This window comes from Aedes aegypti, chromosome 3, assembly GCF_002204515.2.
Source record: "Aedes aegypti strain LVP_AGWG chromosome 3, AaegL5.0 Primary Assembly, whole genome shotgun sequence".
Lineage (NCBI taxonomy): Eukaryota > Metazoa > Arthropoda > Insecta > Diptera > Culicidae > Aedes > Aedes aegypti.
The window spans coordinates 296539764-296800924 of record NC_035109.1 but is presented as its reverse complement, the minus strand read 5'-3'; the positions used below and the strand labels follow the sequence as shown (position 1 = coordinate 296800924).

General features: G+C 37.7%; 2 protein-coding genes across 2 annotated transcripts; both read right to left on the bottom strand.

Moving 5' to 3' along the window:
• Positions 1–51335: 51335 nt before the first annotated feature.
• LOC5578235 (hyaluronidase A) lies at positions 51336–246911 on the bottom strand. Its single transcript, XM_021854299.1, has 8 exons — positions 246791–246911; positions 202389–202771; positions 133816–134108; positions 133618–133757; positions 120106–120293; positions 106107–106314; positions 51757–51845; positions 51336–51683 (listed from the first exon to the last, which is right to left on the bottom strand). Exons 2-8 carry the CDS (start codon positions 202568–202570, stop codon positions 51569–51571), a joined length of 1215 nt encoding a protein of 404 aa, XP_021709991.1. The 5' UTR covers positions 202571–202771; positions 246791–246911; the 3' UTR covers positions 51336–51568.
• Positions 151922–154143, bottom strand: LOC110679503 (jerky protein homolog-like). The gene has a single exon (XM_021854298.1). It carries the CDS (start codon positions 153612–153614, stop codon positions 152040–152042), a length of 1575 nt encoding a protein of 524 aa, XP_021709990.1. The 5' UTR covers positions 153615–154143; the 3' UTR covers positions 151922–152039.
• Positions 246912–261161: the final 14250 nt, after the last annotated feature.

Genomic DNA, 261161 nt, shown 5'->3' with positions numbered 1-261161 from the left:
TTTCTTCTAAACTTAGTAGTAAAACAGTAGGGATGCAATAATCGCCAATCTAGAACAGCGCCACCATCGCCTTTTAGCTTTTTACGTTAGGTCACGAATAGACTGGCTATAAAATAACCATAAGTTCTAGTTTTTGCAAAGTAGAAACTAAGACAGGACGTGACAGCTCAACTAAGACTGTCCCATTGTTTTTTAGACAATAACCTTGACGATTCTAAAACAAGTGCTACTAGTATTCTTTTATAGCTAATCTTGGAACACAGTTATATATGAAGGCTCATAACTTGGTTGTTTCTTGCACGCTTCGATCATTCAGTGCAATAAAGCAAGATAAAGGAAGCTATTTTTTTTAATCCGGTTAAAATTCAGAATCGCCCATTTTTAGAGAAAATTGACACGATTTCCATTATATTGCTCTCAATTAGGTATTTTTTATTTATTTTTTTACATTATAGGAACACATGCGGTAAACCTAACATCGATAATAAATAAATTTGAAATTAAAAAAAAACTTCATGGAAAATTTCCAAGCTTTTGAAAAAAACTCTCACTTATTAACTAGCAACACGGCCAGGCTCGCAACAAAGTGCCCTGTTGCAATCGAACTCAACGATCTGAAAATAGGCTTTTGCCAAAACGACCAATGAGAAGTAGTGTTTTTTGACAAACAATTGGTTTCGTTTTTGTACTTTAACCTGACACGTCTTCGTTTTGCCTCAAGTAGGCTGCTGAAAAATGACAGGCAACCTCCCATACAAAACGACAGATTAGTTTTCAGTTGTTTTCCCAATTATTACAGAGAATTTTCCAAATCGTTTCCTTTATTCAAACACGTCGAAAAACTCGGGCCAATGCAACAGTGAAAAAAACATGAAAATCTATTAGCCCGTTCTTAAGCCATTACGGGACATACAAACACTACTTCATTTTTATTTATATAGAAGTTCATCATAAACATAAAAGTATTGGTATAAGTCTCCATGTGGGGAAGGGATGCATGTCAGCTCAAAGATCAAGAACCCAGCAAATTTGGGAAGACAACGTGGGAACGTCTAGTATCAACAGTTTCTCAAATTGTCAGCCATTTCAGCCTTGTACCATCTTCCTTGCCCTCTTCCTCGATGCAAATTTATTATATAAAGATTCCAATGGCTGTTCTAATCAATGGCTGTTTGAAATAATTTGTGTAATGCTATCGAGTTTGAGAGATATAAGATAATGTGCAAAATATGACGGGGTCGATAGTCCTATCAACAATGAAATAAACTCGATCATATCTCATGCCGTTACCCAAACATTCTTGAGTTCATTCCCAAGTGCATCCCTATTAAAAAAGAACTGACCATACATGGAATCGTCCATTAATCGCGCAAGGGGTTTTATATATTTTACGTGCCATACAAATTATTTTTAATTTTTGTAAAAAAAATCGTACCATAGGGTAAGGAGGGTCGAAAAACTGCCAAAATTGTCATACGTAATTAATGGACAGCCCATATGTCTATCAAATTCATACGTAAAATGCTTTGATGCCATGTTATATGAGGAAAAGGAACTCTCGATTGTTGAAGGATGGGTCAGTCTTGTCCAACAGAAACTCCAAATGATAAGCAGATACGAAGGAGTCAAACCTTATTGAATCGTATATGCCTTGACGATTCTATACCATTACCCGGAATACCATTACCCAGAATGCAATTTACCGGAAGACCATTACCCGGAAAACCCATTTACCGGAATGCACCATTACCAGGAAAACCAAATCCTTCATTTTCGACGACCTTTATCAGTACATTTCTATACATCTTTTATTGTCTTTCATTGATGCTTAGCACAAATTATGTCACGCTGGACAATTTCCATTTCCTCGGTTTCCATAGACGCTTCCTCGAAGTATGTCTTCAAACTGCTATAGACCAAATATGTTGTTCTTCTTGCCGGTGTTACTACTCAACTAGGACAAAGCCTGCTCCTCAGATGTTCTAGTAGCATTTCTACAGTTAATAGCTGAGAGCCTATGTTAACTGACAATTTTTGGTTTCGTTTATAATTTGAATTGTTTGTGAGTACTATAGCTTCGAAAAGTCGTCAAATTAACGAACCAGAAATAATTTTGAACCGGTGGTATTCAATTCTACCAACGTCAGCTTGATCTTTCTGAATAGCTTCACTTTGCCGCAACGTACACACTAAACACACTGCGGTAAATTTCACCTTAATCTCAACAGCTGAACAGTTCAGTGAAATAAAACACCGTTTTTCGTCGGAATTTTACGGATTACGGTGATTTTTTACCGAATACTGTAAAACTTTAACGTACTCCGTTAATTTATTTCACCGAACTGTTCAACTGTTGAGATTTCACAGGAATTCGTAAAATAATTTAAGTGTGTAGGCCCTAAGCTATGAACGAGTACTACGATATCAAAATTTGATTGAACATGTAATTTATTTGTGATTTAATAAATTGTGAAGAATTACCTGATATAGATAGGAAAATAATGTTTTCAAATTAAGGCTACAAAATGAAACATGGCAGGCAATATTTTTTTCTTAATGATTTGAGGAAAGCAAAACAATTAAATATTATTTACCGCCTTGGGATGGTACACAAATTATGTCATGCTAAATTTCAACTTTTTTTACCCCCTCCCCCCCTTTGTCACGTGTTTTGTATGAGTCCTCCTAAAATTTTGTAAGGCTTTTCACACTTGTCTTGACACCCCCCCCATTGAGCGTGACGTAATTTGTACATGACCCTCTTGGTGATCGAGAGTCGGGACACAATTCGCCATTGTGACGTCCGTGTGTGTAGATTCCGATATATTGAACCTCAATAGATCTACTTTTATCTCTGAATGTCTGTATCACAAATTCAGTGTTAGGGTGATAAACTAGAAAGAACAATAAGCAATCATAAGAAGAAGATATTTGGTCATGTTTAGTCAAAACATATTGCCAAAAATGCTGAGATCGGTGGAACACGAAAGAACCGCCAACCAAATAAAGAAGGGTGAAAACCAGAAGACCCGAACTGATGCTCGGCGAAAAGTAGCACAACCAATCTATTGACAATTGTAATCATTGCTTATTTATTAAAATTTGGACAGAGAGGTCGAATGCTAAAAGTAAAGCTGCATAATTGTAGAAATATTCAGTTCAGTCAAGACAAGCTGCAGAGATAAGTTGAAAGAACAGCTTGTTTTTAAAAGGAGGGTGAATCATTTATGAAAAGCAAATATTTTAAGTTGGTACATATTCACATGATCAAGTGAACTCCTCTTCGATGCATATATCAAGCGTGTGCTCGAATAAGGACGTAAGTCGCATGATCGATTTCTTTTCATCGATCCTCTCTTCTGTGAACGAATGTGACAAGATACGGGTTTGTCAGCATTTTTTCACCTCAGGACGCAAGATTGCATCGCTGCCTAGCGTCCTGAAGTAAAAAATGCTGACAAACCCGTATCTTGTCACTTTTATTCACAGAAGAGAGGATCGATGAAGAGAAATCGATCATGCGACTTACGCCCTTATTTTAGCACAAGCTTGATATATTTTGAAGGAAGAACCTCCCCTGTCTTTGGTGATCATTTCAAATATTTTGAAGTCAACATATTGACCTGAATGACCGAAAAATGGTGTCAAGGACGTTAATAAAAAAAATCGACAATGTCGAGACATAATTTTCTGGTAAATGGTCCTTCCGGATAATGGTTTTCCGGTAAATGGTTCATAAACGGTTTTCCGGGTAATGGTCTTCCGGTAAATTTCATTCCGGGTAATGGTTTTCCGGGTCAGATGTCATGAAGGAGGCCCCTTTATACAAAATTCAGCACGTTTTGGGATTCCACAAACTAACGCATTGAATTTGAGTTTTGAACGAGATGGTCGGTCCAAACATATTAGGTGCCCAAATTCAAAGTAGTGTGACATTTTCGTTTGTTAGCTGTATACATTGAAAAATTCGACTGTTTTCAAGCTTCCCAATAATGTCTTGATGTGAGTTTTGCGTCCAAAGGAAAAAATATAATAATTCGTAAAAATCTCTTAAAATCTCTTAAAATCTTTTAAAATCTTCAAAGCCGTTTTTTCAAAGCTTCTTTTGATTCTTTTCAAAACAGTTTCCAGTTTTCTCTGGTTGCCGCATTGTCTGAAAAAATAATAAATAGTGTATTTACACTAGGGGAAAAGCACCAATTTTCGTACGATTTTAGCCTACTTTGAATGAAAGTTCGAAATTTGGCACAGATTTCCTGTAGATCGAAAATTAGTTCTTTTCCCATACTAGCAAAATAAAGGACATAAGGCCGATTTACCTGAAATTTAAACTTACTTTACATTACTTTTGCTGGTGCTACGTCCTTTAAGACATGACCTGCGCCACAATGTTACGCCAACTAACTCGGTCCATGGCTGCTAACCTCCAATTCCTCGATCGCCCCACACTTCCAAGATCCTGCTCCACTTGGTCAAACCACCTAGCTCGTTGCACTCCCCTTCGTCTTGTACCGGCCGGATTTGAGTTGAACACCATTTTTGTGGGATTGTTGTCCGGCATTCTCACAACGTGTCCCGCCCATCGTACCCTTCCAGCTTTGGCGACTTTCGTGATACTGGGTTCACCGTAGAGTTGCGCAAGATCATGGTTCATTCTTCTCCTCCATACGCCGTTCTCACATACTCCGCCGAAGATCGTCCTAAGCACACGTCGTTCAGAAACTCCTAGCGCTTGCAGGTCCTCTTCGAGCTTTGTCCACGTTTCATGCCCGTAGAGGACTACCGGTCTTATTAGCGTCTTGTACATGGTACACTTAGTACGGAAGTGAAGTTTACCAGACCGCAAGGTCTTGTGGAGTCCATAGTAAGCACGACATCCGGCGATGATACGTCTTCGAATGCAGTTGTTATCCGACGTTATCAATGATCCGAGGTAGACGAATTCGTCCACCACCTCGAACTCATCCCCGTCGATCGTCACGCGTCTGCCTATGCGAGCTCTATCGCGCTCGGTTCCTCCAGCCATCAGATATTTCGTCTTCGACGTATTTACCTTCAATCCAACCCGATCTGCTCCACGTTTCAGCCTGGTATACTGTTCAGCAACCACCTGGAACGTTCTTCCGACAATGTCCACGTCGTCAGCGAAACAAATGAACTGGCTGGATTTATTGAAGATCGTGCCCCGCATGTTGAATCCCGCCCGTTTCATAACACCTTCTAGCGCAATATTGAACAGGAGGCAGGAAAGACCATCGCCTTGTCGAAGTCCTTTGCGTGTTTCAAACGGGTCCGATAAAGCACCCGATATCTTCACACAGCACTGTACACTATCCATCGTAGCTTTGATCAGTCTAGTCAGTTTCCCGGGAAAACCGTTCTCGTCCATAAAATTTAAACTGCATGTTGGAAATACAGTCAACTCTCTCTAACTAGATATTGAAGGGACCATCGAGTTACAGAGCATGAAACCAGTGCAACTGCGATCCAAGGGACCATCGAGTTAGCCATGAAAACCAACTTTTACTATGGTTCTCTAATTCGATATCGAGATACGGAATATCGAGTAAGGGAGAGTTAACTGTAGCTTCAAATCAAATGTAAATAAATCATCAAATTCTATTTAAATATGTACTTAAACTACACTCATTTTGACAAACATGTCAAAATTTTGATACTTAGAATTGTGCAAACAGAAAACATGCCTTTTGCTAAATGTTCACATTTCAAAAATATTTTGAAAAAAAATTGAAAGTTTTGTCATTTTTCTCAAAATAATATTATTTTATTAGCTTCCAAACTCTTGAATATAATTTTCTATATATTAAATTTCAAGTTATTTATGAGACGTAGTTCACGTTAGAAGCTATCATACAGTTCCCTAAACTGGACCACTTTTGTATGAAAATCGATGTTCATGTACTTTATTCATGGTAGTACTGCGTATTCTATTAATAATATTCAAGTTTTACTCTAAGCCTTTACTGAATTCAAAGAAAACTTCATCAACTATGGAATACCAAAAAGTATTTAAAAAGAAGAATTACTCTTACGCTTAAGGTTTCTGATAGAATTGCAAATTTGTTTGAATTTTTAGATTCTGATTGGAACCAGATAAACTCTTTGAATTGAGCAGTGCTTTACAGGTTTAGCCGTTTTTTTCAGATCCTTCAAAAACGTCAAGCGCATTTTTAATTCAAATATTTTTTGAAAACTAATTTGAATAGAATTTAGAAGATTTTGGCCTAATATACATATTCTTTTGTAATATATTGAAGCATGATAATTGACCAAACCATACTGCGAGATTAGGCAATGAAATAAAAAGTTACTCAAATATTGGAAAGTTAACTTTACGTTAGAATTATAAGTCCAAATGTCTAAAGAGAAAATATTGTAAGCAGTGGTGGAGAAGTTCGCATCAGGAAGCAGCTCATGAGTGTATACCAACGCATAACAAACATCCCAGACTTGGGAACTGACTAAGGGTGGCTTAATTTTTCATATGAGGTGAAACAAAGTTATAGTGACGACTTCCTTCGGAAGGGAAGCAAATCCGTTGGTTTCGAGATTAACCAGCCTATAAAGCAAAAAAATAAAAATATCGGCCAACGTAATTTTTTGCTACATATCATGAATCGGAGGTTATTGAATTCGATTACATTCATACTACAATAATATTCCACTCAAAACGTAATGAGATTCAATCGACGGAAATACCAAGAAACCCATTTTGAGTAGCAACACAAAACATGTATCAAGTTTAACACACTTCCTTCAGCGTGGTATCGAATGCAGCTCTCACTCGCTAGACCACGGTTCAAATCCCTATCAAACTTTTATATAGATTTTTACATAACTAAAAAAATAAATATTACAATCAATTTTGCCCTGTGTAAGGCGAATGGATGAATTTAAACCCGATTTCTTGTGGCGAATTTTCATAAGGGGTTTCTGTGTATCCCGATAGTCCATTTGCCTCAGTGTGCGGCATGTAAATAGGTATTTTTATAAATATAGTGAGCAAAAATCTCAAATCTCAATTTTTTTATGTGAAATTATGGCCATGAATTGGTTCCAGTTACCCCTCTGTGCGTTGCTTGGCCGGACCGAGCGTTATCTTCCACCGCATTGGGATCTGTGTGTATGCATAACCAATGAGTAGGAAGAGAACGAGATGCTGTCTATTGGTCGGTGGCAATGATTAGGTAGTGCAGCGCGTGTTGATGAGATGGATGGATGGTGGATCACCGGGAATAGCTTGGGCGTAACACTACACGGTAGCCACAACCTGATGCTTGTAGGGTTTGCCCATTAACCGAACGATCGCGTTGTGGTTGGGACTAGTGTTGAATCATTATTTAGATCCGAAGCTTTCTTTTCATTCTCTCATACGTGCAAGATCGCTGTTGAGTCACGCGTTCGTTCAGTTATTTACTGATCGATTGACTTAGTGGTAGCTTCCTACGTGCTTTTCGATGACGGTGGTTCGAGAGAGGTTATTTGATAAGGAAAGTGGTGATCGGTATAGCTCCTTTATTGAAGCTATCAGTTCACGGTGTCGAATATTTGGTGGCAGCAGATAATTTTTTTTGTCTATGCAGTTTGAAAGCGCACAAAATTCAATTTAGGACTCTTAAGTTCAAGTGGAAATCAAGTTACTCAGGATTTTGAAAGCACTCTCAATAGCGCGTTTTAGAAAATTCCTAGGGGACTGATTTGGAAGTAATGGGAACTATTTTTAAAAAGTTAAAAAATATTAAATCGATGATGGAATTCTGTCCGTCCTCATCAAGAAACTTCCATAGAGTAGCTTACAATTCTTGGTTGCTATATCTAATAAATGTTTTCAATTGGCGCATTCTTCTGACAAATGGAAATCTGCTAAGGAAGTATCAATTTTAAAACCGGACAAAAATCCTGCAGAAGCTTCGAGCTATCGTCCGATCGGCTTGCTTTCCGTCATTAGTAAGCTTTTTGAAAAGGTCATTTACAACAGAATGATGGTCCACATCAACGAAAATTCAATTTTTGCCAATGAACAGTTCGGATTCCGACATGGACATTCGGCCACTCATCAACATTTACGTGTAGCAAATTTGATTCGTTTCAACAAATCTGAAGGCTATTCTATTGGCCTTGATCTTCTAGACATAGTAAGAGCATTCGTCTGTGTTTAACATGAAGGCTAGTAAGTAGAACTGAAAAACTTTTTTTCAACATATATTGTTAGAATAATTCAAAGTTATCTAGCAAATCGTACACTTCATGTTAATTATCAGAATTATCATGTTTTAAACCAAATTATAATAACAGTGTTGCCTAACATAAACCTAGATGTAAGTAAAGAATGCAATGTTTGAGATGATAGGGGGGCTGGGGCAAGAAGGACACCTTAAGATCTATAGGTTCAAATCATGGTTGATTAGCACAATTTTTGAAGATTATTCCAGTGTAGGGGCAAGCTCAGCTCTCGTTCTAAATGATGTTATTGATAGATTTCAAAAATATAAGAAACACATGATGATTTGAGATTTTTGAAAATGTCCCTTCTTATTAGGTTTTTAAACGAGGCACGGGGCAAGAGTGCCACTCGTATGGGGCAAGAATACCACCAGAGCAAAATGCCACAACTTTTGTATATTATTATTTTCCCGCCTAAAGGAGAAATTGTAGAGTAATTAAAGATAAAAACTGAGGGATAGAAGTTGACTTATAGTTAAAAAGTAATTTTACGAAATTAATTTAGTTTTCATCTTATTTGACTGTAAGAATAATAGTAAAAATTTTCAGAAACCATTTTGAATGTCCAAGATGGTTTATTTTGATTTTATTTAGTAGGAAACATTGATTGAATGCAATATTAAACAAGAAAAATAAAAGTTCATTTGATTTTATATAAGAAAATTGCGGTGTCCCTCTTGCCCCATAAGACATACTGTTATTATATATGTAAAATTTAATGTCAAAAGGACTTTTTCGAAAAAAAAATCCTCACAGCTATATAAAACAATTGAAAATCATCAATACTGTACGGAAAAATCAATATGTTTTGTATTTATTGGGAGTCAAACCTTATTTTCCAGTCTTACATTCTTATAATATTTCGCATATTTTGCGTTGGTGAGTTAAAGACATTTTTCTAATTTTTTGTACTAAACATTTTTAACTGTAATATTTACACAACCCTCAATTAGTACTCAATTTATACATATCCTGAGTTAAACATAAAAAAATTGATTTGAACTACGTGAAATTAGAGGTGGCACTCTTGCCCCTGGTGTCCTTCTTGCCCCATGTCCCCCTACTTATAATGGATTATAAAAAAAGAAGAGAAACAAAGAATCATATTCCACAAAATCGAATCACCGTCCCCATCCGGCCAGATAAAGATGTAAATTGAACTTGACAGCTAATCACGTCCAGCACGTCATCATCATCATCATCTTCACAGACCGACTTGACACGAATCCGATTGCCCGATCCAATTTCGAGTGACAGAGATTTCTGCTGGACGACTCTGCGGCTAATCCACCACTCTAACGACAAACACCACTCATCTTCCTATTCAGCAGCAGCGGCATATTTTTTTACTCGTTGATGCCCTTATCATAATCTCTCGCTGTTGGCTGTGTGAAGCCAATTCCAAGAACACTGACTCACTTACAGGCGAGTTGTTCAGAAGTGGTCATTCGCCAGTCGCCTTAGGGCACCGTCTCACCGTCTTCTTTGATTATGTACCGCCGACGATGGTTTCGGTTTTACTGACGGACAACGACTACTGACCGGTCACGGTGTTGATTTTTGTTGCCTGATTCTTTAGGTTTGCTAGGTTTTTAATCATTTGTGGTTGATTCCATGTTTTTGTAGGGTGTAGGGTGTAGTTTTTCTATGATTAAGTGGTATTTTGGAATCATATAATTTATCAGTTTACGTCATTAAAGCATATATTGAGATATTCTGTAAATTGTCGAGGAGATATCAAGATATCAACTGTAAACCTAGACCCAAAACTGGATAAGATCATCATTAATTTTATGATAACCTTATATCGCAATACTGTGTTGATGAGGTCTATCGCCCTATTAAAACAAAAAAGAAAAAAAACTGTAGATACTTCGATGAGTCAACAAGCTCTACAGCTAGACTAGACACATATCTGTTGCATTCCTCTATGTGTTTTGTTTGGGTTTTCCAAGCTAACGATTTGCATTTTGTCCACTAGGGCGGCACCACTACCCGACTTATGTAACGTAACAAGATTATAACACAATTATTTCAAAAGAAGTTTTAAACAACACTACTGAATATAAATAGTAAAGGAACAGTAGTGTTTGTAGAGTAACAGTACTGTACAAATATGGATATTTGCATATTCGACGTAAGCGCCAATATGACCAAAATGCATTTTTTTCATTGATATGCATTCTTTACCTAATATCCTCTTTGGACATGGGATCAGAGCTTATTTTTTCTGAAATATTTGAGCTATAAGAGGAAAACGGATTGATATGAGCTCATACATCAGCCTTGTTATTGTTTATTAAATTTAAAATTTTGAAAGAGGAAAAAGCCCCTTTGAGTGATTTTCTTTCGAAATCTTTCTCAAAAAGGCATAAAACCTCTTTATCTTTTCAAAAATACGTTACAAAATTGAAAAAAAAATCATAAATATAGGGTAAATGATGGCTTCGGCACCCTGAGGGCATTTTCGGCAGCACTAACTTATCGTCCTTGTTTAAATTTATCTACGGAACAAGAGTTAACTTCTATGTACTCAACATATTTCTTGAACTATAATCTTCCATGTAAATCACATCTTTCACAAAAACATTATATAACATGGGTTTAATCATTAAATGAAATAAATGCTTACAAAATTATTGTTATTCGTGAGCTGCCGAATAAAAGAGCACAAAAACTCAACACATTAAAAGGTCCAATCCTCCGCTCCAATGCCATTTTTTTCCCAAAAGCTTCACGCCGATCACTTATGCACTATTGAACTTTTGAGTTGTATATAAAGCACTCAAAATTCTTAATTTTTATGCTTTAAATCACAAATTAAAACTAATGCACTTTGATTTCCTCGGCAATCACTTTTTATTACGGGACCAGGTTGCCAGAAAACCATATTCAATTGCGGTGTATTTATTATCCACGATTCAAATTCACAGAAAAAAATTAACATGACTTATTAATTTATTGGAATTAGGCAACAAAGCATGCATTGGTAACAATTGAGCCTTTTAATTCTTTCTTATTTGAAGATTGTAGTATAATTTTCAATATACTGAGAAACATATAAAATATTCGTCTTTTAATAGTTAAAATATTTTGTCAACACTTCTGTTGTTCTACAGGCAATCATAGAGGATGATGTTTTTGTGTCAAGTCATAAGTGAATTTATTTGGAAAGGGCCTATTCTGATTTTCTCACACACTGAGAATAATAGGAACGCAAATAAATTTTAATAGCAAAGTTTGGATTTTGATCCGAATTAGCCAATCGAACAATATTCATGAACCAAAAACAATCGTGGAACATCGCAATCGGAATTTTTCATTGTTTCAATTAATTCTCTCGGTAATAGCTTGATGATAGAGCGTTCAAGAGCAGCAACCTTTATAGACCACAACCATATCGAGCCATTCAACGTGTCAGCGAAAAGTTTAATTCACGGTGAAATTATTTACCTTTCAAATTTAAAGAAATTTGAAAACAAATGTGCAAGTACCGTCGTTGGGGGGTGAGATTTGACCAAAAATGCGTAAGTTCTCATTTATTTTTGAACATATTTCGCAATTTGACTTGATGTGTTCGACTAAATATGAGAATACATTACAAATTCTGAACAAATAATTGAAATTTGATTATTTTCCTTTAAGTTGGAGATGTAAAATTGGCCCAAATTCACCCATTCGAGAGGGTGACATTGGGCCAAACAAACTACACTCAGGAAAATGAACTATTGATAAACATAGGAAACCCTTATGAAAATTCGCCACAAGAATAAGGATTGAAATTCATAAATTAACGTTATAAAACCAAATTTGAAAATAAAAATATATTTCACGGCAACCTGGACAGGCTTCAAATTTATCCCTCTCATTTACCATTATCACGTCTATCTTTTGATACTTTCACTATGGGGATTCTATCACTTCTTGAAAAATGATAGACTATATTATCTCTACCAATTGATAGACGGATGGAGATACTATCAGCATTTTTTCATCACTGATGGATCAAGCATATCTTTATCATCTATATTTGGGGAAAAATATACTATCTGCAAAATTCTATAGCTCTCCCTATCTATCCTATCATTGATACAAAACCCGAAACCAAAATCTTGCGCATAATGGGAAAAAAGCTAATAGAAATAATTCAAGGTATGTTCTCATGGATATTTTCGGAACGGGCACGACGAGGGAATGACGGAAATCGATGTCCGATGCCATTTTGAAATCCAAGATGGCGGCCTTCGGTTTGGTAAAATCGTTATATCGAGGTATGACTGTAATTACAATCCCTAGCTGTTGCTAGGATATGGCCAGAACAAGTTTTGACTGAAGAAAGATGTATCGATCTTGTCTAGCAGCCCTTGTCAAGCTTGAACATTCTGGGACTGTTTGGATAGCAGTCGAGAAGAAGGCATCCCTCATTGAATGGTACAGGTCTCTAATCGAGTCCGACCTGTATAGGAATTAATACCTACGTTACAAGTGATAAATTCTACAATAATGTCGAAAATTCAACCCTGAGGCATTTGAAAAACATATGGTTTGCTTCAAAATAAGTCTTTAGTTTACTCTCTGAACATTCCAAAAAATATTTTTGTGTTGATAAAAATGGAATAAATTGTGAAATAAATCGGAACGTGACAAAAACGGAACATACCTGTATTGCATGGGTTTTCAACAATTTTCCTTGACCGGAGGCCGCCATCTCGGATTTCAAAATGGCGTTGGACATCGATTTTCGTCATCTCCTCAATCTGCCCGTTCGAAAAATACCCATATTGCATGGGTTTCCAACAATTCTTACACTCCTGAAGCCGCCACATTGGATTGCTAAATATGGAAATTAGTTAATTTTCTATACCCATCGTCAAACAATTTTTATTCTATAATAATATCAATTGATAAAGATAGAAACTCTATCATTGTTATTTGAGAGATGTTGTACTGATAGTATCATCATGAGAATTTTTTGGCATAGGGATACTATCACTCTATCCTCTATCTCTGATAGAAACCATTCTCTCAGTGATACTATCAGGATAGGCTAGAAGTGATAGTATCATCTGGCTGAACTGATAGTATCAGTTGTTTATCAGATAGATGGTAGTATCATCGTCTATCTGATAATTTTGATGCTTGAACTTGGAATCGAACCAAGAACCTTGGGATCGATAGGCTCATGCGCACTCCCCTCGTTTATCGACACCTTGATGTGGGGTGATGCTTAAACGATACATAAAGCTTTCGTATTGCAATAATCGTTCCATCTTTCTTAAGGCAAAATGTATGAATTTCTTTAGTCCAGATCGCCGCGTGTGGAATTGATACGCAATAAGAACAAATCAATAGAATCGTGTTCGACCATTCCCCCTCCGCAACGGTCTTTGTATGAAAAAAAATGTGTTTGAGCCGCAACGTTTGATCCTACTCCACCTCCCCCTAGAGCATTACCGTTTTGATTCATATTACGGACAGCTTCAAATTCCGGACACTCTCGTTTGTATGGGAAACATTTCACACGAAATGTTTCAATTTTCGCCGTCCAAAAGTTCTCATTTTCGAGGTTCGTTTTATTAGGTTTTTTCCATAAATATCATTGCAAATTTATAATGTCCAACTACCTTAGACGTTTCTTAAGTGGTTGAACGATTTCAATTGATGATTTGATTGTTCCATTAATGATTATCATGAGCTGTCCGTAATTCGAATCAAAGCGTCCGGAATATGAGGCAAAAGTGAGGGAGCGTCCGGAATAAGAATCATGAAAAAGCCACACGTTTTGATTTATTTAAAATTATTCAATTTGCGGACGCGTATTCTTTACCCACCATCCGAAAGTTAAGGGCTTCCGACGCTCGATAACGCTAAAAAATCATACCGAATGATTTATTTTGTATGGTCCAAGCTGGGTTATTCTTCACTGAGGCCTTAAGTGTCCGTAATATGAATCAAAACGGTACGTAATTTGTGGACGGCGCCTTAGTCTGCACAAATTTAGTGGCGTTGTGTATTCAACATGACTCTCAGCTATTCTATTTATAACTGCAATGCTGTTCTCAGTGTAGTCTGTATTTTTCTGCATTGGCCCTTTCAACGAGTAGAACATAATGAGTGATGTTTAAATTCAGGCATTGTCAACAAATACGAAAAGTTTCCAATATATAACCTAGTTTTTGTACAGTTTTGGATTGCCGAAGAGAGCAATTTAGTTGCCGACAATAGTAATTGCATTGCCGATAAAAGAACAAGTGTCTCGTGACTTTGGTGAGGAAAAATATATGATTTAGAGAACAAAATAGAGTTTTTTGTGCATAATAATTAATAAATGAAGAGTGCTCAAGTGTAGTTCAGTCTTCTGCTAATTGTTGTGCTTCATTGTTCTGTATAATTGCCTTCATCAAAGTTCAGCTGCTGAGGCTGCCGACAAAACGTAAGTTCCCCTAATTAAAGGCTCTTGCGGAGCAGATCCATTGCGGAGCCATTATCTTTCAAGTGAGGTCATCATAGTTAAGGGCCATCACACGATTCAAAGAACCAATCATTGACATGTCTCATGCGCCATGTTATAGTTGAAAGTAAAAAGCAATCAGAAAACAAAACTGCAAATATCAAACATGATAAGAAATTTCATATAAATATTTGTATAGAATGTTTAATACATATATAAGAATTCTCGAGGTCTATTAAAGTGAGAACTTTTAACACAATATGATCAATATATTCATAAGATTCATTGCATTGCAGTTGGATCAATTTCAAATAGGGATTTTTACAGATCAATTGTAGCATGATTATTTGAAAAACAATTTATTAAAAACTTACAATTGAACTCATGTACGATTTCTTAGAGGAATAATGCCAGCAAGAACTTCAACAGATTTTGTATGAGTAGAATTATGTACTACATTATTACAGATTTTGTATGTGTAGAATATAATCAGAGCAATTCGATGAATGACATCCCGTGAAACCAGTATTACAATTTCTTTAGGCGGCATCCACAAATTACGTAACGCTCTAGGGGGAGGGAGAGTAGGCTCAAGCGTTACGACCCAAACAAAAAAATATTTATTTTTCATACAAATAGCGTTACGGAGGGGAAAGGGGTCAAGCATTTCCAATTTTGGCGTTACGTAATTAATGGACGCTGCCTTATAGATCTTTGTCCCAGGATTCAAAACTATCGAAAATCACTCACTGGTTGACCGGGGTATGGAGGCATCAAATATCAATTTGACAAATTCCAAAACAGTACTGAAAAGTGCTACTTTTTGATACCGTTATTAAAGCTGAAAGAAGTACTTTTATCTTCAGATCCAGAAATTACACCCATAATTATATTTAAAAAGAATATTTTAAAAGAACTACTGCCACACATAGCTCGTGTCTATACACTGTTTTGACGTTGGATAACGTCTTACGGCAACATACTGGGGTACAATTTCGAAAAACGAAAAATCGCTCGCGTCACGAAAAGTGGTTAGATTTTGACTGTTAATAACTTACTAACGCCCGGATAGATTTTCAAGATTCTTGCACCAATCGATTGGAAATCTTTCTACGAATCTACTCCAACAATGAAAACTATTGATTCTCATGATTAAAATATTGAAAAATTGAGAAATATCGAAGCATGTCTTATTTTTCATAGAAAAGCACATTTTTCTTGTGTATTCCTGACACAGACATCATTGCGCGATATCTTAGCCACTTTCGTCATTCAAAGGGAAACGCCCCTTTCGGTCTTCTTCTTACTTCTCTCCATTATCTCGTGTTCAGTCTAAGCCAATCAAATTCCACTTCACGCGCACGCGCACGACCGCATTTTAATTAAATCGTCTTCGGTAATCTTTTGGTGTGTTTCTGTCTAAGAATGGAATGAAAACCCAGTTCGATCGGTTGTGACTACCACCAACCGTCCTTTTCAGGACGACATTTTCATTTTGAAAGAGAGTTATGAGAATTTTACACCGTGAAGAGCGACATTACTGGTGAATGGATGTGATGGATTCATATTTCGGTCATTCATTTGCATGCAATCTTTCATTAGCGTCAACATTAGTGCTTTTCGAGAATCACAGGGCCAAGAAATCAATTTCCCATCGCGCTCTTGCAGGGCAATCTTCGACATTGTGTGCATGAGAGATAAATTGGGAGCGGCACTAGAATGAGGATCCCGGTTTGCCTCGCATTTAGCGATGATTGAATAATGCCGTTGTCGTCGTCGTCGCTAACCACAGGCATGACAAAGCGATTAGTATAAACTTGTCGATTTGAAAGCTAAAACTTATCAGCAACAGCTTCGTTGATGATTTGATTTGGCAAGAAATTGTCGATCGAAACCAAATAATCGCACAGAGAAGACTGCAAAAATGCTACCGCCGCCCGACGGGAACCTATGTAAAACTTTGTTTGCCATTTCACTCCGTTGGAAAACTAATCATCCGAAATTTCAATTGGCAATTAAATAAATAAATAAATTAATAATAATAGGTGAAATATCTCTAGCCGTAACTCTTTTACGTGGAATGCATTGTTGTGGCTCTGAAAAGGGCCGTTTTGCTTGTGTCCCAATTCAATTTAAACTTGTTCGTCACGGATACGACGAGCCAGCTAGAAGGCTTTCGGCATGATGGTCACACGCTTGGCGTGGATCGCGCACATGTTGGTAGCCTCAAAGATAGGCCTAGCTCGCTTCCTGCAGGGCCATGACGGCCAAGCTCTATAATCGCAGATCGGTCTTGAAGTCCTGAGCGATTTCACGGACCAGGCGCTGGAAAAACAATTTGTGGATCAGCAGCTCCGTCGAATTCTGGTAGCGACGGATCTCACGCAGAGAGACCGTTCCTGGCTGATAGCGATACGGCTTCTTGACTCCTCCGGTGGCTGAGGCGCTCTAGCGAGCGACTTTCGTGGGGCCGCTTCCACCAGTGCACTTACGGGCAGTCTGCTTGGTAGAGCCATCGTCGTAGTGTTCTCTGGACGGATTGGAACAAATGAATGATTGAATGTGCGAGGCTGCCGGTCCCTTTTATGACCTTCTCTTCCGAGCGAGCGAGACGAACAGTGAACAGCGAGCGAGCAAGAAGAATTCATCCATTGCGTACCGCATAAAAGGAGCCGAGCCGGCGGCCAAGCATCAGTTTTGTTACAATCGTTGCCGAAGATAGACCGGACTCGGAAAAGGAAGCGCCATGCGTCATCGCAAGGTTTTGCGTGACAACATCAATTGCATCATCACCAAACCACCGCCGTTTAGCTCGCCGTGGTGACGTCAAGCGTACCTTCGGTCTCATCTACGAGAAAACCCGCGGTGTGCTGAAGTCATCCAGAATTCTGTCGGCTATGCTCTGAAGTGGCAGGGCCGTACGCTGTACAGATTTTGAGGTTAAATCACCTCCATCACCGAGACCAGAATTCAAAACTAGCACTGAATCCATCAAACCTGAGCATGGAATGGCGATCGACGATATCCAAACCCAACCGTCCTTTTCAGGACGACAATTCAATTTTGAAAGAGTTTTGAAAATATGTCTACCATGAAGCGCAACAGTAATGGCAATTCTCACAGCAACAGAACTGTCGGTGAACTAAATAATAGTTACTCGATTCTCACAGTTCAATCGGCCCTTTTCAGGGCTAACAAATGGGTACTAAAGAGTTATTTGTGTTATATTTGCTAATGTGTTTACCACATTCTTGCTATAATTCATCTCTGATTAGTTATGAATAATTGACAAAACGACAATTTGAGAATGTTTCCGAAGACGCTGCTGCAGGGCTGTCGGAATGCAATATATTTTCTATTGTTAAGGAATGATTCAAATATTTTGAATTAATTGTTCCAAATTAACAATGATTAATTATACACTTAAAAATCAATTCTTCAATATAACGGACTAAGCTTCTGAATACATGTAAAGTGATTATTTTGTATAAACACAAAATAATAACACAAATGTCTATAATAAATCAGAATAGACATGCAACAAATAGTGTGAAAATTAATTGAATTTTTAGCAGTAGAAATCTTTCATAAGTTCGTGACGGTCCCAAGCCAGGAAATAGAAGAGGCTAACGTTATCCAACGTCAACTTGGCGGTCGTATCTTGGAAACAACCTCTTACTTTTTTTTTGTTTTTGAGCACGTTTAAAAAATGATTTAAGCGTTTTTTTGATTAAGCTGATATGGGGTAACATTGATCACCTATGTAAACAACACTCGGTAATATTGAAAATGTCGTTACTTTCTTAAATCATGGCCCCTGAAGCCGAATATGAAGGTAAAATGTAAATGTAAATTACAAGTAATTTACTTTTTGAGTTATTTTAAAATTAAAAACTCCTCGAGCCACGGAATACGCCTAAAGGTAGGCAATTGCCTAAGGGAATTCTGCATTCTTAACAGTAATTCGTTAATGTTGCCTAATTGAGCATACTTATCAAAGTTTTGACAACGGAATCGTTTTTGGCGATGCCATTTTAAGTGGGAACCGCATTTCTCTTTTTCATATCGTTTGCAGAACTTATGTGAGATATGAATCTTCGGTAGTGCCATCCTTAACCATTGAAATCATTGTTTCGAAAATTTGACAAGTTTACGCATAAGGCAAACGCAATTTTTGCAAAAAAAATTACTTTCATTAGCTTATGAATATGAGAAAGAGAAATACCTTTCATAATTTGGAAATGTTTCATCAATAAATGATGATACGATTTTGCTATGAGATGAATCATTGCGATCAATGTTACCCCGCTGATCAATGATACCCCGGATTACGGTATCAAGATTTCTCATTCACGACGCGGTACAGCGGGTGCTCGCTTTTGGGGTTCATGCACGTATTATCTTCTACCACATTAAAGGTTCTACAAACGTTTTCGGAGAAACTTTTCATACTCGCGAGTAATCAAGGCTCGAACCCAGTTTCTTCACTTTGGTACAGGACTTCGCTCGAACCGCACTCTTTGTGTGCTGAAATTCTATCGCTCTACACACTTAAAATAAATCGCAGTATCCTGTGAAATAAATCACCGAATTTGAACTGTAAACAGTAAAAATACAGATTTTCCTGTGAAATCTACTTACTACTACCGACAAAATCCGTGAAATCAGCTATTTTACCGGAGAAAATCGGTGAAATCTACTATTTTACCGGAGCACACACCACTTTGCACACCACTTACAAGCAGTGAAAGCTGGCTTAGTGGTAGCAAGCCCGCTTCCTGATCGGTAGGTCGGGAATTCGATTCCCGGTCGAACCATTTTCTTGTTTTTCTTTATGATTTTGTTCATCGATTGTACAGATTGTTTCACCGAACCTTCAGCTGTAGAGATCACGGTGAAATTTCACCGTAATCCTTAATTTTTTAAGTGTGTAAGACAGCGTCTTACGACAGTTTGTGACGTAACGCTCGAAAGGGGGAGAGTAGGCTGAAGCGTTACGATTCATACAAAATTTTGAAAAATTCCATACAAAAAGCGTTACGGAGGGGGTAAAAAATTTCCAATTTATGCGTTACATAATAAAAGGATGCTGCCAAACAAGCCCCAACTATCTGCCCCATCTCTCTCGTTCTCTTCCACCGTACCAAACGGTTTCCTGGTGCCACGATTACCAACCGTATAATGGTAACTGGTAGACCAGCAGTATTGGTAGCGAACGGCATGTTGATGGGCGTGTGAAAATTGAATATTTAACAACAAAATTTAATTGAATATATAAAACCAAAATCCTCACTCCTAGCCATGCATTGCAAATACGTTATTTATTTTAAATATTTAATTTATTTAATGGGACATGGACTAATAATACAAAAAAATTGTTCGAAATTTGCAGTCACGCTCCTATTTTTTTTTTCTTTAGAACGCCTATATCTCATGAACTTTTGGGAGTTTCTCAATGCAACCTTCGGACGCAACGTTCTTCACACAAAAAGACACCATTTTTGTTAATAGAAGTAGGAGCGCTCAAAAGTTTATGAGATATAGCCGTACTTAGGAATAATCATGTTGGACACAGGGTGGAGTTACGGCTGAGCTAAATTTTGAGTTAAACTTTCAAAACCCAAATAGGTTTTACTGCAGCCAACTCTCCCTTACTCGATGTTTCGTAGCTCGATATCGAGGTTGAGAACCACAGTAAAAGTTGGTTTTCATGGCTACCTCGATGGCCGCTGTTGCACTGGTTTAGTGTTCTGTAACTCTATGCCTCCCTAACTCGAAGATCCCTTCATTATCAAGTTATGAAAAGTCGACTGTAAAGATTTGTTATTTCAGGATCTGAAGTCAGAATTTTGTGATTTTTGAGAAGTACCTCCTGGATTTCCTCGTTGAGTTACATGTGCAATTCCGGCAATACTTTCCTCTGAAATTTTTTTTGCAAGCTCATCCAAAAATTACTTATACGATATCCCTTCAGTCATTGTTGCTCGAATCCCTTCAGGAAAATATTTTCTGTTTTCCAAGTTACTATAGAGGTCCCCAAGCAAACTGCCACGAACACCAACGCACAATCAATCTTACACAAGTCGATTTCCTCAGAATGAAAACGTATCGATGTTTGTTTGATGCCATTGAGCTTTCGGTCAACGGGAGGCCAACAAGGAAGTGGTTGCTTTGCAGCAATTCTGTTTATATTTGGATTCTCACAGCAAACAAAAGCAATGTTGTGACAGTTCTCACAGCAAACAAAGAAAATTTTGTCAACATTGCACTACTACGCAGGCAATTGGATTGGACTATAGGGCTTTGTGTTATTGCATTACTTTAAGACAGGGTTCCCCAACTAGTGGTCCGCGGACCCCTAACAATTATCCAAGACATCTGCGAAGTTTTTTGTATATAAGGATTGTTCATTTTATAAAGTGGTCACCTTGATTATGCTATAACTTTTTTATTTATCCAGCTTTTTACGCTCGCCATAAAAAAATATTTGACAGAAGCTTGCAACCACCACTGAACTGAAACATGGAAGTACGTCCTCAGCATGCCTTGACAAACAGTTAATTTTCATGGTTTTCATTTTTCTGTCAATCAAATGAAAACTGTTCCGATTTGCGGGAATAGTCATAACTCGTTATTGTAATGTTTAATAATGAAGAACTCTCTTTTTATTTTCTTTTTCTTTAAGGATTAGAGTGAACAGGTATAATACGCTCCCCCCCCCCTAATGAAAAACTGCTCTGTCGCATTGGCAAATGCAATACTTCTATAAATTTTGGTGTCAAAGTGTAATTTACTTATTTGGTCATGCTCTGCATCCAACTTTCTCTTGCCAGGTAGCTTCTAAAAAAAGTACAAGACGTTTTCTGTGAACGGTCCAAATCTTGACGTTTCAAAACAAACCGGGAAATATGCCCCTCCCGCACAAAAAGTTCCGCAGCGTTGTAGAAATGTTTCCAAGGAGAATTACACCACTTGAAAAGCATAAAAGGGTCCATTATCAGTCGTCTTCCGGTAAAAGTTTTTGCAATAAGTACAATAGTAAAGGATGGGTTTCATTTACAACGAGGCTTGCCTATCAGTCCCAAACAAGTTTTGTCAGTTTTACACAATCCTTGAAGGAATTTACGCAGCATATCGTCGGACCGTAATTCTAACTAAGTTCAGGGAATGGTCTCACATTTCTGGGTGGGATTATGATAAAATCCTGATCAACATCCTTACAGATTCCACGACACGATTATAGTTTGGAATTTTGGACAAGGTTCTGTTGAAATTTTTAGCACGTTTATTACAGATTCAAGCACATGATTCTCACTTAGGTTCAGTAAGAATTATACTTGTTTCCGAAAGCGCAGAAGAGGAGATTTCCTCGATTGTAAACTGATTAACATATTATTTTATTCTTTATTTGCAGGATATAAAAGTGAGATTCTCACGCAATGTTCCGTAGTTTCGAACAAAATTCTGAGTAGGATTATTGCAAAACCCTGAACATCATTCTCACAGATTTCATGGCAAGAGCTAGAGTCGAGCATAATATTGTGCACGATTTTAACTCTGGGTAATGTTATTACAAAATCCTGGGGGGTATTTTCACAAAATCTTGTGCAAATTGCGCAGTAGCAGAGATCTTTATTTTCAAGACAAATTCCATTCGATTTTCCAGACAACAATTCCTCAACTAATATTCATAGGATTTACGGAAGTATTTAACCGTACTATATTGTTTCAATGATTTACCCTGCAGCTCAAAAAAGAATTGCGGACTTGATCTCAATAAACCTAAAAAAAGAAACGGAATGATTATGAGGCGATTAAGGAATTATATATGCAAATTGGAATAAGATTTTAGTCTGAGTTGTCACTCAGCAATGAAAATTATCATTATTATTGATGGGTTACTAAGGATTTATTTTCGAGTTTCAGTTCAGTGGTGGTAGTCTGGTTGTACCAAATATTTTATAGCATGACGAGCGTAAAAAGCTGGATATACAATATGAATGATTGGGACGTAGCTGAGAGAGACTCGCGAAGAGGAAAAATATCAACGTCATATGCAGCCCAGATTCCGCTGTCACGAAACGTCAAATGCAGCCCACCGTTTTTATGGCTGCAAAAGTGAAAAGTATTGTATTCTCAATAAACTGTTATTTAAAACCTCAGTCGATGGAGCAGTTTTTTCCAAAGTTACTGATGAATATAAACGCAAGGTTAGTTATTTCTAATGTCTGGTACGTTTGCTGACATTAAATTTCACTCAAAAGGCTATTTATGATTCGGTGTGATGCAAACGCAATCATTTTTTGCTGAGAGGTTCATGTGAAAGTTTGAACGGCTTGCGCATGATTGGTATAAACATAAAGTGGAATAAGAAAAAACTCAGCAATCACAGAAAAAGAAGACCGTCTTCGCGAGTCTCGTCTCAGGGACGTAGGTAAGAGGGCGGGTTCGAAAAAGGGGTTTTTTGTGTATGCTGTTCAAACTTTTTTTTTCTTCTCAAGTCACCTAATATTTCTAGAAATACTACCTAAAATTTAGCCACTGCATCATATAAATTAAACGAATGAAAAGATAATAATTAAGTTGATTTATTGCAGTTTTTCTACTTTTCTTTTAATGATCCGATTATCCGGAGTGAAAAAAAAATCAATACTCCGGTCCGGAGTCTCCGGATAATCGAGTCCGACATGTATAATAAATATGAACTCTTGGAAAATTTTGGCCAATTTTGAAAACAATACCTTGATGAAGGTTAAACAGAAGTGCTAGAGCAAATCCAGAATTCACTCCTGGAAGAATCTCAGAAGAGATTTTTGAAGTTGTTTCATAAGAAACCTTTGAAAACAAATAATAAGGGACTTGCACTCACGCATGGTACACTTTGAGAAATATTTAGGTTTTTTTTTATCCTTTTATATGCGCCACAATTTTATCGTAGTTCAATCAGCCACTCAAAAATTTTTGGTTGTTTAAGTCCCAAATAATAATAATTTGAGATAGATTTCCAACTGAGAATGGTATAATACCCAAGTTTCTTGTACTACTCTGTGGCTCTGCCCCAGTAGGAATGTAACACCAGAAAAAAGAAGTATAGTTTTGTCATCTCCGTCTGATCAGGTAGCAGTCAGTAGCGTTTTATATTGCTCGAATGATCGATAATGAACTCCAACCGGTTGGCCATCAAAGGTTGGTTTCTACACCTCGCTTAAAAGCAAAGGCCGCGTGCCATAGGTTGCGGCGACTCAAATTTGCAAAACAAAAACCAGAAAAGCAACTTTACGCTTTATTGTTGGTATTTTATGCTTTACGTCAAAGCTTAAGCATTGAATGTTGACGCTTCAGGGTAAATCCAATGTAAAAATAATGTGCTGGAGGACGAATAAAATTCGCATCAAATTATGTGCGTCCATCAACGCTCTTTCTCACCGCAGAAGCAACTTCTGATTTGGGCTGGAGGACGCTTGTTTCTCTTTGGTTGGTCGCCGTATAAGTATTCCCGTTGCTGTCCTCAACTGGTTTGAATCGTTGTTCCCCGCTAATAATCCATTTAGCGCATTATGCAGCACATTATGGGCTTACATTTTTGCGATGACGAGTTCACATTATACGGGCGGTGCACAATGGTCAATATCTGATCATAAGTCGAGAAATGATGTTTGTAATTTCTTTCATTGATATTTTTTGTTTTCTTTAGTATTGAATAGAAAATTCAAGCATAGAGATTAAACCCTCTGATGAATACTTCGATTTACATCATATAATATGTAAAAATGTCAGCTGAAATAGACGTTTTTGAATTTTTTAAATTTCTTCGATGAAATTCTATTAAAACCTTTGTTTCTGTGCTAAATTTTAACCAAATCTAGTTAAAAAACATTATTATACAAAAGACCATGTATAATAATGTTTTTTTTTGTTTGTTTGGACCCTATTAGGAATATTTACTTTTACTTCTAATAAAATCTTAGCTTGTTTAACTTGTCTAACAAAATCATTCAAATCAATCAATTAAACCTCACTACACTACTACAAATGTTCAATCTTGTTTTGAATATCATATGTTTTGTCATTATCAGCTACTGAAAAAAATAATTATTAGCAAAAAAATGTCTACTTCTGGAGTAAACATATTTACAACTCAATAAATTATAATATTGATTTGATTTTTTATAATTAAAATCAATAATTTTCATATTTAAAATCTAATTGATTGTATGCACTGGAAATATCGGTGTTATTTTAGTTTCAACAGCCATTTCCATTGAATTGCTTGAAAATTCATTTTTATCAATTATTAGAGACTTTTTAACTATTTGAGTAAGATTTATTATTTTGGCCAACATTTATACGTAGTGCAGTCACTGTGCGGTGTCTGTTCGGGTTGGGGTGGTTTGTTGTTTTATGTGCCGCGTAATGTGGCTTGATTGGATGAATGGGCCTATCTACACAAGCACTGATGATGCCTCGAAGAACGAAGCGCGCCACAACAAGATCTTAAGAAGCTCGTACACAAGCAACACAACCGCGGCTTACGATGACGAGTCAGCTCGCCGTTGTTTGGTTAGAAAGTGCTGTTGTTTTACTTTTTGGAATGTAAATACTCATTACTCAGTCAGAACAGAACGTTGAAGCATACCGTTTCGTTCGGTACCTTCATCGGAGAAATTACGTTTGTTTATACACTTCTATCCAGTTCTGTTTGTTTGACATTGTTCTAGAAATTGATGACTCATTCTTCACAGTTGCACTAAATCAGCTTCTGTGTCATCAAGTGTTTGTTCATGGATTGCGGAAGCCAATAAATGGTTGTGATTGAAAAAATATTGTGATATTTTTTATTCTCGTAATTCTTTTGTATTGAAACGTTAGCTTCATTTTTATTGTTCCTGGGTTCAAATTTTAAAGTGATCCTAACTTTTTAGTTTACCAAAATCAAGTAGATGAAGGATATGGTGGAGTTGCTACTATTTTTTTTCTCGGCTTTCGTATGTTTTGCACGGCAGCGCCACCTGCTTTAATTTGTTGTGATTCTCAGTCAAAAGTGGACTATCAACTGGTGAGCTTGTTTCATGTTTATGATAACACACATATTATTCATGTCTACTGCTTACTGTACGACATAAGAGTTTGATACAAAAATATAAAAAAAAACATTAAAATTTCTAACAGAATTATATCAATAAGACCAATTCAATATGCTTTGGCCGCATGATAAGATTTACTTTAGGACAAATATTTACATCTCATTATGTATCATTCTCAGTCCTTGTTTTACCCTGATGCAAAACATTTCGTTCTCCTCCATGAATATTGAACAACAAGCAATCCATCATTTGACGTTTCACTACTACTTCTGACAGAACTGTTATGAATTTTTGAACGACAAATTACGATTCCACGTGCCTACCCATGGATGCTCTCGTGAGTCAATATACACAGCAAATCTTATAACGAGAGGTTGTTAAGCATTTAACTCTCAAACCCCCAACGTCTGACTTTTCATTAAAAATGAACTTCAAAAAATCATAACTTAGCCAATTATTCATCAATTTTGGATCTTTCGGTCTCAAACAAACCGCATACTCCTCAAGATTTATTGTGTTCCGGAAGAAATGGAATTGGCCACTTTGTTCCGGAGTTATTTCGGATTCAAATGGGGTATATTCGTTCCGGAAGTGATAGTTCCCTTAGATTTTTCAAGATTAGCGGTAAGAAAATTATTCATTGTGTACTTTCTATAAGTAAAAAGCTGCCAGAAGGTCGAATGACATTGGTTCTCATTGATTATGGCCATTTCGGATACCCGGTCACCTGGCACCGGTTCCTGAATGTACCCAGAGAGGACATTTTCTGAAACTCAAAGAATACTACCATGCGACAGCTCAAAATTTCTGATTTTTTATCCTGAACATCATAGATATAATGCCGAAGACCAATATGAGGTTCTGGCCACATCCGGATACGCCGGAATCGGTTCCGGTGGGGCCTCAGTGGGACACTTTTGTAATCTTACTCGCTCATATCGTGCGACGGCTTAAAATTCATGATTTTTTATCCGGAACATCATAGATATAATGCCAAAGACCAATACGAGGTTCTGGCCACATCCGGATACCCCAGAATCGGTTCCGGGAGGGCCTCAGTAGGACACTTTCGTAATCCAACTCATTCGTATCGTGCGACGGCTCAAAATTCATGATTTTTATGCTGCACATCATAGCTATTATGCCATGGATCAATATTATATTCTGATAACATGCGATTACTCCAGAATTGTTCTGATAAGACTCATATGCACTCTGTGTAATCTTCGTTGAATCCATTGAGATAGCTTTGGATCCATATCGATAAGTCCAAGATACATTTCTGGCTTACCGTTTTTATCAACATAAAAAAACACGATAAAAAACCGTATTTTTATTTTATTTCTTTTATCGCGGATTTAAATGTTGTTTTAGCGATTCGATTATCGAGTCCGACCTGTATTTGAATCTACAGACATATATAGATTAGTTTGTTTTTCATTACACAATGCAACTAAATTATCTATTGGTACTACAGATCGGACTCGAGTATCGATTGTTTTTCACTCCGGATAATCGAATCACTAAAAAAAAGTTGAAATCTGCGAATAAAGAACTCAAATATTTTTCATTTGTTATTATATTTATATGATGCAGTGGCGTGGCAAGATATTATTTCTAGGAACATTTGGGGGTCTTGAGAAGAAAAAACAATTTTTGACCAACGTACACAAAAAAAAAACCTTTTTCAAACTCCCTTTTCTTACCTACGTCCAAAACTGCTAAACCATTCATATTGTATAGTGCAATACTAAATTATCTCAAATTTATGCACAAATACTGAAAACAAGAATATCAAATATACTCCGGATAATCGAGTCTAAAATTCCGGATAATCGAGTCTAAAATTCCGGATAATCAAATCCCGGATAATCGAAACCGACTTGTACTGAAATTTATATACAAAAAAAAAAATACATCATGGGTTAGTCCCCGATCTTGGTTATCTTAATGTTTCTTTGTGTCTTTTTTTTTCAAAATAGTTAATCCGTGTTTATAAATACAAAAGTATGATTAAAAACAACTGTTTGATTTTGACACGGTTCGATATTGGCAACATGATTTTTTCTGGAATTCTGCCAAAATCGAACGGCACTATACCTTATCAAAATTTATAGAGTCCCTTCCATAAATGTTGTTGAAAAAATTAAATATTTAGAAAAAATTCTAAGAAATGTTCACTTCAAATTCTTTTGACTATTTCATCCTATATATCCTTTATGACAACATGTCGTTTTTTGGAATTCGTTCGCAATGCTAAATACATTCATATACAATTTATTGTTAACCTTGATGCAATTGACTAGAGAAAAGTATAATTTTATTTTTAGAATATCAGTTGATCATGTGGCAGAAGTGCTTTAAATTTAAATAATAAAGAAATTTGAATATGTCTTTGAAAGTCATATTATGAAATTCTATATCATTTGTTAAGCCTTGATGCTGGTTCATAAACTACATCATTTTATTAATTTGTATTTGTCCTTAAAATGAAGCCATTTTTTTACAACTTGTATCCCTTATTAAAGTTGCTAACGACAGTATTGAAATTAGTAGCCAAGCTCTTTCGTGAGCTCCTCCCAACTAAATTCACCTAGCATCAATTTCTCCAGACTACCAAGTTCCTTCCAACACTGTTGACCAGTAGATGACTCAGCATTCGCATCACGCTGAATTTGTTCAACGCGTATTGACCTTCAAATCTATATGGACGACCATGCTAACTCTTCCTCCAGACTACAGCTCAGCCTCCAGGCTATATCTCCACGAAGAGGTTCTGCTTCCGCGTCCAGGCTCTGTGTCCTAGTCCAGGTTCTGTTTCCTTCGAACCAGCCTCATCATTTCCCCCCCCTCAGTAACCAGAACCTCATATTGGTCCACGGCAATATAGCTATGATGTTCATGATGACAATTCATAAATTTTGAGCCTTCGCACGATATGAGTGAGTAGGATTACGAAAGTGTCCTACTGAGGCCCTCCCGGAACCGATTTCGGCGTATCCAGATGTGGCCAGAACCTCATATTGGTCTTTGGCATTATATCTATGATGTTCCGGATAAAAAATCAGGAATTTTGAGCCGTCGCACGATATGAGTGAATAAGATTACAAAAGTGTCCCACTGAGGCCCCACCGGAATCGTTTTTGGGGTATCCGGATGTGGCCAGAACCTCATATTGGTCTTTGGCATTATATCTATGATGTTCCGGATAAAAAATCATGAATTTTGAGCCGTCGCACGGTATGAGTGAGTAGGATTACGAAAGTGTCCTACTGAGGCCCTCCCGGAACCGATTACGGCGTATCCAGATGTGGCCAGAACCTCATATTGGTCTTTGGCATTATATCTATGCTGTTCCGGATAAAAAATCATGAATTTTAAGCCGTCGCACGGTATGAGTGAGTAGGATTACGAAAGTGTCCCACTGAGGCCCTCCCGGAACCGATTCCGGGGTATCCGGATGTGGCCAGAACCTCATATTGGTCTTTGGCATTATATCTATGATGTTTCGGATAAAAAATCATGAATTTTGAGCCGTCGCACGATATGAGTGAGTAGGATTACGAAAGTGTCCTACTGAGGCCCTCCCGGAACCGATTCCGGGGTATCCGGATGTAGCCAGAACCTCATATTGGTCTTTGGCATTATATCTATGATGTTCCGGATAAAAAATCAGGAATTTTGAGCCTTCGCACGATATGAGTGAGTAAGATTACAAAAGTGTCCCACTGAGGCCTTGCCGGAACCGATTCCGGGGTATCCGGATGTGGTCAGAACCTCATATTGGTCTTTGGCATTATATCTATGATGTTCAGGATAAAAAATCAGAAATTTTGAGCTGTCGCATGGTAGTATTCTTTGAGTTTCAGAAAATGTCCTCTCTGGGTACATTCAGGAACCGGTGCCAGGTGACCGGGTATCCGAAATGGCCAGAATCAATGAGAACCAATGTCATTCGACCTTCTGGCAGCTTTTTACTTATAGAAAGTACACAATGAATAATTTTCTTACCGCTAATCTTGAAAAATCTAAGGGAACTATCACTTCCGGAACGAATATACCCCATTTGAATCCGGAATAACTCCGGAACCAAGTGGCCAATCCCATTTCTTCCGGAACACAATAAATCTTGAGGAGTATGCGGTTTGTTTGAGACCGAAAGATCCAAAATTGATTAATAATTGGCCAAGTTATGATTTTTTAAAGTTCATTTTTAATGAAAAGTCAGACGTTGGGGATTTGAGAGTTAAGGAACAGCCGCTAACAGTGAGACAGATGGTTTTCAACAAACGAGTCGCTCCATTCAATAACAATTTGTTTTATTGCCACTAGTTTTTAGAAAGCGATCGATTTTTGTACCTAAAACATTTTCTAATGGAATCGTGAATACCGCGAAACAAGTTCGAGCGTTTGTGATTTACTTTTTCTAATAAAAATTCTGACTTCTTTGAATACAGTAACGAACTTGCCGTGGGTAAAAATCCACTATAATACAGGCAATAATGAAAATTGTTATAATAACCTTAATAATTCCCCTACGGCAACTCACGGCTTTAAACAAAACTTATCGGAATGCTGTATAAATTGCAAACAATTAATGTTTTCCACCTCTTCTCGAGTTTGCAAAACGTGTAACGCGCTGGCCGCCTCAAACCAAGATCAATTACCTACTAGCATTTGGCGGGGTGGCGTAGTTCCGTGACTGATTTCCATTTGCCATCGGTGTTCCATTCCATCCATCGGAATGTGTGTCGAAGTGGTTGCTCGGCTGGAGGAATTTGTATTATTGGAACTGTAACGCCCGTCGCGTCGTGTAGAAAATGATGCCTTGTGGAGACAAATGCGAGTGCTTCGTTGGTTATTGCGTGAATAACATGCCCGCCAATCAGCGATGCCAGATCTATGGAAAATTCCTTTAATGTACTGTTTCCGTAGATAAAATCGAAAAACATAATCAAACAAACTGCTGAAAGACCTCCTATAGGAATTTCTGAATACATTGGAATTTTCAGAATAAAAAACTTGTGAGAAATCACTGCGATAACGAAGTTGGCGGTTCATCAGCTATCGCTTCTGCTTCTAAGCCGAAAGTCATGGGTTGAATCCAGAGGCGCGTCCACGTTCGAAACCATGGGTAGGACAAACGTTTGCAAATATTTTGTGCATAGTGAAGCTAAACATGAACTTGAAATTGAAAGTTACTATATGTAGCAAAGTAGTGTGAGTGCCATTGTGGTCGGAGTTAAGGAAATTAAATTCTACTGTTTCCAAGCGTTCTAACGATATTTTCATGAGATTTTTCCGCTTAACAGGAAAAAATGACATAATTCTCAGAAGATTAGTTTGTTTTTTCGACTCCCATACAATTTGTATAGAATTAAAATCTGTTGAAAATATCAAAGTAGATTTTCTCAGAAATAGGTTTTTGTCACTGACACTTCTTTACTGCTTATCCCCTCATTTCCATGCCAGTTGTTAGTACAAGATTAAGAAAACTTTTCGTCTTTTATAAGCTGGTAGCGACTAAATGCCCCCAAAAATAGGAAATTGAAGATTTCTTGCTAGAAAATAAGAGTCTAAAAAGAGGAAACATAATAAGAGCAAGTTTAATTCTTCATAGCATCAGAGCAAACAAAAAACAAAAAGAGAAAACCAAGAATTTAATCAGAAATTTTTTCGGGTATTTGCCCAAATGTCTAGATATTGTTCTGGAAATTTCTAAAGGATTTCATTTAGTGATTATTTCCCAAGCAATTTCTCCAAGAATTTTGTGTAAGATACCCAAAGAATTCTACTTATATTTTTTCAAAGAAAACCACAGAAATGTAATTTCTTCAAATATTATTTCAGAAATCATCTGAATTATCCAAAAAATCTTCGAGAAATTCGTAAAAAGGTCCTAACTCCTTCAAGACTTTATCCAGCGATTCCTCCATCGATTTCCCTGGGACATCCTCCAAGATTCCCAGCCAAAACGTCACACAGTGCGTTGCTTCATAGACAAAAATCATATTTCAAGTAATTTTATTCGGCGATAATAAGTATCCACAAGTGTTTAAAGATAACATCGGCTATTGAAACGTGTATTTATAAGATTTATAAAGCACTAAAACGATTACAACAAGCGTCGAAAGTGACAGTTGTCGGAGTAGCAGAAAAACTTTATTTTGTCGCATGTTTTCAACATTACTTTCAACTAGTATGGAGGGTGTTGAAACCAATCCATTCAATCAAAATTTGAAAGAGAACATGTTTGAAGGTTGGTTAAGTATATCTAATGGAATAAGCACACCAATTTTAACTTTGAATATGAGAAATTGGGCACGATGAGTTGGCTATGAAATCAAACTCATGAAATACTAACATGTAACTTTGGTTATCGATTCAAAAAAAGTTCCACCCAGTTCCACCCTAAGTCACTCACAGACATGTTTCTCAGAGTGCCTTTTAAGAGATCTGAAAGATACAGCTGCAACTCCCTGCAACTCTTCGAGATTTTCAACTATTTTCGGTATACTCCTTAAGCAGAACAAGTATGAAAATAAGTTGTTTGTGATAAAAAATCCGAAAATCTCGTAACGCTATGTGGTCAAAGCTGAACCAGACATTACACCAGAGCAATGTTATATTTAAAATAATATGTCTTTTATGAAGTTTCCAAGATTTTATTCAAATTTTATGTTAAAAACTAGAAAATTTTAAAAATATGCGCATTTTTTTACATAAAGGCGAATAAGTCACTTTTGCAGCTACGAGTGTGAAGAGACATATTTGCAAATAACTTCTTACATCATTATAGGCAATAATAGTACAAATTACAAGGTTTTTCTTGGAAAATAATGGAATTGGCGCTTAGGACAGTTTTGCGATTATGCGTATACTATATGTCATTTATGCAAATTTAAGCTCTTTTCACCAGAAAAAACTTTTCCTATCATACCAAGGTGCTTAAATTGGCCAGTTTTGATTTTTGTCCCGCATCTCCATGCATTCAACGCACTGTGCGTCATGTAGAATTCATTCAATAACTTTTCCAGAAAACAGTGATGCATTTCAAACTGAACGCGAGCCAAAAGTGAAGTGAACGCGTTTCAATTTTGCTCGAGAACGCAGCAAACATTGAACACTCGTGCAAGATTCTGACCCTGCTCATGAACGGCCCGTTCAATTTAGAATGCACAATGAAGCTTAAAACTCGAATAAGCTGCATCATTCTGTATTAAATTCAACTCACTCAAAATGTATATAACATAAATCGTTCCATAATATCTTTCGTAAATCTTTTGCATTGAAATATGTTGTGCATCTGTCATAATATCAGGTGCGTTCAATTTTCAGCTCCTACGGGTTCAGATTTTTGAACTGATCAATGTTCAAGCCTACTTGATCCCTCGTTCAAAAATTTGAACTGGAACGCAAACTGAACGCGTTCAAATGCAATACTGCCAGAAAATTCTAGGAATTTCTAGTCTTTCAGGAATCACATAAGATTTCATGTAGGGATTCATCTAAAGATATTTCCAGCATTTGATCCAGAGATTCCATCCAAGACTTCTATATATATTGCTCCAGTAATTGTTTGAAATTTGCTCAAGTAAGTTTTTTCTTCAGAAAAATAAATCCGTAGGGGCCCAGGCGCGGCTATTCAGCATGACCATGCTGAGGGTCGTGGGTTCGAATCCCACTGGTCGAGGATCATTTTGTAAAGGAAATTTTCTCGATTCCCAGGGCACAGAAGTATCTTCGTACCTGCCACACGATATACACATGCAAAAATGGTCAATCGGTCAATCAAAATGGTCAAAGAAAGCTCTCAGTTAATAACTGTGGAAGTGCTCATAAGAACACTTATCTGAGAAGCAGGCTTTGTCCCAGTTGGACGTAACGCCAGAAAGAAGAAAGAAGAAGACGGGTATTTTTAAAGAAAATCCTAGAACTTTGATAAAACTTGTTATGTTTTGAAGTCACCATTAAAAAATAAGGATATCTGCAACAACTCCTGGAATCTTGAGAGAGTTTTAGAAAATTGCCTAGTTAGTTTGCTAATATAATCGGAAAATCTATTTATAAATAGTATGCCGAAGGATTTTTTAAACGAATTTCACGGAAAATATTGGACGGAGTCTCTATAGAAATTTGTGTAGGAAAAAAATGCTGCAGTATAAACTGGCGTGATAACTTAAATAAACTTATGGAGATTGCATGGGATTTTTCTGATATACTATTTAAGAAATGTTGAGTAAAACTGCAGAAGTAATACTTAAGTAATACTTGGATGAAATGCTGATGAAATTCCTCGAAAAAAGAACAGATTTGTTCGGAAAACCCCTTTAGCGAGTTTTGGATTTCTGGGAGGAAACGTGATTGAATTCTTGAAGGAATCCACAGGCGCATGGTTTATCGCAAAAAAAATTTAAGCTATTTTTTTCAAACACACTGGAATAAATCTTTGTGAATTTCCTCGGAAGAAATTATGTAGAAATCTTTCGAAGATCTCTTAGAGTAACTACTGGAGAACTTTGTTGAAGGATTAGTGAAAAATATCTGGTGGAAATTCTATTTTGGAGAAAAAATGTCAAATTTAAACCTTCTGAAATCACTGGAGGTAGTAGCTATGGTGTTTTCAAAGATTGTTGGTGCAATTTTTGGAGAAATTCTTCTAAGCATCCATTGAATGTTATCATTCATATTAAAAAATATATGAATATGTTTGATATTTACATCCTTTCTATGTCAATTTTATTAACCAAATTTGTCAAAAATAGACCAAACTGCATTCCCTCAGCACTGCTGAGGTTGTACTAATTTCCTCATCAATTCCTAGGTAAGAAATGGATAAACAGCAAACATTCTGTGCATTTTGTGTAGTTTTTTTTATCTTTGCACCGAAGTGACCCGAGTAATTGCAAAAGTTTTCAGCAGAAACAGAAGATACTTGAAAAATGTTTCATCGTGCAGAAGCTCCATCAAATATTTCGCTGGAATAGACCATTTCCGTCAGATCTAACCCCCAGTTTTTGTATTTTTCTTCGAAAGACAATCATTTTTAATGAATATTAACACTTTCAAATTTTGTTTATATACACTCCTGATTTTATTATAATTTTTCGAAAACATGGATATTCACCACATTTTTAGATAAAAACCGTCGTGCGGCACAGTTGTTTCAACCCTTTGAGCATACAAAGTGGAGATTTTTTCACAACGTTCCCTGCATTGAATGTTTGTAGACATGATGAAATGTCAAAACCCACGATTCCCGCACAAGCAACAAAACTTACTCGCTCGTCCATTTAAACAATGAGTAGCAATTATTTTCGTTTATTGTTGATGAAATTGTTATTTATTACTTCAAACCGTCACCGGAATGACAAGGACTAAGGGCTACCCGAAAAATGACCATCATCGTACCTGAATTCCAGTACGAAATCCTACACGGAGAAATATTTTTACCTAATTTTTGAGTTTACTTTACCCAAAATTAAGTATATCGATTATAGTTTCAACCCAAAATCTCTCGGTTTTCTCTTTCTCTCACACAAATGTTGTCAAAAATAGAGAGAGCTGCATCTACCCAATGGGGGTACTTTGGCCCAATAAGCCAAATTTGGGTAGATGCAACTTTTCTTAAGTTTGGGTCTAAAGAACTCAATTTTGCGTTGAATCAACCCAAAATTGAGTATATTTTTCTAATGGTATTAAAGCCAAACTACCTAGTGGGGACCTTGGAAATTTAGTCAAAATTGAGTTATTGGGCTCAACTACGGAATTGCGTTGAAACAACCCAAAATTGAGTTGAGTTCCGTCTCCGTGTACAATAAACATCGCCTTCATCTCGTTGCCGGAAGCTGCTGTTGTGCTCCGCAAAAGTCCTCGAAATGGATTCCGAGAAGTGTCGAAAAATCCTGCTCTCTTCCGGTTTTGTGACCAGCAGAAAATATCGGTCGCAAAAGTAAAATAAATTTACTGTGCGGTATTATAGTGTTGCTATTAATCGGTCATCGATACACAGGATGAATCCGAATCATATCATACGCCAATCGAGGAGCTCTTGCAAGCAACCTCGAAACGGGAACAGCTTAAAAAAAAAAACGATGTACCGTAATCCGGGTTATCATTGATCAGCGGGGTAACATTGATCGGAATGACCCATCTCGTAAAAAGTTCCATCATCATTTATTGATGAAATATTTCCAAAGCATGAATTGCACTTCTCCTTTTTATATTCATGAGCTAATGAAAATTAAGATGTTTTCGGAAATTGCATTTACTTTATGCGTAAATTTAACAACTTTTTGAAACAACAATTTCAATGTTTAAGGATGACACTACCGAAAACTCATGTCTCACATAAGTTGTGCAAGCGATATGAGCAAAAAATTATGATTCTTACTAAAATAGACATCGAAAAAAACCATTCCGTTGTCAAAACATTCATAAGAATGTGCAGTTAGGCAACATTGACGAATTACTGTTAAGAATGTAGAATTTCCTTAGGAAATTGCCTACCTTTAGGCGTACTCCGTGGTTCGAGGTGTTTTTTTTTCAATAACTTTAAAAGTAAATGACATGTAAGAGTTTGGTTTTCATATTCGGCTTCAGGGGCGATGATTTAAATAAGTAACGACATTTTCAATCTTACCGAACATTATTTACATGGGGTGATCAATGTTACCCCATATCAGCTAAATCAAAAATTTACCTAAATCATTTATTTAAACATACTTAAATCTTTTGAAAACAAAAACACAGTATATAGACACGAGCGGTGGGTGCCAGCACTTGTTTTAAAAATATAAAACTAGCGTGATTTGAATTTTCAAATGAAAAATTTAAGAAATATTTCAAAAACTGATCAATGTTACCCCGGATTACGGTACCGTAATTTCGGGTGAAATTGATCATTTTTCACGGTTTTTCAAGTCTGTTTTCTATAATGTTAACAATGCCAAACAACTAAATGCAGGAAAACAAGTACGAAGGTGAGCCTCATCGACTTATGTATTGAAATTTTCTAATAAATGTCATTTTAGTGTTAATAAATATCTCTAAAATAAAAAATCAGAGGATCTCATTTCGGGGTGAAATTGATCACTTGTCAATGCCATTATTGTTAGTTTCCAAAACAACTCTATATGATAAATTTGAGCTCCCTGAACTCGAATATGCTTGAAAAATTCTTAACAATGCAATATTTATATAAATAACGAATAGTTAAATTTCAAGAATTACGCGGAAAACGCCTAAACGTATGCAATTTACTAAGGAATTCAATAATATCTAACAGAAATTCAATTATTTCAACCATATGAGCTAATTGGTAAGAGTTTTGGTGATGAAATCTGGTTTGGGGATATATCTCAAGCATCCTCACAAACTTTCAGGTTTATACCATGTTCAAATCCTTGCTTATAAATAGAAGTTCATAGGTGTTTGTCAATACTGCACCGTGCATGATTTTGAAATTTTCACGTTATTTTCATAGTAATAAACATTCTTTAACGCAAAAAACTTCACAACATACAATTCGACAATAGTTATGACAAGCAACGTTCATTTACTGCAGCTTACATTGATAGTTGTGCTCCATTGTGAATAAATAAAATCGTGTGATACGATGATCAATTACACCCGATTTTACGGTACTGACACGAAGCGATTTTTTTGTCGCCATTTTTTCACTGGCCACAAACCAGGAGAGCATAACCCTTCTTAAGAGCCATTATACCGGAATACCAAAGCAGCTTCATGCAAAGAAAATGAAGGATCTTGGTCGTCAAGGATTTCGTCGTGATAGTTCTCTTCCATCATAAAATTATTTAGTAGAACTTTGATGATGGCAAATGTTTTGTAAAGTCGATATAAACAAAAACGGGAAAATATGTATGCCGCAATGAAATGTTTGGCTCCGTTGAACAACCTGTTCATATAGGAATTCCGACGGCCAGCACCGGCGAGATGGTTTCCGGGATGGATGTGGGGATTCCAGCCACCGTGGAAGTGGCATAATAGGAGGAGATAGATGTTGCACGACATAACCTGCAGTGAATGTCAACTCCGTATAAAAAATGTAAACAATTTCAGCGGAGAACGTCAAAGAGCAAGATAGTTAGTTGACCATGATGAAAGAGCAACAGAGATAGCATTTTTTTTTTTGGTACGTAACCATCCACGAATCCGACGAAACCGGAGAACAACAAAGTGGAGACCGCGAAGGAACAGCTGATCGAAATTCACCACAACGTGGAGATAATTCATAGCAGAAAAGGGAGAGATATAAATTGTAGGGGACTGTGGGGTGAACAACTGTGCCGCCAGTTTTTCATTGTTTTTCAATAGTTGGAGGCTTCAAAACATTCTTCTTCTTTTCTTCTTTTCTGGCGTTACGTCCCCACTGGGACAGAGCCTGCTTCTCAGCTTAGTGTTCTTATGAGCACTTCCACAGTTATTAACTGAGAGCTTACTATGCCGATGACCATTTTTGCATGCGTATATCGTGTGGCAGGTACGAAGATACTCTATGCCCTGGGAAGTCGAGAAAATTTCCAACCCGAAAAGATCCTCGACCGGTGGGATTCGAACCCACGACCCTCAGCTTGGTCTTGCTTCAAAACATATGGGTTCCTTGGGAAAGTTTGTTTAGTAAATTAATAGAAAGCTTATGAGCAAATAATATTTTTTCACGGAAATGGTCTATTAGTTTCCCAGGAATTGCACTATAGATAATCTCAATCGTTCTTCTTACGAGCTAGAATTTTTTGGGTGTCATGCTCAAACCATGTCACGCTTTACAAGGCAGGGAAATACCATGAAAAACCTTATCGTGTCCTCCATAAGACTAAGTACGACATTGATCGAGTTTGTATGTAGATTGAACAGATGATAAATAGTTTCATTTATTTTCAAGCTTCTGCTGACATTGTTTTTTTTTTGTTGAATCGTGGGTAGGACAATCCTTTGACTGTCCTACCCAGGTGTTTTTGTGCGTAGTACATGTCCTACCCACTTCCCGCGCCACTGGTTGAATCCCAGTGCCGTCCCTTCGTACTGTGTAGTTGTATTTTACATTTCCATCCTTCTACATATGCAATCTAATAACCAAAGCAAGCCTCTCTGCCAACAAATCAACTTACCCTTAATTTCAGATACTCTCCAGCATGAACTGGCGTAGATGAAGGGGTATTTCCGGTCTTCTGTGGTCTAATTTCAAATTCCGACGCATTCTGACGTGACAGGCGCCATTGTTGCCTAAAAACAGAAGATCACCAACACTTATACTGTGGGTGTCTGTTAGTCCCAAGCAGTCATCTTTTTTTTTTTTTTTTTTCCTTCTAAGCAATGGGGGGATAATCTGCTCAACAGACTCCGGACCGAGGTCCGGGAGTGTGGGGTTGGGGACCATTTACTACGTACAAGCAGTAAACAGGACTACACCCCCGACCCACTAAACCATTTCCATTGCCGCCAAACCCTTCGTCTCTCCGGGACCACCAAGAAGGCATTGCTTCGGAGAGGGGCTATTGCACATCGCATCCTCCAGGTTAGCTGCGTAGCCATGCAGCAACGAACATCGATGACACGCTTATGGGGGTCCACCAAGGTAGCATGCTGGCGCATTGCCAGCTTCCCGGGTGGTCCTCACCTCCCGTTGTCCGCTGAAGGCGGGCAGGGTCGACCACTAAGCCCGCGCCCAGCTGCACCGCAGGTATCAAGAACTGATACTGCGGGCTTCGCAATTTGACCTACTGAAGGCTCAGGCCCTATCAGCTAGCACCAGCTGGGATTGCTGACGAAGGGGCCTCCACCTGCCCCGAACAACCAGAGGCTCGTATCCACCCAGTAGGCCGGCGCCACGACAGCAGCGCTACCAGGATGTTCTCCCCGCGGCCACTTAATCGCTGTAAGGGTCGATTTCGACCGTAGCCTATAAGTACTCTCTAGCTTGCTACGGTAGCTATCGGTACTCAAAGCCGTGCCCCAAGCCGGGCCACCATACCTCAGTATGGACGAGGCGACACTGGCCAGAAGCTTACGCTTGCTGGCGTACACCGCAGAGCTATTGGACATCATCCGGGACAGTGCCACAATAGCTGTGGAGGCTCTCTTGCAGGCATAATCGACATGGCTACCGAAGGTAAGCTTGTCGTCGATCATCACCCCCAAGTGTTTGACGGAGCGCTTCGAAGTGATTGTGCAGTCGCCTACACTGATCACCGCTTGCTGCACCGACTTTCGGTTGTTGACAACAACAGCCTCCGTTTTGTGGTGAGCCAATTCCAGTTTCCTGGAGCTCATCCACTCTTCCACAATTGCGATCGAGTGGGCTGCAGTCAATTCCACTTCTTCGATCGATTCACCGTAGACCTCCAGCGTAATATCGTCGGCAAAGCCAACGATGACCACACCCGCCGGGAATTTTAATCTCAACACCTCGTCGTACATGACATTCCATAACACCGGACCCAGGATGGAACCTTGCGGGACTCCTGAGGTTATGTGAAAGCACTTCCGACCCACCTCTGTGTCATAGACTAATACCCGATTCTGGAAGTAACTTCCGAGAATCTTGTACAGGTACTCGGGTATCCCCAGACGCAGGAGCGCATCAGCAATAGCCGCCCAGCTGGCACTATTAAATGCATTCCTTACATCCAGAGTCACTACTGCGCAGTAGCGAATACCCCTCCTCTTACGCTGGAGTGCTATCTCAGCGGTTTTCTTAACCGTCAGAATAGCGTCTACAGTGGACCTCCCTTTCCGGAAGCCGAACTGGTTGCCTGAGAGACCATTTACACCCTCGGTGTACCTCGACAGTCTGTTGAGGATGATCTTCTCGAGCACTTTCCCCACCGTGTCAATCAAGCATATTGGTCTATACGCCGACGGGTCACCGGGTGGTTTCCCCGCCTTTGGCAATAGTACCAGGCTCTGCCTCTTCCACGCATCTGGGAATACTCCCTCGTCCAGGCATATCTGCATAGCAGATCTGAACATACCGGGAGCCTCCAGGATTGCGACTTTGAGGGCCAGGTTTGGAACTCCGTCCGGACCTGGTGCCTTCCCCATGCTTAGGGATTTTGCAATCCCTACAAGTTCCTCATCAGTTACTCTATCCTCATCACCAGCCCCAATCCCCGGCTGTCCTACAAAAGGAGGCCATGGGCTAGGGTTGTGGCGCGGGAAGAGCCCCTCGATGATCCCCTCCAGCATCTGTGGAGACTGCTCCGTAGGAGCAATTGCACCTCTTGTCTTCGCCATTACGATCCTGTAGGCATCACCCCACGGGTTCGCGTTGGCACTCTGACAGAGTCCCTCGAAGCAGGCCTTTTTGCTTGCCCTTATCTCAGACTTCAGCGCGACTTTGGCAGCGGTGAACACCGCCCGTCGTTCTTCACGCTCCTGCTCGGTACGTGCTCGCTGCATCCGTCTCCTGGCCCGTAGGCAGGCACGGCGCAGGTTCGCAATAGCTTGAGTCCACCAGTATGTCGGTGGTCTCCCATTCCTAGGGTGGACTTTTCTAGGCATGGTCGCATCGCATGCACGCGTAAGCACCGCTACCAGTTCGTCCCCGCTTAGGCCGAGTAGGTTACGCTCACGGCGGAGCGCCTCCCTAAGTACTTCATCATTGAAGTACGATGTCTTCCACCTACGAGGGCTTGGCCTTGACCTAGCCGCTTCCTCAACCCGCTGCCTGCTGTTGTTGTAGTCGATACTGTAGCGAACCGCCAGGTGGTCGCTGTGAGTGTAGGCATCGTCTACCCTCCAGTTCGAACTACTCGTTAGGCCAGGACTACAAAAAGTAACGTCGATAATCGACTCCGCTCCGTTACGGCTGAAGGTACTTTTGGCACCAACATTAGCCAGATCGACATCTAGCACGGCCAGTGCCTCTAGCAGGATTTGACCTCGCTGGTTCGTGTTACGGCTTCCCCATTCCACGGCCCAGGCATTGAAGTCACCCGCTATTACAACTGGCCTTCGCCCTGTCAGCGCGGTCGTCATACAGTCCAGCATCTGCGTGAACCGCTCGGTCGACCAACTCGGAGGCGCATAGCAGCTACAGAAGAGGACCCCGTTTACTTTGGCGATCACGAAGCCCTCGTAGGTAGTAGACACCAACTGCTGGACAGGGTATTTACCCGTTGTCCATATCGCCGCCATTTTTCCGGATCCATCCACGACCCAGTTGCCGTTGCCGGCGGGTACTCGGTATGGGTCCGATATGATGGCGATGTCCGTCCCCCACTCAGCAACTGACTGGTACAGCAGTTGCTGAGCTGCGTCACAGTGGTTCAGGTTCAGCTGCGTTACCTGCACTGTGATTTTTCGTTGATGGCTCGTTTGAAGGTCGGGCACCTTGAGCCTCCCGTTGGGTGATTGTTGTTCACGGACTTGCCGGAACAAATCAAGCACTTGGGAGGGTTCTTGCAGCCTAGTGCCTTATGACCTTCCTCACCACAACGCCTGCACAACTTAGTCCTATCAGGGCCTTTACAGCCCCAGGACTTGTGTCCAGGTTCCCTGCACCTAAAGCAGATCACTGGTTGCTCATGTATGTTCAGTGAACATACTGACCAACCAACCTTGATCTTACCTACCTTAGCGGACTTATTTGCGTCTGCCACAGGTAGGTGTACTAAGGCCACCTGAGTACCTGCCGGACCTTTCCGTAGCTGAACGGCGGTGGTGGGCACCTGCACTTCGCACTGTTGCCGCAGTACCGTGACGAGCTCTTCTGCGTTAGTGATCTCGTCAAGGTTCATCACCTTCAGAGTCACTGACTGCGTCAGAGCCCTCACTTCAACACCAGCGCCAAGGACCTCTTCCGCCAAACTTTTGTAGGCGGCGCCCTTGCGCTCCTTGTCGCGCTTAAGCTCGAGGATCATTTCACCTGTACGAGTGCGTCTGACACTGCGTACGTCGGCTCCTAGATCCGCAAGCTTCGCGTCACTGCGCATCGCCTTCAGGACTTCCGAGTACTTGGACTCTTCCGTCTTGATGATGATCGCATCGCCCTTTTCGCGCTTGGCACCTACCCTCCTACCTTTCTTAGGTCTGGTATCCCTGCGCTCCTGATTCTCCTGTTTCTTCTTCTTCTTCTTCCTCACTACGGTTGTCCAGGGGGCGTCCCCCCCCTGCTCCGCCCTGACCTGTGGTGATGGAGGACCTCTCAAAGGTCGCAACCCCCTGTTCCCATCACTCCGTGAGGGGCCAGCCTTTTCGGGCCCACCCTTCTCGGCTTTCCGGGACGCCTGGCTGGGTCAGCAGTCATCTGGTTGGTTCTATGTGCAGGTGCAGCTGACAAGGCGATACTACAGTAGTGAACAAAGACAGTCAAGCTCAACAAACTTGTAAGAAATTACTGAGAAGTTTGCAAACATTTCTGAAGGAGTTCAATGAGTATTTCCTATAGAACATTATTGAGATATACTTGGTAGAAATCCATGCTAGTGCACTGAAGAAAGATCGTTTTTTTTAGAGGAATCGGTGAAGAAATGCATAAGGGAATACGTGTAGTTAATTGAAGCAACTTCAGGAAGAAAGCTAGAAAAAAAATCTATAAGGCATGTCTAAGAACGTGTCTAGATGAGTTTCTTAAAAAAAAATCGTGAAAAAATCCCTGGTACAATTTCAGAATAAAGTGAATAGAAAGAAGAAGTAAAAGAAGAACATAAAAACCTGGTTAAACATATAGAGGATATTTGAGACAATTTATGTAGATTTTCCTGATTTAATTGGATGCCCTTCTAGGGGAATCTCTGGATTTATGTAGAATCTCCTGAATGCTTAATTATGTACTTTCTTCAATATCATCTGCAAAAATATTGGAGTAATTCAAAAGGTAACCCCTTAAGGATCATCTTCAAAAAATTACAGACAAATATTTTAAAATTTAGAAAAAAAAAATATGTTGAAAATTCCAGGGAAAACTCTGGAAAACATCAAAATTCAGGACGAAATAATGAGGTAGAAATTCTTTTTACAGGGTGTCCGCATATTATCCGTACTAATATTGAAGGCATGCCTCTTTTTTAGTCAAGCTGGACAAATTGAGCTTTCCTACCCAGTTCAATATTATGACCTATTATATTGATAAGCAGTAAGTTTGAAAAAAAAACTGATTTCAACTATTTTAAAAATCAAGGCGAATATTTTAAAAATCAAGCACAAGATTTGAACCGTATAATTTTCTATTTTCAGATTATCTTAGAGCCAAGAACCTGTAGATTGTCGTAGGAAATTTAGATTCATCTCATGACGAATTAAGGGAGCAAATATCTCTTGATTGGCTAGCTGCCCACCAGGAAAATGACCCCGAAATATTTTAATGGGCGTGAATTCTTCTTCTTTATCTTGGCATTACGTTCGCACTGGGACAGAGCCATCAACATTGATCGGCTTTGCACGAAATTTCCTAGTTTCCTTAATCTATGCTTTCTTCTGTGAACCTCAGCTATTATATGATATTCATAGCTGATTTTTGACTTCTCCCTTCTTTCAGATGATTTGAAGTTAACTTTTTTTCAATTTTTCTTTAACTTTTGACGAATTTCATGTCAAATCAGTCAGCCCCAGAACTCGGCCATCTTCGACTTGGATTAAATTTTACACATGTTTTCGATATGGTAGAATAAGTACTTTCCATAGAAAAATTGAATCAAAATTCAAGAATACCTTCTGAATATGAAAACAAAAATGAAAAGTTGAATCAATGAAGAAGTTGTAGTGAGTATTTTGGACTATAAGAAAAATATATACACGGAAAAAAAATTATCATAAAATTATTAAGAATTAAACATAGATTTAAAATTTTCCAACAACCCCAGTTTCCTTATATTTTTAATTTTTGCAATAGAATTTTGATAGCAAACAAACTAAAAAGTAGATTGGAGTACCTTGTACCTTTTTCTTTCCTCCTAAATGATTATCTTTGAAAGATATGCGTATTTCGACTACCACTTGCAGTCTTCTTCAGTGTCAGTTACTCGTTTCCACTCCATCCATCCATCCATCCAATACGTGGCGAAAAGACGTATGGTTGCTAAGGGAAAAGTGACCTACGCGGCCGTCCTCCAGAGCGGAAAAGCTGGCACGAGCCAAGCCCCGTGATCAAGAGGACATGGCAAGAAAGGAGAGGCCACCACCAAGCCTAAGGCCAAGAAAGCCAAGAAAAAGGTGCCACGGGATAACCCGAACCATGCAGTGCGTCCACAGGAACCATGGGCGCAAGGCAACAGCTACCTGTGGATACGAGTTGGAGAGAAGAAAAAACAGAGGAAACCGAAAATGGAGCCCAAGGAGAGCGCTAAACCGAAAACAGTGAAACGTAGGAATTTAGGCGAAGCCCTCGTGATCAAAACGGAGGAAGCGAAATACGCCGAGGCTCTGAAGGCGATGCGAAGCACGTAGAAGCTATCGCCATTGGGCGCAGACGTGCGGAGCATAAGGCGAACTAGGATTGGTGAAATGATCCTAGTCTTAAAGAAAGACGCCAAGGAAAAGGGTGCAGTTTATAAGCAACTGGCATAACAAGAACTTGGCGACGAGGTTGATGTAAGATCCCTTACTGCTGAAGCGACTCTCCAGTGTAAAAATCTGGATGAGGTCATCGACGCAGTGGAGGTCTCGGCTGCCCTCAAAGAGCAGTGTGACATCGACGTAGCCAGTAAGGCCATCCACCTTAGAAAGGGCCCGCCGAGCACCCAGATGACGGCGATCAGGCCAACAAAGCGAAGAACTTGGGCATACTCAAGGTAGGCTCTTCATCAACCAAGAAAGGTAAAAGTAGAGCAAACGGATTGATTTTACGGCAACAGACCCGGCAGCGAATAAAGGACAACGATTGGAAAGTTTGATCTTGGAACGTGAAAACTTTGAATGAACCCACGCGTTTCGGGCTTCTGGATCGTGAACTGCGGAATGTCGGCGTGAACGTGGCAGCTATCCAGGAAATACGCTGGCCGAGAACCGGAGAACGAGAATTCCGAGCGGTGGGCCCCATCGCTAACACTTCATTCAAGTGCCACATCTACTACAGCGGTGGCGACAGACCAAACCTGGACTTGGCTTCATAGTCATTGGGAAGCAGATGAAGCGAATTATTCGGTGGAAACCGGTAAGTGACCGAATCTGTGTGTTTAGAATGAAGGGCAAGTTCAGCATATATTACCATTTATAATGGCCTGCGGCTAGTAACCTTCACTGCTGCTAGAGGGATGGTAATCAGCAGTACCTACCTCGCACGAAAGAATATCCGAAAACATACCTGGCGACACCCGAGTGGCAATGCATGCTCCCAAATAGACCACGTGCTGGTTGATGGGCAACATTTCTCATAAGTCATGGATGTCAGGACCTTCCGAGGCCCTAATATCGACTGGGATCATTATCTCGTTTTAGCAAAAATTCGGGAGCGTTTAGCGTCACGACTTCCAGAACAAACAGAACGCTGTGCATCAATATACAACGCTTGTCGACTGAAGGTGTACTGCAAAGTACCTCCAGCAGCTAGACGAGCAGTTGGGAACAATCTACGTTGCTGGAGATGTCGACAGCCTGTGGGACCCTATCCACGAAGCTGTGACAACAACGACGCGGAAAGTGATTGGCACTGGACAACGATGAAGACGAAACGACTGGTTCGATGAAGAGTGCCAGAGAGTGACAGACATGAAGAATGTCACCAGAAACCGTATACTTGTGGCCGGTACCTGACATAACAGAGAGCGGTACAGGGCAGCGAGAGCCGAAGAGAAGCGAATCCACCGCAGAAAGAAAAGGCAGCACGAAGAAAGTGTGGTGGCTGAAGCTCAAGAAAGCATGAACCGGAATGATATGCAACGGTTAATGGTGCGCGGCACAATACCGTACCAGTGTCCGTCATGTGCAATGATCGAGAAGGGAATTTGCTGACCGATAAAACGGCGGTTGCTGCCAATGAAAATGGAAACGTAGCGAGGAACAAGATGAATATTGATGATGACGATCAAGCTGCGGACCCACCACAGGAGAGACTGACTACACATATCAATGGTTACATCAAGCTGCGGACCCACCACAGGAGAGGTTAAAAAGGCTATCAGCGAGCTGAAGAACTGTAAGGCTGCTGGGAAAGACAAGATCCCGGTCGAGCTTCTCAAACACGGAAGTGAGCAGCTCTATCAGTCGATTTACCGAGTACCGGTCGTATTTACCGAGAATTGTCCACCGGATGGTTGGATGGCCTCATACACCCAACCTACAAAAAAGGACTTAGATTGGAGTGTGCCAATCACAGAGGAATTACCCTGCTGAATTCAGCGTACAAAATTCTGTCGCGCATCCTGTTTAACAGACTGAGACTGCTCGAGGAGTCCTTCGTCGGCGAATACCAAGCTGGTTTTTGTGAGGGCCGTTCGACAACGGGTCAGATGTTTAGCTTGTGAATGATCCTAGATAAATTCCGGGAGTATAACTTGCAGACTTATCATCTGTTTATTGATTTAACCTTTAAGTCGTCGCGCGGGTTGACGCCGTCCGAACCACCACGCTGATGCCGTGTACGGTAAGCGAGGTTTTTTCACCACTGTTGCACAAAATACAACAGCGCGACGACTGAAGTGTTAAAGGCGGCGTTCGACTCAGTTAAGAGAAATGAGCTTTGGCATATAATGTCTGAACATGGTTTTCCGGCGAAACTAATTAGGCTGATACGTGCTACGCTGGATGGTTCGAAATCAAGTGTTTGGATCTCAAACGATGTGTCAACCTCGTTCGTGACGTTAGAGGGGTTGAAGCAGGAAGACGCATTTTCGAATTTACTGTTCAACATTGCACTCGAGGGTGCTATTAGGAGATCTGGCGTGCAGAGAAATGGCGCTAATATCACAAGGTCGCATGCTCCTTGGCTTTGCGGATGGTATAGACCTAATTGGAATCGATCGCAGGTCAGTGGAAGAGGCCTTTGTGCTTCTGAAGAGGGAGACAGCGAGGATAGCCCTGACCATTAAATCTACCAAAACGAAGTACATGGTTGCAGGTAGATATAGATTCAGGCACGGTGCTGTAGGTGCTGAGGTAGTGTTTGATGGGGATGTGTTTGAAGTTGTTTAAGAATTTGTTTATCTTGGAACACTTGTGACATGTGACAACGGGCTCCATCCCATTACCCCGAACGCCATTACCCCGAACGCCACTACCCTGAACGCCACTACCCCGAATGGGTCACTACCCCGAAAGCCACTACCCCGAAAGCCACTACCCCGAACGCCACTACCTCGAATAGTATGAGATGTAGGCCAGTATCTTGCTTTGCGGGCAAAAATGTTAACCATACTGTTAAAAAAATCATTTGACTTTGGATGTATCCCGACTAGAGGCTTGTAACAAAAATATAATAAAATTTTATCAGAATATGATATGCATATCATATTATGATATCATTATGTTAGGCTCCGTTATTCACAGAACATATTAAAACAAAAATATAACATATTGTGTTTTATTTCCTTTTAAGATACTTTTTTTGTTTAATTTTAACAACTTTATAACATAATTAAATAGATATTTGTGCATTTCAATAATATACAATATTATCGTATATCGAACAGGATTACAATTTTGATACTTTGTATCAAACATTATAACTTGGTTTGATATGTTTTTGTTAGAATTAAAACACATTTTGTTATGTTTATGTTACTATTCATACACTTTTTTGTTATAATTTTAGTTATTTTAACAACATCCTGCATCAAGTTTGTAACAACCTATGTTCGGAAAAAACTTATAACATAATAACATATGCTGATATAATTTTGTTATGTACCCTTAGTCGGGATGCGTCTCTAATGGTAATTTGTGGTTAGTAAAATTTGTCGGCAAATGATCATCATATATTTTCCCTTCTTTCATATGTCTGCTATTTTTTTGAATATCTTCTTCTTTTTTCTGAGGAAGTACATGTTTCTCAGCTCAGTGGGCACTTTCGCAGTCCAAGAGGTCATTCACCAATTTCATTAAACCAAAAATTGCCATTTTTGACACCCACCCACCCCCGTCATAACACTATTTCTATGGAAATTTCACAAACTTTGTATGAGGAGTAACATTTCGAGAACAAATAGGGTATTCCAGCTCTTTAATAGCAGTATATTAACACACAGAACGAATAAAAGTGCTATTTGGTTACTTGGGGAGCTAGTCACGCTAGTATGTTCATATGAAACATATATATATTTTTAAAGGAGGTATCCCCAAGGCATTCATTGAAGATAATCCTGCTATAATTATAATAAAAAAATATTTCTTCTTTTATCTTTTTGTATTAAAACAGCCAGGTCGATTATGGAATCACTTACACTTTTCTACCATCATCTTAAATCAACCACAGCTATTTTTTGTGGGTACCTTAAATAAATTCATCTCAATGATCCTACAAACCAACGAAAGTATTTACTTTAGAGGCGATCAAATGATATTGTTCTTCTATTAGGTTGGTCTTTAAGCGGGTTGCATAGAATATCACTTGCAGCGATAATATCAGAGTGATCTTCTACAGTACTGACCCGATTTTGTCAGCCCCATTTGAAGGAAAACTTGTTGTTCCTATCATTTCATGAAAGAATTTTCTCCAACATCTTTTTTAATCATGTTGAAGTTATCATGAATATGCTTCAAGTAAAGAAGAAAGAATATTGAAACATTACTTACATTTTTAAAGAGAGCTGAAAAACGTTTTCAAAAAGGGGCTGACAAAATCGAGTCATCTATGTATTCCCATCGTTTACGAAATACGAAATGAAATCCAGCAATTAAGGATAGAGTAGAAATGGTATCATACCACTGCAAATTGGGACTACTTGTGGTTACTCTTGGAGAAATTAATTTAGACAAACATTTGAACGCCGGAATTTCGTCCAATCCAGACATGGTTAAACGGAAATTCATTCTATGACTCTTGATAGCACCTGATTCACATTTTGTTTAAGAGCTCACAGAGCTGTCTATATACGTCAGGTCAGAATGTTACCAAAAAATGTTCGCTAGTTTCCAGAAATAGATCACTGGAAACAGCTCTGCATGAAAAAATCTTTCAGACACATTCCAAGAGTGTCCTGTCAGACAACAATGTTCATCCGATATGGAATAAAATATCAATGCTTACTCGATTCACTTACCCGATTATCAATCGATCAAAGATTGAATCCTGGGATTTAATCATCTCATACACGTGGCATGATTCATTGCATGCCTGGATTTGAAAAAAAGAAGCGCGCGAAATCAGTCTTGCTCTGTTGATTTTCGATCTCAGCAGCTCTTGGAGTGGGATTTTTTGAAGACTGGACTGCCTTTCTACGCCTATTTGTCCCATGTTCTATGTAAACCTTATGGACCGCGGGACAGATATGCGTAGAACGGCAGTGGAGATCTCATGAATTTTAGTGAACAAAGCCAAATGAAACTTAGTATGTAAAAATTATTTGCTGAGAGCTTGTTTAATACTCATAAATAATCGTAAAATTATTTCCCCACCTTCTGATTATAATTAGTCTCAATATGTTATGCATTCGGGGTAATGGCGTTCGGGGTAGTGACCCATTCGGGGTAATGGCTTTCGGGGTAATGGCGTTCGGGGTAGTGTCATAGAGTCGTGACAACGACGTTTCCCGCGAAATGAAAAGACGTGTTGCGGCTGAAAATAGGGCTTTTTACGGACTACGTAACCAGCTTAGGTCCCGCAGCTTGGCTCTCCGGTGGCTCTCTAGTGAAAGAATTGCGAAAATAATATTCAGCAGTAAACCAAGTAGAGGTAGACAATAAATACGCTGGCTGTACGCAGTGGAAGAAGACCTGCAGACCCAAACGATCGAGACAACTAGAGAAGTATCGCCCAAGACCGACAAAGATGGGGATCTATAGTACATACGTCCGGCAATGGCGTGACGCTACGCTTTAACGATCAACGTATAAGGTACAATTTCCTGGAATCACTCGTGGACGATATATTCTTGAGAGAATTTTTGAAGGTATATCCGGTACAAATTTTAGCCGGAAGAGCTGATTACTCACTTTATGAATGAAATTCCCCTTTTGTGGATAGATTATTCAAAAACAACATCAATATCAGCAATGTTATGTTTTCGTAAAATGACTAACATAAAGCCATATCTACTACAAAAGTCATGTCAAGCTCAGCAAATCTGGCATCGCTGCTGCCAATTGTTTCAGTCCTTCACCGGAGACAAACAGAACAGAAAGTGGAAATCGGATCATTTTTCACGTATTTATGGGAAATGAACATACACCCTTGGTGTCAACTCCCCGTCATTTGAGGGACGCGACGCTCGGGGTTTGTTTTTCACGTTGCCGCAAATTTCACTTTGAGCAACTGGAAACTCCGATTGGGAGTACCATCGATATTTGTTTGCACCCTCCCCATGGCAGTCATAAATCACTGAAGGGATCGGAAAATTGTTTGCGCGTCTCGCAACTAATTGGAATCCGATTTACATATCTTTGGCTGAGGATCCGAGAGGTACACTGTTCTTTTATCGTTCATTGACAGATAAACATCGTTAAACTTGTGAATGTTTTATTCCTAGTGTATCTGCTGCTCAATAAAATACCTATAATATAGCTGTCTATCGTACGAGGGCCCTAATACTTAAACAATACACGAATCCTACATCTAAAGATGGTTGCATTTGGGTTTCTCGATCACATGGATGTTTGTGTGTTTAGTGTAAATTTGGTGCACATGAATACTGCCGTTGGTTTCGTCGTTCGATTCGATATGTTAATTTAAGCGCTACAAAGGAAAGTCTCGCGGTTTGAGACTTTCGACGATATATCGTTGTTGGAGAGATTGCAGAATCGGACCCAACGTTGTGTCCATGTAGGATTTGAAGCCGGTGCACTTTTCCCTGGAAAATAAACGCATGAAAATTAGCTGAAATTACACATCTCTTTTTGATTCATGGTTTGATGGAGACGTACTTATTATTGAGATCATAAGAGCTGCCCCACAGGATGACTCCATCGGAACCAAATTGTTTCATGGCATTCAGTGCGTTGATCCAATCCGACTGTGGAGGAGAAAATAATAATAAAAAATATTAATTACGTTCAATTATATGGTAATTAAGAATCAACTGCAAGGCAAATGTAAATCATAGTAAATGAGATCTCACAGTTGAAAGTTTGAAAATACTGGACAAATATTTCAAAATTTAAATCAACTTCGTTTAAGGCAATAACATGGTAAAGCAAATCTCGAAACACAATTTTGGAAACTATCAAGCTTAAATTTGGACACAAATACCAGCGTTTTGATTTGTATTATGTTCTCTTATGGTCTCAAGGAATGAATCATTGTTTATAATTTCCTAGCATTAACGAGCATTTAAACCAAATCACTTTTAATTGTGGGTGAAGGTGAAAAACTTTAAAATAAATAAATAGGCGTGGACTTTTCATTATTCTTATTCCGTACGCTTCCTTACTTTTGGCTTACATTCCGGACACTTTGATTCGAATCCCAGACAGCCTGGAGAAATCATCAATTACAAACACCCAACCAAGAGGTCTTAAATTCTTAAATTTTCATAAATATTTTTGAAAAATGCTTATTAAAATGAGTCTTTAAAATGGGAACTTTGGAACGGAAAGTATTGAAATATTCCATGTTTGCGAAATAAAATAGACCAATTGGAATTTGAAGCTGTTTGGAATTTGAACCAGAACGGTGTATGTTAAAGGTATCCACTTTTTTATCACTCAATTTATGTGTTTGTGGACCAAAGTTCCGTATATCTATTTTGATTTTCTGCAATATTTCATTTTGTCTTGGCAGAAACTGTTTAGTCAGAATTCAGCCTATCTTCAACAATTGAATTAATATTTCCTAGCTTGTTTTTCAAAGGATTAACATTATACAGTCAAATAAAGATACCCTGCCGTCTAAACTTAATCTACAGTATTTCCGAACATTAAGCAAACCCGGAGAAAATGTGTTTAAAAGTGGAAAATCTGAATTCTCTATGTAACATCACAAGCAATTTGCAATTCGGCGAAGAATTAATAACTCCATGCAAAATTAAGGCATTCTGGGCTGATTAGGGACAAACGATAATCATTTAATAATCACAACAGTGTTGCCAGATCATCAATTTTGTACAATTGTTTTTTAATATGTTTTCAATTCAAACATTGTATTGAGACATATTTTGCATATTTGGAAACACTGCCATTTTTGCATATTTGGCAATACTGGTGGGCTTTGTGGCCGTTCGGTTAGTGTTACCAAGCTTTTGGCTACATCGTTTCAAGGAGTGTGGGTTCGAATTCCGCTTCAGTCCTGAAAACTTTTCGTCCAGAAAGTATTTCGACTGTGCCACTGGACGTTGCATCCCGGATAAAAAATACAATACAAAAACAATATAACGTATTGGAACAGTACCATTCAATATATTGGAAATACAATACAGTATATTGTGAAATGACAATACAATTACAGTACAATATATTGTTTTGAACAGTTCACTGTATGGTATATGAAATTTTTGCAATATAATGTATGGGTGGTTAGGTATCATAACAATACAAATCTAGATATTTTCTCATACATACATTTTGAAAATACAATATGATATATTGTTCATGTATTGTCTTAATTAGCAATTCGTGTATTTTTGTACAATACAAAAACAATTCAACAAACTGTGTTTCAATTAGTGGTGAAAAGTATAGAATTTGTATTTTGTATGGATTGTTCCCCAACTTACCGGATATTCGTGCCAAAAGTAGCAAAATAATTTTAACTTTATAGAAGTAAAGATATTTATCATGGTTGAATTCGTCGTTACAGCTAATGTCATGTGACTTCTGAAAAACTACTAATTTTAACGTTTTGAATATTTTTCACCCAACATTACTTGCTTTCTGAACTTGTTTTGTTTACTTCTTTCAGCAAAGCTACATAGAAAAAAGCAAGAATTGTTTTACGCGGAAATGGGAATTTGACCAAAATTGTAGACCAATTGTAAAACCAATTTAAAACAATACAGTGTTCTGTTACAATATATTATATTGTTTTTGAATTGTACATCTAAACAAGAATAATGTTGCTTCGACATTCAATTACAATACACTGTATTGTATCCAATATGTTATATTGTACATTAATGGTTTATTCAATTCACTGAATGATAAGTTTTTATCCGGGATGCTAGTCTGTTGTCTAGCGTGGTGCTTCTTTCAAAGGACGTAACTGTCCACTGGAAGCATTTAAGGTGTCTTAAAAAAACAACCTGATACTCAACTTGAAACATTCAAATACAATTGCAATCAGAAGCGCTTTTAGTTTATTTCATGCTTTCCTAGCTTGATACAGTGCCTTCCCGATTTTGGCAACACCCGCTTTTGTCTACCCCTGATTTTAGCAACACCCGTTTTTGGCAACATTTTCTTCCCGATTTTGGCAACACAATTAAAAACATTTCAAATTGATTTTTAAGTACGGAAACCTAACATTTTGAATTAAAACAAAGTTAAAATAAGTCCAAATGAAAGTGGTGGTGGCCATTACGAGCTGAAAAAGTTAATGTGGAACGTACCATAAGGACGCCATTCACCGCTCATTTAACAGCAATTTAGCATGTTAAATTCTGTCAAAAATCAGTCGTTTGATATTTTTCATAACTATTGCATTAGACGCAAGATAAACCAGTAGGAAAAAAGTTGAATTGTGAAAAATGTATAATGGTACCGAATGACATGTATGCCAATGATACAGGTTTAGGGCGCCATTCACCGCTCATCCAAGTATGAGGCCCTATACACTGCACTAGTTGGAATCAATTTACTTTAGTTAGCTGATTGTTATCTTTGTACTATAGTACGACAACATATTTAACATTAGCAGCTAAGAAGCATTTTTTGATCTGCCATAGTAAAATTATTGTTGAACTCATATTTGCCTTAAACAGACTAAAATTATTTTCTAGAAAAAATGTTTAAGATAAAACCATATAAATTTCATTCTGATACAACCCTTTTTGGTATACCAATTCAGATTGTATGGGGAAAGGCAACTAACTTCAAAATTCTCGTAAACACAAACTTTTGCATGGGAGTGTAATTCACTAATTGCTGTAAAAAATGCAGAATTTCCTTGGGAAATTGTCTACCTTTAGGAGTAATGCAAAGTGTTCTCAATTTCGAAATAACTCAAAAAGTAAATAACTTGTAAGAGTTTGGATTTCATATTCGGTTTCAGGGACCATGATTTTAGTTAAAAATGATATTCTAAATATAACCGAACGTTGTTTCAATGGGTGATCAAGACGGGGTTGGTGGTCTGATGGCTACCGCTTCTGCTTCATAAGCAGAAGGTCATGGGTTCACTCCCAGGCCCGTCCCTTTCCTCGTACTTTGTAGTTGTATATCTCTTGCTTCTATCTTCCATTCTAAATCAATCACGCTCAAACTATTTGTTCATAGCAAACGCTAGAACCAGAGACGGACAAGAAACCGTTTCCCTAACGCTTCCATTCTTCCACACGCATGCCTTTCCTTACGCCATAGGCGTCTGTTAACCACAAAAGTAAACCTCTCTGCCATGTTTTTCCCCCAATCCATACACTCCCGCATGTACTGGCTTAGATGCAGTGGTATATACGATCTACGTGGGAGCTAGTATACTGCATCATCAATTCCTTCCCCTTCCCCACATTGGTCTGCATTCTGACGTGGCAGGCACCATTGTCGCTAAAAATAAATAAAAGTTAACCAGCACTTATACACTGAGGATGCCTGTTAATCCCAAGCAGTCATTCGGTTGGTTCCTTGTGTAAGTGCAGCTGATCTGGCGATACTGGAGTAGCATCCACGGGCGGCCAATCAAGCTCAAGCTCAAGCTCAAGCTCGAACGTTGTTTCAATGGGTGATCAATGTTACCCCATATTAGATTTATAAAAACCACTTGAAACATTTTTTAGACATGCTTTAAATTTTCAGAAACAAAATACAGTTTATAGACACGAGCAATGGGTGTCAGTACTTGTTTAAAAAATATAAAACTTGCAACATATGCTATTTCAAATTGAATTTTTAAGAAATATCATTATATTACCCCAGACCACGATACCAAACTAATTTGCCATGCGTGCTAATATAGTGCTATTATAGAGGCGACATGCACTATACTGTCCATAAAGGCATAACTATGAAAAAGTAGGCATTGAGAAAATAGCGCTCAAAGTTTGAAGATTGTTCTCTTATACAAATATTCATAATTTTGTAGTACATTTTTGCATGCCATATTTATTCAGGTTGTACAGATAATCCATTTTGCTCCTATTCATCAGTAAAAAAAAAAAACTTGAACATAATTCACGTTTTGTAATTGCTATTTGGGTTGAAAGTTCATATAGAGACTGTTATGCCTTTATTTTTCAATATGGGACTGCATCAACTTCATATTTTTCCACAACATTTTCAAACATAATGTGTCTATTTTTATATGCATAGTATACATTGAAACTAGATATTTCAATGAAAAAAGGTGTTGGCTCGGAAATCCATATGGGACAGTTATGCTTTTATGGGCAGTAAATTAGCCGTACAATAGCCCTATAAGCCCAAAAAAGGCGAATTAGCGGGCTAGTGGTTACTTGGGAAATGCATTTGTACAAAAATTTGTAAAAAAATCTAACGGTTTTCTTGGGAGAAAAGTAACTCAATGAAATGAATGAAATTTGGAATTTCAGTAGTAAAACTTTCAATAATTTTCACTGATATTATTTCAAAATTACTAATAATGTTGCTTTAACAACTCCAACATAGTTACTTCTTTAACATGTTTTTTTTAAAGAAATATCGCCCAATCCTTTGGTTATTCATTTTGCTACTCTCAGCAAAATATTTCCCGAGTCTTGAATGAGCTAGCTTGATGAGATCTTGTCATTAACTCTATTGCTGGATGCGTGGCGGTGCCAGTCTCAATAAAAAGCCTCAAAAAAGTGCCATGATCCAAAGAAAGACATGTAGTTTTTTAACCATTAAATATTTGATAGATATTTTTCATTTTCTCTGTTTCTATTCATTTCTGATATTACATTTCAACTGTGATAACATTAATTTTAACAAAGTAATATATAAGCACTTTTTACTTTTTCAACTAAGAACCTTGTTCACTATTTTTACATAAGACGCGTGGTAATCATGTTTTTATCATAGGAAATCCTAATAATAAATCCATGAAATAAATTGTTCTGTATTTTAAATATGTTACTTTTAACACTTGTCCGCCTAAGATATTCGTCACTTACACGGACGACGAAGCCTCAATATCAGTTGGAACGCTAAATTCAACCCACTATATCTCGGCTGTCCTAAGCCCGATTTACAAAATGTTGGCACCTACAGAAATGTATGGGCTTCTAGATTCATGTCAGATTTTTGAAATATTTTTGGGAACTACTGTTTGATTTGTAGTACTTAAAACACCGGAGCAAGTCCTAAAAAAAATTCTAACCGGCGGTAATTTGTAGATAACTTAGAATTTATCGCGATAACCTATAGATTTTTTTTATTGTATGATGATCGTTTTAGTGTAATCTAACAATTGGCATTGAATTTTTGATTGTTAGCCGTTCAAAGAACTAAAATATATTCACAAAACTGCGTAGAATACAGAAAAAATACATTTTTAATTATAACATGAAATTTACCGCGATGACCCAAACATTTTATGATCTTAAAATATTCTCATATTTAAGGCCATCAGATTTGCAGAACACTGATAATAAATTTCTGTTGAAAAAACTACAATATTTTCACAAAATAGTGAAAAATACAGGAAAATACAGGTTTTCTACAGTAATTTTATATATATCGCAATGACTCATCAGTTTTATAATTTTAAACTCTTTGTGTGTTTATGAGAAACACATTTTCTGAACATCGTTGATCGCTGTTTGTTCAAAGAACTACAATATATTCACAAAACTGCGTAGAATACAGAAAAAATACATTTTAAACTATAACTTGAAATTTATTGTGATGTGCCAAACATTTTATGATCTTGAAATATACTCATATTTAAGGCCATCACAATTGCAGAACACTGATAATAAATTTCTGTTGGGTGAGCTACAATATTTTCACAAAATAGTGAAAAATACAGGAAAATACAGGTTTTCTACAGTAATTTCATATTTATCGCAATGACTCATCAGTTTTATAATTTCAAACTCTTTGTGTGTTCATGAGAAACAAGTTTCCTGAACATCGTTGATCGCTGTTTGTTCAAAGAACTACAATATATTCACAAAACTGCGTAGAATACAGGAAAAATACATATTCAACTATAACTTGAAATTTATCGCTATGACCCAAACGTTTTATGATCTTAAAATATACTCATATTTAAGGCCATCAAATTTGCAAACACTGATACTGAATTTCTGTTGGAAAAACTACAATATTTTCACAAAATAGTGGAAAAAGGCAGAAAATACAGGTTTTCTACAAAAATTTCATGTTTATCGCAATGACTCATCAGTTTTATAATTTTAATCTCTTTGTATGTTCATGAGAAACAAATTTTCTGAACATCGTTGATAGCTGTTAGTTCAAAGAACTATAATACTTTCACAAAATCTTGTATTGTAATTTTCTGTATTAAATTCTGAAATTTCTTCTACAATTTATTGGTTGTCTCTAGACCTTATCAATTTAAAGACAATACATCAACATATTTGAAAACATTTTTTATGTTTTTCAAAGAACGACAACTTTTTCGCAAAACTGTGAATAATATCGGAAAAATACGATCCTAACAACAGTTTGAATTGTTTTGCAATGATCCATGGTTTTTTTTTATTTTAAAATATTCTCATATTTAGGGTTGTCAAGTTTGCACAACATAATCGATGAAATATTATTGAAAGAACTACAATATTTTCACAAATCATCGTATAATACAAAAATATTCTGTTGCTACCGAAGTTTGAACATATTTGTGTGCTCGAAAATCATGTATAATACAGAAACATATGAAATTTCTCCTGTAATTTTGAAATTGCTGCATTTTCTTATAATCTCCACGGTTTAAAATTTTTCAGATTCATATATAAATTGATAGAACGTATCAAACAACAAACCTTAAATGTCAAAACGTCGAAAGGAATAACACATCGAAAAGAAAAAAATATCGAACTATTTATTCTTTCGGAAGAGAATAATTCTTCCAAGATCATTTCGTTCTCTTCCAATTCCCACCTTTCGACGTTTTGTCAGCCAAATGCAAATAACTGATTGCCTCCAGACCATATAATTTTAAGGGTTGGGAGCATAATTATATATAAAAGTAAATATATCTACAGAACATTTTTGGTGATTTCTGAAGAACTAAAACATATACACAAAACTGTGGAAAATACCAGAAAAGTTAGATCGTAATAACAACCTGAAATTGACCACAATGTTCAATGGATTTTATGATTTGAAAATGTTAAATAAAATTTTATCATTTAGAGTTGGTAAGCTTGTATAAATTAACCGATGAAATTTCGTTAGAAAACTTCGATATTTTCACAAAATACTATGTAATACAAGAATATACTATTTCTGCTCTTGTTTCATATTATTCAAGATGACTAATTGATTTTATTATTCGAAACCGTATTAAGTTTTGAAAAAAAAAACAAACTTTCTCAACAATTATAATGGCTATTTGCTCTAAGAACTAACAATATTTTCAAAAAATCACGAAAAAAACACGAACAGTCTCTGACTATGGTTGCGTTTTCATAGTAGTTGTGTTTACGATTTGAAATTTTCTCAACGTAATAAATATAAAAAATAGAGCAGTTATTATTTCTGTTTTCAAAGCACGTCAAATAGTTTACAAAATTGGTAATATAACAATTTCTATTTATTGATAATATTTGCATAAATCATATCTATGTATTATTATGTATTATAACAGAAATGGGGCTCAGATAGCCGTAGCGGTAAACGCGCAGCTATTCAGCATGACCAAGCTGAGGGTCGTGGGTTCGAATCCCACCGGTCGAGGATCTTTTCGGGTTGGAAATTTTCTCGACATCCCAGGGCATAGAGTATCTTCGTACCTGCCACACAATTTACACATGCAAAAATGGTCAATTGGCAAAGAAAGCTCTCAGTTTATAACTGTGGAAGTGCTCATAAGAACACTAAGCTGAGAAGCAGGCTTTGTCCCAGTTGGGACGTAACGCCAGAAAGAAGAAGAAGAAGAACAGAAATATATCAGATTTCCGTTGCAATATAATAATTTGTTGCAAAGATTTTTCATTTTAATGATTTTATTATATTTTTTCATATTATAAACCATAAATTAACTGAGCAAATTTTATAGTTTCTCCAATTCATTAAACCATTCTCAAAAAAAATGTAAATAATACAGAAAAAATACCTTCAACAATCTTACTTCATATTCACCGCAACGACCCATAGATTTTGTGGTTTTAAACTATTCTCATATTTGAGACTTACAACTACAAATTGTAGCTAATCCATTATTGTCGCAATGACATCATTTTTTAATTTACTTATAATAACGCAATTAATGATATTTTACTTACATGGATGACGGTGTTAAAAAAAAGTTGATCGCTTCAACCCTAGTTTGTCCTTATTTGTAGATTCATGTGCGGTTATAGAAATGTGCTTGGAATCTATTGTTTGATTTGTAGTACTACAAACACTGGAGCTAGTCTAAAAAATTAGCGTTTGTTTGTACACAACTTGGAACTTATCTAACAATGAAGTTCGAATTTATATTACCAAACATTTTTCATTGTAATTTATACATTTAACGAATTACAACATATATATTGAACTGCGTAGCATATGGCAGAAAAAAAAGTTTCAGCAATAGTTTAAAATAATCGCTATTACCCATGAATTTTACAATTTATAAATTTTCTCATATCTAGTGTAGTTTGATATTCATTGCGATGACGCATTGATTTTATTAATTAAAACCATTTTCATGTTCACGAGAAAAGAATATAAATGAAAGAATTCATTGAATAATTTATTCAAAACTAAGAACTCTTTTGTAATTTAATAATTTTACCCAATGACCTATTTTTTATGGTTCAAAACTTTCTCATAAAAAAACAAGAACATGTTTGATGCCATCTATCTAATAACCTATAATAAGAATTAAGAATCAAAATATAAAGGTAAATATTTCAAATATGCAGTTACCCTATTCACTGTCTCAGCTAGGGCTTAATTGAAAACCCATTTTCATGTCACTTCTTCAGATCCATTTTGATGTTGTACTAATAGCATATACTTTTAACTACCATGTAGTAAGTTAAACAGTAAGAATCGATTCAACCAGCTTTACTTTAATAATATTTGAACATGACACATCTTAAAAAATCTGCTTCCAAATACTATCATTTTATTCTTAAAAGAACTACAATCACAATAGAATGTTGAATGCAATAAAAAACTTTCGTTTACCTATTGCTATGGAAAACTTACAGATATTTTAATGTTTAACCACATCGTACTGTTTACTATCACCGTAGTTTTCCTATTTCGCAGGGAAAAGAAATAGAGTACCATCTGTGTTCGAAGGTTCATTTTAAAATAACTATTGAGTCGATCAATACTTTTTTATGTTACAATGTAGCTCCAAGTATAGATGATCAGCGTTAATACAGAAATTATTTTAAAAACATTCATAAAACATATTTAATTGAAACTGTTACTGCATCTAAGTGTTCCTTTTCCGCTCACGGTAAACAGATTTCGTGACGAACATACTGGATAAAAAGCATTACATAATTAGAATTTCTTTATTTATCCTGCTATTTTTTATGGTCAAATTATACCTACTTCAGCAAAAAGAATTAGTATACATAATAATTTTTGAATGAGCGATTATTGAAACATAAAAAATACCTACTGATCCAATAGCCGCTCAAGGCGTCTTGTGTTTTTAATATAAAGAATATTTTTACCACATAAAAATAAAGTCAGACGACTTCATTTGAAATTGTTAATATTGCTAGAATATATTACGCTATGTCTTAATCAGCAGATTATGCAAATCAAATGTACCTCGGATTTATTTGCGCTACAGTTCAGTAATTGGGTTATGTTTTCATAATTAGAAAGCTTTACAATATTCCAAAGGAACAAACAAACAAACAGCTTTTAATAATTTTGAGCACATTTATTTTTATTGAAAATACAGAACGATTTAGAAAATTATACAGATGATAAAATTTTCAAACTTCGATATCAACAGAACCCCAGCAACACACATGTTATAATTGTGTATTATCGACTGATATATGACCAAAACTAGTCATATTAGAGTTGATAATACACAATTATAACATGTGTGTTGCTCGGGAATATGTTTGTATTATATGGTAATTTGTGAAAATATTGTAGTTCTTTTAATAAAATTTCATCGATTATATTGTGAAAACTTGATAACCCGAAATATGACAATATTTTAAAATCACAAAATACATGTATCATTGCAAAGAATTTCAAACTGTTGTTAGGATCGTAATTTCCCTATGAATAATAGTTTTGTGAAACTGTTGTTGTTTTTTAAAAAACATCAATAATGTTCTGTAAATATATTTATTTTCATAAATCTTTTAATTGATCTAGAGGCAATCAATACATTGCAGCAGAAATTTAAGATTTTTCTGTATTATACAAGATTTTGTGAATATATTGTAGTTCTTTGAACAATCAGCGATCAACGATGTTCAGAAAATTTATTTCTCATGAACAAACAAAGAGTTTAAAATTATAAAACTGATGACTTAATGCGATAAATATGTAATTACCGTAGATAACCTGTATTTTCCTGTATATTTTTAATATTTTGTGAAAATATTGTAGTTTTTCCAACAGAAATTTATTATCAGTGTTCTGCAAATCTGATGGCCTTAAATATGAGTATATTTTAAGATCATAAAACGTTTGGGTCATCGCGATAAATTTCAAGTTATAGTTTAAAATGTATTTTTTCTGTATTCTAAGCAGTTTTGTGAATATATTGTAGTTCTTTGAACAAACAGCGATCAACGATGTTTAGAAAATGTGTTTCTTATGAACACACAAAGAGTTTAAAATTATAAAACTGATGAGTCATTGCGATATATATAAAATTACTGTAGAAAACCTGTATTTTCCTGTATTTTTCACTATTTTGTGAAAATATTGTAGTTTTTTCAACAGAAATTTATTATCAGTGTTCTGCAAATCTGATGGCCTTAAATATGAGAATATTTTAAGATCATAAAATGTTTTGGTCATCGCGGTAAATTTCAAGTTATAATTGAAAATGTATTTTTTCTGTATTCTACGCAGTTTTGTGAATATATTTTAGTTCTTTGAACGGCTAACAATCAAAAATTCAATGCCAATTGTTAGATTACACTAAAACGATCATCATACAATAAAAAATCTATAGGTTATCGCGATAAATTCTAAGTTATCTACAAATTACCGCCGGTTAGAATTTTTTTTAGGACTTGCTCCGGTGTTTTAAGTACTACAAATCAAACAGTAGTTTCCAAAAATATTTCAAAAATCTGACATGAATCTAGAAGCCCATACATTTCTATAGGTGCCAAAATTTTGTAAATCGGGCTTAGGACAGCCGAGATATAGTGGGTTGAATTTAGCGTTCCAACTGATTTTGAGGCTTCGTCCTCGGTGTGTTAATATGGTTGTACTTTAAACTTGCACATTTGCACTCCAGAACAGCCGCAAATGGCCACTGAAGGTAATACAACGCTTGTGCTGTGTACAAATAATCAGTATATGATGTCTATGATTATTATTCAAAATCTGATCTGAAAAAGGCTCCCAGAAATTGTTCACATTATTCGTGATAGTTGCCATACATTTTCTGATTCTTTGAGAGAATAAAATGATAAAAAATAAAAGCATTTCAAAATTCCCGATTTTGGAAACATCCCCAATTTGGCAACATAAAAATCACGCCTTGTTACCAAAATCGGTAAGGCACTGTATTATATTAACAATGCTACTAAACAAGCAAATCTGGCAAAACTGTTGTAATTTGTTTAAATTGTCTCTAATTTGTTTAATTCTAAATCGGCTAAGAATATCCAAAATTTGCACTAAGCAATAAATTGTTCGTTAAAATGCAAGATTGTTTAGGGTTTTTGTTATGAAGAAATCGGTATTTTAAACTTTAATGCACAATTTCACAAAACAGGTTCAAAACACCTCGGAGAGTTAAATGTTTACAACAATAAAACATCTGATAAATACCATGGAGTCAAAACTTTTTAATTTAAAACGTTCTCATTCGACGAAAAATTGATTCCAGGTTTTTATATTGTAAATTAATATATTTGACAACACTGTATCAATAAATGATTTTATTTTCTAGACTTCTTTAATGTTTTCCCATGTAAGTGCTTAATGTCATTTTTCTCTATGTCTAATAGTTTCTTAGATATACATTGAAAGAAATAAGCAACATTATGAGTATTTGTCAAATTTGCCATAACAGGGATGGTATACTTGTAGGCGATGTAATAACTATCGCACATTTCGGAATCCAAAAATTGCTGTCATTTCAAAAGCACTAAATTGAAAAAAAAATAATGAAGATACAAACTAGATATTCTTATTTTAAGCTTTCTAATAGTACACAGAGCTGAAAAAGAAAATGCACTGCAGTTCGATACCTCTAACGAGAGATATGAGGCTTTAAAATGTTGGTACAATATCGTATTTGGATTCAAGCTTTGTCACCTTAATAGAAAACATTGCGAAACACGGATTTGTTTCAAGCACCAAAATACCGCTATTTACCTAATTAAGAGTTGCTGAATTCATTGAAGTTTTCAGAAACATCATAGCACGTCTAGGTTTTGAGATATTGGATATTGAAAATACTGAAATTGACTATTTCAGTCAAGTTGCATGCAAGTTTGCCTGCTTGTAAGGTAATTTAATTGCTTAGTTTGCCTCAGAACTCATACTTCATGTGTTTAACAAAACTTATCAACAAAGTTTATTATAGTTTTGATGCTCAAAAATTATTTTTTGATGGTTTAGAAAAGTATTGTATTTTGCCATACAAGAGAAGCGAAGAGTTTTGTATGAAGACAATTAATATTTTGAAAAAAATCGATCTAATAGAAATTTAATCATGCGATTTCAACCAAATTGTATCTGAAATGGAAGAGAAAGGCCTATTTTGCATGCTTGATGGATTAGATCACGAAAAATGTTGATGAATCATACGCTAAATTTCATCTAAACATCAATTAAACCAGTGTTTTAAACAACTTTGACGACCTGTAGCTAAAAATCCTAACGTGCTGGGACATTTCTGAAAACGGCATTAGATTCAGCAACCTCAAATCTACTAGAGACACATAATTTGATCCTTTAGACACGCAAAAATGTCATTTTTGTTGCGCTGTGAAATAAAGGAAAAGAAGTAAAGTAATAATAAAGATCAAACTACACCAGGCTTTGGAAAACACACGAGCCTTCATCTCAATTATCCACCTGCATTCACACAACACGCATGACATTTATCGTTCGTGGAAGATGAGCCACGAAAACAAAAAAGACAAACACCACCCAGTGTTTGGCGCCGATCACTGTGTGTCACCACTTGTAACATTCGCTAATACACCCTCATTCTGATCAAGAAACAAAGTACCGTAAATTTCATTTTCAAATGCAAATGTTGCAAGTATTATATTTTTAAAACAAGTATTGAAACCAATTGCTCGTGTCTATATACTGCATTTTGTTTTCTGAAAGTTTAAAGCATGTTTAAAAAAAAAAAAATGAAGTGATTTTTTTGTTTACCCGATATGGGGTAACATTGATCACCCATGAAAACAACTTTCGCTAATACTAACAATATCATTACTTTTTTTTTTTTTTTTTTACTTACTAAAATCATGGTCTCTGAAGACGAATATGAAGCCCAAACACTTACAAGTTATTCACTTTTTGAGTGAATTGTGGCATACGCCTACAGGTGGGCAATCTCTTAAGGAAATGTTATATTCTTTATAGTAATTTGTGAATTATACTAAGCCGAACATATTTATGGAAGTTTTGAGAACAGAATCGTCTTCGGCGATGTCATTTTTAGTATCAACTGCATTTCTCTTGCAAATATCGATTTTTTTTTTCATTTTCAGAACTCATGTGAGACATGATTCTTTGATCGTTTCATCCATAATCATGAAAATGATTGTTTCTAAAAGTTGAAAAATTTACGCGAACTCAAACTTAATTTGCAAAAAAAAACTCTCAGTGTTTATTAGCTCGTGAACAGAAGAAAGACACACACGCAGTCCGGACCAAAAATCTTTTTTTTAATTTTTTTTAAGGCACTTTGTGCTTGTGGCCACTACTGTGCCGGAATCAGTTCATCTGCATCTTCTTTATCGATACAGATCTATTTTTAACTAATCTATATTAACATCTACTTTCACTCTCTTCTACTCTTTTGCTCTCACACCGAGCAGGTATAAGAGTGCTCTACTGTTAGTCCAATCGATTTCCATAAGCCATAGAGTAAAGTGGGGCAAAAGTTCGAGTGGGGTAAGAGTTTCTTTTTAAGATTTCTAGCTCAATTCAAAACAAATCTTACAAATGTCATGGTGGTTCAATTGCTATTCAAGTAAGAGACTTTCACTCCAAATATCATAAAAATCGATTGAGATTTGGAAAAGTTATGGCTATTTGTTGTTTTTCAACGTGAATATTGTAATTTTTGGTCAAACTTTCGTTGCATGGAACCAATTGAAGATAAAATATTTTTCAATATTTTATGTAAGGGCGTTTCTAGGCCTATCATAAGGTTGCTTTGAGGTGTATTAGTTTTTGCATAAATGCTTGAAAACAGTTTTTGGCCCATAGTGGGGCAAAAGTTCGAATCAGCGGGGCAAAAGTTCGAACCATGTATAAAATCACGGAAAAATTTGCAAATTACCTAAAATCCACATATTATCTTCAAATTTAGTTAAATTTGTCTGATCGTGTGAAAATTGTCACCAAAATTTTACATTTCCACTTAGTTTTGCGAAAAACTGCTATTTTTGAGTATATTATAATAAACTCGGTTTTAGGCAATTTTTTGATGAAAATTTAGTGTGTATTTTTCGTCAAGCTTAAGTTTACGGCTGGTGTAAGGTATGCCTGTCATAAAAGGATCGATATTTTGTGTTTTAGCCAGCGAACTTTTGCCCCACACTTGATTCGAACTCTTGCCCCACCGGTGGGGCAAAAGTTCGAATAAGACAATCAATTTTGAAACTGTTATAACTAAAAATGAGTAAATATTTTGACACAAGTTTGTTCAGCAAAATTACAGCCAATATGTTGAAGGTTCACTGTATGGTATTTGTTTTGTTTCAACTGCTATTGTTTTCCTGGACACTTTGATTATACCACTAAGGTCGAACTTTTGCCCCACCTTACTCTATGGGTTTATTCTACGACTGCACAGTGGGAAAAATTGGTAACAAACCGACGAAGAATTCTGTATCTTCTGAACGCAACGAGTAATCCTTGAGAAAATACCTGTATCTTATGTAAAAATGTCTAAAGAATCGAATGAATTTGGTTCTGATGGCCGCACGGATCGTTATCATGCCCATTTTACCCGAGATCCCTATTTTTATTAGGTATTTGATAGGATTTCTCACATTATATGCAGGAAAACTGTGTATGAGCTATTGAAACGACGATTTTCAAACGATAGGAATATGAAGATGTGGATGCAGAAGATTGACCTGACCGCACGGATAGTTATCATGCCCATTTCACCCAATTTCCCCATTTTATCAACTTTTTCATATAATTTATCATATTATACGCAGGTAAACCGTTTATTAGCTAGTGACATAACGTTTTCTAAGCGGTAATAGCCTAGAAAAGCGAGTGCATGAATTAAAACTGACCGCACGTATCGGTACCAAGCTCATTTTACCCAAATTCCCCCATTTATCAGGTTTTTTATAGGATTTCTCATACTATATGGGGGAAAACTGTTAATGAGCTATTGAAATAACATTTTTAAGCGATAACAGTCTGATTAGGCGAGTGCATGAGTCTATGCTGACCGCACGGATCGTTATCATGCTCATTTCACCCAAATTCCCCATTTTATCATCACTTTTTCCATGCGATATATCACATTATACGCAGGAAAACCGTTTATTAGCTATTGACATAACGTTTTCTAAGCGGTAATAGCCTAGAGACGAAAATGCATGAATTAAAACTGACCGCACGGATCAGTATCAAACTCGTTTTACCCGAATTCCCCAATTAATCAGGTTTTTGATAGGATTTTTCATATTATAAGCAGAAAACTGTTTGTGAGCTATTGGAACAATATTTTCTAAGCGATAACAGTCTGAGCATGTAAGAGCAGGTGTTGAAACTGACCGCACCAGTGGCGCGGGAAGTGGGTAGGACAAGTAGGACATGTACTACGCACAAAAAAAGCTGGGTAGGACAGTCGAAGGATTGTCCTACCCATGATTCAACAAAAAAAAATGTTCAGGAGAAACTATTTAGCACCTTTTCAATATACATACATACTCGATACTTGTTCTTATGGAGTATGGATGACACAATAAAGTTTTTCATTGTATTCTAATGCCTTGGGACATGATTTATGCATGACCCCCAACAGTTCTGGCTCTTTTCAAGATCGATTGAGAGTATCAATAGTGAAAATCCTGGTAAGCTAACTGTAAGAATCGTTACAAGGAACTTCTTTAACGGCTAGAAAAACAAATGGAATACTTCTCTAGGGCATTTCTGAAAGCTATGGTTTATGAAAAATCTACGACTAACCCTTTATATGTTCTGGGACAAATTGCCTTGAATATTCCTGGAAGTAATTCTTGAGAAGCTTCTGGAACATCCATAGAGAACTATCACTATTTTAACCTAACATTTCGACACGAGGATTGTGTCTTCTTCAGGGGAAATTAATTTATCGTTTTTGTTTAGTGTTTTGTCTAACTTTAACTATCATTTGTTTGAAATTTCGTTGGTTTATGACTATTCGGAACCAATTTCTCTTAACGTATTTATAGGCAAACCAGAGCACTCCAACGCTATTACCTCTAGTAATTTTCTCATAAAACACATTTTTTTCACTAACACGGTGGAAGAACCGTTTTCTCCTTGAAAATAAAAAATGATTCGACAATGTTTAAAGAAACCCTACAATGATTCTTGCACCGATTTTGTCATTTATTCCTAGCATTTTCATAAAGATTATTTCAGATATTTATCCACGATTACTCTTAGAAATTGCTCAAAAGTTCGCCACATTGTTCGATGAAATTTTACAAGAATTTCTCAGGGATTCGATATTTAGTTCCTTCAGAAATTTCTCTCGGCTTTTCTCCAGCATTTTATTTAAAATATTATTACCACAGCAAAATTTCCTTAGAAAATAAAAATTAATAAAATTTTCAAACCCATTGGATTTTTCAAACTTTCATTAGATAAATTTCTAAAAAATAAATCTGTTTGATTTTCTTCTAGAAGTTTCTCCAATATCGAAATTTGAATGTCGTTTTTTCAGTAGAGTAAGGTGGGGCAAAAGTTCGACCTTAGTGGTGTAATCAAAGTTTCCAGAAAAACAATAGCAGTTTAAACAAAATAAATACCACACAGTGAACCTTCAACATATTGGCTATAATTTTGCTGAACATACTTGTGTCAAAATATTTACCCATTTTTTGTTATAACAGTTCCAAAATTGATTGTCTTAAACGAACTTTTGCCCCACCGGTGGGGCAAGAGTTCGAACCTAGTGTGGGGCAAAAGTTCGCTGGCTAAAACACTAAATATTGATACTTTTATGACAGGCATACTTTATACCAGCCGTAAGCTTATGTTTGCCAGAAAATACACATTAAATTTTCATCAAAAAATTGCCCAAAACATGGTTAATTTCAATATACCCAAAACTAGCAGTTTTTAGCAAAACTAAGGGAAAATGTAAAATTTTGGTGACATTTTTCACACGATCAGGCAAATTGCTTCCAAGCATTTATGCAGAAACTAATACACCTCAAAGCATCCTTATGGTAGGCCAAGAAACGCCCTGACATAAAATATTGAAAAAGATCTTATCTTTATTTGGTTCCGTGAAACGAAAGTTTGACCAAAAATTACAATATTCACGTTAAAAAACAACAATTAGCCATAACTTTTCCAAATCTCAACCGATTTCTATGATATTTGGAGTGAAAGTCTCCTACTTGAATAGCATTCGAACCAACATGGCATTTATCAGTTTTGTTGTGAATTGAGTTTGGAATCTTAAAAAGAAACTCTTACCCCATTCGAACTTTTGCCCCACTTTACTCTAAGGCCGATACACATATTTTATTGAGAGGGAGGGATAATGTAAAAATAACAGTAAAATTTATAAAATATTGAAACTCATCGGATTTGTTATGAAATTTTGTGGAAACCTACAGATTTTGATAAATATTTTTTTCAACTGCCCCCTCAAAATACCAAATTGGGCCCAAAAATTTTGAAAGGAGGAGACAAAAAGTCAAAATCTAATTTATATCGACCTAATTTTAGCAATTTATTAAGAAAATCCTAGAAAGGATTACTGCTATAATCCAGGAGTAAATCTCTTAAAATGTTATCAAAGGATCTCAGGATTTTTTTCAAAATTTTCTCCAAAAAACTCTGAAAAATTTCCCAGGATGAATAACTGTAACAATTTTTTGAAGACGCCTTGAGAAATGTATCTAAAAATTTGGAAGAATTATTTTTATTATTCTTGAAGTACGGGAATGTTAGAGGAAAATCAGTAGTAATTTCTGTGACCAGTTCTGGAAAAATTCCAAGTTTAATTCTCAAGGGTATACAAAACGAAATTCTAGAAAGAATTACTTAAAAAGTTCGTGAAAAAACTCTATCAAACCCCTAAAGACATATCCGGATAATATGTGAAATATGTGAATAGTAATATGTGAAAGGAAACTACAGTAAAAAGAGTAGTAATACTTGTCGTAATGTCACAAAGAATTTAAAAAAATGCCATAATGTCACAACGAACTCAAAAACAATATGTCGTGGTTCCTGTTAGGTTTATATTTCATTCAACCTGGAAGAATCTGAAATTATCGGGGAATTTCAATTCTGTTCATGAAAAGACACCCTGAAAAAGCTTTCTTTATCTTGTGATAATGACTGACATGATAATAAGGGGGTTAGAAGCAAAGGGGCGTCAGGGACAAAAACCTAATTTCGAGAAAATCTACTTTGTGCGTTTTCAGCAATTTTCTTATTCTAACAATTATGTTTTTTCCTGTTGTTCGGAAAAATCACCTGAAGATATTGTTGAAAAGCTAGGAAACAGTAGATTTTTGTTAGTATTCTCAACGAAAAACTACCCAAAATGTCACTTACACTTCTTTGCGTTTCGGCCCCTGAAATATAGTGACTTTCTCTTTCCAACCAAAGATTCCATAGGGTTAAAACTTTTCTTAGCTTCATCGTGCACAAAATATTTTCCGAACATGGACGCGCCTCTGAACCGCACGGATCGTCAACATGCCCATTTTACCCAAATTCACCATTTTTATGAGTTTTTTTTTTTCATAAAATTTACTTTACTATAGGCAGGGAAACAGCTCTTGGCATAACGTTTACTTAGCGATAATAGTCTAGACAAGGGAGTGCAAGAATTTAAACTGACCTCTCGGATAGGTACTATGCTCGTTTTACCCGAATTCCCCTATTTATCAGGTTTTGATAGGATTTCTTATATTATATGTATGGAATCTGTTTATAAGCTGTTCAAATTACGTTTGTTAGATGAAAGGAATGTAAAGATGTGACTGCATGAGTTAGACCTGACCACACGGATAGTTATCATGCTCATTTTACCCAAATTCCTCATTACATCAGGTTTTTCATGTGTGTTATCATATTATATGCAGGGAAACCATTTTGTATTTATTTACATAATGTTTTCTAAGTGATAATAGTCTAGAGGAGGAAGTGCATGAATTAAATTTGACCACACGGATCGGTAGCATTTTCATTTTACCCAAATTCCCCAAATTATCAGACTCTCGTTATGATTTCTGAAATAATAGTTACTCATATTGATATATGCATGGCGATTGTTCGTGAACTATAGACGTAATGTTTCTAAGCTATAAAAGTCAGCGAAAAGGAATGGAATAATTACAATTAATCAAATGGATGATGGATCGTTATCATTCCCATTTTACCCAAAATCCCCATTGTCTCTTGATGTCTTCAGTGAACTTGAAGCCTGACCCTGATATTGATCTTGATATATCCTCTAATAATTCTGATATTCTGGTTATTCTGATTCTGAATTCAGAAAATCTGATAATTTTGATAATAAATCTGATACCCTGATATATCTTGACTCATATATTCAGGGAAGCTGATAATGAACTATGAAACGATAACAGTATAAAGATGTGAATTTAGGAATTAAAACTGATAACACTGATCAGGCTTTGATAAGATTTCTCATATCATAAGCACACAAATTTATTATGAGCGTCTTAAAGGCAATTATAGTCGAAGGAAATTAATGCTGGAATTGGCTAAAATATTAACGTCCCATAAAAAAATATAAAATTTCCATAAAAAATACAAAATTTGCCAGTAAAGAAACAAGGGTAAAATCAACAGTAAAGTTAAAAATTTACATAAAAAAATGAAGAAGTGCATAGAAAAAACAAAATTTTCCATAAATAAAAAAATTTTGAGCAATAAATAGATTCAAAAGTGCAGTAGAATCGACTAATCTCTCTAAACAATATCGAATTTTACATTTAAAAACCTCAAAATGTCCCTATTTTCTTCACAAAAAGCAAGAAATAATTATAAATTTTCCACAAAAAAAGCCAAAATTTGCAATAAATAAATAATAATTCGCCCACAATAAATCAAGAATTTCCATTCAAAAAATCAAAAAGAGCAATAGCAGTAAATGCAAAGTTGCGATAAACAAATCCAACTGAGCAATTCAAAATGACAATCAATACATGAAAATGTTGTAGAAAATTCCAATATTTAAGTAAAACTTTCCATAAAAATAACGTAATTTTCCAATAATGAGTAATAATGTGTGTAATGGATTTCATACATTTTCAGTCAAACTGAAGCATTGTTTTCACGTATGTAGATGTAGTTATTGCATTTTCTTCTTTTTCTTCGATAGGTTTCTCAACTGAGCTAGTGGCGAGTGATTTTAAACATAATACGGAAATTCACTTTCATCTTTGGTGTAACTGCCCACAGTAGTTGCAGAAATGTGTATACTTCGATTGATGAGTTTTTTCCTAAATATTTTTTTTTATTTGCATACGAACATAACGCTTTTTAAAGTATCTTCTAAAAGGTTCATTTTAAGATCTAATGGGTTGTCTCAGTACTACAAATATGGTTAAGCATGCTGTAGCGCTACTTTTGCACCACGCTTAGCGCGCTCGGCAAAGTTCCATCATGCCGCATAAAGTGTTGCCACAAATGATGCTTAGTTTGTAAACACTAGTTCCCTAGCTGGTGGGGCATGAGAGCATAAGCTTCTACCATCAATGTAGTTAAACATAACCCAAGCAGTGACATAAGTGTTCCTAATATTGGAAGATTAGATATCCCATGTTCCATGTATCATTTCAACTTTGCCGAAATAATTAAAATTGTAGCGCCTAGCGATGGGGTGTATTAAAAAACATTTTTTTTGTGATTTTCCGAAACCTCGCCTCCCCTCCATGTATGATTTTTTGTATGAAACATAATTTTTTTCTGTATGGCAAGAAATATTTTTTTAAACCCGGCCAATCTCCCCGCTCTCCTCTCCCCTAAATTCTAACGTAATTAATTATCGAACTCTAAAATGCAATTACTACATCTACATACGACGATTAATTAGCTCCAATTGTGAAAACAATGCTTCAGTTTGACTGAAAATTTATGAAATCCATTACACACATTATTACTCATTATTGGAAAATTACGTTATTTTTATGGAAAGTTTTACTTAAATATTGGAATTTTCTACAACATTTTCATGTATTGATTGTCATTTTGAATTGCTCAGTTGGGTTTGTTTATCGCAACTTTGCATTTACTGCTATTGCTCTTTTTGATTTTTTGAATGGAAATTCTTGATTTATTGTGGGCGGATTATTATTTATTTATTGCAAATTTTGGCTTTTTTTGTGGAAAATTTATAATTATTTCTTGCTTTTTGTGAAGAAAATAGGAACATTTTGAGGTTTTTAAATGTAAAATTCGATATTTTTTAGTGAGATTATTGTCGATTCTACTGCACTTTTGAATCTATTTATTGCTCAAAATTTTTTTATTTATGGAAAATTTTGTTTTTTCTATGCACTTCTTCATTTTTTTATGTAAATTTTTAACTTTTCTGTTGATTTTACCCTTGTTTCTTTACTGGCAAATTTTGCATTTTTTATTTAAATTTTATATTTTTTTATGGAACGATTAATTGTCTGCCTGCTGGAATTGTTGTAAGTTCAGCCAATCTTTAGAAAATGCAGTTCGCTGAAAATGGATTTTTATCGGTATCCATGCAAGATAGCTTACTTCGGCAGCAGGGCGCATTAGAGCGCAAGCGGATGCTGTTCCACTTCTGAAGTTAGGTATCTCGCATAGATTCTGAGAAAAATCCAATTTTGGCGAGAAATCGGTTCTAACTTTTTATCGCGCCGACAATAACAGTTATCAGAAGGGTTGTGATCATGCTCAATTCACCCAAATTTTCCATATTTTTCTGATTTTTGATTGGACTTCTTTTATTATATGGAAAGAAACCTCTAATGAGTTATTTAGGGTAACATTATCCGAGAAACAACAGTCAAAAAAGAATTGCAGTAATTTAAACTGAGCGAAAGGATTGTTGAATTTTACCCACATTTTCTATTTTTATCACAATTGTAAGGGGCCGTCCATAAATGACGTAGCATTTTTCACTGATTTTTTAAACCCCTCTCCCCCTCGTAGCATTTCGTCACAAATGCTGATACCTTCCTTGGAAAATACGTAGCATATCACTACACAGTTTGATATTATTTACTGACTGAAACGTAAGGATAGTCTAACGAATAATGATTTGCGAACGTTTGATATAAAGTAGCGTTAAAAAGTTACTTGGAAAACAGTTTTAAATAAACTTTTTCCTGTTTACGTTGTTGGCTAAATTGTATTACTTTTGCTGTGGTTACCATGAAAAACAAGTTTACAGCTGAAAATGTAGAAAAAAAGGAAAAACATTCAATTGGATTGCTCAAGCTAACAGTAACGAGTACAATAGATTTTATGATTTGTTGAAAAAAAATTCGTTATATCAGAGGATTTTTTTTTAAATTATTGTTAGGAAATAGATTTCAATGAAAATGGTCAACGATATATCTTAATTTAAAATGGATACAAATTATTATACAAATTATTCATCTATTTTAATATTTCAGCTAAACTTCATTATAGTTCCCCATACTGAAATAATCTTACACAACCTATAATGAAACTGTTAAATAATAAAAACAATATTTCTTCAAATTACCGAGTTCTTAAGAAAATTGAATGATAGAACAATTTCGATAACATCAAGAACATTGATATATCAAAACAAATCGATGAGTTGATTGGGTGAATATCTCCTGCAACATTGAAAGCATAATTCACGGAATAAATATCTTGTTTTAATATAATATTCACCATAACGATTTTTTTTCTAAATAATGCTCTAACAGAAAATATGAATAAAACTAAAACAAAGTTTTCCAAGCCGTTAAAGCATCGATTTTTTATTAATTTATTTAACTTTCAATTTGTTTATTTATAAATTTATTTATTTAGACATGAATACAACATTATGTTTACATAATTATTTTAGGCTTAAAAAATCTGTTGGATTGCATTTATCAATAAAATCTAAAATTTCTTTGAAATTTTTCAATCTTGTCATATGAATGTTTTGAAGCTGAATCATCATTTTATAACCCAACTTTATAAATCAAGCAACGAAAAACAATTTTGATAAAAAATAATTGCGAGTAATTTTTTTTCTGCGCCTCTTAATTTACCGAAGTGATTCAAAATGCTACTTCCACTAGCTAGGACCCCTCCCTCCTCCTTGTCACACATCGTCACAAATTCGTGAAGCCCCCCTCCCCCCTTAAAAGCTACGTCATTTATGGACGACCCCTAGAGTATTATTCGTGCTATGTCCAAGAAAACTTATTATGTGCTATTGAAATAATGATTCCTAAGTGTCAAGAGCCTAAGCAAATGAGTGCTGATTTTAGAACTGATCGCACGGATCATTGTCATACTCATTTTACGCAAATTCCCTTTTTAAGGACTTCTGTTATTACATGTTGGGAAGCTTATAATGAGCTGCTGAAATAACGTTTTATACGTGACAACAGTCTAAGCAAGTGAGTGCAGGAATTTAAACTGTGTGGTCAGGATGGGCATCATGCTCATTTTACCCAAATTCCACATATGATCAGGCTTCTGCGAAGACTACTAATATTCGCTCTTATATAAACAGTTAAACTTTATAAAAAGTTTAAATTCCTTTTTCTAAGTGACAAAATATTTTTCAGTGTATATTTTTTTCTTGTAGGCCAAACGGTTCACTACAACTTCTTCATAGAACATTTTTTCATTAAATCAACAGTTTCGTAGTTAGATTTTTTCAAATAAGTTGCATGCTAAAAATTATAGGCCATTTTCAAAAGTTATTCCTGAGTCAAAATGATCAATTTTTCTGTGGAAAATGGAGATGTATGGATAATGTTGCGATAGATTTTTGGTGAAACTGGCAACACTTACCTTGTTGTATGTAGATATATAAAACTGTATTGAAGTGGTTTAGTTGTGAATTTGATTAGAGTAAGAAAGGGTGGCGAGTTTGTTCCTCAGGGAAATTTGAAGTAAAACTAGAATGTAAGTTATTTTAATTGTATTCTAAAATGAAAGAATTATGTAATATTTCCAATAAATTTTAGCTTTGAAGCTATGTACTATGAACACTGCTGTCGATAGGTTTTTATTCGAATCTGAAGAAACGGCTCCCAATAGATAAATTGAGTATAATAACGAACCTTGCGATCAGTTTATATTCCTACACTCATTTGCTTAGGCTCTTGACACTTACAAATCGTTATTTCAATAGCTTTACAATTGCGATCAAAATAAAAAATGTGGGTAGAATAAGCATTTCAGCAATCCGTTCGCTCAGTTTGAATTACTGCACTCACTTTTTTGACTGTTGTTGCTTGGATTACGTTACCGGTTTAGAGTTTTTTTTTTGCATATCTTAAAAGAAGTCCAATCAAGGATCAGATATATATGGAAAATTTGTGACACTTGTGATACCTTTTAATTCCAGCACTCATTTCCTTCGACTATAATTGCCTATAAGACGTTTAAAATAAATTTTCTTGCTCATAATATGAGAAATATTACCAAAACCTGATAAAAATGGGGGATTTGGATAAAAATATAGGCATGTTACCAATCCGTGTGATCTGCTATAATTCCCAAATTCACTTCTTTAGACTGTCTGATAATTTGGGGAATTTGGGTAAAATGAAAATGCTACCGATCCGTGTGGTCAGTTTTAATTCATGCACTTCCTCCTCTAGACTATTATCACTTGGAAAACATTATGTAAATAGACAATAAACGGTTTCCCTGCATATAATATGATAACACACATGAAAACCTTATGTAATGAGGAATTTGGGTAAAACTCATGTACTTACATCTTTACATTCCTTTCATCTAACAAACGTAATTTGAACAGCTCATAAACAGTTTCCATACATATAATATAAGAAATCCTATCAAAACCTGATAAATGGGGGATTTTGGGTAAAACGAGCATAATACCTATCCGAGAGGTCAGTTTAAATTCTTGCACTCCCTTGTCTAGACTATTATCGCTAAGTAAACGTTATGCCGAGAGCTGTTTCCCTGCCTATAGTAAAGTAAATTTTATGAAAAAAAAAACTCATAAAAATGGTGAATTTGGGTAAAATGGGCATGTTGACGATCCGTGCGGTCAGTTTCAACACCTGCTCTTACATGCTCAGACTGTTATCGATTAGAAAACATTGTTCCAATAGCTCACAAACAGTTTTCTGCTTATAATATGAAAAATCCTATCAAAAACCTGATTAATTGGGGAATTCGGGTAAAACGAGCTTGATACTGATCCGTGCGGTCAGTTTTAATTCATGCACTTTCGTCTCTAGGCTATTACCGCTTAGAAAACGTTATGTCAATAGCTAATAAACGGTTTTCCTGCGTATAATGTGATATATCGCATGGAAAAAGTGATGATAAAATGGGGAATTTGGGTGAAATGAGCATGATAACGATCCGTGCGGTCAGCATAGACTCATGCACTCACCTAATCAGACTGTTATCGCTTAAAAATGTTATTTCAATAGCTCATTAACAGTTTCCCCCCATATAGTATGAGAATTCCTATAAAAAACCTGATAAATGGGGGAATTCGGGTAAAATGAGCTTGGTACCGATACGTGCGGTCAGTTTTAATTCATGCACTCGCTTTTCTAGGCAATTACCGCTTAGAAAACATTATGTCACTAGCTAATAAACGGTTTACCTGCGTATAATATGATAAATTATATGAAAAAGTTGATAAAATGGGGAAATTGGGTGAAATGGGCATGATAACTATCCGTGCGGTCTGGTCAATCTTCTGCATCCACATCTTCATATTCCTATCGTTTGAAAATCGTCATATCAATAGCTCATACACAGTTTCCCTGCATATAATGTGAGAAATCCTATCAAATACCTAATAAAAATAGGGAATTCGGGTAAAATGGGCATGATAACGATCCGTGCGGCCATCAGAACCAGTTTCATTCGATTCTTTAGACATTTTTACATAAGATACAGGTATTTTCTCAAGGATTACTTGTTGCGTTCAGAAGAAACAGAATTCTTCGTCGGTTTGTTACCATTTTTTCCCACTGTGGACTGGGGCGAATCGAGACTATTTGACTCGCTTTATGCAGCCCACAGACGCTCAGACGGTTTGACCAACATTGACTCCACCACCCAGGTTGGTGCTCATGTTGGTGCTATGTTTGACCGTGTGTGATGCTGCTTAACGAACCAATCTGACAGTTTGTGAAACCGATTTGACGGTTGACGAATCGGTCGGCCAAAATCAAACGAGTTTGATTTAGCTCAAACCACCGGTGGGTGGAGCCGAATGTTTGACCAACTGTATGTAGGGATGTTGCACGAACATCGACGTCAGCATGTCAAATTGAAGCTTCGACGCACTATGAACTGCCGATGCAGATGGGTGGAAAGCCAAAATGCGTGAATTTACGCAGCGTCGGTGCCACGGTGATCTATCAAATGTGCGCTCTTGAATTGTTTCTATATATTTCACTAGCATTTCCAACAATCTCTATCCGTTTTCTCAAGAGATTCGTTAATTATTCTTCAAGCAATTTTTACAGAACTATCTTCAAAGAATTCATTAGCAGTTTTACCTGTGATACCATCAAAAGTTCAACTAGCAAATTCTTCAGGGATTGTACCAAGAATTCCTACAGGGATTTTATCAGGAATTTTTCCAGAAATTATCCCAAGTAATCCTCTTGGAATATCTTTAGGAATTGTACCAAAATCCTTCATGGATTGCACCTGGAACTCCTCAAGAGATTCTTAGGAGTACCTCTTGCAATTCCATCAGAAGATTCCCCAGGGATTTCATCAGCAGTACTTTCAGAGATTCCACCAGGAATTTTTCCACGGATTCTATCAGGAGTCTAGGGATTTCATCAACAGTTCTTCTTGGAATTTCATTAGAAGTTCCTCTAATTATTCCATCAGGAGTTCCTTCAAGAATATCTTTAGGTATTCCTCCAAGGATTTCATCAGGAGTACCTCCAGGGATTCCACCAGGAGTTGTTATAGGGATTCTATCAGGAGTACCTTTACCTGGAATTTCTCAAATGATTTTACCAGGAGTTCCTCTAGAGATTATATCAGGAGTTCCTCGAGGAATTCAATCAATATTTTTTCTGAAGATATCATCGGGGATTCAAGGATTCTACCAGAAATTCTTCAAGGGATTTTATCAAGGGTTCCCCAAATGATTTCATTTGGAACTTCAAGAATATCTTTAGGAATTGCTACAAGGATTGCATCAAGAGTTTATCCGGATTCCATCAGGAGTTTCTCTAGGGATTCTACCAGGAGTAGCTGTGGGAATTACATCAGGAGTTGTTTTAGGGATTTCAAGAAGAGCTCCTTAAGGAATTTCATAAGTATTTTCTTTAGATATTCCACCTGGAATTCCTCCTGGGGTTCTATCAAAAATGTCTGTTGGTTCCATCAGGAGTTCCTCCAGGGTGTCCATTGCGTGTTTTTGCAGAGATTCTACCTGGAAGTTCTACAGGAATTTTATCAAGAGTTTATCTTATGATTCCATCAGGAATTACTCCAAGGATTACACAACAAGTTCTTCCAAGATTTCCATCAAAAGTTTCTTTAGGGATTTCATCAAGAGTTTTTCAACAGATTTCATTGAGAGTTCCTGCAGGGATTTCATCATGAACACCTTCTAGGATTCCATCAGAAGTTCTGTCAGGGATTCTATCAGGAATGCTCCTAAAGGTTCCTTCAGGAATCCCTTTGCTCTAGGGTTATTCGGGATTCCATCAGGCAGTTTATTGCAAATTCTCCCAGAAATTTATTCAAAGATACTACTCGAATTTTCTTCCAGGGAATTGTCTAGAGAATTCTTCAAGAGACATCTAGGAACTCTTCAAGGTAGTCCTCATGGAATTCCTTAAGGGATTTCTTGCAGAATTAATCAAGAGATGCCTCCCGAAATTTTTGAAGGGATTAATCTCAAGGAATTCCACCCAGAATATCTCCAAGGATTCTCGAGGGTTATCGGGAATTCCTCCAGGGATTTTATCAGAAATTTATTTTACGGATTTCATCACCAGAATTACTCAAGAGATTTTTCTAGAATTTCTCGAAGGATTCCTCGCGGATTTCCTCAAAGAATCAATCCCTCAATAACTCCAAGGATTCTTGGGGGTTTTAGGTGAATCCTCAAGTGATTTTACCAAAAATTTCTGTTGAAAAATTTCACCTGTAATTTGGGAATCCACCAATGTATCATCCAGTGATTCTATCAGGAGTTCCTTCTGAGATTCAAAACAAGAAATCCTTCAGGAATTCCTCTGAGAATTCTACCATAGGTTCCTCCGGGGATTCTGCCAAGATGAACTCCAATGATCCCATAACGATTTCCTATGGTATTTGACCACAATTTCCTATAAAGATTCCACCAGTAATTTCTACAGAGACTTTACCAGTGTTTTCTCTAATTATTTCACCTGTAATTTTTTGCGAGAGAAGTTTTTAAGGGATTTCACAAGGTTTTCTTCTAGGGTTAACACTGAGAATATTACCAGAGTTTCGCTAGAATTTCCACTAGAAAAATCTAACAGAGATTCGCCAGAAGTTCAACCATAAAATACTTTAAAGGTTTTACTAGGATTTTCCTTTAGGGTTATCTGAAATTCTTCCAAGAAATTAACTGATATTTACTCAGAGGATTATACAAAACATTTCTCTGAATGGCTTCAGGTTGAATCCCTAAAATGGACCTGAAAGATTTTTGTTGTTGTAAATTTCTGAAAATAAAAATCCATGGAGTAATTTCTTGAGAAATCCTTGGAGGAATCACCAAAGAAATCACTGGAGAAATTTACTGAGGATTTCCTGGAGAAATTCCTCAATATATTTCTGGAAGAACTATTAAAGCAATCCCTGAAGGAGTTCATAAAGGATTCTCTAAGAAACTTCCTAGCAAAAAAAATCTTCAAGAAAAACTGGAAGACATTGATGAATAAATTATTAGAGTAATCATCGGAGAAATTTATGGTAGATTATTGAAGTAACTTCTGCAGAAATCCCAGGACGAATGCCTCGTAGGGTCCCTTCAGAGATACAAAGAAGAATCTTTAGAGGAAACACTGGTGGAATTCATAAATAAATTTATTGAAGATTCCCTAGAAGAAAACCGGAGTATAACCTGGGGGAACCCCTCAGAAAACTTAAATTTTGGGTATATTTTGTTTTCCGTGTCCCTTCCGAAATGTCAGATAGGAACAACCCCAGTGTTAAAACTAAAACCCTGTGGTATTTTTATCGACAAAGTGAATGTCAAACATGACCAAAACTGTCAAGGTTCATATTTGGAACCATTTTTGAAATCAAAGTTTAAGTATGTTATACCCTTTATTTGAGCAGGAAAAATTGCTAAAATAGTTGCAATAATATGCTATTTTGCATTATCAAATAAAAGCAAGAATTCATTAAAAATTTAAGTTAATTTCTTGGTAGGAATTTTTTGAGTATTTTTTTAAAGAATTCTTAGTGGAATTCCTGTTGGAATAGCAGGAAAAAATCCTGATATAATCTGTCTTGAAATGCCTGAAGCTTCGTTGGAGAAATTCTTAAATTAAGATTTGGATGATTATTTAGGTGGAATATTTGAAGGAAGCATTTAATGTATCACTGAACAAATCCCTCGGGAAGTTTTTGTATAAATCCCTGGAGAAATCTTTAGAAAAAATACTAGAAAGAATCGCTGAAGAAATTCCTGGTGGTATTTATGAAGCAACTTCTTGTGGATTTTAAGGAGGGATACTAAGAGGAAGCCCTAAAAAAGTCCTGGTTGAATCCTTGGGGGAATTTCTGATGATGAATTTCTTGAGGAATCCCTTGAGAAGTATTTGAAAGAATTCGTGATATGATTCCTGGGTAACGAGTGATGGAATCCTTGGAATAAACTTCTAAAGGAATTCCTGAAGGAATTTTTGAAGAAATTGTTATAACAATCTCTGGAAAAATTCTTGGAGGCTGCCTTGGAGTCAACCCTGAAGAATTACTGAAGAAATTACTTGAAGAATTTTCTGGATAGATTTTTGAAGGAATCAGTGGAGAAAATCCACAAAAATTTGCAAAGGAACCTTTAAAGGAATCCTTGGAAAAATGAAGGTATGCCAGAAGAATTTTCCCCGGAGGAATTTTTGGTTGAATCTCTGGAATCCCAGGAACATTTTGTTATGGTGGACTCCTTAGTATAATCCATGGATTCCTGGATAAATTCCAAAGTAGAATAGCAAGAGGAAACCACTAAAAGATTCTGGATAGAAAACGATGACTGGTCAGAATATTCCCCTGAAGAGACCCATCATAATTTCAGAGTTTTGCCGGAATACTTCGTGCGAATTATAGCTGGAATTCCTCATCGATATCCATTTCTTCCGGTACTTAAATGTAGAAAGTTCTGCTCTTCCTTATTACGATTATTGCAAAAAAAATTGTAGAAATATTCTCCCCCACAGCCACACAATTCTAAAAAGTAACAAATATATATTCACTAGACTGGCCGAGATCATTCGAAACATGCGAAGAAATATCGTGTTGCTGCAACCAACCTTGACAGTCGGGCAAACGGGTTCATCAACATAAATCGGTTTGACTAACTTGGGGGCGGAGTCAATGTTGGTCAAACCGTCTGAGCGTCTGTGGGCTGCATTAGTAGAGCGATTCTTATACTCGTATGCAGTGAGAAGTGTCGTAGTGAATGAACCCCAATGATCTCTCACCGTATTTTGACAGTCGGTCTATGTCGACTCTAGTCGGTAGTTCGTGACTGGCCGAAGCCGACAAGAGTCGTGACGTTTAGAGCTGACGACTGCTGACTAAAACATTGGTAATGGAGGTTAAAAGGTAAGATTTATTTTTGTTGATGGAAAAACATGTTTATTTATCACAAAATATACATTCTCAGAGTGCGGATTACAAATCGGAAGCAGTTTGAGTTGCTGGTAGTCTCAATGGAGCGAAATCATATGGGCAAGGACAGCTTCCTGGATACATGGAAAAACTTAAGTATGCGGCTAAACAGCTTAGGTCTTCCCACTCGCTCGGTACCGGAATGGCAGAAGGTAATTTAGTACAATTTTGTAAACTTTTCACATTCAGTAGATTTAAGTATTTGTGTAACTACATTTATTCCAAATGTCTTGATTTCTTCTAGGTCTGGTCGGATTATAAAACAACTATAAAGAAGAAGCTGGCCCACAATAAGAAGGAGAGTGAAGCTACGGGAGGTGGACCCAACCGGATGATAACGCTCTCAGCCGGTGAAAAGGCTGTGGTGAACCTGCTAAAGCTGAATAAAGCAGTAGACCATTCGGGTACTATTTGATTTTTTTTATTTTTCATTCAATTCTTCTTTCTGGCGTTACGTCCAAGCTGGGACGGAGCCTGCTTCTTAGTTTACTGTTCTTACAAGCACTTCTACATTTATCAACTGGGAGCTTTCTTTACCAATTGACCTACAGGTCCTGCTTTTGGTCTTCAGCTGCAGGCATCGCCCCGTTCGGCATCAGTCTCGCAACCATCGTCGTCCCAGTCTGCATCTGCCCCGCAACCATCGTCATCTTGTTTGGCACCAGCTTCACAACCATCAGCAACCCGTTCGCCACCGGTTTCTTCATCTTTCAACGAATTTCTATGCAGTACTCCGAACACCGATGTGGAGATGGATCTCGACGTGGAAAATGTTGAAAACATTGATACCACCAACCGCAACAACCAACGAATTAGGAATAAGCGAAAGAAAGAACAAGACGATTCAAAAATGGATATGCTTCAAAAGCAGACTGGTTTTTGAAGCAAATGGCTGAGGATTCAAAGGAAACAGCGCGTTACACCCGTAAGATATTCAAGCTGAAGGAGGAACCTTATAGAAAGAAGCAGGAGTACATGCTACAGCAGCAGAAGCACAGGTGCGAGGAGTTGCAATTTAAGATGCAACTGCTTGAATATAAGAAAAGAAAGTTGGAGTTATTGAAACGTAACTCGTGACTATTTGGATAAGACGCACAACATACATTGATTATTATTGTAGCCTTTTCAGGTTTATAGTGAAGTTGCCGTGCAGCCAGAATGCAACGAAATACATTTTTGAGAAGACCGAAAGATCGCTCAACAACCCATCTCGTTTTAGAATGCACTTCGTTGAACTTAGTCTTAGAGGCATTGTTTTGCGAACTCCCCGACGTTCGATATGGAGTTATCAAATATGGTTTCAAAGGCATCTCATATAAAATTCAAACAGTAATGATTACGTATTATTTAGAGGTGAATGGCCCGTAGCAATTTGACCTCTATTTATCTCAAACTCACTTAAAATCCACCATTCATAAAATTTGATTCCAGTATGGACTTGTGTTCCAAATGAAAGAGTCAGGCGAAGAACCAGGATGATTTGCGTCAACGTACCGTATCACCATTTTATGATCACAAACCTATTAAAATATTCTAAGATTAAGATATGAGATTCTATAACATTCCTAGAAATTCGTTCCTCAGAATTGCACTCTCCAGAATCCTAGACTTGATGTCATACGGACTCCCTCCGGAACATTCTAGCAGATTGAAAGAAGTGTGCATTAGCCTGGGACACGCTTATATGAAAAATTTAGATTCTCGCTCCAGTCCACTTTTTGGATTGCATTGAGGTCCCATAACAACTGTGCAAAATTTCTGCTCGATCGGAGAAACTATATTTTAGCGCCAGCCGTTCAAAGTTTGTATGGGATTTACTATGGGAAAACTTACTTTTGCAAAGAAAAATCGACAGAGTTTGCCCATTGTCCTCTATAAAAATTCTGAACACAGATCTCGATAGGTATTTCTACGATGAACAACATTACCGAAGACCGCAAAGCAATCCGAAGCTTGTGAAAAAAGTTATTAAGCATAGACTATTTGGAAATTTGGCCTGAATTTGTTATTATTGTTATTCCTATACGTGTTGATCAACGTCACCTTACCATCAGGTTTTCATTGAAAAACTTTTTTCACAAGTGTCGGATTGCTTTGCGGTCTTCGACAATGTTGTTCATCGTAGAAATACGTATCGAGATCCTGTGTTCAGAATTTTTATAGAGGTCAATGAGCGACCTCTGGCGATTTTTCTTTGCAAAAGTAAATTTTCCCATAGTAAATCCCATACAAACTTGGAACGGCTGGCGCTAAACTATAGTTTCTCCGATTGAGCTGAAATTAAGCACAGTTGTTATGAAACCGAAATGCAATCCAAAAAGTGGACTGGAGCGAGAATCTAAATTTTGTCCCACACTAGTGTGCATCACTTTATTGTGGAAATTTAAATTAATAGTTTTCTCAATAACACTTTTTATATGAATCTTCTGAAAATTGTATAAGGCTTGCCACACCTTCTATAACCCTCTCTCCCCCTGGAACTTGGCATAATGCACGAACTCAAACTGTTAGCTACTTGATGAAGGTTCAAAATCGTGACCATTTTAACACTCATTCGCCTATGACATTCTCCTCTTACACGGACGACGAAGCCTCAAAATCAGTTGGAACGCTAAATTCAACCTACTATATGTTTTCGAGGAACAAATTTGCTGATCATTGTATGTGGGTATCTGATCAAAGAACTACAATATTTACACAAAATTATGTATAATACGGTTAACGCGTCAACAGATAGGAAGAATGAAAATTATTTCGTTATAGGATGACATACGGCTTCGGCACCATTCGACTATTGTCGGCAACCAAATTTCAAATGCACTTTCACAGTATTTTTCCATCAAAACACACCAATAAAAACATTCAGATGATTCTTTGTTATGTCAGCTTCCAGCAGACGAGATTTCCGAGACTGAACAAACAATATTACCAGAGATGTCATCAATTGAAATGAACACGCCTTAGAATGCGACTGCCGAAAGCTGCCGACTATAGTCACACTGACAAGAGATGTTCGAAGCGTTGTAAAAACCTTTCCGAAAATCTTTTCTTGTGTCTGTCGGTGTGAATCGATAGATGATTGAGCAGTGCATAAATGTAAACAGACATATACGTAACTTGTCTGGTGATGTCCGAGAAAGTTACAAAGAAGCGCGGCATCGGCTTAGACTGCCGCGAATACGTAAATTCTTCTATATGATGCGAAATAATAACGTGGTCAATATAAAAAAAAAAAATGCCTATCAAATAAGGAAGGGTGTGTTTGAATAAATCGGACATCTTAGCATTTAAAAATGTTTGGAGTCATGATCGTTTTTTTCTTAATCGTTATTAACGAGACTGGGGTTAGTTCATCTCGGGACCAACGGCTTCGCCATCATGATTTTTAAAGTCATGGGGTTGGGACTTGATCCCAGTTCCTCGGCGTGAGAGGCGTGTGCTCTAACGAGTACACCAGGTCCATCTCTCGTTTTTTTATTCTCTCAAGTTTTAACAGTTCAGAATCCAATTTAAATATTGTATCAATATAACAAAACACTAATCTGATTGTCCATGTGCAGTGTCGGGGCCATGCTAATCTATACTACAATTCAACTGAACAATGAAAAAGAGTAACCTTTGAATCTATTTTCACGAAGCAATTAAAATTGTATTGGCCTTAATTTGTTCCAACACGAGACCAAGTGGTTTTGTTTCTGATGCAAAATGAAACAAAGTACCGTAAAACGGGGTATCTTTCATAATGCGGGTATCTTTGATAGTGTGGGACCAGCCACATACATACTAATCGAAATATCATAATTTCTGTTAATCCGTTAAGCAAAACGAATGCAAAACTAAAGAATATTAGTATGAAACTTCATGTAAGAGCTGTTTTCATTTGAATCGAGAACATTTGGGGCTTTATATACGAATATTAAAAATTGATACGATTTTAGCATTTTCGAAACGCCTACAAACAATCTGTTCTACGATCACTATTTGATGTAGTTTTGAATAGTTGGTCACTTATCTTCGATAGCCTAGTTATCATAGAACTTGAATATGGTCTCAAATCTCTTAGGGAAAAGCATTTTCACAAACTGGGACCATTTTTGTAATCTAAGTCAGGAATTTCCTTATAACATTAAACGCCTAGAGGTATGCAATGCCCTACAAATGTTACGTAATTCATTCTATTATGTTCGATTTATACTTCACTATCAAAGTTACCGTAATCCGGGGTATCATTGATCAGCGGGGTAACATTGATCGGAATGACTCATCATGTAAAAAGTTCGTATCATCATTTATTGATGAAAAATTTCTAACTCTTGAATGGTGCTTCTTTTACTTATATTCATGGGCTATTGAAAGTGAACATTTTTGCGAAAATTACGTTTACCTTACGCGTAAATTTGTCAACTTTTCGAAACTATGATTTCAATGGGTAAGGATGACACTACCGAAGATTCATGTCTCACATTCGTTCCGCAAACGATATGAGCAAGGAAAATGCGGTTCTTACTAAAAATGGCATCGCTGAAAACGAACCCGTTGTCAAAACTTTCATAAATATTCTCAATTAGGCAACATTAACGAATTACTGTTAAGAACATAGAAATCCCTTAGGAAATTGCCTAACTTTAGGCGTATTCCGTGGTTCGAGGTGTTTTTAATTTTAAAATAATTCAAAAAGTAAATGATTTGTAAGCGTTCGGCCTTCATATTCGGCTTCGGGGGCCATGGTTTAAGTAAGTAACGTAATTTTCAATAAAACCGAACGTTGTTTACATAGGTGATCAATGTTACCCCATATCAGCTAAATCAAAAAATCGCTTAAAAGATTTTTTTAAACATCCTTAATTATTTCAAAAAGCAAAATACAATATGAAGTCACGAGCTATGGGTGGCAGTACTTGTTTTAAAAATATAAAATTTGCAACATTTGCATTTGGAAGAGGAATACTTAAGAAATATTCAAAAAAATGATCAATGTTACCCCGGATTACGGTACCCCAAAACAGAAACCCGACTTTCGATTATATGAAAAAATATATATCCATTCAAAATAAATCTTTTGACAATCTATCAATTGCAATCGATAGCTAGGATGCCAGTACTTGTTTTTAAAATATAAACTATAACTCTTTGAAACAGCATGCATAAATATTCAAGTTTTCCTCGAAAAAACTATCAAAGCTACCCCGTTTTACGATACTTCCAAATAAGAATCAAGCATTCCTGCCATCGAAAAGTACTCCAATCAACAACTTGTTTCATCTGACAAAAGTGTACAGTTGCAGTCATAAACTTGTCAATAAACTTGGAAACTTACTTCTCCCCCCACAATAGGTGAACGTGCAACCAGGCAGATGCTACATCTCAATTTAGAACGAAAACTCTGGTCTCTGATTCAGAACTGAGTGAGCTCAGATGCAATTGATTAAACGTTAAATGAAGGAAAATTTGACCTGGAACAATTATTCCCCTATGGACTTTCGATAATTGATTTCGGATCGAAATTGCTATTGGACGTTTGATTGGAATTTTCTACCAAAGGCAAAAAGCCAAACTACAAGGTTATTAGTTCCCCCCCCCTCAAAGAGGCAATTGTTTTGCATTAAAGGAAGCTCTAACCTTCGAAGCCAGAAGAGGATTAAGTTTCTCAAAGAGTAACTTCAGAGAGTACAAGCAAACTAACTTTGAAAGCGGATAATTTCAACGTCCAAAGGACACACAGATTGAAGTGTGCACCATTAACGAACCGGAAAAAAGTTCGAAGTAATTACCCCGTTTGTTCGGTTTGAAATTTCTCTCCTTTCGAGAGCTCAGCTTAAGCTTCAACTGTCACACGGAGGGTCAAGTCTTTAATTATTTTGTCATCGCATCCAGTTGAAACGCTGTAACGCGAAGAGCCGAACCGGAAAAAAAGCGGAGAACTTTCCTTTTCGTCCCTTGGGCGAAAATGTCTCAGTTTCTTTTTGCCAGTCGAGTGAACCTGTCATTTCGAAAATTATACACCGCCGGAGACGACTGGAACGCTGGCTGGCGGGAAAATGATCTGTTAAAATTTCGGCTCTCCGTTTTCAGGGCGCACGTGCCCTGGAGATCTGGTACACTGGAACCTACTTTTACGAAATAATTGGATCAGTACATTAAAACCGATATTATTTGATTCAAAAATGGCGTTCATTCTTTGGATTTCAAAAGAAATATATCCCAGTTTCCAAGAGTTTCAATGATTTCCAAAGGTTCGTCAAGGGCTCCCAAAGTATCTCCAAAATTATCTCAAGGAGTTTTCAGTTGTTTCTAAAGGGTTTCCAAAGGCAATCCAATGGGGCTTCAGAGGTTCCAAGCGAATTCATAAGCGGTTCGCAAAGGTTTCCTGAAGATCCCAAGGTTCTTAATAAGTCCCTTGATTTAAAAATGGGTTACCAATACAATGGGTTACCTGTGGGTCCATAAAGGACTTTTTAAGGTTCCTCTAAGCTCCCACAGAGGATCCCAGCACATTTCAAGGGGTTCCTAGAGTTCCCCAAGGCCAAATATGATTCCAAGGGGGTATTAGTGGTTCAGATAGGGATTTATGGAGTACTCAAGGGCCATTCTTACAGTTCTATGGTAACTTCATCGGATTTCAAACGTAGTCATGGTGAAGATGTTCGTTTCCCGGTACGGCTCAAGATCTTTTTGGTCTGTAAATTTCAAGGCATAGGAATGTAATCGTGTCCCCGGATTAGGTTACCAATAGGTTTCAGTGGACTTTGAAAGGTTTCTAATGTTTCCCGTGAGGGATCTTAGGAGTTTCCAAATGGTTCTAATAGTTTCCCAGATTTCTTCGTTATCATATGGTTTTCAATGGTCAAGAAAGGGGAGTTTAGGAGTACCCAAGGGTCTTCTTTGTAGCTTTTAATCGAGGTCATGATGAAGGTGCCTAAAGTTTCATGATTTGAGTAGAGCCTAGGTATGTCTCAGGATCTTTTCGTTCGGGCAAAGGCATCGTGTCTCCGGTTTTAGCAATAGGTTACCAATGAGTTTTTAATAGACTTTTTGAGGTTTCCAAAGAGGATCCCAGGAGTTTCCAAGGGATTCCTAAAGTTTCCCAGGATCATACGTTACCATCGGGTTTTGAGTGGTTCGGAATGGAGTTTAAGGCCCTTGGGTCTTCCTCATAGTCTTGTGATAACTGCCTCGGCTTTTAAAAAAGGTCATGATGAAGGTGCCTGGTTCAGATTTGAATTTTAAGAGTACCCAAGGGTCTTCCTTACAGTTCCATGGTAATTTCCTCGGCTTCCAAGCGCAGTTATAATGAAGGTGCCTAGATTGGTTTTCCGGCACGGCTCAGAATTTGTTTGTTCTGGAATTTTTCTAGCATAGGAGTATCATTGCGTCCCCTGATTTAGCAATAGGCTAGCAATAGGTTTTCAATAAACTTTTTAAGGTTGATAGATAGTACGGAATGAAATTCCAGAAGTTTCCAAGGGGTTCCTAAAGTTTCCCAGGTCCCTACTTTATCGTGGAGTTTCCAGTGGCTCAGAATGGGAGTACCCAAGGGAATAATTCTAGTATTGTGATAACTTCCTCGGCTTTTAGCGAGGTGATAATGGAGGTGCCTAGGTTAATTCCCCAGTGCGACTCATGATCTTTTTGTTCTGGAAATTTCCGGGCTTTGGAATATCATCCTGTCCCCGGATTTAGCTATAGGCTATCAATAGGTTTTCAATAGACTTCTTAAGGTTCCTAGAGGTTCCCACAGAGGATCCCAGTTTCCAAGAGTTGCCAAGGAGTTCTAAGAGTTTCCCAGGTCCCTACGTTACCATGGGGTTTTCAGTGGTTCAGAAGGGGATTTAAGGAGTACCGAAGGGTCATTCTTATAATCTTCTGGTAACTTCCTCGGCTTTTAGTCATCGAAGTCATGAAGAAGCTGTCTATGTTCGTTTCCCGGTGCAGGTCAGGATCTTTTTGTTCTGGAAATTTCCAGGCATAATTAGAATAAAATTTTGAGAATCCAGGGAGACTTCTTTGTAGACATCTGTTAAGCAATGTGGACATTTCCGCAAAGTTGTATGCGATGACATCTATGGAGGCGTCCGTGGAAACTTTTGTGGAAATCTGTATTGTGTTTTGTTTTTTGACTTTTAGAGACTTTTGCGAAGACTTGTGTGGAGATGCCTGTAGAGATTTTTGTAAAGATTTCTATGTCGTCTTTTTTTTTTTTTGATATTCTTGTAGACACTTTAGTGGACATTTTTGTAAGAACTTTTCAAGAAGCCTTGAACATTGAAAATGTATGTGTAGATTTCTGTCTTCTTCACAATCAAAACTTATTTCGCAGACTTCAATAGTGACTTTTGCACAGGCTCATATGGTGACTTCTGTGGAGACCTCTGTTTAAACTTCAGTGGAAATCTACGTTATTATGTGAAGATTACATTGGAGTCTTCATTGGAGGCTTTTGTAGAGGCTTCTGAGGAGGTTTCTGTTAGAACTTTTTAAAGGTTTTGGTGCAAACTGCGGTAAAAATAGCAGTGAAAACTCTTATGGAAACTAGTGAAATCTCCTAAGAAGACTTCTTTGTATACTTTTGTGGAGATTTTGATAGTTTTCAGTTAACACTTTTGCGATGGTTTCGGAGAATATAATTATGGAGAATTCTTCAACTAGCTTTTAAAGTATCCATCCATGTGCTTTTAAGAGATTCCTCCGAGAATTCCCACGGAGATTTCTTCATGAATTATTTCTGTACTTTTCCAGTGAATTCGCCAAGAACTGCTTTACCAGAGTTTTCACTTAGTTACTCCTGGGATTCCCATGGAAAATCATTCCCGGAATTAGTATTTATTATTCCACATATTTTTTTCTGAAATTGCTCTAGGCTTTTTGATCTCACCAGAAAATTTATCGAAAAATTTCTATAAAGTTGCTTTGGAAATTCTTACTACCATTTCTTCAGGTAGGTTTCCTACGTACTTTGTGCATATAAATACAATTGTAAGTTTGAAATTTCATTTATCAACAATTTGTTTATAATTTTCTGGAATTATTGATTATTTTTTCTAGAAATAGTACAAACAATTCTAGGAATATCAGCAAAATTGTTTTCGTGGTCGCCAGTAGAGTTTCTAATCCCGGGAACATTTCCCGGGAAATGAGATTGGATTCCTGTTTCCCGGGAAATCATTTTCTGTTTCCCGAGATTCCCGTATTTCCCGGGAAGCTCTTTTGAAATACAGAATTGACCATCTATTATCAAATAAAACCATCGCACAATAAACTTTTTATATCATACCAAACAATGTCCTCACTAGAAGAGATGCGACGTGTTTGTGAGTTAAAATAATGGTGAAAATCTGAGACGAGACTAGCGAAGACGGTCTTCTTTTTCTGTGATTGCTGAGTTTTTTCTTATTCCACTTTGTGCATACCAATTATGCGCATGCTGTTCAAATCCTCACATGAACCTCTCAGCAAAAAATGATTAAGTTTGCATCACATCGAATCATAAATAGCCATTTGAGTGAAATTTCATGCCAGCAAACGTAGCAGACATTAGAAATAATTAATCTTCTGCTTAGATTTATCAGCAACTTTGGAAAAAACTGCTCCGCCGACCGAGGTTTTTAATAACAGTTTACTTTGAACACAATACTTTTCACTTTTGCAGCCATAAAAACGGTGGGCTGCATTTGACGTTTCGTGAGAGGGGAATCTGGGCTGCATATGACGTTGATATTTTTCCTCTTCGCGAGTCTCTCTCAGGTGAAAATCAACCGAAAAAAGGAAACAAATCGGGATGCATTTCACTGACATTTTGTAGGTGATTTCACAGCCTACTGCTTGGCAGTACAACGTTTGCCGGCACAACTAATTTGAAATACAGTGAAACCTCCATGAGTCGATATTGAAGGGACCATCGACTCATGGAAATATCGAGTCATGGAACAGCAATCCTTTGGAAAGCTGTTTGAAGGGACCAACATAGTAACCATGAAATTTTGTTTCCAGTATGGTTCCATGAGTCGATATCGAGTCATGGAACATCGACTCATGGAGGGATCACTGTACAATATAAAGACATTTTCGAGGGATCTATATCATGATTTGAGTAGGGTTATAAAGTTTTCAAGGTTTCTATTTTTTTTTGTTTTTTTTTTGTTCTAGTGTTGAAAAGTTTTATTAAATGTAATTTTAATGTATACGATTTGGTTAAAATAACCTCCACATATATTTTTTCCTAATTTTATAAACTTTTAATAAATAAACTAAACAAAGCCAACATTTTTTTAGGGGAACATAAATAAATAACTCATAAAAAAGAGAGAAACAATCGTATAAATGCAATGGGCTAAAATGTAATACACTTAAAATATGAATTATTTGAAAAAAAAACAAATCCATCAAATTAGCATAATTTTTAATAATTTTTACGTTTTAAGAATCCCGGGTATTCCCAGGAAATGACAATTTTATATCCCGTTTCCCGGGAAGCAATCGCCAGGCAAAGAATCCTTTCTCGGAAATTTTCAAAGAGTTCATCAACAGTTTTTTCATCTTTCCCTCAGAGGTTCTTCTTTAAAATTTTGTTCAGATTTCTTCAATAAATCTTTCACAAAATCACTCGGAAACTCTTTAGTGATTTCATGATTTGAAAAAATTACAGCAAAAATTATAATCAAATGGTGAAATGTTCTTAATGATATCTCGGATAAGTTCTCTACAGACCAATCTGCTATTTTAACAGACAATTCTGTAAGAATTTTAGATTTCTCTACAAATTTGATGTTGCTCCCTCAAATTTGATGTTGCAAAACTCTCTCGAAAATAATATATGGAAAGTTCTTCGAAAATACCTAACAAAGTATATTCAAATAATCCTTTACAATTTTTAGCGGAATAGCTTCAACTGTTCTTCCAAAAACTTTCCCGCGAAAACATCCATAAACTTCCCGAGTGATTTGATAAGGGATTTCTTCAGAGAATTATATTATTGTTTCTTCTGAGGATTTTTCCGAAAATATCATAAGAGATTCGTCCATTGTCCATACATTTTTTCTATCAATAGCACTAGCGGTTCTCCAGGGGATTCGAAAAAAAATTAACGATTTTTGGGCAATATACCCCACATAAAAGCTTGAGTGGTTTTTGTAGAATTTACTAAAAAAAATCTTGTCCTTTTTTCTTGTATCTTATAATGGACAAAGATTGGCGTTGAAACAGATTGAATTTAACTGAAGGTTTTTTTTATCTCACGTCTTAGAAAATGAACTCCGAAGATTCGTGATTTCGTGACAAATTTATGTACAAACAAATTTTTTCGTGCTTGCAGAAATTTCGTACAAACTTTTTTGAAGGGAATATTTTTTAAATATTTTGGTAGAACTGCAGTAGTTCAACGCTAAAATATTGTCTTTAATTGTAAAGAACGCTGTCAAAGATGTCTTATGGTAAATAGTAAATTCATTCTGTAAGATTTTACTTAACTTAAATTTTGGAAGAAATTTTTGTATTGCTTTGAAAATTTGTTGCGAATTTCTGTTCGACTTTCAGATATCAGGACTCACACATACACACTAAGCTCCTACGGTGAATTTCACCGTAATCTCAACAGCTGAACAGTTCGGTGAAATAAAATTCCGTAATTTCATCGGAATTTTAAGGACTCCGGTGAATTTTTACCGAGTACTGTGAAAATTTACCGTACTCCGTTGATTTATTTTACCAAACCGTTCAGCTGTTGAGATTTCACAGGAATCCGTAAAATAATTTAAGTGTGTATACAAATTTTACCATTTTTCCGAACTGATATAATTTACCTTCTTCCTTTAGATTTCTTGAAGTTTTTCCATTTGAAGAATTGAAGATTTTTGTACGAAGTTTTTGGAAGAAACAACAGATGGACAACCAACGATAATTGATTATTGATAAGGATAAAAGATCATCAATAATTTTTCTCTAGATGTGTATGATTACAGGATATTTGAAATCTCTCTAATGAATTGAAAAACAAATGTCTCAAGAAGTTCCATCAGAACCTTGTTTTGAAATCAGCCTTGAAATTTCTCAGAATTCCTTCCTAGACTTCTGTATTTCTTAGAATTTTTTCAGAAGGCTTATAAGAATGCCGCCTTTGAATTGCACATGGATTTTGCAAGAAAATTTTTTGAGGAATATCCTCTCATAAAAAATGAAGAATTGTTATGTACACTTGACGCAATTGTTATGTAGACTTCATACAAATAGTAGGCGTTTTGTACGAAGTCGACGAATTTAGATTGATTTCTCAGGTGCACGGATTTCGATCCCACACAGTACCTATTTAAGAAAAATTTCTGAAGGAGTTTTAAAAAACCTCGCAAAACAATTTGTTATAAATACTTGTAGGACTTCACAGAGGAAAATTAAGTAACACTATCAGCGAAATATCTCAGTATAGGATTTTACAGAATCAATGATTTTTCTGGAGGAATTGCAAGGGAAGACTTTGCACTTTTGAAAGGTTAAGGTTTTTTTTAGTTGAATCCGGGGACATTTTCCGGAACAAATTTTTGGATAAAAAATATACATACAAGGAATGGTTGTTTTCCAAAAGGATAATTTAACAATTATTTGGCTTTACATCAATTATCTTGATAAAGCCTCGCCAACAATATTTCGCCAATTCCCTCGGTTCATGGCCGCTTCTCTCCATCCTCGACTGTAACCCATGCTCTCCAGGTCCTGGTGTACCTGGTCAATCCACCTAGCTCGCTGCGCCCCACGCCTTCTTGTTCCGATCGGATTCGTGGCGAACACCATCTTTACAGGGTTGTTGTCCGGCATTCTTGCAACATGCCCTGCCCAGCGTATCCTTCCAGCTTTAGCTACCTTCACGATACTGGGTTCGCCGTAGAGTTGAGCGAGCTCGTGGTTCATCCTTCGCCGCCACAAGCCGTTCTCCTGTACGCCGCCGAAGATCGTCCTTAGCACTCGGCGTTCGAAAACCCCAAGAGCTTGCAAGTCCTCCTCGAGCATAGTCCACGCCTCATGCCCATAGAGGACTACCGGTCTTATGAGCGTTTTGTACATCGTGCATTTGGTGCGGGTGTGAATCTTTCTTGACCGCAGTTTCTTCTGGAGCCCATAGTAGGCACGACTTCCGCTGATGATGCGCCTTCGTATTTCCCGACTAACATTGTTGTCAGCCGTCAACAAGGATCCGAGGTAGACGAACTCGTCCACCACCTCGAAGGTATCCCCGTCTATCGTAACACTGCTTCCTAGGCGGGCCCTGTCGCGCTCAGTTCCGCCAACCAGCATGTACTTTGTTTTCGACGCATTCACCATTAGCCCGACTCTTGTTGCTTCGCGTTTCAGGCGGGTGAACAAATCTGCCACCGTTTCAAATTTTCTCCCAATAATATCCATGTCGTTCGCGAAGCAAACAAATTGTCCGGATCTCGTGAAAATCTTGCCTCGGCTGTTAAGTCCGGCTCTCCGCATAACACCTTCAAGCGCAATATTGAACAATAGGCACGAAAGTCCGTCGCCCTGTCGTAGTCCCCGTCGATACTCGAACGAACTGGAGTGTTCGCCCGAGATCTTCACGCAGTTTTGCACACCGTCCATCGTTGCTCTGATCAATCTTGTGAGCTTCCCGGGAAAGCTGTTCTCGTCCATGATTTTCCATAGCTCTACGCGGTCGATACTATCGTATGCCGCCTTGAAATCGATGAACAAATGGTGCGTAGGGACCTGGTACTCACGGCATTTCTGGAGGATTTGCCGCACGGAAAAGATCTGGTCCGTTGACGAGCGGCCGTCGATGAAACGTGCTTGATAACTTCCCACGAACTCGTTTGCTATAGGTGATAGACGACGGAAGAGAATCTGGGATAGCACTTTATAGGCGGCGTTTAGGATGGTGATTGCACGATAATTTTCACACTCCAGTGTGTCGCCCTTTTTGTAGATAGGGCATATAACGCCTTGCTTCCACTCCTCCGGTAGCTGTTCCGTTTCCCAGATTCTGACTATCAGCCGATGCAGACAAGCGGCCAACCTGTCCGGGCCCATCTTGATGAGTTCGGCTCCGATACCATCCTTGCCAGCGGCTTTGTTGTTCTTGAGCTGTTGAATGGCATCCTTAACTTCCCCCATCGTGGGAGCTGGTTGATTTCCGCTGTCCGCTGTGCTGACGTAGCCATCGCCTTCGCTGTCCTGACCTTCTGTGCCTGTGTTCTCTGTGCCATTCAGGTGTTCATCGTAGTGCTGCTTCCACCTTTCGATCACCTCGCGTCCGTCCGTCAAGATGCTCCCATCCTTATCCCGGCACATCTCAGCTCGCGGCACGAAGCCTTTGCGGGATGTGTTGAGCTTCTGATAGAACTTCCGCGTTTCTTGAGGACGGTACAGCAACTCCATCTCTTGGCATTCCACCTCCTCCAGGCGGCGCTTTTTGCCCCGGAATAGGCGGGTTTGCTGTTTCCGCTTCAGTCTGTATCGTTCCACGTTTTGCCGCGTACCATGCTTCAGCATTGCAGCCCGCGCTGCATTCTTCTCCTCTAAAACCTCCTGGCACTCCTCGTCGAACCAATCGTTTCTTGAGCTCCGTTGCACATATCCGACAATGCTTTCGGCAGCGTCGTTAATGGCTGCTTCGACTGTCCTCCAGCAGTCCTCAAGAGGGGCCCTATCGAGCTCGCCCTCATCCGGCAACGCTGCCTCAAGATGCTGCGCGTACGCATTGGCGACATCCGATTGTTTCAGCCGCTCGAGATTGTACTGGGGCGGGCGTCGGTACCGTACATTGTTGATGACGGATAGTTTTGGGCGCAGTTTCACCATCACCAGGTAGTGGTCGGAGTCAATGTTGGCGCCACGATAGGTTCTGACGTCGGTTATGTCGGAGAAGTGCCGTCCATCGATCAAAACGTGGTCGATTTGCGATTCTGTCTGCTGAGGTGATCTCCAGGTGTACCGATACGGGAGGCTGTGCTGGAAATAGGTGCTACGAATGGCCATGTTCTTGGAGGCGGCAAAATCTATCAGTCGTAGGCCGTTCTCGTTCGTCAGCCGGTGGGCGCTGAACTTTCCAATCGTCGGTCTGAACTCCTCCTCCTGGCCAACCTGAGCGTTCAAATCTCCTATGATGATCTTGACGTCGTGGCTTGGGCAGCGGTCGTACTCGCGTTCGAGCTGCGCGTAAAATGCGTCCTTGTCATCATCAGTGCTTCCGGAGTGTGGGCTATGCACGTTGATTATGCTGAAGTTAAAGAATCGGCCTTTGATTCTTAACTTGCACATTCGTTTATTGATCGGCCAGCACCCGATCACGCGCCTTTGCATATCACCCATCACTATGAAAGCTGTTCCCAGCTCGCGTGTGTTGCCGCAGCTCTGGTAGATGGTATGATTACCTCTAAACGTTCGCACCAATGCTCCTGTCCAGCACACCTCCTGCAGCGCTACGATGTCGAAACCGCGGGTCTTCAGTACATCGGAGAGTATGCGAGTACTTCCAATGAAGTTGAGAGATTTACAGTTCCACGTACCGAGTTTCCAATCGCTAGTCCATATTCGTCGCTGTGGTCTTTGCCGATTGTTCCGGTCCGTATTCCAAAAGGAATTCATGTTGAAAATATGAAGTAATCTCACAATGTTACAATATTGCAATATTACAACATCATTGACTAATTTCCAAATTGTTGTAGCAATGTTCTGGATGATTCAAATGTCTTTTCATGTAGTTATGTGGTTACGAGTCTCTGGCCTCGGCTCGTAGTATCGTAACTACTGACCCGATTCAATGGGCACTTAATAGTTTTGCTCCTTTCAAATCTCCAGGAGCGGATGGGATTTATCCTATTCTACTCCAAAAGGGATTTGAGTTTACCAAACATGTTTTGAAAAAGCTACTTGTAAGCAGTTTTGCTACCGGCTACATTCTCAGATCCTGGCGTGATATTACTGTAAAGTTTATCCCGAAAGGAGGACATGCGTCGTATGAAGAAGCAAAGAGTTTTAGACCAATCAGTCTGACCCCTTTTCTTCTGAAATGTCTGGAACGCATTATCGATCATCACATCCGTGATGTTTATTTGGCAAACATGCCTCTTCATGTGAATCAACATGCTTACCAATCTGGAAAGTCCACTGTGACTCTTTTACACCAAGTTGTATACGATATCGAAGAAGCATTCGCTCAGCAGCAATCCTGCTTGGGTGTTTTCTTGGATATTGAGGGTGCCTTTGATAACGTGTCTTTCGATGCCATATTGGAAGCCGCACGAAACCATGGGCTACCTACAATGATTACCAATTGGATTCATCAAATGCTCAAAAACCGACATCTCTTCTCGACATTGCGTCAAGCAGCGATTCGAAAATTGAGTGTTTGCGGATGCCCCCAAGGGGGAGTCTTGTCACCACTTTTGTGGAATCTCGTAGCAGATACGCTATTGAGGCAACTCAATAATAGCGGTTTTCCAACATATGGATTTGCCGACGACTATCTAGCTCTGATAGTTGGTATGTGCATAACCACTCTGTTCGACCTGATGCAAAGTGCTCTTCAGGTAGTCGAGAGTTGGTGTCGCCAATAGAGCCTTTCGATTAACCCGAACAAAACATCCATTGTTCTTTTTACGGAAAGACGAAACCGCGTTGGAATTGGACCTTTACGTCTTTTTTTGCACCGAAATTAATGTGACTGATCAGGTAAAGTATGTCGGAGTCGTTCTAGATTAAAAACTTTCTTGGACACCTCACATTGATTTCAGAGTCAAAAAAGCTTGCATGGCCTTCGGTCAATGCCGCCGAACCTTTGGTAAAACTTGGGGCCTCAAACCCAGGTATATCAAATGGATTTACACAACAGTTGTTCGACCGAAATTGACATATGGATGTCTTGGGTGGTGGCATAAAGGCGAAGTTTGAACAATCCAATTAGCGATAGCGATGTCTGGTGCGTTCTCTACGACTCCTACGGCAGCGCTTGAGGTTCTTTTCGACGTTGTGCCACTACACATACATCTTAAACAAGAAGCACTTTCTTGCTCTTACCGTTTATGGGTATTGTATCTACTGGAGAAAAATCCAGTGAATCGTAGATCTACACACACTTCGTTGTTTCCACTTTTGGTGAATTGGGACAAAATTGTCCTTGCTCCAAGTGATCTCACAATTGCTTGTCACTTTCCTTACAGGACATTTACCACACAATTCCCTTCACGGGAAGAGTGGACGTCTGGATATTTGGAGAGAAGTAAATCAAACAATATAGTATGTTACACTGATGGCTCCCTTCTTGAAGGTAGAGCTGGTGCAGGAGTATATTCTCGTGAGCTAAGGCTGAATCAATTTCACTCACTTGGTAGAAACTGCACCGTTTTTCAGGCGGAAATATTTTCTCTTATGTGTGGAGTGCAATCAGCACTTCAACAGCGCGTAATGGGTAAAATCATATACTTCTGTTCAGATAGTCAGGCTGCTATAAAAGCTCTTGCTTCGGCCAACTCAAGGTCGAAGCTTGTTATCGCAACTCAAATTGAGGAACTGAATTCAGTCAACTCTGTAAACCTTGTAAGGGTACCTGGCCATTCTTCCATCGTTGAAAATGAATTGGCGGATGAGCTAGCTCACGATGGAGAAATTTCGAAGTGCTGGAAAAGTTTGGAGTCGTGTCGTCAAACAAAATTGTACTTTACAGAGCCATCTCCAAGGGTGGCGAAGTATTTATCAAATATGTCAAAGTAGAATTGCAGTCTCTTGGTCAGAGCGCCTGATGGGCCACTGCCGACTCAGCTATCACATGGCAAATATTCAGCGTGCTGACTCATTTGTGTATGATAGTTGTGACTCCGATTATGGAACTTCGTATCACCTGATATGTAACTGTCCAGTTTTTGCGCAAGTGCGATAATTGTAAATTCGGAGATCAAGAATAATCAAGATCAAGATAATTGTAAATTCGGAGAATTGACATTTCCTGATAATGGTGCATTCGAGGTAATGTCATTTGGGGAAATGGTTTTCGGGGTAATGGGGTAGAATCATCTAAAGTACCTATTTTGCACTTATTCTACTTTCATTGAATTCTGATGCAAAATTGTACATGCTCCAAAGAATCCTCCAAAAACTATAATAGGTTCAACAATCTCTTCAAGTATTTCGTCTCAGATTCCAGAGAAAAAGCTTCAGGATTTATGAATGTGATTTTACTTCAGGGTCTTCTACCGGGATCTCCTCAGATTTTTTTTCTAAAAAATTCTCAATCAATTATTCTACAAATTCATCCAGCGATTTTCCAAAGGATGCTTGAAAGAATTACTCTTTGAGATTTCCAAACCTACTACTTCTGATGAATTCCTCAAATATTACTTTGAATCAGACATGTTTTTCACTTATCATTCAACCTAACTTTCCAGTTGTTACTACTCTCTATCAAATATTTCTACTGAATTTCGATAATAACCACAAGGGTTTTTCCTAGAAAACCTGCAGGAATTCATCCTCATGTTCATGTTGATTTCCTGCCAGAAATGCAAAATTCTTTGAGGGTCTCTTCGAACAAATCTATTTCTTCTAGGAATTTCTCTAGCATTTCGTCCAAGCATTACTCATTGCAGTTTATTTGTTACTGCATATAATCTTCAAAACTTCACACCAGTTAATACTACAGCATTATAAGGAGCATTTGATGAAGGTATCTTCAGAGAAATTTCTAGTTGAAATCTTATATTAATCCTGGAAGACAAGTTGAACCGTTGATAAGTTGACGTTTTGACCGGGAATCTTGGAGGAATTAGGACTTTCTTGAAAAACTACTCAAAAAATTTTGGAGGAATTTTGAAATAATCTTTGGAGATATTTTATTTCTGTGGTTCTACTTGGGAAAACTCAGGTTAGATTTTTGAGTATCCTAAACAAAATTCAGGGCTCAGATAGCCAAGCTGAGGGTCGTGGGTTCGAATCCTGCTGGTCGAGGATCTTTTCGTAAAGGAAATTTTCTCGATTCCCAGGGCATAGAGTATCTTCGTACCTGCCACACGATATACACATGCAAAAATGGTCAATTGGCAAAGAAAGCTCTCAGTTAATAACTGTGGAAGTGCTCATAAGAACACTAATCTGAGAAGCAGGTTTTGTCCCAGTGGGGGCGTAACGCCAGATAGAAGAAGTAGAAGGAAGAAACAAAATTCGTGGAGAAATTCCTTGGAAAACAATCACAAAATGAACTCTTTTTGAAATTTCTGAAGTAATACCTGAACACCAGAATTTGATTCTATTGAAATTCTTAAAAAATATATACAGTGATAGGTACTTGTTGAGGGGCGTGATTTCGCGAGGGACTCTCAAAAACAGTTTTATATCATAGAGAATTGTCCACAAATGCGGTGTCAGATAAAAACTTAGTTTTGAGTGAATCTACTTTGAAGTTTTTTCAGTAAATTTTCAGTCTATACAAATTGTATAGGAGTCAAGAAAACAAGCCAGTCTTCTAAGAATTGGTCGGCGTTAAGTCAGAGTGGACCAAGTACAAAACTTGGGAAAATCGGATTATTCTGTAATTAGATGCTAAATAACGTTATCTCTATTTCACTTTTATCCGATTTGATAAATGTTGATAACTGGGAGAGATATGTTATAAATTTACTTTGGATGACCAATAAAAATCAATAAAAGTATGCAGTCAGAGTGGACCAATTGCTTTTACCATAACAACGAAAATGATCAGTGCGCTGAGAAAGTCTAGAAAATGCAAGACATTTTCCAGATTTTTCTACATGTAATTATTTTCTTTCCTATTCATCAATGAAAATCCATAAATATGACATAATTCGATGGATCTTATTTTGATTTCTGGCCATTTACTTTATTTGAGTAGGTGGTCAGAAATTGCAACAATATCTGTGCAGACAGAGTGGACCAAGTGTCAAAAAGCAGTAAACTGATTGATTATTGCATATTTTTTGAGTCGATTTCAGAGTCCGATAGAAGTTTATGGTAGTTCTAAGGTGTATTATTGGAGCAGTATATATTGGGCGGTACTCGATATTTTCACTTGATCCACTCTGACTGAACGCATATTTGAATATTTCTGGTCTTCAATGTCTTGACCCTGCAAAACCTCAATTTTCAAGCTATCGTAATGTCACTGATTTCGGTATTGAAGATATGGATTATTGAAGAATTTTTGATACTGTTGTTGAAAGGTCTTGATAATATGTTTATCTTGAAGATATGCACCCAGTTTGACCATGCAAGCATCAAATGATTGTTCTTTTTCTAGAAATTGTTCAGTCAGAGTGAACCAACTCACTGAACGATGGTCTTTAGTTCAGTCAGAGTGGACCAAGTATACATAGTCCATCTAAAAATCATTTTATCAGAGGTTTGGATTATGATTCATGCTTATCACTTCAAATTATATTGTTTGGATGTAACGCAAAGATGTGTAGAAATATTGAACCAAAATTTAAACGAGTTCAAAAATTACAGAGCGTTAGGCTTTGAACCCATTTTTCTCAAACTATGAAAAATGTTAATTGGTCCATTCTGACTTAACGCCGACCAATTATGCTATTTTTTTTGTTGCGCTAATAAATCACCTAATATATTTGGATTAGAACGCTTGGAAACAATAGAATTCCCTCAACTCAAAACCGACCAAAATAACACTCATCTATTTTTTGCGTTTGAGCTCCTCAAAAATATAGAAACTTTTAATTTCCAGCCTCCATGGGATTAACATTTTCTTAAACAGTAAAGTGCACAAACTATTTCCCAAGGTTTGTCCTACCCATGGTTTCGAAAGTGAACGCGCCACTATTCGAAATCTTAGTGCACATTGCTTCTTTTGTCGACATACTCATGCAGCTCCTCCACAAGTTTCTTTCTTTATCAACGAGATTTTTAGTACTGCGCTAGTTCATCTCGAAACTTTACGTTATAAGTGACTATCTCTGGGATGGAATTCGATCCCAGGTCCTTGATGTTAGAGGCGTGAGTTCTAACCACTACATCAGCCCCGTCTTCCTAGGAACTCTCATTCCGAATAACTTTAATACGCGTTTCAAAAATTACACTTGTGTTTCCTATCCGGATCAGGATGAACAATTTTGTGAACCATTCCCAATTCTGCATCTGCGAACGGACAATCAAATATCCAGAGACAAACCGTCTAGAAGGAAACACGTGCTCCAATTTACAGAAAAAAAGGATTGGACATTCGCAGCAAAAAACCACAATACTAAATAGGTCCTAACCGAACCGAAACTTGTTCACCCGTCCATTGCCGGTGTCCATCTTCGTCATCTTCATTGACCGTTCGTTTCAGAGTGCGAACGTGACCGTGCCCGCCGCCGTTGGTCGAAAAGGTCAGACATTAGTCAATTTTTGTGGGTGAGCAAAAATGTTAATTATGGTAACTTTTAATTAAACGGCTTTCCTTGCTCTCGGTTTGTCCCGGTTGGAAGAAGATGGATCGTTGCATAACAACCGGCCTGGAGCTGTTTGTTTGTTCCGGTTCCGTTCCGGAGCTGTTTTCTTCATCAAAGTCGAAGTTCTAGGAATTTCGGCATCGAATCGGTGGGAAAGGCGATGAGAATAATTAAAAATGTACCCAGGTACAATTGCAATTTCCATTAGAGGGAATGTTTTCTGGAGGGGCCCAAATGCGCTTAATTATTATTTAAGCATTTAATTGTTCTCATGTAGTGAGGTAACCGTTGTTTTGTACTTCCATACTAAGCCTAGGTAGGTACTCGGAAACGGAAACAATTGAAGCGAAAATTCGCTTGTTTATTACGTTTTAAATATTTTGACTGTTAGACTTGAGTTCACTTATTACTTGTCGATGTGCAGAAAGACTGCGCTTTCACCATTGTAGTGCTTAGTTGTATTGGGAGTAGTAGGATTAGTGGCGGTAAATTTTCGGTAAAAAGGACTTTCTTTTTCTTCTTCTTGATATTACGTCCTCACTGGGACAGAGCCAGCTTCTTAAAGCGTGTTCAATGAGCACTTCCACAGTTATTAACTGAGAGCTTCCTTTGCCATATTTGCCATTTTCGCATTCGTATATCATGTAAAGGAAAATACCATTACGAAAAGTTCCTGGACCGACCGGGAATCAAGCCAAGATCCCTTCAGCATGGCTTTTCATTGTAGCTGCGAACTTTAACCACTCTACTAAGCAAGAAATTTATTGCTATTTGTTACCTACGTTAACTGCCATAGTTTTGCAATCAATCTCAGATCACGATTCCGAAGGAAAGAGTTCAACCACACTCTGACTATCGCGTGGTCAGCTTTTATGTGCTATCAAGTCAATTGCCTCCGTCAAGTTTCGACTCATGACGAGTGAGCTTCTACGCTTGGCTACTAAAACTTACCTCGGTCAGGTACTTGACGCTGTCCGTGTAGACGTACCGAATGTACGTCAACACCCGGGGCTTGGGCTGGACATTGGCCCTCCGTGCCATCCGAACAGCTTCCTTCACGCGGCCCCGAATCAGCTTGATGCGGTCTCCGGCGCCGAGCTTCTCCCTCAGATAAACTGACGGGAAGATGATATCCGAATCGTCAAACAGCCACTGGATGCTTTTGTCGAGAAGGAAGAAATAAAGAAAAAAATGTAGGATGCACTTAATTTAGCTTTACCTAATTATGATGATAGTGTTGCCTAATTCACAACACCTAGAAACAAAAAAAAAATGAATGTAATTTTGAAATGATACTTATAAAAGAAAAAAAGACTAGGTTACAGTGCACCAATGTGGGAGAGAAAAGCTAAAGCAGGTATCGGGCTTGGTACATCATTTCTCTTTTTAAAGATTTGGTCTCTAGTTAAATGCAAGTCTCCAAAACGTCTCTTTTTTAACGAAAGGTCTCGAAAGTCACAAACTCACTCTTTAATCAAAATGATCTCTAAAGTCACTATTTCCAGTGAATCCAGCTATCAAATGCAAGAGGTTCACAGGTTCTTCAGGAATTTCTTCTTAGACTCCTCGAGGAAAAGCTTGATGAATTCTGCTAGTTATTTCTTCAATGATTTTTTTTGAAAAACTTTCAAGAACTCCTCTAGAAATTGACCTAGTTTTTTTTTCTAGTGATTTCTTCACCAATTCTCCCTGAAATTTTTATAGCGGTGTTTTGAGCGATGCTTGGCAAAATTTCTTTAGAATTTCTACCTTCAGTAATTTTGCAGAGCCTATCTTAGGATTTCCTCTATATATTTCTTGAATTTTTTCCACGAAGATCTACACCACATTCCTACGCCTATTTAGTCAGTCTCCTTTCTAGGTATTTTTATATGAATTCCTACAAGAATTGTTGGAAATTAAACAGTGATTTTCTTCCGTATGTGGTGAGTCCCAACCTCCTCATTGTATACCGTATGTATCTTGACATGCTTGTCATTATAGTCCATTGAAGAACTGTCAAATGGAATGGTTTGTAATCAGTTGGAGTACTTTATAGGTAATAGGCAGGAGGGTCAATTAATTAGCGTGCTGATGAGCCTGATACTTCTTCAACTGCAGGACCAGTAGTGTTTAAAATAGCCGGTTAGGGAATTCGCATTTCAGAGAATAAGTCCTGAGACTATTATGTAAGTTATTCAGTGTACTGTACTGTAAATTATTATAATAGATTGAATTCGTTGCAGCCTTGAAGCTGCTGATACAGTGAGCTGCTATCGAGAAGTTTGAAGTTGCCCGAGAAAGTTGCGTCCCCTAACTAGAATTTATCCACATTTACTTCCAGGAATTGCTTCAAAAATTCCTCCAAGAAATACAATACTTTTATGAATTTCTCAATATTTACGAGCAGAATGTTTAGCGGAATTGCAACGCTTGAAGTTTCTCCAAAAACTTTTCTAGCGATTCATTCAAGGATTCCATCTGTTCTTTCAAACATTTCCCGAGGAAGCTCTCAAGTGAAATTTGCATAGATTCTTCAAAATTTCATTTAAGATTTCATACCCACAGTAATCATTGCAGTTATTTCTTCGATCATTCAGAAAGATTTCGTACGATAATTTGAAAAAAAAAATTCCACATTGTATTATCCACAGCTTCGATTGATTCTTATATCAATCTTATCACGGTGTCTCTGGTAAAACAACATTAATATAAAAAAATCAGTATCGCTAAATCCACCAAATGAAAGCTTAGGCTTTCCCCTTTCATTTGAGACCTGTTTGAAAATGTTCTATCGGGGGGTCCTGAACATTTTTTTCAAAACAGTACAATGCCGTTTTATCAGTACTGATTTCTTAATTATGGTTCACACAGTCATTTTCTTCCATGCTTATCTAGGTAGCCATGAGAAATTGTACTACGAATAGTTAACCAATTAATAAAAAAGGATTTAGATTTATCATTATACCATTCTATTCAAACCAATTATATACACGACATATCGATAAAGTAAATACGGATAATACGGCTTACAAATGCTCACTATTGTACATTACTACAGCTCAAAAAAGCTGTCGATCATATGCTTCGGAGTTCTCCGGAACCTTAACATGATTCCAAGCAACTTGAAAATCGAAATGCACGGTTTGACTGGCTTGTTTCTCGTATTTGCTCAAACCACTTCCTGTGATTTCACAAAACTCCGGGATATGATAGCAGAAATATGGAACTTCGAGCTATTGGGTAAGCAATCCACGTTTTTGAAAAGTTCTCAACTTTTCTGCAAAATCATCATCCAGACTCGTTTGAAAACAACTTTTATGTACCTGACAGAATGATCAAGCGCCTGAAATACATTTTTTCATTTAAAAGAGATAATTTACAGAACATTACGATAAATTACAATTGCTAGCAAACTAAGATCCCATTGCACTTCCAAAACATGCCGATTTTTCAAAAGCTTCTGACAGTTTCATCTGGTGAATCCACTTTTGTTGTGGCGTTGGCAACTGATGATCCTCACCTGTGATAAAAGAATTATTTTAAGGTCATCTTTATGAATCACAAAATCAAACTGCTGATGCTTACCCATTCCTCAACATTATTTGGATCAATTTGAAGCAGTGGATATTAAATATAATTGAAGAACTGCTTCGCCAGTTTATGGTTCGAGCCGAGATTTTCCCATTTCGCGGACGCGTATGTGACGAAGTATTCGTGGATGACCATCTAAATTGGATAAATCATTTTTGTGTGGTACAGTATGGGCAAGGAAATGTTGAACTACCTCACATTATTACGAAAAACAGATTGACGATTTTCAAGTCTCCAGCAATGGAGCACCTAAAATTATTCAAAAGCAACAGTGTCTTCCACATTTTCTCAATAATGCCATATTTTTCTGGAACGCCAGAAGCACCAGCAAACAGCAAAAGTTTTTTTTCGCCAGTATCCTTACATCGGCCTTGAGTCCCGATGACGTCGGAATTATGCTCGATAAACGACAGGGTAATGATTAAAGGACCCTTCTCCATCGCTTGCAGATCGAACTGCCCAGGCCAACCCCCCTTTTAGGACGTCACATAATCAACTAACCCCTGAACGTTCTTCTTCTTGGCATCAACGTCCTCACTGGGACAGAGCCTGTTTCTCAGCTTAGTGTTCTTATGAGCACTTCCACAGTTATTAACTGAGAGCTTTCTTTGCCAATGTTGCCATTTTCGCATTCGTATCTCGTGTGGCAGGTACGATCAGTGTTGTGAAAAACTCAATTTCTCACAACTCACGCTTGAGATTTTTCACGCGTGAGTTGTCAATCATGCAACTCAGCAATCAAAAAATCATGGATGAGTTGGCTCACCTTTTCAACTCATTGTCTCGTATTTCCACAGTTTACTCACACACGGCAATAGTTTTTTGTTAGTCTAGTAAAATTATGTTAATCCTTTCTAACGTAAACAACAACATTCGGGTTTCACGAGTTTTTGCCGGGTTTTGCGGCTGAATCAGTTTTTACGGTTTGAGTTGATTGAGTTGATTTTGCATCAAAATATCAAGCGTGAGATTTACGAAGCAGATCTCTAATGAGTTTGCTCTCACGGGAGAGCGTATTTATTGATATTTTGAGTGTGAGTCTATCAACACTGGGTACGATGATACTCTATGCCCAGGGAAGTCAAGGAACTTTCCTTTACGAAAAGATCCTGGACCGACCGGGAATCGAACCCAGATACCTTCAGCATGGCTTTGCTTTGTAGCCGCGGACTCTAACCACTCGGCTAAGGAAGGCCCCTGAACGCATTTATATGCATTTACATTTACGTTATTACAGTTTCTGCATTATCATTCAAATCAAAGTGCAAATGTGTTACCTCTAAAAACCCCTGAACTGATTGGTTAGGTCTGCTGATTTTGAAAGCGATGTTTGGGGCGATTGCAACATCCAAATCCCTTAGACAGCTGCTCAACTGCAACGCTCATCTGGTGCTCAAATATTTTTTTTAATCAAAAACAAGTCATCAGCGAACAAATGAGTTTTTTTAGGTTGCACAGATGTTGAATAAGATTCTCAGTTGGGTGGTAAACCGTGTAGATTCGACAACCAACCAATTCAATTGGCACTTACTTTTTGCATTACTGTGTCTACCACGTTTTCCCTTTAGTTTTGGTGAGATTGTTGTTCTCACATCATTACATGCTTCGAGTGGTAGGTTTTAAATTGTATTTATATTTATACAGTGCTATATTCAAAAGTTTGAACTGTTTTTGTAGGACAATACCAGACTGTAATCCTGATGTCGTGAAGAATGTACTGTTCAATAATATCAACCACTATTGCTGATAACGGTTGCAGACACGAATTCTTTAAACACAATACGCAAATCTTCGAACGATTGTCTTCATGGCTTTTCGGTTTCATGTTTCAGGTCTCCTGACAGAGTGTAGTGTAAATATATATATATTTATTATTAGGTGTGAAATTGGGATATATTTATTGTAATTATTAACAGGCATACCTCTAATCAGCAAACCAAAATGTTGACCCAAAACAATGAATTTATAAACTTATCACGCGACACAAGCACCAATTTTTCGCTATACCACCCTAGAACGCGACAACTCAAGCAATTAAGCGTTATAACGCAGCGCCGATTTCCCTACCATTGATGCCAATTTAGTTGTTTTTTGCAATCTGTGAAACCATTGGTAATGTAATGATCCATGAGTAAATGTTTTCAAACGCTTTGGTTATTACTAATCGTAAAAATTAATATTTTATGAAAATATAATTGAAATTTAAGACGGTAGCATACAACTGAATCTAAATAATGGTTATTTATTGAAAATCTTTCAAATCTCTAAACATTTTTTTAATCAAAATTTTAAATACTATTCACAATCATTTTAGTTTTGTATAAATGAATAAATTTTGATTAAAGATATACAATTTTACTAATTACTGAATTTATAATCAACTGAACAGCAACACTGCCAAAACAAAAACAAGCTTGTTTTATGGAAATCTGAACAAAAATTTAAAAAGGGCACATCGACATAGGTAAACAATGTCTTTGTAAGACGCTGTTGAGCCCAATTCAACTCGATCACGCTTACCAATACTACTATCAGGAAGAGCTAACACTAATCTTTCTGATACAGTGCCCGAAATTCCTATAAGCGCATGACCATTTTTCACCGGCACATGTAGTATGAAAGTCCAATACTTCAATAAATCATCTCTGCTTTTAGGTATTCGGATAATATGATATCTCTACCAACTACTAAGACTTTTCTTTCAAACAGTTTGGAATGAAGAGGAAAAAACGGGATTTGAGTATGGAAATTCTTATAAGCGCACCTTTATTTTCAGATCATAAAAAATCATATCACAAGAACACAACAACTTTAGTACTTGGTTTGTTTACCATTTTTCAGAATTGTTTCATAAATTCGTTTCGGCATTGAATCGACGAGGTTCTGCAGCATTGTCAAAGGAATTTTACGCCACTCCTCTCTAACAGCTGCTTCCAGCTCTCGAACTGATCCGAACTGCCGTCCTCCACTGTAAACCCGTCTTGCGAGGATTCCCCAAAGATTTTCGATTGGGTTTAGGTCCGGACTCCGCGCTGGCCAATCCATAACTGGGATGTCCCGCTCCAAAAACCATTGTTTGGAGGCCTTGCTGACATGGATCGCAGCGTTATCTTGTTGAAAAACAAATTCGTTTTCCATCACATCCTCCGTAAATGGGATCAAAACACTGTCCAGAAGCTCAACATAGTTTTCGGACTTCATTCTGGTAGTAATTGTTGCAATCGGGGTTTTACCTCTACGTGAAAATGCAGCCCAGACCATCAAACTTCCTCCACCGAAATTTCTGCTCAGCTTCACTTGCGGATCCTTCCGAAGATCGTGCCAATAATACGCGCAGCAGTCAGGACCATCAAGATTAAACTTCTTCTCGTCGGAAAAAATCACGTTGTTCCATTCCCGCTTCCAAGACATATGGTTTCTGGCAAAATCCAGTCTTGCCTGAACATGCCTCGGAGTAAGGTTTGGTTTTTTGGCCTTTTTCGTGTACAACATGTGTCCAGATCCACGTAGTATTTGAGATACTCGCCTTGTTGTGATGGAAAGACCCAATTCCTTCTTAATACCGGATGAATCCAGCTCCCCGGCTTCACCAAGCTGGATAATTCGGTTCCTCTCACGGTTGGTGATCTTGGAGTTGCCCTTGTTTTTCTTCCGGATGCCGTAATTCTCACCTTTCTTCAGGAAATTTCGCACGACCGTCTCTCCTCTACCGATCCTCTTGGCGATTGCACGGTTACTTTGGCCAACATCCTTCAATTCAAGGATTAATCTTCGCTCCGTTTCGTCCAAGAACTTTCCTTTCGGCATCTTGAAAACTGTCAACAAACAACACTGTGCACGAATCGCAAAACTTTCCGCACGCATCCGTTTACATCGGCAGCAAAAGAAAATGACAAGTTTTTGTAGTGTGAGTGAAGCAAACACAAATGGCGTTAGCTTGGACACTGTGCGCTTATAGGAATTTCCTGGCCAAAAAATGATATTTTTATTTCACAAAATCGAAAAATTATTAATTTTGACTGTCTTTCATACAACCAAGTGGAAATATAGTAAATATCATTTTAGTAACAGATCGTCAATGTTTTATGTAATAACTAGTCGCAAATGTTGAAAAATGCGTGTGCGCTTATAGGAATTTCGGCCACTGTAGTGGTGTTAGTTTGCATAGGCGAGCAAAAAAGGGCTCAACAGCAACGTTTCTGAAAAAAGGCTCAAGACCTCTCCAGCCCTTTTCAAATGTTTGTCCAGAAATATTTGTCATGGCCTTCTACGGTTCTATTGAGTTGTCATCATATGGTACAAGCGATTCATTGTATCATACTATTGGTGGAAGAAGATCTCCTATGGTACGTATCTCTTACTAAAATAAAAAAAAATGTTCAGGACCCCCCGATAGAACATTTTCAAACCGGTCTCAAATGAAAGGGGAAAGCCTAAGCTTTCATTTGGTGGGTGTTTCATCGATACTGATTTTTTTATATTAATGTTTTCTACCAGAGACACCGTGTTATGACCTTTCTTTCCATTCTTCCAAGATTTCCTCAAAAGGCCAAAAATTTCCTTCAGAGAACGTAAATATGAAAATGAAATGAAAAAATAAATATTTTATTATTTCTGGAAAAATTCTTGAGATTTTCCTGCAGACATTTTTGTAAAAATAATTGATTTTTTTAAGGCTGCCTTGGCAAGTTTCTTGATATTGCGGAAAAACCCTGAAGGAATCTAAGGAGGAACCTCTGGAGTGATTCCTCAATGTGTTCTTAGAGGAATTTCTGATTGAACCGTTAAGAAATCGGGTGTGACAATTTTGTAGGAAATCCTTGAAAATCTCGGGAGAAAATATTGGTTGCATTCTAGATGATGTTCTTGGAGAAAATCCTAGAGAAAACGATGGTAGAAAAAATCTTTTTAGGATTTCTTCATGGAATCTCTGAGCTGTAGTTATCAAAAATTCCTGAAGTTATTTTAAACACAGCTTTTGGAGGGGTTCCTTAGGAAGTCCGTAAAAATAATTTAATGAAATCCAGAAGAAATCTTTGTAGTGATATTATAAAGACACGGATACCGTAAAACTTCTGAAAAAATCGAACCAAGCTATTGATTGACATCAATACAGTTGAACGGGATAGAAGAATGTTAATATTGAACGTTGATTAGATTTATTGCGTTGAAGTACAGAATTTATTTAAAAACCCTTCAAACGTGTTTATGTTGAAACAAATATGACAATACAAATTTACAATATAAGTCAATGAGAATTAGTCTAAAATTATATTTCTGCATAGTTATCGATTGATTGTCATGTTGCGACAGAATTATGCATCAATCAATCTTCTTTTATATAAAAAGCATATTTCGGGCAAAATCTAAAAAAATACCTAAACTATTTAGGGTATTGCATACCTTTAGGCGTTGAACGCGGAAATGCTTGACTTTGATTACAAAAATGGCCTCCCAATATGTAATAATAGTTTACGCAACAAGTTGCAGAAAGATGATGTCTACAGCACGAGTCGTTCATTTATCCAACGAGGTTTGCTGAGTTGGGTAACACATTTTTTGCAACTTCTAAAAAGAACACTTGAAGGTATCAGAAATCATATCGGGTTTTCTCATTGTCATTTTGCATCTTCTGTTTTTTTTTGTGCAATGATGTGTAATGAAAAAGCGTTGCGTAATGGTTCATTTTGAATAGATTTCGACATTTATTTCATATAAGGTACCGCGGGGCAAGTGGGTAAATGGGGTGAGTGAAAATAATGTGTATATTTTACTGAATATGTGAATTAACGTTTAAAAACCAGGCGTAAACCGTTGAAGCCATTCAGAACATTACGGTAGGTAAAAGAATCCTGAAATTTTTCAACCATTATTGCATAATAGAGCAAAAAATTGTTAACCTGTTAACTGGTACTCCGTAACAAGTTGGCAGCGTGCAATCTTATTTTAATATTTTCAGTAGAAAAAAGTTGCGGAAAAAAATATTCTGTACCACTTCTAAGTTATCTCCTCTGACAGTTTTAAACTGCAATAAAAAAAAGTTTTAGAATTAATTTGACATAGACCTAAAAATAACTAAATTGAAACACCGTCAATTTTCCAATCACGTGGGGCAAGTGAAAAGTTTCTCATTAGAGATTGAATTTGTGTTTTCTCTCTAGGTAACTATAAGTACACAAGGTTCGCAACTATCATAGAATAACAGAACGTGCTTATAATTCAAGAAACACTATACTAAAAGCGTTAAAAGCTATTATCATGGCCAAATCATGGAATTTCTCTAAAAATAAGGTTGCCAAATATTACGATATTAATATGTTTACTTCGGACAGCCGATTAAAAGGAAGACGTTGATTGGAAAGTTCCAATATAAGACAACGCACGGAAATCTCGTGGAATGTCTATGTAAAGCTAGTTCAAAACATAAAAATGGGGTATATAGGTGTATCCACATAAAAAAGTTTCTAAATACTTTATTGAAGGATCCCGTTTGATTTCTTTTGACGAGTTATCCGACGTCATATCCCACTTTCTTAAAAACAGATAACGAGCGGTGAAAAATCTACAGAGCTGAAATACAATTGCTGTCCCATGATGTAAAAACTAACATTGGGAATGTTGCAGTTAAAATGTTGTCGAATCATTTCAACAAACACAACTGAACAGAAGAAAATTCAAGTAACAAGAATAAAATTTTCTTTGTATACATGTTACTTATGTTATTGTTCATTGAGACGCCTTAACAAATGTTAAAGGTAATAGAAATCGTGAATGTAACTGTTAGTTTTTGGATTTATTGTTCAAAACGATGAACTTTTCACTTGCCCCACCTGTGGGGCAAGTGAAAAGTAACGAGACTATTTTCAAAAACTTTGTCTGTACTTTTTTCTTCAATTTTACATAAAAATCAATTTCAGTATACTGTTTATATTTGGTGGGAGTCAAGCTAAAAAATATACACGACCTCATATGTTTTAATTTAAGGTCTCTAGAATTTGAAGATTCCCAACTTTGCAAAATCCATTACCCACTTGCCCTACGGTACCTTATCTAAGTTGTATATGTCCGTAACAAAAGTGCAAAGTATGAGGCAAATCCAACAAGAATTTGCTAGAATGTGTCCTTCAATACAAATAAGGACACTTTTAGAAATCAACACAGTTTGATAATAAAATGATTTTTTATCATAAATTTCAAACTGATCGATTCAAATGATCTAATCAATTCTGATGTTTTTGAACGTTTTTTCATCGATAAACATAATTTAGAAACTTGTAAAGCTTGAAACATTACACAAATAGAGTAAAGTGGGGCAAAAGTTCGAGTGGGGTAAGAGTTTCTTTTTAAGATTTCTAGCTCAATTCAAAACAAATCTTATAAATGTCATTGGGGTTCAAATACTATTCAAGTAAGAGACTTTTACTCCAAATATCATAAAAATCGATTGAGATTTGGAAAAGTTATGGCTATTTGTTGTTTTTCGACGTGAATATTGTAATTTTTGGTCAAACTTTCGTTGCATGGAACCAATTGAAGATAAATTCTTTTTCAATATTTTATGCAAGGGCGTTTATAGGCCTATCATAAGGTTGCTTTGAAGTGAATTAGATTTTGCATAAATGCTTGAAAACAATTTTTGGCCCATAGTGGGGCAAAAGTTCGAATCAGCGGGGCAAAAGTTCGACCCATGTATAAAATCACGTAAAAATTTGCAAATTGCCTAAAATCCACATATTATCTTCAAATTTATTTAAATTTGTCTGATCGTGTGAAAACGGTCACCAAAATTTTACATTTCCACATAGTTTTGCGAAAAACTGCTATTTTTGAGTATATTACAATTAACCCGGTTTTGGGCAATTTTTTGATGAAAATTTAGTGTGTATTTTTCGGCAAACTTAAGTTTACGGCTGGTGTAAAGTATGCCTGTCATAAAAGGATCGATATTTTGGATTTTAGCCAGCGAACTTCTGCCCCACACTAGATTCGAACTCTTGCCCCACCGGTGGGGCAAAAGTTCGAATAAGACAATCAATTTTGAAACTGATATAACTAAAAATGGGTATATATTTTGACACAAGTTTGTTCAGCAAAATAATAGCCAATATGTTGAAGGTTCACTGTATGGTATTTGTTTTGTTTTAACTGTTATTGTTTTCCTGGAAACTTTGATTATACCACTAAGGTCGAACTTTTGCCCCACCTTACTCTATAACATTTTTTAACCAAAACATACTATTCACAATTTTTAGTTTTGTAATTTCAAGTTTACTACTTTTGAAAGGGACTGTCAGTTTCGAATGCTTGATTATTTGAGTTGATACAAATGAATGATGTTACTACCAAGTATTGCGATGATGAATTAGTATTCTACAAAAACATTTGTTCTTATTCTTAATGTTATATGAATGATATGTAGAAAGCCTCATCATTTCCTGTAATGTAATTTTTATTTAAAATGCAATTCACGAAGAATAAGAATAACTTTTCGCAAGATCGCAAATAATTGGAATTTTTTTTTAATTTAGAGGCATTTTACTTCTCAAAAGTTTTGAGATGGCGTAAGAGTAGTTTATTTTTACCAGACGAAGGATGCAATTACCTTGTACTACAGGTTCATGTAAAATATGACCGTAAACAAGTTTTTAAAGATTATCTATGTTGTGAGTTTGCTAAAAAAAACTACATGTCACAGCCTTCAATTTTAATTTACAGACAAAAAAGCTCAAGAAATAATTTTTTTGTGTGGTTTTCTGGGTGAAATACATTTTAAGTGTCATCGGTTTTTTTTTTGCTCGAAAATGTTCACTTGACTTTCACCATCAAATCGAAAACACTTAATGTCATCGCTTTGAATTTCGAGTAACAGGCAAACGGGTCCAAAAAAAGGGTTTTTAGTAATAATTAATTAAAAGAAATTTTGAGTGCAATCAAAAATTTCAATTTCTGCTCAAACATGTTCACTATACTCAATCAAGCATACTAATGTCGAAAAAACTTCATATCATCGCTTTAAATTTTGTTTTATTGTCGAATTTGTGAAAAAAAAATGCGTTTTACAAAAAACTAGGAAGTGCCTTTCGCTTAATAATGTTGGGTAAACGCATCTATTCCAAAACCGCAAAAATGAATGTCCGGTTCCATTGCTGAAAATTTTTTGAAAATCTCTTCGAAAACGTCAGATATGTATGTTCAAAGCCAAAACTGCCTTAATCGATGAAATATGTAATCTGAATATGATATTTAGTGTTTTTATTGTTTCACAACGGGTTATTCACATATTACGTAACTTAAAAATTATTCAAATAGCTCTAACTTGCAAATCAGCAAATTTCTGCAAAAATATTAAGCGTGTTTTGTAAGATCTAAGGATACTTTTTGATTCTCAATATTCGAAATGGCGGCGACAAGAGTTGTTTTTCATGTTTAAAATCATCAAAATTACTAAAGTGTAATATTGAAAAGTATTAAAACTTCAATCAAATATTTTTTTCCATCCTCATGCTCGATAAAAGTGTTGAACCATAAACTTTCAGATGGTGTGTACCTCTGGAGAAATATTGCATTTCTGAATTATAAATTTTGTAGTTTATTTTATTGTTAAAAACATAAAAATCTTAAAAAAATTTAAGTAGTTTTGGCCGCCCCTCTAGAAGGAGCCCGAACATTGTGCCTTGGTAGAAGAAGAGTCAATTGACGAGTTTTCTCGAATTCACGAAGTTTGAGACGTCGAAGTTTTGAACATGAAATGGAAATATCCCAAAAAAGGCCCTGGCGGAACAGACTACGCTGTTCCGGAATGGTCCACTAATTTAAATTATGTTTATATGATAACAATCGATCATTATCTTACGTTTTACATAAAAACTTCGGTGTTGTAACTGCAATAAATAAAAAGAATTTTTAATCACGTATCCAAAATTTGGCACCCTTGTGACCCCAGTACAACCTCGATTATGTTAAATAACTGGTACCTTTTAAAAGTCAACTGAGGGTGATTTAAAAAAATCTAATGGAAATTGACGAAATGGCAACTATTTGAAAATACCTTGTTGGAGGTCGGGTACGTAAAGATAAATAGGCATTTGTTATATACACGTATGAAAGTTTATAATGCTAAACTGCTTTAGTAGTTTGGCGATTTGACTTTTCTAATTATGATTTTCATGGGTTGTCCGGAATTCGAATCAAAGTGTCCGAAATATGAAGCAGAAGTGAGGAAGCATCCAGAATAAGAATCATAAAAAGTCCACACATTTCTATATATTCAAAATTATTCATGTTACGGAATCAAAACCTTCATACATCATTTGAAAGTTAATTGTTATGAAGGCTCGATAACACGGAAGAATCATACAGAATTATTCATTTTACAGTCAACTCTCCCTAATCCAATATTCCGTACATCGATATCGAGTTAGAAAACCTTATTAAAAGTTGTTTTTCATAGCTAACTCGATTGTGCCTTGGATCGCATTTGTACTGGTTTTGTGTTCTGTATCTCGATACCTCCCAAACTCGATGGTCTCTTCAATATCCAGTTATGAAGAATTGACTGTATAAGCTTTTTGGTGAATTATGCTGAGGCCTTAAGTGGAACATATAACCCGTATTTCGACTGTCATTTTAAAAGAAGTTGCTTAACCAAATTTTAGCTGATTTAAGCACAAACATAATAAAAATAAATTCTTGAATCACAACTGTCATGATAGCTAGTCAGAATTTGTGGGCTTCGTAGGCGTGCGGTTAGTGTCACCGAGGCATTTAGCCACATCGTGCTAAAGAGTGTGGGTTCGATTCCCGACTCAGGCCGAATAACTTTTCGAGAGAAATGTTTTCCGACTGTGCCACTGGGCGTTGCATGCTAGTCCGTTGTCTAGTATGGTGCTTCTTTCAAAGGGCAAATAGTCCACTGGAAGTATTAACGTGTAGTGTATTAATTTAAAATTCTACTTGTTCGACAAACTTTTAGTAGACATTTTTTATTTGGTGGTCAAATAGTTGTGTTTTGTTACGTTTGTGTCTAATATTGGTTTTTTTGAGTCTTATAAATAGTTCAAAAACAAACGAAATCTATTTAATGCACCTCTTAAACTCGATGTAATCAGTTGAAATTTGTACCAGAGACTCTTTTTATGCCAGTCAAGATACGGATGTGGACTTGAAAATCAAAGACTGTGCTACATAAGTGAATAGGTCTAACGGACATTTAGTTAGTAATAAACTGAAATGATGAGAAGTTGCTTAAATTATGTGTGAAGCTGTGCAGATAATCGAGAAACCATCTCCAGAATACTGGTTAATAGGTACCTTTGGCCCGCTATTATCACAAATGAATATGTTCAAATATGCAATGTGTACACTTCAAGTACATTACCGGTCATTTTCCCGCTGCACCTCGGCCGAGCAGTCCTCCCGTTGGCCATTGCTCGTGGATCCTCCGTTCATGTTGAAGCAGTAGGGAAAGGCATAATAGCCCCAGGCCGCTCGAGGCCGCAACTGTTTGGCCAACAGCAACGTCTGAGCCATGAACTCCCGGCCTGTTGATTCAAACCGTCGGGTTGCCTAAAATTGGGAAGAAGAAAAAGAACGTCAGTGAGTCAAATTCGGAATTGATGAAGTTGGTTAGGCATATAAATTTCATACTTCATCCTCATATGTTTGAGAAGGTGTGTTTCTCAGAATTGGTCGTTCTGTTTAAGAGGGTTTTGAGTTAGCGCACTTATTCACGACTTCGTCAGAATGCAAAAGTTGAATACCGTAAAACGAGGTATCTATGAGATTCCGGAAAATTTTGGTAGTGCGGAACTAACTTCTTTCTGAACAAAATAATAAAATTTTTGTTAATTAATGTCATATACCGACATGAGCAGTCAATTTTTGACAATATCATATCTTTTTTATGTCAAAAATCTGTACATCGTGAAATTTAGAGAAAATAACAAGAAATCAGTTCTCATACGAAAGACTTCTACAAGAATATGGTGCAATATGATTTTTGGCTGGGCTTTAGCTGACGTCCCCCACCTAAACTCTTCAAAAGTAAAGCTGTTTCGGTTCTATGAGTCGTTCCCGGCAATAGGGTTAACGGAAACACGGTACAACAAACGAAGAAAATTCGCATGTCTACCGCAACCGCAAGGAACCAGTAGCCAGCTAGGCCAAAGTCAAAAGTAAATTAGAAGCTTCCTGCCGAGAGGGCAATAAAAGGGAATTAGTGATGCTTGCTTAGAGAACCACCGGGTGGCGTCTGGGTGCTGTCGGATGTGGGCAGTCAGTTTTAGATGGGTTGCACTATACAAGGCAGCAATAGCTTAGATCTCAGTGGTTCCCGAATGACTTTGTCGTTTTTTTTTATTGTGGAACGTATTGTAAACGTATGCTTTTACTAAGGCTTTGATTACACAGTGCGTGCAATGCACGAACATTTGTGCAAATTGCACGAATGTTTGCGCGAACTGTGTAATATGTTGGTTCGACGAACTTGCGTTGTATAGCAATCATAGAAAGTTGTGTTTCGTCCTAGTCAGATTGATAATGAAAACATTGGTGCTGGAAGAAAATTTATCCAAAAGGTCTCGCAGAGATTTCTCTAGGATTTTTTTTAGGATTTCTCCAACGATTTTACCACAAATTTATTCAGATGATCTCTACAGTTATCCATACACACTTAGATTTTTTTCACGAGCTGGCTTGATTTCAACCGAGTCTCAGCTAACAAATTGTCCGGTTGCTTAGCAACGAAGCTCGATTTACTGATACTCGGCTTTTATTTTCTGAGATCCCAGGAAATTTGTTTGCCGACTACTCGGCTGTGCGGATCTCGGTTAAAATTAACCGAGATTCGGCATTCTGAATTAAGTGTATACAACAATTTCGATAGAGATTTCTTCACGAAGAAGTTTTGATTTCAACTGGTTTTTTAAGACCAGATCAGAGAAGGCTCCAGAAGCACCTTCGTGGATCCTCCAGAAATTTAGCCTTTAATTCCTCCAGAAAAATCTCTACAGGGATTCCTCTATAGATTTCTTAAGAAGTTGTAATAGGAATATCTCCAGTGATTCCTTCATAGAATCCTTCTTTAGTATTTTTATTTAGATTCCTCCAGAATTATCTTCAAGAATTCCACCATTAACTTTTTCAAAGATTGGTCCAGGGATTCCTCCAGAGATTCTTCAAGGTATTTTTCAAGCGATTCCTCATGATATTTCTTCAGAGATTGTACCAGAAATTCTCCAAGAGATTTCTTCAAGCATTCCTCCAGAAACGTATCTACTGAGACTTTTCCAGAGATGCCTTCAAATATTCCTACAAGGGTTACACTGGGGCAACTTCTTTTAGGATTACTCGAGATATTTCTCCAGAAATTTCTTCGAGGATGCATTCAGTGTATTCCACAGGTAGTCCTCTCAAAATTTCTCCAGGAATTATTCCGGAGATTTCTGCAGGGATTCTCATCGGATTGCTTCAGAGATACTACCAGGAATTCCTGTAACGATTCTACAAGGAATTTCTCCTGAGATTCTACATATAATTACTTCACGAATTTCTAAAAAAAAATCCCAAGAGTTTTCGACAGAAATTCTCCTAGAGGAAGTAATTTAAGGATTTTTATAACTACACAACTACCGTTTTGATTCATATTACGGACAGCTTCAAATTCCGGACACTCTACTTTGTATGAGAAACATTTCACACGAAATGTTTCAATTTTTACCGTTCAAAAGTTCTCAATTTCGTGGCTCTTTTTAGTAAGCTTTTACCATAAATAACTTCGAAAATTAATAATGCCCAACTACCTTGGATGTCTATTTAGTGGTTTGACGATTTCAATTGATGATTTGACTGTTCCATTCTAGATTATCATGAGCTGTCCGGAATTCGATTCAAAGTGTCCGGAATATGAGGCAAAAGTGAGGAAGCGTCCGGAATAAGAATCATGCAAAGGCCACACATTTTGATTTATTTAAAATTATTCAAGTTGCCGACGCGTATTCTTTACCCACCATTCGAAAGATAAGGGCTTCCTACGCTCGATAACGCTAAGGTATCATACATAATGGTTTATTTTGTATGCTCTATGCTGGGTTATACTTCACTGAGTCCTTAAGTGTCCGTAATATAAATCAAAACGGTATATTAACAAATCCTTCAGGGTTTTGCCTAAAAGTTTATCTAGAGAATTGTTCTGGGCCTCATAAAATACCTTCGGGGATATTTCCAAAAAATCATCTATAAATTCTTCCAGAGATCCCATCAATTCTTTTAGGGATTCATTCAAGAATTTTAGCAGAAACTCTTTCCATGAAGAATTTTTTGGAAAAATCCGTAGAAAAATTCCTGGAGAAATGCTTAGAAGAATTCCAAGAGGAATTTTTTGACTGTTTAACGAGAAACTTGCGATGATCAACGCGCCACCATGATTCATATAACGGAGGGTATTATAACTAACTTGGAGGTGATGATTTCGCAATTTGGAGGTTAACATCACCTCCAAACACTAGCGATTTTGCGGTGGGATGTTGACGTTTGATCACGAATAGAAACAATATTGAGAAATCCCTGTAGGATTTACGGAGGAAATACCTTTTTTTGTGCCTGGGATGAGCTGGTAGATTTTCGACTGTATATTAGAGTGATGCAAATTTTGAAATTTTGGCTCCCCTATGCTTAAACGATTTTAATTATGGTAAATAGCATCCTCCCAATGTTTGAAGTGATTCGGAAGAAATTTGAGTGTGTACACGCGATTTACAGTTTATATGGAGATTACTATGGAAAACGCCAACCTTTTGTGTTCGGCCCTCTATCTCTTCGTCATAATATTTTATGGAAAAGTGAACAAACTCTACTCATGTGAAATCCTTTGTGCTCTTCGGCAAAGTTGTAGCTGGGAAGAATTTACATGAGAAGAGTATGTTCACTTTTCCATAAATTATTATTACGAGCAGTTAGAGGACTGAACACAGAAGGTTTGCCTTTTCCATAGTAGTTTGCATATAAACTTCAAATGGCGTGTGCACAACCAAATTTCATCCGAATCACTTAAAATTTTGGGAGAATGATTTTTATCATAATTGACATCGTATTGACGTAAAAAGACTAAATTATAAAAAAAGTTGAAAAAAAAAAATAAAATAAAAAATGCTTAGCCGAAAATCATGTTTTATGTTCACTTCATAGGCTCATGCAAGAATTTCTCCAGGATTTTTTACCATAAATTTAACCGATGATTCCTTTAAAGATTACTCTAAATTTTTTCAAGAGGTTTCTCCAGGGACTTATGCAGGAAGCACTGAAAAAAAAATCTTCAGGAAAGGAGTTCCTGGAAGAATATTTTTAAAAGAATCAGGTTTTCACTGGAGATCTTCTTATTCTACTTAATGAAATCTCAGGAGGAATTCATGGGTAAATCTGTGTAGGAATTTATGAAGGAATTTTCAAATTTCAAAGTGAATCCCTGAAGAAAAAAATATAAGAATAATTCATGTAGTGAATGTCCTTAGAGTACTCCTGAAGAAAACTCTTGAGGAATCTCTATAGGAATTAATGAAGTTATTTTATTATTAGAATTCCTAGATGAATTTTCGGAAGAATTCCAGGAGCGTTCTCTGGAGAAAATCCTTCTAGAGAATTAATATCTACAAAAGTATAGAGAGGACTTGAGGAATTTCTGGAGAAATCATTGGAGAAATATCTGAAGTAATCCTTTAAGAAATTGTCGTAGTGTAACCTGGAGAAAGCCTTGAGAACATCTCTGCAAAAATCCCTATAGAGATTTTCCAAGAGAAATTCTTAGGTGTTTCTGGAAGGAATAATAATTTTTGAAGGAGTTCCCGGAAAAGTTTCCTGGTGAATGTTTTGGTTTGATTAAGATTTTATTGGATGAATCTACGGTGGAGTTGCTGGAGGCATTTTAGCAGAAATTCCTAGCAAAATCGCTATAGGAATCCCTGTAGAAATATCCTTGCAAAAATTCCTGGAATAAAATTTGAAGGAATCCCATGAGGCACTCCTGGCGAAAATCTTGAACGAGTTGTTGGAGCCCTATCGGAACCGGTTTAGAAAATCTGGTACCGAACACAAGTTCTTCATGGAGGAATCTAATGGGTTTCGGAAGTAATCGATAAAACATTCAGTAAACGTCAAGCCTTAGGGGCGGTCCATTAATTACGTAAGGGTTTATGGGGGGAGGGGGTTTCTGAGATTTCTTACGTGCCATACAAATTATTTTTAATTTTCATACAAAAAATCTTACCATGGGGGGAGGGGGGGTTGAAAACCCCGAAAAATGTCTTACGTAATAAATGGACAGCCCCTTAACACATCCTCCGTTTACCTCGTAGATAAATTGCTGTTATAGTGCTCCGATCCAAAGTTGAATGAATTACGGAACATTTATAGGGCGTTGCATACCTCTAGGCGTTTAACGCTATGGGGACACTTCTGACTTAGATTACAAAAATGGTACCGTAAAACGGGGTAACTTTGATAGTTTTTTCGAAGAAAACTTGAATATTTTGGCATGCTGTTTCAAAGAATTATCTATCTTCTATCTATATAAATAAAATTGGAGTGGTGTTTGTATGTCACGAAATGGCTTACGAACGGGTTAACGGATTTGAATGATTCTTTCTCCATTTTATTCTTTAAGGGTTCCGACGTGTTTGTGTGTATAAAAATCCGGAGATATTCACCGGGAAAGTTGGAAAAACGAGAGTAAACGAAACTGTCATTCTGTATGGGACGATGCATAACGTTTTCCAACAGCCTACTTGATGGCAAGACGAAGTTTGCCGGGAACACTAGAAATTTATATTTTTAAAACAAGTACTGGCATCCTAGCTATCGATTGCAGTCGATAGACCACCAAAAGATTTATTCTGAATGGATATATAATTTTTCATATAATCGAAAGTTGGTTTTCTGTTTTGGGGTAACTTTGAAAATGGAGTATGAATCGAACAAAATTGAATGAATAATGAACATTTGTAGGGCATTGCATACCTCTAGGCGTTAAACGTTATATGGAAATTTCTGACTTAGATTACAAAAATGGTCCCAGCTTGTGAAAATACTTTTCGCTAAGAGATTTGAGACCGTATTTAAGTTCTATGATAACTAGGCTGTCAAAGATAAGTGTCCAACTATTCAAAACTACATCAAATAGTGATCGTAGAACAGATTGTTTGTAAGCGTTTTGAAAATGCTAAAATCTTATAAATCTTCAATATTTGCATATAAATCCTCAAATGCATTTGATTCCAACGAACATAGCTATGACAGGAAGTGTCATACAGTCACCCCACAGTTATGGATGAGCTAAGGGTCATTTTTCAGAACAAAATATGATTAAAAAACATGGTGACACTGTACAAAACAATATTACCTTCCTGACACTGTAGAATATAGTTGTTTTTTAAGAACACATCTCAAAATTCCCGATTATTTACGAAAAAGTGTCGAATTCGATAGAAATTCCAAACGATGTCCACCCCACAGATGTGGATCAGTGGGAGAGGAGGATCCCTATTATGGATCAAATCGACTCATATTATGGATCAAAGCACTATAACAGCAAATTACCTGCGGGGTAAACTAATGGTGTGCTAGTGAAAGCATACGTTTTGGCGTTTGTTTCGGAATCGTCTTATCTTTGATTCATAACTGTGGTATGGGTTTCAAAGCCCGCTTCTGGGAATACGTTTAACATTTTATTTCCTACGGACGAAAAAAAATGCCAGAGCATGTTATAATTGATTGCGATGATGTACAGATTTATAGTTCACGTAGGTAAAATGTGTTCTGTGTAATTGCAACTCTATTTGACGAGATATTCCAGTTTTAATCCAACTCTGATCCATATCTGTGTGCTATCCATAACTGTGGGGTGACTGTACTAATACTCTTTATTTTTGCATTTGTTTTGCTTAACTTATTAACAGAAATTTCGTCATTTCATTTAGTATGTTGTGGGTTTCATACTATCAAAGGAATCTATAACAAAAGATCGAAAGACAAAAGGTCGAAAGACAAAAGGTCGAAGAACAAAATATAAAGGACAAAAGGTCGGAAACCTCCTTTCAAAGAAGGAAAAATTTCCCCCCAAGCAGAAAAAATTGACATTTTGTCTTTCGACCTTTTGTCCATAAACCCTATCAAAATTACCCGCATTATCAAAGTTACCCCGTTTTACGGTACTTGATCGATTATCCAATACGACTCTTTGTGTTGTAGAAAAAAAAACTGAAGTCAACTATTTGTAGTCAGATATTCATAAGAAATTAGTGAACAACCTTTCAAAATTGATGTAAAGATAAAATAACCTAGGTTGCGTGGTTGATTGCTTGAGATGGAAGAATTGCTGCATCAGGACAGGATGGCATCAACATCTATGACAATCTAGACCGTATTATGGACTTTAACAAGGGGCTGTCCATTAATTATGTAAGGGTTTATGGGGGGAGGGGGGGTTGAAAACCCCGAAAATTTGTCTTACGTAATTAATGGATCGCCCCCAAGTCTGGCTTTCAAATCGTACCGATATGCTATAAAGTATTATGTTCTGATTCCAATGACGTCTGAAGATTTGACACCGTCGTTGATTTTTTTTTTTTAAGAAAGCTCTGAGTCACGCCGATCCATAATTGTGAGCACACCATGAATGGAAAAACCACTTTAAATAAAGAATAATCTCTACATTTTATCAAAGTTTACAACTTCCTATGCAATAAATTGAATACCTGTTCTTATTCAGCTGCCATTACTGTTGCCATTTTGTTTTTATTAATGGGAATTTGACGTGATGCATAGCTGCAAGGAAAAAGTACACTGAGATACTCAATTCTACTCTATGGATGAGCAGATGATACCATTTCTAGGAAGTTTTCCGGCGAAACCATTCATAATGATGAAACATCATCAAGAATGAAAGAAGGACTTTGCGCATCTTCTGTACTTGTTCTAGATTTTGAGACTTATCATTACGATTGAGTCTTCTTATTCGATAAAATACGTGTATTAGTATGGGCTGGCGGTCATCCTGCAAATGATTGAAACATTACCATAGTTGAATTTTTATTGTTATTGAATTTTGCAACAATTCCGTAGTTGGAAATGAAATTCAATGGAACTGTAGGTGAATTCCGGCGAACAATTTCTTCGAAGAGAAGAAATTTTCTTCCGTTACGCATCAGCAAGAAAATTTTCTTTTCTGCGAAGAAAATACGCGCCGGAATTCGCCTACTGGAGTTGAACATTGACTGAAATAAGCCGAGAAGATATCTTGTGATAATAAAATTGTTGTTTTTGAATGGATGGATAGTAATAGATTTTAAATTATCTCGTCATGCACATAGTGTTGCCAGTTCATCATTCCATAGTTCAAGAATGGTCCAAAAATCGCGAGCTGTTCTATGAGATTGACCGTCTTCCAACTATTCATGAATACGACAAACACAATGGAGGTGATGAACTGTGTGATCATAAATTTATTTATTTATTTAGTTGGTGTTACATCAATTAATTTGATAAAACCTCGTTAACAATGTTACGCCAATTTACTCGGTCCATGGCTGTGTCTCTCCAACTTCGATTTTGGCCCACGTTCTCCAGATCTTGTTGCACCTGATCAAGCCACCTCGCTCGCTGTGCTCCTCGCCTTCTTGTGCCAACCGGATTTGACGCGAACACCATCTTTGCAGGATTGTTGTCCGGTAGTCTTGCAACATGTCCTGCCCAGCGCACCCTTCCGGCTTTCGCAACCTTCTGGATACTGGGTTCGCCGTAGAGCCTAGCGAGCTCGTGGTTCATTCTCCGCCGCCACACACCGTTTTCCTGTACTCCGCCAAAGATCGTCCTAAGCACCCTTCGTTCGAACACTCCAAGTGCTTGCAGGTCCTCTTCCAGCATGGTCCATGCTTCATGTCCATAGAGAACTACCGGTCTTATAAGCGTTTTGTACATGGTACATTTGGTGCGAGGGTGAATCTTTCTCGACCGCAGCTTCTTCTGGAGCCCATAGTAGGCGCGACTTCCACTGATGATGCGTCTCCGTATTTCACGACTAACGTTGTTATCAGCCGTTAACAAGGATCCGAGGTAGACGAACTCATCAACCACCTCAAAAGTATCCCCGTCTATCGTAACACTGCTTCCCAGGCGGGCTCTGTCGCGCTCGGTTCCGCCTATCAGCATGTACTTTGTTTTTGACGCATTCACCACCAGGCCGACTTTCGTCGCTTCACGTTTCAGGCGGGTGTACAGGTCTGCCACCGTTCCAAATGTTCTGCCGACAATATCCATATCATCCGCGAAGCAAACAAATTGGCTGGATCTTGTGAAAATCGTACCTCGGTTATTGAACCCGGCTCTCCGCATGACACCTTCTAGCGCGATGTTGAACAGCAGGCACGAAAGTCCATCACCCTGTCGAAGTCCCCGGCGGGATTCGAACGAACTGGAATGTTCGCCCGAAATCTTCACGCTATTCTGCACACCGTCCATCGTTGCTCTTATTAGTCTTGTGAGCTTCCCGGGAAAGCTGTACTCGTCCATGATTTTCCATAGCTCTTCGCGGTCGATGCTATCATAAGCCGCTTTGAAATCGATGAACAAGTGATGCGTTGGGACTTGGTATTCACGGCATTTCTGGAGGATTTGCCGTACAGTGAAGATTTGGTCCGTTGTCGAGCGGCCGTTGATGAAACCAGCTTGATAACTTCCCACAAACTCATTTGTTATTGGTGATAGACGACGGAAGATAATCTGGGATAGCACTTTGTAGGCGGCATTCAGGATAGTGATCGCACGATAGTTTTCACATTCCAGTTTGTCGCCCTTCTTGTAGATGGGGCATATGACCCCTTGCTTCCACTCCTCCGGCAGCTGTTCCGTTTCCCAGATTCTGACGATCAGCCGGTGCAGACAGGCTGCCAACCTCTCCGGGCCCATTTTGATGAGTTCAGCTCCAATACCATCCTTACCAGCGGCCTTGTTATTCTTGAGCTGGTTAATGGCATCCTTAACTTCCCTCAATGTGGGGGCAGGTTGGTTTCCTTCATCCGCCGTGCTGACGTAGCCACTTCCTCCGCTGTCGTGACCCTCGGCGCCTGTGTTCTCTGCGCCATTCAGATGTTCATCGTAGTGCTGCTTCCACCTTTCAAACACCTCACGTCCGTCCGTCAAGATGCTTCCGTCCTTATCCCTACACATTTCGGCTCGCGGCACGAAGCCTTTTCGGGATGCGTTAAGCTTCTCGTAGAACTTTCGCGTTTCTTGTGAACGATGCAGCTGTTCCATTTCTTCACATTCCGCTTCTTCCAGGCGGCGCTTTTTGTTCCGGAATAGGCGGGTTTGCTGCTTTCGTTTTCTTTTATATCGCTCCACGTTTTGTCGCGTTCCTTGCTGCAGCATTGCAGCCCGCGCTGCATCCTTCTCCTCCAAAACCTGCCTGCATTCTTCGTCGAACCAATCGTCGTGTGATCATAAAATGAAGTTGAAAATCAATTGTTTCATTCTTTTCTAGGTTTGCTCCACTGCAGAGTGCAATCCACTTCCAACACTGAGATTTTTCTTGAATATGAAAATATATTTGACAGAAGCCACCATGGCCAGAGAGGATCAATTAAGATGAATGGAAAATCAATTAAGATAGGTTCTTAGCGATGACGAAGAATTAGATAAAGATTACCAAATATCGAAAGCTTTGACATCAAAACTCATCAGTCCTCCTGCTATCAAGAACGCTTTACTTAATTAAAAGACAACATCAATAGTCAAAAATGCTTCTTGATGGCCCAAGGAAGCGAATTTGAGCTTTCGCGTCGTGTCGCCGCTTTTGTGTACATCGAGCATGTTGTTGAAGTAGGTAATGATCCAGTTTGGTGAGCTCGTTTCATGCTTTTATTTTGAATGTATAATATAATACGTAACAAATTTTACCTTGAGCTTGAGCATGATTGGTCGCCCGTGGTTGCTACTCCAGTTTCAATGTAATAAGTGCTGATGAACCTCTATTTTTAAGCAACAATGGTGCCTGCCCCGTGATAATGCATTAATCTGGCTCTCACAGTAGACCGCATATACCATTGCTTCTACGCCAAGGAAGGTGTAGAGGGGTGCTGTTTGGTGAGCAGACTGCCTATGTATCAGGTGTAAAGAAAGGCGCACTATAATGATGGAAGAATACAAACAAAAATAGGAAGTGTCGATAGAATGTTCATGTTTAACATAACATTTAAAAACACATCACATTACATTCAGCTATATTTTGTCTTCAAACATTCTTTTAATTATTCGATTCTAAGAGTGTCGACTTACTATAAGTTCACGTTGTCTCTAAGGACTTATAGGTGACTTTTTAGGTTGCATGAATCACATCATTTCCCTAGGTGAATTCTGATCCTGTAGTTTTTTTAACCCTCTCCACTAATAAATTCCTTCCTGCGACAACCATAGAGATACATAGATAATCTTTGTCTCTAGTAACAATGGATGCCACAGTCATAATCCTACCTTTCTCCGACCGATCGATCGTCAATGGTCGGGCTCCATATAAAGGAGCGGCCAAAACTACCCAAACACTTTTTTGAGCTTTTTATGGTTTTTATCATTTTAAATTATACCTCATGTATTATATTATTATGATTCTCAATTGAAATTTAACTAAAATTTAAATTTCTTTGATTTTTATGACGTCAAACTGACTGAAGTCAAAAAATTGAAAAATGTAACAATAAAATAAAGTACAAAATGCATATTTAAGGAATGCAATGTTTTCCCAAAGTTACGCACTATCTGAAAGCTTATGGTTCAACACTTGTATCGAGCATGAAGACGGAAAAAAATATTTGGTTGAAGCTTTAATACTGTTCAATATTACACTTTACTAATTTTGATGATTTTGAACATGAAAAACAACTCTTGTCGCGTCATGTCGCCGCCATTTCGAATATTGCACTTTAAAATGCATCCTTAGATCTTACAAAAAACGTTTAAATCTTTTGCAGAAATTTGCTGATTTGCAAGTTGGAGCTTTTTGAATAATTCAATATTTTCATACATTTTGACAATATTTTTCATACAAAGTTGATATAAAATATATTTAACCACTCTTCATACATATTTTGATCAAACTCGTTAAAATACAAACAAAATTTGTGCTTTCAGCCAAATTTTGTTGCATATCCAATAAAAAAAAACTTATGTGAATAACCCCTTCTGAAACAATAAGAACGCCAAATAACATATTAAGATTACATGTTTCATCGATTAAGGCGATAAAACGAGTTTTGTCCAAACTTCGTTTTTTTCCGACCATTGTGCGATCGTAAGAACGTGATTAGCGTCTTTATTGACTTTATGATGTTCTGAGTTTTCGGAAGTGTACATTGAAGTTACTGTTCTTACTTGTGCAACTTTGATTATTCTGGTAAATCATGTGTATCAACTACGAATTGTACGGTCATCAATGCTCATGCTCAATATCAAAAGTTATCATCGAAAAGTTTGAGAAACACTGCCTCTACCTCTTCACACGTGTGGCAAGCAACAGTTAGTGTTAGCAGTATAACGCCAAAACTGTGGCATAGCCCCACCAGTATCGTCTCATTGCATGCCGTGTCGATGTGGTGTTTAATTGCAAAAAAAGCCTTTTCCAGATCTGACATGGACTCCCCTGCACCACTTTCGTCCGTTTCTCTGTTCTTTTTTCTGTTTGTCTGCAATCGATAAGTTTGATTAACGGTTTGGCAAATTGAACAGCAGTTTCATTTAGTGCACCACCAGCCAGCCCAGTTCATTGGCACCACTCAGCAAGGGGTTAATTTGGGGATCATAAAATGGTCCAGTCAGTGCCAATTTTCATCACGTTTTTTTTGTTGCTCTGCTCCATTCGTGCCATTTGGGATAACACATCCTTAATTGAAGCACAGTAGATTTTGCGATGGTTCGAGTTTTATCCTTTCGGTTCGCAAAACTCTATCCTGGGGGTGTTGTTGTCGAGTTGTAAAAGTGATTTTCGATTATCCGATATGAGCTTTTTATGATCTCTGTCGGTGGCGACGAGACACAGGGGGATGAAACTTAAAATAGATGGTCAAAACCTCTCAAAGGCATTCTAGATCGTAGGTGTTCCATTAAAAATTCTATCAGGATTTTTTTTAGCGATTCTTTCTAGTATTTTTCTACAGATTCTTCCAATGTTACTTCAAGTATTCCACAAAAAAATCCTCCAGAGATTTTTTCTAATTAGTATTCCAGAAAATCCTTCAGCGATTAATTCAAGCATTTAAAAGTTCTTGCAGTCCAAAATGAAACTTTTTAAAATTTTGCTTATTTTAACAATCACCACAATTTTATCTTTCAATTTTGTTTTGCTCGCGTGCCTTTTTCAATCAATCATCAAAACATGTTTTATTATTACTACTCATTTCATACATCTGTATGCCAAAATACCACTAAGAGCTTTCGACCGTCTATTTCAGGTTTCGTCCCACGGTGCCGGCTTGTAAAGGACAGATGTTTGCCGGCCGACCAATTTCGGGGAGACACGTGTCAGCACTAATGTTGTGCAAATTGAGCTTTCATCGATTTTTGAACAAGAGAGCCTCGCCGGCTTAGAGCGGATTGGAAAACCGGATCCTGATGATGTGGCAGCTTTGGTATTAATGGATTAAATGATTTCTAGACATGGAGTGCAAACTGTGTCTTGATGATTGATGGGGGTGTTGTGTTCGTGAAAGCATCGAAACGATTTGGATTAAAATGTTGCTAAATTGGCTGAACAAAACACTCAATGAGTTGCATGATTGAATAGTTTGATAAGAACATGATACAGATCTTTTATACTATTTTCCCAATCTTAAAATACCGTTAGTAAACAACTTACCTCAGCTTCCAGCCACTTGGGAGGCAAATTTGGATGCCTCTGTTTTTCGATTTTCATCGAAAGGTCCTTATAGGGTTGCAGCGAGCCGAAATTCTGCCGAAATATTGGTCGCCACGACTCGAAATCGATGACTCCGACACCTGAAAATAGAATTGAGTTAGTGGTAATTGAACTTAACAATTTCAACTCCCCACATACCGGAGAAATCTGCATCTGTAACCAGTTCATCCATGTGCTTTCGAAAAATGTCCAAATGTTCGGTGAGATTTCCCTCCTGCGGTACGCCACCATTTCGTTTGTACAGCACCCGGGTGGAAGATTTCTCCAGCAGCGCAGGGAACTTGCCCGGATCGTACAGGATCGATATGGCATTCCCCCGGAAGCTATCGTTCCCGTTCTGGTACACTTCGTAGGTGGGCCCTATGCTGGAGAAGTTCATCTGATACTGGTTGCACATGAACGTCGGAATGTTCCAGTACACGTCGAAGGCTCTGAAAATAGGAATGAGGAAGACGCGGATGTAAGCTAGGCTAAACAAATAAAATACGCTAAATGAAGATATTGACAGAACTTTATTAACCCTGTCTCATATACATTTTGCACTTTGACCCAAGAAGTAAATTTACAACCAATGAAGCATTTTTTTTTAAATGTAGTTTATATAACTAGCCCTACCACTAGATATTACGGCTTAAGATCTCGATGTCTGTAAATTAAAAAAGTAAAAGTAAGAGGTTGTTTCCGAGATACGACCACCAAGTTGACTTTGGATAACGTTAGCTTCTTAAATTTCCTGGTTTGAGACCGTCACGAACTTATTAAAGATTGGTACTGCTAAAAATCTTATAAATTTTCACACTATTGGTTGCATGTCAATTTTGACGAATTATGGACAGGCTTGATAATACTCCTCAACATCACCAGAGTTCGGTGACATACTCTAGTGCAGCGTGCTGCCTTTACCTCTTTGCGAGGGAGCGAAAAATTGCTAAGCAGAGAGGCAACGGAAATTGAGCGAGGAATATGTTGCACAAAACACACCAGAGTAAAATTCCATCAAAAAAGAATGCTCTCACAACTCCCCGAGGACTGCCTTGTTCGGGCTGCACGCTTAACTTCATCCGCTCAGAAATGAGTGCCAAGTACACAAAATCGGCCTCTCTTCATGCAGCACAGATTCTGTGCAAAGGGGGCTGTACACAGTTTTGTGCAAACGGTGGTAAACAAACCGAATGAGTGAAATGCGCACAGAGGAGGAACGTTTGGAATGCGGAATTCGATTCCATGTTTGTTTTGCTTCTGAAACTATTAAAAAAAAACATTCCGATTTTAAAGTTTTTCAGAGATTTTTTCATTCGAATAGCCGAAGCGGAAGCAAATGGGGGAAAAACTTTCTCATTTTCTTCCGGCTTTTCGCTAGAAAAAATCCCTGAAAACTCCCCATCTTACCAACGGCCAACTGTTTGCTGCAGCGCGGGAGATGACTGACAGTTCCATTTCCATCGATCCGCGCACAGCCAATGGCCAACACATCGGTTACACATGGCATGAGTGCGACTTACACAGAATTTTCACTCAGCCAGAGAGTCCTGCACGGTGTCCCGACAGACCGTTATTATGCAAAAAAATTGTCCATCAAATCTGAGCATAGGTCTCAATTCCTGAGGTCATTCTGCATCTCTGGGCCAATTTTTAAAAAAAAATCCTTAGGAGGAATCTCAAGAAATCTCGATTTGAAGTTTTTGACTTAAAAATTCAATATAATCCATATTATTAATATTCAATAGCATTGAAAAAACCTACAAAAACGCTTAAAAAGTTAGCCAAACGGTTCTCAACTACTATATAACTGTTACCGTAGTTATAATTATAAATATTTACAACTGACTTAACTTACCAGAGTGGCTTAAGTATGTTTTTACTTGGCGTAAACCAGTGAGCTTAGTTTAAAAGAATGAAATCAAAGAAATAAATTTCAATTACTGATGTTACGTTCGATAAACATGAAACATTCAATGCTGAATATTATTAATTAACAGTTTATTTTTCGACTTTCACACTAAGTGACCAGCCCACCAAAGTCTGCCGTATTTATTTTGCTTAATAAAATTTTCTAATTTGTTCATCTGGTACTACTCTTGATGATTACGTCCAGTTTTCCACCGAGTATTGCCCTCAGCATACTGTAAATAAAAATTGTCGAGTATTGTTCTTAAGAAGATTCTTGAGGAATACATTTTGGTTTGGTTTCGATAGATATCTTTATTGCAAAATTATAGCAAATTAATCACAACTGTTGTACAAAGTACAACAGCGCGACAGCCCGAAGGTTAACAAAGTTATCAACAACTTCAAACAAATCCCCATTAAGTACTACTTAAGTATAAACTTCACTAAGATTTCCAGTCTATATACCTGCAACCATTTACTACGTTTTATTTATTTTTTTTTTTGGAATTCATCGTCAATCTGTTTATTGATTTCTAGGTCGCGTTCGGCTCAGTAAGAAAAATCTAGCTGTTGCAGGTAATATCAGACTTTAAGCTGTTTAAGCTGACAAATACAATCAAGTGTAAGGATTGTAGACGAAAAATTACATGGAATGAAAAGATATGAGTTTCCGAATTTACTGTTCAACATTGCGTTTTGTCACTTATACTCAGGGTAGACAATCGTCGACGTCAAATGGAAAAAGTTGGCGACGAAACTAAAAGAAGCATCGTCATCGTCACTCAACCAGCGTCGGATGACGATTTGCCGCAGAGATTCAGTCACATAGGCTCGACGTTATGACGTTGGGAAGAAAAAGATTACAGTTTTGCAGAGCCGTGACATTTTTTTGATTTTAACTGTCATGGTTTGCTTTGGATTTTTATGGTCGTGTAGAAAGATGTGAATGTAGAGGCGGTAAATGTTTGCTACAGTACATTTCCCATCCCTGATCATGAGAAGAGCGGGTTCATTTACCAATACAAGCAATAATGTGATGACATCCATTGTTTGGTGCATAGAAACCGAATATACAGTAAACGCTTTTTCCATGTATGTTAGGGTAGCAAGCGGAATGAAGAAACATTTGCTCGTTGACGATTTTGGGTTAAAATTAGTCGTGCATTCTTTCGTCGCTGACGAGACGTCGACCTGCCAGAGTTATTATACAGGATGACGATGTTTTTTTTATTTGATCGGTGACAAATTTGACGATTGTCTGCCCTGCTTATACTCCTTTATTTTGCATGCGATGACTTTATTGGTGAAGTGCAGTGCAGTAAAGCAGGGTTTCACTATTTAAAAGATGGACAACTAAGCCAAGCTTATAATGCCATTTACACTACCTAAACGTATATGGTCGCATATAGAGAAAAAAAAAACAGGTTTAGATGTGTCGGTGCTGAGGCAGTTCTTGGTGGAGATGTAATTAAAGTTATTGAAGAGCAATACAACACTTGTGACGTATGATAATAATGTTTCTCGTGTAGTCAAAACACGTGTTCTTGCTGCGAATATCTCCTTTCATGGATTACTTAACCAGCTTACTGCCCATACTCGCATAACAGTCCCATTTATATAGGAAATCCCATATAATATGGGACTGTTATGCGAGTATGGGCAGCTTAGGGACCCGCAACTTGCAAATGGAGACGACATTTTTACACTGTTGCTTGATAAAGGTTTATTTGACTTCAAAGTTTCATTTTTCGTTAACAACTTCGCCAAAACACCTCACGATCCTTTATCGTGCAACACTGAAAAGTGTTTCGAAAACTAAAGCAGTTTTCTAATAATAATGCAAAGAGAGCAACGATTAACGCAAGCTTATCTAAATGAAACATCATTGTCAATTTTCCCTGTATAAAACGCTTATTCTTGGCTCTCTAAGCACATTTATTTGAGAACAGGAACAAAACCTGTTGAGCGAATAAAATAGGCAAACTTCAGTGAGCTGGTCATTTAGTGTGAATGCCGGAAAACCTGTAAATATATCTAATTATAACAACGGTAACAATGTTATACTAGTTGGGAACAGTTTGGCTAACTTTTTGAGCGTTTATGTAGTTTTTTTCAGAGCTATTGCAAAATTTTAATATGGATAATATTGAATTATTTAGTCAAAAATTTCAAATCGAGATTTCTTGAGATTCCTCCTAGAGATTTTTTTAAAAATTGTTCCAGAGGTGCAGAATGACCACAGGAATCGTGCCCTGTGGTCAGATTTGATGGACAATTTTTTTGCATAATAACGGTCTGTCGGGGCACCGTGTCCTGCATTGTTTGCCTCATTCTGTGTAGTTTTAACACATGGGCTGCGTTGAGCAGGCTTAGCGTGACGACAAAATCGCCTACTCTTTGCATCGGAGAGGAGTTTCTATCGAGCCTGATTATGGACATTGTGTATTATTATTTGCTTGATTCGATAGAATTGGTCGATAGAAGAAGAAGTATGAGTGGAAACTCTTGCTCTCTAAACAAATATTCCAGTTGAATGTTAGATCCACGAATGATTTACTGAGATTGATTGCTTTAGTGGGTTCCGAAGCCAGTTTGAGGTTGAGGTACTTCTCCATGAAGTCCGCGAACTCCATGTTCTTTTGTTTGCTCATATCGATGTTGAAATTGCCTGTCACGATGATTGGCATGGTCTCCTTTTGATACTCGAAGAAGTTTTACGCCATGAAGAACTTCTTCTGCTTCGTCGTGGTATCCGGGAAAATGTGCCTCTACATCTACGAGTAGTGCCCGAAAATTTATTCATTATAGTCATCTCGTCAGCGCAGATATCACCATAATCATCTGACAAGCCCAGCTATACATCATAACAGGTGCAAACATTGAAGAATTTTGCAAGCATATTCGGATTCAGGGAGCTCATATTCATTATGTAGAGTCGTTTCGAAAATAACAATAATCGCATTGACAAGTGATCAATTTTACCCCGAAATGGGATTCCCCGATTTTTTTTTTCTTTAACACTAAAACCAGATTTGTTATAAAATGTTGGCACATGAGCCAAAGAGGCTGACCGTCGTACCGTAAAATCGGGTGTAATTGGTCAGAAGGGTGAAATTGATCATCGTATCACACGATTTTATTTATTCGTAATGGAGCACAAATATCAATGTAAGTTGCAATAAATGAACGTTGCTTGTCGTTACTATTGTCGAATTGTGTGTTGTGAAGTTTTTTGCGTTAAAGAATGTTTATTACTACGTCAAGGTCGGTAATGCGACATCTGACTACTCCTATGCCTGTTCTGGAGTTCCTCAAGGAAGTAACCTTGGACCGTTACTGTTCTCGATCTTCTTTAACGACATTTGTCTAGTGCTGCCAGAGGGTTGCAAGCTTCTCTATGCGGATGACCTCAAAATATTTTTGCTTGTCAGGTCCACAGAGGACTGTAAGGAATTACAAAGGATGGTGGACATTTTTGAAGACTGGTGCATGAGAAATAAGCTGACTGTCAGTATCTCTAAATGCTCTATAATAACATTCACGAGGAGGAAAACACCAATCATATGGAATTACAAAATGTCTGGTGTTCAGTTGGAACGAGTCAGGATTGTGAAAGATTTAGGGGTACTACTTGACGCCAAACTTTCATTTGTGGAGCACTATTCTGCGATTATTGCTTTATATTTAAAATTGATACCGAATTCCGCGATCCTTATTGTTTGCGTGCGCTATACACGACCCTGCTACGATCAATACTCGAGTCTGCATCTATCGTTTGGTGCCCCTATACTGTTGTCTGGAGTAGCAGGATAGAAGCTGTTCAAAAGTGTTTCATTAGATATGCCCTCAGATTTCTTCCCTGGACAAACCCTGACAATTTACCACCCTACAAGGAACGTTGCCATTTGCTTGGCCTGGAAACTCTTTCGAACAGACGCGGTATTTCGAGGGCAGCCTTTGTTGGAAAACTCTTGCTGAATGCCATCAACTCCCCCACACTACTACGGCAGATTAATGTCAACGTCCCTCCACGGACACTCAGGAGCCAAGTCCTTCTGCGGCTGGAATATCATCGTACAGATTATGGGCAAAATGAACCTATTAGAGCGATGTGTAACGTATTCAATAGTGTCGTCAGTGTTTTTGATTTTAATGTATCCATAGATGTTTTTATGAGAAGAGTTAAACAATTTTTTATTAGATCTTAGTGTTTCTATATTATTATTCTAAATATTAGGTGGGAGTTCAGGCAACATAATTCCTGGGCGTCCATGAAAAACCACCATCTTGAGTAGGTGGGAGCTTGAGGTAAAATATCCTGGGCGTCCATGTAAAACCACCCTCGGCGAGCAGCGGCGCTTGAACCAAGCTATTAAGCACTGTAATAGGAGGAAATGCCAATGCAGAACCCGTAGCTTCCGGGAATGAAAGCAAACCCAGCAATGGTCAATGAGGAATAGAAGAATGCGATCGCCCGAGGAGGGAGCCCCTACTGGAGCTGGTCCTGGGACGGGGGACAGAGCGAGCGGCCAGCGACTGGAAGAGGATAATGTGCAAGAGCGGCCTTCCAGTCAACGGGCACAGCCCGTACCGCGAACGCGAAACAGAAACGGCAGCAGCAGAAATCACCAAGGGCTGCACCTACCGATGTGGCTGTGGCTAATAGACGTCAGTCACTCACGTTGGCTGGCGGCCGACGGCAGCGGATCATGTGGACGAAGGAGATGAATATGTATGTGATTCGCTGCTACTATGTCTGCACAAGGATGGAGACGGTCATGTCTGGCAGATCAGGGATGCTGGAGATGTTCAACGAGCGATTTCCTCGCTTTGCGCGCCAGCTTGACTTGAACAAGCTGTACACACGGCAGCGTGCAATTATGTCTCATAATATGCTCACCGCTGCAGAAGTGGAGTACATCAAGCTGGAAGTGCAGAGGGAAATAGGAGAGGAGGGGACAAGATCGAGCGATACGTCGAGAAGGAGTTCTGTTGGGCTGGATGCACCGATCGCGAGTGAGATTCACCTGCACCCACTGCTCCAGGACCGACAGCGGATATGCAACGACAGCAATTACGAGACGAACTAGCACTCCATATGGGCACAGCAGTTACGCAGTTCCGTGGGACAGACCCCATGTCCCGGCACCGGATACCAAAGCTGCGGTATTCCTACCGGCTGACGAGTGCAGTAAGCATCCTAAATCAGGATATTTTGCCACAGTACTTGGAAGCCGTGGAGAACCTTGAGGATCTGCAGTTTATCGTGTATTCAGCTGCAATAGCTGTAGTTAAAACGTTGGGATTGCGAACGCGCCCGCAAGGAGAAGATGGCACATGCCCCAACGCACAGAAACCCGTATGGATGCGACGCCTCGAGAGCCGAATCGCAACACTGCGATCAAAGGTTGGTCGATTAACACAGTACAAGCAGGGGAATCGATCAACGAGGCTGGTTCGTCATGTTTCTGAAATTGTTAGGCCCGCAGAGCTCCGAGATCTCAGAGAAGTCGACATTACTGAGATTCTCGACACCCATGTACAGCGGTTGTTATGGAAAATGTTCGAAGCGGAAGGAACAAAACCGGATGTTCAACATAAACGAGAGGGAATTCTATAACCGCATCCGAAATGACAAGGTCGACTTTGGCGAGGGACTTCCAGAGATTGGCGACGTTACACAATTTTGGGCCAATTTATGGGAGAACCCCACCGAACAAGAGAAGAAGAGCGACAATGTGATGGAATTGGAGACATGACCGCGGTCGTGGTAACCGCTCAGGATATACGTGAAGCTACCCGGTATACCAGGAATTGGGCTGAACCAGGACCTGATTTTGTGCACAATTTTTGGTATAAAAAACTCACAACGATCCATGGGCGGATGGCGGAATGCTTCAATACGGTACTAGTAGACCCCACGCAGCTACCGGAATTCATCACCAGGGGTGTCACATTTCTTCTGCCAAAGGACCAACACACAGCTGACCCAGCGAAGTACAGACCAATAACGTGCCTTTCAAGTCTGTATAAAGTACTATCGTCGGTAATAGCGAGGAGGGTGCAAGCCCATTGCGACGCCAACAACGTGATGACCGAGGAACAGAAAGGGTGTCGCAGAAACACGCAAGGCTGCAAAGATCAGGTCATCGTAGATGCAGTCATTGTAGGGCAAGCTACCCAAAAGCCAAGGAACCTGAGTATGGCGTACATCGACTACAAAAAGGCATACGACTCAGTACCGCACTCGTACCTTCTCAAGGTACTGCAGCTGTATAAGGTAGACGGGAACGTCATCAGGCTGATGCAACACGCGATGGGGATGTGGAGCACATCCCTACACATTACCGACGGTACAGCTGTGTTACGGTCCAGGACTCTCAGCATCAGGAGGGGGATTTTTCAAGGCGATACCTTTAGTCCGCTGTGGTTTTGCCTGGCCATGAACCCCCTCAGCAAAGCACTCAACCAATGCAACTATGGCTACCAACTGAAAAGTGGGGAAAGGAGCACAATAGTTACCCACACCTTCTATATGGACGACCTGAAGCTATTTGCGGAATCAGTGCAGAGGCTGCATCAGCTGTTGCAGCTAGTTACGACATCCGGATGGAGTTTGGTATTGACAAATGCAGGTCAATTCATCTACGTCGGGGTCAAGTTATGGATGCCAGCTGTTTCCGCGTCAACGAGCAGGAGGAGATTCGGAATATGGTTGAAGGCGAAACGTATAAATACCTCGGATTCCTGCAACTTAGAGGTATTCGCCACACGATGATCAAGAAGAAGCTGAAGGAAAAGTTTTTGTCACGTGTCAACTGTATTCTGAAGAGCTTTCTGTCTGCCGGCAACATGGTGAAGGCGATCAACACGTTTGCTGTGCCCCTGCTGACGTATAGTTTCGGGGTGGTAAAGTGGACCAAGACTGACTTGGAGGCGATAGAACGAGCAGTACGAGTGGCGTTCACCAAGCACCGAATGCGCCACCCAAAACGTCCATTGAGAGAGTCACCTTGCCACGTGCAGCAGGGGGAAGAGGCGTCGCCGATATCCAGGCACTATGTGTCTCCCAGATCCAGCAGCTGCGGGCATATTTCGTAGAAAGCCAGAACTGCCACGAAATTTACCGCACTGTATGCGAAGCTGAATACGGCTTCAGCGCCCTGCATCTGGCGCAGGAGGATTACCAGCTGAACTGCGACATCAAAACCGTCGATGAGATGATCGCAATGTGGAAGCAGAAGGAGTTGCATGGAACGCACCCCCATCAACTGGAGCTCGAGCACATCGATAAGGTGGCGTCAAACACGTGGCTGGTGCGGGGTGACCTCTTCTCAGAAACAGAAGGTTTCATGGTAGCCATCCAGGACCGGGTAATTGCGACGAAGAACTATCGGCACTACATATTGCGCGAAGACGTAGAGGACCGCTGTAGGAAGTGCAATTCAGTAGGGGAGACTATCGAGCATGTCGTTGCCGGCTGTTCAGTACTTGCTGGATCAGCCTACCTCGATCGTCACAACGAAGTTACCAAGATTGTGCATCAACAGCTTGCCCTTAAGCACAACTTGGTGGATCGATTTGTGCCCTACTACAAGTACCTGCCTGACCCGGTTCTGGAAAATAGTTGCATAAAGCTGTACTGGGATCGCGAGATCATAACGGACGTCCTCATCCGTGCCAACCGCCCCGACATTGCAGTCTACGACAAAAGGATGAAACGAGTTACACTCATCGACATCGCTGTACCGCTGGACCACAATGTCCAATCAACGTTCTCTAACAAGATAGCGAAGTACCACGACTTGGCGGAGGAGTTGAAGCAGATGTGGCACCTAGAGGACCTCCGTATAGTTTCGGTAGTCCTCTCAGCGACAGGAATTGTCCCGAAATCTCTCCTAAGGTCCCTAGACGAGCTGGAATTGAAGAAGGACCTACACAGCATCCAAGAAGCGGTGATTCTTGGAACCTGCAGCATAGTCAGACGGTTCCTGAACCACCATAACTGAGAAGCTCATCCAGCAGACTCATTAGGATAAGTAAACCGAAAAATGAGATCCACAGAGCCTAATCCCCTTTGGCATACAGATTGCCCGGGGTAGGTGAAAGTTTCCAGCATCTTTTCGTGAGAAGTGCCAAAATTCTATAATAATTAAATAACGTGAAATTTCAATAACATGCACGGTGCAGTATTGACAAACACCTATGAACTTCTATTTATAAGCAAGGATTGAACATGGTATAAACCTGAAAGTTTGTGAGGATGCATGAGATATATCCCCAAACCAGATTTCATCACCAAAACTCGTACCATTTTGCTCATATGGTTGAAATAATTGAATTTCTGTTACATATCATTGAATTCCTTAGGAAATTGCATACATTTAGGCGTTTCCCGCGTAATTCTTGAAATTCAACTATTCGTTATTTATATAAATATTGCATTGTTAAGAATTTTACAAGCATATTCGGATTCAGGGAGCTCAAATTTATCATATAGAGTTGTTTTGAAAACTAACAATAATGGCATTGACAAGTGATCAATTTCACCCCGAAATGAGATCCTCTGATTTTTATATTAGAGGTATTTGTTAACACTAAAATGACATTTGTTAGAAAATTTGGGTACATAAGTCGATGAGGCTCACCTTCGTATTTGTTTTCCTGCATTCAGTTGTTTGGCCTAATAGCAAGAAAAAAGTAGTTTTCTATGGAAAATAAGCCATGCTTCGATATTTACCCATATATCGATTAGTTAAGTCATGCAAATCAATAGTTTTCATTATTGGAATCGATTCGTAGAAAGATTTGGTGATTGGTGCAAGAATCTCGGAAATCTATCCGGGCGTTAGTATGTTATTAACAGTCAAAATTTAACCACTTTTCGTGACGCGAGCGATTTTCGTTTTTTTAAATTATACCCCAGTATGTTGCCGTAAGACGCTATCCAACGTCAAAAAGTAAGAGGTTGTTTCCGAGATACGACTGCCAAGTTGACGTTGGATAACGTTAGCTTCTTCTATTTCCTGGCTTGAGACCGTCACGAACTTATGAAAGTTTTCTTCTGATAAAAATCCAATCAATTTTCATACAATTTGTTGCATGTCAATTCTGACCTATTATGGACATTGTGTGTTATTATTTGGTTGGTTCGGTTAACACTTCAACACCGATAGAATCGGTCGACGGAAGAAGAAGCATGAGCGGTAACTCTTGCTCCCTAAACAAAGATTCCGGTTGAACGTTTGGTCCACGCATGATCCACTCAGATTGGTTGCTTTAGTGGATTCCGAAGCCAGTTTGAGGTTGAGGTTCTTCTCCATGAGCCGCGAACTCTCCTGTTCTCCTGTTTGCTCAAATCGATGTTAAAGTTGCGTGAACATGTAAACTTCAAAACATCAAAACCTTATAACAGCCAGAAAAATGTGCTTTTCTATTAAAAATATGACATACCTCGATATTTCCCAATTTTTTAACAGTTTACTCATGAAAATCAATAGTTTCCATTTTTGGAGTAGACTCGTAGAAAGATTTCCAATCGATTGGTGCAAGAATCTTGAAAATCTATCCGGGCGTTAGTAAGTTATTGACAGTCAATATTTAACCACTTTTGGTGACGCGAGCGATGTTTCGTTTTTCGAAATTGTACCCCAGTATGTTGCCGTAAGACGTTATCCAACGTCAAACAAAAATTTAATCCTAAAATGTCGGGGAATAGGCACGGGTCCAGCTTTCCGAAGCGTCCGGAAGCACAGTAAAACACAAGAACTCACAAGAGCTACTTACGGAATGAAGATGTTTTTTCATACTTTTAATGAATGGTTCTTGCAATTTGCCTTCACCAGCTGCTCACCGTAGACGCATTTATTCTTCAATTGATCGAAGACGGAAAAGTCTCCGTCCCCTACAACAACCCGCTCTTTAAGGCCTAAGCGATGTATATTGTTGAAGCCTTCGACTAGTATTGCCGGTTCAATGGCTCCAGCCGTACCGTCGAAATTTTCAAAACATTTATGTTCATTTTTCTCTCTAATTTTCGCATCAAACTAACATTTGATGCAAAAAGTATTCTTCGTATCGCCAATAAATTACTTTAAAGGTTTTTGACTCTATCATGATTGCTCCATTGATTTTGGGGCATACCTGAAAAGGATTATAAAAGTCATTAAATTAATACCAATACTTCTATATTACTTTCCACCGGACAACTTCCGTCTAAGAATATCTTCGCCAACGGCATTCCGTTCTCATCAAATTCATTAGTCAGCTCTTTCTCCACTTCCACCGCGCTTTTCATGCTGTTTTCTGCCATCGTTTTTACGTTACCGCACATATCATGCTCTGTTTTCATGAACGTGTTGAAACACATAAAATGGTTACCCATAAGTCATTTTCTTCTCAAGTTATTTTAAAATTAATAACACCTCGGACCGCGGAATACGCCTAAAAGTAGGCCATTTCCTAAGTAAATTCTACATTCTTAACAGTAATTCATTATTATTGCCTTATTGAACATTATTATGAAAGCTTTGACAACGGAATCGTTTTCAGCGATGCCATTTTTAGTAAGAATCGGATTTCTCATGCTCATAGCGCTTGCTATTGGTAGTGTGATCCTCCATCATTGAAACCGATGTTTCGAAAAGTTGACAAATGTACGCATGAAATAAACGCAATTTTCACAAAAATCCCAATATTCATTAGCTAATGAATGTATGAAGAAGAAGCGCAATTCATTCTTCGGTAATGTTTCATCAATAAATGATGATACCAACTTTTTACGAGATGAGTCTTTTCGATTGATGTTACCGCGCTGATCAATGCTACCGCGGATTACGGTACCCTTATTTCACAACATTGAAACAGCCGTTCAAATTAAAAAAAAAATCTACCGAACCACGCTAGTTACGCGCAGATTGGAACCTGGCATTCGTGTAACTTTAGCGTGGCATTTTTGCTTCAGCATGCATTCTATTTAAAACGCTTTGAAATGTTTCACCGACATATTTTATTGAGCTCTATGACATAAATTTAAGAACACGAACAACTATCCAACAGAATATTCGGGACGAGAATTTTCCTGAGCTCTTGATATGTGGCTTACATTATGAAACCCTACAACAGCATTTAAGGCTGTGATTATGAGAGTGGAACCTTACAACACCATTCAAGCAACGTGCTTAATTGTGTATGATTAAAGCATAAATCTAGGCGATTTGTAGTCAGTGCCATGCATGCAGGGATGCCAAGTCAATTTTTCACAAATCTGGAAGATTTTGAAAATTTGTCTGGAAAAGTCCTGGTGTAGGGGTTAGAACAGACGCCTCTCACGCCGAGGACCTGGGATCGAATCCCATCCCAGACATAGTCATTTATAACGTAAGAGTTATAGTGACGACTTCCTTCGGAAAGGAAGTAAGGCCGATGGTCCCGAGATGAACTAGCCCAGGGTTAAAAATCTCGTTAATAAAGATAGAAAAAAAAATCCTATGTCGTATATGGAGAACCTTACAAATTATTTACAGAACCTTACAAATTAATCACAAATATCTGTATCTTCCAGATTTTTGTAAGATGGAATCCTCAAATCTGGAATATTTCAGACAACTCTGGAAGGTTGGCAACGCTGCGTGCATGTGTCGAACAGTGTTGAACGAAAAATCTGAAGTTCGGGAGAAAATCACAGAAAGTTCGGATGGAGCTGGAGTTGGCCATGGCTGAGTGAGCTGGAGGCGAAACGAAAAAAAGGGTATCTATCCGATTGGCATGCATTTTACGGATCTACTGACGGATGAGGAAAGTTATATACTCGGTGTGGATTTAACTGAAGCCCATTTGGCTATTCCTGGCCGTGCACGTAATGTGGCCTGTGGCATGTAGGAATTGTTTTGAGGGCAGCTTGATTATCCCCCATTGAAAGTAAATTATTCATCCAGGAATTGTTTTTCGGTTGCTTTCCAATAATTTCGGAAAATCATATAAGGATTTCTAGGTGAATTTCCAGTAAATTCTTGATGAATACGTTTGTTGACCATGGGGATTCCGTTATGACCACTAGGAAATCCTGTATAAATCATCCCCGATATTTTTTTCCTTATTCTGCCTGGAGTACTTGGTATTCTTTAAACCAGCATCGCAATTTATTAGGTATCTAAAATAATCTTCAAAACATTTCGAAAAATTACTTATGGTATTTTACAGTTTTTGTCTGAAATTTATTCAACAAATTCTATAAGATTATTTAGAGAAGTTCAAAGGTTTTTGTCCCGGGACACTTGTGATTTTTCCAGATTTCTCAGGTAATGGTTCCACGAACTCCTTAAGGAAGTGTTCCAGAAATTTTCCAGAGAATTATTTCAGGAAGTCCTTTACATATTTCTATAGAAACTCCTAAAATTCCTTCGAAAACTTCTTCAGCAATACCTCCATAAATTCTTTCACATGTTTATCTGGAAATTCCTTCATGGATTTATCCGTAAATTTCTCTACAAATTTGTCTAGAGATTACCCTAGAAATTACTCCAGGATTTCATCCTTTCATCCAGCGATAACAGTTTTCGCAGTGATTCTTTTAGAAAGTCTTCCAGAATTTCATCTGAAAATCAATCCAAAAATTACTCTAGGGATTGCTCCAAAAATCCTCCGGAAAATTTTTAGAATATTATTCCAGGAATTCCTCCAGGATTTTTTCCAACAATACTCAAAAAAAAAATCCTCCGTATATTTCTCCGAAAATTCTTTCCGGAGCTCTTTCCAGAATCCTTGCAGCATTTCCTCCGGGAGTTTCTCCTAGAATGTCTATAAGTTTTCCATGATCTTCACTGGGGATTTTTTTAAAAACTATTCTGGGCTTTCTCCAGGGAAAATTATACACTCAGACAATTGAAATATCGACATACGTGGGAACTCGTTATGGACATTCCGAAAGAAATTGCAGAGGAAATTCTAAAAGAAATTTCGAAGAAAATTTCTCGTGAATTTCCGTAGAACATTCCAAAAGAAATTCGACATAAAATTCCGAAGTAAATTCCAAAGCTCCAAAAGAAATTGAGAATAAAACTTCGCAGGAAGCTCCAAAGGTAATACCAAAGGAAATTCCGAAAGAAAATCCAATACAAATTTCGAAGAAAACCACAAAAGAAACTTGAAAAAAATGCATAGGAAATTCCGAAGAAACTTCTCGAAGGAACTTACCGAAAAAACCGAAGGAGCTTACCAAAGGAACTTCCTGAAGCATCTTTCGGAAGCAAATTCCACAAGAAATTTCAAAGAAAATTCTTAAGAAAATGAGAATAGGAACCTCCGGAGGACTGCAAAGAAATTTCGACGAGTATCCGTCAGACATTCTGAAGCAAAATCCAAATAAAATTCCGAAGCAAATTCCACAGGAAATTTAGACGAAAATAAAGTAGAAAATTCCAAAGGAAATTGCGAATGAAATATGCAAAGGAAACTTCGAAGATATTTCGAAGGAAATTCCAGAAAACATTTCGAATGAAAATTCAAAAAAAATCCGAAGGGAATTTCGAAGGAAATTCAGTAGGGAATTTCTGAGGAAATACCGAAGAAAATTCCATAGGAAATTCTAAAGAAAATGAAATAGGAAGCTCCGAAGGAAACTGCAAAGGAATTTCGAAGGATACTCCTAAGGAAATTCCGACGAAAATTGCGTAGAAAATTCTAAATTAAATTCCAAAGGTAGCTCCAAAGAAAATTCTGAAGGAAACCTTGAAGCATAGTTTGGAAGAAATTACAAAACAAATTCCGATAACAATTAAAGAGGAAATTTCGAAAAAAAAAAATCTAGAGAAAGCTATAAAGAAAACTCCAACGGAAATTCCAAAAGAATTTCCGAATTCCCAAGGAAATTTCGAAGGAAATTCCAAAGGAACTTCCTAAAATAATTTCGCAGAAAATTCCAAAGAAAATTAAAGAGGAAATTCGAAAAAAATAAAGAAAATTCTGAAGGAAATTTCGAAAATAATTCCGCAGAAAATTCCAAAAGGGAACTCCAAAAAAATCCGAAGGAAAATGCAAAGGAAATTCTAAAGAAATCCTAAGGAGCTTCCTATTGAAACTTCCCAAAAGAAATTCCAAAGTGAACTCTGAAAAAATAAATAGATAGGAAGTTCTGAAGGAAACTGCAAAGTATTTTTAATGGAATTCCAAAGAAAATTTCGGAGAAAATTCTAAAGGCAATTTCCAAGGAAATTCCAAAAAGAAAATGCGCAGAAAATTTCGAAGAAAATTCCAAATGAAAATCTGAACGAAATTTCAAAGCAAATTTTGAAAGAAACTCCAAAAAAACAATACGAAAATAATTCCGCAGAAAATGCCTAAGGAAGCTCCAACAGAAATTTCATAGAAAATTCCGAAAGACACTGCAAAGGAAAGTCCGAAGGCAACACCAAAGGAAATTTAGAAAAAAAAAAAATCCAAAGGAAATTCCGTAGGAAACTTCTAAGGAATTTCCAAAGGAAAATCCAAAGCAAATTTCTAGGGAAATTTTCGAGAAAATCCAAAGGAAATCTCGAAGTAAATTTCAAAGCTTCAAAAGAAATTCCCAGTGAAATTCCGGGGAAAGCTCCAAAGATAATTCCAAAGGAAATTCCGAAGATCAAAAAGTAATTTCAAATGAAATTCCGAATACAATTTCGAAGGAAATTTCGAAGAAATCTCCAAAAGAAACTCCGAAGGAAATATGGAAAAAAATTCCAATGAAAAATTCCAAAGAAAACTCCATAAGAAGTTTCATTGAAAATTACAATTTCGAAGAAAATTCCAATGAGAAATTCCAAAGTAAATTCCGAAAAAAATTCAACGGGAATTTCGAAGAAAACTGCAAAGGAAAACTCAAAGGAAATTCAGGAGAAAATTTCGAAGAAAATTCCGTTGAATATTTCAATTTTGAAGGAAATTTCAAAGGAAATTCCCAAGCGTATGTTTGAATGAAATTCCGAAGAAAATTCCAACGAAAAAATATATAGGACATTTCTGGAAGGAATTTCCCGAGGGAACTTCCTGAACCAACATTATTTCAAAGGAAATTCCACAAGAAAACTGGAAAGAAAATTTCGCAGGTAATTCTGAGGAAAATTCCAGCTACTGGAAGGAATTTTACGAAGGAACTTATCGAAAGAACTTGCTAAAGGAGCTACCTGAAGCAACTTCCTGGGGGAAATTTCGATGGAAACTATTTTCTGGAGGAGCTTCCTGATGGAACTACAAACCTGATAGGGGGCCGAACTTTTCCGATGAACAGCTGGAGGTGGAGGATTTTAGAAAAAAAACTTACGGAGCTGTGAGATGTAGGCCCATTCACATATTTCATAACGCTGGTGGGGGTGGGTGAGTGTAAAATGTTCTTACGAAATGCGTTATGAGGGGGTGGGTGGGAGATGAAAATAGCCATTTTTGGCGTTATGAAATTTGTGAATAAACCCTTTTGGTAAGGCGGCGTCCATTTATTACGTAACGCAAAAATTGGAAATTTTTAACCACCCCTCCCCCTACGTAACGCTTTTTGTAAGAAAATTTTAAACATTTGGTATGAGCCGCAACGCTTGAGCCTACTCCCCCCCTCCCCTTAGAGCGTTACGTAATTTGTGGATGCCGCCTAAAGTACAGGGTCCGTTCGATTTTGGCACGGTTCAGTTTTGGCACGGTTCGATTTTGGCACGGTTCGATTTTGGCAACATACCGTTCGATTTTGGCACGGTTCGATTTTGGCAACATACCGTTCGATTTTGGCAACACCGTTTTTTTCTTTCAAATCAAAAGTATGTATCATTTTGTTTTAAATGACTTAGGGGCTGTCCGTTAACTACGCAGACCATTTATTTTTGGAATTCTCAAACACCCCCCCTAGTACACTTTTGTCCATACAAAAAAAAAACATTGTATGGGCAGTAGACATCGGCCAACCCCCTCCCCAAAGTGTCTACGTAGTTTATGAACAGTCCCTTATGTTTTAGTGTTTAAAGCGCTGTCTATAAACCATGTGGTCTCATTGTTGGAAATCTCAACCCCCTCCCCCTTCCTTATGGTCTTCTGCCTGTAATGTAGTTTTTTTTTTAATTTGTATGAATCATTGTCTTTGGTCTGAACCCAGAACATCCTTCCGCGCCCCTTCAAAATAAACCACGTGGTTTATGATGGGTTCACCATTAACGTCGTAGTCATATTATTTTCCATGGATGCGCTTTCCTCCTTGTTTTTTGTCTTCTTTTTTTATTTGAGTGATCATAGTCTTTGGACACACTACCCCTCCTCATTGGTTCACCACGTATAGTTCACTAAGGGATTTTTAAATGATTTGTCAACTACTGAAGCAAACCATTGCCTTCTTCTTAGAACAGACCCTCACCCTTGTCAGATTGAAAGAAAACAGTTTTTTATTTTTTTTGCATGGTTTATTCAGTAACAATTCAAGACAAATAAAAAATTAAATTCGGAAAAGTGTTTACCAAAATTCATTCATCGTTCAAAGACATCTGCTGAGCTTTAATGCGAATCTTTCGAAGATGCAAAATATCAGCCATATCCAGATGTTTATCTTCGGCCCAATCAATGATTCGATTCAAATCGTAAGCAACCTGCTGTGTTCGTGTCAGCTGCGGCGGTTCAGCAGGAATCAATCCTTCCAAAAATGAATCCTCGTCTGTTCTTTCTTCTCTGACATCGATATCATCGTCTTCGTCACAGTCATTTGTTCCATCATTACGAACTAGAGCAATAATGTCAGCATCGGAATAGTCATCCACGCAAAGTTCTTCCTCATCATATTTCACTGTTTTAACTGCTTCGGTGTCTTTCGGTGAGTTGAACAAAATTTGCAGAGGGACATCATCTTCATGCAGTAGGCTCGATCCAACAGTCCATCCTATGTTTTTCCAAGATCTTTGAATCGCTTTTTGGGAAACGTTCATCCAAGATTCGTGTAACCAATATGAAACATCTTTCAGATTGATCTTCTTAAGCCGCTGTTCGCTGTTATCAGGGTCACAGATAATGTCCATGTAAAGCATCTCTCGGTATTTCGTTTTAATGATTTGGATTACTTGTTGATCCATGGGTTGCAGAAGTGGTGTAACATTGGGAGGTAAGAATTTCACTTCAATCAGGCCGTCGGTTGATCTCAGTTCATGTTTGAAGTGGTGTGCCGTGCAGTTGTCGAGGAGAAGTACAGCCTTAGGTTCGATTTCAGCTTCTTTGCTGAAACGTCGAACATTTGGAACGAATGATTCATGGAACCATTTTTGAAATATTTCCCTCGTCATCCACGCGTTCTTTGAAGATGCGTATTCAACTGGAATTTCCACGTTCTTAAAGGCTCTTGGTGCTTTCGATCTACCGATAACGAAGATCAGTAACTTATGGGTTCCTGATGCGTTGGCACATGGCATAAAAGTTATACGATCCTTAGCCGTCTTAAATCCCGGTGCAGAATCTTCTCCATCGTGAGCCAGTGTATACCCAAAGAGGGCCTTGTAAAACAGAGCCGACTCGTCAGCATTGTAAATTTGATCTGTGGCTAGCTTTCGCTGTTGAACGTATGCCAAAAAATCATTCTTGAAGGGCTCGACACTGGAGGCATCACAAGACAACTTCTCCCCCGAAATTTTCAGCCGCTTGATTCCGTGTCGTTTTTTAAAGTTCCGAACCCACGTTTCACTGAACTTAAAGCTGTCATCGACATCGAATTCATTGGCGAAAGTTTTGGCCTTTGCCAGAAGTAAATTGTTCGTCACATTTTTACGTTTAGATCGCATTTGGAGGAACCAAAAAAACAAGGCCTGCTCCAAATGATGATGCTTGCCAAAGGAAATATATTTTGCTTTAGATTTTCGGTGTCCTTTGTTGGAAGCAGCCTCCAACAACTTCTGCTTCTTAAGCTCAATCTTCCGTATTGTGGCACGATTAACACCATATTCTTTCGCAAGGACAGTTTTGTTTTCTGACTGATTTTCCAACTTACTGATGATATCCAGTTTTTGCTTCAGCGTTAAGCTCTTCCGCTTCGGCTTGATCTGCGCAGAAAACACCATTTCCTGCCAAATAGCACGATGAATATCAATTGATACACGTAAAATCTTACTGTCTCACCAATTTTTGTTTTGAATTTAGATGCACCAATAATGCTACACTCGATTTTAAGCCTTAACACGTATGTAGAAAAGCAACGATTGAGGAACGGAAGCGGCCAAGACAAGTGTCAGGATCAAAACAAAACACGTTAGTACTATCTTCACTTCGGTACCGGAACTAATATATGCACATGAAAACATTTCTACTTAAAACTGTGCAAGAAGAGGGAGAATGGCAAGGATAATATGAGGCTGTCAACTAAAGAGCTGTCCAAAAACTACGTAAAAATGGAGGTGTACGGAGGAGGAGGGGGGTTTAAGTCTTTGGTCGATGTCAACGGTGCATACAAATAAAAAAATGTATTAAAAAATGTTTTGTAAACTTCTACCCTTCTCCTCCCCCCTTTTTGGTCAAGTTGTTTATAGGCATCCCCCAATTGGTCAAAAATTTAATCGTTTGCAGCATAAAAGTATAAATTAAAAAAAAATGTGAACAAAAAAAACCGTTCGATTTTGGCACGGTTCGATTTTGGCAACACGAAATTCACGAGCTTGTTGCCAAAATCGAACGGACCCTGTAATCAAATAAATGTGATAAGAATAAGAAGAAGTAAAAACATAATATCTGCTGCCAAACAATATCATCATAACATCCAGTTGCATCCAAACATATACACTATCAATTTTAGCAAGGTCTTACGTAGTTTGTCATCAACAAATTACGTTGTAACGTGGCTAGCCACGTTTGGTAAAGAAGTTTTCATTTGATTAAAATACGAGAGTTGTCTGTTGATCAGTAACGCTCTGAAATGTTTTACGCGTAATATTTCACATAAAAAAAACATTTCAACAGCTTTTGTCGGGAGCGCTAGAAAAGCATTATTTGCTTCAAGATTGAACACTACAACGGCATTTAGCATTGTCAAAATGGTATAATCATAGTACCGTAAAACGGGGTAACTTTGATAGTTTTTTTTCGAAGAATCGAAACTTCAATATTTATGCATTCTGTTTCAAAGAATAACAATTTATATTTTTAAAACAAGTACTGGCATCCTAGTTGTCGATTGCACTTGATAGATTGCCAAAAGATTTATTCTGAATAGATATATTATTTTTCATATGATCGAAAGTCAGTTTTCTGTTTTGGGGTAACTTTGATAATGGAGTATAAATCGAACAAAATTGAATGAATTACGTAACATTTATAGGGTGTTGCATACCTCTAGGCGTTTAATGCTACATGGAAATTTCTGACTAAGATTACAAAAATGGTCCCAGTTTGTAAAAATGGTTTTCGCTAAGAGATTTGAGACCGAATTCATGTTCTACTATAACTAGGCTGTCAAGGATAAGTGACGAACTCAATATGACTTCATCAAATAGTAATCGTAGAACAGATTGTTTGTAAGCGTTGCAAAAATGCTGAAATCTTATAATTTTTTAATATTTACATATAAATTCTCAAATGCACTTGATTCCAACGAAAATAGCTTTGGCATGAAGTGTCATACTGATACTCTTTACTTTTGCATTCGTTTTGCTTAACTGATTAATAGAAACTTCGTTATTTCGTTTAATATGTTGTGGGTCTTGCACTATCAAAGTTACCCCGTTTTACGGTATTCATTTCGGAGATTTTACTTTACTCATTGATTGAAAGTACAAAACATGATGTTTGCATTGATTGCACTCGTCATATACGTCAAAATCGTAGAACATGATCTATCATGATATCTTCCTCAGTTTTTCTTAGCTTTCTGATGGAGATCTCAGAATTCAAAAAGATTCAAATGGTGGAAAATCGGTTTTTATGATGAAATTTAAAATGGCGGCCAAATTCAAAATAGCTTTAATTTTTATGATAGCTTTATCCTTTCTCTATATGATGCAACTAAACTTGCTATGTGTTTAAAGGGACATATCATATGATCTGTGCTATTAAATTGGAATTCTAACGATGTGTGTCGATGGCGGAATGGTTTCAGCGAGAATTGCTCAAATACCCATTATAATCAATTAGGAAGCTATATTTACGTCAGTGATTCTGACTTTGAAAAGGTTTTGTAAACTCTCTCGATAAAGACCATTGATATGCATCGAAGCGAATGATAAGAATTATAAATATTTACCGCAGAAGAAAAGCTTCTTTCACTTAACTAGAAACTTAGCAAATGAATTGAATCGAACTCATCAAAGTTACCCTCCAAGTTTTCGTCTATTTTTGACAAAACTTTTTCCTCTCTGAAAATAACCAGATTTGCGCATTGTGTTTTGTTTTATGATTGAAACATAATTTCCACCCACCGCCTGAGAGATGTCACTCCTGCCGGGCGATACCTAACTCAAATTTGAAGGAGCAACATACCTAGAACTAGCACACAACACCGAATGATGAAATAATAGATCCCAAGAGTCTGCTCTGAGACTGTCGTGGGAAATGTTCTCACAACGTGTCTTGAAATGGGGTTTTGGGGAGAAAGGGACACAGTGGAGTGTGGAGCAAATTTTTCAAATTTGTGGGATCTTTAGCACAAATTTTTCGGAGTTTTCCAAAATTTCTGAGATATTTTATGACAACTGAACATGAACATGAGTTGCTACTACGCGATTGACCATAACAACCAATCAAAATTGCTCAAGGAACCAACGGAAGGAGGTTGGGAGTAGTAGAAGCTAGAAGCTACAAGATAGAAGATTGAAACTAGAAAAGACTAGAAACTAGAAGCGAGCAGTTAGAAGCTATAATACAAGAAGCTAGATTATAGCTTCTAGCTTCTTGTATTATAGCTTCTAGAAAATAGGAGCTAGAAGCTACAAGCTAAAAACTAGAAGCTAGAAGCTAGAAGATAGAAGCTAGAAGATAGAGACTAGAAACTAGAAGCCACAAGTTAGAATCTAGAAGCAAGAAGCTAGAAGCTAAAAGCGAAAAAATAGAAGCTAGGAATTTGAAACAAGAAGCTAGAAGTTAGAAGATATAAGATCGAAGCTAGAAGGTAGACACAAGAAGCTAGCAGCTAGATGCTAAAAGCTAGAAGCTAGAAGATAGAAACTAGAATCTAGAGGCTAGAAGCTAGAAGCTAAAAGCTAGAAGTAAGGAGCTAGAAGCTATAAGATACAAGCTAGAAGGTAGAAACAAGAAGCTAGAAAATAGAAGATAGAAACTGGAAGCTCCTGGATGTATCCAGTCCCATTCTCCCCGCACACCGAACAAGAAGTCGTAATTTAATTAAAACTATTCTACGTTGATTTTTGCGTTGGGGCGGGGACGCAGTGGGATGTGCAATTCGAAACAACTTTTCCTGTCGTGTGGTCTTGCCGAGCTTCCAGCTCTCCGATTCGGCTTTTTCCTAATTCGAAATGGGAAACTTTTGCGCTCGTGTCGGAAATTCGGGGTCGGAGTGTCACACAAAGCGATGATGGGAATGTTATTTTTTTGAGGCGGCTTCTGCGGAAACAGTTACACGAGATCTGACGACGATGTCGTAGGTGTGTTTTCCCAAGGCAAAGTCTAGATAGCTGAGCTTGAGAGAATGATATCGGTTTCAGTTAGCTGTCTGAAGAGCTGATTTTGTCAGAACTTTGAAACTTAAGTTTCAGATTCCGCCAGAAGAGTAATTCATTAGCATTCTGTTGGTAGATTCAAAGAGTTAGTGTACACACTTGCAAACGAGCCACTGAAAAGTGTTGTTAGTCATTACCATCGTCACTGAGTGTAACTTCTCCTGGAATTAATTAACTCTTCAAAGTCGAAAAACGTCTTTTGCTCACATGTACAGAAGACCAGAGTGGCAGAGCACGTGTAAACGGTACGCTTGTTCCAGTGAGCGCTGGTGAGGGCTGGTAGCGGTCACTATTTTAATGCAAGTCTCAATTTTGAATGGTCTACCACAACCAGAACCAGAACCAGAACCAGAATCAGAAGAAATCTTCTGAGTAATATCTGAAAGAAATTTCGGAGAAATATGCAAATTTTTCCACAGATTCCTAAAAATTTGTCTAGTGACTCCTCCATAGATTACCTTTAGGAGTCTTCAAGGATATGCTTCAGGACATCCACCTTGAATTCCTCAGTACAATATCACAGGAATTCTTCAGATATAATTTTCTCTGGAATATCTCAGGGAATTATCATGCAAATTTCTCCGGAGATACCTCTTTTTTTACTCCTGCGATTCCTATGGGTATTCCGGAATTTATATAGAAATTTATCTTAAAATTCATTCGGGAATTACACGAAGAATTTCTTAGGTAATCTTTTCAGGGATAACTGCCGGAATCTTAGCGAATTACTCCATGAATTTTTCATGGATTTATTGCAAGATTTACTGTCAGGATAGCTGCAAAGAGCCTTGCAAAAATTCCTCTAAGAATTCCTCCACTTATTTCTCCAGGAAATCATTCATAAGTTCTTACGCGAATTCTTACAATTGTTACAAGATTTCCTTCAAAATATTATCCATATAATCCTCTGGTAATTCTTTCAGGAACTGCTCCAGTAATTTTTGCAGGAATTTCCATGGAAATATTTCTAGTTATCTATGGAGGAATCCCAGAGGAATTGCTGAAATAATCTACGGTCTTGGAGAAACTCCAGAAAACATTGCAACAAGTATCTCTGGGTAAGTTCCTGGATATTTACCACTCCCCAAAAAGTTCGAAGAAATTCCAATAGATACTTAAGGAGGAATTCATAGTGGAGGATCTTTCAGCGGAATTCATATACAAAGACTTTCCGAAAGAACGTCTCGAGAAGGCGAGAAAAGGATTGTTCGGAAGAATTCTCAGAGAAAGAACTTTAGGATGGTTGAATTATTTCAGGAAAAACTCCTAGAGAAACTTCAGAAAGAGTTTTCAGAATAATTTTCAGTTAAACTGCTGGATAAACCTCCAAAAAACTCCAAGAGGAACTTAAAGAGCAATTCCTAGAGGAACTCCTATAGGAGCTTCTGAAACAACTTGTAGATAAACTGCCAGAGAAACGTTTGGAGCTGTTCCTTCCAGGGAACTTCTAGAGAAACGTCCACAGGAACACCTCCAAGAGAAACTTCCAGAGCAATGCTTTGAAGAACTCTCTGAACAATTCCTAGAGATGCTTTCAGGGAGGCTTCGAAGCAACTTCTATAGACATTTCTGCTGGAATCGTAGAGGAACTTTCGAAGAAGCTCGTTGAAACTTTCTTGATGAACTTTCGAAGAAACTCCTAGAGAAACTTCCGGAGGCACTTCCAAAGGAATTTCCAGAGGTATTTCTAGAGGAACTCTTAGTGCTATTTCTGAGCAATTCCTAGAAGAACTTCAGAAGAAATTTCTATTGGAATTTCCGGTGGACTCCTGAAGAAACTTCCGGAAAAATTCTTCGAGGATCTACTGGAACTGCTGAAAGAACTGGAAGATATTCCGGAGGAGCTCTCAGAGGAACAACTTCCGGAGGATCTTCTAGAGGAAACCCCGGAGCAAGTCTTAAAGGAACTTTACATTAACTCCTAGAATACTTCCTAAGAAACTTCCGGAGTAACTACTACTGAAAAACTCCTAGAGGAATTCCTACTTCCCGAAGGAACTTCTAGAGGAACTCCTAGAGATGTTTCCGAAAGAACTATTGGAAGAAGTTCCTCTAGGACGTTTTTGTAGGTACGCCTAAGCTCTAGACACCTAAGTCCTAGAGGAAATTTTGGAGAAATTTCCCGAAGGAATCCTAAGCGAACTTCCGAAGAAACTTCTATTGAAATTTCAGGAGAAAATTCTACAGGACATCAGGATCAAGTTCTCAGGGAATTACTTGCAAAACTTTCGAAGATACTCCTAGAGGAACTCATAGAGGAATTTCCAAAGAACTTCTATGGGAACTATTCGTGGAAGTCCTAATGGAGCTTCCGCAGGAAGTTTTCGGAGAGACACCTAGACTCTAGACGCCTAGGCCTTAAAGGAAATTTTGAACAAACTTCCGAAGGAACCCCCATAGAAATTTCAGGAGAAAGTTGTACAGGAACTTCTGGATCAAGTTCTGGAACTCCCAGAGGAGCTACAGAACTCTTAGAGAAATTCTTAGAGCAACTCGTTGAGGAATTTTCGGAGCAATTAATAGAGGAGCTTTCTAAGGAATAATCAGGGGAATTTGTATGAACTATTATAGGAACTTCCAGAGGTATTTCTGATGGATCCTCCGACGAAATTCCTAGAGGAACTTCCGTATGAATAGCTAGAAGAACTTCTTTTAAAAATTCCAGAACTATTCTTATATTAAATACCAGGGTACTCCTATCAAACGATCCTCCAGGGAACTTCCAATGGAACTAACAAAGTAACTCCTAGAGGAATTCCTAGAACAACTCGTAGAGGAATTTCCTGAGCAACGCGTAGAGGCATGTTCGGAGCAACTCATAGAGGAACTTTCAAAGGAACTCCTAGAGGAATTGGTAGGAGCTCTTAGACGAACTTCCAGAGATATTCCTAGCGTATCTTCCAAAGAAACATCTAGAGAAATTTCCGGAGGAACTCCTACTGGAACTTCTGGAGCAATTCTTAGAAGAACTTCCGGGGAATTTCCAGAGAAATTTCCGAAGAAACTTTTTGAGGAATTTCCAGAGCAATTCATAGAGGAATTTACGGAGCAACTCGTAGAGGAACTTTCAAAGCAACTTCTGAGGGGGACACCTGAGCAACTCATAGAGGAACTTTCAAAGAAATTTCTATGGGGAATACCTAGAGTAATTAGTTGGAACTCTTAGAGGAACTTCTAGAAGTTTTCCGTGTGGATGTTCCGAAGAAACTCCAAGAGGAACTTCCAGAGCAATTCCTAGAGGAAGTACCGGAGGTACTCCTACAGGAACCTTTGGAATAATTTGTAGAGGGGAACTTCTAGAGAAATTTCCGAAGAAAATCCTAGAGGAATTTCCAGAGCAACTTGTAGAGGAACTTTCAAAGCAACTCCTAGAGAAACTTTCAATTGAACTCCCAAGGGGAATACCTGAAGAAATTTTTGGAGGAACTCCTAGATAAGCTTCCAGGGGTTTCCATTGAGGAGTTTACGAACAAATTCTTAGAATGCATTTCTTCAGTAATTGACGTATATCCCGGAATTCTTCTAACAATTCCTGGTTGAACACCTCTAAATATTTCTGTGAGAATTGCGCAAAGGAAATTCCTAGAGGAGGAATTTTCGGTGGAATTTCTTGAGGAGAAACTTCTAGGTACAATCCTAGATGAGCAACGTCCAGAGGTATTCTAGAGAAGCAACTGCTAGGAAGAGGAAGGAAGAGAGTAGGAGAGCTAAGAGTAGGAAGAGCTTCCGAAGGAATGCCTATAGGAGGCTAGAAAAGGAGAAAATCCAGAGAAACTGGTAGAGAAACTTCTATAGTTCCATCTGAAAAAAAACGCATAAAAAATTACGAAGCAATTCTTAAATAAACTTTGGGAGTGAATTCTAGAGGAACTTCCAGAGCAACTCCTAGAGAAACTTCCGTGGGAATATCTAGAAGAACTGCTGGAGGACATTTCAGAACAATTCCTTTATTAAGCTTCCAGAAACTCCTATTCTATTTCTTCAAAAACTTTCAAAGCTCTTACGAAGATTCTTCAGAGAACTCCACTAGGAATTTTCCAATCAATTCGTAGAGGAACTTTCGGAGCAACTTATAGAGTAACTATCAAAGGAACACCTAGAATAATTTGCAGGAACTGTTAGAGAAACTTCCAGAGATATTTCTAGAGGAACTTTCGTAGGAACTTCTGGCGCAATTCCTAGTGGAACTTCTAGGGAACTTGAAGAAACATTTCGTAAGAAACATCTGAAAAATTTTCCAGAGAGAGAATGTACGAAGCTACTTGTGGAGGAGCTTTCGAAGCAAAAAAGGAAATTTTGGAGGAACTAGGAAGTTTTAATAAAGGAACTTCTGAAGGATCTCTTTGAGGAACTTCCAGTGGAACTTTTCTACGATCTTATGGAGCAATTGCTAAAGGAGTTTATGAGAATCTTCCGGATAAAGCGAAGCTTTCCAGAGGATTCTCCAGGGAACTCCCAGAGGAACATCCGAAGTAACACTTAGAGAAATTCCCAGATCAACTCCTCTAGGAATTTCTTGAGCAACTTGTAGACAATATTTTGGAGCTACACACAGAAGAAGAAGAAACTTTGAGTGAATTCTAGAGGAACTTCCAGAGCAACTCATTGAGAAGCTTCGGTGGGAATATCTAGAAGAACTGCTGGAGGATATTCCAGAACAATTCCTTTATTAAGTCCCAAGAAACTCTTATCCTATTTTTCAGGAACTTTCGGAGCTTTTACGAAGGTTCTCCAGGGAACTCTTCTAGGAATTTCCTGAGCAATTCGTAGAGAAACGTTAGGAGCAACTCATAGAGGAACTTTTAAAGGAACACCTAGAGTAATATATAGGAACTCGCAGAGGATCTTCCAAAAATATCCCTAGTGGATCTTCCAAAGAAACTCCTAGAGGAACTCTTAGAGGGACTTCCAAAGGTATTCTTTGTGAATCTTCCGAAGAAACTCTTAGAGGAACTTCCAGAGGATCTCCTGCAGAAACTGCTTGAACAATTCCTAGAGGAACTTCTGGGGAACTTTTAGAGAAGTTTTCGAAGAAACTTCTGGAGGAATTTACGGAGTAACTTCTAAGGGAAACTCCTAGAGAATCATCTATAGGTTTTCATGAAAGAACTTCCGAAGGAACTCCTTGAGAAACTTTTGGAGGAAGTCTCGAAGGAACTTGAAGGAATTTACAAAGAACGTCGGTTGGAGGAAGCGCAGCTCTCCAAAGGGTCTTCCAGGGAACTGGCAGAGGAACTTTTGAAGTAACTCCAAGAGAAATTCCCAGAGCAACACTTAGAGGAATTTTCTGAGCAACTCGTAGAGAAACTTTCGGAGCAACTCATAGAGGAACTGTCTAAGGAATAACTAGAGTAATTTGTAGGAACTCTTGGAGGAATTTCCAGAAATATTCTCGTAGGTCTTCTAAAGAAACTCTTCTATGAGGAACTCCTACAGAAACTTCTGGAGTAATTCCTAGAGGAACTTCCAGAGAACTTTTAGTAAATCATAGAGAAGTTTACAAAGCAACTCGTAGAGGAAATTTCAAGAGGAACATCTGGAGAAATTTCTGGAGGAGTTTTTATAGGTTTTTGTGAAGGAACTTCCGAAGGAGCTCCTAGAGGAATTTTCTGAGCAATTCGTAGAGAATCTTTTGGATCAATTCATAGAGAAACTTTCTAAGGAACGTCTAGAGGAACTTCCAGAGGTATTTCCAGTGGATTTTCATTAGAAACTCCAAGAGGAACTTCCAAAGAACTCCTACAGGAACTTCTGGTGCAATTCCTAGAGGAACTTCTTGGGAACTTTGAGATAAAATTTCCGGAGAAACTTTTGGAGGAATTTCCAGAGCAACTCATAGTGGAATTAACGAAGCAACTCGTAGCGGAACTTTCAAAGCTAAGAGTATCTTCCATAGGTTTTTATCAAGGAACTACTGAAGGATCTCTTTGAGGAATATCCGAAGGAACTCCTATAGGAACTACTGGAGCAATTCCTAAAGTAGTTTACGAAGAGCTTTTAGAGGAAGCGGAAATTTCTAGAAGATCTTCAGGGAACTTCCAGAGGAACTTCTGGAGTAACTCTTAGAGGAATTCCCAGAACAACTCTAGAGGAATTGTCCGAGCTACTCGTAGAGAAAATTTCGGAGCAAGTCATAGCGAAACTTTCTAAGGAATACACAAAGGAATGTATAGGAACTCTTAGAGGAACCATTACAAGCATTCCTAGTGGGTTTTTACTTTTTTTAGATAAATTTCCAAAGAAACTTCTAGAGGAATTTTCAGAGCAGCACATAGAGGAACTTACGGAACAACTCGTAGAGGAACTTTCAAGGAGGACATCTAGTTGCACTTTAAGAGCAACTTTTAATGGGAATACCTAGAGGAATTTCTGGAGGAACTCCTAAAGGACTTCCTAGAGGTTATTCCTATAGGAACTTCTGAAGTAAGTAGATGAAAAAACCGAATTTAGTACTATACCATTTAATTCCACTAGAGTTTGTATCCTTTGACAGATACTAAACAGCTCGAAGATATATTATCTTCTGAAGTAATTTCTAAAGGAATTTACGAAGAACTTCTAGAGTATTCGGAGCTTTCTAGAGAATACTTCAGGGAACTCCCAGAGGAACTTTCGAAGTAGCCAAGAGAAATTTCCAAATCAACTTCTAGTGGAATTTTCTAAGCAACTCGTAAAGGAACTTTTGGAGCAACTCGTAGAGAAACCTAGAGACATTTCTAGAGGAACTCGTAATGAAGAGGTGATCCTAGCGAATCTTCCGCGGAAATTCCTAGACATTTTCAGAGCAATTCTAGAGGAACTTCCGGAGGAGCTACTACAGGAACTTCTAGAGCAATGCCTTAAGGAATTGTAGGGGTACTTATAGATAAATTTCCGAAGAAACTTATAGAGGCATTTCTAGACCAACTCTTAGAACAAATTACGGAGCAACTCCTCAAAGAAATTCCATAAAATAAAATTTTAATGGTTCTCTTAGGAGTATACCTAGAGCAATTTCTGGAGGAACCCCTAGGGGAACTTCCAGAGCTTTCAACAAGGAACTTCCAAAGGAGCTCCTAGAGGAATTTCTAGAGTAATGCCTAAAGAAAATTCCGGAGGAACATCTAAAAAAGCTTCTGGAGCGATTTCCAAAGAAGTTTACGAAGAACTTCTGGAGGAACTGGCGGAGAAACTTCTAGAGAAACTTCTGGGAAATCTCTTAGAAGAATTTTTGACGAAACTTCCCGAAGAATTCCTTATGAAACTTTTGAAGTAACTCCCCAAAGAGCTCCTGAAGAAACATCTTTAGAAACTTCTGGAGGAACTCCAGAGGAGCTTCCGCAGGAAATTTTCGGAGGAACTTCCAAAAGAATTTTTGCAGGAACTTGTGGAAGAAATCCTAGGGGAACATCCAGAGGAATTCGTAACAGATCTTCTGGAGGAACTTATTGATTAATTTCTAAATGAATTTCTTGAGTAACTGTTAAAGCAGCTCCTAGTCGAGCTCTTGGAGGAACTTCTGGAGCAATTTTCATGGGAGTTCACGAAGACCTTCTAGTGGAACTTGCGGAACTTGCGGAGATACTTCCGGAGGAACTCCTAGAGAAACTTCCAGAACTTCCAGGAGAACTCCTATAAAAATTTCTACAGAAACTTCTAGAGGAGCTTCCCAAAGAACATCACAGGAGATTTCCATAACAACTCCTAGTAGTGGAACTTCTGGAGGGACTCTTACTGGAACTTCTAGAATAATTTCTGCAGAAATTTCTTGAGGAACTTTTGAAGGAATTCCTAGACGAACTACCAAATGAACTTCTGGAGCAATTTTCGATGGAGTTTACGAAGAACTTCATGACGAGCTGGCGAAGAAACTTCTGGAGGAACTCCTTGAGAAATTTCTAGAAAAAGCTTTTAGAGGAATTTCCAACGGAGCTTCCGAAGAAATCAGGAGCTTCTGGAAGAACTCTTAGGCGAGTTTCCAAAGGAACATTTTGAAAAACTTCTGAAGGAACTCCTAAAGAAGCTTCCGCAGGAAATTTCTAGAGGAACTTTAGCAGGAATTCGTGGAAGAATTTCTAGGGAAACTTCCAGAGGAACACGACGCGGAGCTTCTGGAGGAGCTCATAACGGAACTTCTGGAATAATTTATAGAGGAACTCCTTGAGGAACTTTTGAAGGAACTCCTAGACGAACATCTGGAGGAACTTCTTCAGCAATTTCCAAAGGAGTTTATGGAAAAACTTCCGGAGGAACTCATAGAGAAACTTCTGAAATATCTCTTAGAGAAATTTCCGACGGATCTCCTAAAGAAATTCTGGAGAAACTTCTTAAGGAGCTTCGGAAGGAACATCTTGAGGAACTTCTGGAGGAACTTTCCGCGGGAAATTTCCAGAGGATCTCCTAGATGAACTTTCGCAGGATCTTGTGGAAGAAATCCAAGGGAAACTTCTGGAGGAACTCTTACAGAAACTTTTGAAGGAACTCTTAGACGAACTTCTGAAAGAACTTCTATAGGAAATTCTGAAGACATTTTTAAAGGAGTTTACGAAGAACTTCAAGAGAAACTGGCGGAGAAACTTCCCGAGGAGCTTTCAAAGGTACATTTTGAGGAACTTCTAGATGAAATTTCACAGGAACTAGTGGAAGAATGTTCACTTGATTCCTGTTCGGTTTCTGTTTAGTCTGTCTTCATTTGATATTTTGTCTATTTTTTTCCAGGCAAAAGCAACTTTTTTATTTTCTAGTCATCCAGTTGCTACCAGCCCTGGACGGTAAATTTATTCTCTTCCACTTCTATCAGCAGCATCCCAGCCTAGAAGCAGCTACCAGCGGAGTGACACATAGCATTATGCAAATGAATGCAACAATATTTCATCTCTTTTCATTTCTCATCACATTCTTCCGACAGAGAGCCAGTCAGTCAGTCAGTTTGTGCCAAAGTTTGCCTTAGTTCGTTTCTCAAGCTTTACCGAGCAAGAGTTGTCTTTTGATGGCGGTGAGCGGTGGGCGTCCGGTTTGATGCAAACAGCAATCTTCATTAGCAGGAAAACCGCCCGCCACTAGCTCTTCTCATATATAGGTGGCGTGGCGTGGTGTGGCATCCGTTTCTTGTAGTTTTCCACAGTCAGCGTCTTGATGAGGGGGAAATCAAGCAAACGAAGATGAATAGATATGGTAAAACTTGACACAGAGTCGCATATCTTACACCTTCAACTCGCAGACTGACGGATGGTACAGTATTGGCAAGAATAAGGTACGCAAAGGCCGATTTTCATACAAAATTTTCTAGTTTGAAGACTTACATCACAGCTTCTAGTATAATTTTGACAAAAAGGACAGAATTTTCAAATTGAAATGTTTTTTTTTAATGTAATTATTTAGAAGAAGAAATGTTTCTATAAACTTGTTTACATAGAATATTTTTTTTTATTATGAAAACATAATATTTTTCTTATTATTTTCAAATTATTCAAGAATATTTTTTTCCATATATGATGGAATTCGCGTTTCCAAATAACCAAAAAATATTTGCTTAGGCTTAGACTACATCTTTAAAAAACAAATTTGAAATCATTGACAAATTGCAGTTCAAATTTCAGTGAAATCAGTTTCCAGAAACTGAAATACAGTTTTGTAAACCTAACCCTTTTGTATTGAAATCGGCCTTTTGAGCACTTTATTCTTTGCCAGTACTGTGAATATGCGTTCTTCGAATGTGTTTGGCTGCAGTCAGTCGGCGGTAAACGTGAGAATCGTTCGAGCAGATGTTACTCACAGACCTAACTCGGATGCTGCTGACTGAGAAGGATATGAAGACGTTTACAGGCAAAGTTTTGAATGAATTTAGATCAACTTTTGGAAGTCGAACAAGCGAATCTAAATTTGATTTCCTATGCAACGAATAAATCTAGTTGGGAAGTTGTTTCAATGGGCTGACTTACTTGTCGAGAATAGTAGCTTGCATTAGAGAATAAAAAATGAACCATTGTTCTGCAAAAAAGGCTCTTCAGAATAGGGGTTATTGAAACCATTCAGGGAAACGTACCTCAGACTTGTAGTTCTCTCAAATGTTCGGAGAGGAAAGAGCCTTAAAAAATAAAGATTCTCATGAATGGGTGCCGGAACTCGCGAGTGACGCAGCTACCGGATATGATGTCATCATTTTAATGTAGTTTTTAAACCGAGTCTGATAAAATGTCACTACAAGAGACTACAAGTGACTACAAGAGACTTCAATGGACTACACGTGACTACAAGAGACTACAAGGGTCTACAAGTGGCTACAAAAGACTACAAGAGACTACAAGTGGCTACAAAAGACTACAAGAGACTACAAGTGGCTACAAAAGACTACAAGAGACTTCAATGGACTACACATCACTACAAGAGACTACAAGGGACTACAAGAGACTACAAGGGACAAGGAGAGATAACAAGAGACTACAAGTGACTACAAGAGACTACAAGAGACTACAAGAGCCTACAAGAGGCAACAAGAGTCTATACAAGAGACTACAAGAGACTTCAAGAGACTTCAATGGACTAAAAGAGACTACAATAAACTATATTAGACTTCAAGGGACTACACGTGACTACAAGAGACTACAAGAGACTACAAGAGACTACAAGAGACTACAGGAGACTACAAAAGACTACAAGAGACTACAAGAGACTACAAGAGCCTACAAGAGGCAACAAGAGTCTATACAAGAGACTACAAGAGACTTCAAGAGACTTCAATGGACTAAAAGAGACTACAATAAACTATATTAGACTTCAAGGAACTACACGTGACTACAAGAGACTACAAGAGACTACAAGAGACTACAAGTGGCTAGAAAAGACTACAAGAGACTTCAATGGACTACACGTGACTACAAGAGACTACAAGGGACTAGAAGAGATTACAAGAGACTACAAGTGACTACAAAAGACTACAAGAGACTACAAGAGACTACAAGAGACTACAAGAGACTACAAGAGCCTACAAGAGGCAACAAGAGCCTATACAAGAGACTACAAGAGACTTCAAGAGACTTCAATGGACTATAAGAGACTACAATAAACTATATTAGACTTCAAGGGACTACACGTGACTACAAGAGACTACAAGAGACTACAAGAGACTTCAATGGACTACACGTGACTACAAGAGACTACAAGGGTCTACAAGTGGCTACAAAAGACTACAAGAGACTACAAGTGGCTACAAAAGACTACAAGAGACTACAAGTGGCTTCAAAAGACTACAAGAGACTTCAATGGACTACACGTGACTACAAGAGACTACAAGGGACACAAGAGACTACAAGGGACTACAAGAGATTACAAGAGACTACAAGTGACTACAAGAGACTACAAGAGACTACAAGAGCCTACAAGAGGCAACAAGAGCCTATACAAGAGACTACAAGAGACTTCATGAGACTTCAATGGACTATAAGAGACTACAATAAACTATATTAGACTTCAAGGGACTACACGTGACTACAAGAGACTACAAGAGACTGCAAGAGACTACAAGAGACTTCAATGGACTACACGTGACTACAAGAGACTACAAGGGTCTACAAGTGGCTACAAAAGACTACAAGAGACTACAAGTGGCTTCAAAAGACTACAAGAGACTTCAATGGACTACACGTGACTACAAGAGACTACAAGGGACACAAGAGACTACAAGGGACTACAAGAGATTACAAGAGACTACAAGTGACTACAAGAGACTACAAGAGACTACAAGAGCCTACAAGAGGCAACAAGAGCCTATACAAGAGACTACAAGAGACTTCATGAGACTTCAATGGACTATAAGAGACTACAATAAACTATATTAGACTTCAAGGGACTACACGTGACTACAAGAGACTACAAGAGACTGCAAGAGACTACAAGAGACTTCAATGGACCACACGTGACTACAAGAGACTACAAGGGACTACAAGAGACTACAAGGGACTAGAAGAGATTACAAGAGACTACAAGTGACTACAAGAGACTACAAGAGACTACAAGAGACTACAAGAGCCTACAAGAGGCAACAAGAGCCTATACAAGAGACTACAAGAGACTTCATGAAACTTTAATGGACTACAAGAGACTACAAGAGACTAAAAGAGACTTCAAGGGACCACACGTGATCACACGTGACTACTAGAGACTACAAGAGACTACGAGAGACTACAAGAGACTACAAGTGACTACAAGAGACTACAAGAGCCTACAAGAGGCAACAAGAGCCTATATAAGAGACTACGAGAGACTACAAGAGACTACGCTCAGGTGGAAGCTAGGGATTTTTCCCTAGTGCCAATGAAAAACCAGCAGTTTGGCGCTGTCTTCGTCTCCTAACACTAAACGGGTGACGGAAAAGTGATCGAGTGCCTAACCCTATAAGTGCCTTAAAAGAAGGCGTGCTGTCGAGCACAGTAGCATCGATGCCAATAAGATCCTACTTACGGTATACTGGCTGTAAGGAGAAGGACAGGCCCGAGGATTCAACATGACAACAAGACCTAATGGAGCCAACAATCGTGCTATTCCACTTTCCTAGTAAGAACGGGTGACACTAATCTGAAACGGTAGGCGGGCTAATGGTACGGTTGCCCCCGTCCCGTTCAAACTCCGGCAGGCCTCCTAGTACGTTCAAAACTCGCCACCTTAGGTGGTGGAAGTAGGCGCGGTTGAAAATTCCTGACAAGCGTCGTTCTGGCTCTGAACGCGGTACCCCAAGAAGGACCGTTTCAACTCCTGCATGGCCTTCCTCCTCGCATAGACATCCATGGGATCACAAAGACGTCTACTTACGACGTGCGGAGATAGCGGCTCGAAGAGGGGACCCTGCAAGCATGGAAAGAGTTAATTCAACCAACACCGACGGAGAAGATGCGGCGAATCCGTTCGCAAAGAGTGGTTTGCCAAGGTCACCGACAGAGCGAAACGAAAGGATGCAACAGCAGCAGCTGGAGCAACAAAAGCGTGAACAAGAGCTGAATGAGCAGCAAAAGCGTGGACAGGGGATAGGCAATAAGCAGCAACGGAAAAAGGGAAATCAGTGGGATTCGCGACCACACCAGGTTGCAAAAGAACTCGATCGTCGCCAGGCGACGAAAGATTGACAGCATCAAAGAAACAAAAGAGCGCAGATGTAAGACCGATGGACGAAGCAACCGGTGGTGAAAAGTGAAACCCCTCGGTGGATGGTTCGAAACAGGAAAGACAGGAGAAGGATGGATAGCGCGAGAAAGCAAAAGCCCATCAGGAAGAAAGAAAAAGGTGAAGCGGCCGTCGTAAAAGCAAGCGAAGGTACATACGCCGAAGTTTTTGCGAAGTTGAGAACAGACCCTCAACTCAAGGAGTTAGGTGCTGACGTGCAAAAAAATCATACGCACCCAAGCAGGGGAGATGATTATCGAGTTTAAAAAGGACTCGATGAACAGAAGCTCAGCATATAAAGAGCTTACGGAGAAAGTAATTGGTGAGAAGGTAAAGGACACAATCATGGCTAAGGGTTTTTTTTAAAATATTCTATACAAAATCTTTAAGTGGTTTCTTCTAGTTATTCTGCTTTGAAGTTTTTCCAGGAATCCATAAGTTATACTAAGGATTCCACCAAAAGTTTTTCCTACCACGAAATTCCTCCGGGGAACATTCTTCAGGCAAACCTTCAGGTGGAATTTTTCCACGGATTCTTTCAGAGGTTCTTCTACAAATTATTGTGGATTTCCTCCAATAATTCCTTCAAAGATCGGTCAAAAAATCCTCAAGGAATTTCTTCAGTAATTCTCTAGGGTGAACTCCAAGGCTGCCTCCTAGAATTCCTCCAGAGATTTTTATAATATTTTTTTCAAAAATTTCTTTAGAAATTTCTCTAGAAATTGGTTCCAAGGATTCCATCACGGTAACGAATCACATCACAAATTCTTTCAGATACATTTCAAGAAATTCATCACCAGAAATTCTCCCAAGGATTTCACCAGGACTTTTTTAGAGGCTTACTCCTATGACTCCTCCTCAAATTCCACAAGCAGTTACTTCAGAAAATCCACCAGGAATTTCATCAGCGATTCTTTCTAGTAATTTTTCAACAGATTTCTCCAGGGATCTATACAAATACTTCATCCAATGCTTCCTTCAAGAATTTCCTCCAAAGATTTATTTAAGAATTCCTCCAGCGAATCTTCAGGAATTTCTATACAGATACCATCCACAATTTATCCAAGGATTAATCAAGTTTCTCCAGGGATTTGTGCTATACACATATCGACCCAAACACATATTTCCCTTGTCAATCAGCGCAAGCATTAAAATGCATATTATGTTTTGTTACAACAGAATAGGTCAGGTCCGCGTAAGTGCGAACGATGGCCTCGGTGCAACATGCGTAAGCAGTTTGCATTGAGGCACTCGAGTGCGCCACATGTTTTGCTGATTGTACTTTAGCCACGCTGGTGGTCGTCCGTTTGGACGATGCGCTAAGGCTCAGGTTTCAACCCAAAAATGCTATCGCCGAAATATTGTCACCGCCGTCCCAGGCGTCTCCATCTATCTCTTTCTGACATTGTAACCAAATTGTAACCGATCAATTGTAAAGGCAAATAAAAGGAACCCATGTGAAAGGAACAAGGCAGTCTTGTTCTGACTCTGAATCTATGCGTTTCAATGCACCTCTGGTGTATACCGAAACATCCCTCTAGCAACCTGGTAATCAGGTACTGCTAACTATTTAGGAATAGACTAAGATCAGTAACATATCGATGTGCAATACATAGTCCACGGACGGGCTATGAAATGGCGACCGTGAGTTAATCCGAACCAGTAATCGCCGGAAAAAGTCAAGTGAGAATAATTGTGAATAATCCAGACCCGTGCAAGTTAGTGAAACACCATGAAGAATGGGCTCCGAGGAATCAAAAGCCCAAGTGAATCATAACGGTGATAGTCACATCGAAATTGTGAACAACCAGTTAGAGCACACGACAACACTGAACTCCATAACAACCTGGTTGTGGTTCATATCGGCTGGTGTAACAATTCAGCTTGTTTTAAGTTTGTGGGGAGAAATCCAAAGGCGAATGACTAGGCAAGTCATAAAAAAGGCAAACAAACTAAGCAAACTTAGTGAGCTTACGATAGAAAAGTGAAAAACTCAGTGCTTTAGAAGTATGTTAAGAGAAGAATTTATATTAAGGATAGTGACCATCGTAACGCAGTTAGCTATATTATATTATGGCTGGACAGTGATACGGGAAAACAAACGTTTGTGGAGGACGTTAGACGGAGAGTACAGTGAAATGAAATTAATTGTTGCTTATTAACGATGAACAAATTACAAGATTTAGTGGCCAACTTGGCAACGAAGAAAAATAGTACAATTGTCGTATCAAATGGTATATGTAAACAATTTATCCATTTGTTAATGAAAGAAGACTTTTTACAAGCGAAGAAAGTATCGTATAATCGGTACAAAGTTAAACAAATAAGCCTCAGTAACATTGGCTTAGTGAATCGTAGGTCTGTAAGAGCAGACGAACTATTAAGTTATGCATCGACGGTATGCCCAAGTATCACTGGATCGGTAGTGATCACTACGGACAAGGGACTCATGACACATCAAGAAGCGTCGGAAAAAAACCTAGGCGGACGCGTGTTAGCGATTTTGTACTAAGAAGTGACTTGTGAAGAAATTTGTGTGTTGCTGGAAGACCATTGAAAGGAAGAAAATGCAGTTCCTTGCAACAAATGTGTACCAAGTCGATGCACAGACAGGGGAAGTCTTCCATTACATCAGACTTACTTACGACGATCGCGAGGCAGATGCATTGACGAGGGAGCTACAGCTCCAACAACAACAACAACAGCGTCAACAGCAACAAAACAACATTAATACCGGTGATCGAGAAAATACAGAAAAGGCGCCTGCTCAACACAACAGTGAGCAATGAAAATTATAGACAATATAAACAACAATCCTATTGAAGCAGCAGAGAGCAACCCGGACAACAAGCAGGCAAGCAGGTAACCTCAATCTAATTTACAGGGTGAGTGCAGAAAGTTAACGGGACGAACAAACAATGCAATTATATATATAATAGCGAATAATAATTATCTCAAATCTACTGAAGAATTTTTATATCTTTTAAATGTTAGAAGAGCTTCAGATAATTGAAGCTAGTATCACAAAAGAGTTCAATAATATTACCAAAAATATAAAAAGACCACGATCTCAAGAAAATATCGTACAAAAAAAGGAATTTTTAATAAAGCTTTTAAAACAATATAAAACTATTTTGCTAAGCGCACAAAATTCCATCGCATCAGATTTATGGAATACGGAATGTCAAAAATATCAAACTCTTAAAACAATAACTGAAGACTCTCTAAAACTACTAAATAATTCAATTATATTAAAACCTAAATTTAAAACAGTAGTTAGAGCGGCTATTATTTCTAAAAGGTTATCATTTAAAAGGGAAGTAAAAATGCCTACTGTCGACATCAAATTGGGGACATCCCTCATCCAAACTTATGATGGGTCTCCGGACCATCTCAACTCTTTTCTCGATGCCGTTGCATTATTCTCTGATACCGTCAATGGAGAATTTGCAGACGCGACAGTGGCGCAGAAAACAGCGGCAGACGAAACTGTTTTTAAATTTATCAAAACAAGGTTGACTGGAGTTGCACGTCAGTCAATAACGGGGGCACAAAATTTAAATGAAACACTGGATAAGCTAAAAACCCAATGTGCTCCGAAAATAAGTTCGGACAACATTAAAGCTAAAATGTGTGCTCTAAAAAAAAGGGGCACTGTGGAAGAATTCTGCAAAGAGGTGGAGAAACTAACCCAACAGCTTGCAGCAACCTACATTGACGAAACTATACCTACTGACAAGGCTATGCAAATGGCTACTAAAAGTGGTATCGAATCTCTGATTAACGGAATAGACCATGCGGATTCGAAGCTGATTCTAAGAGCCGGTACATTCACTAAGATCAATGAAGCCATCCAAAAACTTCAGGAAAACTATTCTGAAGAAAGACAGAAATCCTCGATGGCACAAATGTTCTATACAAACAACAATCCCAACCAACGTGGTCGTGGCCGTGGTGGATTTAACAGCGACAGAAGAAATTTTTCTGCTTGCCAAAGATCATTTTCTCGTAATCATGGGCAACCAAGATTTCAAAATTTCCGAGGCAATTATAGCCAAGGACACAGTTATGGCCAAGGACAAAATTTTAGAGGTCAAAACTTCAGAGGACAAAATTTCAGAGGCCAACGGAATAGAGGAAGAGGACGATACGAAACACGTTCTACCTATTTCATGCAGCCTATACCACAGGCAATACAACCCGTTTTTCAACAATTACCGCCTGTAGGTTACCAACAAAATCAGCAACAACCAGTTTATCAGCAGCCGCAATCCACTTATCAACAGCAACAACAGCCGGCACAAAACAATACTTTTTTAGGCACACAGTTTGGTCGACATTTACAGTGAATGCATCGACCTCCAATTACGTTATTTTAAAAGTAGATCTATCGGAAACCCAGTGTACTTTTATTGTTGACACAGGCTCTGATATATCTATCATTAAAAGTCGTAAAGTAAAATCGTCTCAAATTTACTACCCTGAAGAAAAATGCGTCATATCAGGTATAGGAGATGAAGGAATTCACTCTTTAGGAAGTACTTTCGCTAACATATTAGTTGAGGGTAGACCTATTCAGCAGAAATTCCAAATAGTTTCAAATGATTTCCCTATTCCAACGGACGGAATCATTGGAAAAGATTTCTTGGCAAGATATAAGTGTAAAATTGACTACGAACCGTGGATGTTGTCATTTACTGTAGACAATCAGCTTATTTTGATACCTATTGAAGATAATTTCCAAAAACAATTTCTTTTTACCTCCACGATGCGAAGTTACCCGTTACATACCAAATCAAAATTTACAAGAGGATATGGTGGTACACTCACAGGAAATTCAACCTGGAATTTTTTGTGGAAATACGATCATATCAGCTAAAGAACCAATATTAAAATTCATTAATACCACCGATAAAGCAGTTTATATTACTTACACAGATTTTAAACCTTATATGGAACCACTAAGTAACTTCCAAGTAGAACCACGCAAAACACACTCAACTGATAAAACCCCAAGGCGAAATAAAATTTTGAAAAACATTGATACTCAACACCTTACTCCACAAGCTAAACGAGAACTCGAAAAATTGATCATTCGATATGAAGATATTTTTAACCTAGAAGATGAGAAATTGTCAATCAATAATTTTTATACGCAGAACATCAGTCTTAACGATAATGTTCCTGTGTATATACCCAACTATAAAACTATTCATGCCCAAGGTGAAGAAATCGAAAGGCAAGTTCAGAAAATGTTAAAAGACGAAATTATAGAACCCTCAGTTTCGTCATATAATTCCCCGATTTTGCTGGTCCCGAAAAAGTCGGATAATTCAGAAAACAAATGGCGTTTAGTTGTTGATTTTAGGCAACTAAACAAGAAAATTATGCCAGACAAATTCCCGCTACCAAGAATTGAAAGTATACTAGACCAACTTGGTAGAGCAAAATATTTTAGCACACTGGATCTGATGTCAGGTTTTCATCAGATCCCCTTGGACAGTAATGCCAGGAAGTATACCGCATTTTCTACCAACTCTGGGCACTATCAGTTCAAACGATTACCTTTTGGATTAAATATTAGTCCAAATAGTTTTCAAAGGATGATGGCTATTGCCATGGCAGGTCTAACACCTGAGCGTGCATTTATCTATATAGATGATATTGTTATTATCGGATGTTCGTTGAAACATCATTTGTCAAATTTAGAATCAGTATTTGAACGAATGAGGAAATATAATTTAAAATTGAATTTATCCAAATGTAAATTTTTAAAAACCGAAGTGACCTATCTTGGTCATAAAATAACCGATCAGGGAATATTGCCCGACGACTCCAAATTTAAAGCCATTAGGGACTATCCAATTCCCAAAAATGTAGACGATGTGCGAAGATTCGTTGCTTTTTGCAATTATTATCGTAGATTTGTCGAAAACTTTGCTGACATAGCTTACCCATTAAACCAATTACTGAAGAAAAACGTTACTTTTACATGGACTGATAAATGTCAAAATGCATTCGATCTGTTGAGACAACAGCTGATGTCTCCAAGATTATTGCAATACCCCGATTTTACCCAAAAATTTATACTAACGACAGACGCGTCAGACATAGGATGCGGAGCTGTCTTATCTCAAATTTCTGAAGCAGGAGAACGACCTATTGCGTTCGCAAGTAAGACGTTTATTCCAGCAGAAAGAAATAAACCGACCATACTAAAAGAACTAATCGCCATACATTGGGCCATAAATTATTTCGAAGCCTATTTGTATGGAAGACGATTCACAGTACGAACAGATCACAGACCTCTTGTGTATCTATTCGGAATCAAGAATCCAACCTCGAAATTGACTAGAATTCGTATCGATCTTGAAGGATACGACTACGATGTTGTATATATTAAAGGTAAGGAAAATGTAGCAGCGGACGCATTATCGCGAATAGCTACTACATCTGACGAATTAAAAATTTCTAATGTTATGATAGTTAATACTAGGTCTATGACCCGTAAGGCACAAAAATTAGTTAAAAATAATTTAAAGGATATTAGCATTGAAAATGAAAAAAAGGAGACTGATCACCTCTCTACATATGAAACTGAACGCCCTACGGAAACAAGAAAAATGATGAAGCTGTGCACAGCCGTAGTGGGCAATACATTGAAATTTATGATATTGAAGAAAAATTGCAAAACGATTGTTGCACAAGTGCATCAAGACGTTAGAAATGGAAGTCACGCATTCGAGTGTGCTCTTCCAGAAATTGAAAAAATTGCAAAAAGAATAAGCGCGAAAAATTTAGCATTGCCGGCAAACGATTTTATTTTTACCATGGTACCAATAAATTTATTCAAAACTATTGCTAATAACATATTGAAAACTTTAAAAGTTATCATTTATAAAGAACCAACCTTTATAGATGACCCGGAAGAAATTCAAGCATTATTAAGTAATCATCATAATACACCCACTGGAGGACACGTAGGTCAATTTAGATTGTACTTAAGACTCCGAGAAAAATATAGATGGCGCGATATGAAAAGGTCTATTGCCCAATTCGTCCAGGCCTGCGAATTGTGCAAAAGAAATAAGATTATCAAGCACACAAAGGAACCGTTGGTTATAACTACAACACCGTCTAAAGCTTTTGAAGTAATATCCATTGACACAGTAGGTCCTCTACCAAAGTCAAATAAAAACAACCGTTATTGCATTACAATTCAATGCGATCTCACAAAGTACATAACCATAATCCCTATCCCAAACAAGGAAGCAAACACCATAGCTAGAGCATTAGTCGAAAATTTTATTTTGACTTTCGGACATTTTCTAGAATTACGTTCTGATCAGGGTACTGAATACAATAATGAAGTACTCGAGCAGATTAGCAAATTACTCCAAATCAAACAAACCTTTTCAACACCATATCACCCACAATCAATTGGTTTTTTGGAGAGAAATCACAGATGCCTCAATGAGTATCTGCGATCATTCACCAATGAGCATCAATCAGATTGGGATGATTGGATCAAATTTTATGAATTTTCGTACAATTCAACCCCTCACACGGATCATAGTTTCACCCCATTTGAGTTGATATTTGGCAGAAAGGCTAACCTTCCTCAAGACGTATTAGAAAACAGTAACGAACCAGTTTATAATTTCGAATCTTATAAAAACGAATTGAAATTTAAGTTGAGTCGATCTCACGAAATAGTAAAGCAAAAGCTATTAGACCATAAATATCAAAGAAAACAGCAATTCGATAACAACCTCAATCCCATTTCCGTTGTAATTAATGACATAGTTTACTTAAAAAATGAAAACAGAAGCAAGTTAGATTCTTTTTATCTTGGACCTTATAAAATATTAAAAATTGTAGAACCAAATTGTGAAATCCAACATATACTTACAGGTAAAACCACAAATGTACACAAAAATAGAATAATCAAAGCATAAATTAGTTTCTTTTTCCATAACTTTAACTAGAGCCCCACCGAGCCTAACCTCACATAAAAAAAAGAGAAATTAAAAAAAAAAATAAGTAACATGATGAGGTAGGTGAAAGTTCCCAGCTTTATGCTGAGGAGTGCAAAATTCGGTTAGTCTAGTAATAAAGTTATTTATAAAAAAAAAATAGAGCTAAGAAATATTAACAAAATCAAATTCATGTAAAACTCTGTAAAGGCATCTGGGACCGGCAATCAAATAAATGATTCCATTACACTTTCTTTCCATTACATCATTTTCAAAAGGGGGGAGGTGTGCTATACACATATCGACCCAAACACATATTTCCCTTGTCAATCAGCGCAAGCAATAAAATGCATATTATGTTTTGTTACAACAGAATAGGTCAGGTCCGCGTAAGTGCGAACGATGGCCTCGGTGCAACATGCGTAAGCAGTTTGCATTGAGGCACTCGAGTGCGCCACATGTTTTGCTGATTGTACTTTAGCCACGCTGGTGGTCGTCCGTTTGGACGATGCGCTAAGGCTCAGGTTTCAACCCAAAAATGCTATCGCCGAAATATTGTCACCGCCGTCCCAGGCGTCTCCATCTATCTCTTTCTGACATTGTAACCAAATTGTAACCGATCAATTGTAAAGGCAAATAAAAGGAACCCATGTGAAAGGAACAAGGCAGTCTTGTTCTGACTCTGAATCTATGCGTTTCAATGCACCTCTGGTGTATACCGAAACATCCCTCTAGCAACCTGGTAATCAGGTACTGCTAACTATTTAGGAATAGACTAAGATCAGTAACATATCGATGTGCAATACATAGTCCACGGACGGGCTATGAAAGATTCCACCAAGAATTCCTCCAAGGATTCAACCAGAAAGCTTTCAAAGATTCCAAGAGAAATACTGCAAAATAATTCATCAAAACTTTGTACACGGGATATCAGCAGGAATTTCTTTAGAGATTCCACTCGCAATTTTTTGAGAGGATCCCCCAGGTTATCTTTCGGTATTCCTCTAGGGAATCTTCAATAAATTCTTTTATAAACTCCAACACTGTTTTCTCCAAAGATTCTTCCTTATATCTCTGAAGGGACCCTATGAGGCATTCGTCCTGGGATTTTTGCAGGAATTACTTCAATAATCTAATATAAGTTTCTCCAAGGATTCCTGAAGGAATATATCCATCAATTCCGTCCAGTATTTCTTGAAGGATTTTTTAATTCATGAAATCTATCAGGAATTACCTTAGAGAGTCTTTCAGAAAGCCCTTCAGGGATTGCTTCAAAAGTTCCTCCAGATATATATTAAGGAATCTCTCCATGAAAGTCTCTGGGAATTTCTCCATTGATTTCTTTGGTGATAGGATTTCTTAAGAAATTTCCTGATGGATTTTTTTCAGAAATTAAAATCCTTAGAAGAACTCCTGCTGGAATCCCTTCGGAACTCCTATTGAAAGACTCAGGGGAACTCCGGATGGAATCCATACAAAATCTCTTGATAGAATCCCAGAAGGAATTCCAGGTGGAATGTCTAAAGAAAATGCTAATGAAACCCCAGAAGTAAATCTTCTTGAAATCCCTAAAAGAACTCCTGATGTAATTCCCAGAAGAGATCCTGATGTTATCCCTAGAAGAAACTACTGATGTAATCCCTGAAGGATCCTGGTGAAATCTCTGAATAAACTTCTGATATAATCTCTAGAAGAACTCCTGATGGAATCTCTAGGGGAGCTCCTGTTAAAATTTCTAAAGAATTTAATGACGATTCCTGAAGGAATTCCTGATGGAATCCGGAGTAACTTCTGATGGAACCCCCCTTGTAGAAATTCCTAAAGATATTCTTGCAGGAACTCCAGATGAAATCGTTGAAGGAACTTCTTATGAAATCCCTGGAGGAATGACTGATAAGATTCCTGATGGAACTCCTGATAGAATGCCTAGAGAAATTTCTTATAACATCCCTTGAGGAAATCCTGATGGAATTCGTAGGAGAACTCCTGATATAAACTCTGGAGGAACTCCTAATAGAATCTAGGAAGAAATGCTAGCTGGAATCTCTGAAGGAACTCTTGATCGAATTCCTGGAGGAACTCCTGATGAAATCCTCAGAAGAACTGTAATGGTAGCCCTAAAGCTACTCCTGATAAAATCTCTATTGAAATTCCTGATAGAATCCCTGGAGGAACTCCTGATGGAATCCTTGGAGGAATATAAAGATATTGTTGGAGGAACTCCTGATAGAATCATTGAATGGAGTCCTGATGAAATCTTTAGATGAACTCCCCATGAACTTTCTGGAGGAATTCCTGATAATCCTGAAGGAACTCCGGATAGAATCTATAAATGAACTCTCTATGATATTCATAGAAGAAGTATTGATGGAATTCCTCGAAGAACTCCTGATATGATCTCTAGGGGAACTCCTTATAAAATCTCATGAGGAATTCCGGGTGAAACCTCAGAAGAAACTCCTGGTGGAATCCTTGGAGAACTCCTGAAGAAACTCCTGATGAAATCCTTGGAGGAAATCCCAAATATATTGTTGAATGGAATCCCTAGAGGAACCTTTGATAGAATCTCTGGAAGAATTCCAGGTGGAATTTCTGAAGGAACTGCTGATGGAATCTAATGGAATTGCTGGAGATATTCCTGTTGAAATCCCTGGAGGAGTTCCAGTTGCAATCGCTGAAGGAACTCCTGATGGAATACCTGGAGGAACTCCTGATGGAATCCCTGGAAGAATTCCTGATAAATTTCCGGATAGAACTCCTGATAGATTTGTCGTGTTCGGGACCGTAGCTTAACATTCCCGCTCCGAAATTCTCAACACCGATTTAATTGAAGAAAGTCAACAAAAAAACGTCTGCTTTCTCCGAAGTTGGAATCTATCTTCTATATAAATAAAAATGGAAGGGTGTTTGTATGTCACGAAATGGCTCACGAACGGGGCAACGGATTTGGATAATTCTTCCTCCATTTTGTTCGTCAAGGGTTCCGACGTGTTTGTGTGTATAAAAGTTTCAGAATGTTCACCGGGAAAGTAGGAGAAACGGGACTGAACGGAACTGTCATTTTGTATGGGACGAATCATAACGGTTTTCAACAGCCTACTTGATGGCAAGACGAAGTTTGCCGGGACCACTAGTACTGAATAATCCTTTAGTGAGTAATTTCCGTTCTTCTTTCTATCTCTACTTCCCTCATTAGCAAGTTTCTTCCGGCGTCGACTTTGCGTTTTCCTAATCTAATTTTCTGAACAATTTTTTTCCGTGCTGTTTTGCCTTAACTATGCCATCAGGGATTTCGCCTGAAATATTTCAAGCGAAAATTGCCTGATGCAAATTCGCCTCTTATTTACTTTCTGTCATTCGTTTGCTGCCGTCTCGGCTGTGTTATTATTTTCTATCGTGTTTACGTTTACTTACAGTTACAGATCTCTCGAGGTAGTCTATTTTTGCTGATCCCGTTCACTACATCTTCTTCTACCTCTACACTGCTCAAGGAAGTTTGTAAAAATAACGGAATATTGTTTTCCAATCTGAATAGACTCGGTGCAGTTTGGGTCAAAGGCAAGCAGTGTGAAATTCATTCGACAAACTACAAATAGGGACCTAATCGTTATATACATCGTACCCCTTTTGAAATGCCCACGCTGGACAAGATTCTCGCAGAGTTGAACGGTGCGCAGTGGTTCTCCACAATCGATTTGGCCAACGCTTTCTTCCATATGGAACTCGACGAGGATTCGCGACATCTCACCAACTTTTTTACAGAGTTTGGTATGTTCCGCTGTGTTAGATTGCCATTTGGGCTTTGCAACGCGCCTGATCTTTTTCAAGAGGCTATGCAAAGAAATATTTTGGCGGGTTGTAAAGGCTGCAAGAATTACCTAGATGATGTTTTAGTTTTTGGATCAAACAAGGAAGAGCATGATCAAAATTTGGCCGCAGTACGTGCCCGCCTCGAAAACCACAACGTAAAGCTTAATGAAGACAAATGCACGTTTGGCAGTCAGTGTGTAACTTTTTTGGGGTTCAAATTGACCCCAGAAGGATGGCAGATTGAAGACGAAAAAGTAGAGGCTATCAAGAACTTCAGGAGGCCTACAACGTGTGCAGAGGTGAAAAGCTTTCTGGGGTTGATTACTTTCGTTGACAAGTTCATTCCTCATCGCGCCACCAAATCAGAATATCTGCGGTCGTTAGCTTCATCGGATGTCTTCTACTGGACCGAAAAGGAAGAAAATGAATTTAGTTTCTTCAGGGAACAAGCGCTCAAAACTATCAAACGGTTAGGCTTCTTCAACCCAGATGACCGTACTGAACTTTTTGTTGATGCTTCCCCAATAGGTCTGGGTGCGGTCCTGGCACAATTCAATAAAGAAGATGTACCGTAATTCGGGGTGTAGTTGATCAGTGGGGAGAAGTTGATCATTCACATACCCACATGTATAAACTGTCAATAGAGCTATAACTTGAATTCAATTAGCACAATTTCTGTGATGTCGCATAACCTGATAGCTGCTCTTGATATTCCTAAATTCGATTTGATATTCAAGATAATTATACCACGGAAAAACAGATTTTTAAGGAAATGTTTGATGAACTGTTGAAGGGTTCTTCTTCAAACAATCGATTTTTGCCAAGGCTATATGAAGACACCGTTTAAATAAACTGTTTCATACATTCCAAATATGTTCTGTGAATCCAGTTTTGAATTTGCATTGTGGATAAAAAATCATTTAAAGAGAAAAAAATGTATATTTTGTGAGCGAGTCGCTAATTTCAAAGAAAATTGCATACCTTTAGGCGTTTAATGTGGTGCATTCTGTAATTCTTAACATTCAAATCTAAAACTGATCGATAAATCAACAAGTTGTAAGATTTTTGAGACTTGATTCATATTCAGTGACCCCAAATTTAGGGAAAAGCATATTTCTTTATTTTAGTAAACCTATCACAATAATTGATCAACTTCACCCCGGAATCAAAAACTCAAATTTTTGATGTTTTAATATTTTTTTGTTATTACGAGAACATTTCGTCAAAATTTCGTTTGTATCATTCGATAAACATCCAACCAGTACAGGTTTTAAAAATAGTTGGATGACAATACACGCATCCTACTAGGAGTTACAGAGCAGAATCGCTCAAAAGTGATCAACTTCCCCCCATTTTACGGTACCTAGAATTGTAGCATGTGCCTCTAAAGTCCTGAATCAGACAGAAACTCGATACCCACAGACACAAAAGGAAGCGCTAGCCATAGTTTGGGCTGTGGAGAAATTCTGCTTCTATCTGCTAGGCAGATCGTTTGTTATTCGTACAGATGCCGAAGCCAATCAATATATTTTCAATTCAAATTATCGATTGGGTAAAAAGAGCGTTATCACGAGCCGAAAACTGGGCACTAAGGCTTCAACCCTACGATTATAAAATCGAGAGGGTTCCTGGATGTAAAAACGTGGCAGACGCTTTGTCCAGATTGATCCCTGCAGCACAAAAGGATGAACCGTTCGACGAAGATGAGGACAACCATTACTTGTACGCTTTGGATTCCGGCTGTATGCAGATTACATGGAATGAGATCGAGGTTGCATCAGAAGACGATAGCGAATTGGAAAAAGTACGAGAAGCGATTTCTTGCGGATCCTGGCAACCAGATCTCCGAGGATTTGAGGCGCAAAAGAAACATTTACGTTTTTTGGGTGCATTAGTTTTCAAAGACGATAAAACGGTTCTTCCGATGAAGTTACGAAAGAAAGTTTTGGCTTTAGCTCACGAAGGTCACGTGGGTGAAGTGGCCACAAAACGCATTATGCGCCAATTCTTTTGGTGGCCCCGAATGTCCTTGGAAGTGTCTCGGTTTGTCAAAAATTGTGAAACATGTGTACAGCTATCAAGAAGAAATTCGCCACTACCGCTATCCAGCAGAGCGCTACCTGAAGGTCCCTGGAAGATTCTGCAGATAGATTTCCTGTCAGTCCCTAATTTCGGTTCCGGCGAGATGCTGGTAATTATCGACACCTATTCTCGTTACTTGTGTGTGGTGGAGATGAAAGGGTTGGATGCCGAAAGTACTAATCAAGCCCTGTGTGAAGTCTTCCAGATGTGGGGCTGCCCCATGATAATTCAAAGCGATAACGGGCCACCGTTTCAAAGTACGGTTTTTAATCAATTTTGGAGGGAAAAAGGTGTTGAAATTAGAAAATCAATACCGCTAAGTCCACAATCCAACGGTTCAGTCGAAAGACAAAACCAAAGTATAATAAAAGCACTAGCAGCATCAAAACTCGAGAATAAGAACTGGCGAATTGCTCTTCAAGAATACGTACATCGCCACAACACATTGGTTCCACATTCCCGCCTGGGGGTCACTCCTTTCGAGATGATGGTGGGATGGAAGTACCATGGAACCTTCCCCAGTTTGTGGTTCAGTAACAACAGCAGCCGTACAGACTATGAAGAAGTAGCAGAAAAAGATGCAGAGGCTAAACTTGTGAGCAAGAAATATGCTGATCCCGTTCACTACAAGATTCTCTAGATGAAATCCTCTCGTGGAGAATTCCGGGTGAAATCTCCGAAGCAAATCTTGATGGAATCCGTTGAGGAACTCTTGATGAAATTTCTAGAAGAACTCTGATGAAAGCCCTAAAGGTACTTCTGAAAGAATACCTGAAAGAATTTATAAAGATATTCTTCAAAGAACTGTTGATGGAATCATTGGAGGAATTCCTGATGAAATCCCTTCATCAGGAGCTCTGATGGAATCCCTAGAGCAACTACTGACAGAGTCCATGGAGGAATTCCAGGTGGATTCTCTGAAATATCTCCTGATAGCATTCCTGGAGAAACTTCTGATGAAATTCCTAGTTGAGTTCCAGGTGCAATGGCTGAAAGAACTTCTGATCGAATCTCTGGAGGAATTTCAGATGGAATCCCTGAAATAATTCCTGGATGAAATCCTAGACGAACATCTGATGAAATCTCCAGAAAAAATCTTTATGGAATTCCTAGAGAAACTTCCGATGGAATTCATAGAGAGAGTCCTGATAAATCCCTGAATGAATCCTTTGTGAAATTTATGGTTGAATCTTTAGAAGTTCTCCTGATAGAAATCGTGTACAATTCCCTAGAATAACTCCTGATTCTTGCGCGGCTACAAAGCAAAGCCATGCTGAAGGTTTCGGTCGGGCCAGGATCTTTTCATAATGGAAATTTCCTTGACTTCCCTGGGCATAGAGTATCATCGTACCAGCCACATGATATACGAATACAAAAATGGCAACTTTGGCAAAGAAAGCTCTCAGTTAAAAACAGTGGAAGTGCTCATTGAACACTAAGCTGAGAAGCGAGCTCTGTCCCAGTGAGAACGTAATGCCAAGAAGAAGAAGAAATCCTGATTCTCAGAGGAATCACTGATGGAATCCCTGTAGGAACTCCTGATTGAATCCCATAAGGAATTCCAGGTGAACTTACGGAAGGAATTTATAAAGGAATTCTTACAGGAATTTCTGGTTAAATTACTGAACAAAATCTTGATTAAATTTCTAGAGGAACACCTGGTGAAATCATGAAGGAATTTTGGTAGAATTTCTAAAGATATTCCAAGAGGATTACCAGGAGAATTTCCTGGTAAAATTCCTGATGTACTCCCTGTAGTACACATAATCCCTGGATTGATTTTTTGAATCACAGGTAAAACTGCTGATGGATACTCTGAAAATATTTCTTGAAAAAATTGTTGAGGAATAATTATAAAATCCCTGGTGAATTTTCTAAAGAAAACGGTTAGAGATTGTTGGAAACGATTGTGAAATATATAGAAACAACTCAAGAGCGCGCATTTGATAGATCACAATATGGCACCGACGATGCGTAAATTCACGCGTTTTGACTTTCCACCCATCTTCAGCTTCAATTTGACATGATGACGTCGATGTCCGTGCAACATCTCTACAGACGGTACGATCGGTTCGTCAAACATTTGGCTCCGCCCACCGGTGGTTTGAGCAAAATCAAACTCGTTTGATTTTGTCCGGCCGGTTCGTCAACCGTCAAATCGGTTTCACAAACGGTCAAATTGGTTCGTCAAGCAGCATCACACACGGCCAAACATAGCATCAACCTGGGGGGCGGTGTCAATGTTGGTCAAACCGTCTGAGCGTCTGTGGGGTGCATTAGATGTTGTGTAACCGTAACCCCTAGTTTTTGATTAGTTTCCCTGTATGGCCCGTCACTATTCGTGTTAGTTTTCGTTGCCCGTCCTCCTTATGGAGTGTGATCGTTGGGTACTCAGTCCGCTTCTAACTTGTTGATGCGCAGCGCAACCGGGCAAATCAAAATTGGGCATGTGGTCTCCCTTGTGGAGTGGCGCTTAAGCTACGTGCTTTAAGACAGATCGCCCGGGCTGGCTGCAAAAGTAAGACTTTTGTTAGATGTCCGTATGTCTTGAGAACATTTCCAGAATTTTGGAGGGAATTTCCAAAACCATGGTCATGATACCAAACATCGCCACATGGATGCTAAATGCAAGATTGGCGGAGGTTCTTCTCACGCCAAGGACGTCTGTCCTGTGAAGGAAGATACCAAAAAGTTTGTAAGCGCAAATTGCGTGGGCAACCATTAATCTAACTTTTGGGATTGCCTTTCGGGCAAAGGAAAGAAGAGAAGAAATCCATCAGTTAATAACTGTGAAAGGGTCTATAGAACACTATGCTGCGAAGCTGTAGGTTATGTTGCACTAAAACGTTACATTATAAATAAGCTAACGAAGGTAACAAACAGGTGACACGTAATTTTATCAAATTCCATTCAACGTCTGGTCCCATTTTTAATCCTTCAACAAACTAAATCCGTCAATTTGGGCGTCATTCTGACGTGTTTCATCAAACAATTTGTTACCAGATCCGATGCGCTTATCGCGTTACTAACGGTGTACTATCCAAATTCAATTTACCATTAATTCCAAAAAAGCAACAGTCAGCAAAAAACAATCCACCGTACGTATCGGACACAATAATATTCAACAATATGCTGCAGGATGCAAAATTTACAAGTATCAAATTTTACACTCACTCAATCATTCATAAACAAGCGAACGAGCTTACAAATTCATAACATATTCCAGCGGGGACCAGTCAGCGGTGGGGGCTCTTTGTGCTCAGCTGACTGCAACCTGCAGTTCGTCGAATGGAGTTATCGATGCATGAAAATAAACGGAGCACTTCTATCCCGATACCTACCTAGATATATATAAAGGTAGCAGTGGAACTTTCATCCATAATCAAATTTGATCCCCACTGATGGAGTAGTAAGTTTCCAGTCTCTATAGTAACAAATAGTCGCCGTCGTCATCGGTTCAATACAGTTCACCGTGGGATGGGACGGAAGAGGGTATCATAGCAGCATACGCTACTCTATATGGAGGAATGAGGATCGTTGTCAGAGCGTGGATGGCTTAATTGGTGTAGCCAGGATTATGATCAGAGGGGAAGCGAACGATTTCTAAGACATTTTGCACTAATTCTTCACATGATGATAATTTTCAACTATTTCAGTATCCTTTGTGAGTGGTTATTCTATATAGATGATTGCATGCATGATACATAGTACTATGCCGTGTTGTGAGAAACTCAAATTCTCATTACTCAAGCTTGCAATTTTTCATGCGTGAGTTGTCTATCACTTAACTCAGCAGTCCAAAAATCACGAATGAATTCTCTCATTGTCTCGTACAGGGGGTTGTCAAAATGACTGGTACAGGCAAAAATAGGGCCAACTTAGGAATGCTGTAACTTTGTCAATTATGAATCGATTCTAAGAAGTGCTGGACGGGTCAACTAATCTAGTCTTCTACGAAGACGATCAATGACTACCGGATACCAGTTATACACCGGATTTCCGGAAGTATGTCTTATGCAAATTTTTTAACTGGAAAAAATACTTGATAAACATAAGAAAAACACTTGGGGAGTTTATAAAAAAATTGTTGAGAAATTTCTTAATAAATCCATTGTTTAATCTTACTCCTGGATTTATTTAAAATAACTATAGTAGTTCTGCTGGCAAGAATGTTTAATCTTACTCCTGGATTTATTTAAAATAACTATAGTAGTTCTGCTGGCAAGAAGGCTGGTCTATTTCATGGTAATACTTACTTATCAACAGGTTCCTTGCAAGACTCATTGCAATTTTTAAAGATTTTTTTGTACATATTTTTGGAAACATCTGATGTTAAGATAAACACCTAGAAATAAATTAACGGAATTTTATACTTATATTGATGCTGGAAGCAATTTTTGAAAAATTCATTCAAAATATTTATCGTCGTAATAAACCAGTTGATTTTGAATTTGTTTCTCATCAGCCAGCTCCCCCTTTGGCTACGTCCATGGTTAGCGTCGAGGCAATATGGCTCTGCGATGGAATGAATCGAATGGCAATGCAATCGTTTGTAAATTTGCGCTTTGATACCAATTTTTAAAGCACATATAGGGCGAGACGACTAGGTCGACCGTGCTGAGAAGTAGATGTAGCGCCGGATAGAAGATGGAAGACGTTCCACTATTCATGAAATCAGAGACCATCATCAGCTTGAGTTTAGTTCATTCATACTATTGCTACTGGTCGAAAGCAGCAGCATCCAGATTCTTTCTCTATCAGCTGCGGCCACCGAATCAATAGAACCGTTCCTCGTTTTCTCTATCAATTTTTAATGAGTCCGTACAGTTGATGGTGGCGATATGTGGTGAATGAAACGTCGACTACGCGATTTGTTTTGAGAAGGTTTGCTGCCGATATCTAGGTCACTTGAGAGCATTCATGTGTGTGATGGTACTGATTCAATTTTCACTTGATAATTAATTGAACAAGTTGATTGATTTGCGACCAATGAATACAATCATAAATTTCCTCTTCATCAATGTCCAATGATGACGCGGTGTACCTTGTGCAGATTGATTTTTTTAACTTTATCTGGTACAGTAATTGATTTTTCTAAAAGATAGAATCATCAGTATTTTCTTGCCAGCATTCTTCATCTTGGCATAACGTATTCACTAGGACAGAGCCTGCTTCTCAGCTTAGTGTTCTTATGAACTGAGAGCTTTCTTTGCCATTTTTCGCATTCGTATATCGTGTGGCAGGTACAATGATACTCTATGCTGTTGACTGAGGTGACAAATGTTGGCTTGCTTCCATTAAGATCAGTTTATGTCGACGCACAGAACATGCCTGAATGAAAATGCAGCATGAAACGTAGGAAACACAATAGTTTGATCAATATGTTGGGAGAGTAGCGTACATCAAATTGACTAACAAAATTTTGCTAATAGCATATAGTTTGTTGATAAAATGGCCGATACTTTTTTGAATTATTCAATCGCTTTTGTAGTAACATTGTTTCCATACTATTTGGATTCCATCACATGTCCTACCGACATTTCGTCGGTTCGACCAAATGTCATAAGCTTTCTGTTGCAATTGAACCTTTTCGACCAAACGTCATTCGACCAAATTTCATAGAATTGTTATCACCATAGTGAATAAAACATGATTATCAACATTGAACGGTAAGTTGAAGTTACCGGACGAAATCATTCATTTCGGTACGGGTGTCCTTTAGCAAACTGCTAAGAAGGAGACATGTGCGTGATGCAATGTTTCGAAATGTTCGTTTTTCGAAGAGTCTTGCACGGATGTTGTTATCCAGGCCTAATTATCACCAGAAGACATTAGTTTTATCCAGATATCATGTATACGTGCTTCATATCAAGAGTTTGAGATCAGCTTGCCATAAGCGCACAAAAACACATTTTTTTAGATCTACTGTAGCAATGTATTGCTGTTTGCATTTGAGATGCAAATCTTGGCTAAACGTCCTCCAAACGCGGTAACACAAAACAATCAAAGGATACCTAGCAACGATTATATAAATCACCGCCACCCTAGCAAGAAAAATCTATCTTTGACATCGCATTTCTTGTAAAATATCTTACCGCGTTTGATGTTCCCGCATTTGATATTTGCATTTTAAACGCACATAGCAATACTAGCTCAAACGATCTAATCTGCACTGGCCCATGCGCCGTCTCATGAGAAAATCGCAATGTGACAGTGCATTTGAGCCTCCCAGGTGAAGGTTTCAGAAGCAAGGACAAGGGATTCAACTATGAAAAAACTGCCCGAAGCAAGTTTGAAAGGACTGACGTGGTTCAACACGGTTGAGGTTCTAGCATTTGGATTGAAAAACTTATGCTGGACACCAAAGAAGCATAGGCATAGAATGAAGTCGTATCCTTCAGTGCGGTTATTGTACTAGGCAAACATAACTGCATAAAAGTACTCCTAGTAAGCGCATGTGACGAGCCTCACGAGATGTCTCATGAGACTCGCTCACTAAGATAAATGTTGTACGTATCCGCATCTCGTGTCTCACATATTCTGTGAGCTGTGATAATGAATGTCGCATGGCACACTAGCTCATTCAGGTATACATGAGAAACACGACACTCTGTCATTCCTGTGATATTATTTGCTATCCGAATTCGCCCTGCGTGCTAACATAGTACTGTTATACAGCTGGCATGCTTTATTTTGACCGTATAATAGCCCTATAAGGCTAAAAAGACGAATTAGCGTTTTAGTGGTTACTCGGGGTGTTCTAGTGGAACAATTACATATATCTTTTAGTATCCCTCAATATTTCCATAATTGGTACCATAGCGACAATTGGTACTTATACCCTAAATCAGTATGTTTTGTACAAAATTGAATGAATTACGTCAAGTATAAAGGGCGTAGCATATCTATGCAATAGAGAACAGTCTCAGCTCCATTAAATTTTCATTCTGAACATAGGGTGTTTTATGTATTTTGGACAGACCGTTACGCCACTTCCATTTGATTTTGACGTAAATGGCCAAATTATATACGCGTAACGGTCTGTCCAAAATACTTTGATCACGCTAGTAATCTTTCTCTGTTTATTCCTATTCAAAAGAGTGCTTTTGAATATTTTGAAATTTTCTTCACGTGCAATGATTTTGCGAAATCGGTACACGTGAAATTTCTCATATGACTAGGAAGTATAAGCGTGAATCCAGAAAGCGCAGTGACGATGATCATTGAAATTCTTTCAATGTTTTACTTCTCGGTGGACATCTTCCAAGACCTGAAATTGAATCTTTTCCGCTTTCGGGATATTTGCCGTACTACACCATCGGCACTATTATCTGAATCAATCCGCCCTTTTCAGGGCCTGCAAGAGTTTATTTATGAGTTGTTTTGAATAATATTTCTTATAAAAAATATTACTATCTCTATCTAATCAATTTTGGAATAATCTAAATATGCTGCGTTATGAGCTATGAGTAAAACCGCCCAAAACAATCGGCCCTAGGGCATTGAGCTTCATATAGCTCATTTTAGAAAGCAGATTCAATTTCAACCAGCCTAAGGTTATCCAACGTCAACACTGCGGTCGTGTCTTGCACACAACCCCTCCAACTTTTTTTTTATTTTCAAAAAAAGGCTTGTTTTTCGAAAGCATCATCAATCAGAAGCCTGATGGGAAAAATCAAATTATTTTTGGAGCAACAATTTTACAGATATAATAAAATATTTTTTCCCGATATTTTCTAGAGAAAAATATTTGAAATTTGAAGGGATCTGATATGAGTAGAATTTTTTGGTTTAAAGTACGTCCTGACGAAAGTGCTAATATAGTGTTAATATGAAAAATAACCTACGCCTTCATTAAGAAGCAAAAAAGAAACACAATTGCTTTATTCTTAGAAGACTTTTCAAAGTACATTGACAATCATCAAAATTGGCAACACTGCTGTGATAAAATCGATTTTATTTTCCCATATTATTTTCAAAATATGTTATTCTGAGATTACCAATTAAAATATTTGAAGAACACCGTTTACAATTTGCTGTAAGTCGATAAATATGCGTACATGATTTTAAAAGTGTGAGACTTTCTAGTGAAACTACCATAAGGAGTAAACTTTATACTTAAGACTGTGGTTTAAACTCAGGATTTGGCTTTCGTTTATATAAATATAGCTTCTTTAGTAACCTAAACTAGTTTTGAACATGCTTTTTACTCTTCTCTTTTGCTGGGAGTGAAAGGATGGTGTATCAGCAAATTTGACCATAAATGGATAAATCACTAAAGTTACCTTATGTCAGAGAATGGTGAAATATAATTGTTTTTTTTAGCTATACCTTTAGTAGAATAGTGAAGGATACAAACATACAATTTGTTTATAAAAAATGATGTTAATCTTTGACCTGGCGAATAAGTGGAGTTATTCTGTATCGAGTTTCTAGACAAATTATAAGATAATACAATAGATGCCTACAGAGGCGCGTCCACGTTTGAAATCATGGGTAGGACAAATGTTAGCAAATATTTGAAGCTAAGAAAAAAATTAACCTTGGACTGGAAATTAAAAGTTTGAGAGGCTCAAACGCAAATGGATGTAAGTGGCATTTTGGTCCGTTCTGAGTTGAGTTGAGTTAAGTTAATTCTACTGATTCCAAGCACTCTAACAATATTTTCAGGCGATTTTTCCGCTCGTGTTACGCTTTTACTGACTCCCGAACAAATTGTATAGAATGAAAAATTGCTGAAAAAACTTCAAAATAGTTTTTGTCACTGACACCTTTTTTCTTCTAACACCCTCTTTTTCATGTTAATTGTTATCACAAGAAAGCTTTTCGTCGTTATAAAGCTGGTAGTGACTAGGAAATTGAAGACGTTTTGTTACAAAACCTAAAAAACGTAAAAGAAACCAAAATGAGGCCGAAAAGAGACCACACAGGAGCCAGGAAAACAAGGCGAAATCAAATAGGAGTCAGGAAATAAGAGTTCGACTCGTCGTAGCATCAGAACAGACATTTATCTAAGATCTAAGACTTTTTCTTCGTGACATTACAACAAGTATTACTGTATATGTTTTTCATGATTTTCTCTAGGAATTACATCAGAAATTGATTCAAGTATTTGCCCAAATGTTCAGATATTTCAAAAGAAGATTATTTAGTGTTTATTTCCAAATGAATTTCTCCAAAAATTTTGTTTTGTTTGAATCTTGAGGTATCCAAGATCTTAACCTGGATTTTCCCAAGAAGAACCATAGAAATGGAATTTTTCCAAATATGATTTCATGAATCATCTAAATTCTTCCAAAAATTCCTTAAGAAACTTTTGTTTTTCAAGATTTTATCCAGTGATTCATTTATCGATATCCCTGGGATATCGTTCAAATTTCCAGTCAGAACGTCTTCTAATACAATCAATAACTCCTCCAGAAATTACTAAAAATTCCTTTTAATTTTTTTTTTCAAAATTTATATATGATTTCAACTAGGGCCTTCTTTAAAAGAACTTTTTAGAAAATCCTCTAGAGATTCCTTCTAAGATTTCTTCAAAAATTTCCATAGTAATTTTTGAGATTTTCTCAAGTAAGTATTGAAAGTTTTTTTTCGGGAATTATTCCACGTACTGAAAAATAAATCCGTGAGGTATTTCTAAAAAAGCCTAGAGAAACCTCTGGTAAAACCTAGGGGGAGATCCCCCAGTACCGGACACTTAAACCATTAAATTCATAATTCGAAAAATATTGGTTTTATGTGTTCCTGTTACTCATTTATGATAAGTATAATCATTTTTATAATGTACAAAAATAAATTTGGAAATATAAATATGAATTTTGACATTGCATTTTGATGATGTATTTTAGTACCAATTTGATCGATCTTGAAAGGTGGCACCCAATGCCGGACACAATCTGGAAATGCCTCGAATTTTGTAAATTTGAACATCATTGAATGTTTTACTACAGGAATAGTATAAAATTGTCAATTCAATGCATTTGCAACATTTACAACAACAAATTGTGTTTTTCTTATTTTGCAAGATGTCCAGCAAAAACCTCTTTCATATATGATGAAAAATAACACATTTTACGATGTTGTTCTGAATGTTCATTCTTCTTAATTTTATTGCATGTTTGATACCATGATCGACGGAATCCATGAAAAATGAATGTATTATGAGACACTGGTGCAATAATTACAAAGATATCATATAAAAAATCAAGCTGTCCGAAACTGGGGGACAGGAGGTGCTTAGTTCAATTATGGTACAAAATACATTCATACTATCAAATTAGGATTATGTTCGATCATGCTTGCGTGATCCAAAGTATTTTGGCATATTCAAAATAATTACTTAATAGGCTAAAAATTATGGCGATCGTCAATTTTTTTTAAGATTTTCAAACATTTCAACTTTTTTAAAAAGGCATGCATATTTCAAGGATGTGTTATTCTACGTAAACATTTGTCTCCATAATAGCTTTCTTTTCTACTAATACACCATCTTGATTGGACCATGATTTCTCAATTTTTCGACTTTATCCGGTATTGGGTGAAGTCCGGTACTGGGGGATCTCCCCCTAATTAACGCAGGGTTTTCTAAAGAAACTTCTATAATGAAGATTGCATGGGACTTTTTTGCGAAACTTTTTGAGAAATGTTTGGTAAAACTGCAGGAGTTGGATTAAATGCTGAAAAAAATCATAGAAAAAATGATTTGTTCGAAACCTTTTCAAGGAATTTTGGATTTCTACGAGGAAACATGGATATTTTTTTGAAGAAACCCACATGAACAAGTGGGGGAATTCTTGCAGGTTCTTTTTGATACAAAAAAAAAAAAGATTTTGCTCACGGTTTCGCGCGTGTTTTCGTCTCCGAAGATTTTTTTTCTGTTTTGGAGCGTCTTGCTGGGTAGGTATTTAGGAGGGCACAAGCAAGACGGTTTGTTTTCGGGACGCCAAGAAGTTTTGCTGTCAGTGTCAGTTTTGTGTTCAGTCGAGGATGGATTACCAACTGGTGAGTTCGTTTCATGCTTGTGATAACACATATTTTCTTGAAAGCATAACTTTTAAGTAATATTAAAATAAACTTTGTATGGTTCGTCACTATAAGTGTCGGCATTATGCTGTTTTCTGATACAATTTCAATATACATATATTTATATTCTCTTTTTGACATTATTAAAATTATCTCTTGAATTGTTCGACATTGTGAATGTTGACGTATTTTTTAAAACTTCTACCATATCTTGACAAAATGCACAGTAATACTCATATGTAATTTTCAAACAAATTATGTATAGTTCGTCACTACAAGTGTCGGCATTATTCCTGTTCCATATAATTTAAAATATATACATGTAATTTTCAGTTTTCGTCATTAATAAAAACATCTTTTGAATTGTTCGACATTATAGATGTTGACGTATTTTTTAAAGCTTCTACCAAAAACTTCTCGAGACAAAAATACAAAACTAGCTTTAAATATAAGTCGTATATTTCCCCCTTGTCCATGGATCGCATCATCGACCAGAGGTGACTCCCAGATCTTTTCCTCCCTCACTAATAAACACCCTTCCCATGGTAATTGTGGAGATGCAGAGGTATTCTCGGTCTCTAAAAGCAACAATCATTACACCCTAACATTCCTTCCCCATCCCAACTGACTGTAAGGACTTGGCCGGCGCCGTTATTGATCAATAATATTAGATCTGCTAAAATTGCACTTCGAGAGTAAGCGGAAACTACCATCCCTTATTCATTTGTATCGTAGTTCAATTCTTACCAGTTCCGATCAATCACGGAGTAGCAACCATTGACATGTACAGTCAGTCTATGCTATGCTATGCTATGCTATGCTATGCTATGCATATCGATCAGATGATAAATAGTTTAGTTTATTTTTCAAGTTTTCTGCTGATTTTATTTTTTGTTGAATCGTGGGTAGGACAATCCTTTGACTGTCTTACCCAGGTATTTTTGTGCGTAGTACATGTCCTACATGTCCTACCCACTACCCGTGCCACTGCACATTGGTCCCAAAGCCATATCTAGGAAGACAAAAATGATTGCGCCTAAACCGTCAATTTTAGATGTTTGGTGTCTTCGGCAAAGTTTTTCCATATTTTTCAGACATTTTTTTCAGAGATGTGAAATTAGGGTGGCCCACATGGTTTACGAGAACAGCACATAAACTTTTTTGCTGACGCATTTAGGATTACACAATGTTCTACAATGTTTTAGAACAACCGATTTGGAGCAATTTTGCCGAAGAACTCAAATTTCTATCTCTTATGGTTCGCGAGTTATGATTTTTTTTTTTAAACAAAAAAGTTAGGGTGGTACTGAAAAATCAGTTTTTCTTTGATAACTTTTTATACGATAATTTCTCGCAAAAAATTTGTTCCGAGCACTTTTAGAACTTTTGATTACGCAACTTTTCTATTTTCTTTTCAACGCTGTTCTATCTCTTATGGTTACGAAGTTATCAGAAATTTTCTTCGAATAAATGGTTGTTTTCAAATGCCGATATCTCCGAAAGGCGCAAACTGGTGAAAAAACTGTGAGGATGTTTTTTGTTTGAAAAGATTGACAAAATTTTGAAAATGATATGTTTTACAACCAAAAATTGTCCATAACTTGAAAAATATTCGAGATAGCTCTTTGGTGCCTTCAGCAAAAATGTGCAAAATTGAAAGTTCTGAAAGTGCTTCATACAAAGTATTCATAAAAAATCATTGCTTTGAGAAATATTCACCATAAACCGAATTTTATATGATAAAGAAAGCTAAAAAAGAGATATTTGCTGGAACAACCGGAATAACTGCACAGTGGTCCAGGAATCAGTTTTACGCGGAAAGATGCATTTTGAGCTTTAGAATGAAACATTAGACAAAAACGGTTTTCTACAAAGTTGTTTGTATTAGTTAAGCCCTTTGTTTGGTTTTATTGAAAATTAGGGTGGACCACATTTTCATCGAAATTGTGTAACTAACTTTCTTATTTGTAGAATTTATATTATACATACATACATATATTATATTATACATACATTCAATTTCAAGCAACTTTGCCAAAAAAAGTTTTTTTTGTATCTCTTAAATTGACCGATTTAGAGCTTTTTTCCTGCAGTGACATAGGGTGGTCCGAACAAAACTGGTTTTCTGGCTCTAGAGTTTTCAATTCAAGTTTCTCATCAAAGTAGTCTATGAAACACTTTTAGAGCTTTAAATAATGCGTAATTTGGTGAGTGAAGAAACTCGCTATCTCCTTTCGTTTAGGAGTTATTGTTGTTTTTCTCTCAAAAACATGCCTACTTTACTTGTGAATATCTCTGATTGGGACAAACATAAAAAATATCTTTTGACGGCATTCAAAAGAGAAAATAAAATTGTATATTATATCAAAAAATTACAGATGTGTTATTTTTGTAACTCTAATAAAATGCCTTGAAAAACAAAGGTTTTTAAGCAGAAAAACTTTAATAACTTTTGAACTAAAATAGATATCATCAATATTTTTGCATGAAAATTTGCATTTTGTTAAGTTCTTAAAGTCGTTCATAGACCGCTTTGACGAGAAATCTGAAATAAGAAAGATAGGGCTCTAAAACTATTTTGAAGATTTTCATGGTATGTATTTCTTTATTATTTTACATTTTGAGCATGAAAGTGAAATTTTAGACAAAAATGATCTTCTACAAAATTGTTTCTGAAAATGTAAGCTTTCATACTATGTCATTTGAAACTAGGGTGGTCCACAATATCACACAAATCATATAATCAACTTTTTTATTTGCAAAAATACTGGTATATGCTCTTAGGCAAAGCGGTAGAACTTGAAATTTTGATCAACTTTGCCAAAAAAAGTTTTTCTGTAGCTCAAAATTTGACCAATCTAGAGCATTTTTTCCTAATCATCGCAGGGTGGTCCCACAAAAATAAGTTTTTTAACTCTAGTTTTTTTAATATTATTTTCTCGTCAATGTCGTCTATGGACAATTTTTAGAACTTAACAAAACGCAAATTTTCATGCAAAAAGATTGTTAATATCTATTTTAGTTCAAAAGTTATTAACGTTTTTGTGATAAAAATGTTTGACTTTCAAGACGTTTTATTAGAGTTACAAAAATAACACATCTGTAATTTTTTGATATAATATACAATTTTATTTTGTCTGTTGAACGCCGTCAAAAGATATTTTTTATGTTTGCCCCAATCAGAGATATTCACAATCAAAGTAGGCATGTTTTTGAGAGAAAAACAACAATAACTCCTAAACGGAAGGAGATAGCGAGTTTCTTCACTCACCAAATTGCGCATTTTTTAAAGTTCTAAAAGTGTTTCATAGACTACTTTGATGAGAAACTTGAATTGAAAACTCTAGAGCCAGAAAACCAGTTTTGTTCGGACCACCCTATGTCACCGTAGGAAAAAAGCTCTAAATCGGTCAATTTAAGAGATACAAAAAAACTTTTTTTGGCAAAGTTGCTTGAAATTGAATGGTCTACAACTTTGCTGAAGTATGTATAATATAATTTCTACAAATAAGAAAGTTAGTTTAATCATTTCTATGAAAATGTGGTCCACCCTAATTTTTAATAAAACCAAACAAAGGGCTTAACTAATACAAACAACTTTGTAGAAAACCGTTTTTGTCTAATGTTTCATTCTAAAGCGCAGAATGCATCTTTCCGCGTAAAAGTGATTCCTGGACCATAGTGAACTGTATGTAAAGTCATTTAAAATTGAAAATATATGTAATGAAATACGATCGATCACAGTAAGCGAAATGTTTGGAGTTAGGGAAAGTTAGTTGATGAAGCAGTTTTAACAGTGATCCATGGAACATTAATCCATAAACGGTGTCTTGTTATTTCACGCGACATAATGTTTGTCCAGCTAACCTATGCCGTGATTGGTTATAAATTGCTACCGCTTCGGCTTACTAAGCAGAAGGTCATGCGTTCAATACCGGTTCCGTTTATTATATTATCAACCCCAAATGATAACAAAACGTATACTTTGAAGAATTCCTTCAAATTACCAAAACCTTACTTCCCGTGATATCCTCCCATAGAAATATAGAAGTATCTGCAATTATTCTATCTGGGCATCCAACTTATCCCATTCAATTCAATCAAATCCAATAAATCTGCCACAACGAATTAGTCAGGGCGGCATTCGCCTGATGAAGAATGCATGAATCTTGAACAAGAGCCAGGCATAAATACCAAATATCTGTCTAAGGTAACGAACCAGAAGGTGGGCCTTGATCACTTGATAACTGCTTCAGCAAATAATTTTCCTTTTTTCAACTTCTTAGATTCCGCTAACTATGATCGATATCAATACATGTGTATTCAATTATAAATGACGTACATACAGTTATTTCGATTGTTCTAGCAAATATCTCTTTTTTCGCTTCCTTTACCATATAAAATTCGGTTTATGGTGAATGTATGTGTAAGCGTTGATTTTTTATGAAAACCTTGTATGAAGGACTATCAGAACATTCAATTTTGCACATTTTTGCTGAAGGCACCAAAGAGCTATCTCGAATATTTTTCAAGTTATAGACAATTTTCGGTTAAAAACATATTATTTTCAAAATTTTGTTAATCTTTTCAAACAAAAAACGTCCTCACAGTTTTTTCACCATAAACAGAGAAAGAAATAATCTTTCTAATGCCGACAAAAGATTGAAAATCCGTTTGCGCCTTTCGGAGATATCGGCATTTGAAAACAACCATTTTTTCGAAGAAAATTTCTGATAACTCTGTAACCATAAGAGATAGAATAGTAGTTTCTTCGGCAAAAAGTTGCGCAATCAAAAGTTCTAAAAGTGCTCGGAACAAATTTTTTGCGAGAAATTATCGTATAAAAAGTTATCAAGAAAAAAAATATTTTTCAGTACCACCCTAACTTTTTTGTTTAAAAAAATCATAACTCACGAACCATAAGAGATAGAAATTTGAGTTCTTCGGCAAAGTTGCTCCAAATCAGTTGTTCTAAAACATTGTAGAACATTGTGTAATCCTAAATGCGTCAGCAAAAAAGTTTATGTGCTGATCTCGTAAACCATGTGGGCCACCCTAATTTCACATCTCTGAAAACAATGTCTGAAAAATATGGAGAAACTTTGCCGAAGACACCATACATCTAAAATTGACGGTTTAGGCGCAACCATTTTTGTCTTCCTAGATATGGCTTTGGGACCAATGTGCGATGCCTACCACAAACCTTTCGAGTTCGAAAATAATATGGCGAATTACTCACAGTATTTATGGCGGGTTACTAATAAATTCTTAGAATGATTTCTGGTAAGACCTTTTGCAGAAGTCTGATTTTAGTTGGATTCCAAAGAGGTATTCGATGTAGTTTTTTTCGTCAGCCAGCGAGGGGGGGGGGGGGGTCAACGGCCCCATACCTCTTTCTGGCTACTGGCTGTTTTCATACGAACTTTTTTAAGCAAAGTGTCAAAGCTTGGATTACGTTATTTGTTATGAAATCCCAACCATTGTCATTTTTTTCCAATACCTGATACTTGTACTCTTTCCTAGACAACCCTCCCAGGGCCCTGGCCCTTACTCCAAATGATGGACGTCATGTTTAACTGTTCCGATAGGGGATGTCCATAAGCCACATGGTACAGTTGATTCTCCACATCTCGATATTGAAGGGACCACGAGATAGGGAGAGATCGAGATAAAGAACACATTTTTTACAAATACTAGATTGAAAACTACTCCGTTTCCAGGAAAATAATAAACAAACAAACGTCTCTTCGTGTTCCCGAACTGTTTTGAATCAATGAAATCGGGTCTAGTAACCTTCGTTAATGGGCATACAACATACGGAGAGAAAATCGGGAACAAAAATCAACTAGGAACACATCGAGATACCGTAATTCGGGGTGTAGTTGATCAGCGGGGAGAAGTTGATCGTTCCTGTACCCACATGTATAGACTGTTATAAGAGCTATGACCCGATTTCAATTATCACATTTTCTGAGTTGTAGCATTACCTGATAGCTACTCTTGATTTTCATAAATTCGGTTTGGTATTCAGGGTAATTATTTCATGGAAAAACAGATTTTTTAAGAAATGTTTGATGAACTGTTGAAGGGTTCTTCTCCAAACAATCGACTATTTCCACGACTATACAAAGCTACAATTTAAATAAACTGTTTCATACATTCCAAATATGTTCTGTGTACCCAGTTTTGTATTTGTATTGAGGATACAAATTATTTTTTTTAGAGAAAAAATTATCTTTTTGCAAGAGGGTTGCAAATTTCAAAGAAAACTGCCTACATTTAGGCGTTTAATGTGGTGTAATCTGTAATCCACAACTTTCAATTAAAAAATTAACCGATTTATCAATAAGTTGTAAGATTTTTGAGTCTTGATTCAGATTCAGGGACCCCAAATTTAGTGAATAGCATATTTCTTTATTTTAGGAAACCTATCGCAGTAATTGATCAACTTCACCCCAGAATCAAAAACAGCACTTTTTGATATCTAAAAAATGTTTTCGTTATTATGATAATAATTCGTCTAAATTTCGTTTGTATCATTCGTTAAACATTCAACCAGTACAGGTTTTAAAAATATTTGGATGATAATACATGCATCCCGCTAGGAATTATAGCACAGAATCGCTCAAAAGTGATCAACTTCCCCCCAGTTTACGGTACGGAGAGTAAAAATGTATGCAAAATGAAGGTTCCGAAGAAATCATCGACATAGGGAGAGATATCGAGATATAGAACATCAAGATGTGGAGAGTCGACTGTAATTTTATTCAGATTTGCCCATACACAAATTTTATAATTTATAGGGTTCCCTATTTCGCCATACTTGATAATTTGTATCTCTCCACATTTTAAAATGGTCTGTGTCTTTTAGCAGTAATATAAAAAATAAATATATTGATGTTGAAACGTGGTTTTTAGACAGCCCCTAAGTTGTCACTACTTCCATTTGTTCACCATTTCCTCCTACCTTGGCAGAGTAATAGAAAATTGCTAATTTGCATCAAGCCATCAACATTTCCATCTAGTTAAATCCAGATATTCCGCAGATCATTCCACCACACTAGCTATCAAAAGCTTGCTGCCCTTGGATAGCATCTTGTGTATGTAACGCTGACAATGATATTGGCAATCGATTGACACTCACCTGGATCCCGTTGCGTTGATGCTCACCATCACCACCAGCATCGCTGATGACCACCAGTAGCTGGAGGTCGTTTGTCTTATCGACATTGCTCTGCATTTATCAAACATTGTTGCACTTCTGCTTCTACTACTAGACGTCGGTGACATCCGCTTTGTTTCACTGTTCCACCGCATTTGGATCATTTTTTTGAAACTGTAGTTTAATTATTTACTTTTGAATTAGCACTGTTTTGCACGAAAAGCTTCCTTCACTGTGTATTGATAACTGCTCATCACTTTTGATCTTCTATGAACATTACATAATTATTTTGGATTCTTCTAAACATCACTGTCGTTGTCTGTAGTACGATTTTCCACCATTTTTATCCACTAAGTTCAATTGAACTATCGCGCAAACAATCATGTGTCACTGACCGCACTTATGGGCCCCCGATTTGCCAACTTTCCGAAAACAATCTGATCAACGGCCGCTGCAAATTTGAACTGTGTCAACCGCGGATAGTTCTTGACGCACGCGAGAGCTGTTCACCGAACTGGGCACCGAACATATTTAAAATCCATTAAAAGCCGTCTTGTTCTCAGTCAGTCCCGCGCCATGCCACCGAGTTACCACAGACAAACAGACGTGACGCTGAAGAAACTTCCCATGACTACTTATGTAACGATCATTCTGAATTCACTATGTCCCAAACCTCACAATTATAGACGCACGCATAGGTTTTTCTTCGTGTTTGACGTTTCACACTAGCGCCTTCTAGTTGTCGCGTTGCACAAAACTGTTTTTCGTGCAGAATGCTCAGAAATTTGTTCAAAGTGCTACTTCTGTTTGTCTGTGAAGTTACGGCTACCGAGTGTGTGCTCCCAAAGATCGCGATCGTCGTCACTTGGCCTCATCAACCACCACCATCGCCACCATCTTCGCGAGCGGAGCATTTCACGACACTTTAACCGAATCGAGTCGCACGCTGATCAGAGAGATTCGAATTTTTCCTTCAATAATTCACCGGCCGCCCTGTGCGTTGATTCAATCTTTGATCTGCTGGACAAGTGGCCGAGCGCGCAATCACCATGCAGTCTGGAACGGTGGTCGCTGGAATGAGTGATCGAGCAGCTGTTTCGTGGAATACGGACAAACGAACGACTCGGTCACACAATTTTCAATAATAACAATTAGAGCAACCGTGTGATGGTCTCGTGGCCGCGTGGTTCGCACCGACAAGTGATGAGTCTTGACGGTAGACTGATTTCATCGGAGAATTTCGGAATCTGAATCACTCAATCAAGAACGAATTTGAATAATTCGAAAGCGTGACTAAACTATCATTATTGCTGATATTCATTGCGCATATCCCACCCCCCAACTATTGGACGAACCAGTCTAAGTGGCCCTTTTGTAGTTATCTTTATGCAAATTGTACCGTGTCTCCGTATCGCGCTTCTACCGTTTGTAGCTACCGCCGCGCCACCGTCTTTGGCTTGGATGGGGCTTTGTGACGAATGAATGAACCGAGCTTGGAGTCGCTCGCGGGCAAAACAGAGGAATGTTTTGCTACCGCATTGTTCTTCGTTGAGTAGCAGAAGGTCTTTCCACGGTACTTTCTGAGGAGAAAAAAAAGGTACAGGAGACCCATCGGATAGATGCTGAGTTCGCTGGATGATGCGCGGAGAGTGTAGAATGTGGCTTTGTCTACGAGTCTACTAAAGGTTATAGCGCCGTATGGCATAATTAGTGCTGTCTCGGTGGGAAATGCGGCGGCGTGCTTTTCCTGGTTGGCCCGAACAATGCAAATCGAGTTCAGATAAGATGGATATAATTGGCTTTGTTAGGCAACAGCTTCCAAGAAACAAGCTCCAGAATTTGCGCTAAGTCTTATTTCTATTTGTCGGTGTTCCTATTTTATAAGTATGACGGCGTCAGATCAGGTTCACGAATTTATAACACAAGGTCGAATGACAAAATGTCGAAAGAACAGGAGGTTGAAAGACAAAAAGTCGAAAGGACAAAAGATCGAAAAACCAAAAATAAGGGACAAAAGGTCGAGTTTTTTTTTCAAAACAGGAAAAATTTCACACCAAACAAATAACTTTTTGTCCTTTCAAGCTTTTATCTTTCGACCTTTCATACATAAACGTATCCAGTTTAGTGTGCTTATGAGCACTTCCACAATTATTATCTGAGAGCTTTCTATACCGATTATTTTTTTTTGCAGTTGATTATCATGTGGCAGATGCGAAGATACTCTGATCTGATAAGTCGTGAAAATTTCCAATCCGAAAAGCTTCTCAACTGGTGGGATTCGAACCCACGACCAAGCTGAATAATCTTGCTGAATAGCTGTGCGTTAACCTTTATGGCTATCTGGTCCCCTCTTTATTCCTTATATTAGATTCATTCCTACAGTTGTATACAGAATAATAGTAGTGAAAGCCGATTTCCATACAAAATGCTCAAATTTGGCGTGCTGTAACTTTGTTGAGCATTTTGTATGAAAATTGGCTTTCACTACTTTTATTCAGAATACAACTGTATAGATGCATTTCAGGATGGGTGGTAAATGACTGGACAATGCGTACCATTGGTATTTCGCGTACCTGCAAGTATAAAATAGATCCCATTTGTGGTCCGTAGCCTCTTGTCCTGTAACTCCTATCCCTACCACCCCGTGGTGCCGCCTGGGGTACGAGTAACCGTAGGGAAGATCGGATAACCTTGGTAGGACCTTGGTCGTATGCTGACAGGGAAGGGGGGCTCCTCTCTTCTGAGGGTGTAGCTTATCAGAGCGCCTGTTCTCCATGTTAGGGGTGGCTCAAAACAGCGTCTGTTCTCCATGTTAGGAGCGGCTGTTCATCGTCCTAGTGCCAGCGTGGTTCTCTAAACAGTGCTGTGCAAGATGATCCTCCGGCGGGACAGAGGGTTGGTGCAGGCCTTACAAGCCAGCCGTAAAAATCATCAGTACAGGAAGCATACAATGTAAATTCGGACCGGAACAATCGGCATAGACCCAGGCATTGAAAACGGACTAACGATTGGAAACTCGGATCATGGAACTGTAAGTCTCTCAATTTCTTGGGAAGTACGCGTATTCTTTCCGAATTATTGAAGGTCCGCAAGTTCGACATCGTAGCGCTGCAGGAGGTTTGCTGGAAAGGGTCGACTGTACATACGTATAGGGATGGTTATACCATCTACCAGAGCTGCGGCAACAGACATGAGCTGGGCACAGCTTTTATCGTGATGGGCGAAATGCAGAGGCGCGTGATTGGGTGGTGGCCAATCGACAATAGAATGTACAAGTTGAGGATCAAAGGCCGTTTCTTCAATATCAGCATAATCAACGTGCACAGCCCTCACTTAGCAAGTGACGATGACGATAAGGACGCTTTCTACGCACAGCTGGAACGTGAATACGACGGCTGCCCAAGCCATGATGTCAAAATCGTTATCGGAGATCTAAACGCTCAGGTTGGCCAGGAGGAGGAATTTAGACCGATTATAGGGAAGTTCAGCGCTCACCAGCTTACGAACGAAAACGGCCTTAGACTGATTGATTTCGCCGCCTCCAAAAACATGGCCATACGTAGTACCTACTTCCAGCACAGCCTCCCGTATCGGTACACCTGGAGATCACCCCAACAAACAGAATCGCAAATCGACCACTTTTTGATTGATGGAAGACACTTCTCGGACATTATCGACGTCAGAACTTATCGCGACGCAAACATCGATTCGGACCACTACCTAGTGACGGTTAAAGTGCGCCAACGACTCTCCGTTGTGAACAACATTCAATACCGACGCCCGCCATGATACAATCAGGAACGACTCAAGCTACCGGAAGTCGCAACTGATTACGCGCAAAGCCTTGAAGCAGCGTTGCCGGAAGAGGGCGAGCTCACCGAAGCCCCTCTTGAGGACTGCTGGAGTAGTCTCAAAGCAGCCATAAACAACGCAGTGGAAGGTGCCATTGGGTTCGTGGAAGCAAATCGATGGAACGGTTGGTTCGACGAGGAGTGTCAGACGGTTTTGGACGAGAAGAATGCAGCGCGGGCGATGATGCTGCAGCAAGGCACCCGTCAAAACGTGGAACGATACAAACAGAAGCGAAGACAGCAAACCCATCTATTCCGGGATTAAAAGCGCCGCCTGGAAGAGTTGGAGTGCGAAGAGATGGAGAAGCTGTATCGTTCTCAAGAAACACGAAAGTTTTACAAGAAACTAAATGCATCCCGCAAAGGCTTTGTGCCGCGAGCCGAAATGTGCCGGGATAAGGATGGAAGTTTCTTGACGGACGAACGTGAGGTGATTGAAAGGTGGAAGCAGCACTACGATGAACACCTAAACGGCGCAGAGGAGGAAGATCAAGACAGCAGGAGGAATGGCTTCATCAGTACGGCGCATGAGGGAGACGTGCCAACTCCCACAATAGGTGAAGTTAAGGATGCTATCAAACAGCTCAAGAACAACAAAGCAGCTGGAATGGATGGTAGGGGAACTGAGGGTAATATGCCCATAGGAGGCAAAACGCGCCACCATCGATTTGGACGAACGATGTGTTTTAGAATGATTTTTTTCACTCTAGATCATAGAAAATTGATAAAAATGCGTCTCCTACTATATTTTTAAGTGGTTTTGTATTACATGCAAAAAATATTTTGAATTTGTCCTTAAAAAGCTTATCGAAGGACCTAAACTTTAATCAACTCTTGGGGCAAAACGCCCACCCCTATTTCATAACACCAAAACAGCCGTTGGAATTCAAATTCTACCAAGCGTAATGCTACGTTGAAGTTACTCACGAATTGGAACCTTACAAATGCACATTTTTTGCATCAGCATGTATACAGTAGAAGCTCGTTATAACGACAACTTTTATAGCGACAAAAGCTCTCTATAACGACATTTTTCGGTCCCTTCGAAAAATATTTGTGTGTTATATCTATTCTCTATAACGACTTTTCTCTATTACGACGATCCCTTGCGATGTCGCTATAACAAGCTTCGATTGTACTATTATTGAGAAATAACATCTGAACAAACGCCCGGATGTATGCAACAGATAAACAAGCATGATTGTGTGCGTATGTTTACAGCCCGAGTAATACCGAACTGAAGCGGGGCGTTTTACCCCGCAAAACAATACATATGCAGTTAAGCAAGCATTTTTTTTTTTTAAATTAATTTATAAACCCCAGAAAAGCTAAAATGGATAGCATGTTTGTTTATCCGACCATAATTAAAAAATAGCATAATATACTGTTCTTCACATCTAAAATCGCTGTTTTCCTTAACGTGGGCAAACTACCCCCAGTCCCCCTATTGGACCAAAACTTATTAAAATGAGCCCGGACAGGTTGGTCACTAGTCTGCACCGATTGATAGCCAGGATCTGGGATACAGAACAGCTACCGGAGAAGTGGAAGAAGGAATAATATACCCAATATACAAAAAGGGTGACAAGTTAGAATGTGAGAACTATCGAGCGATCACCAGCAGCCTATAAAGTGCTTTCCCAGATTATCTTCCGCCGTCTATTGACTGTTTAACGATAAACTTGCGACGATCGACGCGCCACCATATTTCATATAACGGAGGGTATTAGAACTAACTTGAAGGTGATGTTTTGGAGGTTTTTTGACAATTTGGAGGTTAAAATACCCTCCAAACACTAGCGATTTTGCGGTGGGATGTTGACGTTTGATGACGAATCGCCACTGGCAAGCAGATTTGTGGGAAGTTATCAAGCCGGTTTTGTGGACGGACGATCGACGACAGACCAAATCTTTATGTTGCGGCAGATCCTCCAAAAGTGTCACGAATATCAATAGTCCCTACGCACCACCTATTCATCGATTTCAAAGCGGCCTATGATACCATCGACCGCGAAGAGCTATGGAAGATTATGGACGAGAATGGTTTTCCCGGGAAACTGACTAGACTGATCAAAGCAACGATGGATAGTGTACAGTGTTGTGTGAAGATATCGGGTGCATTATCGGACCCGTTTGAAACACGCAAAGGACTTCGACAAGGCGATGGTCTTTCCTGCCTCCTGTTCAATATTGCGCAAGAAGGTGTTATGAAACGGGCGGGCTTCAACATGCGGGCACGATCTTCAATAAATCCAGCCAGTTCATTTGTTTCGCTGACGACGTGGACATTGTCGGAAGAACGTTCCAGGTGGTTGCTGAACACTATACCAAGCTGAAACGTGAAGCAGATCGGGTTGGATTGAAGGTAAATACGTCGAAGACAAAATATCTGCTGGCTGGAGGAATCGAGCGCGATAGAGCTCGCATAGGCAGACGCGTGACGATCGACGGGGATGAGTTCGAGGTGGTGGACGAATTTGTCTACCTCGGATCATTGATAACGTCGGATAACAACTGATTCGAAGACGTATCATTGCCGGAAGTCGTGCTTACTATGGACTCCACAAGATTTTGCGGTCTGCTAAACTTCACCTCCGTACTAAGTGTACCATGTACAAGACGCTAATAAGACCGGTAGTCCTCTACGGGCATGAGACGTGGACAATGCTCGAAGAGGACCTGCAAGCACTAGGAGTTTTTGAACGACGTGTGCTTAGGACGATCTTCGGCGGAGTATGTGAGAAAAGCGTATGGAGGAGAAGAATGAACCACGAGCTTGCGCAACTCTACGGTGAACCCAGTATCACGAAAGTCGCCAAAGCTGGAAGGGTACGATGGGCGGGACATGTTGTGAGAATGCCGGACAACAATCCCGCAAAAATGGTATTCAACTCAAATCCGGCCGGTACAAGGCGAAGGGGAGCGCAACGAGCTAGGTGGTTTGACCAAGTGGCGCAGGATCTTGGAAGTGTGGGGCGATCGAGGAATTGGAGGATAGCAGCCATGGACCGAGTTAGTTGTCGTAATATTGTGGCGCAGGTCATGTCTTGAAGGACGTAGAGCCAGCAAAAGTAAAGTAAGTATGCATTTCAGGATAATTCCTAGATAAATCAATCGAGAAATGCTCGAAAAACTACTACGAGAATGTCCGAAAGATTCCCTTGAGCAACTTATGTAGAAATTTCTTGAGTGAATTTAGAAGTGGAACATTTAAATTTAATATTTATTATACGATTAGCTGATTTATTATTATACAGAGATACTTAAGGGACGTGGTGCTTGGGTACTTAATTGATTACCATAGAGATTTAAGTTAATACATGTCATCGTAGAACCACGTCATGTGCAATTTGACGTGGATGTGGTCGGATTCCAGGCCATCACTTATATGATTCTGACCATAATGAAAGAGGCTCTACCGACTTCAACTAGTTTGAATACCACACTATTTTGTGAATGGAAACAGCTGTTGCTTGTTGTGGAAGCGGTTTGGTTTAATTGTTTAATTGATGGAAGCAATGAATTGAATGATCGAGCTTGCGCGTAAAATTAAAAGACCATTATATGGATAGACTGAGGTTGCACAGTGATCGTTCGAATGGTGCGGTGATCAGAATAGTTGGGTTATTCAGTAAACATGAGTGTGAACATAGAAGAACGTACAATTCTCAATTGCTACTTCGTGATTGACCAGAACAATCTAAGTTGCACAATGATTCTATGCATGGGGATTGGAATTAGCTTACTATTCTCAATGTGCATAAATCGAGAGCACAATAAATATAGTCAATACAGTCATCAGGGAAGGAGAGGAACGTTAGTTAGACAAATATTGTTACTAGAGACCGAGTATACCTCTTCATCGCCACAGTTGTCATGGAATGGAGATCAAATACTCCCAAAAAATTGGGTTTATTAGTGATGAAAACGTTAAAGTTCCTTATAGCTTGATCAAAGGAGTAGTTTGTTACAAGTGCATTACATGTTTATTACGCTTCATTATCTTAATTTATTGTTATCGTAAAAAGATAAGGGGTCAAAAACGAAAAAAAAAAAAAGTACCGTAAAACGGGGTAACTTTGATAGTTTTTTCGAAGAGAACTTGAATATTTTTGCATGCTGTGTCAAAGATTTACAATTTATATTTTTAAAACAAGTACTGGCATCCTAGCTATCGATTACAGTCGATAAATTGGCAAAAGATTCATTTTGAATGGATATATAATTTTTCATATAATCGAAAGTTGGTTTTCTGTTTTGGGGTAACTTTGATAATGGAGTATGGTTCGAACAAAATTGAATGAATAACGAACATTTGTAGGGCATTGCATACCTCTAGGCGTTTAACGTTGTATGGAAATTTCTGACTTAGATTACAAAAATGGTCCCAGTTTGTGAATATGCTTTTCGCTAAGAGATTTGAGACCGTATTCAAGTTCTATGATAACTAGGCTATCAAATATAAGTGGCCAACAATTCAAAACTACATCAAATAGTGATCGTAGAACAGATTGTTTGTAAGCGTTTTGAAAATGCTAAAATTGTGTAGATTTTTTAAATTCGTATAAAAAGCCTAAAATGTTCTTGATTCAAATAAAAACCGCTCTTACATGAAGTGTCATACTAATATTCTTTAGTTTTGCATTCGTTTTGCTTAACTGATTAACAGAAATTATGATATTTCATTTAGTATGCGGTGGGTTACGCACTATCAAAGTTACCCGCATTATCAAAGTTACCCCGTTTTACGGTACATTTAAAAAATTTCAGCGATTAAAGTTTATGAAATTATCTTCTCAAAAATATTTTTTGAAAATTTTCCACGAGTTGGAGCATAGTTTTTACGGCTTTTCTTAACAAATTTTCTCAACGGTGGAAAATTTTGTGGAAAAGTTAATTTTTTTTATTTCTGAGAAAATTTGCTTTCATTTTTATAAAAAAACTTTGTTTCTTCGTTTGATGCTTCGTTCTTGAGTTATGATTTTTCAAAGTAAGTAGTGTCAGGGGAAAACGAAAAATTTCCGGGTTTCCGAGTTTTCCGGTAAAATAGATTTTTCTCATTTTTTTTATTCATATATTGATGAGCCCTGCCTGTGGAAAAAGTTTCATGAAAATCTGAGACCCTTCGGCCCACTTTGTACGGAAATAAAAAAAATCCCCATGTGTTTGATTTTTTCTTGTGTTTTTTACCAAAATTTCGAATACATTGCTACCTTTTGTCCCACTCACGATTTTGAACGTGGTCGTGACTCGGGGCATTGTTATACGCATTAACAGACCATAAAACTGACAAATAGCAGGGTATTTAACAAAAAACTAAAGACAATGTTTTGGTGCTCTGGAATCGATATAAAAACGCCTTTGAAGTTAATGTAAAAATCACCGCTGAATCAAGTTTTAAGATGTTTTTCTTAGAGATGACCTATCGTTATAAGAAACAAGATGTCATTGTACCTACATGGAAAACCTTTTTATTTTATTAAAAGGAAGGAGCTAAGTAACTAACATACTAACTAAGGAACTAACATTGTGTTATGCTTAAGGACTGTAATTGGGTCGATCTTACCAACTTGTTTGTTGTTCTAAGTGCTGTCTTTACCTCGGGTTTCCATTATTTACAATAATATGTTGAAGGCTTCCAAACATTCCTTGCTTAGCGCTTGTTTGAGTCGGTTGACAGGTTCCCGGTCTCATCGCACGGCTCTTTTGCAACGTATTTTTCGGCTTTTTCTCCCACCGCCCGCGTGGGTTTTTGCTCAGTTAGTGCTTCTAAATAGTACCTTCAGTTAGTGCAATTTGAGTGCTTAGGCGATCGCGCTTTGCGAAGGAAGCGAACTAGTTTAACTAGTATCGTTCCACCGCAAAAAAGTCATCACCAAAAGCTATAACGGTGATTGATTTTTTCCCCCCGCACGGAGAGCAACATCGAAGCAGAACCGCCTTCTGCTACCTACGGTGCGTGGACGCTATACAACGAACGGATAAGTATCTCCACATCTATTGAATTGCTTTTGCATCTCCGAACAAACATTGTTGAGTTCAAGGTTGTTTTTCGCCTCGCTTCTTTCTCTCTCCCGGTGTTGTAATTCTTTCGACCAAATAGGGGAGTAGTGTACAAAATAGTCCACTGATCGGTTAAGTTTTTTTTCACATTTTTTTTCGTTTTTTTTTCTCCACATTTTTTTCTATTTTTGTTGATTCGGTTGCGGTTGGATTTTTTTTCCCGCATGGACGAATCGGATGGAGGCGATACGCCTCCTAAAGATCTCGTTGCTCGAACGCGGTTTTATCAACCGTCTTCGGCTGGGCCTTGGGTTGTCTATTTCCGGCGCAAAAATAAGATTTTGAATGTGCTCTCGATCTCTAGAGAGCTGACGCGTAAATATCCTGGGACCGTTATTCACCAAGTGAAGCAATCCAAGCTGCGTGTAAACTGCACCTAGTTACAAAGCAGCGAATGAGATTGCTCAGCATGAGGCTTTTACTGTGGAGTATTTTATCTACATACCTGCCAGAGAGGTCGAGGTGGAAGGGAAAATCATCGACGCGAGTCTGACATGCGAAGACATTAAGACTGGCAAAGGCGTTTTTGAGAACCGGTCCATTCCTGATGTGGCTATACTGGATTGTAAACAATTACAATCAGTTTCCATGGAAGGAAATAAAAAAGTGTTTTCGCCGTCAGCCTCGTTTCGTGTAACTTTTCCTGGTTCCGTTCTCCCCGAAATTTGTTTGCATTGATAGTGTTTTTTACCCAGTGCGCCTTTACATGCCGAAGGTATTCAATTGTACCAACTGCAAACAGCTTGGTCATAGTGCTAGCTTTTGCGACAACAAGCCCCCGTTGTGGCAAATGCAACCAAGCTCATTCAGAAGATGCTTGCACAAAGGAAGCTGAAAAATGCTGCTACTGTAGCAAGGATCTGCATGACTTGCAGAAATGCCCGGAATACAAAAGGCGCATTCGAAATGAGAGTCGCTCAATTGTGAAGCGCTCCAAGAAGACGTATGCGGAAATGGTGAAAGCTTTAAATCCGCCTGCAAAAGAGTCTTCATCAGCCATCCCAGTTGGTAACTCTTTTCAAGAGTTGTCTTCCGATGAAGCAAACGACGACGAAACCGATGGGGGAGATTCTTCGGAGGTACACGCACCCGGTAAAAGAAAGTCTCCATCTTCTCCGGGACTGCGCCGTAAGGTATTGAAATCTTCCCTCAGAAGTTTGCCTAATTCCAAAGGAGGTGGGGCAAATTTGAAAATCCCGAAGAAACAGGTCTTTGATGCTTCCGTTCCGTGTTGCAGCAAAGATCTGCCGCCCCTGCCTCCACAGATAAAATACACTTCAAAAAGAAGCTCTAGACTAGAAAGCAAAAGAAATGCTACTGAAGTCCCTCGCTCTTCCTCGAAAACCCCCCGGGCTAAGCGAGGACTGATAACTTTTACGGCCCTTGTGGATCGCATATGTAATGCTCTCGGAGTTTCAGACTCATTCAGAGGCATACTCGACCTTTTTTCTCCCCGCAATAGAAGAATATCTCAGGGAATTGACTATCTCGTGGCCCCTCCTTGCTTCGATCATATCTTTCGATGGCTAATTCATCAAGTGAGGTACAAGATATGATCACTGTGCTACAGTGGAACTGTCATAGTCTAAAACCTAAATTAGACACATTTAAATTTTTGCTTCACAATTCCGATTGTGATATATTTCCACTCTGTGAAACATGGCTTTCTTCTGAAGATGATCTTAACTTCTACGATTTTAACATTATACGCCAGGATCGAGATGATAATTACGGGGTGTGCTTTTAGGGACCAAAAAGTGCGACTTCATTCAGGCATAGAAATCGTTGCTTGCCAAATAAACGTAAAGGGTAAAGACCTTTGCGTAGCTTCTGTTTATATTCCTCCAAGAGTTTCAATAAACCGCCGTCATCTTTGGAATGCAGTCTCCATGCTTTCATCTCCAGTTTTAAAACTGGGTGATATGAACTCACATGGTACTGGATGGGGCGAATCTTATGACGATTATAGAGTGGCTATTTTCTATGACTTATGCGACGATTTCAACTTGAACATTTTGAACACAGGTGAAGTGACACGTATTTCATCCGACGGCAAAGAAAGCCGTCTTGACCTGTCTTTGGGATCAAGTTCACTATCATTCGATTGCATGTGGAAGGTGATCGATGACCCCCATGGTAGTGATCACTTGCCCATAATAACTTCTATCAGAAATAATTTTGAAAGGTCAGGACAGTCAATTCAGGTTCCTTTTGACCTCACTAGGAATATCGATTGGCAATAATTTGCATCAGCGGTAACTTTTGGTATCGAATCATTCAACACTCTCCCACCGTTGGATGAGTATCGATTCCTAACAGAATTGATTTATAAAAGTGCATTAGAGTCCCAAAAGCAACAAGTGCATTCTTCAAAAGACGACCAGCCACTCCTGGTTGGGATGATGAATGCACTCAGTTGTATCGAGAAAAATCTAATGCCTTTAAAGCTTTTCGTAGATATGGTACCTCAGAACTTTATTTAGAGTACTCGAAGCTCGAAAAAAGACTGAAGAATCTTATTAAAGCGAAGAAGCGTAGCTATTGGCGACGTTTCATCGATGGCCTCTCACGAGAAACTTCAATGACGACGCTTTGAAGAGTGGCTCGCAACATGCGAAACCGCTCATCCTCAAATGAGAGTGACGAATACTCCAATCGTTGGATATTCAACTTCGCAAAAAAGGTCTGTCCAGACTCAGTTCCAGCTCATCCGCCTTTTTGGGAACCCAGAGAGACGATGCGTTGGACAGACCATTCACTATGCTGCAATTTTCTATGGCTCTTCTTTCATCAAACAACTCCTCTCCGGGACGCGATATGATTGAGTTCAATCTTCTTAAAAATCTCCCCGATATTGCTAAAAGACGGTTGCTTGACCTGTTCAACTCATTCATGGAACACAACATTGTTCCACCTGAATGGAGACAGGTCCAAAGTAACAGCTATTCAAAAGCCTGGAAAACCAGCGTCTGATCATGCCCGATAGCCCGATCGCTATGTTATCATGTTTAAGGAAATTGTTAGAAAAAATGATCCTATCCCGACTCGATCACTGGGTCGAATCAAACAACATGCTTTCCAGTACACAATTTGGCTTTCGCAAGGGCAAAGGGACAAACGATTGTCTAGCGTTGCTTTCATCAGATATTCAACTAGCCTTTGCTGACAAGGAGCAATTGGCTTTGGTTTTCTTGGACATTAAGGGCGCTTTTGATTCAGTTTCCATAGAAATATTGTCAGAAAGCCTGCACAATAGTGGACTACCTGGAATGTGAATAATTTCTTGTTCAATTTGTTGTCAGAAAAACACATGAGCTTCACTCTCGGTCATCTGACAACTTCCAGAATTAGCTACATGGGTCTTCCCCAAGGCTCATGTCTAAGTCCCTTGCTTTATAATTTTTTATGTTACAGATATTGACAACTGTTTGGAAGAACCATGCACGCTTAGACAACTTGCAGATGATGCAGATGATGCAGAGGGCCCACGAGCAGAAATTCTGCAAAGACCATTGCAAAATTCCCTTGATAATCTATCCACTTGGGCTAGAAACTTAGGGATCGAGTTTGCTCCGCGAAAAACTCAACTAGTTGTATTTTCTAGGAAGCTGAATCCTGCCCAACTAAAGCTTAAGCTGCTGGGAACAGACATCGACCAATCTTTGACTTCAAAATACCTTGGGGTCTGGTTTGATTCAAAATGCACTTGGCGAACTCATATTAGGCATTTAACGGAAAAAATGCCAACAAAGGATCAATTTTCTACGAACAATTACGCGGAACATGGTGGGGTGCTCACCCGGAAGACCTCGCTAAAAACTCTATAAAACAACTATTTATCTGTTCTAGAGTATGGCTCTTTCTGTTTTCTCTCAGCAGCAAACTGCCACCTGATTTAAATTGGAACGAATTCAATATCGTTGTTTGCGTATCGTCTTAGGGTGTATGCACTCAACACATAATGCGAGCCTAGAGGTTCTGGCAGGGGTTTTACCGCTACAGAACCGATTCTGGGAGCTCTCGCTAAGAATACTTATTAAGTGTGGAGTGAGCAACACACTCGTTATCGAAAATTTCGAAGAATTGCCTCAAACTGAATACTCAGTCAAAATTCATGAGAGTTTATCTCTACTACATGTCATCTGACATTAGCCTTCCATGTTATAACCCCCCACGTGTACGCTTCACAATGACAGTTCCTCTGTTGAATATGATCTGTCCATGAAACAAGCTATTCATGGAATTCCAGGATCAACTTCGATGTATTACTATTCCACGTATTTTTAACGCAAGTACCAGAATGTCGATTCCTACAGGAGATATTTTACTGACGGGTCCCGTATAAAATGGATCCACTGGCTTCGGTGTCTTCAATGAAACTCTTCCGCCTTCCGAAACTTCAGGAAACCTTGCACGGTTTATGTTGCCTGAGCTGGCAGCAATCAACTTCGCTTTGGGGATGATCTCAAACATGCCCGCAGACCACTTCTTCATCTTCTCGGATAGCCTCAGTTCTATTGAGGCACTCCGATCGATGAAACCTGTAAAGCATGCATCTTACTTTCTTACAAAAATAAGAGAGCAGATGTGTGCACTGGTCGAAAGATCATATAAGATTACCTTTGTATGGGTCCCCTCACATGCTTAATTTATGGCAATGAGAAGGCGGACTCTCTCGCAAAGGTGGGCGCTGAGGAAGGTGAGATTTATGATAGACGAATTTCACACGATGAATTTTTTCATTTAGTACGTCAAAGTTCTCTTCACGGTTGGCAAAGCGATTGGCTAAATGGCCAACTGGGACGGTGGTTACATTCCATAATTCCTAGAGTTTCCTTGCGAGCCTGGTGGAAAGGTTTGGACGTAAGTCGAGATTTCATTCGCGTAATGTCAAGACTTATGTCCAACTATTACTCGCTTAGATGCACATCTACACAGGATTAACCTCGCGCTGAGCAATATTTGTAATAGGTGTGGTTCCGGTATGATGACATCGATCACGTAGTTTGGCAGTGCCCGGATATGGACGCCTCCAGAGCGCAACTTTTGGATACCCTTGCGGCCTGCGGTAGACAACCCTATGTTCCAGTTAGAGATGTGTTGGGCACCCGCGATTTCATTTATATGGTCGCAATTACGATTTCCTTCGCTTGTCTTGTATAAAAGTTTAATTCTCTTGTGTTCTCTTCTCCAGTTTTTTTTTCTCTGTGTTGTCCCTTTTGTGTTGGATTGAGGATCCTGGCCATCCGGCAGACGGAATACCGGCAAGAAATTGGTATCAACGCCATGACACGATAATAGAGCTACCACGCTATACCTCCCGGATGAGCTGCAGAGAACCCAAAAACCTAATCCTTACCATGTCCTCCCCTTTCAAATTGTGACCATTAACCTCGAGTTGCCACGAGTACCCTGGCTCCATCCCATACTAACTTTGGTAATGAAAAGTAAATAAATTGTAAATAGTACAAAAAATGAACTTCGGCTCCGTAAAGCGTTACACGTATTTGAGCCCCCAAATAAACGAACTAGTTCAAAAAAAAAGAAGGCTTCCAAAATAATTAACATATGCCTTAAAAGATTAAGTACAACGCCTCAAAAAAATTCAAAAACTGTAACAAGATGGCTGAACAATTTTCAGTAAATTAGGCTTATATATTACCCACCATAAGTTATGGAATCGCATCACCTCATATTGAAAAAAAAACCAGTTAAAATTGCAGCAACCCCCAAAAAGTTAAATTAAAACTAAAATATTTATGATGTAATATCTCGGAATCCTTACTTCTAAAAAGTTTCGGTCTTCAGCAAAGATGTTCAGAAGCCTCATGGCGTTCATTGGGTGAAATTATTGATGTCTTATTTTGCCGCTACGTGGCGCTAGTGTGCTCATAAATTGGTCATATTCTAGCAGGCTAGAGCTCATGATCTTGACCACCTAGAAAGTTCTTGTCGTCAGTAAAGTTGTTTTGAAGCTTGTGAGAAATGGGGATTTTTTTTTATTTCCGTACACAGTGAGCCGAAGGGTCTCAGATTTTCATGAAACTTTTTCCACAGGCAGGGCTCATCAATATATGAATAAAGAAAATTGAGAAAAATTCAGGGTCGCTTATTTTCCCGGAAAACTCAGTTGGATTTTTTTGTTTTCCTCTGACACTACTTACTTTGAAAAATCATAACTCAAGAACGATGCATCGTAGAAACAAAGTTTTTTTTATGAAAATGAAAGCAAATTTTCTAAAGAATAGAAAAAAAATGTTAACTGGAAAAAGTTTTCCGCAAATTTTCCACTGTTAAGAAATTCGTAAAGAAAAGCCGAAAAAAACTATGCTCCAACTCGTGGAAAAAATTCAAAAAAATATTTTTGAGAAGGATAATTTCATAAGCTTTAATCGCTGTTAATTTTTGCGAATGGTATTTTTTTTCGTTTTTGAGTTATGGCCAATTTTGTAAAAAATGTGCAAATGTGCCATTTTGCAGCCTTTTCTTTGAAAATCATAACTCAAGAAAGGAGCAGCGTAGAAACGAAGTTTTTTTTTATGAAAATGAAAGCAAATTTTCTAAGAAATAGAAAAAAATGTTAACTGGAAAAAGTTTTCCGCAAAATTTTCCACCGTTGAGAAAATTCGTAAAGAAAAGCCGGGAAACTATGTTCCAACTCGTGGAAAATTTTCAAAGAAATATTTTGAGAACAGAATTTTATAAATTCCAATCACTGAAATTTTAAGATGTACTACTTTTTAATTCCTGTGTTTGGTCATAGTTTTGTGAAAATGCCCCAGATTTCTCGTACAAGTCTTTCGTTCGAAAATCATAACTGAAATAAAGCGTCACAGAAACATTTTTTTGTCAAATCGGAATCAAATTTTCTTCAAAACTATGAGGTTTTTGAAATGGAATAAGTTTTCCAAGACATTTTTCACCGTTAAGGAAAATAAATAATGATAACCCGATTAGCTATTCCAGTTTACAAACAAAGTATATTTGAAAAGAGCGATCAATAAGATCAAATCCTAAACATATTTTAAAAAACGCTCATTTTTCGTTCCTAAAACATGATTAAATATTGCCAAGATGAGCTGTTTACAATTTATACATTTATAAGTATATAAAGCTAATTTTCAAATTTTATTAGTTTATAAACAAAACTACTTAAGAACGAAACAGCATAGAAACAAAGATGTCTTCAATCATAATGTAGGAATTTTCCAGCTACCTGTTAGGTAACTACAAAAATTGGACAGTTAAGTCAATGGGTAGACAACATGCCAATTAGGTATTTACCAATTCTAGTTAAAAGCGTTGAAATGGTTTGAGAATCATGAGTTTACAAAAAAAAAACTAACAAAGAGCAGTGAGAAAGTGCAAGTGTTGTTAGCTGTATATTATTCGTTATTAACGAAGCTGTTTGAAATGGACAAAGTTCAAAACTACGAATACTATTCGCTATGCTGTAGCCCCTTCGGACTGGACGGCCACAAATCAGTAAGGACAAATTTACGCTCGATTAGCCATGGTCTCAAGTTTCATTTGAAATTCAGTGTAATGAAAAATTGAGGCAGAAACAGTTTTTTTCAGTTATTCTTAGCGGTGTAATATTTCATGAAAAATATCATCCATTCCGACTCATACTTCATTAAAACCAATCCCATATCTTTTTTTAGATGTTTTAGAAAATTTGCAATTGCTTTGATAGAAAACTTTGTTTTTCCGATGCTTCGATTGAAATATGGGTTTTCAAAAAAAGGCTTATATGGTCATTTTCCGCAAAATTGGCCATAACTCAAAAACGAAAAAAAAGTACATTTCAAAAATTTTCAGCGATTGAAGCTTATGAAATTACCTTCTCAAAAATATATTTTTGAAAGTTTTCCACTAATTGGAACATAGTTTTTGTGGCTTTTCTTTACGAATTTTCTCAACGCTGGAAAATTCTGTGGAAAACTGTTTCAGTCATATTTTTTTATTTCTGAGAAAATTTGCTTTCATTTTCAGAAAAAAAACTTTGTTTCTACGATGCTTCGTTCTTGAGTTATGATTTTTCAAAGTAAGTAGTGTCAGGGAAAACAAAAAAATTCCAACTGAGTTTTCCGGGAAAATAGATTTTTCTCAATTTTTTTATTCATATATTGATGAGCCCTGCCTGTGGAAAAAGTTTCATGAAAATCTGAGAGCTTTCGGCCCAAACCCGTACGGAAATAAAAAAAAATCCCAAATCTAAGGCCGCACTGTTTTGTTAACAATTTTGCCATTACGTGGCGCTAGCGTGCATATGTTATTTGGCCATATTCCAATAGACTCTAAGTCACGATCTTGACCACCTAGAAAATTCGTGTCTTCAGCAAAGTTTTTTTTTGTTATTTTTATTCGCGAGATTTTTAGCCCTGGGCTAGCGTTTCTCGAGACCTATGGCTTTACTTCCCTTCCAAAGAAAGTCGTCACTATAACTCATGTCGTAAATGACTATCTCATGTCGTAGATGAGATCTCGTCATTAACTCTTTTTCTGGGTGAATGGCGGTCTCGATAAAAAGCATTGAAAAAAATCAATGATACAAAAAAGGCGTGCAGTTTTTTTTACGGACCTTACGGTAAATATTTGATGGATACCCTTTATTCTCTCTTTTTCTATCAATTCCTGGCATAACATTTCAACTGTGATAACCTTTATTTTCAGCATAGTAATTTATACCAACTTTCCCTTTTTTAAACTTAGAACCTTGTTATCCACAAAAGACCCACTCGAATAAATCCTGTATTCGAAATCTGCTACTTTCTATATTGTCTTGTTTTAAAGTTGCACATCACTTTAGAACAGTCGTAACTAGCAACTGAAAGTAATACCACGCTTGTACTGTGTGCAACAAGTGTGCTTTTCAGATGGTTCATGTAATCAGTGGATGATGTTCCGTTTTTATCAACACGATCGGCAATTTTCAGTTGATAAAAACGGAATGATTTTCTTGGGCAAAATATTTTACAAATTTGGAAATAAAATTTCATTTTTGTTAGATAATACACATTTTCATCATATATTGTTTAGGAGCTGAGAGGAGCATTTAGATTGTTCATTCTTATAGGTTCGTAATAAAAGTTGATTGTAAACTCCTATCAATCAATATGATTTTGTAATAAATCAATAACAGTTTTATTTTTCTTGGTACGAATTTCAATAAATGTAATATATGTAGAATATTAAATGATAATCACATAAATGTCCTTTGCATTATAAGGTGTGTCATATTTGTAAAATCAACTACAAGCAAGTGGGTCAAGCAGATCACTGTGTTTTGTTAAAAGAAACATTAAACAAGTAACAATTTATTTTTCTTTTGTTCATCCTCATACTACTGCTTCTTTTCTTTATGGCATTACATCCCAACTGAGAAAAAGCCTTCTCCTCAGCTCAGTGTTCTCATAAACACTGCCACAGTTATTAACTGAGAGGTTTTTTGCTAAGGTACTTATTTTTTCCAATTGTGGCCACACCCGATTGGTGATTCAATGTGGAGTTTTGTTGCGAAAGTTTTGCAAACTGAAATGAATGTTTACGGTTTTCTGTACTTTGAATTGTCAACATCCTATAAGTAAAATGATTGTGGTGATTTTTCTTCTAAAGTTATTACTATCAACTTTGACAGGGATGCACTAATTATCAATCTAGAAAAGCGTCCGCCTTTAACGCTTTACGTTAGATCACAAATAATGCCAATAGACTAACTTGAAGTTCTAGTTTTTTGTTAAGTATAAATAACATTAAGGCTAAGTAGCCCATCATTCGTTTTGGCAACAATGATGACTTTTCAGCTTGCATTTCAAAGTGATAAAACTCAATCTTGATAGTTTATATTGACTTGAAAAAGTATCACTGTACGCGCAAACATGCATAAAGTATGCTGATACTTTTTCAGCTGTGTCAGTGCAAAACCAACTGATTTTCTTTGATTCGCAATCGTGAGATGAATTAGCAACAACGGACGCGTACAAATTTCAATGACGGCCTACTTCGCCTTAAATACAAGTGGTTCCGTCCAACTTCGTGTTGCCATCAAAATGACAAAAAAATGACATGCAACCTCCCATACAAAACGACATATAAGTTTACAGTAGTTTTTCCAGTTATTCCAGAGAATTTCCCAAATCGTTTCCTTCACTTAAATACGCCGGAACACTTGACCAAACGTAACAGTGAAATAATCATGTAAGTCTATTAGCCCGTTCTTAAGCTATTTCGTGATGTTAAAACTTCATTCCATTTTTTTATATAGAAGTTCATCAAATACACAAAAGTGTACAAGCTCTAGAACAAGCACCACCAAATTAGAACTTTTTGGTAAGAAACTCTTTTGTAAAATTTTGGCTGTTGGTATAAGACTCCTAAATTACCTTATAGTGTCCATGTGGGAAAGGGGCTCATGTTTGCTCAAAGACGAGGAACAGTTTCTCAAATTGTCAGCCTTTTCAGCCCTTCTCCCTCTTCCTCGATGCAAAAATTTTCTAAAGATTTCTTTTTGCTGAACCTCTTTCCCTATCCCTTGGAACAGGATCGAATTAATGGCGGTTTGCTATAATTTGTGCAATGGTATCGAGCTAGAGAGATGGAAGATAATGTCCAAAATATGACAGGATCGACAGTCTTATCAAAAATAAAACAAATAGGTGTTAAGATATCTTATGTGCCACACAAATTATTTTTTTATTTTCATAATCATAGCGTAGGGCGAGGGGCCGAAAAACCGACAAAATTGTCTTTCGTTATTAATGGACAGCTTCTATGTCTATCAAATTTACATAGAAATATTTTTGATGCCATGTTATATAAGAAAAAGTAGAGGTCTCTGCAACTTTCTTAAGTACTTGTTTAACTATCCATAAAATACAGTTTTTGCTAGGACGTGGCCAGAGCAACTCTCGATTGTTGAAGGATGGGTCCTACAGACCATGCTAAGTTTGGAAACTCCAATTGATTAATGGATAAGAAGGAGTCAAACCTTATTGAATCGTATATACTTGACACCTACCATGTATCGTAGGTGCTCAACATTATAATAATGTCGAAAATTCAACTATGTGGTTATCTAAAAGCATTTAAATTGCTTCAAAATAAGCGTTTAGTTTTTATTCAAAACATTGGTGAAATCAAAACTAAATCCAGATTACGAAAAATGTAATACTTGGGTATAAATCAATATTTCAAATTTAAAATGATGATAGAAGATCGAATGTAATTGAAATACAGTGCCTTACCGATTTGGGCATCACGGTGTAAATTTTATGTTGCCAAAATCGGGTAATTTGAAATGCTTATGTTGTTCATCATTTCAATCTCTAAAAGTAACAGAAAATGCATCCGTTTTTATCACGTTCCGATTTCGCCAACAGATTATTCCGTTTTTATCAACACACTTTAAAATTTACAAAATAAAATATTGTAAAAAACGCAAAACTTTGAAAGTTTGAAAATCTGCGTCAAAAAGGATTATTTACGTAAATGTTAATTTTTGTGTTTGAAATAATTGCGGGCAATATCTTGTCATTTTGGAAGTACAATAAAAATGTCCAAAAATGGTACTAAACTTGACTTACTACCTACAGAAGATCTTATCGAATATTCCCTATCATATTGGATATTGATCGTAAAAACAGTATAATAGAATCGAAGTAAAAAGTGACAACGGTTAGGTTTTTCAAGTCACTTTTTCGAAAATTGAAAGTCACTTTTTTTTGTCACTTATTTCTCGATACTGGTTTACCAAATTGACTTTTTTCGGTACCATTTTTTGCTACCAGCTCTGGGATTACGGCTACTCAGTCAAGGATGGATGATAAATTTGGGGAGTTTGTTTCATGCTTTCATTTTGAATGTACAATTTATTTCGAAACGTATTTTTAACTTGACAACGGTAAGAATGTTGCTAATATGAATTGATTTAACAAAATATAAACGGATCGTCACTGTGACTCAGTCTGTGAGTGCCAACATGAACTCATGTTTTACATAATAGTAGAAACGCCCATACCTTTCCTTTTACCTTATTTTTATCATTATATAAACAAACCCTTTGAATGGTTCGACGCTAAAAGTGTCGATTTACCCGTATGTTCACGTTGTCTTTGAAGTAAGGATAGGTGATTTTTTGAACTGATGTTGCATGAATTGCATCACATACCAAAGTGAATCCTGATCATGCAGTTTTGATCCCTACCTACTAACAAACATCTTCCCATGACAACCATGGAGTTGCAGAGGTGATCTCGGGTCTCTAGTAACAATGGATGTCACACTAATATTCCTTCCCTTCCCCGATGACCGTACGGACGTGGCCGGCGCCGTTATTGACCTTATTAAGTCTGGAGTTCTCGATGTTGTACATTGAGGATGTTATGCTACTCGTAAGCTACATTTGTTGATGTACAATTTTGATTATTCCGGTCAATCACGGAGTAGCATGCTTATTGCTATGCTTAATATAGCAGCAAAGGCGAAATATCAACCTCCATTTTACTTGCAGATGCACAATATGTTCTGGCACAAAAGGTAATAGAGCAAAATCTAGAATGTCGTGAGAAGTGTATAGCGATCTGTCAAACTTGGGTACGTTTGGCAGTACCAACCCAAGTAACAATTTAGATTCTAACTGGCTTTATTTATTTTTATGATAGTTTTATCGTAGATTTGCATATTCTTTAGGTTTTATAGTGATTTTCATCCAGTAGAAATGATCTTGAACCGTTTTTTGGTTTTAAATACTTCTTCAAGAACACTTCGGATGCATCACATAAAACTTCATTTTCAATAAGAACAAGTGACCTTGGCAACAGTTTTATGAAACTCTCGTACTTATCTGTAAGAACGCGCTCGAGCGAGAGTAAGAACTCTTGGCCGAGAACACCATAATTTTTTCCCCCATCAATCAACATTAGTGCGTTGTACATTATTGATTATAGTATTATGAAATCTTGCGTGGGTTTTCGATCTGTTCTTCACGGAATTCGTTGTTGAACTCACGGCGCACAACTTACTAATAACGCAAACAACCAGTTCCAGTGGTCTTCCTCCCCTTGGCCATGATATAGGAGCGGAACTGGACAACTGGACACCTCCTTGCAAGGTGGACTTCTGGGTGTGGTTAAATGTCCCTGCTCAAAATCTGGGCCTTATTAAGAAGTTATCCACAGCTGGTAATACTTACCTTTAATCGTTTTGTAGCTTTAAATTTTATGCCGTAACAAAATCTAGCATGAACGTTTTCTCCAAAAACGAAAAGTGTAAATAAACAAACGTCAAAATGTGCTTCTCTTGAATAAAACGAACGAATCTTATCACGTTCCTCAAGAAGATCAGTTTGTCTTCTTCAAGATCGCCTTAAGCCTAAGAACTCTCAAGTGATATTTGTTACGCTTGCCCGAGTTCAGCAAAATTATTATGGTTCTATGATGATGTCGAGTAAAACTACCCGCCATGATTGTAATAATCGATGCTTTGGCAAGGGAGCCATGATGTGAGAATCCATGTATGCTGGATTGTTCAACATTTTCGGGCATCAAAATGATGAAATTATTTGTCTGAAAATGCAATATTGTCGAGGCGCATTGTGCGTTTCGGGTATTTCATGCATTATATTCACGATGTAATAAGCGTGACAACCGAAACACAGGTAGGTATCGAAAAAGAGCGGAAAGTTATCATCACAGATGTTTTAATTTGCATTTTGTATTATTATTGATTGATAATATTATGAAGAATTATTTATAAATTCGTTAGTCGAACAAACATGATAAATATATTGTGAGTTTAACTTGTCTTGAGAACTACTTGTGGAAGGTATATTGAAGTGTTGAGGATTGCCATAAGTGATGATTACAAGTTTAAAGAGATACTTGACAGTTGCTCTCCAACACCGTCTAAAGTGTGGGCCACTTTAGTCTTATGAGAGGTTTATCATTGGGTTAGTGTAGGTTTGTAGAATTACTGGTTTTATTTCTAGTTTTATAGAATTGGTGTAAGAGAATACTTCAAGACTAGCATAAAATTAACTTAGCTACTTGGGAAGAGACCAAGTGCAGTACTAGAAGTGGTACCCATTCTGAACCCGACTGCTATATCTCTATTTATCTCTGATTGCAGGCTTGTCAACAATATGAATTAAGCTTGGCTAATTTCTTTTCGATACAATCCTCAGAAAAATGAACTTTTGAGTAAGCCACAAAAAACTGTAACCTTTTCATCATTAACCACTAATTTAAAACAGTTTGAGTCGTAACTGTATCGAGTGCGACGGGTGGCGAACAAACACCCACAAGAATGCTATCGTCGTCATCGTTGTGGAAGTAGCTGTGGTCGCGCGCAACTGTCGTGAATGGCTTTTGATGATGTGCCGAGAGAGGGCTAGGCAAGCAGCCAGTAAAGGGTGTGGTGGGGTACTCACGACAACAATGCATGGCATAAAATGTTTGTTTTTGCTGTTCGCGATCGTTATTGTGACAAATGAACGGTTCATTAGCAATCGCGCACACCACCCAACCAAGCGATAGTAGACGAGAAGGAGCAAGTGCGATTGTTTTACTACAATTATCGTGCACTTGCTCGAGGGGGGACGAGGAGGGGTTTTTGCGGGGTACGTTTTTTATTTTGTAAAACAAGTGGACGCGTGCCCTCTGATTGAGTGACGAACCGTTGATTGGTGGGAATTTCTGGGTGGATTTATGGCGCGGGCGTTGAGTTGTGGAACCAGACCAGACGACTGCTATCAGCTGATTCATTAATGAACAGAACTGAAACCAGTTGACTGTAGTTTTTGCTTGCTGAAACAGATTGAAACTGTAAACATGCGAATTGTAAGAATTGAATTTGGGAGAAGATTCAATTGGAATTGGAAGGAGTGTTCAATTAGTTTAATAAAAACCTGCTTCCCAGCGTCGTGCTCTTTGCCAATTAATCATTTTTACTTATGTGTATCGAGTAGCAAGCACAAAGATACCCCCTGGTATGCCCTGGGAAGGGGAGGAAATTTCCCTTACGGAAAGATCTTCGAGCGGTGGAAATCGAATTCACGACCTTTAGTATGTTCTTGCTAACTATGTGCGAGTTTACCACTACGGCTATCTGGGCTCTATTATAGACCGACGATTTTAGTCAGTCTCTTCCTTAGTAAAACGTAATGCAAGTTGAACTAATGGGAATGTTATGCAGTGCATTCTTCAATAATTAGAGAACACATGGATCTATCCTTCTAACTTCTAAGGAAAATCTGAGTCCAATTGAGATGAATTATCGTACGAACGAAGTCAGATTCCATCTGCTTGCAATTGAGAATGCACTGGACTCGGAATACCTTTCAAATGTATGCCGTCGACGTCGGATACGCTCCAGTAAGTTTTCATCAAATTCACATTACGTTCGGTATCGTGATTGTAATAAAGTTTTACTACCATACACCAGCATTACCTCTACGACAGTCCTCTGTTTGATATGAAATGTTTTCTTGTGGCGGCAAGAATGTTGGCCACACACACAAGTAGTTGGTATGTATCAACATCAACCTCACAGCTGACAAGGCTTCATATGTATACTTTTGGAGGAGGTTCACCTTGCCACCGCGGGAGGAAAAACGATAGCAATGCACTCTCATAACTTGCATCATAAAAAGTAATATTTTTGTTTAGTCCAAACCTTGTTCGCAGGTAAGCAAAAGTTGTATTCAGTTCTGGAATTAAATTTGTCCAACCCCTGCACGTAACTAGATTAAATCTCTCGCCAGTTCTCCACGTGGGATGCGGTGAGTATATTGTCTGCAGGTGGACTGCAGTGATGCCAGATTTTCGCAGCATCGATTCCGGTTATTGAACCTTCTTAAAAAATATCTAGCATGTGCCCAAATATTTACCCTCATCTGAACCCCTCTAATAGTGACAACATGTCTACTTGAAGGTTTCACAAAAAGAGCTTTTGGTTTATGTGGGAATATTATAAGTTGAGTTTTAGAAGCATTAGGAAAAATCTTCCATTTTTGCAAGTATCAAGAAAAAATATCTGAACTTTTTTGCAATCTACTAAAGATGACACGAAGGCTTTGTCCTTTGGCGGAGAAAGATTTTTGACTTCCCTGAGGTAACTAATTTGAGTCAGATATAAGCGTATTGTATAATATTGGTTCCGAAATACAGCCTTGAGGAACACCTTTCAGACTTGGAATTCTAATAATTAACCTGAAGTGTGCGATTTTACAGATAACTATGGAATCATCCAATATTGGTTGTTTGAAAATAAAAGTTTTTTTTTTTTTTATTTTACAATCATGCCTGTCGAATGCTTTTTCTATGTCTAGAAGAGCAAGACCAGTAGAATAGTCTTCAGATTTATTGGATCGAATCAAATTTGCTACACGCAAAAGTTATGAGTGGTCCAATGTCCGTGTCTGAATCCGAACCGTTTATTGACAAAAATTGAATTTTCGTTGATGTGGACCATCATTTTGTTCAGAATTACCTTTTCAAAAAGTTTACTGATGGAGGAAAGCAAGTTGATTGGACGGCAGATGGAAGCTTCTGCAGGATTTTTGACCGGTTTTAAAATTGGTTCAACCATGACATTTTTTCCCTTGTCATGAAAATAAGCCAACTGAAAACATTTGTTGAATATAGCAACCAAAAATGATTAGCTGCTTTCTAGAAGTTTTTTGATGAGGATGTAGAAAATTCTATCATCGCCAGAGGCTTTCATGTGTTTGAGTTTTAACAATCATTGTTCTCACTTCTTCCAAATCAGTCATCCAGGAATTTTAGAAAACGTTTTTTTTTTATAAAGAATGTTTTCGAAATCCTGACTTATATGATTTTCAATTGGACTAGTGAGTTCTAAATTGAAATTGTGCGCGCTTGCAAACTGCATAGCGAGTTTGTAAGTTTCTTGGCTATTAGTTAGTAATAGTTTATTTTATTCTATCGATGCCGATTTTAAATAATTTAAAAAGGGGATCCAATTGAGAAATTTTATTTTCAAAACATTAGTTTCTTATTTGAGAAAAAAAGTCTCTTAAATTCCTTTTTGTAGATTCTGCCATATAATTTAAATAGTAATCCCTTGCCTTCCTTTGCCGCCTACCAGTATACCACCCATTTTCAACTTGCATGCAAGCTTGCTTTCTACTTTGCTTGCCAAGCATTACAGGAGTGCGAGATAGATAGATAGATAGATAGTCAGACATACATAACGACAGACCACGACTTGTATATATACAGCCAACTCTTCCTTTTTCGATATTTCGTATCTCGATATCGAGTAAGGGACTAGCTATCGAAATCCTTACATTATACATTGATGGTTATTTGTATGCATATCAAACCAATTAACGGAATTCAGTAATCTGCTCCGTATCCAAATTATTTGTTGACATAATCTAGGTTATTGGTATTGACTATAGGGCATTTTTTTAAATTATCGGACAGGTTTGGGCCGGAGGTTCTCCGATTTGCATGAAATTTTCACCAGAGGTAGACCTCGTGGATACATGACCAAAAGTGAAATTCTAAAAAATTATAGTGGCCTATTTTCCCGGAAAACTCTAGATGAATTTTCACGATTTCTCTATATACCTCAAACTTTGAAAATTCATATCTCCTGAACTATGCATCGTAGAACAAAAACTTTTTAGTGAAATTGAAAGGATATTTTCTTAGCAATCTATTAAAAATATAAAAAGAAAAACATTTCTCGGAAAATTTTTCAGCATGGAGAAAATTGTCGGAAAAAATGCGAAAAAACTATCGTCTGTATCATGAAAAATTTTCAAAAAAATATTTTTTGTTTCATCAATCCATACTCTAACTTTCGTCCATAGACGCCAAAGTGGTATCTTTTACCGTTTAGGCGACAGAACTGAAAAACCGATGACCACCCGCACGCTTCCCATAGGAAAATGTGTTCTATTGTGGGCCTCATAACCGTGCGCTAACAACGGCAGTAATTTACACGCATTGTAAGTGTAACACAGTAAACCATCCCTTCCTCTCTAGTCAGAAGAAGCTTTTCGTCAATCGGACCACTCTCTATTGGTCAGTTGGGTGTTTTGTGTGCCCTTCATCAGCAACGTTATTTAGTATTAAAGCTAACAGCCTCTACGGGAAGTTCTTGCCGCACGGGAAGTTCTTGTTACAATCAATCATTTTGGTAACGTTTGAAGGATCAAATCTCAAGATTCACTTTCTTTGAAAACTTATGAATATATTGTTAATATGTTGTTTCGGCTTTTCCTACGTTGTGTCTTTTACGATACAACGGACGGCAAATCAAGCGAACGGCTTCACTTTAACAGATTTATTATTACCACTGAGAGGCAGCATGCCTAATCGGTGGAGAAACGAAAGAAACTACATTCTTACAAGTTCAATGGGTGCGCCTTATATAGGCGCACGATACGGCCAGACAAAACATACAATAATTATTCATTACGCGCGTACGCTTCTTAATACAGTTTGGCGCGCTGTTGGGTTGGTGCCAACTATAGAGGCTGCACGCTGACTGGCAGTGGAATATTCCACAGCAGCCATCGATGGAACAATCGATAGCGTCCCTGAGTGTTATACAGTTGATTGATATTATATACATGCAAATACTATACTATATTCTTCCAAGGAATAATCAGAATTTATATCAAATATATCACTTAATATAGAAAACAAAACTGAAATTTATTCGCGCGCTTTTAGTTAATTATCTAATCATTTGATAAATTGAACAAAATTTGAAAAAAGCAAGAAAATTACAAATAGTACTTTATGTATGCACTCAGTTATTGTGTTTCCCTCACTCGCTTCCACGCACAGTCGGGAGCGAGAAAGCCGTTTTTTTTAACCAAGCCGAACGTTTCAATTTCCAGTGCCCATTCTGCTTCTTCGGCGAGCACTAAGCGAAACAAAAAACGGCATCTGATCAGTCGAATGCAATACCAAAATTCGGACAAAGGACAAACATTTAAAAGGGCCCAAGAGGTCTTGAGCCTTTTTTCAGAAACGTTGCTGTTGAGCCCTTTTTAGACCGCCCACGCAAACTAACCCCACTATCAGAAAGATTGGTGTTAGCTCTTCCTGATAGTGGAATTGGTGAGCGTGATCGAGTTGAATTGGGTTCAACAGCGGCTTGCAAAGCCAATGTTTACCAATGTCGATGTGCCCTTTTGAAATGTTTGTCCAGGAATGATTGTTTACATTCTGATTCCGTTCGAATGGCATTCGGGTTTGAGTGCTAATGAGCGTTCACTGACTGGCAGTCCACACCACGGAATGATTCAGTGAGTAGGAATCCTCTCAGTCAGTTCAATGCATTCGGCGAATGGATGCTAAGTGCATTAACTCATGCCTCGCAGATACAAGTGTATTGGTATTCACTTCTCTTCGCGTTCCTTCCGATTGTCGCTTTTACACAATCGGTTTAGACGCTTTCATGCTACACTCCACCTAGGACGGTTCAGCTATCACTGAATGTTCGATAGCAGCAGATTTTTTGCTTTTTTCATCGGTGGCGTTCGGGTGAGTGAGTGAATTTTCCCATGCTTGCTGAGGGTCAGTTCCTATTACCTTTATTATTAAATGTTAGGATCGTTTTCAATTAAAGACTGTTGGCCTCAATAGTAAAGGTAACGAATACATGACATACAAAACACCAGCTTCTTCTGACTAGAGAGGAAAGGATGGTTTACTGTGTTACACTTACAATGCGTGTAAATTACTGCCGCCGTTAGCGCACGGTTATGAGGCCCACAATAGAACACATTTTCCTATGGGAAGCGTGCGGGTGGTCATCGGTTTTTCAGTTCTGTCGCCTAAACGGTAAAAGATACCACTTTGGCGTCTATGGACGAAAGTTAGAGTATGGATTGATGAAATAAAAAATATTTTTTTGAAAATTTTTCATGATACAGACGATAGTTTTTTCGCATTTTTTCCGACAATTTTCTCCATGGTGAAAAATTTTCCGAGAAATGTTTTTCTTTTTATATTTTTAATAGATTGCTGAGAAAAATTCCTTTCGATTTCACTAAAAAGTTTTTGTTCTACGATGCATAGTTCAGGAGATATGAATTTTCAAAGTTTGAGGTATATAGAGAAATCGTGAAAATTCATCTAGAGTTTTCCGGGAAAATAGGCCACTATATTTTTTTTTGAATTTCACTTTTGGTCATGTATCCACGAGCTTTACCTCTGGTGAAAATTTCATGCAAATCGAGAACCTCCGGCCCAAATTGTCCGATAATAAAAAAAATCCCCTATAGTGAATATAGTCATATATGGCAGACTGATTCATTTTCAATTTTCGGAATGTCGAGGAAAATTAACCTTACTTTGGGAATCTTTCGAGGACAATACCAAAACTCACAAGTTCAGTAATACGCTGGGTGTTTTGAGAGAAAGTTGGTTAACTTCACAAAATCATGGAACTTCTGAAATGCTGCTGAAATTTGCATGACAAGAAACACCAAGATGAACTTCCCAGTAACTTCGTATTCTTTTGGAATTTATATGAGAATACCTTTAGAGTTTTCCTCAAACTCTCCAAGAAACTTCTCCAGGAATGCTACTTAGAACTTATCAAAAATACTCAAAGGATTTCTGAAGTTTTGAAATAATCGATGTAATACTCATCTTAGGATCTATTCAGGGATACGTTCAGGAATTCTGAAATGATTTATTCATAGATTCTTCCAAGAATTGAGCATGAGCATTAATGACTGTACAATTCGTAGTTGATATTCTGATATTCTGTGATTGACCAAAATAATCCAGATTCGTAAAGGGATCCAACAGATGTAGCTTGGGAGTAGCATATCATCTTCAATGTACAACTTTCGAGGACTAAAAACCTAGTAATGTCAATAACAGTGCCGGCCACGTCGTTACTATCATCGGGTAAGGGACGGAATGTTTTTAGCGATTTATCTTGGTAAGTGATGAGACCTCATTATAGAAAATCATTTATTCACATAGTCTTGTTTCTATTCTTCTGGATAAAACATATGTCGACAACTCTGGTGATGAACCATTCAAAGAGTAATTTACATTTGCGTTTGGTAAGTATTGGGTTCATGGAACATGGTTCAAAATAGTCTTCTATCAGTCTATGGAGACACGTCGACGTCGACTCTTCTTGTGTCAAAACATTCAAAGTTTAACAACTACCGAAAGCTAAACATTACATATATTTTGCAATTGGATCAAATGGACAGATTGATGTGAAGTTTTGCGAAAAAGTTACACGTCTTCTCAGTGAGAATCGAACTCACGACACCCTGATCTCTAGTTAGGGCACGTTATCCCTACGCCATGAGAGGACTCGTGAACGCAGAAGTTATCCTGAATTCGATTTCAGCTTGAATAGTAAAAGGCCAGTATCGAGCCAATCGTTGTTTTTTGAATATGTGTTGGATGTGTGTATTCGCATATTTCACTCATTTGAAATAGAAGCATGAAACGAGCTCACCAATTGATGACCCATTATCCAAACCACTTTATTTCATCACCAACATGCCTGACGCATATGGACTATTTGCATGATACGTGCTGCTAGGGTTTTACGAACCACTACCCAGAAGACGCGTGAAAACCAAAAAAATACTCCAGCATCGCAAACACAAACCGTCCGGCTTGGGCTTTACGAAACACTGCCATTATTCATAGATTCTTCCAAGAATTCAACATAAATTTCTAAAAAAAATCATATTGTGTTTAAGCTAACAAACAAATCATTGATTATTCCAGGAGGAAAAATCTAAGATTTTATTTAGTAATCCATCCCAAAAGAAAAAAACAATATTTAATATTTTACCGATTCCTCTTTTAAATCGGCCTACAAGGGTTTGTACAGGGATTTCTTCGGATTTTTCAAGAATTCGTTAAAGAGTTATTCCGCAAAATCGTGTTGGTTATCTGCCAATGGTATCTTACTCCTGGATTGACTTAAGCGTGGTCCCCTACACGGAGAACAAAATATAGTGTTCGTAATCATTTTTCCAGTCAATTTAACTATATTTTAAGGTTAATTTGGAGATAACTAAAAATATAGTTGAATTGACGGTATATTGTTAAACATAACTATACCATATAGTTGTTGACAACTATATTTTTGATTGAATTTACAAACGCCAAACGTCAAAATTTAACTATATTTTAGTTGACTCAAAGTGAATTTTATTGGGTTTACAATATTTTGCAATGTTTACTCAGCATTTTGTTCTGCTGTATCAACATATCTGAAAAGATTCGGTGCTGCTTTATCGATCTAAAAAAAAATTGCAAAAATGAAAACAAAGGGCAAGTCGACAAACTTGACATGTGGTCTCCTGCGTGAGAGGTGGTCATCTTAGCACCTACACTATTCCTTGCAAGTTAGAAGTAAGTAGATTTGTGAGCATGACTTGAAGTCTAGGGTGGTGAATGTTTCCGAATAGTGATAATTATCAAAATTATAATTGTTATAAGTACAAGTGGATAGCTCAATCAAAGAAGTGTGTGTATTTGATTTGACGTTAATTTTGTGTTGGCGTAAGTTAAATTTATTTCGAAACGACTATTTGTGCGTAAGTAAAAGTAATTGACAGGATTGTAATCTTAACATACATAAATTCTTCTGCGTGTATAGAGTAAAGTGGGGCAAAAGTTCGAGTGGGGTAAGAGTTTCTTTTTAAGATTTCTAGCTCAATTCAAAACAAATCTTATAAATGTTATTGAGGTTCGAATGCTATTCAAGTAAGAGACTTTTACTCCAAATATCATAAAAATCGATTGAGATTTGGAAAAGTTATGGCTATTTGTTGTTTTTCGACTTGAATATTGTAATTTTTGGTCAAGCTTTCGTTGCATGGAACCAATTGAAGATAAAATCTTTTTCAATATTTTATGTAAGGGCGTTTGTAGGCCTATCATAAGGTTGCTTTGAAGTGTATTAGATTTTGCATAAATGCTTGGAAACAATTTTTGGCCCATAGTGGGGCAAAAGTTCGAATCAGCGGGGCAAAAGTTCGACCCATGTATAAAATCACGGAAAAATTTGCAAATTGCCTAAAATCCACATATTATCTTCAAATTTAGTTATATTTGTCTGATCGTGTGAAAATTGTCACCAAAATTTTACATTTCCACTTAGTTTTGCGAAAAACTGCTATTTTTGAGTATATTACAATTAACCCGGTTTTGGGTAATTTTTTGATGAAAATTTAGTGTGTATTTTTCGGCAAACTTAAGTTTACGGCTGGTGTAAAGTATGCCTGTCATAAAAGGATCGATATTTTGGGTTTTAGCCAGCGAACTTTTGCCCCACACTAGATTCGAACTCTTGCCCCACCGGTGGGGCAAAAGTTCGAATAAGACAATCAATTTTGAAACTGTTATAACTAAAAATCGGTAAATATTTTGACACAAGTTTGTTCAGCAAAATTATAGCCAATATGTTGAAGGTTCACTGTATGGTATTTGTTTTGTTTTAACTGCTATTGTTTTCCTGGAAACTTTGATTATACCACTACGGTCGAACTTTTGCCCCACCTTACTCTACCAAGTATCATGATATGTTCGAGATATGTTTTCAGAAATTCTTCAACTTTCTAGAAATACCTGAAATCATGAGCGCATTCCTAAAATAATCATTGAAGAAATCGATGTGAGAGTAATCTTTGGAAAAAATCCTAGAAGTATCTATGAAAAATATCTTACCATAATTCCAGGAGGAATTCTCACTGGAGTCAACATCCTGGGGAAATTGCAGGAGTAAAATATGTTGGGATTTTTTTTGAAGAATCTACGAATAATTTCTTGCAGTAGTTTTTTTTTTGAGGCTAAGAAAATCCCATGTACCATTTGTAGATAAGAAGTCTCTAAGAATATCTATAGATTACGCAGGAGTCTTCTTTGGATTTTATTTTTGTACAAATTTGTCAATGGCATTTTACCAACAGTTTCTGAATAATATAATATGTTTTATGAGAAATTTTTGTAACAATACCCAATAATATTTTTCTATCTTCATTAACTAGATTTTTAGTCCTGGGCTAGTTTACCCGGGAATAACGGCTTTACTTCCCTTCCGAAGGAAGTCATCACTATAACGTTTCGTCATAAGTGACGATCTTGGGGATGAGATTCGATCCCAGGTCCTCGGCGCGAAAGGCGTGTGTTTCAACCCATACACTAGGTCCACCTTCATACCTAATAGTAAATAGGTATATTTCTGGTAAAGCATATAGAATATTTCAGAACGATCTCAAAGGAAAATTGGAGGAATTTCTGAATGAGTTCCCGTTAAATACAAAGGTAAATAACAAATGGGATTCTAGTGAGAACTCCTGAAGGCATTTATAACCAAATGTTTACTGGAGTTCTCAGAAGATTCGTAAATAAATGATTAAATGAATCATGTTTTTTTGTGCACATACTTTTTTGTGAAAAACCAACAAAATATGAAAAAGTAAACCAAATGGGGAAAGCCTGAGTCATTTTCGAGAAAACTCCAATAAAAAATGTTGAATAATTACTTGGAGGAAATCCTTTAATCCTGTAGTAAAATATATCCTTTAAAAAATAGACAAAAAATTTACGGAGAATTCTCCATTTCGAAAAATGAGCATGAACTCTTGAAGGCTTTTTAGGACGAAGTTTTTGATAACAAAAGGAATCATATTTCATTGAACAAAATCAATGAGGAATCTTTTTATAATTGTAGTGAGAGCTCTTTAAGAAAAGTAACACATTTCTTGAAATAAAAATGGAATCGGTGAAATATTCGGTGGAATATCTTAAAGAACTCTCGAAGTAATCTGTAGAGTTTTTATTGAAACAAATTCTAGAGCTCTGATTGGTTGAGTTCTTAAAGAAAAGTTTTGATGAATCTGTGGAGCATTTTTTTGCTAATTGGTTTTGGAGATCCCTGGATTTTTGTTATTGAATCATCGAAGCTATTTTTGGAGAAATTCCTGCAGGAAAAAAAATGGCTCAGTAATGCCTTACAGCGCTTGAGCCTTTGAAAAAATAATCAATTGTGAAAGACTTTTGTGACATGTAAGTGCAATGTGTCATTGACATTATTAGAATGCCTAAATAATCTATTTGAAATTAGTGTTTTCAATTGTTACACCTCAAAAAAGGCGTAACTCCAAATTTCGTCTATTTTCTCATTCAAAGTTCCACAAGGTGGTTACAACACAGCCAAACCAACTTTAAACCCAATTTTGATGGTTTATTTCTCATAATAATCACGGCTAATGAAAATCCGTTTTAATTTCTCAGATTTCCTTTGATTTAGTAGACTAATACAATCAAAAGGGCGTCACTTAAAAACGGGCCCTACGATTTTTATTTAAATTTTGCCCGGACTTGCAACGAAGCTGTGTTCTATAGCTGGTGAGCACAGATTTGATGGAGATTTTTTTTTTCTGATAATAACGGTCAGGGGAGCGCAGAACACGGTTGTTTTGGGTAATTCTTGAAAAAAAATATAAATAATAATAAAATATATCTATATAAATAAAAATGGAATGGTGTTTATATGTCACGAAATGGCTTACGAACGGGTCGACGGATTTGAATGATTCCTTCTCAGTTTTATTCGTCAAGGGTTCCGACGTGTTTGTGTGTATACAAATCCCAGGATATTCACCGGAAAAGTTGAAAAAACGAGCGCGAACGAAACTGTCATTTTATATGAGACGATCAAAAGGTTTTTTCAACAGCCTACTTGATGGCAAGACGAAGTTTGCCGGGACCACTAGTAACATATAAAAATTTACACACTTTGTTTGAAAAAGTTGTGGAAAAATATGAAGTGAGTGTAGTCTCATATAGAAAAATAAAGGCATAACAGTCTCTATATTATCTTTCAACCACAACAGCAACTGCGAATCTTGATTTATGTTCAAGTTTATATTTTTCGCTGATCAAAAGAAACAAAATGAGTAATCTTTGCATTGGTACTGAATGAATATGGCATGCATTAATTTTCTGAAAAATTTTAAAGACTTGTTTGAGAAGGCAAACTTCAAACTTTGAGCGTTATTTTCTCAATGCCTACTTTTTCCATATGGAACAGTTATGCCTTTATGGGCAGAATATCATCATCATATATTTCAGAATAATTCATCTGGATTCCTAGAGCAACTCATGGGTTTTGTTTTTGCAAAAATCTTTTGTAAAAACAATAAGTCTGGGAAAATGTTTTAAAAAGCCTTGATAGGATAGTTTGTTGTATCCCCGATAAAATCCCATTGAAAATATCTTCAAATATTGCTCCAAGAATGTCTCTCATATTTTTTTTTCAAACATTTTTCCCATTGCTCCAGGAACACTCACAGACATTCCTCGAGGGACTCCTTCGAGCATACTTGTTCCCGAACGGCAACAAGACGGTAGATAATTTTCCGCAAATTTGAACAACTTGCCAGCAAATGAATTTTCCAGTGGTTTACTGTATTCGTTTATTGGCTTATGTTAAATTTTTCCTGTTAAATTAACAAATAGAGGAATATAAATGTATGTTTAAATTCAATCTATCTCTACAATTGCTTCATGTGTTTACTTACGTTTAGTGATTTTATCTAGTCCGTCAATTTCGGAAAGCGGTCTCGTACAATACTTCTTACAATCAATTAATGATCTACCGGGACAGCTAACGATAATCGAAATCCAAACTGTGATACACCTCTGTGATACCTAGATTAGAATTCGTTTATAATAACAATAATCTTTTTAAATTCAGTTTACCTTTTAGCACATCATCTTTTAACTTCCTATTTTAGTTTTGTAGCAACTCTCAATTTAGTTATTCAATTAATTTAAGAAGATAACTTCGCAAAATTTAGCAGCTTAGATTTGGGTTTTGTAAATAATAACTTTCAACATTCCTTTGACACATCTCCTTATCATATTGTTTGTTTTTATCGTTTTTCACGTTCTACCTATTCCTAGTATCGCTTGACAGGGACGGCGAGATCGTATGGGAGCTTGTTCGTAGCGGAGGCGCGTTCGCAAATTGCGTAACACTCCCCCCCAGTACACGGGTTCCTGTGTACTCCATGTTGCGCCGGAGTCTGGGAAATACAGCTTCGGTATTGGGTATCTGAGGGTTGATATAGTTGACATCGGCCTTACTTTTTCTGACCACAAGTTTCACTTCATCGCGTTTGCAAGCAGATGGAGTTGTTTCCATGCTAGTTTGTGGCAACTTGTCTGTCAGGACAGCTTTAGCCTTGGGATTGTCATTAAAAGGGCTCGAGACTTCTTCACTAACCATAGTTCGTGTGGACATCAGACACGGACCATAAACCACCCATCCTAACCGTGTTAGAATTGCTGTTGGTTGATTTGTATCGCCTTCTCTGCAGTCAAGCGGATTTTCCAGTCTGAAATTGTCAACACCTAGCAGAATTCGAGGTTTCACTTCAGCATAAGACTCTATTGGTAGACTTGACAAATGAGGGAAATGCTTCACTAAATCTTCTGCTGAAATTGACTGTACAGGAAGATCTAAGCTTTGCACAGTATGAACTTCAGGAAGGAGGAAGCTTTGATTTGGTGTTTTTGAACCAGCTATCTTCGCTGAAAATAGCACCGAATCTGTTTCACACCTTCTCTGTCCATCTGTCCACGTTATGTTCAATGGTGATCTCTCACCTTCGGCCATTAATTCTTCCCATAAACTATGTTCCATCAACGTCGATGTCGACCCCGCATCGAAGAAGGCATATGTAGTTATCGATTTCTCCTTCCCATACACAGTAACAGGAATATACTTCAGCAAAACTCCTTCTTTCGAACCGTGATGAGTATTGCAAGATGCGTTTTGTATTGAAACATTCGATAATTGCTTTTTATGCTTCTTGTCGTCGTGTAATAGCCGGTGATGTAGAAAGGTGCATCCGTTCTGGTTGCAACGAATCTTTCTCTCACAGGAATCAAAATGTCTAGTAAGACACTTTCTGCAAACTTTAGTTTCATTGACCAACGCCCAACGTGCATTCGTTGACATTTCGAGGAAATTGTTGCACGTTTCAAGTGTGCTGCAATTGTTGTCACACGCAAGGCAGACTTCGAGATTCTCTTGTCCTGAAGTGTCTGAAGAATGGACATGAACGTAAACTTGTTTTTCATGTTTGCTACCGAAATTCTGAGGCTTAGCCCACATAGCAGGTCTAATCACCTGGCTTAAGACCTCAACTATTTCTTCAAGCCAATTGTTGAAGTCTAACATTGTAGGTGTAACAATATTTTTACGATGAAACGCCCATTGCATTTTAAAAGTAGACGGTAGCATGTCTACCAGCTCCTGTAGCAATGCGACGTTGTATAGACGTTCGTCTATCTGACAAACTTGAATCGTCGCACACAGATTCTGCACTGCGACGCCAAAATCGACAATCGTTTCTAACTTGTCAGCTTTCGGTGGTGGCATCATGCGAATTCTTCGAATAATTGTTTCTATAATGAATTCTGCATTGCCGAAGAGTGTTTTTAACCGATTAATGATCATCGGAACATTATTGGGATGTAATAGAAGACTCTTGACAGCTTTCAGCGCCTTATCACAAAGACTTCTCTCCAGACGGTCGAGCAACTCATCGTTCTTGAAGGAACACATCCTGGAAGTACGCTCATACGCTGCAATAAACCGTGGCCAATCTTCAGGGTCTCCACCGAATTTTGGTAGATCTTTTACGGTCTGTCTTGCAGCAAGTTGGTTGCAATTGAGTGTTGCAGGATCACTACACTGTTGCGATTGATATTGCTGCTGACAGAAGGTCTGATTTGATCGTGGGGTTGATGTTGCTATTGGTGGCAGTCCGACGTTTTGAGTGGTCGAAGCTATGTTTGAAGCAGGATGCATATGGCTTGGTTCTGGATAGGCATACCCAGTCGATAGGATCGGTTGTTGTGACGCTACGGTGTATACGGGGGCCGATCTCATGTTCATTACTGCTGATGGATATCCGTTGAACACTGACTGCTTATTTTTTACAACTTCGGTAGCTCGAGGATACTCGACACATCTAACTCCAGGGACATAATTATTACAAATTTGCTGCAAGCCAGCACATGACTGAAGCGACGCTGGATTCCCGAAAGGTTGCTGATGAGATGGCCCAACCACGGAACAACTGCTGGGCAAATTCGTTTGGATCGCTGGAATATTTACCGGTTTTTGCAATAGTGCGTTATACACCGGCAATGGTGTTTCGTCCATCGAATTTCGTGGCTCCTTCTCCGCATTGTCTGTCCACTTCAACCACTCGTTGATTTTGTCGAGACTAGAAATCGACTCCACCTCAGAATCACTGGCGGCCTCCAACATCTCTCGCTCCAGTGCTAGTCGCTCTTCAAGCTGCCTCATCTCTAATGCTTGCCTTGCTTCCAAAGCTTTTGCTTGCAGTTCACGAAGTTTCTCTGAACGCTTCGATGATTTCGAAGGCGCCTTTTCGCTTCCACCAGGTAATCTCACTTTTTTCGTCGTAGAGCTCGCCAATGGATCTGCATGTCGTTGTTCATCCACTGTTTTCGTTCCCCGTACATCATCGTCTACGATATTCGCTTGGAGTTGATGCTGTTTCGGAAAAACGCCAACCAAACTTGAAGGCACTTCACGCCCCGCTGTAGCTGTTCTTGACAACGAACTAGAATGCAGCAACTGCAACGGTCCTAACTGCAACTGGTCGAACTGCTCTTGATTACGCTGCTGCAACTTTCGTAGTTTCTGCCGCTGCTCAAGCTTCTGCTGCTCCTCCATTTCCTCTAGGCGTTTATGTTGCTCTCGTTGCCACTGTTTCTGTTGTTGTTCAAAGCGCTCCAGCTCATCGCTCAAAACACACCTTTGTGTCTCCAATGACTTTCTGACGCAACTATTGCAAATCCAATCACGATCCCGGATTCCATCGTCTACGTTTACGCAGCTATAATGATGCCACATATCGCATTCGTCGCATTGGACCATTTCACTCGAATCGATACGACGACACGTACCGCAGCTTGCCCCATCGTCACCAGGAGAATCGCTTTTTCTGGGGGTACATTTCCCTGCACCCGCTACGTTTCCGCACGACATTTCGTAAATAAACGAAAAATTTAATTTGTTCCCGAACGGCAACAAGACGGTAGATAATTTTCCGCAAATTTGAACAACTTGCCAGCAAATGAATTTTCCAGTGGTTTACTGTATTCGTTTATTGGCTTATGTTAAATTTTTCCTGTTAAATTAACAAATAGAGGAATATAAATGTATGTTTAAATTCAATCTATCTCTACAATTGCTTCATGTGTTTACTTACGTTTAGTGATTTTATCTAGTCCGTCAATTTCGGAAAGCGGTCTCGTACAATACTTCTTACAATCAATTAATGATCTACCGGGACAGCTAACGATAATCGAAATCCAAACTGTGATACACCTCTGTGATACCTAGATTAGAATTCGTTTATAATAACAATAATCTTTTTAAATTCAGTTTACCTTTTAGCACATCATCTTTTAACTTCCTATTTTAGTTTTGTAGCAACTCTCAATTTAGTTATTCAATTAATTTAAGAAGATAACTTCGCAAAATTTAGCAGCTTAGATTTGGGTTTTGTAAATAATAACTTTCAACATTCCTTTGACACATCTCCTTATCATATTGTTTGTTTTTATCGTTTTTCACGTTCTACCTATTCCTAGTATCGCTTGACAGGGACGGCGAGATCGTATGGGAGCTTGTTCGTAACGGAGGCGCGTTCGCAAATTGCGTAACAATACTGCTGGGAATTTCTCCAGGGATTTGTCTTGAAATTCCTTCAGAGATTTTTTAAGTAGCCACACCAGGGATTTTTTCAGGATTTTGTTGTTGTTAAAAGTTCTCCAGGTATTTCGTCAGGAAAACCACCATGGATTCCTCCAAAGATTGCTTCAGGCTCTCAGTGACCACTAAGGATCCTTCAAAAATTCCCTTATGAAGTTCATTAGGGATTTGTCCAAGAATTTCTCTTGTGATTGTTACAGGGATTTTACAGAAATTTCTCCAATGATTCTTTCAGGAATACCTTCAGAAATTCCCTAGGTATACCTCTATGGACTCTCCAAGAAATATCTCGAGAGATTCCTCAAGGAATGAGAAATTAGAAATGAGAGATGAGGAATGAGGAATGAGGAGCGAGAAATTAGCAGTGAGGAATCAGGAATGCGCACTAAAAGAGGAGTGAGGTGTGAAGAGTGAAAATTGAGTGTGAATAGTGAAGAATGAGGAGTAAAGAATAGGGAATGAGGAATGCGGAGTGAGAAGTGAAGATCGAGTTATGAGGAATGAAGGGTTGGAAATGAGGAATAAGAAATTAGGAGTGAGGAGTTAGGAAGGAGGAATGAGAAGTGAGAAGTGGGGAATGAGGAGTGAATAATGAGGAATGAGGAGTAAGAAATAAGGAATGAGGAATGAGAGATGATGAATGAGGAGTGAGGAATGTGGAATGAGGAGTGAGGTGTGAAGAGTGAGAAATGAGGAGTGAGGAACTAGAAATGAGGAGTGTGGAATGAGGAATGATGAATAAGGAATTAGGAGTGAGAAATGAGAAATAATTAAGTAGATGGTGATGATGATGTTGAAACATAATGGTCTATCATTTTTGGAATTTATGTATGTTAACTTTAGTATGAATGAACTGAAGGACAAATATAATAAAAATATATCTTTTTATTGAAAGATAATGGAAGAAAAAATCTTATTATTATAAGAGTAGATCAAGAGGAGAATGTAGGGATTGAAATGGGTACGAGAGAAGATATAAACTAAGCAGAAGGGCATATAGTTTTAGTAACAAGGAAAAACTAAACAAACGGGAAGATATTCGTCATCTACACATCAGTCTTGTAAAGTGAGCGATGAAATTGCGCTGGAATTGTTCGGCTGATTGAACCATTAGCTTTGAATATGCCGATTTCTTCCTCCGGGCACTATAAAATTCTTATGAAAAAAATTCAGGGTGTTTTTCAGGAATGCCTCCGGAGATTTCTTCACGAATACTTTTTCAAGGATTCATGCAGAAATTTCATAGATTCTTTTAGGAATACCTCCGGGTTTTCCTACAGGAATATTTCTAGGGATTCTATTAAGAATATATTTATGGAAATCTCCAGGAATACTTCCAAAGGTATTTTCCAGGAATAACACCTAAGCTTCTTCTCGGACATTTCATTACAAATTTATTCAGGACTACCTTCAAGTATTCCTAAGAATTCCTCCAAGAATTCCTCCAGTACTACCTTAAAATACCTCTATGTAGACCTCCTGGGATATATCAAAGGGTTTCTCCAGAAATACGTTCAAGGATTCCTTCAAAAATGCCTTCAAAGATTCCTTCAGGTGAATCATCAATATTTCTTTCAAGGATTCCTTCTTGAGAGATTCTTCCATGAATTCCACTATTAAACCTGAGGAAATTTCTTGAAAATTTTTTGAATGATTACTTTTAAAATTCCATCGAAAAATGAAATACTCCTTGTAGAACTCTTGAGAAAAAAAAACCTGAGATACATTCCTGGAAAAATCTATGTAGGAATATGTCTATTAATTTCTGAAAAATCGATGAAGAATTCTTATTTCACTCTAAATGATTTTTCCCAAGTCATTACACAACTACGGCTGTCTGGGTCCCCAGTGATTAGAACATCTCATTAGAAACTAATGAAAATTAATTTTGACGAAAACATCATTTACACGAAGAAACGGGAAAGGTTTATATCAATAGTAAAGAATTTTGAAGCCGACGAAGGCGATTATGAATAAAATTTACTCTCAATTTTCTGAAGCATTGAAAACTGCCTTGTAGTTTAAATTTAGTAGAAAACAAAATTCGTCGATTTCGATACTAACACTGCCGAACACGTTTCTGTCTCAACCATCAAAATGCTGTATCCATTGCCGTTTTCAAAAATATCATAGCACGTCTTGTTTTTGAGATATTGGCTGTTGAAAATGCAAAATATGACTATTTCAGCCAACTTGCATGCAAGTTTGTCAGCGAGTATGGCAATTTATTTGCTTAATTTGCTGCATTACTCAAACTTCATGTGTATAACAATTCTTATCAATAATATTCATAAAACTTTCGATGCTTATTTTTATTAATTTTTTTTTCTGGTTTAGAAAAGTATTTTATTATACTGTATAAGAGAAATGAAGAATTTTGTAAGGAGAATGAAAGCATATTAAAAAAAATCGATTTCAGCCTTATCTTATCATACAATTTCAACCAATTTCTGTTTGAAATAAACGTTTATGTTCTATTTCGCATGATTGGTGGATCAGATTACAAATAAGTTTGCTGAATCTTACCTTATATTTCATGTTCAATTTAAATTCATTAGTATTTTTGACAATTCTGACGACCTGTAGCTAACAATTGTGACGTATTGGAACATTTCTAAGAAAGACATCCGATTAAACGACTCCAAATCTGCAAATCTGCTATAGACTCATAATTTGATCCTTGAGACACACAAAAATGTCATTTTTGTTACGCTGTGTAATAAATCGGTTGCCGTAGATCCACGAAAAAGCTTCAATTCACTTGATCTGCAGAAACTTCCGTAGATCTGGCATCACTGGTGGACAGTAACGTTTATTACAGAAACATTGTGGTAACCGAATCTTCTTCTCAACATCAACGGTCGGATAGGGAAACAGGGGGCGCGATCAGTGACACAAATGTTCCTCTATTATTGCACATCGAACGAAACACAATTTCCGGAAACAATTCGTAGATAGAACGGTGGTCGATACGGAGATGCAATACGAATCGAGTTTCCAATTGAACGAAACCACACCGAAACACAGAACTCTTCTTCAAAATTGTTTTCTGCTGGGTCATTGTTTGCCGGCACTTGCACATTTTTGTTCGCTAAAAACGCTGTTCAAACATTGCTGTGTTCTGCATCTTTGTCGGTTGTTGATTCTTCCTTCTAGGGGGAGTCAAATTTTTCCCACCACATCAGCACACTTCGAGTCGAGTTTCCCTTTGTCACTGTTTGTAAGCTGATACCGGGGCTTTGCAGGAAACTTTGGTCGCAGACAAACAGACTTTACACTTTAAAAATATCTTCGTCATCTCTAGGGAGCATGTTGCACAAAATACTGTTTTTGCAACTTGACCGCCAGAAGGCACTAGTGTAAAACGTCAAACACGAAGAAAAACGATGAGCGCGCCTCTGGTTGTGAGGTTTGGAACATAGTAAATTCAAAAGGATCCTTAAATAAGTGGTCGATGGACAGTCCGTCAGTGATACGTCTGTTTGTCTGTGCTTCGGTTCTCGGTGTTGTCTTTGTCGACGTTGTGGGTTTTGGCGTGGGAAATCTGTTTCCCGACAAAACTTGGAACACTACCGCGCGAGACAAACCGACGACGACGACGACGACGACGAGCAAAAACGTCTTCGATGGTGACGCGGCGAGAAGGGTGAAATTAAGTAACACTTTTACCACTTGAACCACCTGAGTGTCTACTGAACCAGCAAGACGGTTCTATTACAATATTTATACGCTCTTCGGTTCGGGCTTCCTGTAGAAACGATACCCGCTGCCGTGGCCTGCGTTGAAACACTATATGTGTCGCACAATGGTGTAGTGTACCACCGATGATAGGAACAACTGGATTTCGATAAAGGGCGGCGCTTCGAGTTGAGAGGTTCAACCTCGCCGAGTGGCACCTGGGTTTGTTTGTTTTTCGGCATTTTCCATCGATTTCATGGATGAGGCTAGGGATAGGCAGTGGCGTGCTCAGGGATCTAGATGTATACCGAAGAGGGGTTCCCAAACTATGCGCTGTTGCACTTCTCCGGGTGATCCACAAATGATATTACAACTAATTCGGAAATCAGCTCATAATCTAGGAAACCTTTACAAGTTTGCAGATCAACATTAATTTGTGTAGACTCTGACACGGTTTAATTTATATTCAAAAGTTTAGTTTTCAACAAATTGTTGAAACAATCATTACAGTGGCCAATCAGTTTAAGACTCGCCTAAATAAGAGAATGGCATAGAAGATGACAGCTTTACAACAGCACTGATTGCCTCTCATTTGGGGCTGTCCATTAACCACGTGGTCATTTTTTTGAATTTTCAGAACACTACCCCCCCTCCCCCTCACGATCATTTGTCCATACAAAAAAATGAAATTTGTATGGATTGTGGTCATTGGCCAGACACCCCTCTCCTTATGTGATTTATGTACTTTGATTGTTCAAATCATTTTCCAATCAAACTTGGTGCATATTTTTCACGTTTATCTTGGCTATACATAACCACAACCATTTGTTTTTGAACGGAAATATTTTGAAAGTAGAGAAAGATGAACTAACTACAAATTCATTTATCTATGAATAGACAAAAATTTAAGAATAAAGCATGGCTAACAGATCTTCTTCTTCTTGGTATTAACGTCCTCACTGGGACAGAGCCTGCTTCTCAAGCTTCCACAGTTATTAACTGAGAGCTTTCTTTGCCAAAGTTGCCATTTTCGCATTGGTATATCGTGTGGCAGGTACGATTATATTCTATGCCCAGGGAAGTCAAGGAAATTTCCATTACGAAAAGATCCTGAACCGACCGGAAATCGAACCCAGACACCTTCAGCATGGCTTTGCTTTGTAATCGCGGACTCTAACCACACGGCTAAGGAAGATCTGAATATCTGACACCTATTTTTAATTAGTCAACTTCATTATTACGTACAGCTAACGTAAATAATGTAATTCATACTTTTTTCTGTGGATAACAAATGAGGGACTAATATACTTCAAATCGTCATTTATTTAGATTTTTCTGATTTTTATGTATTGAGTATGAGGGACTTGAAAATTTGCGCCAAATGATCCACTTGCCTCACCATGGTGGGGTAAGTGGATCACCACTAAAAAATATCTTTTCTCAAAACATATATGGTGTAATCATGTATAGTAAGAATGATATTGCTCTCGTTCTTGTTTTAAGTGCTAGTTATGTTATGTTTTGATACCATAAAAATGGAAAATTGTCTTCATTTTATCAAAATATAATAAAAATATTTATACATTAGTTCACACTAATTTAAACAAAAATAAAACATTGTAGCTAGAATTATTTGGAGAAAATTCTTTAATATAATCACATAAGTTATAAAGAAGCATTGTAGGATTATTCGATGTTTTCGAAAAACACTTGTAGTTTAAAAATATTAGTTACATTAATTTTTGTTTATTCTACTTTTGAATGTATTTGTATCATCTGTCTAGAACAATTTATATGGTCAAATAAGGTACGATAATATGTTTTCAATTGGAAAATTTGTATGTTTTGCTCTTTTGCAACTCAGCTTTAATAAACCACGAAAAGTTTTGTTAGAATTTTAAAATATTCATTCTTTTATTTTTTTATTTTAGGTGGATTAATTCAAATTTTCTATAGTCAATTTGACAAATTTAAGCTAGTAATGAGAAACAGTAAAAACAAAACAATATTTGCGAGTATTCAAACTTATTCAAATTATCGTAAGCAGTCTGCCAATGAATGGTAATAATACTTGATCCACTTTCCCCACCCCATTAAAAAGTGGGGGTAAGTGTACCATGTCCAATATATCTGTATTTATTTATAAAATTCACATTTTTTTCATTGTGAATGAATTTGAGATATAAACAATTTTGAAATTAATTGATTTTTGCAGCCAACAAGTTTGCTTGTGTTAGTGTTGGTCAGTATAAGTTTTGCTTTAGTTTCAGTGTGGACGTAAGAACATAACCTAAAACGAAGCAATGCTGCGGAAACATTCAACATATTCAAGTATTTATGCTCAATATAGACAAATGATCCACTTACCCCACTGTACCTTATCCACATTTGAAAAAGTTTTCATTAATTATGATTGGGGAAGTGTACCAGTTATGGCCATAGTGGTTCCCTATTTGGCCATATGCAGGCTTTGAAAAATTTAACGATCATTGACACACGAGCCATAATTCCATCCCATTTATCCGCCTGCTTACAATAAGATTCGCTGGTTGGAACACGACTGCCTTCCAGCTAGCGGATTCGACCCGTTAGTTGGAACGTCTGACAGCTGGTGAAAATGGTCCAGACTAACGCATCTGGAGCGCAAATTGTCACGAAACGCACATGCATATTTGTTCTATATATGGAGACTTCAATGCGACGGTGCTCAGACGTCAAAGTCAGTTTGACATCTACTCTTGACATTCGAGTGCTTTTTAGTTGGATTTTTTTCCGACCAGCGAACATACAACCATCGAGTCATTCCATGAAGCGGAGCTCCAACGAGCGAATCCCCACTGTATAATGTCAATCAATTATCCTAAACAATGCTTTTCGTTCTTGTGATTTCTGTCAATGTATTTATTTTACTATAATTTGTGTTAAAGTTTTTCGATTTGATGTTTATGTAGAAATTGCGTGTATCTAATCGGTATATGAGAAGAAATATGTTTTTTGTAATACATTAGATTAAGTACATTCAATAAGACTCTGAGAAGTCAGTTGAATAAGAAATAAATAAATATGAACTATGAGATTTTATGCAAATAAGATTTCTTTATTGTATTTCAATCAAAACACAAATGCACGGTGAATGGACTGATTTTCAATATGTATGGTTCCTAAGAAAAATGGCTTGAAATTATTGGGTAATATTGGATTTATTGCTCTGTCGTGATTTAAATACACCCCAACCTCTTTTTACGACCGTTATCGGGGGGTCGTAAAAAAAATCGGTCGTAAAAAAAATCAGGGTTGTAATTATGCTGTTGCAAAATGCAACGTCTAGATGCGGAAATACTGGTTCGAGATCTTGGGCAAAGTTGAAGCATGGGTTGAGAACTTTCCAAAATGGCCGTTCAAGTTTTCATATTTTGGTAAAAGATGGCAATACTGCTCGAATGTTATCAAAAGAGCCAATTTTATAGGGGTGTGATTTGCAAATACCAAAAAAAAAATATAGATAACGATACCGAATGTTCACCAAAGTCGAAGGAAGTGTTGCGTGCCATACAATCGACTGAATCACAAATGTCCATGTGGCTGGCAACACTGTTTAAGGAGAATAAAGTAAAGATCAAAACCATCAAACTTGAGCGGAACAGAAAAATATAATGCTTAGCAACATAGCAATACTCTTCAACTGTAATCCAGTTTTTCATGAAGGGTTCAATTTTTTTCGTAGCTGGCAACACTGCTTAAGTGAAATTGCGCCACCAGGCAGTACAAGAGTGCATGCAACTATTGTTTTGCGGATATCTCAGGATCCTGACCACTTAGAAAGATGGTGTCTTTTAGTGTAGAACTAGCCCTCGTGTGTTAAAATACACTCAAATAAAGATTTAAAAAAAAAAAAAAAAAAAAAAAGATGGTGTCTTCGGCAAAGTTGTTCAGTAGCTTAAGGACTATCATTATAAAAGCTATGAGATTCAAAATTTTGCCACCAGGCGGCGCTAGTGAGCATGAAACTTTTGTTTTGCGGATATCTCAGGATCCTGGCCATTTAGAAAGATGGCGCCTTCGTCAAAGTTGTTCAGTAGCTCATGGAATATCATTATAAACGCTATGAGGTTCAAAATTTTGCCACCAGGCAGCGCTAGTGAGCATGAAACTTTTGTATTGCGGATATCTCAGGATCCTGGCCATTTAGAAAGATGGCGTCTTCGGCAAAATTGTTCAGTAGCTCAAGGACTATCATTATGAACGCTATTAGGTTCAAAATTTTGCCACCAAATGTTGCATGAAACATTTGTTTTGCGGATCTCAGGATCCTGGCCACTTAGAAAGATGGCGCCTTCGGCAGAGTTGCTCAGTAGCTCAAGGACTATCATACTTCTAGCCAAGTGGTCAGGACTTAGAAAAATGGCGTCTTCGGCAAAGTTGTTCATTAGCTCAAGGACTATCATTATAAACGCTATGAGATTCAAAATTTTGCCACCAGGCGGCGCTAGTGAGCATGAAACTTTTGTTTTGCGGATATCTCAGGATCCTGGCCATTTAGAAAGATGGCGCCTTCGTCAAAGTTGTTCAGTAGCTCATGGAATATCATTATAAACGCTATGAGGTTCAAAATTTTGCCACCAGGCAGCGCTAGTGAGCATGAAACTTTTGTATTGCGGATATCTCAGGATCCTGGCCATTTAGAAAGATGGCGTCTTCGGCAAAATTGTTCAGTAGCTCAAGGACTATCATTATGAACGCTATTAGGTTCAAAATTTTGCCACCAAATGTTGCATGAAACATTTGTTTTGCGGATCTCAGGATCCTGGCCACTTAGAAAGATGGCGCCTTCGGCAGAGTTGCTCAGTAGCTCAAGGACTATCATACTTCTAGCCAAGTGGTCAGGACTTAGAAAAATGGCGTCTTCGGCAAAGTTGTTCATTAGCTCAAGGACTATCATTATAAACGCTATGAGGTTCAAAATTTTGCCACCAGGTGGCGCTAGTGAGCATAGAATTTTTGTTTTGCGGATAGCTCAGGATCCTGGCCATTTAGAAAGATGGCGTTTTTGGCAAAGTTGTTCAGTAGCTCAAGGACTATCATAATTCTAGCCAAGCGATTCGAGATTTTGCCACCAGGCGGCGCTAGTGAGCATGAAACTTTTGTTTTGTGGATATCTCAGGATCCTGGCCACTTAAAAAGATGGCGCCTTCGGCAAAGTTGTTCAGTAGCTCAAGCGCTACACTGAAAATAATCCACACGTTTGATCCTAATTATTTTCAACGTGGATCTGTCGTGTCGAATTGCAAGGTGAAATGACGTGTAAAACTTGTGATTCTGTGAAGGATTGGCTTTGGTTCGATAGCAAACACGTTCACGCGTGACAGGACATGTTATTTTTGGAGAAACCGGGTGCCTGTAATGGGTGCCTATAATCAGAAAACCAAGCAATAAAATTTTGAAAATGATTCTGAAGCTTCCTCCCTGGTATAGTACCAATGAGTTACATAGAAAATCCAATGTTAAAACATTGGAACAAATGTCAAATAAAATAATTAATAATTCAGGCAAAAATCGTTACAATCTTCTATTGCCACGATTAATGCGTTATATGTTTAGGTTAAGTTAGGTTAAGTATATTCAACGCTTTTTTTTCTCTTATAAGCAGGTGAAATCAACTCACCTGTAAAAAATCTGAACTGCTACGGCAAATGAAATGTAATATGTTGGTAACAAAATATTAATAAAATCTTAAATTTGTTTTACTAAATTAGGATGATAGTGTTGTCTAATAACACAGAACACCTAGATATAAGAAATGAATGTAATGTTTGGAATAATACTAATAAAGAAATTATAAAAATATAAAAAAAAATCAAGCAATCGCTAATAAATCCTACTGCAAAGTTAACGATAAATTGTAAATTTACGTGTTTTAAATTTGAATTTGGAGCTTATAGCGACTGGTTTTACACCATCGTTTGATAAGTTTCACAATTAGTGTAAATTCACGCGTGAAACACATTGATCCAGCTTGTAGAATGTTTTCAGTGTATCATTATAAAAGATATGAGTTTTAAAATTTTGCCACCAGACGGCGCTAGTGAGCATGATTTTTTTTGCGAATATCTCAAGATTCTGACTACTTAGAAATATGGCGTCTTCGGCAAAGTTGTCCAGTAGGTCAAGCACTATCATTGTAAAAGCCATGAGATTGAAAATGTTGCCACCAGGTGGCGTTAGTGAGTATGAAACTTTCGTTATGCGGATATCTCAGGATCCTGACCACTAAGAAAGATGGAGTCTTCGGTAAACTTGTTGAGTATCTCAACTTTGCCCAAGACGCCATGTCTATGTAGTTAGGATCCTAATATATCCGCAAAACAAAAGTTTCATGCTCACTAGCGCCGCCTGGTGGCAAAATTTTGAACCTCATAGCGTTCATAATGGTAGTCCTTGAGCTACTGAACAACTTTGCCGAAGGCGCCATCTTTCTAAATGGCCAGGATCCTGAGATATCCGCAAAACAAAAAATTCATGCTCACTAGCGCCGCCTAGTGGCAGAATTCCGCATTTCAATGACCACCATATGTTAACCCTTGAACTTCTGAACAATTTTGCAAAACATCATGATCCTCTATTTTGAATACTTTTTAAGATAATGATCATTTATAAAAACGGTCGTTAATCTGAATTTCGGTCGTAAAAAAGTGGTCGGAAAAAGAATCGTCGATAAAAAACGGTCATAAAAAGAGGTTGGAGTGTACTTCATATTTAGTTTTTGAGCGGATTTAAAATGGTTTGGACAATACAGTCAAACCTCCTATAACGATTTTGATAAAAAAATAATGATTTAGTCATTTTTCAACTTTCTATGGGGTTTACTGTAAAATAATATTTGAATACCTTTAAAAATGAGTGCGCACACCTCTAGCAACATATTTGCTCCACCAACAACGTTTCTTCAAGTTATAAAATAAAATCATGACGAAAACTATACGCACGGTAAATGGTGCACCAGCGTGCACGGTGAATGGTGACATAGAACGGTACGAGGCGACCTTAACATGATATTTGATATTTTGATTTTTGAGTAATATTTTGTTATGCATCCATATCCTCAATTATGGTAGAATTACACGCTGTGTAGTGGTTTTCTTTGTTCGCTTCCAATGATTTTGAAAAAATATATAATTTTCTGAAGTGCAGATTTTTTGTAAATGCACGGTGAATGGTAGCTAGACGGTATTAGGAAGGATTTAGATGTGGAATCTTCATACTATTAGAGTATAATCTCCTATTAAATTGCGTCTCTTCTCCAAATGAATCGTAGTTTTCAGTTTCTCCCACTTTCACCCCCTTTCTAGTAGTTTCGCCCCAAAAATTTCGCCCACTTTAGGAATCACTGCTCTAACTAATCTGGCTATGATCTTCAGTAGCTCTATGCGATCTACACTGTACACCACGTGATTATTGAGTTGAATTCGAATCCATGTTAACTTCTGCGACCTCTCGCGGTGCAGAGTGAATTGAATTGAATTACTTTTTGTTGAAGGGATTTTCTGCCGTAGGCAGAGTCATGAGTTCGATTCTCACCGAGATGATGTGTAACTTTTTCAAAACTTTGACATCAATTTGTCCATTCAACCCAAGTGCAAAGTATATGTAATGATGAGTTTTTCGGTAGTTGTGAAAACGTTTGTGAAATATAACAACCAAGAATGACAAGTTCCTTTCTGGAAGTTTCTTGATGAGGATGTAAAAAGTTCAATCGTCGCCAGGGGTCTTTCTTATTTAAGATATTTTTCAATAACAATTCTCACTTCCCAAATAATTGTGGAAAACGTTTTCTTAATTGAGAATGGTTTTCAAATCCTGAGCGAGCAGTGCGATTTTCACGTGAACTTTAATTGACATTTTAATAGCAGTACGCAGGTGCGTTGAAATTGCCTTCTCCTCACATTTTTTACATGGATCAACAGCTTAAGATCATCGTCTATAATCACTGATTGGAATTTTTCTCATCTTTTCGGTATTGCCATGCATTTTGTTTCAACATTGGAATTAATTGAAGTTACGCAAGCATTGTCAATATCAAGTGTAGTTTGCAAGAAAATGTTAATATCAAGGTTACTATCTATGTATGTTTCATATGTATTCTAGTCGGCTTGTAAATAATTGGAAGAGCTGTTAGGATTGAGAATCGCTTCATGGGATATTTAAAACATAACTGGGACTTGATAAGAATCAAAATCAGCGTGAGTAACCAGTTGGCTAAAAAGGATACTAGAGTCGGCTAAGACTAAATCAATCGTAGCAGGGTATCTAATGAAGGAAAAACAAGCAATGCTATCACAGGGTACAACTTCATCAAAGGTCTGAAAGCCAGGTGAATAATGTTCTTCGTTTAAACATGAGTCCCATCTTCTACGCACACCTCTGTGCACAACCGCCGATTTCCAGTATGCGCAAGTTTGAAGAAAAAGAGCAACCCATTCAGACAGAGGTTAGACAGCTAATAAATTTGATTCGGCGGTGTAATTAAAATGTAAATGGCTCCAGTTACTGTAGCAGTACACAACTGGTGCCAAGCACGGGACTGACAAGCGACTGACGACCAACGACGCGGGAACAGCTGTTTGTTGGCGATAGTATTGACGACGGACGACCAGACGCACAAGACTTGTAACAAGTGTGTCGATCAATGCAAGTACCGTAAGTTCGGGTAAATTTGATCATTTTTTGCAGTTTTTCATGCCTGATTTTTAAGAATCGAGGAAAATCTTGTATTTAAACACAATGAATGAATTCGTATAACTGCATTGAGGATCTCTATTGGGCGTCTGCTCAAAATTATAGGCTGTCACAAATTGCAAACCCTTGTTTGGAACTGAAAGTTTATGACCGAGTTCTACTATTATCTTCAACACGTTTAGGAAAAAATAGCAAATTTTTCCAGATATAAACCTTTGTTAACGCGTAAAACTTCGCCAACTATAAATCAATTAAGGCAAACTACGCTCAAATAGCATAAATTACGTTGATATTGATACCGTAAAACGGGGTAACTTTGATAGTTTTTTCGAAGAAAACTTGAATATTTTTGCATGCTGTTTCAATGATTTACAATTTATATTTTTAAAACAAGTACTGGCATCCTAGCTATCGATTACAGTCGATAAATTGGCAAAAGATTCATTTTGAATGGATATATAATTTTTCATATAATCGAAAGTTGATTTTCTGTTTTGGGGTAACTTTGATAATGGAGTATGATTCGAACAAAATTGAATGAATAACGAACATTTGTAGGGCATTGCATACCTCTAGGCGTTTAACGTTGTATGGAAATTTCTGACTTAGATTACAAAAATGGTCCCAGTTTGTGAATATGCTTTTCGCTAAGATATTTGAGACCGTATTCAAGTTCTATGATAACTAGGCTATCAAAGATAAGTGGCCAACTATTCAAAACTACATCAAATAGTGATCGTAGAACAGATTGTTTGTAAGCGTTTTGAAAATGCTAAAATTGTGTAATTTTTTTAAATTCATATAAAAAGCCTAAAATGTTCTTGATTAAGATGAAAATCACTCTTACATGAAGTGTCATACTAATATTCTTTAGTTTTGCATTCGTTTTGCTTAACTGATTAACAGAAATTATGATATTTCATTTAGTATGCGGTGGGTTACTCACTATCAAAGTTACCCGCATTATCAAAGTTACCCCGTTTTACGGTTTTCATTGGAATCAAGTGCATTTGAGGCTTTTTAAACGAATATTAAAAATTGACACAATTTTAGCATTTTCGAAACGCTTACAAACAATCTATTCTACGATCACTACTGGATGTAATTTTGAATGGTTGGCCACTTATCTTTGACAGCCTAGTTATCATGGAACTTGAATACGGTCTCAAATCTCTTAGCGAATAGCATTTTCACAAACTGGGATCATTTTTGTAATCTAAGTCAGAAATTTCCATATAACGTTAAACGCCTAGAGGTATGCAATGCCCTACAAATGTTAATGATTCATTCAATTTTGTTCGATTCATACTCCATTATCAAAGTTACCCCAAAACAGAAAACCAACTTTCGATTATATGAAAAATTATGTATCCATTCATAATAAATCTTTTGGAAATCTATCGACTGCAATCGATAGCTAGGATGCCAGTACTTGTTTTAAAAATATAAATTATTATTCTTTGAAACAGCATACATAAATATTCAAGTTTTCTTCGAAAAAACTATCAAAGTTACCCCGTTTTACGGTACTTCACTTGTAAAAAACGAAATCGTGTGATACAATGATTAATTTTACCCGATTCAACGGTAGATACCGCCAAAGTGCGATGCACTCTCCACTATTCGATCGTTGTGTGTGCATGGTTTTGCTTGTTCAGGCAAAGGGTAATTCGAAATTGATAAGTGAGGTGAGTGCGATTGGATGGATTTCGCGCCCATATGAGGGTCTTTTTCCGAACTGCGATGGATAGCTGCATTGTGGCCTTGGAATTGAACGGTGCACACGACGATGCGTTTATCTTTCGATTGGATGATTTAATTTGACTGAGGAGACCTGAGGTAAAATGCACCAGTTAAGTTTGATGTAGGGATGTGGAAATTACTGTAGCAAATATTTATCACCTTAACATTAACTAGAAACACGATCATCAAAATCCAAAGCAAACCATGACCGTTCCAGTTAAAAAAAATTTCATAGCTCTTCAAAACTGTAATCTTTTTCTTCCCGAAGGTAATTCAAATCCGAATGCGAAAAGACTCAAGCACGCGATTTCACAGGTTTTCGGGGTTTTGCATTTTTGTTCGGTAAAGACAGTATAATATTGAACTTGTTTATACAGCCATTCCATGAAAAACCGGATATATTTTCATGTAAACAATTTTTTAAGAGTTTTATATTTTTTTCTGAAAATTTGAAGCTTTACTCCATAAAAAGATTGGAAATCGGTTGAGCTGTTCAAAAGTTATGATTTTTAACAAAATAAAAAATCTAATGCGAGACCTGCAGTATGTGCCGATGAAAAATGACTGATGTTTTATTTTCAAAAACATACATCACCGAAAATTTGACAGTAAACGTAAAATTTTCTGAACTTTCAAGAAAACATGAGAATAGCAACAGCCTCTTTTGTCCCAAAGCCTTCAAAACACGAAGAAACGGATTTTTTTTCATGTTAAAAAACAATTTCCGTGAAATTTTATATTTTTCTTGTAAAGTCAAAATCTTTAGCTTTCATTCCGTCCAAGAAAATTGAAAATCGGTCAAGCAGTTCAAAAGCTATAATTAAAAAAAAAAATTAAAAAAATTCAAAATCACGATTTTTCTGTTTTTTCTATTTTGGAAATGGCCACCCTAATCAAAAATCCAAAAACATGTTTATCCTTATTTCCGATAAGGAACAAAATAGCAAATTTTCACGGAATTCAGTGACCCTTTTGATCGATTTTTCATGGAATGGCTGTATATATTATGTTATGAAACGTATTATTTCGTCCCAATAAATGGGATGTCAAAATCTTCCTTACGATCTACAAACACTCACTAAAACCCTGAAAGTATTATCGTGATGCAGCAAGAATTGTGCAATCCTAAATTATATACCACAACATTTTGTTGAGTATTTGCCAATGATTCTCCTGATATTGCTCAATTAATTCAAAGATATTCCCCGAAGTTCCCGTGGAAGTAACAAAAGATCGTTCAGAAATTTCTCTGATATCTTCTAGGAATCCCGTTATTAAGTTTCCCGGCATTTCTTTGCTAACATTTTTCTAGTAAATCGTCTGGGATTTCTCCGAGGATTCAGAGACGATTTTAGAAATTCCTACAGATATTTCTACAGATAATATATGAATTTTTACAAATTCCTTTTCATTCTTCAAATGATTCTCTTTGTATTAAATCTAAAGTTCTCTTCGAGAATAAATCCCATATTATTTTTAGATATTCCTCTTATAGGGTGTCCCAGAAAGTATGAGCACGACTTCGATAACTAAAATCACTATAGTTTTTCAAACAATTCAATATTTTAATATTTTTGTATATTTCCTTGGGGCAATTTAAATGCTTCTTGTGAAAATTTTGTTTGAATAAATAAATTTTTACATTGATTTTTTGATTTAAGAAAATAAAATCAATTCTCATCCAGCCAGCACAGACCATACTTTTGTGTTTTGACTAAACTAGTAATGAATGAATTTGATTTGGCTTTGCTAGAAAACGTTTGACAAAATGGTAAAATTCTAAAATATCACTAGGTTTTTTCCCCACATACGATAACTTCACGAAATCATAGATTAGGTATTTTCAATATAAATAAAATTATTTCATATCATATTCACTTATGTTAAATATCTATACTATTGGATAGGTAAAGATATACACGGACTTGGGTTTGACTCTTTCAAAAATTGACCAAAGCTGAAATCGAATTTTTAGTTTCCATTCACATTTCAATTAAAATAAGTGATAGTCTGATGATTTATCTTATCGGCACTGATAAATGTATTTTTTCAGATTTTAATTGTACGTACTCTATGACCCTTTGCAAATTTCGTACAACAAAATCACTCAAGTATAACGCGATATGTGCAAAACTGATAAGAGGAGCTTCTAGAAATGTAACAGCATCAACAAACAAATAGCGAAAAATATCGCTCAAAATTCAAAATCTGCTCTTGATTAGAGAATTAAATGTGTGAAAATCAAATTTTGATCTGCACTGGTAATGTCGTGCTAATACTTTCTGGGACACCCTAATAAGCTTTTACGGAAATCTTTAAGTTATGCCTCAAAATTTTCATCATGAATTTTTGCAGAAGCTTCACCATGAATTCTTTCAGGTAAATCTTCAGAGATTTACTAGAATAAGTCCAAACAATACCTTATGATTCTTCAGAGATTGTTTCGCAAATTCATTTAGGTATTCCTCCAAAATTTTCAGGAAACGCATCTAGTATATTTATGTTTTTTATTTTGATTTTTTGAAGAACCGTACACAACAATTCTGAAAAATCTTGAAGAATTTTGTTAAGTGGCGCATGCAGGGATGTTTTGAGTAATTGCTCCATGAATATTTATGAAGATTTCTCCAGAAATTTCTGCATATTTTATCTGAAATTGTTTTTGAATGTTTTTAGAGAATTTTTCATAAAAGATTCCTACAGATATTTCATCAGAATTTAACCTAAGTTTTCCCCCAGGATATTCCTTAGGATTTCGGTTGGTGATGCCTTCTGGATTGAACCAAAATATTACCTAAGGAATCTTTTGATTTTTCTAGTGATAGCTTGGATATTTTTAGTTACTTTTAACTGAGAAACTAAAAAGTAGATTGTAGAGTAGTAGAGTACCTTGTACCTTTTAATTTCGCCCTGAATAATTGTGGAACAAAACTGCAGGAAATATTGAAGGATGTTTTTTTTATGGAAACCTAGGATAAGTAGTGGAAGAACTTCAGAAGTATTCTCAGAATAAGGGTGGTGATGTTTCTTGAGGAATCCTTCAAATAGGTCACTGAATTAATTCCCAAAGCATATTCATAAGATATTTATGATCATAGACATTTTTGGAAAAATTTGTGGAAAAAATGCGGCAAATACCCAGAAAAAAACAATGCAGAAAACCCAAAAAGAGCAATGAGTACATTTTTGGAGAAATAATGTTCTCACATTTTTATAAATATAAATCCTGGAGAAAAACCTGGAAGAATCTTAAGAGGGATTGGAAAAAAACAAAATCCTTGGAGGATTTCTGTTGAGAAAATTCGGGACTCCTGATGGAATCTCGTTGGAAAACCTTTGTAGATAATAAATCTTCGAGCTGTTTAGTAGAATACCTATAAGTAGATGAAAAAACCGAATTTAGTACTATACCATTTAATTTGTATAGTACTAAATTCGGTTTTTCATCTACCTTCGTAGAGTTTGTTAAGGAAAGTTTGGAAATATCCAGATGGGATCTCTGAAGGAATTTTTTAGGAATATTATGAAAAATCTTAGACAAATCTTATCAATATCTCAAGTAATTCCTGAAAGAAATCCTTAAAAATCTTAGGAGGAATGGAGGAATTCCAGTGAAATCTTAACAGAGTTCCTAAAAGAAACCCCATTAGGACAGTGGTGATCACTCTTAAGGAATTCCTGAACGAATCTCTATAGTATGTTCCGGATGATTATTTGAAGAGATACCAGGAGATTCTTTGAAAACCCAAAAAAAATGGTTCTATCCCGTTAAGCCGAATGCCGTTAGGCCGAAGGCCATTAGGCTGAATGCCGTTAGGCTGAAAGGGTCACTAGGCCGAGAATGGCCGATAATTCTAATGAACCTTAAAATGGAATGAGTAATTAA

Coding starts and splice junctions, on each gene's coding strand:
- LOC5578235 (XM_021854299.1), bottom strand. CDS start 202,570: ATGATCCAAATGCGGTGGAACAGTGAAACAAAGCGGATGTCACCGACG. Junction 120,294..133,617: donor CCAAGTGGCTGGAAGCTGAG/GTAAGTTGTTTA, acceptor TCCCAATTTTAG/GCAACCCGACGGTTTGAATC. Junction 51,846..106,106: donor GCGTCAAGTACCTGACCGAG/GTAAGTTTTAGT, acceptor TCTCCTCCACAG/TCGGATTGGATCAACGCACT.
- LOC110679503 (XM_021854298.1), bottom strand. CDS start 153,614: ATGGTGTTTTCTGCGCAGATCAAGCCGAAGCGGAAGAGCTTAACGCTG.